Source organism: Carcharodon carcharias, chromosome 1 (assembly GCF_017639515.1).
Source record: "Carcharodon carcharias isolate sCarCar2 chromosome 1, sCarCar2.pri, whole genome shotgun sequence".
Taxonomy (NCBI): domain Eukaryota; kingdom Metazoa; phylum Chordata; class Chondrichthyes; order Lamniformes; family Lamnidae; genus Carcharodon; species Carcharodon carcharias.
The window spans coordinates 16,476,130-16,764,487 of NC_054467.1; the positions used below are offsets into that span (position 1 = coordinate 16,476,130).

General features: G+C 44.1%; 1 protein-coding gene across 3 annotated transcripts; it reads left to right on the forward strand.

Annotated features, from left to right (window-relative positions):
* The first annotated feature begins 28,847 nt into the window (after positions 1-28,847).
* On the forward strand, positions 28,848-225,859 carry nrg1 (neuregulin 1). 3 transcript variants are annotated; one of them, XM_041195587.1, is made up of 11 exons: positions 28,848-29,143; positions 62,100-62,280; positions 79,670-79,788; positions 186,755-186,875; positions 194,350-194,408; positions 204,041-204,064; positions 207,976-208,078; positions 210,527-210,653; positions 215,801-215,931; positions 220,693-220,896; positions 222,800-225,859. In XM_041195587.1, the coding sequence occupies exons 1-11, from the start codon at positions 29,056-29,058 to the stop codon at positions 223,437-223,439; spliced, it is 1,797 nt and encodes a 598-aa protein (XP_041051521.1). In that variant the 5' UTR covers positions 28,848-29,055; the 3' UTR covers positions 223,440-225,859. The 3 variants fall into 3 exon arrangements, with proteins under 3 accessions (XP_041051521.1, XP_041051531.1, XP_041051538.1); XM_041195597.1 differs by lacking the exons at positions 194,350-194,408; positions 204,041-204,064 and adding an exon at positions 193,459-193,526; XM_041195604.1 differs by lacking the exon at positions 204,041-204,064.
* Positions 225,860-288,358: the final 62,499 nt, after the last annotated feature.

Below are 288,358 nucleotides of genomic sequence, written 5' to 3' on the forward strand. Positions count from 1 at the left end.
ACTATTGTGAACACTGCTTTTTCAGTAGATTAATGTCCAATGCTTGAGCCAATTTGATTGCTCAATCTGATTAATTCTAATACTAATGTAATGAGTTAAGTGAGCAACTGGTCCAATACATAGTTTTCTCAGCGCCGCTGAATCGATGCAGTTATTTCAAGATCTGACACATCGTTATCTTTGAAGGATGCATTAATCCTTTCCTTAAAGCAGCCTCTGACCTTTCTTTGAAGATTTTCCTATTGGAATGAATCCTTTCACTGGTCAGTTCTGCTCAAGCAGATTATCCAAGAACAACACTTATTGCAAATGATTGTTAATCATTGGCAATTATCTTGAAATTAGAATTCTGATTGAACAGCATCATAAGGAAAACACCAAAATAGTTATGATGTGACTGTTTGAGTACAATAATTGAACTGTAGGTGGAAGTTTGACACCATCCAGGATAAAGCAGCCTGTTTGATTGTCACCACATCCACAAACATTCACTCCCTCCACCACCGACACACAGTAGCAGCAGTGTGTACCAGCTACACACTACCAGCAGGGGAGGGAGTAAAAGAGGAGGAGCCATTGCATTATTAGTTAACGAGTCCATTACTGCATTAAGGAGAGATGATATCTTGGAGGGGGCATCAAATGAAAGTTTGTGGGTAGAGTTTAGGAATAAAAAAGGGGCAGCCACATTGTTAGGTGTTTATTATAGACCCCAGATAGTCAGTGGGAAATTGAGGAGCAAATATGTGCACGATTTGCCGAGGTGTGTAAAAACAATAACAATAGGGTAATTATATTAGGTAATTTCAACTTTCCCAACAATAATTGGGATAGACATAGTGTTAAGGGCTTCGATGAAGTGGATTTCTTGAAATGTGTACAGGAGAACTTTTTAGGTCAATATGTAGAGGGTCCAACAAGGGATGGCGCATTGATGGACCTAATTCTGGGGAATGAAGCCGGACAGGTGGCTGAGGTGGTGATGGGGGAGCATTTTAGTGATAGCGACCACAACATGGTCCAGTTTAAGTTTGTTATGGACAAAGGAATCGACAAGTTGCAAAAAAAATGTTTTGGATTGGGGGAGAGTGGATTTTGGTAAAATAAGGCAGGATCTGGCCAAGGTAGATTGGGAACAGCCACTTGTGGGGAAATCTACAGAGGAGGGCATTCAAAAAGGAAATGGGGAGGGTACAGGCTCAACATGTTCCCTCTAGGGTGATCAGGAGTAACAAGCCCAGAGAACCATGGATGACCAGAGATATTCAGGATACGATGAGAAGGAAAAGAGAGGCTTTTAGCAGGTACAAGGGAAGCAAATCAGCGGAGGCATTAGTGGAGTACAGAAAGTGCAGGGTGGAGCTTAAGAAAGCAATTAGGAGAGCAAAGAGGGGATATGAGAAAGCTCTGGCTGGTAAAAGTAGGGAAAATCCCAAGATATTCTATAAGTATATCAATGGGAAGAGGATAACCAGGGAAAGAGTTGGGCCCATTAGGGACCAAGGGGGCAATCTATGGGTGGAGCCGAAGGACATCGCTAGAGAGTTGAATGAATACTTCACATCCATCTTCACCCAAGAGAATGAGGATGAAGATATCGAACTCGTGGAGAGAGACTGCGAGATTCTTAAGTAAATTGATATAGGGAGTGACAAGGTATTGGAGGTGTTGGCAGGCTTAAAAGTGGACAAATCTCCAGTCCAGATGATTTGTGTCCCAGACTGCTGAGGGAGAGAAGGGAAGAGATCGCAGGGGCTCTGACCCAAATTTTTAATTGCTCTCTGGCCACGGGGGAGGTGCCAGAGGACTGGAGAACAGCTAATGTGGTTCCGCTATTTATAAAGGGTTGTAGAGATAAGCCAGGGAACTACAGACCAGTGAGTCTCATGTCAGTGGTAGGGAAACTATTGGAGAAAATTCTGAAGGAGAGAATCTATCTCCACTTGGAGAGGCAAGGTTTGATTAGGGATAGTCAGCATGGCTTTGTCAGAGGGAGGTCATGCCTAACAAATTTGATTGAATGTTTTGAGGAGGTGACCAGGTGTGTAGATGAGGGTAGTGCAGTTGATGTAGTTTATATGGATTTCACCAAAGCCTTTGACAAGGTCCCACATGGGAGACTTATAAAGAAGGCAAATGCACATAGGATACAGGGTAATTTGATAAGGTGGATTCAAAATTGGCTTAGTTGTAGGAGACAGAGGGTGATGACAGAAGGATGCTTTAGTAACTGAAAGCCAGTGTCCACTGGCGTACCACAGGGATCTGTGCTCGGTCCCCTCTTATTTGTCATTTATATACACGACACAGATGACAATGTGCAGGGTAGGATTAGTAAGTTTGCAGATGACACAAAGATTAGCTGGGTGGTTAATAGTGAGGTTGAGTGTCTTGGGCTATAGGAAGATATAGATGGGATGGTCAAATGGGCAGATAAGTGGCAGATGGAATTTAACCCTGAAAAGTGTGAGGTAATACACTTTGGAAGGAGTAATTTGACAAGGAAGTATTCAATGAATGGCAAGACACCAGGAAGTTCTGAGGAACAAAGGGACCTTGGTGTGTGTGTCCATAGATCTCTGAAGGTGGAGGGGCTTGTTAGTGGGGTGGTGAAAAAGACATATGGGACACTTGCCTTTATCAATCGAGGCATAGACTACAAAAGTAGGGAGGTCATGTTGGAGTTGTATAGAACCGTGGTGAGGCCACAGCTGGAGTACTGTGTGCAGTTCTGGTCACCACATTATAGGAAGGATGTGATTGCACTGGAGGGGGTGCAGAGGAGGTTCACCAGGATGTTGCCTGGGATGAAACATTTAAGTTATAAAGAGAGGCTGGATAGACTTGGGTTGTTTTCATTGGATCAGAGAAGACTGAGGGGCGACCTGATTGAGGTGTACAAGATTATGAGGGATGTGGATAGGGTGGATAGGGAGCAGCTGTTCCCCTTAGTTGAAGAGTCAGTCACAAGGGGACATAAGTTCAAGGTGAGGGGCAGGAGATTTAGGGGGGATGTGAGGAAAAACTTTTTTCCCAGAGGGTGGTGACAGTCTGGAATGCGCTGCCTGGGAGGGTGGTGGAGGTGGGTTGCCTCACATCCTTTAAAAAGTACCTGGATGAGCACTTGGCACATCATAACATTCAAGGCTATGGGCCATGTACTGGTAAATGAGATTAGGTAGGTAGGTCAGGTGTTTCTCACGTGTAGGTGCAGACTTGATGGGCCGAAGGGCTTCTTCTGCACTGTGTGATTCTGTGATTCTGTGATACAAGATGCATTGCAGGAATTCACCAAGGCTCCTTAGACAGCACCTTTCAAACCCACGACCCCTACCATCCAGAAGTACAAGGGCAGCAGTTAGATGGGAACACTGCTACCTGGAAGTTCCCCACCAAGTCACTCACCATCCTGACTTGGAAATATACCGTCGTTCCTTCACTGCCGTTGGGTCAAAATCCTGGAACCCCCTTCCTAACAGCACTGCGGGTGTATCTACACCACATGGACTGCAGCAGTTCAAGAAGGCAGCTCACCACCAACTTCTCAAGGGAAACTCAGGGTGAGCAATAAGCCAGCGAATCCCACATCCCATAAATGAATAAAAAATAACAGAAATTTGAGTTAATGATACCTGGAGTGAAAAGGTATTCAAATTTAAATATAGGTTTGCATCAGAGAGAGTTTTTGCAAAAGCTTGATTTCAGTGTCTGAAAGAAGATGGATAATTACCCCACTCTTGACTGGAGTATGTATTTTTCTGTAGCTGTTATGACCTTGCATGCTGGTTTCTCTTGCTTAGCAAATAATCAATTGTGTACTGGTAATTGTTCAGTTAACGATATTGCATAGGCACACTAAAAGGCCCCTGATTCTGCTTTAGTTTGGGCACTGTAGCAAAGACATATTCGCCTTAGAGAGGGTACGGCACAGATTCACCAGAATACTAGGTAAATTGTGAGGATTCGCTGCGTAATCTTGGGCTCTCTTTTTCAAGTGAAGGATTCTAAAGATTGAGCACTGGGACCTGAGGAAAGCAACAACACCAGGACAGGTAAAAACAAAACACAGTGGATGCTGGAAATCTGAAAAACAATAGAAAATGGTGGAAAAACTCAGCAAGTCCGACGGGGCCTGTGGAGAGGGAAACAGTGTTAAAATTTTGAGTCCATATGACCCTTCCTCAGTTCCTTCTTCAGGAAAGGGGCCTTTTCATCTGACACATTTCAGCAGGTGGTGTCAACAGTTTATTTTGTCATTTGTCCTCAGGATGGAAACAGTCCTGGCAAGTCCAAACTTACTGCCTATCTGCAGTTGCCCCTCAGAAGCTGGATGACAGCCTTCTTAGCAGTCGTTCGCACATACGGGTTACTTGTAGGTCGCTTCAGAGAGTTGGCCAATTGTGGATTAGAGTCACATATAGGCCAAGACCAGGTAAGGATGGCAGGTATCAATCAGTGAAAAATGTTAGCGAACAATGGAGATTTTCCAACAATGCCCACAAATTTAAAGATTTGTTGGGTTTATACATTTACAAAATACAACTTGTCATTATGGGATTTGAACTCACAAAGTCTGGCTTGGTAGTATAACGTTCTTGGTTACTCTAATACAGAATATTTACTGACCTGCTGAGGTAGGGGGAAACAGGATTTTTTTTTAACAACGTCTTACTTTGCTGCCTGGATCTTAAACAAGGCTGCAAGTGAAAGAGGAAAATCATGAGATATTGCATCACTTCCTGTGATGACGTACACAATATCTGATTAGCATATTACACAGTTAGAATTAACCCCTTAGAGTACAGGTAGTGCCGCAGCCACTACAATGTCAAGCATTGTTCTCCAACTGTTACCTAATTAACGGCTTGTTTCATCTCACCTCCTTCTCAATTTTCTTCTCTAATGTAGAGGTCAGGTCGTGAAATAACTGCACTGATTCAGCATCGCTGAGAAAACAATATTGAAGTAATTGCTCGCTTAACTCATTACATTAGTAGATAGATTAATCAGATTGAGCAATCAAATTGGCTTAGGCATTGGACATTAATCTACAGAAAAAGGCCACATTCACAATGGTTCATAGCACGTATTGGTGTGTGCTTCCTTTTAGTGCCTGGCTGCTCTTTGCCTCTATAAGATCATAAATATTCAACTCTATGTTCCTCGTCTAAAATGCGCGTACATTTATGTATCCGCTTCAACTGCTCAATTTTCAGCTTTCGAGCTTTCCTCTGTCTGTACCATCAGTTAGGCCTTAAATGCTATTAAGCCCCCTTAATGACACTTTACCAGATATATAATATATTTTTATATACGCAAATTCAATTGTAGGTTTTAAAAGAGATTTTCCAACTCCCTTTGAAAGGAAAGGATTTGTGTACTGTAGCCATTCTATGATGGTATTCTATATTGCTTCAACAATTTGAGATTGTTCTTTTGTGATTTCCAGTGAAAAGAGGCATAAACATGTCAAAGTTGAGATAAGCTTTTCTGATATAGCACCTACAATGTGGATACATAGCAAACTAGAAATCCATACCAAAGAACCATGGAAGGCATTCCAGCTAGCAATCCAGAATAGGGACTATGCCCAGTCATTTACACAGTGCAGAGCCATGTAGAAAATAAACCTCTAACCCATCTACTGACACCAGTGTGGACAATACTATGTGTGGTGGAGCATACTGTCACCTGTTTCAAGTACAATCATCTCTTGTTTCCTAGATACCAGTCATGTTATGAATATTGTTGTAACCATATGGTTAAAAGGAATGGCAGCTATTCAATCTAAATTTTGTTGCTTGACATATAACCTGTAATCATGCATTAGTGTCACCTGTTTCAAGTACAATCATCTCTTGTTTCCTAGATACCAGTCATGTTATGAATATCGTTGTAACCATATGGTTCAAAGGGACGGCAGCTATTCAATCTAAATTTTGTTGCTTGACATATAACCTGTAATCATGCATAAGTGTTGCAGTTTTTCTCTTTTAGATTTTGTGTGGAGCCAAAGTGTTGGTTTTGTGAAAGTCGTGCTTCTTGAGGGAAAGGCAAATTCATTAATACTGAAAATGTCCTCTGGTGGAAATAAAACACATCGTAGATTATAGATCTCCACCCCGTCGCTTCTGTTGATGTGAACTTCACATCTGCTTTGGACTTGGGCCCACTTAAAATACAGCAATGTGCTTTACTTAACATGCTGTGGTAGTTATCGTCCATCTGCTCCCTGTGTTTGATTTCTCCACAGCGGTTTCGAATTGTTTCACTTCAGTCAGCAAGATGCTTCTGAATAACTCTGTTTGAACAAACTTAAAGTGCTTTCGGTAGCACATCATTGTCCCCCACATTCCTTGTGTTTACCGATATTTGTTGCCTTGCCTCAAAGCCAAATGCTCTTGTTGACCAGCTTGCAATGCCATTGATTGCAAAACGAAAAGATAGTTTCAATTCTTCTTCACTTTCATCTGTGCCCTGAGATTTCACACCTTCATGGGTGCTTTCCTGACACTGGTTACAAGCTAATTAAGGCAATAGGAAACTTTGTTCACAACTCTCAAGGTGCTAACCCACAAGCAGTAAACAGCATTCCTGTTCCATAGCAACTGATCATAATAGTACACCACTTTTGATGAATGTTACACTGGGACTCTGAAAGATGTCACTGTTCTGCTGATTGTGAATGTTCCCTTCACCTGGTAATTAGAGATTGTAAGTGTCTGGAAAGATCCTGGTTAGGCAAGTGCAAGTTCCTTCTCTCACCTCTAGAGGTCTCTAGGTATTAGATTTTGTGAATAGAATAAGTACCTACGGAAAGAAAGAACAGAAGAAAGACTGCCATTTATATTACGCTTTTCACGGCCACCAGACATCTCAAAGTGCTTTACCCCCAGTGAATTATTTTTGAAGTGTAGTCTCCATTGTACTGTAGGAAGCGCAGCAGCTAAATTGTACACAGCAAACTCCCAGAAACAGCAATATGAAAATGAACAGACAATCTGTTTTTTTCTCTCTGATGTTGTTTGAGGAATAAATATTGGTCAAGCCTCCAGGGGTAACTCCAATACAACCAATATTTACATCTGGAGGTAGACAACAATTGCTGCATGAGTTGCTTCCTGTTTTGTAACCAATACTGACTCATCCCATCTGATCAAATCTCCCCTCAGTGAAATGGGATTAGCCTGATGTGGCCTCCAGTGAAAGAAAAGGCATAGACAAGACATAGTTGAAGTCAGGTTTTCATCAATTTGAATTGACCCTCCCTTTCTGACCAGAGCTGGAGAACCATTGACACCAAATGTAGCACTGCAATACTGTAAGTTGCATGTGAAGACATCCAGTCAAGCTGGCAGAGTTTGGCTGGAAGGAACAAGTCAGTGAACAAGTCATGTTGAAGGAGTCAGCAATAAATGTGTGTATTTATAACTGAACCCAAAAGGAAAACAAACTTGAGGGTAATTTTGTAACCAAATTACAAATGAAATGTCATGTACTAAGCAAATGGTTGTGCATCTAAAATGAGGGCACAGTTCAACAAAAGTGTGGAACAAGTTGTTGATGAGAAGCGTAAGGTGAATTTAACTAATGGGATTGTACAATAACATGGAACAATTTTAATTTTGCTCCATGAAATTGCCTTTGAAAAAGGAAGTTGAAATATTTTGCAACGGGCTTGCCTTTTCCTGCCCATGAACTTTGTACATACCTATGTTTCTATAAGCACGATGGAGAAGCGCAGCATATTGGTAGGTTAATCCATGCTGCCCTGGAATAGCGATTATTCCTAAAACCCGTCTCATTCTTCCTTGGCCTTCATGGAGAAGACCACAATGAATGAATGACAAAGGCAAATCATGTTTCCAAATCCCCCAATAGCCTTCACCTTATCTCTGAACGTCCTCCAGCTATACAACACTTCAAGGTTCTCTGCACTCCCCCAATTCCAGCCACTTGCATATCGCTGATTTTAATCGCTCCACCATTGACTACCAGGCCTTCAGCTGCATAGGCCCTAAGTTCTGGAATTCCCTCCCTAGCCTCCTCCACCTCACTACCTCTCATTCTTCCTTTAAGAGACCCCTTTGACCAAGCTCTGGTCATCTGTCCTAATGCTTCCTTATGTGGCTTGGTGCCAAATTTTGTTTGCTAATGCTCCTGTGAAGCGTCCTACTAGTAGTTATTGTGGTAGACAACTTCCTGATACCTACGTGAGCTCGGGAATTCTTCTCTATACAGGCAAGAGTTTGTAGCTGATTAAAGTAAAAGCATTTGAATGTGTTGTATTACAAGCTTCACAAGGACATTACCAAACCAAATTTGACACTAATCTATATAAGGCATGGGAAATTCCAAGGCAGAGATTGATAGTTTTTTGATGGGTAAGGATGCCAAAAGGTATGGAGCAAAGTCAAGTAAGTGGAGTTGAGGTACAGATAAACCATGATCAAACAAAACAAACAGTTGAAATCCCATAATCTCTACCAGCTAGAGGTATAGGGCAGCAGAGGCATGGTAACACCATCACCTGCAAGTTCCCCTCCAAGCCACACACCATCCTGAATTTGACCTACATCACCACCCATTCATTGTCACTGGATCAAAATCCTGGAAATCCATCCCTAACAGCACATGGACTGCAGCAGTTCAAGAAGGTAGCACATCACCACCTTCTCAAGGGCAATTAGGGATGGGTAACAAATGCTGGCCAAGCCAGCAATACCCACATCGCTTGAAAGAATAAAGAAAAATTGAATGGCAGGTCAGGTTTGATGGGCTGAATGGTCTACTCCCATATTGCTATGTAAATGGCCCCTCTTTATCTGATCCCTATGATTTTTTTTTCATTATTCATTCAGGGGATGTGTGCTTTGCTGGCTGGACCAGCATTTATTGTCCATCCCTAATTGCCCTTGAGAAGGTGGTGGTGAGCCATCTTCTTGAACCGCTGCAGTCCATGTGGTGTAGGTATACCCACAGTGCTGTTAGGAAGGGAGTTCCAGGATTCTGACCCAGTGACAGTGAAGAAATGACGATATATTTCCAAGTCAGGATGGTGTGTGACCTGACGGGGAGTTTCCAGGTGGTGGTGTTCCCATCTATCTGCTGCCCTTGTCCTTCTAGATGGTAGTGGCCATGGGTTTGGAAGGTGCTGTCTAATTGTTAGACATTGTACTTTATTTCCACCATTTCCAGTAACAGACCACCTAGGAGTCCTACCAAGTGAGCAATATTTTGTGGATTGGCGAGGCCAGTAAAAATCAGGATGGAGGGGACACATCCAAAAGAGAAGTTTGTAAAAATAACAAATAATGATTATCCACCAACACTGAGAGGGGGCTGTCTGCCTTTAAACATGCTTGCTGTGTGTTTGAGTCCAGGACAGTCTGTCAATGTTCATCTCAATCCAGACAGTATTTGATGAGGAGAGTGAACGGAGGACACTAGTGTGTCTGGCTCACAATGTCATCAGGCAGAAAAACTGAATCTGACAGCTCCCCTACCATGAGAAAGTGAATTTCACATCAGCAACATTGTCAGCAGTCTTGGAGAAATGCACTACCCAACTGTGCTACTCTGACAGCTGAACACAGCAGGAAAAGAAGCGTTTTCATTCATAAAGTGGCTTTTATGACCTCTGGATGTCCCCATACGCTGTAAAGCCAGTGAGGTTCTTTCGTGATATGATTACTGCGATAATGTTGGAAGCACAGCAGTCATTTTGGGCATAGTAAGATCCCACAAACAGTGATGAAATAAATGACCACTTTTTAGTGATGTCGGTTAAGGGCTAAATGTTGGTCAGGACGCTGGGGAGAACTCACTGCTCTTCTTTGAATTCATGCTGTGCAATCCTTTACGTCCATCTGAGTGGACAGATGGGTCCTTGGTTTCACATCTCTTCCAAAAGACAGCACCTCCGACAGTGCAGGTCTCCCTTCAGTACTGTCAGTCTCGATATGAGGTATACAGTAAAGATTTAAAAAAGGGATGGAGGGACCAGCTCAAAATGTACAACTAACAGTTGCTGGAAAGTTTCACATTAAATTGTGAATTCCTTGTACTTTTTCATTTTCCCTGAAGGGTACAGATTTTTCATGTCACTTATTGATGTAGGCATTAATTTTCTCTCAAACCTTGTCTAAAATCTCTTAAAAAGCATGTATCTATCTTTATTATAACAATCCCATTTCCTCCCATTCAACAACACTCAACTGCATTGTTCATGTTTAATTAGGGGAGGTCCACTCACTGGATTGAATTGCATTCAGTGGACCATCGATTACCTACATAAACATATCCTTTCTGTTTATTTGCAGTGATTCCAAATTTATTGCAATGTTTTCTTTCTGGCAGTGTTACTTGACAAGGCAGTCTTTCTGGAAGTTATTTTACCAGCGCTATAAAAAAATGTAATGCTTAAATTTCTCCCCTCTGGGTACAATTTTGGAAACCTTGTTCTCAGTAATGGGGACACAGATCAGAGATTTGAGCGTGGTGGGGGAAGGCCTCATTGACCCCAATGTGCTACTCCCGATTTTCTGATCATTAAATTTCATCCTCTGACTTCAGCTCATCCAAATCCCTGCTGTCCATGCCCAATCCCACTCATCCATCACACCCAGGTTCACTGATCTACATTGGCGTGCATCTCAAATTTAAAACTCTCACTCTGCATTTATGGCTATGCCTCTCATTATCTCGTTAATATCATCATACCCTAACACCTCCCTCAGACCTCGTCATTCCTCTGTTTCTTGTCCTTTGCTCAGTACCCACCCACTTTGCCACATTTGTGCCACGTTTCCAGTCACCTCAGTCACTCCACTTGCCTCTGCACCTTGCACTGTTCCTTTAAGACTCCCCTTAGAACCCATCTCTTTGACATATGAGATGTGTTGTGACACACACTTGGGATGTGGTGCACTTAGCTCACGTGCACATCTTCTAGTTATGTAGAAATTTTTTAATGTTTTTTTTTGCTGAGGGAAAAGCATAATGAGCCCAGGATGTTGAAAGGTTTGGCAGGTTTCATTATGCTCATTGTGGACTTGGGAGGGAATTGTTGGACCCCAATTTCTGGGTAAGTTTAATTCCTGCCCCCACAAGATCATTCCCACAGGGAAGAGAGTCAATACAAATATATGCTTATGGGCTATTTATCCTTTGAGAGAGAGAGAGAGAAAACAATGAAGTTCAACCCAGTAATCACTTGACATTTACAGGCAGAGGTCATTGGAACTGTTGACCGCAGGAACCTGGAATCATTCGATTTTCCCCACGCCACATAACCCCGCCACCTCCCCACATATCCCAAGGATCCCATAGCTTATGTTGATGCCCCACCATTTTGCCAGCTCAATGCAAAATTGACCCCAATGTGCTACTCCCAGTTTTCTGATCATTAAATTTCATCCTCTGACTTCAGCTCATCCAAATCCCTGCTGTCCATACCCAATCCCACTCATCCATCACACCCAGGTTCACTGATCTACATTGGCGTGCATCTCAAATTTAAAACTCTCACTCTGCATTTATGGCTATGCCTCTCATTATCTCGTTAATATCATCATACCCTAACACCTCCCTCAGACCTCGTCATTCCTCAGGACGGTAGAATGGTAAAACATAGAAATGCCTCAGTCTGCATGGCTAAATACACCCTAAGCTTGCCAAGCCATCGAGTTGGCACTCTATATTGAACCTAAGAAGTAGAATATGGTACATAATCATAGCGCATAAACCCTGTCATGGAACACATGAAGAACTGAGAAACGTTTGTTCTGATGTCTGCTTCACTTTCTTTTCTGGACCTGTAATGTAATGGCAGATTAGAAACTTCAAATTTGGAAAGGATAATAGAAGGTAAGAACAGCAATGGAAGATTGCAAACACAGGAGGCAAACCATTAATTTGACAAACTTACTCCACTCACTGATAAAAGAATTCAATGCGTGACATTAGGCATAATGTATGAGCCAAAGAAATGAGAGAGTTACACAAGACATTTAGTGGTTTATTTTTCCGTAAGTCACTGGTCATGGCATATTATATTTATGCCACACACTAATTGATGCTGGAAGTTAATTTATTTATAAATAGCTGCAGCCATTTAAAATAAAAGAATTCCAATTAAGCAAGTTAAGAAGGACAGCATGGGTAAGATCATCTAGCATACAATGGGAAAAGACTTGCCTGTTACAGAGATAAAGCAGAAGGCTGGATACCTTGTCCTCATTGGAGGAATATTTGGAGTTAGATTTATTCTCAAGAGGAGTGAGGCTCCTGGTAAACCCATTCAAACACACTGAGGTCTGCTGGAGTGATTTATTTAAATCAGAATGTGGTGTGTGATTAAGTCCCTCCCTGTGAGTGAGAGTTGGCAGGTCCTGTTACAGAATTAAAACAAACAATGTTGGAAACAGGTGAGGCAGCATCTGTAGGGGAGGAAAAAAACAGAGTGAATGTTTCAGGTTAACGACCTTGCATCAGAGTTTGAAGAAGTTAGAGATTTAACTATACTAATGCAGAGTCGGTGAAAATGAGGAAGGCAGAAGGAAGAACAAAGGGACAGATCTGTGATAGGGTGGAGTTCCGTAGTGATTAAATGACAAAAGAGATGATTGCTGCACATCAGAATGTTACTGAAGGGAGTGCAGTGTGGCCTGGGGCAAGAGGTGCAATTTAGGAGGATGCTGTACGAGGCTGGACAGTTATAGAGCGTGCAGTTCAATGTGCTGTCATTTGGAAGTGGCATTTGAACTAATTAGCATAACACATATGTCAAGGCATGTTTTGTGATCGGAAATTGTTTTTGGTTATCAAAACTAGTTAGCCAATGGCATTCATTGTACAAGGGGAATTGAGACCCCTTGGTGATTCCGCTAAAATATGGTGGAGAATAGGGGAAAATTCAGGTAGTAAATTGTACCACTGCTTCATTAGCCGTTTAAGTCATGAATCAGATTAACACCAACAACAATTTGCATATCACCTTTATCATAGTAAAATGTCCCAACAGGCTTCACAGGAGTGCAGTGACAGCAACTGACACCAAACCACATATTAGGCAACCAAACATTTGGTCACAGAAGCAGGTTTTAAGAAACATCTTAAAGAAGGTGAAAAAGAGAGGGACAACAAAGGTTTGAAGAGGAAGTTCCAGAGCCTAAGAACTTGGCAGCCGAAGGCATCGCTTTCAAGGGTGAAGTGATAGAAATTAGGGATGTGCAAGAGACCAGAATTGGAGGAGCGCAGGGATCTCAGATGGCTGGGGGAGGTTACAGAGCTAGTGCAGGGAGAGACAATGGAGGGCTTTAAAAGTAAGGATACTTCTCTGGCTTGGATAAGCTACAATTAGTTAATTTTATCAGAAAAAAATAGAGGACAGCTTAAAGGTAGAGTCAACAAAATAAAATGATATGTAGCCTTAATCCTCTAATAGGCATTGGAGAGTAAACTATCATATAACATACTATTGGTTTCAGTAACCCTTCAGACTTTGAAACAACTCTTGACTGTTCACAGACAAGTTTTTTAGGTCTAGTGGGACATAATCTTAAAGAGACATTGTTCACTTGGAAAGATGTTAAAAAGGCAACTGTGACTGATTTTTTTTTCCATGGGACGTGGGCATCACTAGCAGGGACAGCATTTGTTGCCTGTCCCTAATTGTTCTTGAACTAGGTGGCTTTCTAGGCCATTTTCAGAGTCAAATGTAAGCTAGGCTGGGTAAGGATAACACATTTCGTTTTGTAAAGGACATTAGTGAATTAGATGGGTTTTTAAACAACAATCTTTATATTCCAGATTTAGTAATTGAATTCATATTCCACCAGCTACCATGGAGGATTTGAACCCACATCCCTAGACTATAAGGCTGGGCCTCTGGATTACTAGCTCAATGACATTACCACTATGCCACCATCACCCCTATGAGAGGGGATGCTGAATTATAGCACAATTGGTGACTGTCCAATTAAGTTCAAAGGGGTCATTCATGCTTTGAAACTTGTCAATGTGTTTAGGAAATGTGTATAATTGTAGGCATCCTGTGTTAGGCTCCGTACTTTTTCACAAAAATGCTGCCTCCTGAAGTCTAACTTTAGTAGTTTCTTACATTTAAAAGAAAGCCAATTCCTTGAGAAATCATAGCTAACTGGCTGATTGGAACCATACTGTGGCTAATTTTCTACCATTTCTAAGGCTATAAGCTTTCTATTTGTCCATGTATTCTACTTGTGAACACCACCCTAGCCCCTCCCCCCCCCCCCCCCCCCCCCCCCCCACCTCCACAAAGAACCACAACTCTCCAAAATGACAGAAGTATAATCGAAGTGCAGGTGCCTTGTGCTAAAAGTTTGATCTTTTTATTTTAATCTTTTCCGAAAGGATTTTTTTTTGGGTGGCCTGATTCTCCTTTAATGAGCAGCACAATACTCAGTCATTAGTTGAGTTGCCACACAATGACGAAATACTGGTGGTTTCAGGGGGACAGTGTAGGTTTCTTCCCCCAACAAAACCGATGTTTATCAGGGAGGGGAAACATCGTTTATTGTAACACATCCAAAACTCGATCAGAAGCTGTGGAGTATGTCACGAAAGCAAAAGAAAAGAAAACACCCACATGTATTTTAAGAGTGTAACCAACTCATCAATGGCTTTTACTTGAGTTTCGAAGGGAATAGTTTAGCTGTGGAGGTGCCTGTCTAAACATGTTTGCTGCTTCCTGCCTAAAATGTCATATTATAATTTAGGTTCATGTTCTGTGCCATCTCTGCAGTTGAGGTAAAATGACATGCCATATTTAAATGCTGAATGCTTTGTATTTATCTTTGAGGAAAAATCTGCAGACGGAAATGCTTCACTGGGTTAGAAATAATCAACTCTACTGCCTTTTACCAAAGGCATTGAATGAGCTTTAATCCTTTCCTCAGTGTTAGAGACAGCAAAGCCAAGAACATCTTTTGTAGTTATACATTCAGCTTTTTCATTAGACAGTGACATGTAGCTGTAAACTCCGTTCATTACTGTTGGATGTATAGATCTTTTCATTAGAAGTGGTGTGTTGAACTGCACCTGCGTCAATGAACCGTTACTGCAGGACTACTAACTTGCCATTTGCTGCCTCCAGCCAATCAGCATCACTGCCAGGTAGCCAAGCTTGTTGTTTGGAGGCAACAGTACTCTTAACCATACAAAAGTAAAACAACACCTGCCCAAACCTAAACGATGAAAAGCCCTCTTTAAGTCTACCACATTACCAGAGCTGGTGTTTCCTTTCAGCTGAACAATGAAGGTAATCCTTTCAATAATTACAGTGAGAAATGTCAAATAGGAAAAGACCAGCCACCCCATCTGGCACATCCTATACGGTTGTGGTCCCTTATGCAGTTTAAGACATTCCCTATCCAGAAGGAGCCATGGAATCTCCCAGGGCAGGTGAAAAACTTGGAAAATTCCTCCCTGACAACCATCCCTCTGGCCTAACTTTAGATGCGTACAGTGCACTAAAATTCAGGTTGCTGTATTTTGTGGTCAAATCACCTAAAAGTCTTTGACCACTCAAGTACAATTTATTTCTCTCCCATTTGAAGATCAAAGCAATTGCGGAAGACTAGGGCACTTACAATTCCAGTAACATATCGAGAATGTCCTTTGGGTGTTGTTTCTCAGACCACTTATTTTGCATATATTCTCAAATCTAACTTCTTGTGCTAGGTTACACACTCCACCATCTTAATGGTGAGGAGACATGTTTCAAGATCCCTGGCCTGTGTCTATGCCAGTCTTCAACCAGGATGACTTGCACATGTATCTTGCTTTCTGTGTTTTCTCCCTTCCTGTGAGCAAAGGCACTTTATTCCTGAATACCACCAACCCCAGCCTTGAAATCAGAGACTTGCTACTTGAAATTAGTTTCATTGAATGTTACCATGCAACTAGTGTCACCTTGGTGTGAGGTTTCTTGGTGCACCCTTTCAGGTGGAGATGTTACCCTGTTCAAATAAAAAGTTAACATGCCTGCTAAAATAACAGACAATGGAATTGCTCTAAAATCTGATGTCTAATTTCAAGTTGGTGCTGTGTGTGGAACTGAGGGGCAGAATGGCAAAATGTACCCCATTACTACATGGTACATAGCACTAGCCTCTTCAAGTATTAGCAAATAACATGCTTGCTCAAATTTCTAAATCATAGTAAAGCACGAAAATGGATTAACATACAGATATTCGAATTTTGAATTTATATGTATGTAAAGTCTTAGATAACACTTCTTCCAAACAAAGCTTCAGATATAAATTATGTATATAGAATTGAAACCAGTAACAATGATGCACCAGTAACTGCAGTTTTCTTCTGCTTTTTCTCCCTCCCTTCCTCCAAAGAACAGTTTTCTCCTATGTGCACCATTTCCCAGCCTTCTCTGGAATAGGAGCAGCCACAATGCAAAATTCCCACAACAGAATCTCTTTGGATCATTGCACGCACAAAACTATCCATTTATTACTTTAGCTTTCTACCTTTCTAGTAATCAATGTTTACCTTTGTGCCTATCATATGAACAATATTGTGTTGTTTTAATTTTTATTTCATATCCTGCCATTAGTCTGGCAAAAAAAAGTCCTTAAGAATGTAACAACAGAACAAAGTATTGAATAACTGGAATATTTTTTTTCTGATAAGATTTCTAGAATACAGGAGGGTTTCTCTTAGCATGATTGATGTTATCAGGGAAGAAAAATGCTTTATATAAAACATCAGTGTCCTGAGGGCTTGAGAACAATATAATTTCTCTCCGTGTAAACTGATAGTCATCATGGAGAGAGAAAAATGGAGTTTCAACAAAACCTTGAAAGCCTATTGAGAAACTGGGCAGTATATCAAAGGAGGTAGGAGTCATCTGATAAGTTGAAGCCATCCTTCAAAGATTCAAGTCATCTCAGTGGCCTATGGATCTATGGGGGTCTACATCAGTGCATAACATTACCCTTTCTGTTTGGCAGCTTTTGTCAAAGGTTTGCTTTTTTTGTTATACCATATGAAATGATAAGATACAAGCAGCAATGTTATATGATTAAGACATCCATTTAGTCCATTCTGAAGATGCAAGGCCAACATTTATTGCCCATCTCTAGTTGCTGTTGAGAAGGTGTTGGTGGGCCATCTTGTTGACATCTTGTAAACAATGATTTGATACAACTGAATGGCTTGCTAGGCCACTTCAGAGGAATAGAGCCAGATTGAAGCTGGACTTTGTATGGAATGAGGGATGGGATTTTCCAGCCCCGCCCACCATCGGGATTGTCCGGTCCCACTGCAAGCCAATAGACTTTTGGCTGGGCCACCGCATCTCTTGCAGCGGGTCCCACCACGGCAAAGCCGGAAAATCTCAGTCTAGGTTTCCTTCCTAAAGGACGTGATGAGCCAGTTAGGTTTTTTAGGACAAGCAGCTTCATTGTTACTCATATCCGTGCCATCATTTTATTCCCAGATTTTTTTAATGAATTAACATTCTGAAACTACCATGATGGGATCCAAAGTCAATTTCTCAACTTCCTTCCTAACAGTTCTGAGGGTGGACCTGCACTAAATGGACTGCAGCAGCTCACCATGACCTATTCAAGGGCAGTTCGGAAAGGGCAACAACTTGCCAGCAACACCCACATCCCACGAGACAATATATTTATAATGTCCAGAATTCTGCATTATGAGTCCAAGTAACCAATATTTTCTTAATTAAATTCAGCGTAATCCGTATTTCTCAAAAGCGTAGTTATCAATATATTTCTTGTATGGCTCCTAGGCACCATGATTGATATTATCCCTTCATTTTTTTCTCTACTCCAAGCAGTGCTAGTCAGGTAACATATTCATACCTTGCGCATGTTACTATTCATTATAACTTGGTTTGGACCATCTTTATGAGTGGTATTTTAACTCACCCACACTCTACATGTGTGCATTATTCACATGAGTCAATGGTTAGTGATCAAGAGTGGAAACCCTGACTTTCCTATTTTCTTCTTAGCCTGCAGATACCAAATTTGAACTGACTATGTAAATCAGCTGAGGTAAGCTATTGCAGCACAGTCTCAGCATTAGATCTGGGACTAGACTGATCTGTAAAAATACCAACACATTGTGCAATATGAGTCATGAGCATCATTCTGATGCCTGTTATTCTCATTATAAAAAAGGTTAGAAACTTAACGCGGTGAGCCCAGAGGTTTTAGATCATGTTACTTAGAGTGCAGTGAGTGACATGGCTGAAACATTAAAATATTGGGCAAAAATAGCAGATGGATTTTAGTATAGAGAACAATTAAAAGCCTAAGTACAATTTTAGGTGCCTGATTATGGAAAGGACATTAAAAGCATAGAGTGCATACAGAGTAGATTCACCAAGGTGATGCTAGGGATGGGAAACTATAGTTATGAGGAGTGACTTAAGATACTGGGACTATTTTTGCTGAAACAGAGGAGGCTAATAGGAGATCTGAAGAGTTTGATTGAGTGAATAGATAAAGATTATTTCCCCTGGGTGGAGGGTCAGTGACAAGGAGATATCAATTTAAAATGATCACTCAGTGATTGTAAAACTAGCCTGTAAAGCTTTTTTTAATCAATGGATTTCACATGTTTCTGTCCCTTCTGGGTTAGTCTTGAATATGCTACAGTGGAGAGTGAGAAGTGGTTCAGGTGTTGCTCAGAGACTGCAAGTCAGATTTTCGAATTTCCAGCCTAGATTTTCTTATTATATTGTCTGATTTCTGAACATAAGGTGGGCATTAGCAATCAAAATGTAAGCAGGAGATCATCACGCTACCTTTCAACTCATTTTGCACATTATTTACATTACCAATGGTAGGTTTAATGGATGCAGGAAAATCCCAAGTGTAAACAAGTGTTGGCTTCATTTGCAAACCTTGATGAAGTTCCTGATAATATCAACCAGACATCCAGAGAGACTGAATCACTGACCTATATCTGATGTGGCTGGAGAATGAAATGTTAGTATCAAGTGTCCCAGAAGAAGATTCTTTGCACAATTTGTAATGCATTTCCCAACCATTAATCAGTTAGCTGTTATGAACTCTTTGCATTGGTTGACTTGGTGCTGCTTTCCCCATTCCATTTCTCCCAGCAATATCTGAATTACTGCTAAAATGGTTTCCCAAAACAGGAAGTTCAAAGAAATACCAGGAAAATCAGACTAAACCAGAGACACCCTGCACTTAGCCACTGGTCCCTTATAGTAGAATCTACTGGTACAAACCCATATGCCTTCATTCACCAGGGATGCAATGTCCACAGGAGCTTTTGATATCTGCAAACCTGCAGCCAAGCTCATTCCAGGACCAGTGGCCACCAAAATTGCAACTATTCTTAACAATGGTTCCTTGAGTTCATTCCAAGGTGTCATTAAACCAACATGAGTCAAGCAAACAACAGGACCCCTGTTTGCTTGAGCAAGAAACATTATCTCCCTTCGGATGGACAACCAACTGTAGCAGGAGAACTGTGTGATTTTAGAGAGTGGCAAGTTTCCAGAGAATCCAGGTGGTATAAGTTGTACCCATGTCACCCTACATTCTCCTTTTTACATTCCAATAGCTACATCAATAGAGAGGAATTCCACTATATGAATGTACAGCTTCTTTGTGATCATCACCAGATTATCCAACTCAGTACATGCTTCTTTACGCACTTGTCAGCATCACCTATCATCCCATCAATACTTACAAAGATGTTTTAGCATAGATTCACCAGAATGATGCTGGGACATAAAGGACCAGTGCATAAACTTGGCCTGTATTTCCTTGAGAGGTGATCTAATCAGTCTTTAAAATGAAAAAGGGAAAGAGAAATACTGGGTTGACTGACACCGAGTGGGGTACTGGCATCTGCTATGAATGGAGTCGCCCCAGCCCAGCATATTGGTTGGAGCCCAATCTCCTTGTAGGAATTTATCAATCAAACTTAATAACCTGTCCACATAAAGGTGAAGCAATGACATAGTGGTATTGTCACTAGACTAGTAAACCAGGGACCTAGGGTAATGCTCTGGAGATCTGGGTTTGAATCCCACCATGGTAATGGTGAAAGTTAAATCTAATAAAAATATGGAATTAAAAATCTAATGATGACTATGAAGTGATTGTTGTAAAAACCCATCTGGTTGACCAACGTCCCTTAGGGAAGGAAATCTGCTGTCCTTACCTGGTCTGACCTACAACAATGTGGTTGGCTCTTAAATGCCCTCTGGGAGAAAAAAAAGGGTAATTAGGGATGGGTAATAAATACTGGCCTTGTCAGTGAGGCCCACATCCCATGAATGAATAATAAAATAGAGCTTCCTGTGCAGGATACCCAAGCACAATCTGCTGGACTAGGTTGTCTCTTGGGCTTCCAGATACAGACAAAGATGCATATTTTAAATGTGAAGCCCTATCCAACCTTTCAGTAGATATGCAGGTTGAGAGATCTCATCCTGACTGACTAATACAAGAACGGCCAATTTTATTTAAGAGTTATGCATTTGCCAGAGGTGTAGTCTATAGTATAAGGGTGTTTGGGTTAGTAAATGTTAATGAGGGACTGCAGAAACAGTACCGCCCACATAATGATATAGAGAGTCATATGATGGTAAATTGTGTGTAGAGAGAGTCTGAGAGAAGTTGGCATGAAGTTAGCACCTAGTGAGGGCTATGCATTGAAGAATGTAAATAGTTGCCTGTTACTAACAAACAGTTTATGTTCAGCCACACGGGCCTCCAGATCTCTTAGTGAGGCACAAAACAACCTTATTACATGGTCGGATGTTAACTCTTTGTTTACTGATTATGTTATGGGAAGTATCTGATTCATTGGAAGGTTAAACCTGTACTGGGATGTATCTCAAGGACATTTGATAGTAAATTGAAATAAGAGATGTTAACCCTGTGTAACTCATTATTTAGAATCAGATGTTGAATTCTGGCACTCTGCCTTCAGTAAGGCATTGATATATTGTGAAGAACTCACAACAGAATGACAAAGGCAATTCTGCGACATGAGGCTCTAAGTTATGAAGACACATACATAATTTTCCACTGAAGACAAGAGAATGCAGGTTTTAAAGCTCTAAGAACACTGTATTTCCTGGGCTGGTGGACTGTATATTAACAGGAGCTGGCATCATCAGGAAAGAAGGGTAAAAATCTGGAAGCTAAAAGGTGGGTTTGATGAATATAAGAACAGGAAAGACCTTTACAAATGCTGACTGGAAGATGGTCATTCTTACAGTACTTGGACATTGAATGAGCTAGCTATGGAAAGCGATTGGTCAGAGTTGAATGATGTGGGATTGTAAAGTTGGATTCGTGTCCTGGAGTTTCGGTTGATTGACCTGTTTGAATATTTCGCAGAGATTTCTCTGTGGATATTTGTCTCTCTCGTGAGTTTGAGGAGATTGGATAGAATCTTTATTAGAGGAGAAATGGCTAAGATTTGAGGAAATAAACTTGATGGTCAACTCTCTCAATGCCCTGAGGAGGCAACTAATCTCTCACAGGTGGAGCTCAATGCTACATGAATAGGTGTGCGTGAATTTCAATGGAGTAAAGCAGTCTGATGAGAACTTGTAGGATTGTTGATGCTGAAGAGAGAGCAAAATTTCATTGCTGCCAACCCTTCCATGCCAAGGATTGTACCAGGTGAAATTCCAAAGCTTATTTGAGAATTCTACTCTTTGCACCTTAGAAAGACCTCAGTAACCCTCATGGCAGCTTACACCTAGAGTGGGCATGGTTTCCTTTCAAGCTGTCTAAAAGGCTCAAACATTACCTCAGTGCTTCCTTGGAGGCCAAAATGAATCTATTTGAGGCCAGGAATGGCAAATGTTCCTCTCTTTCTATAGCCCAGTTGAGTCTTCCAGAAGAGAAGGTATGGGTAGCTCCAATCAACATGGATAGATTAGAGTGGGTGACGCTGGTACAACCTTGAAGGCTCCAGTAGCCTATTCTGGTGATGCAGATGGCCTTCCCTTTGGATTCAGGATGGGGTGGGGTTTCAGATTGGGGTTGGGGCAGATGGGAGTTCTAACCTCGGGGTGCAGCATAGCAGGCTCGCAGGTATTTTTGGAGGTTACATCCTCCAATACTGATTGCTGGAGAAAGAACCCACACCTTTCCCATGGAGTACCTAAAACCCTTGGAAAAGATAGTCTGTGGCAAAGAATAAATTCTTTGTTTTTCAGCCAGTGCTCAGTTGGTAGCACCCTTGCCTCTGAATCACAAAGCTCTGGATTCATGTCCCACTCCAGGGCTCGAACACAAAAATGAAGGCTGACACTCCAGTGCAGTACTGAGGCAGTACTGCATCGTCGGAGGTGCCATTTTTCAGATGAAACATTAAACCCCATCTGTTTGCTTGGGTGGATGTAAATGGTTCAAAGGGACTATTTTAAAGAAGAGCCGGGGCGGGGGTTATCGTAGTGCCCTGACCAATACTTATCACTCAATCAACATCACAAAAAAGATTATCTGCTCATTCTCAGATTGCTATTTTGCTTTTGCTATCAGTTTGCTGGGCATATATTGGCGGCCACATGTAAAAGTATGTCATTGGCTGTAAAATGCTTTGAGATGTCTGGTGGTTGTGAAAAGTGCTTTATAAATGCAAGCCTTTCTCTTTATTTGTCCTACTCACCACGAGGGAATACATGGAGGAGTGAGGACCTGGAGACTGAACAGCAGAACTTCCAAGAAGAACAATACTGAAAAATATGAGCTGACACCATTGTGAAGCAAGTCCAGTAAGCAAGCTCAAGAGAGTTGCCAATTAATATGAAGCTGAGCTTGGCAGTACTGTAACATACAGCATAAAGAAACACATTATGGGCAGGGGGTTGGGGGGGTGGGGGGGGTGGGGGGGTGGGGGGGGGGCGGGGTGTGTGTGTGTGTGTGTGGGGGGAGCGGTGGGTGGTGGTGGGGTGATGGGCAGGTGGCTGTCAGCTTCATTTCCTGGATGGTAACGTGTCAGACAGATCATCCATCCATTATAGAATCTGCTTGACTTTCAAAGGAATGGAAATTGAATGGGTTCTATAAAGGGAGGCCCATCTACTTCACTAGTTCACTGGAGTCAAAACTTCGTTGCTTACTTTCTGCCACATGAACCAATATCTGTTGAGGCAGTGGAGCACCATCCGTAGAGGAACCAGATGCCGGGCCAAATGCTGGACAGTGGGATTAGGCTCTTTTCTCAGCTGATGCAGACATGATGGGCCGAGTGGCCTCTCTCTATGCCGTAAACTTTCTAAGGAGGTCTCACATCAAACATTCCAGAGTTTTGTTATTCCCATGCCCTCCCCCACAACCCCTAAAAAATGTTCACTACCATCTCCTCCAAAGGTGCTGACTTGTGTCGGAGCTACTGTTCCAAAGACACCAGGTGCCCACTGGTACCTCAATCTGGCGTGGCCCTTGGCAATATTTGTCAAGTGACTGTCTGACTGTGAGCGTGATGCCAGGGTTAAGCCTGATTCTTTCAAAACCCAACACTTTCATGTCCATCCCAGGGGCACTGGATAAATGATATTAGCCCCAGTACCACACAATGCAGCCTGGGAATCAATTCAGGAGCTTCTCTGGCTTGTGTGGCTCATCACACACCACGCTATGGGTTTATATACTAAAGTGTAAGGAAAAGATGCCTAAACTTTCTGGTTAACACATGACAAAATTAGCACTGTTACTTATTAAAGGATTTAAGGTGTTTACCGCTCTATTTAGGCAATAGTGAACAACAAGTCATGCATATACTGACAGGATTTAGCCATGCTTGAAATTCTTTTGACATCAAAATGAAAACCAAATGCCCCCAAGGGATCTCTGTGCTGTAAACTAATTGAAAGCACAAATTCTTATTTATTTTACAGGGACTGGATTATAAGAACTCTGCATTATCTAAAATAAAATGCACCCAAATTCTGTGATCTTCGTTGCGACATAGCTTCATGTAAGCAGCTCTGGCGACAGTTATAACAATGGCAGCTCAGAGGGTGAAGTAAGCCACACACACAGAGCTCCTCCAACCCTTTTTCGAACCTACCCATGATCTGATTAGGATTTATTTTGACGAGGATCTTCCCAGAGTGCTTTCCCTCCTTTACTGAAGCAGATAGTTCCACATTGTAGCACTGCCAAACCTTCTCTTCTATGACTGATCACTGCCCCCTTTTGGATCCTTGAGGTGAAATTTAAGCACATCGTTTATTTTTTAAATTTTGTCCCCAAAGTATAGGCAAATATAGGCGCAAAGAAGGAATGCATCCCTTTTCTCCTTCAGTCAGGTCTCTTCTTCAGTCATAAACACAAACAGAATAAAGGTCAGCTCTTTGAAAAGAATACACGTCATCATGACCGCTTTACATCACCGTTACCATGGAACTGGTCTTTAAAATGTGACTTTCAACTTGTTTTATTGAACTTTGTATATAATCAGATTCCAAAACTTATATCTATTCCCCAAACAGTCCACATACTCTTGACTCATAAGGCAATGTGAAGCAATAATTGACCATCTTTTTCAGAGTCATTGGTGTTATTTAAATAACTGAACCTAAACTGCTACAAGTACAGTTCAGTTTTCAAATCTTAAATAAATTGGTTCTTACCATTTTAGAAAACTTATTTTCCAAAATAAAACCTCTAGAAAGTAAAAGTAAAATTAATTTTCAAAAGTACCTTCCTTAACATTTGGTCCAGAAGGGTTTCAAATTTTTGTTTCTCAAGGTGTACCCAGGCATATTCTATAATCTGGATAGTAGTGTGAGCAATGCAATTACCTAAATAGTTAGCATGCTAGTGTCAAATCCCCAGCTAACACTGGCATTATTGACCTCTTTCCAGAAATCATCCTCTTCACTTAAAACCAAAACAAGAATTTGGTGCTAAGGGTTTGCACCATATTTTTGTTCACACTAAGCTTTAGACTTACTTGTAAAATATAGCAAGGTAGGTGGGTAACAGGCTCAGTTTGCAGGCTCTGGATTATTGTGTTTGCCCACCTCATTTGTATATACCAGGCCTAATGGTTTTTGATAGTCTGACAGCAGCTGAATAGCTTGTATCTCTCTGCTGTTTCTGTAACTGTAGTAAAGTACACTTGAGGTCTTGAAGATTGTTATCAATGTTAACAATAACAACTTATATTTATATAGTGTCTTTAACATAATAAAAAGTCCCAAGATGCGTTACAACAGAATTATAAAACATCATTTGTCACCGAGACACTTAAGGAGATATTATGTCAGATGATCAAAAGCTTGGTCAAAGGGTAGGATTGAAGGAGTATCTTAAAGGAGAAAAGTAAATTAGAGAGGCAGAGAGATGTAGAGAAAGGAAAACTATTTTTGGAGAGGAAAAGGAAGTATTTTTCCATTCATAATAATATATTAAAAATGATGCATCTGAAATTACTTCCTTTCAATTTTTTTCTATTATTAATTTCTACATCTACATTCATAATGGATACTTCCTATGTAAACTTGTCACGCTGCAATTACACCTTCAATTGAGCCTTACAGCGCCATCAGTGACATAAAGGTGGAATTACAGTATGAAATAAGGAGGGATATCAACAGAAAAATGAAGCTTGAACATCACTTCAGAATTGGTATTAGCCAACTGAACAAGGAACACAATTTGCAGTGTCAGTGCAGCACTGACAGAAATTAGCCATGCATCGCACAAGAAGCAGGAGAGGTTAGGGGAACTGTGTGACTCACAGAACATCCACTGTACTGGAACCAGCTACCTGAATTTGATATCATACAAGTGCAGGCTGGGGTGAGGTCAACAGGGTAGCCATGTGTGCCTGGTGTACCGTTTGGCCATGAAGAGCTATAGGGGCAGGGAACTTCACTATTCTCCTAGTACTACCAGGCAAAACAGTCTTTAGCAATTAAAGAGTATAATAATTATGATAATTAAAGAATACATCATTCAAAATTAAATGTTTTAAAAAGTGGAAGAAATTGGAAAATAAGAAAGAATTTAAGAACACAAGTGCTCCAGAGGTAAAATGTAGGTGAAAAGATTGTAATTCTTTTTTAACCTCTTTACGAAAAGTTTTGTCTTAATGTACACTTATGCAACCTTTTGTTTGTATAATAGTTTTAAGCTTTGCATGTTTTTCTCCATTCACTAATCGGTTTTGCCACAAGAAAGCACTGTTAATTAGTATCATCTTAGTCCTTGCAAGTTATACAACATTATTGGTCTTATTAGTTTCTCTGTGGTAATGAACATGTCAAAAAGGCAGTGGGTAATGGCCTGTGGAACACTGCAAGCAGCCTCTGAAGAGAGGTGCAAGAATGGTCTTAAACAACTCACTATTCCCTCCAGGAAGGAGAAGTACATTATCTTTGATTGATGAATTCCCTCCCCCCTCCCACCCAATAGCACCACCAAACTAATGGGATTATCATACTAAAAACTGTGGGGGTCCACCTATATCCTTCCACTCAGAAGCACATGATAATCCTATTGCTCTACATTGCCAAAGATCTTTCATTAATCCAATGAAAAAAGACATGGTTTATTATTGTTAATGATTTCTATTTTCAGCATTGTAAAACATTAGTAGTTGATTAATTTTGATTTGAAGTTGAATGCTGAAGTTGAACCCGATTTATTAAGAAAACTTGTGCTGTACAAATGAGTATCAATCCAGATCCTTCCAAAGAGCATGGATGGTGCAGTGGATAAGTCTTACACATGTGACACCAATGCTTACATCCAGGCTGCTGGGATGAATATTATCTCTAACTATTTCTCCAACATTGACTTTCAAAAGACTTTGATTCTCAGGTTAGCGTGAAGAGTAGCACACTGTTTAGTAATGGCCCAGGCTTGGTCTAGGTTGGTGGGAGCTTTACTTTGTAGTCTGCCACACTATAGCTGACTTGCGACTGCTAGATACGGACAGTGCGCAGTAAATTTGGTTGTAGGGCATGTGATCTCAGTTGAATTTATGGGCAATGTCTTAAGGTGCTTTATAGGAACATCGGAATATATGTGCTGGGGTTGCACACAAATAAAGCTAAATAACCAATGGTGGAACATCTAAAACCAGCTCAAAGGATGGGCCCAGGTCGCAAGTATTGAAGGGGAGTAGGGCTTCTGACAGAATGATACCTGGCTATCTGCTGTGGGAGACTGGTGTCAAACGTGTGCACCTTCTGTAAGGGTTTCAAGAGGATATGTGTATGACTTCCTACTCATATGCTTCTCCTGTGCTGACATTTGGAGATACCTTGGGGAGCTCGCCCTTCTCACCTGCGAAAGCATGACGAGGACTTAGAGTGGACAATAAGATGTGCGTGCACTGGGCAACGACTGAAACAAGGACATGTACAATCAGCCAACCAAGGGCTTCAGACAATGGATTAAGAGAGAGGTTATAAGTGAGTTATCAACTGGTGGCACTGTAGGAATGTTTCTGGGTGGTTCATTCATAACCTGGCCACTTGACATGTACAACTAGTCCACAGCCCAGTCAACCCATCCCTGAGCTCATAGGACCAGCAAATGCTGGAAGTAACTGCACTGTGTGTTTAATAGGGGCTGGGGTCAGTGTCCTCCTTCAACATGAGGGAACCATGATGTCATGATGCGTTTTGGCTCAGGAAGGGATCTGAGCTAGTGAGCGGGCAGCAGAGTTTATCAAGAGTCACTACCTTTCCTGTCTTCTCCCAATGCCGAACTATCTAATAACAACAATAAAAACTAAACCAAGGGCTGCAGTCTGGGGGTTGGAAGTTAAAATTACTTTCTAGTGCAGGAACTGGTGATGTAATGGCACATGTCGTCAGTATAATGACAGATGCTAAGGGTTTTTTTTAGTTGGAAATTGGGCTATTTTGGGTGGATTATCATCAACTAAGTCGGTGTTTACCCCCGCAGGTCCGTGCTCATGTGTTCAATGCGCATTCCGAACCCAACATTTAAATTCCACATTTGAACTCTGTTAAAGAGATCATTTTCAATCCCCCTCTGCAACTCGCGAAAGATGATCAAAATTTAGTCCCGGCTGGGTATTTTATGTGAAATAGATTAATGACATTTTGTTTGCTGGTCCCCACTTAAACTGACTAAGAGATACCTGTGCCAGCCAAATAGGATTCCGCCTGACACTGACATGTGCAGCACTGGATACAGGCAGACCAACATCCAGAGTTTCTGACGTTTCAAACGAAGCTGAGCACAGTTGCAGGCAGTCCCTTTGAGTTGCATGTTGTAACACAGAGTTCATCCGAAAGGGATTTAAGTTTCAGCGCTGTTTTCAGTCTGCCCATTAACTCATTCGCCCAGTTTCACACAGGGCTCGGGGTGGGGTGGGGGGGAAAGAGGAAAGCTGAGATACTTTTTCTTGAAAAAAAAAATTCAAAATCCGCCTTTCTCTTTCTGTCTTTCCCCCAGTTTCGGGAAAGAAGGTCGCCCATTTCAGCAGCATGAGGTTGAGTGAGTGTAACTGTCTGAACTCCAGTTCTAGTTAGAAGGTACATATTAAGGTGAGTCTTCATTACAATCAGAGTATAGACGGGTGACTGTACACTTGGCTTTTTTTTGTGAGGGGGGGATAGAAACTTAATGGGACATTTAAAAACATGCGCATCCTCATCCGAGCCCTCTCCCACACCCCCCTTATAAGATTTATTAGAACAAACATTAGCCCCAAGTGTCAGCGCTCAGTGTCACAGGGTGGGGCAAATCTAGTGTGGGCGGATGAGTCTCTGCTTTAAACGGCAAGACTTGGTAGAGAAACAACTTCATTCAGTCCGTTCGGCTGTTCGAGTTAAGTTACAGGGGAGAGCGGGATAGTCCAGGACAATTTAAGTTCGGAAGCAGCTCAGGACAGCACGAACCCGGCATCGAACCCGGCTCTAGCCTTTACACCCACCTTGCATTAATCTTCTTTTGGAGGGATTATTCTCACTCCGATATAACTTTATTTTTTACACACACAAAACAAAACCAAAAAAAAATTAATCCCCGGAGAGAAATGCACGGAAAGAAACAGAGGGGCAAAGGAAAAGGCAAAGGAAAAAAAGGCCGAATAGGAGACAGGATCAAAGAAGAAACTACCACAGGTAAAAAAAAAGTTTATTAAAAGAAGCGAGAACTTTGGCAAACTTTTTCTCAACTAAATCCTGGGCTGTCATTGAGAAAGTTTCACCCCCAGAGGTGTCTTTAAGTGAGCAGACCCTCTCCAACTTCTTCCTAAAGCTGATTTTCATTTCTTTTTTTTAAGTCAGCGAGTTATTTAATCAGGACAGTTCCTCAGATTCTCGCCAAAGGGACTTTATATTTCAAGCATATTTGTCATTTTATTCTCTCTGATAAGTCCTCACTGATGCTGCGAAGAGGGTCTAGGGTGGGTGGCGCTGGCAGGCCGGCATGGGGCCGTGCGGTTTGAACCCGTCCTGGTGGTTAAGCTGCTTGTCCTGGTGCCAGGGGCTCGTGTCTTGAGCCGAGCCGGCGGTGAGCACTTGTACCTGGAGCCCAGAAACTGCAGCTCCCGGCGCCCTCGCCAGCCGCCTTTAGACGTTGCGAGGGCGCCCTCTGCTGGACCCTGACTCCCCCTCCCCTTCCCTCCCCTCCCTTCCTGCTCCTGCTCCTGCTCCTGCAATCTATCTCTGCCCTGGTAAAATACCACCCCCCCACCCACCATGTGCCCCAGGTGCCCTACCAGGAGAAGACTGGGCTGCTGCTGCTGCTGTTAAACCTGACCATTTTGCCCTCGGCCCTGGCCAAAATATGAGGCCAGATCTTCATCAGGTATTTCTTGCCATACCCCAGTGATATGTGGGGGTGACATGGGATTGTAGAATCGTTGACAGTCCACTTCAATTTGGCAAGGCGACCAATCTTTCCACATTATTGGTGCTGGCCTGCTGGAGGATGGGTTCGCAAGTGTGGGCAGCGAAGAGAGACATCAAAAGAGTTTTTCTTTGGGTTGGGTGGTGGTGAGAACAAGAAAACGGGGCTTAGGAGCCAGAGGGTTGGCATCTGCAAGATAGGGGCTGAATGAGGAAAGGACAGATGTAAGGGGCTGAAGATATCGAGGGCTCTTTGATATAGCTGGCTCAGTAGGTTGATTTGCATATTCCTTCAGCGGTGTAAAGCTCTGCGATCGAGGAGTGAAAACAATTCTTGTGGATCACAGGTTAGCAGTTCTTTGGCGAGTTGTTCTGATCTGGGAAGGGTGGTGGAAGCAGATTCAGCACAGTAGTAACTTTAAAACAAGAATTGGATATTCGCTTGAAGGGGGAGAAAAGTAACAAGCGGTATTGGGATGGAATAGGGGAAATGGGGCTAATTTGCCAGCTCTTTCAAAGAGCTAGCGCAAGCAGAATGGGCCCAATATCCTCCTCCTATAATTCAAACTAGTTACGAAGCCTTTTTGTATAAATGGAGAAAGAAAATCAGTAAGCCTATGTGTGGAAGCATGGACAATCAGTAGATAGTGGTTTCTTTGTCTTTTTCATTGATTCACAATGTTGTTAAGGCTGGGGCACTGAGGGAATGGCTTTAATACATTGACATGCTGGACTATTGCTGGAGGTAGGGGGCCTGAGAAATTATCAAATGTTTGAGCTGCTGAAAATTTTCTGATTTCTGTTAAATGGGTTCGTAGGATTTGTTGAAAGCTGCATTAGTTTGAGGAGGACAAGTTCCTCTCCAGTTCCGTATTAGTGACCCCTGAGTTGTGCCTAAAATAATCCCACGGACTGTGCTGACACACTGGACCAATTGTTTTTTCCCCAGCATTGCTGCTGCAAATTAGCACTGACGAGGACTGTGGGATTATCAGTTTAATTAAATGTTTTTTTTTAGCCATTGGTTATGTTAAAGGAGAGGACTTGTACTTGTGTAGTGCCTTTCATTACCTTACAATGTCCTAAAGCAGGTTACAGCCACTTTAGAGTGTTTTTGATGTGCAGTGACTATTGCAATGTAGGCAATGTACCAGCCACTTTGCATCTAGCAAAGGCATTGTGATACTGATCAGGTAATCCCTTTTGGTTGAATGATAAATATTGGCCAGGACACCAGGAAAAACTCCACAGTTTTTCTTAGAAGTAGGCTTATGAGATCTTTCTACATCCAACCCAAGAGGGCAGATGGGACCTTGGTTTAAAATTGCCAGAAGGTGAGGCAGGAAGCGTGCGAGCAAAACATTTGTAAGTTGAATATGCCGAGACTTACAAGTGGAAGAAATTAACCATCCCACGCTCAGTGACTAGCTGTTCTAATGAATACCTTGGTAGTAAGAATTAATTAATAATACAATGCTAGGAACCTTAATCAGTGACCATATATAACTGTGTAAAACACTTGTATTGTAAGTCCGTGCACATTATGTCAATGTTAATTGTTCAATATAAAAGTAAAATTGTGCACATAGGAATGTGGTATGTGCATGTTAAATATGTGTACCTGTGGCCAGTGATTGAAACTTCTACCCTTTCAAATGAATAGCTTTTCATACAAAGTTGCGTTTGTGACATCAGAAATGTGGATGTTAGGAAGATTGTCTCTTTAGCTCCCAGGCTGTCAGTGAAAAATAATTACATGTTTGTGTGTCTCCTCAAGTATTAGAGTAATGTTAATATAAAATAACTTGCAGATGGTTAAAAACCTTGGTTGTGCTGTATTTCAATGCTATTGGAAAGCTGTAACACAACCCTAGCTGTTATGTGGACAGTTTGTGTCTGTTAAAGGTGATTGTATAATTAAAAGACTTTCTAGTTACTATGGGTTTAGAGTGTTCTGCTGAGTCAGTAATCTCTTTAACCCCTCTAAAATCATTCTGAACAAGTAGAGGGCACAAGTCTGTCGAATGCAAATAAATACCATGGAGACCATTTTGAAATTTTCAACTTTCTTAGCAAGAAAATACACCATTGTAAGTTCATCTTTGTTAAAAATAAGGTAATTTTAGCAAATATGACATTCGTTACATTTTTTGTTTAATTTTAGTAGGTTTGATTATTCTAGCAATTGTCAATATTACAAGCCTTTCCAAATTGCAAGTTGTGTTAATTTCTGGTTCTGAGGCTGGGAAGAACGTGCATTGCAAGCTCGGGGTTACTGTGATTTGCAGAGAGGAAGCAGCAAGACCTGCAATCAAAAATGTACAAAACTTAAAAAGCTAAATGTGTGGCGATCATGAACAATGAACGTCAAAATGGATTCTCGATGTTTTACGGGGCAGAACCATTCCCACGTAGTCACTATGTTAAGATAAATGTCACTGTAATTATTTTCTGCAAAATTATTTAGCAGCCTCCCGAAGAGGTGTCATTCTAATAGTACCTGTAAGCAAACTGACCGTGAAAGACCAAATTTAAAATTGCTGAGATTCCTAAGTCACTTGCTGCTCCAAGGAGGTTTGCTTCAAGTTAGTGAGGATGTGTTCTTATTGCACCATTCCTGCTGTTACCACAAACCCATCCTCGGTTAAAGTGAAGAATAGTTGGTTTTTCAGTAGTTGTAAGGAGGCAGACACATTTCTGCGACACTTGACAACAATCTGGCAAGCTATAGTTTCAATGTTGAAGCTCTCTTGTACCTCATTTTTGTTTCTTCATCTTGCAGACTTCTTTTTAAAAAGTAAAACTTATTCTTCCTGTCAGCGATAACATAATGTTCAATTAATGTAATGTCTAACTTGCAGATCCTGAGCCCTGTAATCTGGCCCAGGGAACAACCCTACGTGTGTTCGCATTTCTCATTCACTTTTATGCCGATTGGGTTTCCCGGAGATTTGAAACTTGATTGCTCTTGTCTTATTGGTGAATAAATACTAAAACGAGAGCATCAAAATCTGGTCATTTCAATACTTTCATGGAGAATGTGAATTTAAACTTTATCGGTGCTTGTTCCATTTCTGTGGGACACACAACAATGCAATTCAGGAAAGTACTGTAAATCACAGAATCATTTCATTCAGTGCACTTGGTCCATGCCAGTGTTTAAACTCCATACAAGCTCCCTTCCACTCTAGTTACCTCTTGCCTCTCAGCCATATACTTCCATTCCCCTTTCCTTCACGGATGCATCAAACATCCTCTTAAATGCATTGCTCTCTGCTTCAGCAGCTCCCTTTGACAGTGAATGCCACATTCTCACCACTGACTGTGGAAAGAAATTCCTCCTAAATTCTTCATTGGATGCAAAGCAGAATATTACCACAGTCTAATCATTAGGCCAAAAGAAAGACTTGCATTTATACAGCACCTTTCATGACCCTAGGACATCCCAAGCCAGTTTACAGTTAATGAAGTATTTTTGAAGTGTGGTCACTGTTGGACAGTGGGAGAAGTTTCCTGGTCAGCCATACTGCAGAGGGCAGCACTGCAGTACTTTGCCAAGCACAATCATGGACCAATCCAATGGAAATCCATGATCGCCAACATCCTCTAAGGGTATGGTACCTAAAGAAGGAGGAGGAGTGTTGTAATGTAGGAACCCTTTTAGCCAATCTGCGTACAGCAAGATCCCACAACAACAATGAGATAATGACCAGATAAACTCGTTATGGGAGTATTTGAGGCAGCCAGGCACTTTGGCACAAGCTTGCTTTTACCCTAGAACACAGATGCATAATTCTACCATCGTCCATAGGATAAACAACCCAGTTTGTAGACCTACGTGACTTTTCAGTTGGGGAATGTGTGCTGGTGAACGTGCAAGCTAAATGGAGGGAGCAAGTCTGTAGGTCCTCTCCTCCCTCAGTCAGGTCACTGGCCCACAGACACCAGCACCCTATGAGAACTCTAAACAAGTGCTTTTTCAAGTACCTTAACTGGAATCTCAAGCTTGCTTTATTTTCATCATAAATACACTTCAAACCTTAGCAGATGCCACCTAATTGTTAATGTTATACACTGTAACCTCTCCTCTCTGGAATCCCTGCGACCAAGTCATTTCTGGATTTTGGAATTTTCTGGATTATAGAATGGCTTCACAATGTTCTAACCACAAGTGTCTGAACTGGGAAACAGCTGGGGTAGAAATAAATATTTACCTGACACTTAAAACAGTGACAAAACATTTATAAAGCAATAATAAAATATTGGTTTACTTATCTAAATACTGTATCTTCCACGTTTTCGCTCCCAAAGTACTGGACTAAAATGATGCCAACGACTTTGCGGGTCATTATCACTTTGCTCAATAAACTTCCAGGCAACTGGTGTTTCTGAACTGGAGAGGTTACAGTGTATAACATTCACAGCTGGTGAAACATATGATAATACTGTGACACTTAACGTTTCACTCATCACATCCCACAATGTGACAAAGCCACATTAGCCTGAAGAGGATAAAGCTTTCTCCAGTTCTGTATTAATAATCCCTGAGCTATATCTAAAATGATTCCAGAATACTTCCTGGGGCAGTTGTAACAGCAGAATTGACAATCACAATGATAATGGGTTAATACTTTACTCCAAAGTGCAGCCACATCTGGATTAAGTATTTGTGCATACCCCTTTAACTCAAAGCATTATCACATTTTTCTGCCATGCTGTAATGGGTGGGCTGTTCGTTCAAAATGGTTATTGACGATAAGACTGTTGGTAGCAACAGAACCTTGTTTGTCCATGAACATATATAATCTGCAGTATGTATGTAACTGCTCATAAACATGTTGAAACACTAATAGCAAACTTCATCTGTGCAAGTCATGCGATGCTTTAGGTGTTTAGTAGCACACAGACTATTTCATTGTGGTTTACATTCTTTTTGTATTCTGCATTTGCAGTTCATAAAATTACAAGATAATTATGGTTCCCAATGGCTGTTCAATGCACCTTAATATATCCTTCCAGGAGAACTCAATTCCTTTGAAGGATCCAATGGTTTCTTAAGGGATTACAGGACTTTTGTCTCTACTATTCTGAGAAACTATTCCATGCACTGATGACTCCTGGTGTGAAGAATAATGTTCTGATATCAGTCTTAAGTTTGTTCTGTGCTAGTTTGAACCCACGTCCCCTTTCATGTAACTCACTCTAAAATAATATTCTGGATTTAGCTTTTCCATTTCCTTTTCTAAATTATATCCCTCAATAAGATCGCCTCTCAAATGCATTCTTGCCCAGCTTTAAAAGCCCACAACTTGCCCAACTTTCCCCATAACTCAGATACTGGGGATCAGTCTCATCGCTTTTTGCTGCACTGCTTCCAGCCCTTGTGTCCCGGTATTCAGAGCTGAACATAGGACTGAGGTGCAGTCTGACCAGAGGCACATGTAGTTTGAACATGACTTCCTCCTCTGACTTATATTCTACCCTTTTGAATATTGTAGGTCAATACCTTATCAGCTTTATTGACTACTGCTCTATGCCTGGATATGTTTGAAATCTACTAAGACTTCCTAAATCTCTTTCAGCTTCATCCTTAGTTGTTTCAACACCATTTGTCATTCCAATATAGATTATCATGCACAAAGTTCATGTAGAAATATGTCCTTAATTACTTCTTATTTATTAACCAGATAATATGCAGTCATTTTTTTGTTTGTGCTCTCAGTTTTTAATCCAAGTGATTTTACAGGACAGAACCTTATTTAAGACAGTACTTTATTGCCCAGGATGTGACCACCAAACCTCTCGTCAGTTATTAATCAACCTCATGGTCAAAGAAAGATTAAACTGAATTTATGACCTACATTGACTCCTGGTCTGGTAATGTCTCAATCTTGTTCTATGATCTCTGCGTTCCTCCAATTCTGGCTTCTTTCACACCCCTGATTCCTGGTCTCTTGCACATTCCTGAGTTCATTGCTCAGGCTTAGGAGGCCATGTCTATCACTGTAGAAGTTCTAAACTCTGGAGTTCCCTCCACAAACCTCTCTGCCTCTCTACTCCCTTAAGGCAATCTTTAAAGCCTACCCCTCTGACCAAAATTTGCTTAACTGTCAGACAACATATTTGTGAGGTGCCAAGGGGTGATTTACTATCCTAAAGGCGCTGTATAAATGCAAGTGTGACTGGCATGAAGACACTTCCTCCTGAGGTCAAAATGTGTTGTTGACCTCCTTGTAAGTGGGGTTACTTATAGAGGGCAACTCACCATTCCATCAAATCACCTTAAAAGAAAGCAAAGGCTATGTTGATTCTTTGCTGCTCATTCATTTCATAAGCTGCAGTTTGAAGTGAAAATGGCACAACCTGAGTCAACCTCTGCCAAAGTAGAGCCAGGTAACTTCTGGTCATCACTCTTCATAGTGACGATCGGAATGTCAACATATCGATCACCGTGATGCTGCAGAGTACAATGGGACGTGATCTTTGCGCAACTGAACCTTTCTTTACCAAGCCAACATGCCTCTCAAACAAAATCCACAGGGACTGCGAGACACTGAGTACATTCTCCTCCGTTTCTTGGATTCATCCCGAGCTGCAGGAATGAAATCGCCTCCTTCCGGGACTATGTTTAAAGGCGCTATATCGATGCCAGTTGTTGGTGTCTGAGTTTGGGAAACTCAGGTATTTGATGTGGATACTTCTTTGACCAGCAAAATTAGAAAACCATGTTTCATTTCACAGAACTTATCGTAGAGTCCCTTTCTCGCTTCGAATGCAGTTACTTACAACTTGTTAAAGGAAAGGCACAGACAAGGACATGCATTCAACACGTCACTGATACATCTGCCACAAGCCTGTTTTCTGCAATGTTTAAGTTAAAAGCACATTGCAGATGTTTAAACTTCAGCAGTTACAATGAATACTGAAAGTGCAGACTTCCCCTGCCTTGCAGAAATGGCTGTGCTTCAACAGGGGGTTGTTTTTTCGTAAGAAGACAAGGTTATTTCGGGAACTTTCTTTATCATGAAACTCCTCCATTGGCTTCCTTCTCTCTCAGGCTTACATAGAATTGCTCTAGATACTAGGCATAGAAATAGGCCGCTCGGCCCAACTTCTCTGTGCTGGAGTTTGTGCGCCACACGAGTTTCCTCCCTTGCTTTCAACTTTCAGCATATCTTTTAATTCTCTTTTTCTAATGTATTTGTCTAGCTTCCTTTCGAAAGCATTTAAGCTGTTTACCTCAGCCATGCCCTGTGGTAGCGAGCTCCACATTCCGAATACTTATGCGTCCTTATATCTCGGCTGCAATACAGTTATAGGTGACAGCAGCCCTCCAGTACATCCAGTACCTAACTGACCATTCTTTGCGTCATTCGAGACACTGAGCATTATTTGGCTGCAGTGAGGAGGGTTTTGGTGCCAAGCCTGGTGGTGGTGTGCTCACCTGCTGTCCACACACAGTTTCCAACAGGGATCAGTGCTCCGTGATTATGAATGGAAACCCCGGCTGATTTTTTTCCTGTCTCTCCCACCGGGTCTGCATACACTCATTGCTGCAGTCCCCCCCACCTCCACCCCACCCCTCCACCCCAGGTGAGATTTGCCAGCACATTACCAGGCTGGGGATCAAAGTGGAGATCTTCCTGTTCTCTGTGGTGGGTGAGGCCAGAGCTAAAGGAATGTGGAATTCCTGGAAGGCTGTTGGACTGGAGGAGGTTGCAAAGATAGGGAGGAAAGAGGCCATGGAGGAATTTGATTATGAGCATGAGAACTTTTAAAATCGAGGTGTTGGTGGACAGGGAGCCTCTGTAGCTCAGCAAGGATGGAGGTGATGGACAAATGGGATTTGGTGCGAGTTAGGATATTAGTGACAGAGTTTCGGATGAACTCAATTTATGGAAAGTGGAAGATGGAAGCTGGCCAATGAAAAGCATTGGAATCGTCAAGTTTGGGGGTGACAAAAGCATGGATGAGGATTTTAGGAGAAGAGATTGACTCAGGGGTGAAGACAGATGATGTTATGGAGGTGGACGTAGGTGGTCTTGGCACTGGAGAGGATATAGGGTCGGAAGCTCAGTTCAGCTCAAACTCAAGTAGGTCGACGAGGTATTGAACTGACTAGTATTGCCCATGAATAGTGGGCAGTTGGATGGAATCTGGCTAGAGAACAGGGTTTATGTTTGATGTAATACCACAAACATGTCCATAGCAGATTAGTATCCCAAGATTTTAAATCTTGTCACTAGTTGTTTTCAGTGCGTCTCAGAAATTCCCCTCATATTGCAAGACCTAATCTGGCTAAGCTGTTCTAATTCTTATGTAAAAGACTTGAGGTAAAACAAATACTAATTATCGACTTCCCTGTGCGACAGAAACAGAATAGACTCTGTAAATAAAATAAAATGTGTAATCTGTCTGAAAAGCTATTATATAAGCTGCTTTGCAAGTACAGTTTACTTTCAAATTAAGCTCGCATGCTCAGTCAGCTTGTTTCTGCAATTGAGCCGCTACAACTGGCTTCTCTACCCCAGGCTAGGGAGGGAAATTAGTCACAATTCCTCCTTGATTATTTCTACTGTAGCCTCTGCTGGAAAGTGCCCTTCTGTGGCCTTCAGGTATGGCTGTCTGTAGTTCAGCTGGCAATGCCCTTGCCTGAGTCAGGATATTGAGGGGTCAAGTCCCACTCCAGGAGTTGAGCATAAAAATCAAGGCCGACACTCCAGTGCAGTACTGAGGGAGCGCAACACCTCCTTTTGGATGAGATATTAAATTGACGCCCCCTTCTGCCTTCTCAGGCCTATTTTGAAGAAGAGCAGGGGAGTTATCCCCGTGTCCTGGCCAAGGTTCATCCCTCAATCAATGATCATAAACATGTTACCTGGTCATTATTACATTGCTGTTTGTGGGATCTTGCTGTATGTAATTTGGCTGCCAAGTTTCCTACATTACAACAGTGATTACACTTCAAAAGTACTTAGTTGACTGTAAAGCACTTTGGAATGTCTTGTGGCCATGAAAGGCATTACATAAATGCAAGTCTTTTTCTTTCCGTACTATTGAATGCTATGATCCTGAATGTCTAGACTGAGCCGCTAAAAGTCAAAACTTTAAGGCCAATGTTGGTGAGGAGGTTGGGCCTGGAGGTGGAAATGAGTCCTTTGGGTCAACATTGGATTGTTTCTTTTCTCTCCCCATCTCCCCCCACCCCCCTCCCACAATTAACGCGAGCCTCAGTGTTATTCATGCTGGACAACAACGTGTGAAAATACCAACATGTCACAGCCCCATGAAAGTTGGGGGGCAGCACAAGAGGTGACAGCCACAGGAAATGCCGCAGTGATTCCCAGATCTGGGACAACCCAATTGGAGAAAGGTTGCTCTCCAGAGGCAAATCCAGAGCATGAATCCGTGACTTCCCAGCATTTAAGACATATGGACAGAACAGCATAGATCACAGAACCACCTCTTCAATTTGAGTTTGTTTCCAGATGTGATGCTCTGTGCATAAGCACTTCTACAGCTGGACAGTCCATTTAAAATAGGAATAAGGAAACTTGCAGCATTGGCTTCATCTGGCTAACCTGCTTTTCTATCTTTCGCATTTTAACCATTGTGTCATTACTTCATTCATCATAGTCATGTTGCCCAGGAGAATATCAGTGGGATTTTCAGAGGGAACTGTGCTATGATTGAAAATCAGATATTCCTCAAAGGTCTGAAGACTATCCTGTCAGCCCACGAGCAACAACTGTGATGATCAAAAATAAGAAAATTGCACTCTGCTTGGCTGCATCTTTATTCAACACAGGCCCTCCCTAGGGGCAGTGAAGGGCAGTGAGGCAGCAGGAGTCTGTGTAATCTCCGGGTGCACCTTTTGGAAAGGTGAAATACGTGTGAAATAGGGCACTGGTTGGAGACAAAATTCAAGGCATCAAAGTATGATTATAAAGGGCGATGAGGTGAGCCGACGTGTGAAATGAAGTCAGCTGGACATATACAGTCAGAGCAGGCAGTCGAGGGTATTTTTTTTTGAAGTGGGCCACTTTTGATTGCGTCGTATCCAAAATATAGAAATTAAAATGTGTATGGTATATAAAACAGGTTTTCTCACGAGGACACCTGTGTCATTTTGTTAGGCTGGAACTGAAGCTTAAACTTGTGTTATTTCTTGCAACGCAAGCCAATTCCATCTCAAGAAATTTATCATGTGCTCCGCTCTTAGCATCTGTAATATGTTAGAGACATTTCATTTGTTAATCTTTCCCATTGGAAATTCCCAAGTCCCAATTATTTATATTGGAAATTGTCCATGCTAATTGTCATGTTCCATTATACCCTCCCACCAGTGGTAGCGCTGTAGTGCCTTAGTTTTTCAATTCCCAGCTAATAGGCCTGGATTGTAGAGAAACCGCTAAGTTCAAACCTAATCTATCGTTCTGCTTTCCAAATTATTTTTCTCTTTGTAACAATAAACCTAGAATGCGTTATCATCTATTAAGTGGGTCACCACATTCAGTGCAATAAATTTTTTGCCTGTAGGTGGTGCTGTAATGGGGGTTTTCAATGTAAAGCATTATAACATCAGTAACACTCCCTCCCCCACCCCCCGCACAACCATATATCTCGGTATTTGTACTGTAATTAAGTGTGTGTCCTCTGGGACTGGTGACCTGCACAGAAAGGTAAACTCAATGTTGTTTTTTTTTTTCAAAATTTGTGAGTCTATTGATGTTTTGAAAATAAAAGTTAATTCATAAAATGATGGCACATTAATGTTTCAAAAATTTGGGAATTTTAAAATAGGAATTTGATTTATCTTTTTAAATAAAAGACCTTCCATTTACTTTTTAAAATGGATTATGCTGAAGTTCCAAAGCCTGGGACTCCTATTTTTAAAAACTAGTCCAGGATTTCTTCAAGTTGATTAAATTGGAATCTTTCCGCCCTCTCTTCCCCCTTCTCCTTGCCCTGTAATGCTTGACCATCCTCCCCCCCCCACCGCCAAAGTGAGTTTCCTATTCACCCCTACCTGATGGATTGCATCGCATAGCATCCCTGTCGCAGATTGATGCAAGTCCCAAATTGATTGGGGTGCAGTAGGTCCAGCTTGTGGCCTTAAGTTAGTTGCACGCAGCCTCACATTTGCACTGGACACCATATTGTGCATGGTCCAGTTCAAATCCCGCCCTAGTTTGAGAATTTGAATTCAATTGAGAAAAGACCTGAAAATAAAAATATAAAAAGTTGGTTCTAGCAAAAGTGACCACGAAGCTGTCAGATGCACTGTGTAAAATGCACCGCTTCACTCGTACCCTGGTGGGAAGGAAAGCCACTGTCCTTCCCTGGTCTGGCCAAAGTGGGACTTCGGCCCCATACCATTGTGGCTGACTCTTAATTGCTCACTGGTCTAGCAAGCCATTTAGTTGTATCAAAGCTCAATAAAAGACAGTAGCAGCCAAGACGAAGGCCCACTATCACCATCTCAGGGCAACTGGGATTGGTAATATACGCTGGTCTCGCTGGCGAGGCCCACTTACTAAGAATGAATAATAAACATTAGGTGGTAAGACACATCCAGCACTTGTAAACCATCAGACCCAGGAATGTCCTTCAGCTGCCAATACGCCACTGTCCTAGTCCTGGGAGGTGCGTATCTTCAGTGGGACCCATGACAGAAAAGGTAAACGTTAATTAGTCCCTAATCCCTGAAGAAAGTGGGGCCCACAGGCTACTTGTCTAAATAATGTAGCCCTGATTCAGGTTCAGGGGTCCCATTGTGAGTGGCTGAAGAATTTTTAGTGACGCTATGAGGTAACTTTTTTCTGACCTCTCTCTACGGCATGGACGGCTGTCCTGAATTTTTTTTTTTAATTCATTCACATTGCTGTAAAGGCCAGCATTTGTTGCCCCTCCCTAATTCCCCTTGAGAAGGTGGTGTTGAGCTGCCTTAGTGGCTTGCCAGAATTCTTGATAGGGTGGTTAAGAGTCAAGCACTTTGCTGTGAGTCTGGAGTCACATATAGGCCAGACCAGGTAAGGATTTTGCATCCCCACAGGAGATTAGTAAACTAGGTGTGTTTTTACAACATTCCAGTATTTTCATGGTCACCATTACTGGTGCTGGCTTCTTAATTGCAGATTTCTGAAGCCTAAGTAACTAAATTTAAATTCCCCATCTGCTATGGTGGGAGGTGAACTCATGTCTTTGGACTGTCCAGTCCAGAGCACTAATCCAGTAACATAACCATAGTTGCATTAATATTTAAGTGACCTCCATACCTGAAATTTAGGAACGTTACGTCAAAAATCTCAGAAGCTGTGAGGGCATTTATAGTTTCGTCAACAGCTGCTGTAAGACAGTACATCCTCCAATCTACCATGGGCAATGCCATAGGAGAGCTGCTAGCAATATTATGTCATAAAATCACATACATATTACTGAAATGTCTCACATTCTGTTTGTGTAACACTTCAGTCTAATGGTTTGAACTTGCCCTCTTATCTCCCCAAACAAAGGAGGGAGGGGATATTCAAGTCATTGAGTCTACTGCCCTTTGCAATCCTTCAGTAATAGATGGGTATAGTAAAGGTAGGAGTTGGGACGATCACCCCAGTTACAGCACCAGGAGTCATCCCCAAGGCGAGATGATCTGAGGTGATCTGGGAAAGCACTGTGAGGGCTATGCAAGCTGAGAGGGTTTGGATACAACTGGAGGTGACCTGCCTGAGGCAAGATTACATTGCAGGGATTCATTTGGGACTGAGGAAGGAGAGATTAGCAGGCATGCATGGTTAATTAGCCATAAACATAATGACACCTCCACAGTGCTGCGGCATAGACAACCTGAGAGGAAATCTTTTTTGCATTGTGGCTATCCACGATCCATGCTTCAAATGAATAGATTAATATATAGCTCCACATAGGGATAAATAGGCTTTTAAAAGATCATGGAAAGAATAAGAATTAGATTTTATACAATTGAGATTTGCCTGCATATAAACCTAGATCCCGGTACTTGACCCTGCATTACATTGACTGTATGTACTTGTAGTTGCATTGAATTGAAGGACGAATACACGTCCGGCCCACAGTGTTTTCCCCTACACTGAACATCATTCACTTTTTTAATTTCCTCCTGCTGCCTACATCCTCTTGAAACCTTTGGGATGAATCAATAAGTACGTGTTCAAACCACAGTATTTAATTAAATTGCACAGGCCTATAATGCGCTTGTACAGGCCGATGGGAGCTATATTTACAAGAGAGTGTTGTTCTCTGCAGGATCTGTACTTGTGTTTGCCAGTGGGGATGATGGATGAGGTTCAGGCAGTGAGGGTTAAAAGCAAAGACCAGCTCCACAAGGCCTGATATGGTTTCACCTTGGGGCAAGATAAAGTAAAAACTTCAAAATGGATCATAGGCTGGAGAACATTTTTATTTTCGCTTTACTTCACGTAAGAGAAAAACTTAATTTCAGCTGAAAACACCCCAATCTGTATTTTATACAGCATAATATTTGAACCACCCTCTTGTGGCCATGTTTGAAGACACTGCTTCCTTTTGCAATAAAAATAGAAAATGCTAGAAAAACTCAACTGGCCTGGCAGCATCTGTGGAGAGAAGAACAGGGTCAATGTTTCAATCCAAATGACTCTTCTTCAGGACTATCTTTTGTGCCCTGTGTCTAAATTCTTTTAATTTGGATTGGTTTTTACTGTATTCTCTTTGTTGCTATGGAATAGCTGATCTCAGCACTTCCCTTCCATAAGTAGTTCAGTGGCTTGGGTAGAGAGTTCTCTGATCTCCAAGACACCACGGGGATTATTACAGATGAGGGAGGCCCTTTGGCCCATCCTTGCTCAACAATCCCGCCCTTTTCCCTCCCCATCGTTAAGACATCCAGTTATTTCTTGAATGTTTTGCCCGCACTGTTCTACCTGGAGTTCATTCTCGATGACCACACTTTGCACAAAGGGTAGCTTCCTGCCACCAGTCTTTCATTTACCTCTTACCAAGTTTGAACCTGTGTCCGACTGTTACGGTTTAGTCTGAACGTGCTCAGCAATTAGCTTTGAGGAATTGGAAGCAAAATCAATCCCTGCAGAAAATGTAACAATATTGTCTCTTTGTGGCGCCTTTCTTTAATCCTCTTGGAATATTACATGAGATTCTCTGCAGCACAGTGTGGTCTGAGGCTAATTGGAAAGCCAGATTTGGCTAATTGCAATAATTAGTAAATAGATGCTGCCACTGGATGTGTGATCACATACACATGCGAGCTTTAACTTTTCTAAGCGCTTATTGGCAAAATGTTGAAAAGCAAAGTATGTGAGCATTTTTTTTCTTATTGTTGCTTTACCTGTTTTGGTGATGGAATGGTGGTAGATCTTTGTACGAACATAGGAGTTAGGAGCAGGAGGAGGTCACTCGGCCTCTCGAACCTGCTCTGCTATGCAATAAGATCACAGCTGATCTGATTGTAACCTCAACCCCACATTCCTGCCTACCCCCGATAACCTTTCACCCCCCCACCCTTGTTAATCAAGAATCTCTGTATCTCTGCCTTAAAAATATTCAAAGGCTCAGCTTCCACTGCCTTTTGAGGAAGAGTGTTCCAAAGGCTCAGGACCCTCTGAGAGAAAAAATTTCTCCTCATCTCTGTCTTAAATGAATGACCCCTTATTTTTAAACAGTGACTCCTTGTTCTAGATGAAGTAAATATATACACATAATATGTATTTCCCTGTGTTGCGTGAGTGTTTGTGAAGTTTGTTTTATCAGAATTAGCTTCTGTGAATAAGACAGAGTTTGTATTTTCTCACCTGTGGCTAACTAGCGTTCAAGTGACAAGAACTGAAAATGCTGGGAAAATCTATAGTGAGAGAAACAGAGGGCAAAATCGTCCCAGATTTGCACTAAGTGCGGCAGCAGGCAAGAATAACAATGTTTAACCCACCAGCCGCAATGGAGGCTTTTCACGCCATATCTTCCCTGACACGTTAACTGTGCATTCCTGGGAAATGCGCCATATTGATGGTGGGCAGGCTCCGACTCGCTCGGCACACTGTCACCTTGCTGCTTCATCGTGCCGGGCGCCACGTTTAAAGTGCTTCCAGTGCAGGGCTGCTGCAAATAAGACATAGCCCCAAAAGGCAAGAAGACTACAGCACCCAGGTTTAGTGATGCATTCCTCATGCACCTTTTGGATGCCATGGAGGCCCACCATCATGCCCTCTACCCCAACTCTGGTCACATGGTGGGTAGCAACATTACCACGCCAGCTTGGTAGGCAGTGGCAATGGTGATCAGTGCCAATGCTGCACAGAAGAGATTGGACATGCAATGCAGAAAAAGGATGAATGATCACATTTGTGCAGCCAGGGTAAGGCAATCACCTCATCACTCTAAACTCACACACTTAAGCCCATCACACATTCACTGGCATCTCACTCATTGCCAGCTCAAAATACATCGCCACTCACTCTCTCCCACACACCCTTATATCTCCATCTGGTCTCATCCCCTCTGGAGACTGTCTCCTCAGTCCTCACCCTCTTGAGGCCACTTGCACAGATCAACATTTGCCCCCCCCCCCCCCCCCCCCCCCCCCCCCCCACCCTCACCCCCCCCCCCACACACACCCTAGGTTACTCCCCTTCCCTAGCACAGCCCCCACCCTGCAGCCTCCTCCCTTGCCTGAGGCCACTTCTCCCCCTTCCCCAAGCAAGTCGTACAAACCCACCCCCAACATATGGCTGATCTGATAGGTGGAGACCTGCCCGGGAACCCCCCCTAAAAGTGATGTGGTGCTGTCTGCGAAGCCTGGCGCTGATGACCTCGAGTGCTGCCCGAAGCAAGGTAGGCAAACAGACCTTGAAGTCCCGAGCGAAGTGCAGCTCGCCAGGCGCACGTCGCTTATGTGCTGTTGTGAAACACGTTGGCGTGATTGAACGTGGGCAGACAATCCAGTGTGGAGGGGATGATTCTGGCGGGCTGACCTTATAATGACGTGGTGATGTATTACAATGAGGTTCCTAATGTCTGATAGTGGGAGGTGCGATCTGCCATCGATGGGCTGAGCGGGTGATCGCAAACTGGTTTTACAATGTTACCTTTCACCTTATTGTCCGTTCACACCGCCAACCGTGCCTGACGCCAGCGGGCACGGAAAATTCCGCCCACAATTAATGTCTCGGGTCCGTAGGACTCTTCTTTAGAGCTCTGAAGAACAGTCTAACGGACTCGAAGCATTAAATCTGTTTCTCTCTCCACACACACTGCCAGACCGGCTGAGTATTTCCAGCGTCTGCAGTATTTTGCTTTCATTAAAGAAGTGAAGTTGGAAAAGTTGGGGACTGTTCTCCTTCAAATGTAGAAACTTAAGAGGTGACCTAATAGAGGTTTGCGGGATGATGAGAGGTTTTGATAGAGTAAGAGAGAGAAAAACTATTGCCCCCGGCGAATGGGTTAATAACCAGAGAACATCGATTTAAGATCATTAGCAAGAGACCGAGGCAGAAGATGAGGAGTAATCTTTGCGCAGAGTTGCCAGTATTTGGAATGCTTTACTGGGAGAGGTGGAGGCAGCTGATTGCACCTTTTAAAAGGAATGGGCAGCTTCTTGAGGATGAAGAACTTGCAGGGCCACAGGGTTGTGGGTTTAAGCACAATGGACTTTCAAAAGAGCCAACAGCAGAGCTTTGATGGGCCAAATGGCTTTCTTCTGTGCTGTAAGTGTCTCTGATTCTGTGATCAGTGGAGGCATTGGACCAGCGATGGGCCAAATTGCAGACATGCATTCTGCTCAACTGCCATCATGGTGACTTCACACTCATAAAGAGCGTTTGTGAAGAATTCTAAACCGTGCCGGCTCGAGTCTGCTGCCAGCCCAGCTCGCCAGACTGTAAGTGGTTTTGGACTGTGTCGCAGTCTTATCTTCCTGACAAGCTCACCCAACTGAGGCAGACAGCTCTGAGTGTGAGGCATCCCTGGGAGATGAAAGTCAGTGTTCTGCCTGGTAACCTGTCTATTACAATAGTCATAATGAAGGATGTGATTCCTGACCAGAATGCTTAGTACTTGATCTCTTCCTTTTATTATGCTCATACATTAAATCCATGACACAATTAGGCTTTGTACATGACTTTGCTAAATGTCAGTTGATTTTAAAGCTTACCAATGTCAGGCTTCCTTCATTTCTGCAACTTGTGATCAAGGCAGAAGCTGCCCAATTATTTGACTCCATTGTTTTCTTTTCTTCCTCAATGTGGTGAAAAGAGAACATGTGCTTCTCTTGTCAGTACTGAGGTCCCTCAAGTCATGCCGAGGAGAGCTCCCTTTGCTCTGTTCTGGTACTGTAACTCACTCTGAAAACCTCAAGGGATCCCCCTTGCTTTGGAGTGACATTTTACATTCCAACTCATGATTTCTCGAAGTGAGATTGCCCTACGAGTGGTGCAGGGTAGCAAGGAACAGGACTGCAGCCGAATGCCAAGCTAACCTCAGCCGCCGGATAACAGACTGTCATCCCATCAGCCTGGGCTGAACTCAAACTCATTTCCCAGAGGTCAGAAGGTGCTAACCCACCGTTCCTAACTTGATGTGTTTTGTTCCCTTACCCAGTGCCATCTGGCTTCAGTCAATATTTGTCATAGTGAATAGAAGTCGGCTCATCACTTATTTAAGGTTTAAAGACATTCTGTCAACGTCACTAGCAGTAGTTATTGATTGTTGGTTAGGTCCATCAGCCCATTGACACATATTCCTTCTGCTGCTCTTTCATGTCCATTTTCCAAGATTTCTTTGTGTTCCCTCTCTCCGTTCCTCTTAAGATCCAGCTGCAGGGAACCCTACGCAAGCAACAATTCTTCACTTGTGGATCTTGATAGTAAGTGTCAACAAGCTATTCAACTGCTGAAAGCATTACCAACCAAGACTGTCATCAGCTGACATGCATTTCCACCTAGCGATCAACTGCATGATGTTTAACAATGTCAACTCACTTCAAATGCACTACGCCTCTCAACAATAAATTGATGCTTCTGGTTATTTACCTGATGACTTTGAAAAGCCTGTGCTGAATTTGCTTGTCCTCAGTACCCTGGAGAGAAAAATCGCCCATGGTTTCCACTCTCAACTGCTATCTACAGAGTGAGTGTGTAAATGCAGTCTGAGGAACTCACCAAAGAAACGTCCCTAAACAATTTGAGTTAGTCAATTTGAGTTTCGCGCAGAACTCATGCAGTTGAGTTCAGCTCCAACAGCACCATGTATGCCAAAAATAGATGAATAGATGGTGATACCATGGGATCCCCTGTTGGTCCAGCTCTCGTAAACATCTTTGTTGGATTCCATAAGAAACGTGTCTTCGATGGAATGACACCTAACCTCCCACCACTTGCATATTTCCAATTTGTAGATGATATATTTGCTATATTTAAATCCGCAGCAGCATGTAATAATCTCCTTACAAATCTGAACTCTCCTTCCTTGATGTACTAGATGAGAAATCTGCCAGGGGGTTCTCTACCACGGTCTACCGCAAGCCTTCCTTCATTGGTCAGTACACGCGTTGGGATTCTTACAGTTGCACTTGCTATAAGATTGGCCTTATTGCCAACCTCATAAATAGTGCCCGAGCCATTTGTTCACCGTGCAAGCTTGATGCTGAAATAAGGTGCATCAAAGTCATCCTGTGGAATAATGGCTACTCTAATCAGATCATTTTGTACTGTACATCACACAAACTCATGAACAGGCTTAAGGCCATCACTTTCAACCCTGAAAAGTATCCAGTCTACCTCAGATTACCCTGGAAGGGCAAAGTATCTCAAAAATATGAGCAACAGTAGTACTACTATGCAGTAGCAACACAAGTGGTCTTCGCCAGTAACAGGATGCTGCTGTCAAGCCAAAAAGATGTTCTGCCTTTCACACAAATGAGCAACGTGGTATGTAAATTTTAGTGTCAGTGTGATGCTAGGTATGTAGGCTGTACGTCCCAAAGACTGGAGGATCGTATCAAACAGCATGTCCCAGCCGCTGTTCGCAACAGGCAGGGTACAGACCATTCTCAACCAGCCAGTGCTTGCAAAACTCAAAATGCAGTGTCCAACATTAGGTGTAATTCCGCAATTGGACAGCACTTGCTGAATAATCCTCAGCATGCTAAGAATTACGCTGACAACCAATTTAAGATTGTCAGTTGGGCTCACAGTGTGGTGCATTTATGTGTACTGGAAGCTACATATATTAATACACAGGTCCCTATTATTTGCAGACAGAAAGAACATGTACACACATTGCGCCTGTTTCAGCTAAACAGAATAAGTGACAGCCATTCGCTGGTTTATTTCTCAGGGAAACTGTCAGTCACCATTAACTGGCGCATCCTCCATGGCAATGCTTCTGCCAATCAGAGTCCACTTGCCAACCAATCAACACTCCCTTCTGATACAGTCTAAACTTGTTGCTTCCCCTGACATTGATATTCTTGCGATTGTCTTGCGAGTTCAAGACGAAAAGCTTTGACAAAATGTCCTTTTTCATCAACACTTGATTTGAGCTTCATTAAAGATACTCTGATAGAAGTCAAGGACAATGTCCCAAGGCCAATTCGCAGGTATGCCTGGCAGCCATGCCTGTATAGTATAGTCATAGCCAAGCAGCTGGCACTCAGTGCAATAAAATGGTATGAGGTAGGGATATTGGATGGTGACAGTTTCTGGATCCAGAGCCCAGTCCTAGTCTGCATCCGGCTGGGGAGGAGGAAACAAAAATGAAGGTGGGGAGCAGCAAAGCTAATCACAAACATAATAGATGTGATGGTGACCTTCAGTCCACTGCTTTTCTCAATGTTATGTAGTTGACAAATGTAAAAGGCTGTTGCCATTCTCTGTGAGGAACTTTTAAGCTGGCTGCATTCCTAGAACAGGTTTCTCAGTAAAGATGAATTTTGATCATTATGTAGGCTTCACTGCAGCAATCTGTTTCCATGAAGCTATTAAGAGTTGTTTATTTTTTTTAAGTCATATTTTCAATGAAGGAAAGCTTTTTTTTTTCAGGTGGTAGATGAGGTTGTTATTTTATGACCACATCAAATGACAATCACTTGTTCAATCTTAGAGCAGTGTTTCCATAATGAAGACTCTGTTCAACTTCCAGCAAGCCAATCCTTTTAGCAGAACAAGTGCCCCTTGAGAAACAATCAAATGAGGCTTACAATCATGCCTCCATGGCGGGAGCAAAATGGGACAAGTGCAGCTCACGATGGACACGTTGGGACCTAGAACAAGTCAAAGGTCAAGAGACAAATGGCATGCAGTGTTATTGCCATATTGAATGAGAGGTGCCCAAGCATTTCCTTCGTTATGACGAAGGAAAAGGTGGATTAAATGTTTTAGGCTGAGCTAAGCAACCCTGGAATCAGCATCTACACACTCCTCCTGAAGGAAGGTGCTTTAGATATTTGTCATTATTTTATGACCACATCAAATTCTTTTTTAAAATTCATTCACGGAATGTGGGCTTCGCTGGCTGGGCCAGCATTTATTGCCCATCCCTAGCTGCCCTTGAGAAGGTGATGGTGAGCTACCTTCTTGAACCGCTGCAGCCCATGTGGTGTAGGTGCATCAACAGTGCTGTTAGGAAGGGAGTTCCAGGATTTTGCCCCAGTAACAGTGAAGGAACAGCGATATATTTCCAAGTCAGGATTGTGAGTGACTTGGAGGGGAACTCCCAGGTGGTGGTGTTCCCGTCTATCTGTTGCCATTGTCCTTCTAGATGGTAGTGGTTGTTGGTTTGAAATGTGCTGTCGAAGGAACCTTGGTGAATTCCTGTAGTGCATCTTGTAGATGGTACACACTGCTGTTACTGTGTGTCAGTGGTGCAGGGAATGAATGTTTGTGGATGTGGTGCCAATCAAGTGAGCTGCTTTGTCCTGGATGGTGTCAAACTTCTTGAGTGTTTTGGGAGCTGCACTCATCCAGGCAAGTGGGGAGTGTTCCATCACACTCCTGATTTGTGCCTTGTAGATGCTGGACAGGCTTTGGGGAGTCAGGAGGTGAGCTACTCGATGCAGGACTCCCAGCCTCTGACCTGCTCTTGTAGCCACAGTATTTATACGGCTAGTTCAGTTCAGTTTCTGGTCAATGGTAACCCCCAGGATGTTGATAGTGGGGGATTCAGTGATGGTAATGCCACTGAGCATCAAGGGGCGATGGTTAGATTCTCTCTTGTTGGAGATGGTCATTGCCTGGCACTTGTGTGGCGCGAGTATTACTTGCCACTTGTCAGCCCAAGCCTGGATATTGTCCAGGTCTTGCTGCATTTGGACATGGACTGTTTGTTGAATAATGGAACAATGTTTCCATGATGAAGATCCCGTTGGCATGATCCCTTTTAAAACTCTTTGATCGTTCCGTTTCTGTCCCGCAACCTATTGCTCCCATGAACCTGAACCACACATTGCAACAGCAACTTGCATTTAAATAGCACCTTTAACATAGAAAAATGTCCCTAAGGTGCTTCGTTGGACCATAATTAGCTACTTCACAACAATTTCCAGACAGCCTCCACTGCACCAGTGTGGCACTCCCCACTGTAACCTCGTTGGGCAGGGTTAATTCCAGATCAAATTGGGGGCAGTTTTATGCTATTGGCACAAACTCATTTCATGTTGAACATAAGAACATATGAATTAGGAGCAGGAGTAGGCCACTTGGCCCCTCGAGCCTGCTCTGCCATTCAATAAGATCATGGCTGATCGGATTGTAATCTCAACTCCACACTCCTGCCTACCCCTGAAAACTTTTCACCCCCTTCATATCAAGAGTCTGTCTATCTCTGCCTTAAAAGTATCCAAAGGCTCTGCTCCTACTGCCTTGAGGAAGAGAGTTCAAAAGACTCATGACTCTCCAAGAGAAAAAAATTCTCCTCATCTCTGTCTTAAATGAGCGACTCTTATTTTTAAACAGTAACTGTCACAATCCAACTTCTATCCACTCAGCCCAGGCCAGACTTGAAAGAAATAGACCCACAACTCCACCTGCTTTGTGATCTGGTGTCCCCTGTTGTTAATCATTTGTGTGAAGAGAAATCTCTCGTTTGGGAGTCAAGCCGCTTATTATTTCTGCTTGCCTGCCATGATAACAGATAAACTACCAAGTGTTACTGAGAAGAGTGGTGCACAGTCTGTCTCTCTGGATGTGACTGTTTCCTTTACAATGCAAATCCAACATTTCTCAATTGTTCCAAATTTGTGCATCATGTGAACCAAATGGATGAGTCCTCTTGAATCCAAGTTTGGAGTTTGGCTTCATTCACATCCCTACCATTTGTAAAATGGTCTTGTATATAACTTGCTCTCACGTACAGACTTGAAAGAAAGTGGAAGACACCAGCCCCTGATTTTAACCGCTCCCAACTTGTCGAAGCCGCCCTGAAGGGTGGGGTGGGGTTGTTAAAATAATAACTGTTAGTTACCCATTGGAGATCTTGCTTCCTTCCCAATGGGTTCACATGTCAATCCACTCCCTTGAACGTAGCAAGAAAAATAGGAAGAAAGTGGGGCCCTATTTTGAACAGGAAGATTGGGTCCAATGGCATCTGGATGATCTGGAATGTCAGTGAGAGGCCTCAGGCCTCCAGGAGCCAGTTCCTGGGCCAGGAGATTGACAGCCTGAAGCTGATCAATAAGTGCTGGGACGAGGCCCCATGTTAAAATGAGACCCTGCTGTTAAGATTGGATTCTTCAGGTGATTCCTCTGCATCTTCCCTAGCCCTCCATAGATAACGACCTTGATTGTTTTATGTTTTTCACAGTATGTTATTTCTATTCTTAATTAGAAGGTAGATAGATTTGGATGACTGGATTTGGATACAGTCTAATGCATTCTGTGGGACACTTCAATTAACCAAAGTGCAGCATTGCACAGCAACTAATTTCCAGAGTAGGGTTGTTATATTGACCACGGTATGAATCATAATCTCTTAAAGAACAGACTGGATGGACTGTCTGGACTGTCTGGACTTGTATGAATTTCCTTGCATCCACTTGCCAGCTCCTGACACCCGTATCCACACATCACTCTATAATTCAGTTCCTGTTTGCTGCCTTATCAGTGACTTACTCAAGGGGCTAAAGCACAGTCTAATTGTAAGCGGCAGTGACTCACTCTGCATTAGTCTCCCTGTTCAGCTCAGTCGATGTTTTGCACCTCGAGTGCACTCTGACTTTGAAAGCAGTCGCTCGTACATACGGTGACCCAATTCAGTCAAGAGCAAGTCAGCAGCCTGGGTGTCACAGACTCGGTCACCGGATTTCCTCAAGTGAAATGAATGGACGGAAAACGTGGCTGGTTATACACAATTGCGAACGTTTCTCAAAGTATTTACATTGGCAGGACCAATCACCCATCCAAGTTCTGCTGAAAAACTTATCTGGGTTTCGGAATGGTGTCTGGCCACGTGTCTGACTGACTACAGTTACTGTTGGTCCTAGTCCTGGGGTGATGTTTTGGTCTACTTCCGAAAGGAAAAGTGAGGAACTTTCAAGCATTCTTGGCACTCTCAACTCATCTGCTGAAGTACAAGCTGTGTGGAGAGGTATTTGACAGTAAACACAGTTGACAAAACACTGATATTGTGATATTGAGAACCATACTGTCGTATGACCTCTTTTTGTAACCAGTATAAAGTGTCTTGCAAGACCGGTTAACCTTGAAGATCCTTCTGAGTAATCAGCATAAATAACCATATCCGTGTTAAACAGTTCATCTTTGTTTTGTAATGGATATCTTTTGGTTACTTATTTGGGTTTTTATTCGCAATTATCAAAGGGTCTGTGCTGGGGACCAGAATCCATGTGAATTGTTTGTGCCCAGTAGGACAGAGTGCCCTGAGTCTGTGCCCAGGGACACGGATCTTCCAGGCCCAGTGAAGATCAGTGATCCAGCTGTAACTTTCCTGTAGGTACAGGTAGCACACAGGAGTTAGACGTTGTGCAGTGAGTTGCAAGCTGAGGTAAACCAATCCTGAAGAATATTACGGAGGAGGTTTGCCATTTGTCCCATCATTCCCCCTTGCCATCAGCACAGCACCGTCCTGTCGGGTGTTCTATAAATATCCCCATTATCTTTACAATGAAATAGCTTGCATTTATATAGCATTTTTCACATCCTCGGGACACCTCACAGCCAACTTTTGAAGTGTAGTCACTGTTGCGGTGTAAGTGTGGCAGCCAACTTACACACAGCATGAAAGCAGTGAAATAAATGACCAGTTAATCTGCTTTTGCTGGAGTTGGTTGAAGGATAACTGTTGGACATGACAACTGGGGAAAATCCTCCCTGCCCCTGTTTGAGTAGTGCTGTGGGATCTTTAAGCAGGTAGATGAGACTTTAATTTTGATGTTGCATCTGAATGAAGGAACATCTGACAGTGCAGCACTGTACTGCCCTGAAACATCAGCCTGGATTATGTAAAACAAAAACAGAAACAGAAATACCTGGAAAAACTCAGCAGGTCTGGCAGCATCGGCGGAGAGGAACACAGTTAACGTTTCGAGTCCTCATGACCCTTCAACAGAACTAAGTAAAATTAGGAAAGGGGTGAAATATAAGCTGGTTTAAGGGTGGGGGGTGGGGTGTGGTTTGTTGGATCAAGCAGCCAGTGATAGGAGGAGATAACCAAAAGCTGTCACAGACAAAAGAACAAAGAGGTGTTGATGGTGGTGACAAAATTTATTAATTTTGCTTCCAATCTCCACCCCTCCATCATTTTCACATGGTCCATCTCTGACACTTCCCTTCCCTTCCTTGACCTCTCTCTCTCAATTTCTGGTGATAGACTGTTCACCAATATCCATTACAAGCCTACCGACTCCCACAGCTACCTCGACTACAGCTCCTCACACCCCACTTCCTGTAAGGACTCCATCCCATTCTCTCAGTTCCTTCACCTCCGTCGCATCTGTTCTGATGATGCAATTTTCAAAAACAGTTCCTCTGACATGTCCTCCTTCTTCCTTAACCGAGGTTTTCCACCCACGGTCGTTGACAGGGCCCTCAACCGTGTCCGGCCCATCTCCCGCGCATCTGTCCTCACGCCTTCTCCTCCCTCCCAGAAACATGACAGGGTCCCCCTTGTCCTCACTTATCACCCCACCAGCCTCTGCATTCAAATGTTCATCCTCCGCCATTTCCGCCAACTCCAGCATGATGCCACCACCAAATGCATCTTCCCTTCACCCCCCCTTGTGGCATTCCATAGGGATCATTCCCTCCATGACACCCTGGTCCACTCCTCCATCACCCTTTACTCCTCCTCCCACGGCACCTCCCCATGCAAACGCAGAAGATGCAACACCTGCCCCTTCACTTCCTCTCTCCTCACTGTCCAAGGGCCCAAACACTCCTTTCAAGTGAAGCAGCATTTCACTTGCATTTCCCCCAACTTAGTCTACTGCATTCGCTGCTCCCAAAGCGGTTTCCATTACATTGGAGAGACCAAACGCAGACTGGGCGACCGCTTTGCAGAACACCTTCGGTCTGTCCGCAAGAATGACCCAGACCTCCCTGTCGCTTGCCATTTTAACACTCCACCCTGCTCTCATGCCCACATGTCTGTCCTTGGCTTGCTGCATTGTTCCAGTGAAGCTCAACACAAACTGGAGGAACAGCACCTCATCTTCCGACTAGGCACTTTACAGTCTTCCGGACTGAATATTGAGTTCAACAATTTTAGATATTGAACTCTCTCCTCCATCCCCACCCCCTTCCCATTTCTTCCCCCTCCTTTTTGTTTTTTCCAATTACTTATATAGATTTTTCTTTTCCCCCCTATTTCCACTAATTTTAAATGTATTTCCACCATTATTTATCTCTACCTTTTAGTATTCCCCCATCCCCACTAGAGCTATCTATACCTTATCTGTCCTGTCTTACACTCTTAATTAGCACATTCCTTGAGATAATATCACCACCTTCAACACCTCTTTGTTCTTTTGTCTGTGACAGCTTTTGGTTATCTCCTCCTTTCACTGGCTGCTTGTCCCAACAAACCACCACCCCCCCCCCCCCGCCCCCCACTTAAACCAGCTTATATTTCACCCCTTTCCTAATTTTACTTAGTTCTGTTGAAGGGTCATGAGGACTCGAAACGTCAACTGTACTCCTCTCCAGATGCTGCCAGACGTGTTGAGTTTCTCCAGGTATTTCTGTTTCTGTTTTTGTTTTGGATTTCCAGCATCCGCAGTTTTTTGTTTTTATCTTTTTTATTTTAGCCTGGATTATGTGCTCGTCAAGTCCTGACGTTGTGACCTTTTAACTCGGAGCTAGAATGCTAGCAACTGAACCAAGAATAACACTTGAAGTACTGCAAAACAGCTTTCTTGTTGCAGTGCTCTTCACTTGTGATTGACTGTGGGCAGATTTATAGCAGCGATCACTGTGAGGTATGGCAGAAGTCATAATGGACCAGCTTGAGCTGCCAAGAATCAGAATCTTTCAATGCCCAATGTGGGACCCTCTCCTTGTTTACACTGATAGTAAACCTCTTGCTTACACTAAGAATGGGGTAGAAATTTGCTTAATTATGCCTGGTGCAGTTCTTTTAATTATAATTTAATTCTCATTTGAAATTCTGAAACATTGGAACTGAATGTTAATGTACCATTTGCCACTTGACAAGCTATTGCAATTTCATAAGTGACCCTTTGCCCAGACAATAATTTTTGCTAATTTCCATTGATCATGTTGCATATCATTGTGTGCATACAAATACAGCCCATGAGTTCAACACGGTTTCCTCTCTCACATTAACTTTACACATCTAATTCATCTGGTGATTCGTGGCCTTTGCAAACGTATTCATTGCTGCTCACCAGTGAGCTCAGCCATCTAGAGTTGTGACTCTCTCAGCAACAAGCAGAGGGCTTGTTGAAAGCACTTGAGGTGCAGGAGCAGGAGTTGGCCATATAGCCCTTTGGCCAGCTCTGCCATTCAATAAGGTGACCTACTCCTTCAACTGCACTTTCCCACCCTTTCTCCATATTCCTCGATGCCCCTAATACGGAAAAGTCTATCATTCTCAGTCTTGAATGTACTTGTGGCTCTGGGATAGTTGGAATTTAAAAGATTCATAACCCACTGAGTGAAGGAATTTCCCCTTATCCTAGTCCTAAATCCCAAATATTCTGAGTCTATGGCCCTGATATATTGACTGGGTTGGTGAGTTGGGGGAGTAGAGGGGGAGAGAGGGCGGGTGGCGGGCAGAGGTTTGATCGAGTTGCTGCATGCCATGGAGTTAGAATTCCATAGTGTATGTACTTTTTTTTTTAGCAAAGCTCTGCCCAAATGTTGGCCTGATTGACAGGCTTGACTTGCAGGGGGCAGGATGGAGTAGGCCACAACACCGGCTGGTGATGGGTGTGTGGGGTGTGTGGTTGGGGGGAGGGGGGGTGGTTAAATCCCTGACCCCTTGGGACGATGTCTGATCCCTTGGTGGGGTGTGCTCCAAGGGAAGAAGTTAAGCTTGGGGAGGGCTGGGGTTTAGGGGAAGCTTCCCTTTTCCTCTTGGCCCAAAATCAGTGCTGTAAAGTCCCAAGCTGTCTTTGCCTCCCTTGTGCTGCTGGGTTTCCCAAGGTCTGGAAAACCTACCTGGCTGGGGTTAAACCTGCAAAACAGGTTAATTCAGCCATGACAAAAACAGAATTACCTGGAAAAACTCAGCAGGTCTGGCAGCATCGGCGGAGAAGATTCATTCTCTGCTGATGCTGCCAGACCTGCTGAGTTTTTCCAGGTAATTCTGTTTTTGTTTTGGATTTCCAGCATCCCCAGTTTTTTTGTTTTTAAATCAGCCGTGGCCTACCTCATTAAAATATTTTAAATGGCCAACCTGCCTTTGCTAAATCTGGAATTGGGTGGGTTGGAATTGGATTGGGTTCAGATTTTCAAAACTTTAAAATCTCACTGGATTTCAACTTCCCAATTTTTGGGATTTAAAGTCCACCGCATTACGCCTAATTTTAAACTCCCCATTCAAAGCAAACAGCCTCTCAGAATCCACCCTCTTAAGAATACCGTACGATTCAATAAGGTTACGGGCTGCATTTTACATAGCCCTGCTGGACACGTTTCCAACAGTTAGGGTGGGGCAGGGGGGGAGCACATATAATAAGGTGGGTACCTACCTTCCCACCCATTCCCCTTCGAGCTCATTTCCATAATAGGGGGTCTGGGCGGGAGCCGAAATCGGCAGCCTGCCCGGCGTAATTGGATAGGGAATCAAGGGTCAATTAGTCTTGTTACCAAGCCAACGGTCCCTGATAATATACTGGTCTGTGCCACAAAACATTTGCAGGATGGCATAAAATGGCAGAAGCGGGAAGCACGATTTTTCCCCTACCTTCTTCAAAGGCTGGAAGGAAGGGGCGGGGGGAGCTCGATCTTTGGGGGCTGCCCTTTGCAGATCAGGGGAGCGGCCTCTCCTAAGACTGAATCCCCCTCTTCTTCCGAAGGCCCCCAGTCTTAAACCCAGCCCCTGCCCCCATGCCCCCCCCACTCCCTTCCCTGACCAGCCAAAACTCTCCCAGCCCCCGAGACCCCAAACTTACAGGCTTCAGGGATGCAGAGGGTCTACTTTCTCCTCTTAATGCAATCCCAGTCGCAGCCACGAACGCTGCCAGGACTGATTGGATTGGCCGGCTGCTCCAGAAGGCAGGACTTCCTGCTCAGTAAGGGATGGATGTCCCACACTGGCCTTGTTAATCCCACCCGCAGCGCATGATGGCTGCAGGGCAGGCTGGCATGGAGTGGGTCAGCTCCACACTGGCTTTGTAACCAGGTGAGTGTGGAGGGGGTTGGGGAAGGGGTGGTGTGGGGGTAGGATGAGCCATCCTCACACCTCCCTCTAAAATCCCTCCACCCCTCATTCTTCTAAATTTCAGAGAACATAGGGTCATTCTCCTCAATCACTCTTTATGATATCCAAGGAATCAATGTTGTGAATCTTAATTGCATCCCTCTCAGTCTATCCTTCCCTTGGTAAAGGACTAAAACTGTACACAGTTGATTGGACTTCAGTGGGAAGGAATCTCGAGTGGTGTGTGTGAAACAGGTGGCCGATTGCTAAGCCAGTCTTGAGTTCCCCAAACTCTGCCAACGTTGAATTTCACCCCATTGTAACTTTTTCAAAGAAGGAAATTGAATGGGAGATCTTTGGCCCTGTGGTCCTAGTGTGGAACATTACACAAACAGAAGCGTCTATCATGGAGCTTCCCACCCCTTACCCCCATTTGCTGATTTTTGTTTTATGGAGAGCCAAGCAATTCCCTGATCATTGCTCTCAGCAGGTGTGGGAGCAGGAGATCCCTGCTCAAGTTGTTTTTAATGAATTAAACGACTTAAAGACTCACCCGAGTTTCCTTTGAGATTTTGTTTTTCCCCCTTATCTCATTTTGTTAAGTTGGTTCAATTTGGTTAATTTGTTCATTTGGTTGCTCAGAACGGTCACACAGCAAGTTCCCCATGTGATAATGGCCAAGCAACCTGCATTAGTGATATTGGTTAAGGGTTAAATGTTTAACCAGGGCACCAGGGAAAGCTCCGTTGCTCTCCTTCAAATAGTACCATTGGATCTTTTGCAGTGGGTGGTGCAAAGGGGTGGTGGGGGGGCCTTGATTTAACATCGCAGCTGAAAAGCAGTATGTCCTACAGCACTACAATCTCTCAACACGGCACTGCTATGCCAGCCAAGAATATATGCTCAAATCTCTGAGTGGGCCTTGAACCCACAACCGCCTGAGTCAGGGCAAGAGAGCTATCACTTTGAAATGATTGAAACAATTGTGTTACCATATAATTTATGTTGCTTTAATTTCTGCTTCAAGAGAATGAAGAAATGGTACTTCACTAAATGAAACACTTTAAAAATCACACTGTCCTTTTGTTGGAATGAGTCCATCTGAAAGATAGCATCTGTAATTTTGCAGCACTCCCTCAGTATTGTGCTGAATTTTCGGCTTGGATTGTGTGCTCAAGTCTCTGTCACAGAACAGCAGTGGGTCAAGGTCAGATGCTTCCACACAGTAACAGAGGCAAAATAGAGGCTGTATCGATAGGCCTTATACCCTTCGTACTGTGGGATGCTTTCCTACTTGACATGTGCAATGATGCCTGGGGAAGGGGAAAGGAGGAAAGGTATTGACAAGAGGGCTTCTCCTGAAAAGCAACTTAAAATCTTTAGAGAAAATTTGACACCAAGCCATAAGGCGATATTGGAACAGGCTTGGTTGAGAAGGAGGGTCTTAAAAAAGGAGAGAGAAAGAGGCAGGGAGGTTTAGGAGGGAATTCCAGAGCTTAGAGCCAAGGCAGGTGAAGGACCAGCCACTGGTGCAATAGGATTGGGATATGCTAGAGGCCAGAATTGGAGGAACGTAGAGATCTGGGGGCGTTGTAGCACTGGGGAAGGTTTTGGAGATGGAGCAGGGCGAGGCTACGGAGGGACTTGGACACATGGAGAACTTTCAAATCGAAACAAAAGTGTGTCAATCCCTCTGAGAAACTAGCAGAGGGAGAGAGGAATCGCATTTGAACAGATTAAGGGTTTGTGCATTGATATCCCACTGTGTAATTTCAGAGCCCTCATTGCTAATTCGCCCTGAATACCGAAATGATGCTGTTGTGCTTCAGCCATTTTGAACGCCTTCCAAGATATTTGTTTTTATTCTAAAAAGAAAAGCTTTTATTTGAACATTTTGAAGATAATTGAATTTAAATGAGCACAACACTTCAGTGCCGTACATTTGAACTGTTTGTTAATGAGGAGTGTATGGGTTATTATTGTGCAGATGTTGCGGGAGCTCAAGGCAGCTGGGCTAGTGACGACTATAATGAGGACGATGCATATAATTGGCTTCCAGGTGTCTTTGTAATTAAAGCAATTAATGAAAGTTGTGCATTGGCTATTGAAAGGCTCCAAATATTGACTTCATAGGAATTCAAATCAGTGTGATCTCTGTCAGCTTTCTCCCAAACGATAAGTGCTTTTGTATTGATCTTTAATACAATGTTCAGAATAAAATCTTCCCATCTGGATTTTACTTCTGAATGCACATTTGAATTCTAAAAGACCTGCAGATTTATGTAGAATTACAGAGAACATTCAGCACAGAAACATTCAGTGTTAATGCTCTATACGAGCTTCCCTCGATCCCTCTTCACCTAACTTTATCAGTATATCCTTCTATTCCTTTCTACCTCGTGTGTTTACCTACCTTCCCCTTAATTGCTTCTATTATATCCACCTCAACTATGCCTTATGGTAGCAGGTGCCATATTCTAACCACTCTCTTGACAAAGAAGTTTCTCCTGAATTCCTGTTGGATTTATTTGTGACTAATTTATATTTATGGCCTCTCGTTTTGGTCTCTGCCACAAGTGGGATCATCTTATCATAATAGTATCGTAATTACCAAATCACAATATTACTGTATCATAATTAATTATTACGTTTTCGCAAACGTCTCTTTCTTGCTCAGTTCTAGTAAATTAGTGATTTCTTCCAGAGGGTCGTGCCATTAATTGGGGGGGGAGGGGTGGTGTGGCTCCATGTGACAGGCAATGTCTGGTTTGTTCAACGTAGCATTAAAGGTGAACAAAGAAATAGGCTTCAATTTGTAACATTGTCAGAAGTTCTGGGAAACTATCTTAATTGTAACACCTTAAGACAGCATCAGCCTCCGTCGTTCTGCTGGTTTCACCTCTTTGATATCATTTTGGTTCACGGTGTTTCTCCTTAAATTTTGACTTCAGCGAGTGAAGTTCATGTGGGAGGTAGTGTGAAAGGGGTGATGGGATTTTACGCACCCAGGAAGATCTGGTTTAAAACAGGCAGTTTTGAGCTGCCAACCACTCCCCCCACCCCGGGATGAGTTGCAATTCCAGAAGCCGCTGCTCTGCTTCAAAATCCATGGAGATGAAAATTCGGCATTTTCTGAAATGGGTGGACAGTTCGCAATGCCGGGTTTATGACTGCACATCCAGTTGAAAGTCCACCCCTATGGGTAATAGCATTATACTGTCGTAGATGGGCCTTGTATTATTCCAGCCAGTTTAAAGTAATGATTGAGGGACGGAATGGCTTCCAGCTGCGCCTGTGAATAGTCATGTTACTTCACTCTTGGGAAACAGCTGATTAACTGGTCGCCCTTTCTCCTTTTACCGCACAGCTTCAGCTCCAAAGATAAAACCACTGAAGAGTGATGTGGTGGTGAACGAGGGGAAGAAGCTCGTATTGAGATGTGAAGCCATTTCAGGCTATCCACAGCCCACCTTCAAATGGTATAAGGATGGCAAAGAGCTGATCGTTAATAAAAAATCCAAAGAAATCAGGATTAAGAAAAGGAAAAGGTATGTCCAATTCGGAATTTGGTATCTTTCTGGAATTATAGCTGGCTCAGCAGTAATTTCATCAGACGTATCCCTTGATAAAAGGGGCAGTGTCTTCATCTTATTTGTTATTTGACCAATCTTTCCTTATTTGACTATAAATATGCCCTGTGGTATTTTCCATCTCATGGGTACAGTAAGTAGAGTGCTTATGATCCTGGATTAGTAACCTGGAGGTTGTAAATGCCAGGTTGCCCCATAATGCCAGGTTGCATAATTGAGTTAAATAATTGTGGTAATTTGTGGGCTAGCACCTTGAAGGCCACAGGTTTGAAGTGAAAATCCAACTCCTCACTAATATCCTTTGCTGATGAAACCCTGTTCAACGCATCCAGTCCCACTCTCGATAGCTGGTGACCCCTGCTGGTGTTGTCCACATCTCAAGAACAAATAAGATGTCACTTGTGTGGCACTGTCGCAGCAAAAATGTCGTGTTACTCAACTCTCAGAATCACAGAATTTTAACGGCGCAGAAGGAGGCCTTTCGGCCCATCGTGTCTGCACTGGCTCTTCAAGTGAGGATTATGACCTAGTGCCATTGCCCTGCCTTTACCCCGTACCCTTGCACATTGTTTCTATTCAAATAATCACCTAATGCCCTCTTGAATGCCTCGATTGAACCTGCCTCCACCAAACTTCCAGACAGTGCATTCCAGACCCAAACCACTCGTGTGAAAACAGTTTTTTCTCACCTCATATTTGCTTCTTTTGCAAATCACTTTAAATCTGTGCCCTCTCGTTCTTGATCCTTTTACGAGCGGGAATAGCTCCCTTTCTACTCTGTCCAGCCCCCTCATGATTTTGAACATCTCTATCAAATCTCCTCTCAGCCGCCTTCTCTCCAGCAGAACAGTCCCAACCTCTCCAATCTATCTTCATAGCTGAAGTTTCTCATCCCTGGAACCAGGGATTCTTGTAAACTTCTTCTGCACTCTCTCCAATGTGTTCACATCCTTCCTACAATGTGGTGCCCAGAACTGTATACAATACTCCAGCTGAGGTCTAACGAATGTTTTATACAAATTCAGTTTAACCTCCTTGCTCTTGTTCTCTATGCCCCTATTAATAAAGCCCAGGATACTATATGATTTATTAATTGCTCTCTCCACCTGTCCTGCCATCTTCAATGACCCATGCACGTATACACCCAAGTCTTCCTCTTCCTGCATTATCTATGTCCTCTTGAAGTTCCACACCATCCTCCTTGCAGTTCACATCCGCAAACTCTAACCAAATCTTGGAGGACACTGGCCCTTTAAAAGAGATAGCCTGTTTGACACTTCCAGATGTCTTTTTGTTTGCTGGTAGCTTGTGCTACTGGGAAATTATGGCATTACATAGGCTTAAATTATTGTTTCTTTCACAATTTGGGGGCTGAATGTGTCTCTTGCAACTTTGGGTGGTAACTTTTAAGAATAGCATGCTCTTCTAAATGAGTAGCAGTTCTGAAACATAATTTTACCTGCTTCACCTCCAAGTGGCTCCTGTTTGGTAGAATTTAGGAGCCTGAATGCTTTCCCATTATCTCAGGCCACTGTCTTGCTCCCTCACTCTCTCTCTCGTGCTCACTCTCTCAGTCTCTACATATAGGGTATATATACTCTCTCGCCACTCTCTCTCGCCAGTCTCTCTCTCTCGCCACTCTCTCTCTCTCGCCACTCTCTCATGCCACTCTCTCTCTCTCGCCACTCTCTCTCTCTCGCCACTCTCTCTCTCGTCACTCTCTCTCTCTCTACTCTCTCTCTCTCACCACTCTCTCTATCTCTCTCTCGCCACTCTTTCTCTCTCTCTCCACTCTCTCTCTCTCCATTCTCTCCCTCTCCACTCTCTCTCTCTCTCACTCTCTCCACTCTCTCTCACTCTTTCCTCTCTCTTTCTTTCTCTCTCTCTGAGTTCAAGAAAGAGATAAGTGGTGATTTAAAATTGAACCTCATTGTGCTCCAAGCTTCACTTCATGTAGTTACTGGGGCTAGATTCATAAATGCAGCTTTTCTGAATGTTCCCTGAAGTATTCCCTTCTGTCTAACCACTATAAATGGCTTGCTTTATGCTCTATAAATCCCTCTAAACTATCCTGCAGTATAAAGCAGAGCTTTAGAAACACATTGTTTATTGTGCTGTTTAGCCAAAAGGTGGACTGCCCAGTGTTTCTTTCTTTGAATTATTGTTGATGGCGATATTAACTTAAGCCCGAAGGTAAACCGAGGCTTTGGTGTCAATTTTACATTTGTTGGATTTTACCTCAAAATTGGGCGAGCTGTAAAGAAGCGGCCGATTTGATTCTGCCAGATTCCTACTGGGTAAGTTAGGTTCACTTTACCTTCCTCATCTCTGGATCCCATTTCAATCTGCCTCATTTATTTTCCTTTGAGGGCTCCACCTTTACCACTTAGCCTTCAAAAGTGGGCAAGCTGGGGCGTTAGTGAGTGGCAGTTGGCTGAGTCATGGATAGGTTGGAGTTTGAGTCAAGTGGAGACTGACTCCCAGGTGGCAATGGTCTGGATGAGTGTTTTAGAAGTGATGAGTCAAGGATGGATGTAGACAATGTTTCGGTGTGGAAGTAGGCAGTCAACCTCCACCAACTCTCCACCCCAGCAAATTGATTTCAAACCCTCATTTACAAAGCCCTCCAATCTCTCATACCCCACAACAACTGCATTAGGGGTAACTAAAAGCTTCGTCAGAAAGGTAGACTTTGCGAATGGTCTTAAAAAGAGATAGAGAGGCAGGGAGGTCCAGGGAGGGAACTCCAGAACTTAGGGCCTAGATGGCTGAAGGCACACCTACCAATGGTGCAGCCATGAGAGAGTGGGGGATGCACAGAAACCAAAATTGGAGGAATGTCGGACTTGGAAGGGATGAGACCAGAAAAGAATTTAAACGTGAGGAAGAGAATTTCAAAATGGAGGTATTGGTGACTGGGAGCTGAGGTCTGAAAGTACAAGGTGATGGGTTAGGATATGGACAGCTGAATTTTGGATGAACTCAAGCTAGGACTGCGGTGGAATAGTCAAGTATGGAGGTAACAGCTGGACGAGGATTTCAACAGCAGGAAAGTTAAGGCATGGGCAGAGATGGGGATGTCAACGAACAAAAGAAAATGAATGAAGAATCCATTTTGAAGTTGAGCTGTGAAACTATCAACAAAGGGACTAAAGCTTCATTGTTTGTTATCTGACCTCCAAGATTAAGTTTCTGTTTTAAGCTCGCAAAGGGCCAACTAATATGTGTTCATAAAAGAGAACTTTCTGTAATAATGCAGTGTTGCAGTTCCATTATCTTTTCTATTTGAAGATGGTGCATGATAAAACTAAAGGACTATTGATTTGCAATGCAGGACTGGCAGTACCAATCGCTGTTTTGTTCCCTTACATTGTACTACAGGAACATTAACTGCCTTATAAAAAGTCATTAATATTAACATGCATTTTTAAAAAAAATCTGCCTTGTTATTGATTTTGGAATGTGCTTTTTTGAACAGCGAATGCTGATGTCATCTTTGTTGGAGCAATGGGGGGAGGGGTAGCTATGAGACATTTCTCAGTTTAACAGGTTGAGAGGCTAAATGAATCTGTAGAGAATGGTAGAGACTTCGGTTACAAGGATAGATTGCCTAAGCTGGGGCTCTTGTCTTTAGCTAAAAGCAGGTTGAGAGGAGATTTGATAGATAAGGGGATAAGGAGAAACTGTTGCCATTGGTGAAAGGGTTGAGAATCAGAGGACATCAATTTAAGGCGATTGGCAAAAGAACCAAAGGCAACATGAGGAAAAATGTTTTTATGCAACAAATAGTTGGAGCTGGAATGCGTTGCCTGAGAGTGTGGTGGAGACTGATTAATTTGTGGCTTTCAAAAAGGAATTAGATAATTATCTAAAGAGGGAGAAGTATGCAGGGCTACTGTGAAAGGATAGGAGATTGGGATTAGCTGAGTAGCTCATTGAGAGCCAACATGGGCACGATGAGCCGAATGGCCTCCTTCTGTACTGTAACCATTCTATGATTCTATGGCTAAAGTCAATTAATAAATCTGAGTTCAATTATCCTTTTAAATTGTTCCAATTTCCAGCCCTGAAGTCTTCTGGTTTAATGTGCCTCTCATAATCACTCAAATAGCTTTTCTCCATGAGTGATGGAACAGTAACTGTCAGTAGGATATTTGACCAAGGGAGCATCGCAGAGAAGACCCATTTTATTCTGTCGACAAGCACACATATGTCATTAGATATTCTGGTGACTTGGAATGATAACACAGACTGGTGTTTCCCTCCTTCAGCCCACAGACACTGAAGTGAATTGTAGCACCCCTTTCACCTTTGGCTGAGATTAGCTAACACAGCAAACACATTAGGGATAAAACTTGGTGCCTGTGGTTTGAACTTAGTCAAACAGTGAACAAAGTAAAAATAATTTTAAAAATTGTACTTATGGTTGATTTCAAGAGGGTATTTTTTATTCTCTTAAAAAAATAAGAGACTTGTATTTGTATAATGTTTCTCATGACCTCAGGACTTGCCAAAGTGACTTACAGCCAATGTAAAGTGAAGTGTAGTCACTGCTGAAATGTCGGAAATATGGCAGCCAAGTTGTGCACAGCAAGTTCCTTCAAGGTGCTTATGTCCCGATAGTCTGTTTTAATGGTCTATGTTTCAAGTTTGAGGACAGCAGCCTTCTTTAGTGTGCATTTGTGAGAGGCCTTTATTGAACTGATCTTATGACGTCTTCCCCCAGCCCAGAACCAGAGTACCTCATAGCAGAGTCACATGACTATGGCAAGCCAGTTAGGCAGTACAGCATTGCATTTCCAAAACCCAGACAATCTACAATGCGGGATAAGCATTGACCGGCTGATCTGTGAGAACTCTTCTACTCTTCTTTGAATCATACCATGACATCTTTTATGGGAGGACACACTCAACCTTAGTTTAATATCTCACCTGAAAGATGGTACCTCTGGCAGTGCAGCACTACCTCAGTGCTGTGCTGGAATATTAAAACTGGATTATGTGCTCAAGTCTCTGGAGTGGAAAGTAAGAGAATGTCACTTCTGAATCAACATGCCGTGGGTTTGAGTGCCATGCGTGTTTGGATCATTTAAATATGATACAACACCTAACATTTATGATGGGGACTGTGCTCTATTGGACTCCAAGTAAGCTGCAATATTGCAGGTCTTGCGCTCTTTTGGACACTCAGTGGAGAAGGTATTGTTAAAGGAAAGTACTTTCCTCTTTTATCTTTGCCAGTTAAACATTTGTCTCTGATTACAGATTTGCAGTCTTGTTCTGCACCACCTAAGGAGAGTGGCTGTCTTAGCTGAGATATACACTCCAATTCCCACACAGTTGACTCAGTGTGACAGTAATTTGTTGCTGCTTTAAGTTTCCCTTCTCTCCAAAAAGGCACGCACAATCATTATGTTTTTGGGTGATAGTATAAAGCGGGCAATATCCATTCAGCTGCCCATTATTCCCACGGATGGGAAAATTGGGAGAGCCTTCGAATGGTTGACTAGCTTGATAGTTTCACAGTCAGGCACACACCATCTTTATAAGTATCCATCCTGTTGAGTTTGTTGAACGGTTTGGGTGGACCTGATGTGGATTAGGGTGGGAGTACCATGATGAGAGACACTGTATACAGCGGCCCATTGATGCTGTGTTTTGAAGGATGATGTGCTCACTGTCAGATAGGCAACCGACTGTAACATGGCCACGGATCACATTGAAATATGGAACTCAAAGGCTTCCAACACCTGGTGGTGAACAGCATGTGCAGAGCCCTTGCAAGAAGCCTTGGAAACAAATTTCGCTCCGAGCTTAGTGTAAAACATTAAGCGGCAAAGATATAATGTCAGTGAGATCCTGCCCCCTCCCCTTTCCAGTCCCCAAAAGTTTCGAGAACGTATTTTCCTAGACTCATCCATTTTGTTGACTGAAAGTACCCAACACACATGAATTTATAAATGATTCACAAAAAGAATTTTATTAATATTTCATGTTGCATGCTGCCCTTAATGTCTCGCTCAGTGGGGTTAAAGAACTGTCTTTCTCCATCCTTGAGGTGGTGCACAGTATGCTCTGCTGCTGATCAGTGGGATGTGGTTTTGCTTCTGCAATTAGCTTGTATTTATATTGTAATTTTTCATGCACACGGGGTGCACACAATATGTGCATGTTCACGCGTTCTTCCTCTCTGCTGAGTTGTTGATGGAGGAGGAGAAGATGGCGTCAGTATTATGCGGTTATGCTTCCCCTTCCCCACATACTCTCACCCCGCACCCCCCACCTGCCCCCACCCCCCCCCAACCCCCCTCCCCCACCAAGAGGGATAAGCAAATTATGAGAGCAGGATAAGCTTGAAGCAGACTAGCATGCTTGAATCTAGACAGACTAATTAGACTGCCTCAAGCGTTCTTTTTAAAAACATTAGTGACCGGAATTTTCTGCTCCTGTTGGTGGTGGGTGTCATGGTGGGCAGGGTGGTTGTTAGGGGGGTGGGGAGTGGGGGGGGAGGGGGAACAATTCGGCGGGAGGGGCAGAAATTGGTTTCACGCCGGCGTGAAATCACAGCAGCATCATCCGATGATGTCCGCCATGGCAGATCGTGAATCCCGCTGGAGGCCGGCATGAACACAATATGCATCCCACTGATGCCCAACCGGAATTGTTACCACCCCCCCCCCCCAACGCCCGATTTGCCATTATGCAGGCGGGCAAACACATCGCAACAGAGCACATCTGGGCAAGTGGCGATGTGCAAAAGTTGGGACTTACCATTAGGCCCCAGCTCAGATTGTGGAGGCCCAAGGAGAAGAAGATGCTGGAGCCCTCCACCTACCGGACCCCGGAGGATCACGTCCGTGGCGTGGTGGGTTGACGTGGCTCTGCCGTGAAGAGGCTGTTGGAAGGTGGGAGGTCTCCACGTAGCAGCTTCGACTTTGCTGAGGCTTTGGAACTTCGTGGACTTCCCCGTGGGCTAGTACCTTCTTCCATGGTCTCCGTTCATGCTTTGGACCTGCTTCGGAATGTCGTGGACTTCGCCACGGGCTGGTGCAGCCGATCGGTGAAGTTAGGGGGATGGGGGTTGGTGGAGAGGAAGGTCCAGGCGTGAGTGGGAGGGGAAGGTGTACCGGTGGGGGTGGGGGTTTGAGGTTGGCAGGGGGAAGGGAGAAGGCGTCGGAGATTGAGGCTGGGGGGGGTGTGGTCACTGAAGTTGTGGCGTGGTGGGGGGGGGAGGGTGGTGTGCGGATGGGGGTTTGAGGCTGTTGGTGGTGGGGGGGGTGGGGGGGAGAGGCCCAAGGTGTTCCGTGGGAGGTGGGAGTATGGGGGCAGAAGGGCATAACAGGGGAGACTGTTGCAAGTGGAGAGGTACGTGTAAGGGGGGGAGGAAGATGTAAAGGAGGGTGTATGGAGGGGGAAGGAGTCTCAGGGAGGAGAGTGTATGGAGGGGGAAGGAGTCTGGGGGAGGAAGGTGTATGGAGGGGGAAGGAGTCTGAGGGAGGAGGGTGTATGGAGGGGGAAGGAGTCTGGGGAGGAGGGTGTATGGAGGGGGAAGGAGTCTGGGGGAGGAGGGTGTATGGAGGGGGAAGGAGTCTGGGGGAGGAGGGTGTATGGAGGGGGAAGGACACTGGGGAGGAGGGTGTATGGAGGGGGAAGGAGTCTGGGGGAGGAGGGTGTATGGAGGGGGAAGGAGTCTGGGGGAGGAGGGTGTATGGAGGGGGAAGGAGACTGGGGAGGAGGGTGTATGGAGGGGGAAGGAGTCTGGGGGGAGGGTGCATGGAGGGGGAAGGAGTCTGGGGGAGGAGGGTGCATGGAGGGGGAAGGAGTCTGGGGGAGGAGGGTGTATGGAGAGGGAACGGTGTCTGGGCAGCGGAGGAAGTTTGGAGGGGGAAGGAGTAAGAGTGGAGGAGAGAGCAAGGGTGGAGGAAGGAGTAATTTGGGGTGGCAGAATGTCCAGGTGAACGCACAAGGGAGGCATCTGTGGACTGAATGACTGCCTCCTGCGGAGCAAACTCCGGGTGGAGGTGGGGGTTGGAATGGTGAGGGTGAAGGGGGGGGGCAGAAGGAGCAGGTAGGGTGGGAGGGTGAGGGTGCATTGGTACCGATAGAAGGGGCAGTGAGGGTAGTTGGTGGGGACACAGAGGCAAATATGGACCCTAAGGATGGGAAAGAGGAGGTCGGGGAGGTCAATGTAGATGGAGTTGGGATTTTCAGGAAGGCAGGGAATGTGCACGTTCACCTGGACATCCTGGAATGACAAGGGACCGGGCTCTGGGGTAATGGCGGAGAGGTGGAAGGTGATGCCAGGGAGCTGGATTGTGATGGGGGAAAGGACATGAGTGACTTGGGGAGGGGAAAGGATGGGGGAGCTGATGAAATATTTAATGACTACTATGCTGTGCAGATCAAAAGTGAGCGGAGCCACATGTTGGCAATCAGTGGGTGGGCGTAGATGCAGGTCAGCTCGGACGGACAACTGAAAGAGAAGCCCAGCAGACAGCAATGAAAATACTCGAGACAGTGAGATGAGCGTGATGGATGAAGGCTCCACCTGGTTTGTGGGGGTGGGAGTGCTTGCACGAGGCTACGAAAGGCCCTGCCCCAAACACACTTCTCCCTCCAAATTCACTCATGGTCCAGCTTCTTGCAGCTAAATTGCTAGCGGGGGAGGGATTCAGCGGGAGAGTTCACAAAGCCTGTCAAAGACAACATTACACATTATCCGGAGAAAGTGAATATATTTTCACATTATAAAGTGACAAAATGTGTTCACCTGTGCAACCACTTGTGCTCAGAATTTGTTAACTTTCTAGGCCCACCACTTCTTCTAGGTGCTGCCCTGACATCTGCAGCAGGGGTGGAGATAGCCTGAGCAATGGCTGGTCCTGTTGCCTCTGATGACTTTGGTGTGCATCCTCTGGAGAGCCTTGGGGGCTCTGGCTTGCTTTGGCTGTCCTACTGTGGGCTAGTTGCTTCCTCTGCAGTGACAGAGGAGGAGGTTGAGGGGCTCACAGGCAAAGGGAACTCAGAGGGAGCTGACAGCCTCTGAGATTCCTGAGTGGGTGACCCAGGGGTGTCCAGCTGCTGCTTCTCCTCCCTTTGGGTGCCCGAGAGCTGCAGCTTGACTTCCTGAGGGGAAGGAACACCTGGAGGGACATCGAGGTGCCTTGTTGCCCTCCCGCATTGCTGCTGCAGGAACTCACCCATGGCTATTGCGATGGAGTGCAGGTCTGCGCACATCTATGCATTCTCCTGGACCAGGAACTCAATGACGTCCACCGTCCTTCCCATGGAGACCTCCATGCATGCACAAGTGGGCAGCACTTCATCAGAGAGCAAGCGGACACGCTCCTCCAACTCGCATGCCACTCTGTTGAGGGTTTCCAACAGCTCTACGTGATGTTCCTCAGCCTTCTGCGGACTCTCCACAATAAATTGGAAGGCTGAATCTCGTCAACTGACTCAGACCGCAGAGATGTCCCTTCCCTCGCAGTCCTCCATGCACCAAAGAGCTCGGCTGAACCTGCCTCCCTAGCTGTGGACACATGTCCGTGCGGTGATCACCAGATTGTGAACCTGAGCCTCCTCTAGATCTAGGTCCCACCGAGGTGTGTGTCTCTGTGCTGGTGGATCCAGGCTGCATATTTCCAGCTCTTCAATGGAGGGGGTGTCCTCTTCGCTGGAAGTGAAGATCTGGATGAAGCTGAGGTACTGGTTAACTGAGGGCATTGGTCGCTTGGCAGAGCTCTCTGTGAACCAAAGTCGAGATACTTAGTGCTCGGTAGCAGAGTCAAAAGCAGGAGAGAGAGCACACACAGTTGTGTTGAGAGAGGGATGATCTGGTGTAGGATCCTCACGTAGGTGTTTGCAATCGACCTCACTGTCACCACAGGCACGGTCCACGTCTTCACCAGTCAGCACGATGGCACACTCCTCAAAGTGAGTGAGGCGCCTAATGTTGGCCACTCCACCCCCGGTCTGGGGCCTCTCCCTCATGTTGTGGGTCAGCTTCTCCTGCATGGAAACAGATGGAGAGAGTGTGAACAGGACACATGCCACTGTATGGAATATTTGTGTGGTGAGTGGAGCCATGGACAGGATGAGGACGTGAGCTCCAGAGGATATGAGCCTGATGGAGACGTGAGGGTGTGCGTGAGAGTTAGTGGTGTTGTCCCTTGGGGTGTGAGAGCCTTGTGGATGTGTGACAGGTTTGGAAGTGCGTGTTGAGAGTGATGAAGTGGTTGACTTACCCTGGTGGAACGGACGAGAGCATTCATCCTCTTCCTGCACTGGACCGCTGAGCTCCTCTGTGCTCCAGTGGCGCTGGCTCCCAGATCGATGACTCTGGTGGATATCCTGCAGGCAGTGCGGGGGTAGAGGGGTTTGTGGTAGCCTTCCTTCCACTGCATCCAGCAGGCGCCCCAGAGAGGCCTCACTAAATTTGAGGGCAACTGTAACCTTTGCTTTTGAGGCCATCTGTCACCTGGAGCAGTCCTGGTCCGTAGACATGAACTAGGCCGCGCTCTGGTGAACTTTTAAATATGGCGCCCGGAGTGAGGAAGCGCTGAGGTCACGTTGTGGCGGGCAAATCCGAGCCTGCCCGCCAGCGAGATCCAGCGTGTTTCCCATTATTAATGAGGCAGGTCGCGCCAGGAAGGGAACGATATCGCGTGAAAATCCACCATTGCGGCCGGCGGGTAAAGCGTTGTTTTTCGCTCGCCTGCTACCGCACTTATTGCAAATCTGGGAGAATCCTGCTCAGCAATTTCACTTTGCCAGTTTTAGAGGGAGTACAAAAATGAAGGGTGTCAGCGCTGGAGAATTTCCTTATCTTTGTCACAAAATGTCATCATCAAACAACTATTACTCAGTTAAATGTGGAATTAACTTTTCTGTATAATCCAACAAGATTTTTAAACCCAAGCTCTGAAGAGTATCCTTAGTTAGCCAATGTGTTATGTCTGATTGGTCAGAGTCTTTCTTGGTGTGTGAGGTGTGTCTTTGCGAGGCACCTTTTATCAAGGATGTCTGGGTTACAAGATTCAGTTATCAGTGAAAACTCTAGCATCTCTACGCAGAAATAATCCTGCAACACTAAAATATACCTGAAATTAAACTGAAACAGATTTCCAGCATGGAGAGCTTAATTTTCTACATTATTTTTTAAGTAATTTTCTATTATCGAAGAGGCCTGCAGTAGTTTAGCATTCCTGTATTGGTGAATATTTTGGCTCTGCAGCATTTATCATTTTTATCATTGTTTAATCTGCAGACCAAAATTTTCCCATAACTACTTCAAAAATGTCTATTCCCTTCCTTACTGAAGTGACATCCATTCACCTCTCCGCTGCAGTGACACCCATTCACCTCTCCGCTGAAGTGACACCCACTCACTTCTCCGCTGTAGTGACACCCATTCACTTCTCCGCTGCAATGACACCCATTCACCTCTCCGCTGCAGTGACACCCATTCACCTGTCCGCTGTAGTGACACCCATTCACTTCTCCACTGCAGTGACACCCATTCACTTCTCCGCTGCAGTGACACCCATTCACCTCTCCACTGCAATGACACCTATTCACCTCTCCACTGCAGTGACACCCATTCACTTCTCCACTGCAGTGACACCCATTCACTTCTCCACTGCAGTGACACCCATTCACTTCCCCACTGTAGTGACACCCATTCACCTGTCCGCTGTAGTGACACCCATTCACTTCTCCACTGTAGTGACGTCCATTAACCTCTCCGCTATAGTGACGTCCATTCACCTCTCCGCTGCAGTGACACCCATTCACCTGTCCACTGCAGTGACACCCATTCACTTCTCCACTGTAGTGACGTCCATTCACCTCTCCGCTGCAGTGACACCCATTCACCTCTCCACTGCAGTGACACCCATTCACTTCTCCGCTGCAGTGACACCCATTCACTTCTCCACTGTAGTGACGTCCATTCACCTCTCCGCTGCAGTGACGTCCATTCACCTCTCCGCTGCAGTGACACCCATTCACCTCTCCGCTGCAGTGACACCCATTCACCTCTCCGCTGCAGTGACACCCATTCACCTCTCCGCTGCAGTGACACCCATTCACCTCTCCACTGCAGTGACACCCATTCACTTCTCCGCTGCAGTGACGTCCATTCACCTCTCCGCTGCAATGACACCCATTCACCTCTCCACTGCAGTGACACCCATTCACTTCTCCACTGCAGTGACACCCATTCACTTCTCAGCTGTAGTGACACCCATTCACTTCTCCACTGCAGTGACACCCATTCACTTCTCCACTGTAGTGACACCCATTCACCTGTCCGCTGTAGTGACACCCATTCACTTCTCCACTGTAGTGACGTCCATTAACCTCTCCGCTATAGTGACGTCCATTCACCTCTCCGCTGCAGTGACACCCATTCACCTGTCCACTGCAGTGACACCCATTCACTTCTCCACTGTAGTGATGTCCATTCACCTCTCCGCTGCAGTGACACCCATTCACCTCTCTGCTGCAATGACACCCATTCACCTCTCCACTGCAGTGACACCCATTCACCTCTCCGCTGAAGTGACACCCACTCACTTCTCCGCTGTAGTGACACCCATTCACTTCTCCGCTGCAATGACACCCATTCACCTCTCCGCTGCAGTGACACCCATTCACCTGTCCGCTGTAGTGACACCCATTCACTTCTCCACTGCAGTGACACCCATTCACTTCTCCGCTGCAGTGACACCCATTCACTTCTCCGCTGCAGTGACACCCATTCACCTCTCCACTGCAGTGACACCCATTCACTTCTCCGCTGCAGTGACACCCATTCACTTCTCCACTGTAGTGACGTCCATTCACCTCTCCGCTGCAGTGACGTCCATTCACCTCTCCGCTGCAGTGACGTCCATTCACCTCTCCGCTGCAGTGACACCTATTCACCTCTCTGCTGCAGTGACACCCATTCACCTCTCCATTGCAGTGACGCCCATTCAACTCTCCACTGCAGTGACACCCATTCACTTCTCCACTGTAGTGACACCCATTCACCTGTCCGCTGTAGTGACACCCATTCACTTCTCCACTGTAGTGACGTCCATTAACCTCTCCGCTATAGTGACGTCCATTCACCTCTCCGCTGCAGTGACACCCATTCACCTGTCCACTGCAGTGACACCCATTCACTTCTCCACTGTAGTGATGTCCATTCACCTCTCCGCTGCAGTGACACCCATTCACCTCTCTGCTGCAATGACACCCATTCACCTCTCCACTGCAGTGACACCCATTCACTTCTCCACTGCAGTGACACCCATTCACTTCTCCACTGTAGTGACACCCATTCACCTCTCCGCTGCAGTGACACCCATTCACCTCTCCACTGTAGTGACACCCATTCACCTCTCCACTGCAGTGACACCCATTCACTTCTCCACTGCAGTGACACCCATTCACCTCTCCACTGCAGTGACACCCATTCACCTCTCCACTGCAGTGACACCCATTCACTTCTCTGCTGTAGTGACGTCCATTCACCTCTCCGCTGCAATGACACCCATTCACTTCTCCACTATGGTGACACCCATTCACCTCCGCTATAATGACGTCCATTCACCTCTCCACTGCAGTGACACCCATTCACCTCTCCATTGTAGTGACACCCATTCACCTCTCCACTGCAGTGACACCCATTCACCTCTCCGCTGCAGTGAAACCCATTCACCTCTCTGCTGGGGTGACACCCACTCACCTCTCCGCTGCAGTGACACCCATTCACCTCTCCACTGTAGTGTCACCCATTCACTTCTCCGCTACAGTGACACCCATTCACCTCTCTGCTGCAGTGACACCCATTCACCTGTCCGCTGAAGTGACACCCATTCACTTCTCCGCTGTAGTGACACCCATTCACTTCTCCGCTGCAATGACACCCTTTCACCTCTCCGCTGCAGTGACACCCATTCACCTGTCCGCTGTAGTGACACCCATTCACTTCTCCGCTGTAGTGACACCCATTCACTTCTCCACTGCAATGACACCCATTCACTTCTCCACTATAGTGACACCCATTCACCTCCGCTATAATGACGTCCATTCACCTCTCCATTGTAGTGACACCCATTCACCTCTCCACTGCAGTGACACCCATTCACCTCTCCGCTGCAGTGACACCTATTCACCTCTCTGCTGGGGAGACACCCACTCACCTCTCCGCTGCAGTGACACCCATTCACCTCTCCACTGTAGTGTCACCCATTCACTTCTCCGCTGCAGTGACACCCATTCACCTCTCTGCTGCAGTGACACCCATTCACCTGTCCGCTGAAGTGACACCCATTCACTTCTCCACTGTAGTGACGTCCATTAACCTCTCCGCTATAGTGACGTCCATTCACCTCTCCGCTGCAGTGACACCCATTCACCTGTCCACTGCAGTGACACCCATTCACTTCTCCACTGTAGTGACGTCCATTCACCTCTCCGCTGCAGTGACACCCATTCACCTCTCCACTGCAGTGACACCCATTCACTTCTCCGCTGCAGTGACACCCATTCACTTCTCCACTGTAGTGACGTCCATTCACCTCTCCGCTGCAGTGACGTCCATTCACCTCTCCGCTGCAGTGACACCCATTCACCTCTCCGCTGCAGTGACACCCATTCACCTCTCCGCTGCAGTGACACCCATTCACCTCTCCACTGCAGTGACACCCATTCACTTCTCCACTGCAGTGACGTCCATTCACCTCTCCGCTGCAATGACACCCATTCACCTCTCCACTGCAGTGACACCCATTCACTTCTCCACTGCAGTGACACCCATTCACTTCTCAGCTGTAGTGACACCCATTCACTTCTCCACTGCAGTGACACCCATTCACTTCTCCACTGTAGTGACACCCATTCACCTGTCCGCTGTAGTGACACCCATTCACTTCTCCACTGTAGTGACGTCCATTAACCTCTCCGCTATAGTGACGTCCATTCACCTCTCCGCTGCAGTGACACCCATTCACCTGTCCACTGCAGTGACACCCATTCACTTCTCCACTGCAGTGACACCCATTCACTTCTCCACTGTAGTGATGTCCATTCACCTCTCCGCTGCAGTGACACCCATTCACCTCTCTGCTGCAATGACACCCATTCACCTCTCCACTGCAGTGACACCCATTCACCTCTCCGCTGAAGTGACACCCACTCACTTCTCCGCTGTAGTGACACCCATTCACTTCTCCGCTGCAATGACACCCATTCACCTCTCCGCTGCAGTGACACCCATTCACCTGTCCGCTGTAGTGACACCCATTCACTTCTCCACTGCAGTGACACCCATTCACTTCTCCGCTGCAGTGACACCCATTCACTTCTCCGCTGCAGTGACACCCATTCACCTCTCCACTGCAGTGACACCCATTCACTTCTCCGCTGCAGTGACACCCATTCACTTCTCCACTGTAGTGACGTCCATTCACCTCTCCGCTGCAGTGACGTCCATTCACCTCTCCGCTGCAGTGACGTCCATTCACCTCTCCGCTGCAGTGACACCTATTCACCTCTCTGCTGCAGTGACACCCATTCACCTCTCCATTGCAGTGACGCCCATTCAACTCTCCACTGCAGTGACACCCATTCACTTCTCCACTGTAGTGACACCCATTCACCTGTCCGCTGTAGTGACACCCATTCACTTCTCCACTGTAGTGACGTCCATTAACCTCTCCGCTATAGTGACGTCCATTCACCTCTCCGCTGCAGTGACACCCATTCACCTGTCCACTGCAGTGACACCCATTCACTTCTCCACTGTAGTGATGTCCATTCACCTCTCCGCTGCAGTGACACCCATTCACCTCTCTGCTGCAATGACACCCATTCACCTCTCCACTGCAGTGACACCCATTCACTTCTCCACTGCAGTGACACCCATTCACTTCTCCACTGTAGTGACACCCATTCACCTCTCCGCTGCAGTGACACCCATTCACCTCTCCACTGTAGTGACACCCATTCACCTCTCCACTGCAGTGACACCCATTCACTTCTCCACTGCAGTGACACCCATTCACCTCTCCACTGCAGTGACACCCATTCACCTCTCCACTGCAGTGACACCCATTCACTTCTCTGCTGTAGTGACGTCCATTCACCTCTCCACTGCAATGACACCCATTCACTTCTCCACTATGGTGACACCCATTCACCTCCGCTATAATGACGTCCATTCACCTCTCCACTGCAGTGACACCCATTCACCTCTCCATTGTAGTGACACCCATTCACCTCTCCACTGCAGTGACACCCATTCACCTCTCCGCTGCAGTGACACCCATTCACCTCTCTGCTGGGGTGACACCCACTCACCTCTCTGCTGCAGTGACACCCATTCACCTCTCCACTGTAGTGTCACCCATTCACTTCTCCGCTGCAGTGACACCCATTCACCTCTCTGCTGCAGTGACACCCATTCACCTGTCCGCTGAAGTGACACCCATTCACTTCTCCGCTGTAGTGACACCCATTCACTTCTCCGCTGCAATGACACCCTTTCACCTCTCCGCTGCAGTGACACCCATTCACCTGTCCGCTGTAGTGACACCCATTCACTTCTCCGCTGTAGTGACACCCATTCACTTCTCCACTGCAATGACACCCATTCACTTCTCCACTATAGTGACACCCATTCACCTCCGCTATAATGACGTCCATTCACCTCTCCATTGTAGTGACACCCATTCACCTCTCCACTGCAGTGACACCCATTCACCTCTCCGCTGCAGTGACACCCATTCACCTCTCTGCTGGGGTGACACCCACTCACCTCTCCGCTGCAGTGACACCCATTCACCTCTCCACTGTAGTGTCACCCATTCACTTCTCCGCTGCAGTGACACCCATTCACCTCTCTGCTGCAGTGACACCCATTCACCTGTCCGCTGAAGTGACACCCATTCACTTCTCCGCTGTAGTGACACCCATTCACTTCTCCACTGCAGTGACACCCATTCACTTCTCCACTGTAGTGACACCCATTCACCTCTCCGCTGCAGTGACACCCATTCACCTCTCCGCTGTAGTGACACCCATTCACCTCTCCACTGTAGTGACACCCATTCACCTCTCCGCTGCAGTGACACCTATTCACCTCTCTGCTGCAGTGACACCCATTCACCTCTCCATTGCAGTGACACCCATTCAACTCTCCACTGCAGTGACACCCATTCACCTCTCCACTGCAGTTACACCCATTCACCTGTCCGCTGTAGTGATGTCCGTCCAGGTCTTCAGGTGTGTGTTAGCTTTATTTTCCTCCTGTTGTCTGTCCCAAAGTGAAATTGGCTTTTGCCTGCTTTTACAGGAAGGAGTCGGAACTTCTGATAAGGAAAGTGAAGCCATCACATGCCGGAGAATATACATGTGAAGCTGTCAATCAGCAGGGTGAAGATCGGTCTATAAGCAACATAGCTGTAACACCAGGTAAGAACGTTTGCATTATTTCATGTCATTGGAAGCGTGTTTGTGCAAATCACAATCAACAGGTTTGGAATTATTACTTTTGACATTTGCATTCACTCTGTTTACCCCATGTTGGCTCAACACACCAAATACCCTGTGATAGGGAAAAGTCAATGGGGGGGGTTAACATTTTACAATTGACTGTGTAAGGAACAAAGAGTAGAAAAATTTAGAAACGTGTCCTGTGATATCAGTCGGCCCAGTGCCTAAAGCCGCTGAGAGGCTTTATTCAATAGTAATGGCTTATATAATGCAACCTCTTATACTAAATGTGAATTATTAGCAATTCTGTATAGAACAATGAAAGAACGTCAAACAAATCCAATTTTTATGCATAACTATATAATATATATGAGACTTAAAAGCCAAGTTACTTGTTGTTTTGCCTAGTGATGGAAATCTTTTAGTGTTGTATTTTGCAATGCATTGCAAATTGCAGTGATGGACTTTTTTGTCTCACTAATCTGATGTGTCACCTAAAGGTATGGGGCTAAGGGCTACTAAACTGAATTTTCTAGGTTATCAATCATCAAGCAATGATCCAATAAGGAATAGAGTCCTGTCAATGCACATATGCCCAAATATAGTACAATATGTTAAAAATCTTGGTTGTGAGGGGACCAAGACAGCACACTGTATATTTTTTAAAAAACATATGTAGATATCCTCATGGCTATTTATAAAATTTTTAAAACTGGACAAAGATCTTTAAAGATGGCTGAAGCTATGTCTGTCTGTGACCATCGAACGAAAGGAGCTCCCATGGCAGTATTGAAGAAACTTGCACCTCATTACCTCTGAAGAGACACTAACGACCCCCAATGGGCTGCAAAGACCAAATTTAAAGAGAACTATAAAAAGGCCATCTGCATTTCATAACCCAGACTGGCCTACTGGAGTCTACTTGTCTGCTAGGACAAGGGACCCCCAAACTTCCTTTCAAGTCTTAATGGTCAAGACATTTTACCATCTCGAGAACTCAGACAAGGGACACACATCCCTTGCTAAAGACAACATGGAGAGGTGGGAGTCATGTGATGTGGATCTCTAGCTTGTGGAACCAGTTATATTCCGTACTGCAAAATCTCAGTCTGCCCTTTTACCAACTAACTAGCAATATCACAGAAAAGAGGCCTGGCCCCATCTACTCTGTTTCTACTGGAACTTCTGTATCATTGCCTACAAGGCTGATTCATCTCTGCATGCCTGTCTCATCATATGAAGCCAGCTCCACTTGAAAATTGATTTATACAGCATCAATCTTCAACCTGCAGACCTCCATGAAGGAATAAGTCATTGGAATTTGATCCTGGACTCTAGACCCACATGAAACAATATTTATTTTCTCTATTGTCTCGCACTGTAAATCTTTCTTTTCTTTTACTTTTTCTCTCTTCGTTTACTGTAAGTATGCTAGAGGGGCAATGCTGTGACCACCCCCTCCCCCACCCACACACTCAAGTACGCGCAAATTAACTAACCCTTTAAGTTCATCCTATCTCGAGTTTGCTGTGGGGTTATTAATAGAAATTGGATCACACCAAAACTGAGGTGTTGAGAAAAACGCCACCGCTTATAAAGGTGTAAGCAAATTGAAGCACCTGTTTATGGACGGGTGGTGAGAAGAGAAATTAGTGCTGTTTAAATTAAAGCCCCCCCTGCCTGTAACAAGGGTGAAGTTGGTTTCGAGGGATGGTTCAAAATGGGCAGTAATGAATTGACAGCCCATTTTACACCCCACCTGATTTTCATCTCATTCTGTGGAAGCAAAAATTGGCCAATTCACTATTGTCAATTCTGCTCTACCACAAAAGACTAATTTCTCCCTCCTTATGTCTGCACAACGTTTCCTGTGAACTGTTTTCATTATAAATTACTGTGTCCATTTTTATAATGGAAATTAGGTATGTCCATTTGTCACACTATGATGACACCTTCCCCCTTAGTGCAAGCTCTGCAGCACCACTAATGGCAGGAGGGTGTAATTACACTGTGACAAGTTCGCATGGGAAACTTCCATTATAAATGTGGACATAGCAACTTAGAATGCATTTTCAAAAATAAGAACGTACTTTAAAATGGGCATCAAATTATCTCTGCGCTCCCTGGTCCAATTTCCCCTTGCCTTTTAATTGCACTGTGGTTAGAAGGTTCACTGGACTCATTTCTGGGATGAAGGGGTTGTCTTATGAAGAAAGGTTGAACAGGTTGGGTCTATACCTGTTGGCGTTTAGAAGACTGAGGCATCATCTTATTGAAACATAAGATCCTGAAAGGCTGCTGGAAATCTGAAATGAAAACAAAAAATGCTGGAAAAGCTCAGCAGCTCGGGAAGCATTTGCGGAGAGAGAAACAGGGTTAACATTTCGAGTCCGTATGACTCCTCTTCAGAGGTAAAGAGAAGTAGAAATGTGATGGATTTGATGCTATTTAAGAGGGGTGGAGCAAGATAAAAGATCAAGGATAGGTGGGAGCTAAGGATAAAATTAAAAGGACTTGGTAGGATGGATACCCAGAGGATGTTGCCTTTTTTGGGGGAGACTAAAACTGGGGACATGGTTTAAAAATAAGAGGTCTTCCTTATATGACAGAGATGAGGAGAGACCTTTTCTCCCAAAGGGTCATTGGTGTATGGAATTCGCTTCCCCAGAAACTAGTGGCGGCTGGGTCTTTTAAATTTATTCAAGGTTGAGTTAGATAGATTTTTGTTAGGCAAAGGGGTCAAGGGTTATGGGGGGCAGACAGGGAAGTGGAGCTGAGACCACAACCAGATCAGCCATGATCTTGTTGAATGGTGGAGCAGGCTCAAAGGGCCAAATGGCCTACTGCTGCTCTTGTGTTCTTATCTTCCTACTGCACCTGAAGACTATACCTGGTGGTGACCCCCTTGATGGAAAGCCGTGGGAGATCAACTAGTAAAGGCTAAAAGCCTCTGTACAGGTGAGTCAGCTGCCAACAAACTTCCTTTATTTGTTTGTTTAAAATTGTGGTCCTATTTTTGCCAAGGGAAATAGTCTTAGTATTAATGCTGTTATGCTATATTGCACAAGATCACTTCTCTCTTGATGCTTGCTCTTGTCTCCACCCCACCAGCGGAAAAAATTCAACATTATTGCATGAAAGTGGGCAAGTTCTTACAACTTCAGTGCAAAAAAAGGGGACTAGAGACACTGCACGATACAACAAATCACCCTTAAGGCAAATTTTATTCTATGTTGATTCTACATTGCTTTCCTAAGATCTCATTACCACAGGGTGTCATTATCATTGGGGTTTGATGGCCATTGTCTCTTTCACAAAAGTCAGAAAAACTGGGTAGAATATAACTACTGGGACAGATTCTAAACCAAACTGTGAGCACTGATTGGAAAGACTTCCATTGGTGAAGACCGTTTAACTTTGCTCTCGCAGTTTATGACATCAGCTGAGCCGTTCCTGGAAGGATCATCTGCTGTTGACTCCCTAAATTCTTTATCCTCTATGTAAACATCTTTGCTCTTTGAATTGCACCTTCAGGTGACTAAAAGTGCACAGTTTCAAATGCAAAGCCGCAGGCAGGTTTCCGGCCTTTTTTCAACTCTCACGTTTTCCATTGAATATATGGAATGGGGCGTGCCATGCTTTGAGAGAATCAGTAGGGCTTTTAACATAATTTCAAGAACTTGAAGTGAAGCTTTGCCAGAAACAAATGTTTTCTCTGAATCCAAGCGGTCTGCTGAGAATCATATATTTGGTGCTCACATTTTGAAATCTATTTTTTAATACTCAGATTAAATAACATTTATTGAGGCTGACAGCAGGTTTTATGTTTGGCCTGTGTTAGCAAGTCTGAAAGAGGATCCGAATTAAGCGTTTCTAGTTTCACAGCACTAAGTATACGGTTGGACAAGGCTGTTATATCTGTGCTTTTGGCATATTGAAGTCCTTAGATAAATCCATTGATGCTTGTTAAAGATGCATGTCCTGGAATAGTTCAAACATGAACGGTGTTAGCTGGAAAACAAGGCAGGCTGGCACTGGGAGTCATAGTGAGCATCTCTCTCCCTTTTTGAGTTGAGTTGCATTACTTGGATAGTTTTTCAATCCCAATTGAAAATGCTATTTTTACATTTAAAAGTGTGGGAGTAGAAGCGACATCAGTGACCATAGCATGAAAATGACTAACACCGTGAAAGACTTGTTGGAATCCATTCTGCTGCAAAATATAACTAGATGCAACACAGTTGAGAATGCATTTTTGTGTATCTTGGATGGCATGTGTCCAGGCTATTTTGAACATGTGCGAGGTCATTCATGCATGAAATACAGTGCTTTGTGTGCATTATCTTAATGGCTAAATCTGAAAAGTTTAATTGAGGGGAAAAGACTTGCCCAATTTAAAGCATTAACTCCCTTTTAAAAAGTATACAGCAATCTGGAAGCTCGCTGTGCTCACACATGGGGTGTCATTTGCACAGATTCTTCCTTTTTTTCTGCTTGAGCTTTCTGTTTTTTTGGCAAGAAGTTCCCTGCCTGAAATTTGAGGAACAGAAAGATCTCTGCAGTAACTGGAAACCTCTTTGCGTTATCAGCTAAAGCACAGAAGCTGTGTCGAAGCATGTCTAAGCAACTGAGTGAGAGGAAATCACTTTCTTCCTCTCTTCCAGAAATCTGTGACCCGAACTTACATAGCCTGACAATCATCAGGCTAATAACACTACATCTTTTTTTTAAAATCCATGAGCCATATTCCAAAAAGGGCCTTATTTCATTCTTGCTGGCCTATCTGGTTCATTTGAGTTGGTAAAGTGACCAGAGTTACTTGGAGTCTTTTATGGGAAGAAGAGTTTAACCTTCTGTTGAACCCTGCTTCTTTTGGCCAATCCCCCAACTGTGCTGAGCCAGCCGGGCCAATCGGTAATGCTGCTACAGTCAGCAATGGGACAATCAACAGGCTTCCCAATTACTACACGAGGGCTGTTGATGGAAGTGCACACACGTCGGCACCTGGTGAGCCCGCCCAACGCTCACTACCCAAGCTCTCAGAAACACAATGCCCGCTTGGGCGAGGACACTTGGTGCCAATGCACCTGTACTCCTCCACGGACACGACCGAATATTGGCAAGAAATAAAGGAAAAGGTGCAAGTTGATGCAGATCTGGATCTTCATGGAGATAAAGCAGAGGGCATACCATCATGAGGAGACTGAGGATTAGCCCTTGGAATATTTAGGGGCTCATGTTCCCCCCCCCCTATTTGAATGTCAGAGATCTGATCATCACCCCCCAGCCCCTTGCCCAAACCCCCTCAGAGTGTAGACTTAATATTTATTTACAGTCAGTGCCAGTCCCGCTAGGAAGTGTTCCTCAGTATGTGGCTCAGATGCACTCAAGGTAAATGCAGTGTCCTTTTCAGCAAAAAAAAACCAGGGAACTAGGAAATGGATTTCGAACAAGACTCTCTCCTATTGTGCCACATTTATTTGTTCTGAAATGCCTTGCTGCACTTCTTTAATAAAGTCATTTTCTCTAATATTTTCATTTTCCTGTTCAGTTGCCATGTCTTGCTGATTAACATCCATAATGCACTCCATTAATAATGTGCAGTAGAGCTCATTAGAAAGCTGCTCCTTAAAATGCTGGTATCTGTAGAGTTGCTGAAATATATTGTGAACCGCACCCCTGATGTATAAATTCCATAGATGAATACCTGTACATCAGCTCCTTGTCAAACTGCTTATGGTTAAGATATTTTCTAAACTGGTGCACTGATGTGGCCTTAAATGTTCAGTTTAAAGCTGCAAATTTGTTTGATATTAGAATAGCCTTTATTAAGCTGCAGTAACATGCCCTATACTAATAATTTATCCTAAAGCTAAAATGTGATTCTTTTCCCTTAGCTGAAGGGGACATAGTTCCTTCATCCAGCTGAGAAGGTGAGCGACTCTGTGTACCATTACATACTTGGGGTCACAAATAGTGAAGCCAACGTGGAGTTGGTTTCCAATGTGGTCTTTTGATCAATGACACCATTTTGTAAATAGTTCAGATAGTATTTTAGAATCAGACAACAGTGAAAGAGGCCATTTGGCCCATCACATCTATGCTGGACCCTTGAAAGATCAATCCAACCTTTCTTGCCATACTCCTTGCCCACAGCACTGCAACTGTATTCTACTAAGTACACATCTAATTCCTCTTCAAAAGCTCTGACACTCTACCCACCAGATGGTACCTGTTGAAACTTCAAAAAGGATATCATCTCACACATAGAGTAGACTCCAGTTGATTTATGGGAAGCAAAAGCACCAGCATCATTTAAAAAACAATTGGATGCTGCAATGGTGAGATTTTACAATCTGAACTAAATGGAATTGGATGGGGGATTCCTCATCTTGTAATCTGCAATTACTTTGTAATTGTGCTAATGACCACCCATGCCGTCCATGTGGGAACTGGTCTGGTCGTGTGATGTCATGTGAGCGGTGGGGTTAAGGGTTCTGGCCTGTTCTCTGATAGGACCTTGGCCATGGCACTGTGCATTGGTGACTTACATTTTGGACCAGCCTGCAGACTACCTCGAGGACTCTCGTAGACGACCAGTGATTCGGGGGCCACAATTTGAGAACCACTGCTTTATTAGTTTCTCCCATGTGCATTTTGGTCCCAGGTTAATGCCTGGTTGCAACCTGCTGCTACACTTGGAAATCTTGGAATTTTGGAAACAAAGCTGAGCATTTGATTTCTCTACTCCTTGAGGTACATCTTCAGTCCGTGCAGGATTAAGGAAGAAATAGAAGAAGTCTTATCAATTTGTTGGCAGGCTTTTATCTCTCGGAGTTAAGTACAGCTGTCATCAGAGTCCCAATAATAATTCCGTGACACCTCTGCCCAGCTTGGTGGCAGTGCACACTGCCTGCTGCTCTATCAGTTGTAGTATTGACACACAATCCTATGGTTTACTGACTGCATTTGGTGTTACATTTATAGAAATGCCATGAGCAAATGCCCTACTTCCATGAGTTGGACAAGGCTAGTGCACTACAGTTCAGGACCCTAGTAGCCACGTAGCATGCTGCAAGTGGAACGGATTTACTGGTTCATTAAAAGGCACCGTGTACCTGCTTGGCCCCATGAAATGAACGTGTGTCTTTTTATTTTGTTATAGACCAGCAGTGAGGTAGAAATATGGGCCAGGGTTGTGTGGCCCCCGCTGTGGTGTGTACCCCCCCTCCCCGGTAGATGTGGCGAGCCATTTAAATCTCCACTCAGTTCGGCGGGACCGTAATATCCCGCTGTGTGGGAGGGGCTGTAAGTTCCTGGCCATGGAGTAATAGATGGGCAACAGTGAAGTGTAGCAGCAGGTTGCAACCAGGCATTAACCTGGGACCAAAATGCACATGGGAGAAACTAATAAAGCAGTGGTTCTCAATTGTGGCCCACGAATCACTGGTCGTCTACGAGAGTCCTCGAGGTAGTCTGCAGGCTGGTCCAAAATGTAAGTCACCAATGCACAATGCCATGGCCCAGGTCCAATGAGAGAAGAGGCCAGAATCCTTAACCCCACCGCTCACATGACATCACACGACCAGACCAGTTCCCACATGTACGGCATGAGTGGTCATTAACGCGATCGACAACAATGTGGTTTTAAAAGCAGCATTTATGTTACTGTGGATTTTGTTTGATTAATATAGATGTAAAACAGTCGCTAGTTTCTCAGAAGATTATCGTAATGATATTATAACACATATTACAATGTTTCAAATAAATGTGTTCCCTTGCAACATTAATGTTCATGATCTGAAAATGGCTATGCTTTTGTTTCTGGCGTGCTAGTTAATAAAAAAAAATAAGTGCACATAAATTTATTACACTTCATTGTGAAAGGGAGCAAAATATTCGTATGTTTGGATTTTACAGTCTCTCCCATGGGTGGAATAGAAGGTGGGGGAGGCTTGCAAAATCCACGGGTAGGCTGTCAGCCACCTAACTGCCCATCCCCAACTAATTCCTGGCAGTTTAAAAGCCTCATTCCTGTCTATTTTACCCAAGCCAGGGGAAAGCCCATTCCAAACAACTAGCTCAACAGTTTTAGGTGCACGGGCAGGAGTTGGGAAAGGGGTTGGTACCCCCCTTACAGGTCTGTAATGTCCCTGGGTGGTACTCCCATTTCCCCAAGATTATACTTTACTCCACTTTACCTTCTCCGTCCAGCCTCTCAAACCCGGCCCCACCACTGCCCCCTCACTGTTGGGAACTGCCAGCCTGGCCTGGAATGTACCCTGGACTTACCTTCAATCCGGGCTCCTCTTCATCAGGGGGCACGTGGGTCCCAGCAATGGCCACCACTCCCATTTGGATAATGGAACTACAGAGCTACTGGCCCTCCAGGTGGCAGACAGCTCTCTAAGAATCACAAGAATTGTTACAGCACAGACGGAGGCTGTTAAACCCATCGTATCTGCGCCGGCTCTCTGAATGAGTGATTCACTTAGTGCCATTCTCTCCCGCCTTCTCTCTGTAAATCCTGTAGTCTCTTTCTTTTCAGATAAGAGTCTACTTCCCTTTTGAATGCTTCGATTGAACCTGCCTCCATAACCCGCTCGAGCAGTGCATTCCAGACCTTAATCCCTCACTGTGCGAACAAGATTTTCCTCATATAAGGTGGGACTTCCTCCCCAGACAAGAGCGGAAGTCTCGTATTTAAGCAATTAACACTGCTGCCAGTGTTAATCTGATGAGGGGCAGTCGTCAGCATGGTGAGCAGGCTCTGCACCCTGACTTGTCAGGTGGGCACCACTGTGCCCGTAAAATCCAGTCCTTAGCTTCCCTTCAATTCTGATGAGTTTTTTTTGTGACAAGCTAAAGTGGGTGAGGTAGGATTAGTAGGTGGCCCACAGGGTCTTTTGCTCCACCTAAATGGGCCATGGATGGAAATTTTGAGAACTACTGTAATAAAGAAATCCTCCCTCCCTTCAACATCGGTTAATTTGTTTACTGTATGGTACTCTCACTTAATAGCTGCTGGCACGTCAAGTGAAGTGGATTAAACGAGTTAGAAGGCCATTAAAAACAAAATTCAAATTGATTCAGAGCTTGCATTCTGAATCACTTTAAATACCGATGACCTAAACCTGAGACAGAAGTTCAAGCTGGGGAGGAAGAATGACTTGCATTTGATAGTGTGCCTTATCACATCTCTGTGATGCATTTCAAACTTGGAGTAAATTCAGGTACTTTGAAGAACAGACCATAAGACGTAGGAGCAGAAGTAGGTTATTCGGCCCATCGAGTCTGCTCCACCATTCAATGAGGTCATGGCTGATCTGATAATCCTCAACTCCACTTTCCTGCCGTTTCCCCATAACCCTTGATTCCCTTACTGATTAAAAATCTGCCTATCTCAACCTTGAATATACTTAACGACCCAGCCTCTACAGTCCTCTGTGGTAAAGAATTCCACAGATTAACTACGCTCTGAGAGAAGAAATTCCTCCTCATCTCTGTTTTAAATGGGTGACCCCTTACTCTGAGGTTATGCCTTCTGGTCCTAGACTCTCCCACAAGGGGAAACAACCTCTCAGCATCTACCTTGTCAAGCCCCCTAAGAATCCTATATGTTTCAATAAGGTTCTTCTAAACTCCAATGAGCACAGGCTCAAACTACTCAACCTTTCCTCATAAGAAAACCCCTCCATACCCGGAATCAACCTAGTGAACCTTCTCTGGACTGCCTCCAATGCCAGTATATCTTTCCTTAGATAAGGGGACCAAAACTGTTCACAGTATTCTAGGTGTGGCCTAACTAGTACCTTGTATAGTTTTAGCAAGACTTCCCTATTTTTATAAAAGCAAAAAACTGCGGATGCTGGAAATCCAAAACAAAAACAAAAATACCTGGAAAAACTCAGCAGGTCTGACAGCATCTGCCGAGAGGAACACAGTTAACGTTTCGAGTCCGTATGACTCTTCAACAGAACTAAGTAAGAATAGAAAAGAGGTGAAATATGAGCTGGTTTAAGGGGGGGTGGGACAGGTAGAGCCAGAACCACTCAGCTCCTGACCTCAATTTGCAGCCTTGGTCCAAACATGGACAAAAGAGCTGAGCTCCCGAGGTGAGGTAAGAGTGACTGCCCTTGACATCAAGGCCGCATTTGACCGAGTGTGGTGTCAAGGAGCCCCAGCAAAACTGAAATCAATGGGAATCAAGGGGGAAAAACTCACCACAGGTTAGAGTCATACCTAGCACATGAAAGATGGTTGTGGTTATTGGTGGTTATCTCAGTCCCAGGACATCATTGCTGCTGTACCTCAGGGTAGTGGCCTAGGTCCAATCATCTGCAATTGCTTCATCAATGATCTTCCCTCCATCATAAGGCCAGAAATGGGGATGTTCACCGATGATTGCATAATGTTCAGTACCACTTGCAACTCCTCAGATACCGAAGCAGTCTGTGTCCATGTGCAGCAAGACCTGGACAAAATTCAGGCTTGGGCTGATAAGTGGCAAATAATATTAGCACTACACAAGTGCCAGGCAATGACCATGTCCAACAAGCGAAAATTGAACTATCTCTCCATGACATTCAATGGCATTACCATCACTGAATCCCCTACTATCAACATCTTGGGGGTTACCATTGACCAGAAACTGAACTGGACTAGCCATATAAATACTGTGGCTACAAGAGCAGGTCAGAGGCCTGGAATTCTGCAGCAGGTAACTCACCCCCTGGCGTGACTCCCCAAAGCCTGTCCTCCATCTACAAGGCACAAGTCAGGAGTGTGATGGAATACTCCCCATTTGCCTGGATGAGTGCAGCTCTAACAACACTCAAGAAGCTCTACCCCTGCAGGACAAATCAGCCTGCATGATTGGCGCCCCATCCACCACCTTAAACATTTGCTCCCTCCACCACCGACACAGCACCATGGCAGCAGTGTGTATCATTGACAAGATATTCTGCAGCACCTCCCCAAGGCTCCTTGGACAGCACCTCCCAAACCGGCGATCTCTATGATCCTAGAAGGACAAGGGCAGCAGACACCTGGGAACAGCACCACCTGCAAGTTCCCCTCCAAGCCACACACCGTGACTTGGAACTGTATCACCATTCCTTCATTGCCATTGGGTCAAAATCCTGGAATTCCCTCTATAACAGTGCTGTGGGTACACCTACACCAGACAGGCTGCAGAGGTTCAAGAATGGGGCTCCACCTTCTCAAAGGCAATTAGGGATGGGCAACAAATGCTGGCCTGGCCAGCAACACCCACATCCCATGAAAGAATACAGAAAAGCACATCGTATGAGATAGATTCACATCAAGAACAGGTAAATGTTCCTGAAGGATAATAATGGGCCAGTTGAGTTTCCACGATAAACTGGCTGCTTTTCCTGCTCATTATTTCCCTCATGCTAATTCCCAGTTTCATTGAATTCCAATTCACAACTAAAACATGGAAACAGCTGTCAGGACCTTTTGCATTATAGTAATTCAAATATGAGAGCCATATGGTCATCGTTTACCAGCAGTCAGGGTTATTCAACATATTCCTTTTGTGCCACATCATGCCTGAGAGGTTGGTAAGCAAGAGATCTTGGTTCCTGCATATTCATAAAACTGTGTTAAGTGACTGTGTGTACACGAAAGATGGAGCATGCGCCATGTAGGCCTTGATGATGGAGGTCACGTTTCAGCTCTTGACGCTGGAATCTTCATCACTCCGTGAATATCCTGTAAACACAGTTCATGGAGATATGTCACACGGGTAGCCAAAATCATTGCAAAAACCTATGTTTCTAGGTACATGGTTGTATGCTTGCATAATATAAAGAAGGGTTAAATGCATTAGAGAAGGACCCTGCATTTATATAATGTCTTTTGTGATGTCAAAACATTCCAAAGCGCTTTACGGCCATTGAAGTACTTTTGATTGGCCGTCACTGTTGTAAGGTGAGGGATGTGTCAGCCTGTCTGTCGACGGCAATGAGCAGATAATCTGCTTTAATTGACGTTGGTTGGAGACCAAATGTTGGCCAAAGCCGCAGGGAGGACTCCTCCATTCTTCTTTAAATAATGTCATGGACTCTCTCCCAGTCATGTGAGATGGCAAACAGTGCCTGGGCTTAATATTTAGTCCGAAAGACAGCACCTTCTACAGTGCTACACTCCCTTTGTACTGGACTGGGAGCGTCTGCTGGGCATGTGCTCAGTGGAGATTGGAGTGGGAGGAATCTGCAGCTTTTTTGGCTGAGATGTGAGAGTGCCATCTCTGAGCCATTGCTGATACATATGGTTTTAGATAGCACCAGGTATTAATAAATAAACTCTCATCGCTGTTACTGTCATGAGAGCTGTTCAAGACAAAGGTAAGTGGTGGGAAGTGAGTGATCTATTGCTGGAATACTGCATTCCCCTCTTTCTACAAACATTAACTCCTGCACATAAGCTGGCTTCCCTTTTTCACACAGATTGGGACAGACTGCTCACTGCACAGTCATTCCCCCCAAAAAATTACCACGTTGCAGATCCTAAAAATCTGAAAAGAAAATCAGGAAATACCCAGGGGAGGGGTCAGGCAGCCCCATGTTTAATAAAGGAAGCTAACCTGGCAGTTTCTTGGTGGCTTTAAGAACCTTTCTCAGGACTGGAAACATTTGGTTATGGATCAGGCTGGAAGTTATTCCAGATGATTAGTATTGGAAGATATTCCTGATGATTAGACTGGAAAATGAATACATGCAAAATATTGCTGACGAACAGGACTGGAAGGCATTCACAATGAACAGGATTGGAAGATATTCTCATCCAGAGGGAGGGTCTTCAAACCTGAAATGTAAACTTGACTGGCTTCTCTTTCTCCACAGTTGCTGCCTGAGTACTTCCCATTTTTCCTGTTCTTGTAGTTCCTCAAATTCTGCGTGCTGCCAAATCGACTGGCAATTGGTGCACCTCCGATTAGGAAAAGTTAACTCGGGTTAACACTGCAGTCCTCAAAGGGTTAGTGGTAAAAGCATGTATTATGGAGTGGACTAGGCATAATCTTCTGTGCAGCTTACATTGGCTTAAGGCAGCACTCACAAGAAGCAGGTAAACTATCTCGTGGTTAAACAGTGTTGCTGACACAAGCTGCATTAGAGATTTCTCATAATAAAGAGTAATAGTGTTCAGCTCTCTGTCACATGCTACGCTGCACAAATTTGGGACACAAGTGGTGACAGTGGATGTTTCAGCTGATCTGCTGCTCCAGGACTGCAGTATGACCCAATATGATTAAGTAGTGCAGCTGTATTGAAAATTGAAGGAGGGTCCACTGAGACCGACAGTGCTCCTGAAGGGAGAAAGGCAGTTGTGACCCTACCCCCACCCCTGCTCCCCACTCCCTCATCCCACTTCATGAGACCCGACAGAGTGGCAGGGCTAATGAAAGGTAGAGTTCAAGGAGGCAATTTTCAACTTTAGCAGCCGCTAATATACCTGCCTGTCACTCGCCCTGCCAGCCATACTGACTGTCGGTCACACCCTGCCCATTGTGCATTCATCACAGGCCATTCACTTGTCATGGCTGTGCCACTCTAAACAGAGAGATCTAGTTTGTCCCACTCCCCTATTCTTTCCCCATTGCCCGGCAAATAACTTCTTTTCAAGTATTCCCCTAACTCCCTTTTCCAAGCCGCTATTGAATCTTCTCCCACCACCCATTCAGGCAGTGAATTCCAGAACTAAATTTTTACAAATCCTCAAAGTGGCATTCTGATTGGAAGCACTATTGGGGGTCTGCGTTGAAACGAGTAGAGTAGCGGGATTTCTTTTTCACCCTAATAAGCTTATAGAATAAGTTACCAGGGGAAGCTAATAAAGCTGAAAATACAGATGGGTGTAAGAGAGTTTTGCATGTGGTTTTGGCGAGAGAAGGTGGCGAGATGGAGGTGGGGGGCATTGAATTGTGTAAAAGGATAGACTTTCTTAAAACTCTTCTTAAGTTTCTTTGTTCAACGTCAAAAGGGCAAAGCGTGATTGGGATTGAAAATGTGTTTATTTAACTTAAACAGTGACCAGGGGTCCGGGAAGTACAAAAATAGAAACCCTTGTAGGGGCAGGGATTAAAAACTGAAAGAATGTTTCCTCCCCACAGAGCACAGGTTTGTGGAATAGATTATTATCAAAAGGAGTTAAAGTCTTGCCTTTGAACTCCTGAGAAAAAAGGGGAAATGAGCCTTTGGCTATGAAGAGGATCTAGATAGTAGGGATAAGGGTAGGTGTGAAGGCAAAATACTATGTGCCAACAAGTTTGGCTGCAGATCTGTTTTTAAAAAGGAATTGTCACTTGTCAATGGAATTCCTCATGGGTGAATAATAACTTGCATTATAATATCAGACTGACTATGTGGGATTTTTGCTCTTAAGGTGTTAGTTTCAGGCACCTATCCTTGAAAGTTTTACTAGTGACAATTGCCTCCATCGGGAAATTAAAATTAAAGAAAATCTGTGACAGCACAAAGGTGGTATGGTTGCAGGAGCAGACATCGTGCTTAAACACCCTGCCCATCTTCCACTTGTTCTTAAGATAAAAGCAAAAAACCACGGATGCTGGAAATCCAAAACAAAAATAAAAATACCTGGAAAAACTCAGCAGGTCTGGCAGCATCTGTGGAGAGGAGCACAGTTAATGTTTTGAGTCCGTATGACTCTTCAACAGACTAAAGGAAGAATAGAAAAGAGATGAAATATAAGCTGGTTTAAGGGGGTGGGGGGGGGGGTGCGTGGGGGGTACAGGTAGAGCTGGATAGAGGGCCACTGATGGGTGGAGATAACCAAAAGATGTCATAGACAAAAGGACAAAGAGGTGTTGAAGGTGGTGATACTATCTAAGGAATGTGCTAATCCGTACCTTGCTTGTCCTGCTTTCTACCCTTAATTAGCACATTCTTTAGATAATATCACCACCTTCAACACCTTTTTGTCTTTTTGTCTATGACATCTTTTGGTTATCCCCTCTATCCAGCTCTACCCCGCTCCCCCTTAAACCAGCTTATATTTCACCCCTTTTCTATTTTTACTTAGTTCTGTTGAAGGGTCATACGGACTCGAAACGTTAACTGTGTTCCTGTCCGCAGATGCTGTCAGACCTGCTGAGTTTTTCTAGGTATTTTTATTTTTTGTTTTCCATTTGTTCTTATTGGCCTCACTTGTGAAGCAGCTCGAACTTGTATTTATGTAGTGCAATTCATAACCTCACAGAGTCCCAAAGTGCTTCACAGCCAATTTTGAAGCCTCATCACTAAATGTAAGGAACGTGGCAGCCAGCACGTCAATGTCCCTCAAACAGCGATGAAATACCTGGATAGATCATCTTTGTCTTAGGTGCAGGTTGAAGAATGAATGCTGGGCAGGTCACTGGGGAGAACTCTCCTCCTCCCCTTTGAAAAGTGCCGTCAAACATCCACCTGAGAGGGCAGACAAATAGACTCAGTTTAATGTCTCACCTGTAAAACACCACCAACAGTGCTGCACTCCTTCAGTGCTGCACTGAAGTTTCAGCCTAGATTATGTGCTGAAGTCCCTGGAGAGTGACTTGAACCCCCAACTCTCTGACCCAGAGGCAACATGAGCAGCGATGAAAATCTGCTATGGAGTGGCCTGGACTGAGTCATTTCTCCAAGGTCTCAATAACCCACGGTCTCAATTTCAGCCAGTTATAGAACAGCAGATGGTTTGGAGCAGGCGCTCACTGGTAGAATGGGGAGCAGAAAGGGCTCTGGAAACAGAGATGGAGGGAGAGAAATGGCAGGAAGGTGGAGTAGGGCAAAGTGAAAGAAGATTGAGGTTGCACAATTTAGAAGAGGGCTGCTTCCTTTTAATGTGTTGCTTTTATTTCTCTGGGTCATTCTGAAATAGATCCAAAAAAGTGTACTTTGGAGTGAAAATTGTCAGTGTCTTCCTGTCCGATCACATCTGATAAACGGTGACTAGAAGTCGATTAATGAGGCCTCTGCTGTATTTATTACAGTCACAATTCATTGTCCATTTGGGAAGTGTGTTGTACTGCTTGTACTCTTTACAATCTGTACGGTGGAGAGAGCACAGCAGATTGTTTGAGGTATAAATGTTAAACCATGCAATGTTTAACTATCTCTGCTCACTGCCGCATTGCACTCGATGGGGTAGAAGGAGAGAAGATGTTTCAGATGCAGCAAAAATGTTTCTGCTTCTGTCTCTCTTCTCTCTGTGAAAGAGAAGAATGAGGGTTGACTTGGTAGAGGTCTTTAAAATTATGAAGAGATTCGATAACGTAAATATAGAGAAGATGTTCCCATTTGTAGGGAAGACCAGAACTTGGGGCCATAAATGTAAGATCATCACTATAAATCCAATGGATAATTCAGGAGAAACCTCATTACAAAGTTGGCAGTGAGAATGTGGAATTGGCTGCCACAAGGAGTAATTAAGGCAAATAGCATAGACACATTTAAGATGAAGCTAGTCAAATACATGAGGGAGAAAGGATTAGAAAAATATGCTGATATCTGAGCTGCAGTAAGGTGGGAGGGGGCTTATGTGTAGGATAAATAATTCTATGTAAAAAAAAGAGCAAAATCTGTTTTGAAATTTACATTTATTGTAGGGCAGTTTAAAAACAATCAGTTATTGTGGTTTACCTTGCTTAGATTCCAGAAAAGCAGTTAATTTAGTGGTTAGTTAGTTAAAATAGTTAGTTTAGCAGTTAATACCTGTCAAACACTTCAACAAACTAGCAGTCACACCAAGGTTTAAGATAATGGCTTAAACCTCACAGATGTCTTGGTTGGACAGTATCAAAGAAACCTAATGTTTTAGCACAGCATAGCTGGTGGTGAGGAGGCACAAAGGAGTCTTCTACCATGTCTGTGAATGAGAAAATGTTTAGTGATATTGTGGTGATAAAATGAAAAGATGTTTGGCTTCAGTGTATTTCATTTATGCCACTGGAAACTAACGGAAATTGTGTACGACTACACTGCATGGTGCACTGCAGACATTTTCTTAGAGTGTCTGAATTTCAGCTCCAATTCCCACAGATTTTGACCCCTCTTTCACCACCTCCAGACCGAATATTGTAAAATGAAAACTGACATCCTGAGACCACAAACCTTTTATTCATTCATGGGATGTGGCATCACTGGCAAGGCCAACGTTTACTGCCCATCCCTAACTACCCTTGAATAGATGGTGGTGAACTGCTTTCTTGTCCCACTGCATCCGATGTAGTGGAAGTGTTCTTTCAGTGCTGTTAGGTAGCAAGTTCCAGGATTTTAACCCAGTGACAATGAAGAAACCACAACAAATTTCCAAAACAGGGCAATGTATTTGAGGTAGGGGAACATGTTCGGACCAAGGCAGTACTGAGGTCTGACGCCAAATATTCCTAGCGGAACCCATCTGAGCATTGGTGAACAGCTTATTAGTAGTGCCGCGTGATAGCACTGTCGTGACACCTCCCATCACATTGCTGATGATTGAGAGTGGATGACAGGCGGTACATGACTGGGTTGGATTTGTCCTGCTTGTTGTGGGCAAGCCATACCTGGGCAATTTTCCGCTTTGACTCTAGAGGCTGGGTTTTTCCAGTATATTTCGGAAGGTCACTTCAGTAACTGGTCCCTTACACATCATGTAAACACTGAAAAGGACAAGAGTAGCATCATCATGGCAACACAGTCCCCTCCAAGTCGCACACCATCCTAAGTTGGACATAGATTGTCGTTCCTTCATCATTGCTGGGTCCAAATTCTGGGACTCCCTAAGTAACAGCGCTGTAGAAGTACTTTCGCCACACGGACTGCAGTGGTCCAGGGAGAAGGTCATCCCCAGCTATGAAATGGGTAACAAATGTTACCCTGCTGGTGTTGCCCAGATCTTGAGAGCAAATTTAAAAGTAACACATCCAGAGAAGGCAGAGGGAGGGTAATATGGTTGATTTTATCGTCATTGCCTGAGAGGTAATCTGATGGAGGAGATCACCACTCCATTATAGAACCTGCTCAGTTTTTATCCCATTGAAATCATTGGAATGAAAATCAGTCTTGTTCTCTAACAGGTGGGTGACCTGATCTACCAGATTACCACCCAGGCATTTAAAATAAGATCTAGCCACTGGCTTTTACACCTTTATATTATCATCACTCACTACCTTACTGAGCTCTTTGTATACTTCCTTTTCAAATCATAAGTCTAATTCCTTTGTCTCAATAGCCACTTCTGATAAAGCAGTCCACGCTCTAATAGCACTCCGTGTGAAGGCATTTCTTTGAACTTAGTGTTAAGCCTGAGTTTAAACCCCTCATGTTTAATACGCTATAGCTTCTATTCCCTTATCCTTATCGTAAAGGCTAGTTAAAACGACGTAGTCCCGTAAGATAACGATCCCGGATGCTGTGAGAGAGTGAGAAAAATACTTTTTATTGCTTCAAAGAGACTGATTGTTATCAGTTGACAGAAAACCTGCCGTGACTGGTGTGCATTGAGTTCCATGCAACCCCATTGACATGTGGGACCGCAGCACATCCTGGATGAAGTTAATGGAATGCAACTCAGTGGCTCTTCCTGCTGAACAATCGCTCCGTTTTGAAAAATGTCTTTTCTGCTGCTAGGTTTGTTTGTGCTGATTCCCATTAACCCCTGCTCGCCTTTGAGAGCCAAACAATCACTCCAAATATCATTTATCCAGCAGCAGGAGCACATAAAACTACCTTGAGTGTATTACTCAGAATCAGGCCATTCATCCCAATTAATCCCTGTTGCTGTTTTAACCTTCATGTGCATTTGGCCCAAATTCCTCGTGCTTGTCCTGTACTCGTTAAAGTGTATGGGGAGTGAGCAGGAGGGTGGGAATTAGACCGGGTGGGTCTTAGAGGGCACGGGGAGTGAGATTAGATTAGGTGGCTCGTATGGAGAAAGGCACTAGGCCAGACTCATTGGGCATGCAGAATGGCCTGTGTCTGTACTGGAACATGTTGTGCTTGGTACTGGCAGTGGAAGGCTTTACAGCAGCTCAGTACCTGACTTTGTAGGTAGACAGACATTGAATAAAAATGATCAACTACAAAGAAGAGGATGGAACTGAGAAAAGTATGCTTGGGGGAGTGCGGAGATTGCTTGTCACGCAAGGTGCATCATGAGGAATGGGTCTGCCCAGTGACATTTATTCACTACAGATGCAAGGCACCTTTGATTGGATTCACAGATACAAAGCTGCCAGCAACAAGGAGTCTGTCGTACCAAAGACCCTGGTTTCTGTTTGGACACTGCTCTCCTGTACATATTCAGCAAAATTGTGTTATGGGTTACCTTGGCTGATACCCATTGTTATTTTTCTGTTCAGTTGTCCTCTCGTATCTCCTCTGGCGAAGATCCTGCAATAAAGGAAATAGGCCCGAGGCGGGTAAAGAGGGTACAGATCAGCGATGATCTAACTAAATGTTAACAAAGGCTCGGAGGTGCTGAATGGCCTATTCCTAAACCAATGCTAAGTCATTCATGGGGTATCTCACCCGAGTGGCAACTCCAGGATGTTAGCCTAGGCCTGAATTTCGTGTTCCCCACCGGTGAGTTTTTAAGTGAGGGAGGGGGCTTCCCGCTGGATTCACATCCGCCCTGACCTCAGCGATTTTACACTAGGGCGGGTGAGGCCTCGGAGGGACCACCCACCCTTGCCCCCGATTGAGGGCCTTAAATGACTACTTACTGACCACTCCCTCTCACCCGACACCCCAATCCCCCCACTGTCCATCCCCCCCAGGCCTTCCCTGCTCCCCCTGCCCTGGGGACCCCAAAAACCTCCGCTTTCCATGCACTCCTGGGACTTGGGCTCCGTGGACTTCATGAACTTCCAGTTCTGTCCACTGCAGCTTCTGACACTGCAGGGATAGAGGGCTGCCAGCCAATCAGAGTGGACGGCAGCTCTCTAAGGCGGGACTTCCTCCCAAGTGAGGGGAGGAAATCCCACCCACAGCCAATCGACGCTCGTCCGAGTGTGAAATGGCTGCAGGGCAGGCAGTGTCGGCAGGGATGTGTTCCCCGTCTACTCTTTGGATGGCAGGAAGGGGAAACCCGCCATCCAAAATATCCTGGCCCTGGACAGTGAGTGACAGCAGGTACCTTAACCATGAACATGGCCAATCCCAGCCTTGTTTTCAGCAAACATATTTTGGAGAAATAGATTTTTGGATACTAACCAGGAACACTGGATGATTCTTTCGCACCCCCATCTCCCGCTTATCCTATCAGCACTGCATTGAACTTGTTGGACTGATTGGGATCAACAATAACCTGAGATCAATTCCCTATCTTGGTAACCACCGACCTCCACTCCATACCACATCCCAGCCCTACAATCCTCCCTGCACTTCGTCAATTCTGGCCTCTTGATAAGCTGCCACATCAAAGATTATTACGGAAAATAAAACAGAATGGTGTAGCTGGTAACATTAGCATGGAGAGAATATTGGCTGGCTGGCAGAAAGCAGAGAACATGGGTCTTTTTCTGATTGGCAGGATGTGACGAGTGGAGTTCCACGGGGGCCTGCACTGGTGCCTCAACTTTTTACGATTTACATCAATGACTTAGATGAGGGGAATGAAGACATGGTTCCTAAATTTGCAGATAACACAAATATAGGTAGGAAAGTATGTTGTGAAGAGGACATGAGGAGGTTGCAGATGGATATAGATAGGTTGAGTGAGTGGGCAAAGATCTGACAAATGGAGTTTAATGTGAGAAAATGTAAAGCTGTTCACTTTTGCAGGAAGAACAAAAAAGCAGAGTATTACTTAAATGGAGAATGGCTGCATAATTCTGAGGTGCAGAGGGACCTAGGTGTTCTAGTACTAGTCACAAAAAGTTAGTATGCAGCTACAGCAAGTAATTAAGAAGGCACATGGAATGCTATCCTTTATTATGAGAAGGATTGAACATAAAAGTAAGGATATTATGCTTCAGTTATACAGGGCATTGGTGAGACCACACCTCAAATACTGTGTGCTGTTTTGGTCTCCTTATTTAAGGAAGGTTGTAAATGCATTGGAGGCGGTTCAACGGAGGTTTACTAGATTGATACCTGGAATGAGTGGGTTGTCTTATGAGGAAAGATTGGACTGACTGGGCTTGTTTCCACCGGAGTTTAGAAGAGTGAGGGGTGATTAGATTGAAGTATTCAAGATCCTGAACAGCCTTGACAAGGTGGACGTCAAAAGGATGTTTCCTCTTGTGGGTGAATTCAGATCTAGGGGGCACTGTTTTAAGATTAGGGGTCGCCCTTTTAGGACAAAGATGAGGAGAAATTTTTTCTCTGAGGGTTGGGCGACTTTGTAACTCTGCCTCAGAAGGTGGAGGAGGCGGGGTCATTGAATATTTTTAAGGCAGAGGTAGATAGATTCTGGCGCACTGACCTCTACCTCGCGGAGGCTGAGCGTCAACTCGCAGACACTTCCTCCTACCTCTCCCTGGACCATGACCCCACCACTGAACATCAAGCCACTGTTTCCAGGACTGTCACTGACCTCATCTCCTCTGGGGATCTCCCTCCCACAGCTTCCAACCTGATAGTCGCCCAACCTCGGACGGCCCGCTTCTATCTCCTACCCAAAATCCACAAACAGAACTGCCCCGGTAGACCGATAGTCTCAGCTTGCTCCTGCCCCACAGAACTCATTTCTCGTTATCTTGACTCCCTTCTCTCTCCCCTTGTCCAGTCCCTTCCCACCTACATCCGTGATTCCTCTGACACCTTACGTCACATCAACAATTTCCAGTTCCCTGGCCCCTACCGCTTCCTCTTCACCATGGACGTCCAATCCCTCTACACCTCCATCCCCCACCAGGATGGTCTGAGGGCCCTTAGCTTCTTCCTTGAGCAGAGGCCCGAACAATCCCCATCCACCACTACTTTCCTCCGTCTGGCTGAACTTGTTCTCACGCTGAACAATTTCTCCTTCAACTCCTCTCACTTCCTCCAAATAAAAGGTGTGGCTATGGGTACCCGCATGGGCCCCAGCTATGCCTGTCTCTTTATGGGGTATGTGGAACATTCCTTGTTGCAGTCCTACTCCAGCCCCCTTCCACAACTCTTTCTCCGGTACATCGATGATTATTTCGGTGCCGCTTCATGCTCTCGTCAGGACTTGGAAAAATTTATTAATTTTGCTTCCAATCTCCACCCCTCCATCATTTTCACGTGGTCCATCTCTGATACTTCCCTTCCCTTCCTTGACCTCTCTGTCTCAATCTCTGGTGATAGACTGTCCACCAATATCCATTACAAACCCACCGACTCCCACAGCTCTCTCGACTACAGCTCCTCACACCCCACTTCCTGTAAGGGCTCCATCCCATTCTCTCAGTTCCTTCGCCTCCGTCGCATCTGTTCAGATGATGCTACATTCAAAAACAGTTCCTCTGACATGTCCTCCTTCTTCCTTAACCGAGGTTTTCCACCCACGGTCGTTGACAGGGCCCTCAACCGTGTCCGGCCCATCTCCCGCGCATCCGCCCTCACTCCTTCTCCTCCCTCCCAGAAACATGATAGGGTCCCCCTTGTCCTCACTTATCACCCCACCAGCCTCCGCATTCAAAGGATCATCCTCCGCCATTTCCGCCAACTCCAGCATGATGCCACTACCAAACACATCTTCCCTTCACCTCCCTTATCGGCATTCCGTAGGGATCGCTCCCTCCGGGACACCCTGGTCCACTCCTCCATCACCCCCTACTCCTCAACCCCCTCCTATGGCACAACCCCATGCCCACGCAAAAGATGCAACACCTGCCCCTTCACTTCCTCTCTCCTCACCGTCCAAGGACCCAAACACTCCCTTCAAGTGAAGCAGCATTTCACTTGCATTTCCCCCAACTTAGTCTACTGCATTCGTTGCTCCCAATGTGGTCTCCTCTACATTGGAGAGACCAAACGTAAGCTGGGCGACCACTTTGCAGAACACCTGCGGTCTGTCCGCAAGAATGACCCAAACCTCCCTGTCGCTTGCCATTTTAACACTCCACCCTGCTCTCTTGCCCACATGTCTGTCCTTGGCTTGCTGCATTGTTCCAGTGAAGCCCAACGCAAACTGGAGGAACAACACCTCATCTTCCGACTAGGGACTTTACAGCCTTCCGGACTGAATATTGAATTCAACAACTTTAGGTCGTGAGCTCCCTCCCCCATCCCCACCCCCTTTCTGTTTCCCCCTTCTTTTTTTTTCCAATAAATTATAAAGATTTTCCTTTTCCCACCTATTTCCATTATTAAAAAAAACCCCACTAGAGCTATACCTTGAGTGCCCTACCATCCATTCTTAATTAGCACATTCGTTTAGATAATATCACCAACTTTAACTTTAACACCTATGTGTTCTATTGTACTATTGTCGTTGACATCTTTTGATGATCTGCTTCTATCACTGCTTGTTTGTCCCTACAACCACACCAACCCCCTCCACCTCTCTGTCTCTCTATCTCTCCGCCCCCACACACACACCTTAAACCAGCTTATATTTCAGCTCTTTCCTGGACTCGAACTCAAGTTCTGTCGAAGGGTCATGAGGACTCGAAATGTCAACTCTTTTCTTCTCCGCCGATGCTGCCAGACCTGCTGAGTTTTTCCAGGTAATTCTGTTTTTGTTTTAGATAGATTCTTGTTAGGCAAGGGAATCAAAGGTTATGGGGGTTAGGCGAGAATGTGGAAATCGAAACTAAAGAAGATCATCCATGATCTTATTGAATGGCGGAGCAGGCTCGGGTCGACTGGTCTACTCCTGTTCCTCTTTCTTATGTTGTCTTGCTTCCTGTACCCTTACATTAGTGGCCAGCCTTCAACTGTCTAGGCCCTAAGCCCTGGAATTCCCTCTCTAAACCTCTCCACCTCTCTCTCTCCCTCTCCCTTTTAAGATACTCCTTTAATCCTAGCCCTTTGATCAAATTTTTGGTAACCTGTCCTTATATGACTTGGCTTCAAAACTCACCTGAACGCTCCTGTGAATCACCTTGAGATGTTCTACTGTACTAAAGATGAACGTGAGCTTTTGTTCTATATGGTCAGTGCACAATCTAAAAGGGCAGTTTCATTTTTGTTCAGCTATATCTAAAAATACCGGCAATCATTTTACTTAGCGTTTGTGGTGTGGCAGACCTAAGGCACAGCCAGGAAAATGATGTTTAGAGCCAGTGTCACTGCTCCCCAATGAGAATTAGCAGCCTTTTAAAAAAAAAAAATGAATATTATAGAGAAAGACTTCCAGTATTTTTAATCAGGCACTGATTTATGAACTGGACTAATTAGGCGCAGAAAGAATCCTGCATCGTTTTCTCTTCTGACTCACAGCTGGGAGTCGACATGTAGCTCATGTCATATTGGCTCAAACGGTCCCTTAAATGCAGGTACTTGTTGTTGGTAATGGTGAAGGCTGGCTGATTAATGGGCCTCGCAGTGAGAGTGAGCGGCCTACACCAGTGGATGGCTGCTGCTCCTCCTCCAGAACTGAGCCCTGTCTCAGGACCTGACGGTATGTGAGATTGCTGCACTCTCACCCAGTGCATCCTGTGCCCTGTGCCAGACAAGCAGTGGCCACAGGCACTGAACTGTCGAAGCAGAAGGCTACTTGATTTGAACTGAATTTCAATTGTGGCTAATTTGCTTCTATTGCATTCAGGTCTGTCTCCCAGGCTTCAGGCTTTTCTGTTAATAAATGCTATTGCTGAGGAGTTCATTGGGCAGGATTAAAAGCTCATTTCTTAATGGACTGGCAAACTTTCTTCCACCAATAGCTGTATCTCGAGCTGCTTCCCTAAGCAAGGTTGGAAAATGTTATAGATTTTCATCATTATAAATAATACATATGGCTCTGCTTAACTATACATTTAAAGAGTGATTTATGCCACATCTATTCAATTTGAAAACAGCTGTTGGGAATAATTGTCTGTGATTAGGATCCTGTTTCATCTTTTACTTAGTGCTGGGTGGCTACAAACTGCAAACCTCCCATTGACTGGGGCTACCGATTGGCCCATTTCAAAAGAGCAAAGTTATTGTGCAATGGAAGAGGGGAGCACAGTGCTAAGATGGAGTTTGTGTGATTGAGGGTATTGTTCTGTAGGTTTATTTTAACCCTTATTCTCTGTGCTTGGTGTACATTAGCACAAAATGTCCAGAAGGACCCTAAGGTTAGGCCTCGGCAAGTAAATGGTCTAACTGAATGATGGAACAGGTTCAAGGGGCTGAATGTACCACCTCTGTTCATATATTCCTCGATTCAATTCCCAAATGGTGCTGTTTCATCACAAGTTGCTGATGTTACACTGCAGGGCTGAAACAGCAGAGAAATGTTTGCGTATGATGCTCTTTGTTCCCAATTACAGTTCTGGCTTCTCTACAATTAATAGTGATGGTGTGGAGGTCAGTATTTATTTTTTTGAAAGAAGCACATCCACAGCGTATTTGGACAGGTGGAGATGGTTTGCCCCATCATCCCAGCACTTTACCATCCCACCCCAGTTGGGCAGAGTAATTGCCTGCCTGCATTTTGGCTGACAATACTTGTGGTTATATGCCTTTAAGGAGTAGCAGCATGACATCACTGTAACAGAAGTGCGTCATGTAATCCTAAGAGTGATTGGTGCCTTTATATCATTATACTGCACAACAGTATTTGGTCTTCCTTTCCAGGGGGCAGCAGGCAGTGTCTCCAAAACTGCTGCAGTGAGTAGCTTCTTTCAGTGAGATTTGGAGACACTTGATACTTCTTTAGTTGCAGTGCTGTCTCATTCACCCCATGACTCCTGTTGAAACAATAAATGTTGTCAGCAACATGTGGAGCTTCTCTTTGTTGTCTGTTACACTCCTTTCAGATTAATCCTTTAATTAACTGATTAATTGATTCTTTAACAAACGAAAATTAGTCTAACAGTGCCCCTAATAGAACTGAGCTGATTCAGAGGCAAAACTGTGCTGATGAGCAATTCCAATAAAGTCTCTTCCGCGCATCTTTAAATAGTACTTAGGATAAGATGATTGTGGGAATTGAGGCTACATTTTCCTGTAAAATTAGGCATAGCCTGCACTAATGGTCCACTAAAGGTCAGAATAGAAAGAAAGAATTTGCATTTCATCTCGCAGGAGGTCCACTCAGTGTTTTATTGCCAATGAATTACTTTCAAAGTGTAGGCACAGTTCTTGCAAAACATTGAACCCAATTTGCAAACAGCAAGATCCCACAAACAACAATGAGATGAATGATCTCTGTTCTGCTGTGGTGTTGTCGAGTGGCAAGCGTTGGCCAGAGGACAATGTTGCCAATAATAGGATATTTGACATTGGTCAGAACAGGCCCCGGTTTAACATCATATGTGAAGGATGCCACCTTTGACAGTGCAGCATGCCATCCGTGGAGCATGGAAGCGTTGGCTTGAATTATATGTGCACGTCATGCGTATGGGACTTGAGCCCCTTACCTTCTGACTCAAGGTCAGAGTTCTACCCACTGAGCCAAGCTGACACATTTAGAATAAATATGGCATGCTCTCAGGGCCCCCAAACCATTTTTTTTAACTTAAAATTTACTCTGGAAGGATTGTGTTTCTGAACAAGATTATCATTATTTTTATCCCCTTTGCTTTGGAGTCTGAATTTTACAGTCTATCAAAAATTCTAGTCATCATTTTGGCTTGATGTCCCCTGTTTACCACAGAAGGAAAAATATGCCTCATTTGACAAAGGTTTTAAAACATTTTCTCTCAAAGACCTTGACTGATGTGCACTGCTTGGCCCAGCTGTGCAGTAATAAGTGATACTACACACCCGGGAGGCCCTGTTTCACTGACTACAATGGGGTACTGAAAGCAGCATTTCAATTTACAGATTGCCAGGTGCTGTCGGACTGGTTCTTGCAATTACCACCTGCTTTGATGTAGCTGCCAATAACCTAATCGCTCGTCCATGGTAAAGGGAGAGGCCTGGCTCTACCAGTCTGACTCAGGACAAGGCAACAGACCAACTCATGGATGCTGAGTGTTGCCAACATGGTTTGGATGTATTCCTAGAGATTTCCTTATGCTAATTATGACCTCTTGAGCATCCCCAATTTTAATTACTCCACCATTGCTGGCTGTGCCTTCAGTTGTGGAGGCCCCAGGCTCTGGAATATTCTCGCTATACCTTTCTGCCTCTTTACTTCGCTTCCCTCCTTTGAGACACTTTAATACCTACATCTTTGACCAAGCTTTTGGTCATCTGACATAATACTTCTTTATGTGGCCTGGTGTCATATTTGGTTTTATAATGCTCCTGTGAAGTGCCTTGGGACATTTCCTTTTTTGTTAAATATGAATTGTTGTTATACATCCTCCTGCCTCCACAATCCTGCAAATTCCACCTCCCTAACCCCACCCCCAGCCCCACACCCTGACACATGTAGGTCACCCAACATGTCTATTTTTGCACTCCATTGCTTTCCCATGCCAACTGGAAAGCAAACAGCGCCTTATTGAATTGGATGATGTTTGATTACCAGCCTTTTTTTAAAAAAAGCCTTCAACACTTTTATAACTAATAAATGTTCAAGGAAAATGGCATGCAATTTATTTTACTGCCCTGCTATGATATTTTCTCCTGGGTTACCCTCAGCTGTGTCCTTGAGTGCCTTCGATTTCTGGAGTCATCCAAGCAATCATGGAGGGCTGACAACCCTACAGATACCAGTCTGCTGGTAACTAAGGCGACATCAGAATTAACACAGCGGTTATCAATCATTAAGTCTCAAAATGTAATCTGAGATAAGGTGTGAAACTGGGATGATGTTGGCACAGGAGTAATGTCACTGGACTAATAATCTAGAAGTCTGGTCTATTGCTCTGGGAACATGTGTTCGATTCCAAACACAGCAGCTGGTGGAATTAAAAGCTAGTCTCGGTATTGGTGGCCATGAAACTGTCGTCGCTTGTTGTAAAAACCCATCTGGTTCACTAATGCCCTTTAGAGAAGGAAATCAGCCTCCCTTACCTGGTCTGGCCTACATGTGACTCCAGACCCACAGCAATGTGGTTGGCTCTTAACTGCCCTCTGAAATAACCTAGCAAGCCCCTCAGTTCAAGGGGAATTAGGAGTTGACAACAAATGCTGACCTTGCCAGTGATGCCCACAGCCCATGAAGGAATTTTTTTTTTTAAATGAGGCCCTATCTGCCATCTCAGGTGGATGTAAAAGATCCCTTGGCACTGTTTCAAGAGTAGGGGAGTACTTCCCTGTGCCCTGGTCAATATTTATTTCTCAACGACATCATTAAAACAGATTTTCTGCTCAAATTGACTCATTTTGTTTGTGGCTCCTTGTGGCACTCAAATTGCCTGTCGCGCTTCTCTACATTGCAACTTTAAAAAGTGCTTCATTGGCTGTAAAACGCTTTGGGATGTCCTAAGAATATGCAAGTTTCGGTATAAAAGCACTTTATTTTCACTTAGAAGCAGTTCACTAAAGGTTTTTGTTGTGGCAATGTTGTGCCAACTCATGAGTGTTGTTTAACAATGGGCCGTACTAACGTCGGAAAGCCCTTTGCATATCCTTTTCCACTGAAAGGAGTGTGAGATTAAATTAGAAATGGCCTCTAGCCAATTTATCCAATGTAATGATTGATGGTTTTATGTTTTCTCACCATCACCTTCTGAGCATTAGGATGGAATGAGCCGAGAAACCATCTGGGGAGACACACTCTTCCGTCAGTATCCATCTGATCATGATGCATGGGGGCGGCGGGGGGAGATATAGAAAATCTGTTTCTACTTAAGTTTCAGGAGGTCTTGGTGTCACCATGTTATCTAAGTTGACTGCAGCACTAAGTGGAAAAGTTGCACCAGTAGAGGCTTGACAGGAAGTAAATAGCAACTCCCCAGCAGATTCACAGGCCAATTCTGTCCTCTCTCTTTGGTGAGTTTTACAGAAGCCGACGAGACACATCAAAACCCAGCAAAGCCTGCTCTAGCTGTGCTGTGTGTTGCCAACACTAGAATATGAGCGATGCTGAGGTATCTTGGAATTCCCAGGATGAAGGGTGAGAAGGGAAGGGGGAGGTTTTGAACAGGGTACCCTAGGGTGTCTTCACTGTGTGCACCTGGCGCCTTTCCTCACAGCCTCAGCAGAGTGTGTTGGGGCTATAGTTTCCACTTTGCACGACGTAACAAAGTAGCTCCTCTCGATTCCTTCCACATAGCTGAAGTTGGGGAAACGTACCCACGTCCCACGCGTGCAGATAATGAGCTTCAGAGATGCACACAGCCACCACCCACCTGAACACTGACCTGTACAGCTTCCAGCTACTCTAACCCCGAACTCTCCATGAAAGGTGCACACTTGCTGTTACCTCCTGGTTCCTAGAGACCGTGATCAGCCTTGAATAAACTGGTCACTTGTCAAACCTTCAAGGAAGGCCAGTAATAAAGACACAAAAACACTGGAAATACTCAGCAGATCAGATAGCATCTGTGGAGAGGAACAGAGGTGACATTTCATCAGAACTGAAGGAAGAAGAAGTGTAAGTGTTTTTTAAGGCAGCAGTGGGGGTGAGTGGGGCGGGGGAGGAGCGCAGGAAGAGTTAAAGGGAGGTGCAGGGCGGGGGGGCTACTGCTGGCTGGAGTTTGATATAACCGAGTGGTCTTCTAAGCCCCTTCAGAAGACAATTAAGAATCAATGGCGTGTGGGATTGGAGTCATATATGAGTCAGATTGGGTAAAGATGGCAAAAAATTCCTTCTTTAAAGGAGGGAAAACATTTTAACTCAGTGAGTGGTTAGGATCTGGAGTGCACTGCCTGAGAGTTTGATGGAGGGAGATTCAACTGAGGCTTTCAAAAGGGAATTGGATCGTTATGTGGAAAAGAAAAATGTTCAGGGTTACGGGGAAAAGGCAGGGAGAGGCACTGGGTGAATTGCTCCTTCAGAGGCAGGGCCAGCACAGACATGAAGAACCAAATGGACTCCATCTGTGCTGCAACCATTCTATGATTCTATTCTGAAGGAGACTTTTTTACTGATGCCAACTTTTTATTACCAGATTTTAAAATATATATATATTTTAAAATTGTAATTCAAATTGTCAAGCTGCCATGATGGGATTTGAACTCACATTTACTAGATTATTAGTGTTGGATTCGTCGTCTTGGTACAGTAACATGTCTCACAGTCTGTCGATGACTGGAGAAGCTGTGCTTTGTACAAGGTGATACATCTTACTTAAAACATATTTAAAAAATCAAGTCCATGCAAATGACCCTTCATGAGAGTTCGAATGAGCTTGCGTTGTGATGTGTTTATTTAGCGGTGCGATCTTCATTATGCGATCTTTCTTTGTGAGCCTTTTTTATTTTGATTTAGAACTCCACTCCTCAGTGCTACTTTTGCACATTTCCTCAGTTAGAAGTGTGCTTCTGAAGGGCAATGCACAGGAGTCACTCTTCACTGACCTACTTTTCTGATGTTGCTTTCAGTACATACCTGTTTATAAAGGATGAGAAACGTGATTTATTTTTACTAATTTGGCGCAGCGAGGAGATAGTTAGGATATCCATGTGGTAAATTTCTGCACTATTTATAAGCTGATTTCACTGTGCAGTCAGCTCCGACTCTCTCGGCTTACTGTCCTCAACAGTGGCAGGGCCCAATTAATGCTGGGGCTGGTTGGTCTGCTGATAGAACTATATTAATAATAGACTTGCTGGCAACCCATCATCGTCTACTGATGGCAGTCCCTAAGCACTCGCTTTTATAACGCATGTCGTGTTTCTTAAATGCTCTCTCTCTCTCTCACTCTCACTCTCTCTCTCTCTCTCTCTCTATTTTCCTCAGAAGTTTCTCATCAACTCATCATCAAATGCATTCACAGCTGAAGGAGGAATTGCCTTTCTCCCTCATTTATCCACTCGTTATATATTTCTATGCTGGTATGTCACTAGCAGGTTAATAAGTAGGCTGGGACTGGATTGGAGGCTTTCCAACACTGGAGTGGATTAAAAGTGTATCCTTCAAAACTGTCAATCCTCCATGGATCTGCCACCTTAAGCCTTGCTTTATGGTAGCACCGCCCACCTTCCCTGGACCACCCACCCCCACCACCCCCAAGCCCCTGCCTGCTGCTTAAACACGACAGAATAAAACTCAGTAAACCCCGGCAGCCTCTTAAGATGTGAACTGTCCCAACTTCTTTTCATTTACCTATATTTACCGGTTGCTCATTTTAAACCATTCTCGTTTCCCTTTATCGTTTGAAATGAAGCTGGATGTCGGGATGAAATCTGATCTCCGGGAGCACACAAGTGAAATTACTGGAGGAAACCCCATCCCCCTGGGACACAGCGTCTGCCAGTTTCACCAGCTTGGCTCTGCCCCATCACGTCCAGCCCTTGTGCATTAGCATAATCAATTGCTGACTCGTCTATAGAACAGAGGGAGGGATGAAGCTGGAGAATTCACTGCTGCCTGCCTCTTTTCTGATTTGATGGTTCATTCCTCCTTATTGGATCAAGTAGGAAGTTGCAGGCAGTCTGTGCAGTTCTGAATGGTGTGTGTGTGTGCGTGTGTGTGTGTGTGTGTGTGTGTGTGTGTGTGTGTGTGTGTGGTGTGTCTGTGTGATGTGTATGCGTGTGTGTTCTGATTTCAAGACCTACCCTGCAGTGTGTATTTCTAGATCTGTGTGTGTGTGTGTGTGTGTGTGTGTGTGTGTGTGTGTGTGTGTATGTGTGTGTTTGTATGTGTGTGTGTGTGTGTGTGTGTGTGCGAGTGTGTCTCTGTGTATGTATGAAGCAGGAGGAAGTTCTATTCGTCCTCTCTCTCTGCCCCCCTCCTTCCCTCCCCTTCCTCCCACCCGTCGAGTTTGCGAGTATCCCTGTCACTAATGACACCGCTTCCACTGTGCTCAGCGGACGGGCACCTGCTGCTCTTTAATGACTCCAGCTTTTCTCTGTCACGAGCAGAGCAGCCACAGTGAGAACAACAGGATGCTGCTGCTGCTGGCTTGTGGGTGTTTTTCATGAAGGTGTTGAGGGAGGGTGGGGGGGGTGGGGATAAATCCCCAACTCTGCAGGTGAGACATCAGGAGCAACACTGAGCGACTTTCAGTTTAGAATAAATAGCAGCCCCCGTCTCACCAGGACTGAGCTGCTGAATCCAGAGATGACTTGAGTATTTTGCACAGAACTCCCTAAATGCACAGGAGAGAGACCGACACAGTGAAGAGCTATCAGGTTGCTCGCCCGCTTTCCCTGAGCGAACATTGGTAATGATTTTATCGTCGTTGTCCGTTTGATGCCTCGACACCCTGCTTCTCCTCGCTCTCCACTCACCTGCTTCCTGTTTCTCAAAAGCCTCCAGAGAGCAGCCAAGTTTAATGCACCGAGAGGATGTCTGAGGAGGCAAGTGAAAATTCTCTTGACCCATCCACCCCTCCTTGTCCGTCCCCCTCCGCCGAAGGGACAGCGGAGGATAGTTCTTCGGCGACCCAGGCAGATGAGAATGGAGCCCTGGGACTGACGGGCTTCATAGCTACATGCTGCATCTGCATGGAGGTGGAGCGCGTACGGACTTGCTTAAACTCCGAGAAGATCTGCATAATACCCATCATGGCCTGCCTGGTGAGCCTGGGTCTTTGCATTGCTGGCCTCAAGTGGGTTTTTGTGGACAAGATATTTGAGTACGAACCTCTGACGCACCTTGATCCCAAGCGCATGGGGCAGGGTCCTATTATCTCTGCTGACCAAGCAACAGTGGCTGAATGGCCGCCATCAACTGCCTTTACTTCCACTATTCCGATATCCGATTTGAGCCAGACAGTGAACGATGCTGATGACCCTTTGGTGCTCAACTCAACTCCCTTTACTAGCCCATCTTCACATCCCCCTACCTCGTCTCCTTCATTCCTATCCTCTGTCATACTTGAATCTTTCTCCCCAGACCCTATCGTCACCAAAAGTCGTGAAGTGACAGAATCAGCATCTGTAACCCTTCCCCAAATGACAGATACAAACCTCATTATCGCACCGGCATTTAGTAAGTAACATGTTCTTCTCTTTCTTATGATTCTTCAGTGGGGGGGGTGGGTGGGGGGGGCGGTGTGTGGGGTGGGGAGCAAATTCTGGCAGCCTTTTCTACACTGCTATTCTGATGTTAAAAACTCATTTGTCTAAAAGCAGAGAAAGTTAAGCTAGGCATACTCTATATTTAGCCTGATTGTTTGAACTCTTTTTGTGAGAGAAATTAATTTGTGACAGGTTATTCCTGGGATTCTTTTGATTAATATTTTTCACTTGCCGGCACAATGACTTACATTTTCTTTCAATTCACAGTTCAGCCTGTTGGTTGGATTTGGATTTAGATTTTCTGTCAACAGAGTTTCTCCCATTCTAGACCTTATAAAAGAAGCTGAGAAAAATCTCCCTCTAAGATTTCAGAAAAACACAAAAAAACAGTGCAGGAGGAAAGAACTCTCCTTAAATCGCTGGCTCCCATTGACAGAAGCCTGTGCTTTGTGCTTAATGACATTACAGGAAAGTAGCTGGGCTGCTGTTAGCATGTTTTATAACCCAGTGAGCCCTTGTTAGCAGTTCCCCTGATTTACCATCAGGCACAGTATTCTAATGGAGCTTCCAATGCTTAAGCCTGCAGGCTGATTGATGGAAAATTGTAACGTTAAAAAAAAATGTTTCTTTAATTCATATTCTGACCCTTCCATGAATAGGATCCATCACCTTTAACAATTATACTCTGTATTTCATCACAAACGGCAGGAAATTTAGTCAGAAGCACTGTAGTGGGAGATAAATCGGGAAGTCAGTCTATATATTTTTTTGAAATAATCGATGTTTATTCTTATTCAAAAGGATCTTTAGTGTGTGTGTGTGTGTGTATGTGGGTGTGTGTGTGTGTGTGTGTGTGTGTGTGTGTGTGTGTGTGTGTGTGTGTGTGTGTGTCCTCTGCTTATGATTTCTTGCGAGGTTCTGAGATGAATTTCAAGGTCACTTACTGCTGTGAGCTAATTGATTCTAGTCTATTCCAGAGACTTATGGAAAGACAATCCTGTTAATGTTGCCTTGTAGGTTGTCCACTTGTACGATGACTTTGCAAGATTTTTTTTTCCTCTTATATTAGTTATTGGCTGCCTGCCAAGCTTTTGGTATTTCAATATTCCGACTTGTTTAACGGGCTGCAGTGGTACTTTGCAACTAGTTTTATTCTATGATTTTTGGGACCCTGTGCATGCCCACACCTTTGGGAATATGGGAGGTTAATCATTGTCAGAGCAACTTCCTTTTCCATTGTTTTGCTGGGAAATTAAACTGCGCATCGTTGCAATGTTTCTTTTTTCTCCTCTCTGGAAATTTGAAGTCAAAATCAATACAGGATGGTTGGGGTTAAATAGAGGACCAGAAAGCCAAGGACTGTATTAAGGCAGCTGTGGCGAGTGGCTATTCATTGTTTCTTGGTATATATATCTTTGCTTTCAGCTGCTTTCATCTCAAGGAATGCAGTTTGCTTTAAAAGACAACGTTGAGTTTGGAAATTGTTAAAACCAACCAGCTTTTCACGTCATAGTGGCTCAGCTATTTGCCAAAATTGCCCATTTGGAAGTGTGTATGTGGAGGTGTTATTTTAATATAATTGTCCTCGTTGGCGGAATTGTCAAAACCAAAGGGCACCGATTTGAAGTGATCGGCAAAATGAACCAGAGGCAAACCAAAGGGAAAACTTCTTTTATGCAGTGAGTGGTTGGGATCTGGAATGCACTGCCTGAGTGTGTGGTGGAGGCAGGTTCCATCATGGCTTTCAAGGGGGAGTTGGATAATTATCTGAAGAGAGAAAATTTGCAGGGCTACAGAGGAACGGTGAGGGAGTGGGACTGGCTGAGCAGTTCTTATAGAGAGCTGGCATGAACATCATGGGCCAAATGGCTACCTCCTGTGCTGTAACCATTCAATGCTTCAATGTAATGTCATTGTGATTAGATGATAGCTTATTTGTTTTCAGACAAGCTTAGATATGAGATGATTGACCTGGCCCTGTGGTCGCCGCCTTCATCAATTGATCTGCTCCAAATTGAAGAATTTACACAGTGATAAGGTAAGGCAGGGGCTCCCAGGGATCTACATTCCAGTTAGAGCTGCCACCCCTCCAGATTTGTCCTGGCGTCTCCTGGAATTAAAGAATAATCTCCAGGATTTGCCAATGAGGAAGCCAGGAGAAAAATCATAGGGGCAATTCTTTGACCACTTGATATGTCAAGATGGGACAAAAGACTGTTTGGTTGACAGTCACGAATCATCCAATCGAGTAATGAAATGTTTGTTCGCTTTTCGATTGGTGTGGAATAACAGATAAGGATATGTTGGCTGACCAATGGCAGGAGCTTTGGGGGCGGGGTGGTTGAAAGCAGGAGGTCATCTGATGACACCTCCAGGAAACTGTCCAATCAGAATTGACAATCCTAATCCCTCATAATTCAGTTTCTCCAGGAGGGAAGAGAAAAACAATTTCAGTATACACACAGACATCATTATTGTTAGTAGATACTGTACTTTGAATGCTGACCCTTTAAGAGCATGACTTCAAAGGCGGGTGGAGTTCTGCAACAACCAGCAACCATCATTATTGGCAGTTCTAAAAATGCAATAGCACAGCACGGAAGCAACAACAAAATTTTTCTTCTGAAGCCGACAGTGTATTAGGTGTCGGCTGTGGCTCTGTGGTTGGCACTCATGGCAGTCAGACGGGTGCAGGTTTAAGTCCCACGCCAGAGATTTGAGCACACAATCTAGGCTGGCACTTCAGTCCAATACAGAGGGAGTGCTACAGTGTAGGAGATGCTAACTTTCGGATGAGAATTTAAACAGAGGCCTGTTTTGCCCTGTCAGGTGAATGTCGAAGATCCTGTGGCACTATTCAAAATCACTTATTTCATTATTTCATTGCTGTTTGTGCAACTGGACTGTGGGTAATTTGGGTGCCATGTTTCCCGAAATGACAAGAGTATCTCATTGGCTGCTTTGGAACATCCTTGAGATTGTCTGAGCCATATACATAAAGGGCCAGTTATTTTTGCTGAATGGGAGTTTGACTCCACCCATCCCCCTACAGCTGCCTCCAGTAGATCACAGTTTAATTCCTTTCCATTTCAGTAGATTCTCCCCAATCGTTGGTGAATAGAAGAAATAAAACTGATTTAAATAATAGCACTTGGGTTTAATATCTCCCTATTTCTCCTTGAGACAGTGGCCAGAATTTTACGCCCTGCAGACGGGTGTGTGCCCCACCCGAAAAGACGTAAAATTGCGCGAGATGACGTTGGGGGAGCATCCCAACCTCATCGCGACCTCACGCGATATTTCACTCAGCGGGGGCGTGCAAAAGTCAGAAGACCACCCGCCGACGATTAAGCTCATTAACAACCCAGTTAAAAGCGATTTTTTTTTTGTGTGGCCTGTCCAACCTTATGATCCGCGGACTGGCCAATTGGCCAGGCAGGCTTTACATTCTTGAAGGACACCATCAAAGGGCGGGATGAAATTCTCTGTCAGGATTTAAAACAAAAAGAGATATCGGGGGACTTTTTTTATAAGGTGCGCTGTCAGGTGCTTGATTGTGCTGGCTTGCATGGACATTTTTTTGCGTAAATTTTGTGCTTTTTTAAAATTATTTGGCGGTCTGCAGCTCCCTGAGGCATCTGTCTGCCTTCAGGGGGCTCATTGGAAGTGCCCACCAGCACTTACAGTGACGTCGGTGCCGCCCTCTTCACTCCCCACCCCCCCCCAACTACAGTGATGAGCCCTTCTCCGGGCGCGGTTTACGCTGGCCGCCCGTTAGTTGGCCCAGCCAGTGTGAAATCGGCGTTGGAGGCCAATCGCGGTCGGGGGGATGGTTTCCCATCCATTCCTGGGCCTGCCAATCGCGTGCGCCCGGCGAGCGCAAAATTGAGGCCCATGATTCCGGATGATCCCAGGGTGGTGCAAATATGGAACACGCTACCACTTTGAAGTGGTTGAGGCAAATAACATAGGCATTTAAGCAAATCTAGTTAAGTGCACAAGGGAGAAAGGAATAGAAGGATTTGTTGATGGGGTTAGATGGAGCAGGATTGGAGGAGGCTTGAATGGGGCTTAAACACCAGCATAGACCAGTCGGCTGAATGGCCTGTTCCTGTGCTGCTTTAAGCTGCGTAATTCTGTGACGTGGCAGTGTGACTGAATGTAACTTTGTGAGATGAATTTTTTTTAATTCATTCACGGGATGTGGGCTTCACTGGCTGGGTCAGCATTTATTGCCCATCCCTAGTTGCCCTTGAGAAGGTGGTGATTAGCTGCCTTCTTGAGCCGCTGCAGTCCATGTGGTGTAGGTACACCCACAGTGCTGTTAGGAAGGAAGTTCCAGGATTTTGACCCAGTGACCGTGAAGGAATGGCGATGTATTTCCAAGTGACTTGGAGGGGAACTTGCAGGTGGTGGTGTTGCGATTTATCTGCTGCCCTTGTCCTTCTAGATGGTAGTGGCTGTGGGTTTGGAAGGTGATGAATAAACATGCAGTTAAAAGTAGATACTCCCATGTTAACAGCTCAATTAATTATGCTCCTCCTTACTGCCAGATTCAGTAACTTTTTCCACAACCACAATCACAATCACCACAATCACACTCATCAGTGAAGGAGTAATATGTGAAAGAAGAGTTGACTGAAAGTTGATTTTTATTAATTCTATTTACATAGAATGATTAGAAAAATGTTCTGATGATGAATCTCTGACTTTTTGGTAGTAATTCCTGTTTTTATCTCATAATATCGTTCTGCTCAAGTGAGCTCAGTAATGCTGTCCCTATCTGCATGTGGCTGAACTCCACTAGTATAGGCCTGCACTCTAAGTATTGAGCCAACAAAGCCATGAAAACCATTGAATCAATGATTTCCTCCTGTGACATGGTGACAAGGTAGTGATTAATATCAGCAGGGTGTCATTTGTAGAACACGAGGTGTAAAGTGGCTCATGAATTTGTTGGCTGGGTCGCTGCAGTGTTATAGTCAGTGAGTTAAGATTTAAGGCAGCAGTAAACCCTCACAGAGCCCAAAAATCCTCAGGCTCAATCTGTTGTGCTCTTCTCACTGGCTCTGTCAGACTATTCAGGGTCTGGGGGAGGGTAGGTGGGTAGTTTGTTTATGTATGCTTGGCAGATGCCCCTTCCCAATGAATGCCGGTGCCAGTATGGCTGCTCTGTGGCTCCACGATACACATGTGCAGGGCCAATGTATGGCTCTACATACATGACCCATGACTGATAATATCAGATCAGAGCCCACCACCCATGCATTGGCAACTGTAAGAACAAAGCCTGGTGTAATAACAAGTTATACAGACCGTAGTATCAAGGGTTCAACTCCCAGTCATGACCTCAGCCTGAACTGTAAGAGGGACAACTTAGTTGGCCTCAGCACCCCTGTATTGTGGAAGGCAAAAATCATTCTATCTTCTTGTTCCCCCTCGCTATTCATGTGACTCCTGTTGGAAAGTGGTTGTTGGGCGAGGATGAAAGTGAGCTTGGTTGTGATGCTTTTCCAGTCAAGTAGCCTATCAACACTTACCGTTTAGACTTATGTATAATAAATGACTGCTTGGCCAAGATACCAGAGGCCTGCTGGCAGCCTTTGAACAGAGCCCATATAAGAGTCAACATAAGGAATAAGAGGTATAGGGAACAATTGTTGGATAAAAGCCTATTCGGATGTCCCCTAAAGGAATCATTCTTAGGAACCTACACTCAATTAAACAAGTGATGACTTTAAAACAGAGAAATCAATAGTGCAACTATCATACAGAAAACATATCATAAGATAAGCAATTATACTTAGAAATATACGGAAGTTACAGCATGGAAGCAGAACATTTGGCCCATCCAAACTTGTGTTAGTGTTTGCCATTCTTGTGAGCAAATAGTCCCAAACAATGTACCCGCCTTTTCCCCACATTCTTCTTTTTCTTCATGCACCTAGCTAAGCTAATCGTGAATGTTGACATTTCTGCCTCAATCGTTAACCTTGGAAGTGAATTCCACAGCCCGTATAATTCTGTATGTGAAAATAGTTTCTCCTTCCCTCTGATATAAATCTCACACATTTAAGCAGGTATCTATGACACCTCAACCACAGGAAATGGCCTGAGATATGAGACAGATTGATGATCCAGTATTATATTCCCTAACCCTATCCCCCTTGCCATTGGCACTAGTCACATGATGCCACATACCTTTTCTATTCTGTGTCATTACTTCGAGTACAGCATTGTGTGACTAAAACGGAAAATGCAATGATTTTTTTTAATCAATTAGGTAGGTTTGAGGCAGTGTGTAAGTTTATGGGCTCTGCTGACACCTTTCAAGCTTAATCCATGCAATTTAGCAGCTAATCAGAGCAGCCCTCATCAGATTATTGCCTTGTCACTCTCAACTGCCAGCGTTCTAATATATAGCATCCCTTGTGTTTATCATACAGTAGATTTGAAAATATTGTAGACTCTATTCGTCCTCTTTGTGAAACCAAAGTTCCTCATTCTGCAAAAGGTTTCATATTTAGGAGAAATATCTTTGCAAGAGAGCGGTTAGCGTATGGAATGTTTTGCCACATGGAGTGGTTGAAGCAGAAACCATTGAATATTTTTAAGGAAAGATTTGGATAAACATTTGAAGCAGAGGAAGGTTATTGAGCTATGGAGAAAGAATGGACCTTGGAATTCGTTTTGGATTGCTCCAGCTAAGAACCAATGCAAACACAATAGACTGAATAGAACCATAGAACCATAGGACACTACAGCACAGAAAACAGGTCATTCAGCCCTTCTAGTCTGTGCCGAAATATTATTCCGCTAGTCCCATTGACCTGCACCTAGTCCATAACCCTCCAGACCTCTCCCATCCATGTATCTATCCAATTTATTCTTAAAACTTAAGAGTGGGCCCGCATTTACCACGTCAGATGGTAGCTCGTTCCACACTCTCACCACTCTCTGAGTGAAGAAGCTCCCCCTAATGTTCCCCCTAAACCTTTCTCCTTTCACTGAATGACTTCCTTCTGTGCTGTAAATGTCAATGGAACTTGTCTGTTGAGAATATGTTGGACATATTGTCATGTCTGTAGAATGTATGACTTTGACTTGTCAGGAGTGTATTCAGAAGAAACAAATAGAAACAATAGAGGTGAGGTGAGAGTGACTGCCCTTGACATCAAGATTGCATTTGACTGAGTGTGGCATCAAGGAACCCGAGCAAAACTGGAGTCAGTGGGAATTGAGGAAAACTCTCTGCTGGTTGGAGTCACACCTAGCACAAAGGAAGATGGTTGTGGTTGCTGGAGGTCAGTCATCTCAGTTCCAAGACATCACTGCAGGAGTTCCTCAGGATAGTGTCTTCGGCCCAACCATCTTCAGCTGCTTCATCAATGACCTTCCTTCCATCATAAGGCCAGAAGTGGGGATGTTTGCTGATGATTGTGCAATGTTCAGCATCATTCACGACTCCTCAGATACTGAAGCAGTCCATATCCAAATGTACCAACAACTGGACAATATCCAGGCTTGGGCTGACGAGTGGCAAGTAACATTCAAGCCACACAAGTGCCCGGCAATGACCATCTCCAACAAGAGAGAATCTAACCATCACCTTTTGATATTCAATGGCATTACCATCACTGAATCCCTCACTATCAACATCCTGGGGTTACCATTGACCAGAAACTGAACTAGACTAGCCATATAAATACTGTGGCTACAAGAGCAGGTCAGAGGCTAGGAATCCTGTGGTGAGTAGCTCACCTCCTGACTCCCCAAAGCCTGTCTACTATCTACAAGGAGCAACTCAGGAGTGTGATGGGATACTCTCCACCTGACTGGATGAATGCAGCTCCCACAACACTCAAGAAGCTTGACAGCATCCAGGACAAAGCAGCCTACTTGATTGGCATCACATCCACAAACATTCACTCCCTCCGCCACTGACACACAGTAGCAGCAGTGTGTACCATTTACAAGATGCACTGCAGGAATTCACCAAGGCCCCATTAGACAGAACCTTCTAAACCCACCACCACTGCCATCTAGAAAGACAAGGGCAGCAGATATTCGGGAACACCACCATCTGGTAGTTCCCCTCCAAGCCACGCACCATCCTGACTTGGAACTATATCGCCGTTCCTTCACTGTTGCTGGATCAAAATCCTGGAATTCCCTTCCTAACAGCACTGTGGGTGTACCTATACCACATGGACTGCAGCGGTTTAAGAAGGCGGCTCACCACCACCTTCTCAAAGGCAACATGGACAATAAATGCTGGCCCAGCCAGTGATGCCCACATGCTATGAATGAATATAAAATAAATAAAAATAAACCTGTAATGGTTTTAAATTCTCCTGCATGCTATTCTTAACATACCTGTTAGCACAATTGCATATATTTGTGTGCTATTTTAACCCAGCACCTGCCCTATTGCAACAAGTGAGTTAGCTGCTGCACTATAAATAACACACAGGGAACGAAATAGTCACAGAACAAAACTGATCCCTTCTACAAACTGGTGCTTTTCCAACTGAAACAACTGCAAAATTTGGTGCAGATGAACATTCTTTTCATTGGATCTGCACAGAGGTGGTAGCACTGTCACCAGATGCTGCAGTAGATGAGTCATCATCTGTTCTCCAATGGCAATTTTAGAAATTACTTCATAATGGCGAGGAATTGATTTTTCGGTAGAGCTACATTGGATTAATGGATGCCAAAGAAACACGATGGTCAGCCTGAGAGGGGCTAAAAAGCGAAGGCAGTGTCCATGAAGCGCAACAACAACTTGCATTTATATAGCACCTCTAACATGGTAAATGTGCTCCAAAGCACTTCTCTGGAGCATTGTCAAACACAGTTTGATACTGAGCCACTTAAGGAGATATTAGGATGAATGACCAAAGCTAGGTTAGAGAGATATTTACAGCGCCTCTTAAAGGAAGAGAGAGAAGTAGCGAGCTGGAGAGCTTTAAGGAGGGAATTCCAGAGTTTTTCAGAGCTAGTTCCAGAGCTTGTCAGCTGATGGCACGGCCGCCAATGGTGGAATGATCATAACTAGGAATGAGCAAGAGGAAGAACGCAGAGATATTGAGGGTTGGAGGAAGCTACAGAGCGAGACAGACAGAACCATGGAGGGATTTGAAACCAAGAATTTTTAAATTGAGACATAGACCAGTCGCTAATGGAAGTCAGTGAACACAAGAGTGTTCACAGTGAAGGGTGAGCAGGACTTAGTGCAAGGCAAGATAGATCAGCTCAAGCTTCGAGAGGGTATAAAGTAGGAGGCATTGTAAAACATTGCAGTTCCAAACAGTACCGTTCAAATGTAAGTGAATGCTGAACAGCCACAGTGACAGAAGGTCCTATTCACCATAGGGGGTATCAGAGAAGTTTGTCTATAATTGGCAGGTGTCGGTGGCTAGAACTGAGACTGCAGTACTGTCTGCATTCTAGTTTAATATCTCCTCTCTAATCCTCACACTGTATCCCAGTCCATCGAACATCCACATCTAATTTTCAGAGATTAGCTGAACTGAGGCTTTCCATACAGCCAGGCTCTTTGATGACACAAGAGTATGTCCAGGCATCAGTTGCTGAGATTTCCATTTGCTTGGTTTCATTTGGAAGTGTTAGTGATAAAATTGCCAAATTTGATATACCTTTAATAAAGGCGTAAAAAGAAGTGAAGTTACAACAGAAGACCACATGTTGTTCACACATGAGATAGCTCCTCGTTTTCACATTTTAAACCATCAGCAGATCTTGGGATTTTTTTTCTGTGATTGTGAAAACAAATCCCCAAAATAGTAAAGGCTTAATGGGGAAAACAATTTGCTGAAACATGTAATGTTTCTGATTTTGGATAAAGACTGTAAACGCTGGAAATTTGAAAACCAAGGAAGTGAAAGAGAAGCAAAGGTTGACATTTTGAGTCTCAATCTTAATTATGACATTGATATGCTAACCAGCCTCTCCCTTTTGAAGGCTGACTGAACTACTGTGCAGTTCCAGCATTTTCCGTCTTTATGTTGAGGTCTAAGTATGTGTCAGGGTGCGTATGTGCATGTGTGTATATATAAGTGCTTGCATATGTCCATGTATGCACTTGTGTGACTATGCATGGCTGTGTGTGCGCATATATGTTTACATGTCTGTTCATGCGTGAAAGGCAATAGTTCTTTGTACAGTGGAGACGGACGGACAGTAGAGAAGCCACTAGTATGACTGGGCAGGAACTCGTACCCCATGTAAAAGGCACAGTGCCATTCAGTTGTCTCTCTAACAAAAGGATACTGCTCTGTATAAAGCACCAGACGCTTCCTTGTTCCCCAGAGGCAACTAATACATCCACCCAGAAAATAATACTGGAAACAGTACAACTGGAACAGAAATGTAGCTCAGGCAAAGGTGTTTTAGATGATTTAGCTAGCAGCTGCTGTTATGTTGTTGTGTATCTGATTTTTTTAAAGCTCTAACTTGCAGCCACCTCCCTGATGCTACCACACACCCATCTCCCATTATCCTGCTTCTGATCGATATTTGATTTTCCTTTTACTGATGAGCTTGATGCTCTTGGGAAGGCCTGAGGAGTCGAAGCGATTTGTAGGCCCGGAACTATAATGCTGGTTTGTCTTGGGGGAATTGATTAACGTACTGTCAGGCAAAGAGAGTGGTGATGGGCAGAGAGGGATCACCAAAGCTGTAAACATAGGGTATTTAAAAGCAAACCAAAGATCCACAATAAGAACAGAATGTGCTGGATAAACTCGGTAGGTCTGACAGCACCTGTGGAGAGAGAAACCGAGTTAACGTTTCGAGTCCAATATGACTCTCCCTCAGAACTCGTCTTCCAAATGATCCGCTTTGGTTTCAGGAGGGGGTTAAAATTTCAACTGAGGCCAAGAGTGAATGCAGACAGTCAGCTGGACAGGCAGCTTATTACCTTTGTTTTCAACTCATTAAATCGTACAGGTAAAATTCCTGGGAGAAAACTGCAGAGAATGTCCTCTCGTTCTCCCCCTCATCCCCCTCTCGCTCTCCCCCCATCCTCGCCCACATCCTCCCCCCCCAATCCTCCCTCCCATGCTCCCCCATCCTCATCTCCCCCCATCCTCCCGCTCATCCTCCCCCCATCCTCCCACTCATACTCCCCGCCTCCTCACTCCCCACCTCCTCACTCCCCACCTCCTCACTCCCCGCCCCCTCACTCCCCGCCTCCTCACTCCCCGCCACCTTACTCCCCACCTCCTCACTCCCCGCCCCCTCACTCCCCGCCTCCTCACTCCCCACCTCCTCACTCCCCGCCTCCTCACTCCCCGCCTCCTCACTCCCCACCTCCTCACTCCCCGCCACCTCACTCCCCGCCTCCTCACTCCTCGCCTCCTCACTCCTCACCTCCTCACTCCCCACCTCCTCACTCCCCGCCACCTCACTCCCCGGCCCCTCACTCCTCGCCTCCTCCCCTTCCTCCCCCTTTTCCTTCTCCTCTTCCTCTCTGTTCCTCCCCTTCTCTTCTCCTTTCCCTGTCTTCTCCTCCTCCTGTCTCCCCCTGTCTCTGTCCCCTGCTTACTCCTCCTCTTCTTCAGTTTCTTTACAAATTCAAATATGCTTCCTGGAACTTAACCAGCACTCACAGTGGTCGACCTTGATGAATCACTCAAGTTTTGAGCGATATAAATATTTAATATATCAAGCATTGTCTTGCTAGACACTACCGTTGTCTGACTCTGTAGTGATGCTGCAATTCTTCTAATGTAAGTTGCAAGTATATCAAGCAGGTTGTCTTTTCTATCCTTCAGCCTTTTGAAATTAATCACCAGTGATTATTGGCTGCACGTCTCCCAGTAAGATTTATAGTGCTGGATGCTGGCAGTGAAATAGTGCTGTCCAGCTGGTGTCTGGGAAATAACCCAGTTTAGGATGACTAATAGTCTCCAAGACTGGTCAAATTGAGAATGTGCTTCAGATTCTACTGTGACATTGGTCCTTCAGGACCTGGACTGCATTGGTCACCAGTCCTTAAGCTGCAAAGAGATGGTGCTACAGAAGTCATTTCTGAATGGCCACAAGATGAGGCAACACATAATCTTCGATAGATTTCAGGGCACATCTTCTTTGAAAGCGCAGAGATCACAGAGTGAATCAGATTGTGGCGTTCATATGCACGCATTTTTGTGCATTTGTTCTGAAGCAAACAGCCAGCATTATTAAAACAGAAAATGCTGGAAAAACTCAGCAGGTCTGACAGCAATTGTGGAGAAAGAAACCGAGTTAACGTTTCGAGTCTGTGTCGAAACATTAACTGTTTCTCTCACCATGGATGCTGCCAGACCTGCTGAGCTCTTCCAGCATTTTCTGTTTTTATTTCGGCTTTCCAGCATCCGCTGTATTTTGCTTTTAGCCAGCACTATTCCTCCAAATGTCCCATTTTGCTGTGCTAAATTCTTACCTTTTCTTACTTCTTCCCTATGCCCCTCTTTTTGATCTCACCTTCCTCTTGCTGGGTAAGATAGCACAGTAGTGATGTTACCAGCCCAGTAATTGAGGGGCCTGGACTAATAATCTAGAGATGTGGGTTCAGATCCCACCACGGTAACTGGGGAATTTAAATTCACTTTAATTATACGAATCAGGAATGAAAAGGCTAGCATCAGCAATGGTGACCATGAAGCTACTGAATTTTTAAGGCAGAGGTAGATTGATTCTTGTTAGGCAAAGGAATCAAAGGTTATCGGGAGTAGATGGGAATGTGGAACTCGAAACACAAACAGATCAGCCTTGATCTTATCGTATTGAATGGCGGAGCAGGTTCGAGGGGCTGAATGGTCTACTTCGGCTGCTATTTCATATGTTCGTAACCTACTGGCTCATTAGTGCCCTCAGAGATTTGCTGTCCTTGTCCAGTTTAGCCGATATGTGATTCCAGACCCATAGATTCTTCACTACAACTCTGAAATGGCCTAGCAAGCTGCTCAGTTGTATCTCTCTCGATTCTTTCCCCATGCCTAAAAGCACATGAAGCACATATTTATGTATGTTCCCATAGCTAGTTTTTCCCTAGAACAGCTTGCCAGCCTGTCCCTAGCGGCTATAGCTTGAGGGGCACCACGCTGCTTCACTAGGAGGCTCTCCCAGTCTTATTGTCTGCCTTAGGCATATCGGAAGGATTTACAAGTTGATAATCAACTCGTTTGGTCATATTATGAACTCACCTACCATGACCATCAAGTCCTCAGAGCAGGACTCGAACCTGGAGTTTCTGGCTCAGAGGCAGGGATGTTACCCACTGCACCACAAGATCTCCTACTCAGTTGTATAGGGATGGGCAATAAGTGTTGGCCTTGAGAGTGATGCACCACCCCCCCCCCCCACCCCCACGGGCCAGCCCACCCCCCCACCCGCCCACTCCATCCTGTAAATGAATAACACAAAAACTGGGAGAGCAGTGCAGTCCCAAGCCCTCACCAAGGTGATGTATAAGAGCAGTCCCTCTCCCTTGCCTGCACTGCACAACTCTTGATGCAGCAGCAGGGCCAAACCTGAGCACGTCACAGTTTCTTGGGGGTTTCTCCTGTTCTGTCATAGTCAGCTCAGCAGAAACCCCAGGCACAGCTTCCAATCTCGCAGTGGCCAGAAAACTGCTGCGATCGGATGACCTGCCTGGTTCACTCTGCAGTAGTTTGTAAGTAAACCAGTCTGAAACCTGACCTATAAAGCTGGGCGCAATCGAAAACAATCCAACTCAATCAGAATGGCAGCTTTTGCTGACGCTTACAAACTGTGTGGTCCTCTTGAGACCTTATGAGATAAACATCAACAGCACCTTTCTTTTCATTTGTTGAAGGGATGCGGGCATTGCTGGCTAGGCCAGCATTCATTGCCCTACCTTAGTTGTTTTTGCGAAGGTGGTGGCGAGCTGCCTTGTGAACTGCTGCAGCCCATATATTGTTAAGGAGGAAGCTCGAGGATTTTTGACCCTGTAAGTGGTCCATATGAAGTGGGTTTGGAAGATTTATTCTAGTACCTAACAGCAACAATTTTGCAGCACAGAACTACTGCACATTTGGTAGTTTCATTCAAGAGCCAGCAGGGCAGGTGCACATTTGGTCAACATGTTACTGTTCAATGTTAATTATTTGCCCAAGATGTTTTAAAATTGCAAGTATCCACTCATTGGACTTCAGTATTGCAGTGATCTTGTATCAGTGAAGAAGCTTGCCTGCTACCTTGAGGGGAGATAAAAGGCCTACAGCATTTTCAGATTCAGTCTTTAAAGATTTAGTGGTGCCCTCTTAAAGATGACAATTGCGGCCTCAATTCTTCGTCCAGTGACACTGTCACCAGTTGATTGAGCAAGGTGGCCAGCCAGAAGCCCCAGTGTTTTAAAGCATGCCTGGCAACTGCTAAATCAGCCCTGCCAGAGCTATTATTGCCAACCGGATAGCCTAATCTATAGATTAGTGAGTTAAACCCTATGCTGATTAAGATGTTTGGGAAAAGAGAGCCAAACGCATATCTGGTTAGGAACTGGATTGAAGTTTACAACAATAAGCATTGCAAACAATCTGTGGAAGATCATAGCATCTGAGCTGATGGGAGTATGTAAGTGGTGTGTCAATGAAGCATTGGCTGAGATGGAGGATGTATGACTGATAGATATTTTGCAGTGTTGTTTGATTTTCTTGGGAGGGCACGCATAAACTTGGTAGAATCATCCCTTTACAGGTGACATGTGTGGACTGAAGTCTGTGATGAAGCGATTCATGCATTGCCTGTGCCAAGAAGTGACTTGATAGACCAAATAACCTTCTTGTTTCGCTCTGTGCACTGACTTTCCCTCCAGTCAAGGCAAGGTGATTGCAGGAAGCGTTTTCAAACAGAATCCAAAATGCTGCATCTGAAGAACAAATTAAAATAGCAGCAACTTTATTCCAAACATAGAGATTCAGAGTCCGGTCCCTGCAAAGCAGTAACTTTCACCAAAGAATGACAACCCTTCACATTCTCAAGAGATCCCAAAACATTTCCACAGCCAATGAAGTACATTGATTTGTAGTGGAGTTGGAATGTAGTGAAACACCATAGCCAATCAGCAAGATATCACAAATATCAAGGTATCACACAGCCCAGTATCTCAAACATCAGGGAGATAGATGACTAGATTTTTTAAAAATCCTCCGATTGAGGATATTAACAGGATGCTGAGAGAACACTCTTGCTCCAAACTGATCTCATCTGAGAGAGCAGATGGTGTCTCAACAGAATATATCATCCCAAAAATGGCACCACCAGCAGTGTGGTACTGCCTCAGTGCTGCACTAAAATGTCAGCCTGGATTGTATTCTAATATAAAAGCAAAATACTGGGGATGCTGGAAATCTGAAATAAAAACAAAAACTGCTGGACAAGCTCAGCAGGTGTGGCAGCATCTGTGGAGAGAGAAACTGAGTTAAGGTTTCGAGTCTGCACAAAGCTCTGTTGAAAAGTCATGCAGACTCGACATTAACTGTTTCCCTCTCTACAGAAGAGTTTTTCGAGTGTTTTCAGTTTGTGTGCTAATATCTCTGGGATGAGGCTTGAACACATGACCTTCTGACTCAGAGGCAGAGGATAATAAGCACTGAGCCAAAATTTTCACAGTTAGCTGCATAAAACTGGCCCCAATATCGAGAGGTTTCGTATCTGTTGTCGGTTTCCCTCAACGCACAATCCAAATTAAATACCTCAAGTGAACGCATTTCCAGAAAGTGTCCTTTGTTGAAGTTAATTGACCATTTTTAACTCTGACTATTACCATAACCATAAAGCAGGTTAAATTGAGACATAAGGATTTCAATTGAGTAATTAATGCTGTTTCACTTGAGAGGGCTTTGAAGGCAACTAATTTACATCAATTACTCAGTACAAGAGAGACTGGGAGGTGGGATTAATTGAAACTTGGCCCAAACTAATATGGCATTTCATTAAAATGTTACATCTCGCATACTGGGGCAATCAAGTATGATGTTCTCTGTGTTAATAAACTGCAGCAAAGAAGTTCGTTGTCAAGGTGCTGATGCTTCAGATCTCACTCCTAAATAGTGCTGAAGGTTAAAGTGGGTGAATTTGGTAGTTATCTTCTTTTGATCGTTGATTTAAAATATATTATAATAAAAGGGCAAGATTGCAATTTTGAGGAGTTTTCACATTCCAGGAACAGCTCTCCCTGAACATTAATCAAACATGGAAGTCTAACCTGGAAGAATTTTACTAGATTTTAATCCCTGCCCCCATCCCCCCACCACCACCCCCCACCCCAACCTCCCAGGTCTCTCTTGTACTGAGTAATTGATATAAATTAGATGCCTTCAAAGTCCTCTCTAGTCAAATTGCATTAGTGGATCAATTGAAATCCTGACGTCTCAATCCACAAGTGCACGAGTGTAAGTTGGAAATGCAGCACGAGGACCCATCAAACCTGCTCCTTCCAATAGAACGGCACATTTGCACTGTCCACAACCTACTTAACCTCCCGAGGAGAGGTGAATAATCACAGGTTAAACGTCCAAGAAGGAAAAGCCGTGGAGACTGCCCCTTGACCTGTGAAAATAAACCAAGTGAAAACTTCCAGGATATTGGATTTAACATGAAAACGAGCCTGTCTCTGCTGCTGTTTAACCAGTTAAAATATGTTTGTTTTTCTTCTTTTCAATTTGGTGAATAGAAAGAAATGGCACTGCTCACTTCACTACACACACCTCCGTTCTTTGACTTTGCAGAACATTTTATCAAAAGACAGTTTGTAGGGGGAGGAGTGGGCGTGTATGTGTATCTGTGCGAGTCTTGACTGCCTGTCTTGGTTTGTATTTATCGCTGGCTTTTAAGAAACTGTGTGTGTCTCCTGTGGCTAATGCTTAAAATTCTAGATAGTTTGTGCTTTCTGCTCTTCCTCCCTTAATCCCCTAAGTAGAGAGCTGCTGTGTGGGCCGAGTGTATATCTCCATCTGCACTTTGTTTTATTCATCAGCATTAGCTGTGTTGAAATGTGGCAGAATTATGCTTTAGTTTCGCTGAATAGTCTAGTTAAATTACAGAAAAATAAAATATCGTTCTGGTCATAAATTTTCCAGCAAACGGAGTTTTATACATAGCAGGGACTTGACAATAAATGCGAGATTTTGGGTGGTTACTATAAAATGCCATGAAATTGGTGTTATAGCTTGGAAAATGGTCTCCATGACATTCCATGCCCTGAATGTCCCCAGCCTGTTCGTCACGCATGATAAAACGAGTTGCATGTCAACAGTTTTATAGGACTAGGAACTGAGACAGGCCAGCGTGTTTTGGTGAAGTTCTGATGTGTGATGAATGCTCGCATATGGGCCTAGGCTCGCGATTCCATCTTTCCCTAACTTTTCCCTGTATTATCATGAGGAAGTGTCAGGGATCCCCGACACTTACACAAGAGGCGAAAGAATGAGTCTTCCACTGGAAACTCATGTTCTTTGTAGCAACTGGATACATTGACATTAACAAGACATTGGCCATTCTGAATTGAAGGATGGACCAAAGAAAGGCAAAGACTGGATTTCTTTCCTTCACTAGGGGAGGGTTTAGGGGCAGCAGTTCTACCCATTAACCAACCCTATCATGACCCCAACCTGTTCGGCTGGGTCAAAGATCATTGTTTCATAGTTTTGCCATTGTGAGATTTGAACTCTTGATCTTGGGGTTACAAGTCCAGTACCATAACCACTTGGTTATTTAGGCCAAGCCTGTTAAGAGGATGTAACTATTTTGAGTACAAACACGTTTCCATCTGTTCAGATGAAGTTACATTGTTTGCCACTGTGAGATTTGAACTCTTGATCTTGGGGTTACAAACCCAGTACCATAACCACGTGGCTATTTAGGCCAAGCCCTGGGTCAAAGATCATGGTGGACTCCCAAGGCAACCCACCACAACGGTTTTGAAGTTAGAAACCAACCACTGTTAAAGAGGAGGAGGGTGTCCATTTAAATGGGGAGGAGCATCTTGAAGACATGGACTGGAGTAAGGTCTGCTGGAGTTGAGTGATAGGGGCTGACAACCACTAACTCACTGTCCAATCTATGACCTAGCATGCTTTCGCAACTGCTCCTGAGCTGACTCCACTCGTCTACCTAGAACTTTGGGTGAACTACACAAACAGCAGAAGGCAGGGAAATTGGGTAACTTTCTGTGTACTTCATCCTATTGTCACTTAGATCTGGGGAAGTGAATGGCTTATTAGTTGGCCTGCCTGCTGGGCCAGAGGCTGGTAGATAATCTAGGTTGGAGCAAGAATGTGGCAGCAGAACTTCCAGCCTCTCTTTCCTTAATTTTTTCTGTGATTTCAGAGCAAAATCCAACTTTAAATGTCATGCATTAAGTGTGCATTAATCATATGCCAAACTTGAAAATACCAGAAGTATTAAATTTCCCATCAGCTTTTTTCTGACCTTTGATAACCACAACAGGTGTTGAATTTCCATAGCAATTCAGCACAATTTTCCAAGTACAGGCTGTTGGCAAGTAAAGGGCTGGGTTTTCCTGTGGGCTTCAGGACCCTGACATTGAGCCCAAATGGGGTCCAAAGACCCCAGTTGCCAGCAGCCAGATCAGGGGGAGCTATTTTCCCAGAGGCAGCCCCTTAAGTGGCCACCTCCATACTTGCCATCCAGAGTCAACAGCTCCAGAGCCACCCAGAGAGATGGGCATTATTGAGGCAGGTAGGAGACTGCGAGGGCACCTCAAAATGTAGGCACCCGCGGAGGCATAAGTTTAAACTATAAATTCAGAGGAGCCAGACCCCTCAGAGCGGGGGGAGGGGTGGAAATCCATCCAGCGGTAACATTTGGGGCATAGGTGCAACTGGTGCTGCTGGTGGTCCCCTCTTTGGGGGATGGAGCCTTTGATCCAATAGTTCCCCACAACCTGGTGCAGGGAGGCCATCTCCATGGAACTGGTGGCCTCTGCACATGGTGGGGTGGGGGCCACTCTGCCACCAGAGACCCAGAAAAATTGCCCCGATTGGGACCATTTAAATTGGTTGCCAGTCGCTGTTCAGCGGGTAGTTGCTCTACATCCCAGCTCACCTCCGGGAAACTTCCCCCGTGGTAGGCAAGGGTTGGGGAGCATTCCCAATACTTGCCCGGACCTCACCTCCCTCCGCCTCCAAGCCTGCCATCCTTGGGCCAGGAAAGTTCAACCCTCTGTGTCAAATTGATCTCAAACTGCATCCATTTAAGACCACGTCCTCACATAGGGCTCCTAAGCAGTAGCCTTAAAGGAGTAGGCAACAGTAGTCCAGTGATTATGGTACTTAAACCAGCAACCACAGAGGTTATAAGTTCAAATTCTAGCATGCTGAGGTTATAGTCAATGAATTTAATGACTTATAGGTTGATACAGTGGGTAAAATTTGGTGAATTTGGTGGCGGGGGCATTTAATCGGGCAGGTGGGAACCCCACCACCTTCCTACTTCTGCCTTGATTAAGTCTGTGGTGAGAAGGCTTGTGGATGGCCTTCCTGCCCCATCACTAGTTGAGGCCCATAAATGGGTAATTAATGCCTCCTTAAAGGCCTCATCCCTCCACTGCTGTATTCACCCAGTGGATGCCGGAGGCCTCACCACGCGGGAAGCCTGAAAAGCAGACCCTGCCGGGACTGCTTCCGCAGAGCAGTCCCTCGTTCAAAAGCACTCAATGCCTGATTGAGGGACCCAGCACCGGGAAGATGGTGGTGGTGGTGGGGGGGTTTGGGGTCGGCGGGGGGGGAAGTTTGGGGGAGCTGCTGAGAGCCATCCCTTTTGCCCTTGCTGCTGACAGCCCCACTCCCCTCCCACCCAATGCCATCACTCGCCTGAGGCTTGGGTCCCTCAGCAACCCTGGCACCCGGTGGGTGCATTACAGGCAGCAGCCACTGCACCCTGGTGTCGCTGCCAGGCAATGAAGAGCCGCCGGCCTCTGGTTGGCAAGCAGCTCTCAGTGGGCAGGACCTCTGCCCCTGGGCTCCTTGACCTCAGGGAGGACCTGTAGCTTTCCACTTAAGTGCCTAATTAACAATTAATGCAGCCGGCCTTTCCTAAAAGAGGCAACACAGAGCTCTCCCACCAGTGGGCGAGACCCCAGTTGCCTACATTAGGTCCTGCCCAGAGTGTGTGGGGTGGGGCGAGCGTGACTGAAAAATGACCTGATAGTTGTAGAAGCCCAAGTGATTTACTAATATCCTTCAGAGAAGGGAAACCTGCCACTCTTACCTGTCTAGGCCCACATGTGACTCACCCTGAGGATGGGCAATAAATACTGCTTTGCCCACATACATTACCTACATCCCAAAACCAAAACCAAAACAAACTGAATCATAATCTTGCACTGAACTATTTTTAAGCGAAGCCATGAAGCGTCAACATATACTAAAAATGTAGCTATAATTTTTAATGGAATTAAGACTTGTAATTGGAGTATTTTTGTAAAAAAAACTCTTAGTAAAAGTTTGGTAATGGTTTAGTTTACCACCTGAAGTCCTTTGTCGCTTAGCAGTAACCATTTCTAGTCTACCCTGGGAAATTCACTTGCTTGTTCACTGGACTAAGTGTCAATCCCAAGCCAAACCTCTATCTATGGCAGTGTGACTGATCATCACTCAGTGAGTATGAGCTTACACCCGGGGCTAGTGAATACCAGTCATTCTGAGTTGGTTTGCTATTACTGTGCAGTTGTAGATAAATAACCAGGCAACGCCATCTTTAACATTCCTCTGATTCTATATTGTACGACAGCTTGGAGACATTTAGAGAATCTGAATGAGTGCTGACTCAGTGAGTTGCAAGTGGGACAAAGTAGGGGAGGGCTGGGTTTTGGGAGCACTGGGTACAGAACTACCATGGAGGCGAAACCAAGAACAATCTGGAGAATTCATGACATTTAGAGAAATAAATCTAACAGTGTAGAACTTAGAGTTAAATTCCAGACCACCCCAAACCAGGTGGATTACAGAGCGAGCACTCATTCGCTTTCTTTCCCTATCAAAGCAAAGGTGTCAAAAGTCAACCTCATTCGGCATCTTGATCATTAAAAGCCGGTTATCCCAGCCTTTATTCCCATAGGAACTGCTTGAGCATTTTCTGGTTACAAGGACAAAATCACAAGGAAACTTCTACTTTCGCACTGCCCTGGGTAGAGTTGCCAACCCTCCAGGACTGGCCTGGAGGCTTCAGGAATTGAAGATCAATCTCCAGGACACTGCTGTGTGCAACCCTGGAGAAAAATCATTTGGGACAATAAGAAAGATTGTTTTTGTGTCATTTTCTTTGAAAATTTCTCTTCACCTGATATAAAATTATTGAAAATGAGAAAGAAAGCTGTATGGCTGACAGTCAAACATATAGCAAAACTGGAATCAATGGGAATCGGTGGGAAAACTTTCCACTGGTTGGAGTCATACCTAGCTCAAAGGAAGATCGTTGTGGTTGCTGGAGGTCAGTCATGTCAGTTCCAGGGCATCACTGCATGAGTTCCTCAGGGTGGTGTCCTCAGCCCAACTATCTTCAGCTGCTTCATCAATGACCTTCCTTCCATTCTAATATCAGAGGCTGGAATGTTCACTGATGATTGCACAATATCCAGCACCATCGCAACTCCTCAAATACTGAAGCAGGCCATGTCCAAATGCAGCAAGACCTGGACAATAACCAGCTTGGGCTGACAAATGGCAAGTAACATTCGTGCCACACAAGTGCCAGGCAATGACCATCACCAACAAGAGAGAATCTAACTATCGCCCCTTGCGTTCATTCGCATTGCCATCACTAAATCCCCAGCCAACAACATCCCGGAGGTTACCATCGACCAGAAACTGAACTGGACTAGCCATATAAATACTGTGGCTACAAGAGCAGGTCAGAGGCTAGGAATCCAGTGGCGAGTAACTCATCTCCTGACTGCTCAAAGCCATCAAGAGTGTGATGGAATACTCTCCACTTGCCTGGATGAGTTCAGCTCCAACAACACTCAAGAAGCTTGGTACCATTCAGGACATAGCAGCCCGCTTGATTGGCACCCCATCCACAAACATTCACTCCCTCCAGTACTGACACACAATGGCTGCAGTGTGCACTATCTACAAAATGCACTGCAGGAACTCACCAAGGCTCCTTAGACAGCACCTTCCAAACCCACAACCGCTACCACCATGAAGGACAAGGGCAGCAGACACATGGGAACACCACCACTTGGAAGTTCCCTTCCATGCCACTCACCAACCTAACTTAAAATATATCACAGTTCCTTCACTGTCACTGGGTCAAAATCCTGGAACTCCCTCTCTACCAGCATTGTGGGTGTGCCTACAGCACATAGACTGCAGCGGTTCAAGAAGGCAGCTCACCACCACCTTCTCAAGGACAACTAGGGATGGGCAATAAATGCTGGCCCAGCCAGCGAAGCCTACACCCCATAAATAAATACAAAGAAAAAATCCCATTGGATACTGAGTCTTTTTGCTTTCTAGTTGGTGCAGGTAGGCAGTGAATTACAAGAATGGATGTGTTGGGCGACTAATGGCTGGAGCATGGGGGCAAGTCATGTGATGGAACCTCCAGGAATACAGTTGGCAACCCTAGCCTTGGAATGTGACCTACCTATGGATGGCAGAGGTTAAACAATATCATTCTAAATCAAAGCAAGTACTGCAGATGCTCGAAATCTGAAACAAGAACAGAAAATGCTGGAAAAACTCAGTAGGTCTAATAGCGACTGTGGAGAGAAAGACAGAGTTAATGTTTTGAGTCTGTATGATGCTTCTTCAGAGAAAACCTTAACTCTGTCTTTCTCTCCACAAATGCTGTTAGACCTGCTGAGTTTTTGCAGCATTTTCTGTTTTTGTTTCATTTTAAATCGGACTGTAGGGGTAGGGGTGGGGGTGGGTGATGTTGGGGGTGGGGGTGGGTGGTGTTGGTGGTGGGGACTGTGAGGTGGGTGCTGAGGGTGCGGGGTTGGTGGTTTGGGTGTCTGTTCCTGATTCTGGTTTCATGTTCCTCCTGGAATTGCCTGTTGGTTGCCCAGGGGTAGCTGACCCAGTGGGCCTGCTCACTGCAAGGTGTGTATGGGCTCTCAGGCCACACTGAAGAATTACAGGTAAGTGCTGCATTACTCTTTTTACCCCTGCCAAGCATCTCCCTGGCTGCTGAGCTGCTCGGAACTTGCAAAGCCTGCACTGTAGCTGCTCCTGGTCTTCTCATAACTACTTGCAATGCTCCGTCCGGCCTAGGGTGTGATGGTGGGGGGGGGGGGGGGGGGGGGGGGGGGGTGGGGGGGGGGGGGGGTGGCGGTGGGGGGTTGGTGGCCTGAGCTGAATAGCAGGAAAGGCCATTTAACAGGAAGTCCAGCTGCTCCCAGGCTGGACAGGCACAGGGCACTTCAGGATGCGCTGCTCCTAGTTTTAATGCCCAAGGGGATTGCAAGAAACCCAGACCTAATCTGCAGGCCCAGGTTGTACAGGCTTTCTGGAGTCAGATTCTGCTGTCGAGTCACACTCATCAGGCACTGTTCTGGTGAACAATAAGCTCGGTGATTGCTGTCACTCTTTCTCATGCAGTTCCGTGGCTGTAAAATCATTTCAAACAACAGATAATAAAATCTAACTAGGAACTTTCATAATAGGCTAAGCTATTAAATAGGTTCACCTATGAAGAACTATTCACTGCAACAAATAATGGTGAGATATTTAAAATTAACCAGTATAAAAATCTGAAAGCAGTTCACAATAGCTTGAAGCCAGCAAACCAGTCAGGTGATAAAAGACTTCAGTCCTACGGAGAGCCTGAAGAGATTGTGATTCCCCTTTAGAGCAGAGAAGGTTAAGTCAGGATTTAATAGAGGTGTTAAAATCATGAGGTAAAATAAAGAGAATGAGCCCCCCGTGAGATAAGGGTCACAAATTTGTGATTGGTAGTATGTGGAAATAGATCATTATGCAGTGTGTTGTTCTGGTTTGGAATGCACTGCCTGAAAAGGTGGTGGAAGCAGATTCAATAGTAACTTTCAAAAGGGAATTGGAGAAATACTGAAGTGCAAAAATTTGCAGGGCTGTTGGGGAAAGAGCAGGGAAATGGCACTAATTGGATAGCTTTTTCGAAGAGCCAGAACAGGTGCGATGGACCGAGTGGCTGCCTTCTGTGCTGTATAATTCTATAACATCAAACTGGCGCGCGGAGGCCATGGCTTATGCTTTAAGGATTAGGACGTGGTCAGAGAGGCTTGATGATATTTTCATCAAAGCGTGCTGAATATCCCTGACCATTTTCAAAAGCAGCAGTAATGCTGCTTCTTCACCGTGCACTTTGGATGCGAGGTGTCCTTGAACAAAAACATTGCAGTGCCCAGAGAATCTTTTCTTAAAAAAAAACTCGGAAAAATGTTGGAAGTTGTTATGACTGAGCAACAGCTGCAGTCGAAAATCTTCAGGGGATTCTGAGACATTTTTGGCCAACAGCAAAGCAGGGAGAGAGAGGGGGAAAAAGCTTTTTGATGTATAATTTCACAGTGTTGTGTTTGAGTCTCCCTATAATGGGGGGTTTGTAGGGGACCAGGGAGCTGATAAATGTATTTCTCGATGGAGATGGAAGAGCCTATTTTTATTTGAAACGGCACTTTTTTAAACCGTGAACTTTAAAATAATAAAAAAAACACAAGTGTGACTTTTAACTGGAGACAGCTCTAGTGCCAATAGCTGCTGAGATAATATTCTGGAATCAGTGTGAAATGATTGCAGCACATTTGAACGTGTGACGAATTGAGCTCTTTGGTCAGTAACAACCATGGTCCATTGAGGGTCATGTGTACATAGAGAGCTTCACTACATGCTAATGCTATCCAGGCTCAGATAAGGGTGGAAAAATGCTTGGAAATTAGTCCGTGTGATCAATTGGCACTTTGTAATACTCTAATTGCCTGTTAATATAATCTCTGTAACGATCCATTGGCATTCCGAACAAAATCTACACATATAATTATCTGGATTTATATGCTGTGTAACAGTATATGTGTACGGAAATGATTACCTCATTCTCAAGTGCTGGGTATATTTGTACTCTTCAATAAGCAGAGAGAGACATTTGCTTATTCAAAGCAAAATAAGCATTATGGTATTGTATTAAAATACCCACGTATTGTGAAAACACCTCCCACCCCACACTGTTAAAACAAGCTGAGGTCCGCAATATGAGGCAGAATCATGTTGGAAATTTTAAGAGCAGCTTTTCGATTAAGTTTGTGCTAGGAATAAGGGGGAGGTTTATTTTTAACTTGTTGAGGACCTTGAGAACATCTTTGGGCAAAATGATTGCAATGTTGCAAGTTTATTTTATTGTTAAGGGGTTACAGAGAATGAAGAAGCTTCATCTATTGCTTCCACCCACCCCCCCACTCCCCCCATCCATCATTTCCCTGACCTAGAGAGGGTACTCGGTACACAGGTATATGCAGGACATGAGCTTATTAAGATAATGAGCGGAGCTATGATGGAAGGAAAATATTTCGGATGCTGCCAGCACAAATTTGTTCTTCAAGAAGAGAGAGAGAACGAGCAAGCGTTCAATGCATACAGACTTCTTACATCTCTCAGAAACGCCTCTAATCAGGCCCTCTCTCCTCTGTCTTATTCATGTGTTGCATTGAACCTTTTGCCAAGTCCATCAGGAAGGACACTGACATGGGATCGGTGACGCTCCCAGGCAGCGGAGACGTGCTGGTCAAAGCCTCCCTGTACATGGACGATGTTGTCATCTCCTGCTCAGATCCACTGTTGTTGTGCAGACTGATGAGCATCCGCGACCTTGGGAGCCAAGATAAATTGCAGCAAGGGTGAGGCCATGTTCTTTGGGAACTGGGCCAACCAATCCTTTGTCCCCTTCACCATCAATTGAAGGTGGTGGGAATATGCTTTGGAGAGCCCGGGGTATGTGCCAAAAACTGGACTGAACGTATAGCCAAGGTGAGGCAGAAACTGGGCACGTGGAAGCGACCTTCCCTCTCCATTGCAGGTAGCTACATGGTCATGAGGTGTGAGGTGCTCTCGGTGTTGCTGTAAGTCTAGCCCATACTCTGATCGTGCGCCGCAGTGGTCATCCGAGCCAATTCCCACCTTATCTGGAGATCAAAGCTGCATCATGTCCACAGGGACACCATGTTCAAAGCTCTAGATAGAGGCGGGGACTATCAAACCCAACTTCACCCTCATCCTGATGGCCACCTTTGCGTGCATCTGCATCAAGCTTTGCATTGACCCTCGGTACACAAACAACAAGTGTCACCATGTGCTGAGATTCCACCTGTTCCCAGTTTTACAAAGGATGGGTCTGGCCACGTTACCGCGGTACCCTCCAAGCAGTTGGACCGTGCTGTACCACCTGGTCCCTCGTGGAAAGTTTTGTGCAAAAAAGACACTTTTGACCATACGTCCGTCAAGCAGGGAAAAGGTCCGTCCCTGGGAAAAGGAGATGGCTTCCCCAAGCAGACTGTCCAAGCCATTTGGCAGAACGCTTCATCGCCAGAATTTTCAAACAAGCACTGGTGGTGAGAAGGGCCCTCCCTGTCAGATCCTTCATGCACACGGGAGTCTCAGCGCCACTGCATGCTGCTCTCGAAGCAGCTGTGGTAAGGAAGGGATCGCCGCCCACTTCTCCTAGAATGTGCAAAGAAAGTCTGGAAAGAGATGCAGTGGTTTTTGTCGAGGTTCATGCTGAGCAGCTCCGTGACGCAGGACTCTCTGCTCCACGGCCTCTTACCAGGGATGCACACCGAGATAAACATCAGCTGCTGCCGGAGGATCATCAACTTTGTGAAGGATGCTCTTCATTCTGCCCGAAACTTGTTGGTCGTCCAGTGCAAAGAGTTGTCCTCGACCAAGAGTTGCAGACTGGCACATTCCAAGGCCCAGGACTATGTGCTGAGGCACTAAAGCTTGAAGCAACCACCACACAGGCTCAATGAGGAAAGGCCAACATTAAAGGCCTTTCAACTGCCGTACACTGAGGGGCCGATGACTTTGCAGAGCCCCTTGGGCTGTAAGCTTGACATTAATGTACATAATAAATGTCACAATTGTATTGAGGCACCTCAGAGTGCAACATGGCTCCTCGGAGAAAGGTCAAATTTTACTGCACTTTCCATAATGTCCAATTTGAAACGTTTTTGACAGTACTTATACAGATTTTATGAATAAAGTCATTTTTTTTCCCAAAAAACCCCCTGAATCACCTCAAGTAGAATGAGTTGCTTTGAAGTGGGATCACTGTTATAATGGACAAAAGGGTTAAGCATTTAATGGAAAAGATAGCTTATTTTGCAGTCAAGCTTAAGAGTTGAGTCATGGCAACGGTATGTCAAGATGGATAACGTGTAATACTTTGCAGAGAGCCATCTAGTTATGGGTGGCATATTGCATTAGAGTAGAGGCCATTGTGCCAGCTGGACTGGCAGAGACCTGGCAGAGCAAACCTCCTGCCTCCCCTCACAATCATAAGATGTGTACATGCTTATGAGGCCAAGAGAGGGAAATAGTAGAGGGCATTATAACCTGAGGAACTTTATTTTTTGGAGAGGCAGCATCTTATTGCAGGCTGAGAAGGAGGTCATGTTCCCCTTTCTGCAGCTGACTGTCCGAATGTTTCCCACCCCACCCCCAGCCATCAGAATGGTAAGATTATCTGGGTCATGTCGCTTTGTGCAAGGTCTGCAGCTTAGAGCAGTGAGAGGGCATGTGTACAGATTGTTGCAGGACTAGCCATGCACCAGTGGTTGCTTGATATGGAATCACAGAATGATATGACAGAGAAGGAGGCCGCACGGCCCATCATGCCTGTGCTGGCTCTTTCAAAAGAGCTGTCCGATGAGTACCGCTCCACTGCTCTTCCCGCGTATCCCTGCAAATTATTCCTCTTCAAGTATTTATCCAATTACCTTTTGAAAACTTCTACTGAATCTGCTTCCACCACCCTTTCAGACAGCACATTCCAGGTCATAACAACTCGCTTCGTTAAAAGTGGAGCCCCTCATAATGAACGAGTGCCCTTGTATAACTTTGACATCCCCTGCCCTGTACCATGTTTGCGTGTGACAGGAAAGGGGGTAGCTTAGCTTATTCCTGAAACAGCCACGAGAAAAGAAGGCAGGAAATAAAATAGAAATGTGAAAATAGTTTTCCACATAAGGTCTATTTTTCAATCCCCAAACTGCCCGTAGAAGTGACACCAGATCAACTGCGGTGCTCAGTACTCGCGGAACATTGTGTGAGCAGAATGCAGTATCCTCCAGCTATCGGACGAATGTTCCTCCACAGCCACAACCAGTTTGAAGGATGGCTCCCCTCCCTCCTGCCAGCATCTACATATTACATCTTTAGGATTTAATAAGCATGCTGAGTATTGAAGAACGTGTGAGCTTTAGCGCATTGGAGCCATCCCCAGCAGACATATTGCTGTAAGTGCCTTGGGCTGGAGGTTCTGCATTAAGCTGGCACTGGTCTTGTCAGCTTGCTTCATGAAGTTAAATTTACGAAGGGCTGGACTCTGGCCAGATACTTAATGGATTGTGAGAGAGTTTTTTTTTCATTCAGCCTCTTAGTAAAGTCAATAAGGCAGGCAGCATACAATTTACTTTCATTTGGAGAATTCTTCAGGCAGTACCCAGACAAGTGCTTTCAAAATATTCTCCTGGACTAGCGTGCGTAAAGGGAAATGAAATGAAGCTGTACTGTGCTAAACTATTTTCTTTCATCTTCAATTAGGTTTATTGAACAATGCCCTGTTAGTAGATTAAAGTCAGTGCAGCAAGTGACTGTAATGTTCTGTCTTGTGAATCATAGCATCCCACAGCACAGAGAGACCCATTTGACCCATTACACCTGTGCTGGCTTCAGAAGGAGCTGCTGAATTTTATTCCCATTACCCTGCAGATTAGACCTCTTAAAGTAGAAGACCAAATGCCTTTGAGAGTTTCCATGGGGACAGGATTTCGTGGACCGCTGCTGGTGAGTTTTCAGGTACAGCGGCCCACACGCCCTCACCCACATTGAGCCCCTTAAGTAGTCAATTAATGGCCACCTAAGGGCCGCTTCCTGCCTGGCCGCAATTCTGAGGTCAGGGATGGGGTGGGGAGGGGAAGCCTGGCAACTGACCTCACATTGGCATCGGGTAGGGAAGAGGGTCATAAGCCCCCTTTCCTAATCCGGGGCACCCCCTCAAGGCCTGTAGCCTACACTCAGGTCCTCACTGCCCACTGCCCCCACCCCGGCCTCACCAACCCACTCAGCCCCCAACCCCTCCACCCTCCAAGGCCACTCTCCAGTCCCCTTTCCAAGAGCCCCGCACCTACCCAGTCCTGGGGCTCACTGGCCTTTAGGCTCGTGAGCCTGCACGTAGTCCCAGCAGTGGCCATTGTTCCTGGCCAGTTAGCGTTTAATGGCAGTAGGGCTGGTGACACTGGCAGGGATGAATTCACCACTGACTTTTCCAAAACCCGGCCCATGGAATCTGATTTCATCATCCTTTCAGATAAAGCATTCCAGATCTTAACCATCTTCTCGTGTGAAGACATTTCTCGTTTCCCTTCTAGTTCTTTTACCAATTATTTTCAATCTGTGACCTCTGGTTAGCAACCCACTCGCCAGAGGGAATAGTTTATCCCCAATCACCCTGTGAAGACCCCCTCATAATTTTGAATAATAGGTCTCCCCATAACCTTCTCTGTGAAGCAAGCAGTTGGTGGAGTATTAATTCGTGCTTTGTCCTTGAGAAATGCTCTTGGTTAGTCGGTGGAGTCTCAGATGGCTGGAGGCCTCTCTGCAATCAGGCTTTCTGTCACTCTTTGCAATCACATGATGAGTCCTGCAGTCTGCATTCACCTCTTAGCTCCCAAGAATGTATGCACGGCATTAGGACCTGCAGAACAGAGAGGAATTCTAATGTATAATATAATTGCATTTTCGAACGTCCTAGGCTAAACACCAAAGTGTTGTTACCCAATATTGTGATGTTTGATGCTGCAGTCCGGATCTCTTCATTTGTCGGAGACCTCCACATGCATTCGCTATGAGAGCAAAGCTTGACAGAACTCCCACGTTCTGCTTGAACAGTGTGGGCACCACCGTATCATAGAAATCAGGGAATTGTTACAAAGCAGGTGGCATCAGCTGCCCTGGAAAATTAAGTCATGTAAAATCTTGTAAGTGAAAATGTGGAGCCATCTTCCTGTAAGTATCAATTGATCCATTGGGTGGATTGTAAGCAACTTTTTAAAAATGAATATTCATGTCCTCTAGGTAAAGGAACAGCAGAGACCCTGTTGATTTTCCCTCCAAATAATGACTATGAAACTAAAATGGCCCTGCGTTGATTGTAAGGTTTGGAACGCTCCCTGGCTGGTAAATGTAAGATGGTGCTGCACAACGGGTGTTGTTATGAGGGTGGAGGAATCCTTAAAATAGAGATTCAGGATCAGTTCAACATAGATTTTAATTGGAGCTAGTTTTAAAGTACAATCACCCAATCCCAACAGTCATTTGAAAGGTGCACGTCGCCTAGAGGAAATTTGGAGCTGCTGGACCTCCGGCTGTCATATTTCACTTCATTTCTTGATCATTTTTTTGGCTGGGGTAGGGGTGGGGAGCGGATCTCAAAGTTCCAACTGGAATGCTTTGATGCTCACACTCTTTAAGTGTGTTAGCAGATGCTCTGCTTGTCAGATCATGGAGAGCCCTGGAGGACTGAGGAGATGTGCAATTAAATGCAAAGGAGGGTTATCAGTCAGTGCTCATTTGTCATTTCTTCCCTTCTTACCCCTGCATCCAAAACGATTCTCTTTGTGTACCCTTAAAAGTTCAGTCACAGTTACTTGGGGCGTCTTTCCTTTTACGATTTTTACCTGGAGGGGCCCAGCCATGGGGGCTACCTGCCCCTCTACAGCCTCCTTCAGTTTGAAGTGTTGCTGGAAGAAAGGAATAGAAAGATGTAATGCTGATTGGGTTTAGATGAAGTGGGGGTGGGAGAGACTGGGTGTGGAGCATAAAGGCTGACATGGACTGCTCTGGCTGAATGGTCTGTTCCTGTACTGTAAACTCTGTGCAAACCCTGTGCCGGCAGTGGGAGCAAGCTCGAGAGCTGTCACTGGTGAGGGTGGGGGGGGGGGGGCGGGCGGCGGGGGTGGATGGTGGGGTAGAACACCAGTTTAATCCTTGGCTGTATTGTGATGGTACTGTGTCAACTCTGCCCTGATGCCTAGTTAAGGCAGTATTAACCCAGGGTCCATGGTGGTCTGCTAAGGAGCTTTCTCCCACTCTTTGCCTTGCCCTTTTATGTTTGGATTCAATATATTCACACAATGGACTCTTCAGGCTTCATACCAGTTGGAATCAATCTGGTCATTTTAGGCAGAGATTAAGTGCCCAAGATTAAGAAAATGGTGAACTTTCACATCCAACACTAGTACCTTGCTTGAAAAGCCTTTGACTTTGTTAGTCTTGTGTTGTGATAAAGTAGCCCTTAATGCAACTGATAAGAGCCTCACTGCAGTTGCTTGACTAAAGTTTGTGATAATAAAATTGGATTTCAATAGCTCCGACACACACTTTATCTGTTTATACATAAATGACGCAGTCTGTTCCACTCACACATACTAATGCTCGCAGCACCTAGGGAGACCAAGGACAGCCAGGGTTTGCCTCATTACCTAAGGAAAGCTTTTTGCTGTGCTTCAGCCCTAATTACATTTATTATGAATTTAAGGATTGTCAACTTTGCCTGGACATATTCCTGGAGGTTTCAGTCTATGACCCCCGACCTCCAGCCGTGCCTCCTTTCCCCCTCCCCCGCACCCCGCTGACCCAGTCTCCTGCCATTGGTTCTCCATCCTCACAGCACGCCAGCTGACCAGGCCAGTCGGAAAACGATCAATATCGGCATTACCTGACCGCGATTGTGAGCCAAATGGCACCCCATCTGGTAGCTTTTTTTAAAATATATATATAGCTAATGAACAAATTTATGAAGCGAAAATGGGGAAAAATGCGCCTCGTGATGACCTTTTTTCTCCTGGGTGTTGCTCGGAACAGTACCTGGGAGATCAGTGTTTAATTCCTGGGAACCTCAAAGCAACCCTGGAGGATTGGCAACCCTAATTACAATGCACCAGTCAACAAACAGAAATTCACTTGTTCCATCAAATCTGAGCATTCGTTTTCCACTTGTAGCTGAGTGGCTCCATATGAGTACATAACGTTTGGCTTACAGTAAATAGCAGTAATTACATTCTCTTATGTATCGCTGTCAGCAAGGTTGCAATTTTGCTTCAGCAGATGCCCAGTGACATTCTCAGATAAGGAATGCTGTGCTTCGTCAGGTTAAAATTACTTGGGTTTTTTTTTTGAGGGAAAACCTGCTACACGGTGACCCTTTGATTTTGGGCACTATTGATGCTGTGCAGCCAGGAGTTAAGGGTTCCTTCATCATAGCATGTACTGTAATCCCGTAAATCCCCCAAATCAGTATACTCAATCCTCATGCAAATTGACTTTCAGAAAAGCACACTTAAAAATGTTGTCACTTTAATATCTTCTGGATTTGCAAGTCCACTTTTCAGGGCATGTTCGGTCTCTTACCCACTTTAGTTCCGATGCCAATTGACCGTTAAACGTGTGGCCTCTTGATTCTCATCGAGATAGCCGCAAGACTAAGTTAATGATTTTCGTTTCTAAAGTCAGAAACGGGGATGAAATTAAGAACGTGGAATTATTCTTTGAAGTAACTGCAAGTGAAATTTGTCCAGGCACATTTCTATGTTTTTTTTTTAAAAAAATGTCATTTTAACAAGCTAACCTAAGGGGTCAGTTGTCAACGTATCTTGCGATTTGTGCCTGGAGGCTGCATCCTTGTAAGTCTGAATGGGACCTAATGGGCTGGCCGACACCTGCGGGTCATGGGTCAATGATTGTGTGCACCCCTCCCCCCTCCCCCCCCTCCCACCAACCGTACCTCCCCCTCTCCACTTTAGATGCAGGAACAGGGTGAGAGATTATATCCTGCCACCAAATGATGGATTGGGCCTACCTTCTGGTCTCATTATCTTCCATGTTTTCAGTCAACCCAAACAACGTGTTTACTAACAACGTGTGGAGAGGAAGTGGTAGAAATAGGCAAGATTGCTTGAAAGGGGTAGAAGGATAGCGGTGAGGGGAATGATCCCTCCATCCATTATTGACAGAAAGATTGCTTTGCAAATCTAGTGTCCTGGTAAAAATGCAGCAGAAGGTCCATTTGTAATCATTTTGGTGGATGGGGGAAGTTATATTCAGGAAGAGATGCCATTAAGTAGAAAATATCAATGTCATCCTCTAATGATTTATTGACCACCTTTTTTCCTCTCTCTGCTACACACCATAAAAGCTAGTTTTGTCCCAGTTTCAGTTACGTAGAAATAATATATATTTTACCGGCTTGCATTTACTGATGTGCAGGAAGATGGAGGAGCTCACTGAAAATATTAAAGGGTAGTCTTCTCTGGTGGCTGACCACGTTAATGAGTAACTGAGCCAGACAGACTGAAAAGGACAATCACCTGAGTTCGCTGAGAAAGTTGATCCAAGTCAGAGTCAGCCACAAGGGGGTGGTGTTTAGGGAGGAAGATTGTCTTGAACTCAAGCTTCCGATAGCCCTATGGAAATTGGGCAAGGGTAGACCCGGCTGTGCTTGTGATGTAGTCGAATAGCCTGTTGTCCATTCACCTCCTACAGGAGAGGAGAGAAAATAAGAAAGTGTTTGTGTTATCTTCAGATGGACTATGCCTTTGTCATTTAACATTATGGTTTGTAAGAAACCCCAATAAGAGTGATAACTATTAGAAAGAAAGTAGAGGTTGTGTGATGGTCACTGGTGTATGAAAGGTGCCGAGATTGTGAACATTGCGGTAATTCTTTAGAAATCAGACCCTTATTTTGGATGAAGGACATGTTAGAGATACTTAATCCTCACAACATGCCAAAACTATGTAAGGGTTGACGTAGGCTTTTACTCAGAAGCAGGCTATTCAATTCAACCTTCTGTGCTGGTGTTTCTGCTCCATGTGAGCCACCAACCCCAACCCTCCCCCCACCGCCCTATTCCTCTCACCATGTCACCAGCTCCTTCTATTCTTTTCTCCCTCCTGTGCTCATCTAACTTCCCAAATACATCCATGATATCCACCTCAAGCACACCACATGGCAGTGTGTTCCGCATTCCTCCCTCTCTCTGAGTAGAGCATATGGTTGAGGGCCTGAAGTGATGCAGAGCGGCCACGTGTGTGCATGCAGATTGTCTGTGGTGTCACAAATGGGTAAAGAGACCTTTGCAGTGTTGCTCACTCAGGGATTTGCATTTCATGCGGTGCATTGACCCCTTGACCTTGGCACTGTCGGCTCTGTGCCAACTAGAACCAGCACAGTAAGGGTTTTTGAGCTATTCTACTCTTTACAGTAATTGTACCAATTGCAGACATCTGCAGATTGTTTCTGCATGTGGCAGCTCACCCCATAACGATTCATTGGGCTCATCGATTTCACTGCACTCTCTTGCCAAAGGCAATTTAATGAATCCTTCCAGGTTACAAATTGACTGCAAAGGAATGTGATCCTAGTATTGAACAGGATGACACAGACCCTGGTACATTTCCTTAACGGAAGTGCGCCGAATGGAGCATGGATTTTAAAATAAATCAGAAAATCAATTAAGGAAATGAGAAAAGGAGGACTTTTACTCATTTAAGCACTTGTTCGGTTGACGTCTGGGAGAGATGTATTGCTGCTTTGCAAAGCAGCCATTTTCATCTTGATCTTATTTGAGCTGATCGCTTAAGTAGAAGGCAGCAGTTCAGGGCTTACCATTAACTAAGAGGACTATTTAGTGACACAGTGTAATTGTGAAAGAAGTCTCATCTATCATTCCTCTGTGCTGATTCCATCATGCTCCCTGGAGATTTTTAAAATATTTTTATTCATGTCTTGCATTTTTTTAATTTCTAAACATGGCACTCATTTATATTGGTCAATTATTACACACCCCCTACCAGCCAAGTAGCTATAGATCAGTACATTGTCATGCTTTGTATGATAATGATTACTGGATGTGACTTGCAATTAAAGGGATAGCGCCACTATTGATTCTGAGGGCAGTGAACATGAGGGGTTTTGTGGCAATTGATCAAAGCAGGCACAAGTTGGGCATTAACAGCGGGTGCACTTCCATCCTAGCTCCCTGCAACCTTTTTATGCATCACAAAGAACCTTGCGTGCAAGACGATCATGGCCTACCATTTTTGTTCATCAAAGCAGAAAGGACATTGCTACCGTTCTGTCCTCCAGCAGAATTGGACAGAATTCCTGGCTTGCAAGCCAGAACCTCCCGATGCTAATAATCCTTTAAGCTTTAATTTCCCCACTTCTCCACCTCCCCCCACCGCCCACTCCAGTTCCTTCCCCCTCTCCCGATGAGAAGGAAAAAAATTATACTATCAGAAATTATCCTCCTGTGCAGTGTCCTTATCCAACAAAGCAAAGGTAACTGGCTGTCTACTGAAGTTCCCATCTGGCGTCATTCCCACTGCAGTGGTCCCTTGTCCCAATGAGACGTGAGAGGACCTCATTATTCATTTTGAATTAAGTGCATCGTACAGTCAATTAGACATTCTACCGGCAGCAAGCTTTCCGAGAATAAAAATCACAGCTTTCAGTAAGAATTGGGCAGTATAGATTTACAGCACGCACAAATTCAGATCGAAGGGTTATAAGACCCTTGTTAAGGTTACATCTGAAGTAAAGAAACCAGCTTATCACCATCACACAAAAAAACATGCAAAGAGCCACATGATTGTTTCGGCTTTGCTTTTGATCTACGGGTTTTAGTTTTGTTCGAAAGCATATTCCCCAGTCTTCCTGTGGGCTACCTGCATTTTCATCTCTTCATTTTTAAGTCTCCTGACGTCCTTTGCAGATCATCCCAGCTTACCACACTTAATTTACCACTCTTCAGTTGAGAATAAGCACTGCATGTATTTGCTTCCGAACAGTTAGATGTACGTTTGCTTGCATCTCTGCTTCCTCCCTCACCTTACAAAAAAAACCCAGCTTTTCTTTTAGGAAAAGCCCATCTAATCAGCTGGTGAGACCAATCACTAAAACTGTTCTCAAAACTGGACTGCACGTAGTCCATGAATCAGTAGAATCATAAAGCACAGGAGGAGGCCATTCAGTCCATTATGTCTGTGCTGGCTCTTTGAAAGGGCGATCCAATTAATCCGAGGCCCCTGCTCTTTCTCCATAGCCCTGGATTTTTTTCCCCTTTTGAAATGGAGATCCAATTCCCTTTAGAAAGTTACTATTGAATTTGTTTCCTTTTCAGGCAGTTCATTCCAAACCAATTCATTTGAAATTCTCCTCACCTCTTTCCCACCCACACCTTTCTGGCTTTTAAGCCAATTTTATATCTGTGCCCTTTGGTTGCCAACGCGCCTGTCAGTTTTTCTCTCCCTACTTCTTTGTAAAAAAAAAACCCTCATCATTTTGAACACCCTCTCCTCACCTTAACTCCATGTGCTCTAAGGGGAACAATCCGAATCATGGAGACAAAGATGAAAGCATCCAGATGCTGGAATCACTCAGCGAACCTGGCAGCATCTGTGGAGAGAGGAGCATAAGGTTAACCTTTCAGTTTGATAAACCTATCATCAGAACTGGTGTGTTGCAATGGTTTAGAATGACCACTACTCACGAACAGAAAGCTTGAAATTCATCGTATTGGGTTGTGACTGGCCACTAATAATGCGGAGCAGACTTTAATCTTTTTCTTCAACATGAAAAGATGTTGGCACTTTGGTGGAACAGAAGGACCACACAAACTCAGCTTAAGATGTTGACCAAGTTCCCAACAATGGGCCTTAAATCCCAAACCTCAAATGAGCTGCTCCTTGTGGTTCCATTGTGAACTTATCCGTTTCACACATGGGCCCATCCTCTTGGGGGAACTGCCAATTCAGTGTCAACTTCTCACTGCACTGTGTACAGCTTTATGTTTTCCACTCTCCCCCGCTGAGGAACTGGATCGCAACTGGCCAAGATTATTCAATACAAAGCCCTTGCCACCAGCACTGAGAGGAATCTTTCATCTCCATTCCAATATCAGGTTAAACTCAGAATGACAGACATTTATTTGGCTTGGTTTTGTTCTTTTGTGTAATCAAAAGCCCAGAGATCAAAGTGTTGCATCAGCAAATCTGGTCCTTTTGCCAGGTATTGGTTTAAAAAATAAAGAAGCTAATGAGAAGATGGGTGAGCAATTAGTTTTAAGAAACTAGTCCTAGCAGCACAACCAAAACCCACAAGGCCCTCAGGGAGCAAGTGGACGCGCCACTTGAACTATAGAAGTTTATAGCACAGAAGGTGGCCAAATGGCTCATCATGTCTTTACTAGCACTTTGCTAAAGCAATCCAAAGCTAATTCCCCTGTCCCGCTATCTTCCCATAGCTTTGTATTCTCTTCTGTTTCAAATACTTGTTCAAGTTTCTTTAGAACTTTCTTCAGTCTGTCCTCAAATACTGTGCACTGTGACATGTGCCTAGAATACCATACCCTGAACCCTGTACCATTTCATGCATCTTCTATAATGTACTCTGCACACTCTACTGCACCACACCCTATATACTGTATCAAGCGCCATTTCTCACTACACCATGTGGCCTGTACATGGGATCATGCACCCTGGTCACTTTGCCACGCAACCTGAAATAACAATTTACAAACCTGGTGGACGTCTTGTGGTGCAGTGGTAGCGTCCCTACCTCTCGGCCAGAAGCTCCGGTACAAGTCCCAATTCAGGATTTGATGGCCATGGAAGGTTTGTGCGTAACGTGGCCAAACAGTTTGATTATCAGGCAGTAAGAGCGGGAAAGTCTCCTGGTCAGCCAGGCTGCTGAAGGCAACAACAAACCACTGCAGTACTTCGACAAGCATAATCATGGACCAATCCGATGGAAGTCCATCATTGCCAATACCCTCTTAGGGCCCGGTGGCTGGAGGTTGAGGAGGAAAACAATGGCCTTTCATGAAATGCAGGTTTCCTGAAAGATGTGTACGTTATCAGACATATTCTAGTACCAATCTCCATTATATATGTAGATTCAAGCTGCAGGGGTGCAGAATCTCAGATGAGTTGTATTCCTGAGTCCAGTGGAAAGACTGCAGGGTACCCATGAGAGAGCCGTGACCCTTTGACGTTCAGTTACTGTACTGCTGTTCTGGAAAATGTCCTGTGGTGTGAGTTTTATTTTTATTTAGACTGCAGTTATTACTGAATGTGTCCCTGTGACACATTTCAAAGTATACCCTTATGAGACACATCAAAGAGTCCCGATTATCAATATCCTTTATATGTTCCTTAATTGGATCTATTTGAGCCCACAATCCCGCAGTAAAAACTAACTCATAAAAAGATTTTTCCACTCGACTGTGTTGACCTGCACGGAGCTGGTGATGATCATTATTTTAATGTGAAAGAAACAAGACATACAGAGAAAGGTAACGAATAGAAGGGAAGAAACTGGTGATGGTGCCAGTAATTGGAATGCAGCAGTTGTGCAGTTCTTCCAAATAATATTCTTGAAATAATATTCTTTGGAGCTTCTGCATAAACAGCGGGAAGCCCCATAAATACCACAGTTTCACTTTAAAACCTACCCTTTTGAGCAAGCTTTTGAATGCCCGTTCTAATATCTTTTTTCATTTAGCTCATTGTCAGGTTTGTCTGACTCTCCTTTTGAGGTGCCCTGGGATAATTTTATTCTGTTAAAGACACTTCCCGAATGCAGGTTTTGCTGTTCACCCACGAATGTGTTAACATTGTGTCGGAGGCAGCCTTTTGCGAGAAACATTACAAACCCGAACTTCAAATCTCCTGGAAGCTTCACCTTCCAGATGGTGAGTGGTCTTGTTTTCACCTGACGCCCACGAGGTGGGAAGGTTTCCAATGAGCTCATCGAGTAACACCATTTCAGTGAACTTCACAGCTCTCCGTGGGAAGCTTGACGAGCAATTTTTAATTGCATCTGCAAGCCTTGACACTAGTTGTGAAGAAAAGGCTGCTTTAAAAAAATGCTGTAATCTCAAAGGAGTATTTTAACAACCTGTTAGTATTGCTTTGTTCCTTCCTCTTTGTCCTACCTCCACACCATCACTGTGCTGAGAAGGTTATTGCCAAGTCACTTAACCTTGGCCTTGCTCAGGCAGTTGCTGGGACATGTAAAAGAGTGGCTTAAATTAGTCTTTCAGTCCTTTACCCATCTTCCTATCGGGGAAAAAAGCACTTGGCTTCCCCTCTCTGTCTACCCGTTGTTCTCTACCCATTGTTGTCCAGCTGAGATCGGGGATTCGGCAAGAATGGGCCCATTGCTCATCACTCCACAGCCAAGGGCGTTGGTGTATCAAACCCCTCCAGTAAGCAAGCCCAGTTTTATGTGCTGTAGAGACACATTCATTTAAAAATTAACATTGATATACCAAAAGTATCCCAACGTGATCCTTTCAGTGTTTTTATTTTCTGAAAGCTTAACGTCGGTTAAGATTGAATTTCCAGTGAAGGCAATTTTAACTTTTGCCAGAATTGTAAAGTGGGCAGTATCAACTTGACAGCCCGTTACAGCTATCCTGAATTTCCTTTGAAAAGAAAAATTAGGAGAGCTGGATAACTGTTAGCTGACATGATATTGCCCATTTGACAATATCAACAGAAGTCAAAACTACCCCAAACGTCTTAGAGCCCACATATGTGCCGTTATAGAGATTAACTCTGTTGCCTTTTATTAAGTATAGACTGGGAATCTAGAGTTAATAAAACAGATTCCTCTTTGCTTTTGGGCTGTTTTGAAATCCATTGTGCCTTGGGTCAGGCAAAATGTTTGTTCGTGCATCAAAGCCAGAGTGTGGCGATGTCCCCTCCACCTCCTGCTCTCTTGTTTACTTGTGCCTCGTGTTTCAGTGGCTGGTCTTTAGCTGAAATCTGTCAGCCGGTAGATCCTTCTCTATATCCTGGTGGGAAGTTTGCTTGAGGGCAGGAAGAATCAAAAGGGCCCGAAAATCCACAACAGCAGCGAGAGCCGCAGTTGATTCTTAAGAGGAATGCAGTGCCAAAGGCAATAGCACTTGTCCAAGGACCAGCAGACCAACATAAGTCCCTCCGTATTCAATCTGTTGAAAGTGGCAGCCTTGTCACAGGTGGACTAGTTCAGAATTCAGGTCAGAACAGGTCAATAGGCACATTGCAGACTCTACACAATGGAGGTTCCTAGAAACTGGCCACTTCCTAATTCCTGAGAGAATTTTTGCCTCCATGAGTCCTTGGCAGTGTTGTTGCATCTTCTGAATACAGCTTTAATCTTGCAGTGAAATCTCAAATAAAATAATTTTTTTATTTACAACAAAGATAAAAGTAAATACAAGTTGGAAGCCATGCAGGATTTGATGTGCAATCTTAGAGCACGATTCTTGTATTCCTTCACCTTCCCTGGTGAGAGATCTTTGTTAAAGGGGAAAATGATCAGTCAGATAAATGTATTACAGGTAGAATACATTTTAGTAGAAATATTGTGTTCCTACCAAGTGACTGAAAGTGTGCGGGGTGAGGAGGAGCATCTACTGTCCGAATACAAACTAGATATTTATTGGCCTTGTTCTTTTCAACAAGGTTCTTCTTTCCTGAAGCAGAGCAGCAGATGATTTACATACTTATCAAAATGATGATCAGGACTGAGTCCAGTAAATTAAGATGGCTGTAGGCTGATCCCTGCTGGGTTTTCTTTTTATCGCTTTTGCTGAAATTATGCGCTTGGAAATTGTGCGCGTTACTAGGAAAGCCTGCCAATTAGATTAATCCTTAGTTGCGGTATCCTGTCTAATTCTGTGCATCACACTTTAGGAGGTTGGAGTGGGTGCAAAGGAGATTTACCAGAAAGGTACCAGGGATGAGGGATTTGAGTTAAGTGTAGAGGCCACAGAAACTGAGATTGTCCTCCTCAGAGGAAAAAACGCTAGGAGGAGATTTAATAGACGTGTAAGACATTATGAAGCCTTTTGATAAAATAGATAGGGAGAAACGGTTCCCACTAGCAAGAAGGCCAGCAATTGTAGGACACAAGATTTAAGCCTATTAACAAAAGAACCAGAGGGGAGATGAGAAGATTTTTTCTCTTGTGTAGCAAGTTGCTATGATTTGGAATGCACAGTCTGAAAGTGCAGTGGAGGCAGATTCAATTGTAGCTTTCAAAAGGGAAACTTGAAAAGGAAGTATTTGTGGGAAATGGGGAAAGAGCGGGGTGGCGGGGGGAGGGGGTGCGCGGGGGGACTAATTGGATAGCTCTTTCATAAACCTGGCATAGGCACAATGAGCCAAATTTCCTCCTCCTGAGTTGTAATGTTATATGATTCTCTGCCTATTTTACAATCGCTACAGGAGAAGCAGGTACTTGCAATAAGAAACGAATGAAATGCACATCCCTCATACTAGATTTAATTTATACTGGATGAGTCAGGTTTGCTTCTGTTTTGTGCTTATATGGATCATAACAAGTCTGCAGTGTGGAACTAAAACTCACTAGCACCTTAATATATGCTGGTTACAGAGGGACAGATTGACTTCAAGACTGGATGTCTGTTATTATATTAGATCTCTGACATCATCACTCATCAATCTAAGCTGCTATCAATGGCAGCCTCAATTGTGAATTCAGTTGACCCCAATTTCACAGAATGAGGGGAAAAAATAGACTTGTGGCAGCATATTACAAACCCAAAACATGAGCTACCCTGCTTTGGTGCTGATTTGTACATCAGTAGCATTGACACCTCCTCAAACCAACTTGGGACAGCCATGTTTTTAATTTGCCTCACCTTATATGACTATTGTAATCTGGATCATTACTACCTGTAGAACTACTCAGAGCGCAGATCGCCATACACAAAGAGAATGATTGATAAGTGTCTGCATTTTATTTATTTTGCTATGCAGGTACATTTTCTGAATTTGGGTTTGGTATTACAGTGTGATGCCATATTATGTATTGCAATCTTAATTTGTTTTGTTTAACAACATTCTTTTCAACGTTTAGATCTTTAATAGATTTATTCTGTATTTTAATTAATGTAATCACAATCCTTAAAGAACAAAATTGAATCTCAATTGGAAACAGAAAAAATTGCCACAGTTGATTGTGACAGACGGATACAGATCTTGCAGGCACCAGTATCACCCAGCACTGTGCTCTCTCAGGGAAAGAGCATTCCCTCTTGCAGTCCATCTGCTCATCTGTACATCCATTGCAAATGGAATTTGAAATTGTAGTATCCAAGGAGATCAGCAAGCAGTAAACCAATATCCTGCAGGATTGCACAGGATTTGACGCCAAAGCTGAAGGAATTTTTGGAATCGGATGTCTTCAGAGTTATTTTGGCAAGAACACGGAATCACTGGTGATTTGTTGATGGGTAGAGTGCTGGTGGTCTCTTCCTGACCTTTGACATTCCCAGGAGCAGTCCAGGCATTGACAATTTCTGCCAGCACAACCACATAAGTGACTCAAATTTATATTTAATTTGGATAGTAGTTAAAAAAATGCATTTATGTTGCATTTTTCCATTAAGGAAATACATTGACTGACATTGAGCAGGAAAGAATATATTGGTTTCGGAGAGAGTGCAGCACAGATTGACCAGCATGACACCAGGGCACAAAATGTTGCAGACAGCTTGCATAAACTTGGCTTGTATTCTCATGCATTTAGAAAGTAGGAGGAATGATTTAATCACAGTGTTTAAAATGATAAAGAGATTTGATAGAGTAGTTTCGGAGAATCCAGGAGAGGGTGGGATAATCTTAAACCTAGGGTGAGGCTGTTCAAAGTTGAAACCAGAAAGCACTTTTTCACAAGAAGGCTAGTGGAAATCTTTAACTCACCTCACCAAAAAGGCCGTAGCTGCTGGGTGTCAACTGGAGCTTTTATGACTTCAGATCCAAGTTCCATTCAACTATCACTGCTGTGCTCGCGGATTCGACATTGGCTTCCAATCCGACAATGCCACCATTTTAAAATTCTCATCCTTGTTTTCAAATCCATCCTTGGTTTCATTCCTCCCCTATCTCTCTAGCCTCCTCCAGTGCTACAAGTGTTCGAGACCTCTCCACTCACCCAACTCTGGCCTCCATGAGCATCCCTGATATTAGTCACTCCATCACTGGTGTCCATGACTTCAGCTGCTTAGGCCTTAAGCTCTGGAATTGCCTCACCAAAGCTCTCCCTCTCTCTATCCTCCTTTACAACACTCTTTGACAAAGCTTTTGACCTTATTTCACCTTATGTCACTCGGTGTCAAATTTTGTTCCATAATACTCCTGTAAAGAACCTTGTGATTTTTTACTACATTAAAAGTGCTATATAAATGCAAGTTGTTACTGTAATCAAAGATTTTTGGTGGTAAGATATCAAGGGATATAGAAGAAAGAAGGTAAATGGACTTGAGGTATTGATCAGCCATGAATGATGGAATAAACTCTAGGGCTGAATGGCCTACTTCTGTTTCTATGTCCTGTCCCTCTCCCTTGTTTGCCATGTCTCATTGTTTCACTATGAAGGAAGGAGCAAATGCAGCAATATTCTAATGTCCACTTTGAGCATCAATTGTGAGCCCAGCTCCCAAAGCTAATTGATGCAAGACTCGTGTATCAGAGTCAAAATCTATTGTTTTCTTCCTTTTTTTTAACCACATAAAGTGTATTTATTATCCAATGGATAGGGAAAATACCTTTTAAAAATGTCCTTTGTTTTTGCTCTTGGATGGAAGCCATCATGGCTGGTTTGCCAGCCTTAACACTAGTCAGAATTGAGTGCAGCATCACAGAGCAATTGAGTGTGATGTTCCAATGAACTAAATTCCACAGGGTCGGGTGGAAGCTGCCGCCTTCTTCAGAGAGAGGAAACAAAGAGACATTGGGAAGAGAACACCAACCTCCACCCCCACCCCTACCCCCACTGCTGCTCCACCTCCCCCAGTCCTGCATCTCCCAGAGGCTAGTGGTAGAGCAACACTGACTAAGGCCTGGGACAAGGACACCTATTCCCTTCTCCCACGCTGAGACTAGTGAGATTGCATGGGACGAGAGGACTGAGACAAGATAAATAAGTAGCACATCACTGAATACAGTATAGGGAGACAGCGCTTCAAAACAGTGCAAGAGCCCCCCAATTGCATGAAGAACAGAATTCCATTTTCCTACAGAGGACCATTGTGCAAAACCATCTCCTGTAACCTGACTTAGTCCACTGTGCTCAAAGGCTTTCTAATAAATTGAGTGAGCAACAGGCTGATCAGCAGAGTAGAGTCCTTGTGAAGTCACTCACTGCTTCTGGAGCTAAATGACCTACTCCAACCCTGAATGAAATGAGGAAAGGGTAAAGGGACATTTAATTTTGCAACCTGCCGACTTTTTTTGTGAAACATCTGCCACTATTGATAATGGCCAGGGAGTGAGCAGACCTTCTGTGTACATTTCCGAGTTTCTATATTTAGCAAACAGCCTATTAAAACCAGCCTGAAGGCCTACACAAGCTCACTTAATCACAAATCAAACCTTCAAACCCAAAGGCCCAGAGCTGCCAAGATACACTGAGCTTCAGAATCATGTAATGTACTGCGGAGTATACTAATGTAACTAGGCATTGATTTATGAATAGCCCATCTATTTTCAATGATTATCAGTAACGTTGAGTACTCAATCATTTGAATCTTTGCATAGTTGTTTGTGGCTTCTAACACTGTTGAAATTGGCTTGGGTACGCAGTTTAAGGGATATAAACATTAGGATTCCTTTCTCTTTCTCCACATTTGCAGCTGAGAGCTCAGCAGAGAGGCCTGTTCTCAGGCATCTGCTGTTGACCTGGCCACAGGGACCATGCACAATGAGGAGCATGTTAATGATATTTCTGAATTCTCATCGGCTCTTCAAGGGAATAGTTCTGTGCGTTTTTTTTTATTCATTCACAGAATGTGGGCTTCGCTGGCTGGGCCAGCATTTATTGCCCATCCCTAGTAGCCCTTGAGAAGGTGGTGGTGAGCTGCCTCCTTGAACCGCTACAGTCCATGTGGCGTAGGCACACCCACAGTGCTGTCAGGAAGGGAGTTCCAGGACTTTGACCCAGCGACAGCAAAGGAACAGCGATATATTTCCAAGTCAGGATGGTGAGTGACTTGGAGGGGAACTTACAGGTGGTGGTGTTCCCATCTATCTGCTGCCTTTATCCTTTTAGATGGTAATGGTCGTGGGTTTGGAAGGTGCTGTCGAAGGAGCCTTGGTGAATTCCTGCAGTGCGTTTTGTAGATGGTACACACTGCTGCCACTGTGTGATGGTGGTGGATGGGGTGCCAATCAAGTGGGCTGCTTTGTCCTAGATGGTGTCAAGCTTCTCGAGTGTTGTTGGAGCTGCACTCATCCAGGCAAGTGGGGAGTATTCCATCACACTCCTGACCTGTGCCTTGTATATGGTGGCCAGGTTTTGGGGAGTCAGGAGGTGAGTTACTTGTCACAGGATTTCTAGCCTCTGACCTCTTGTAGCTACAGTATTTATATGGCTAATGCAGTCCAGTTCAGCATGCGTGCATGCTATTGCTATTTGTGGATGTTTGCTGAATGCAATTAGCTGCCCTGTTTCCTACATTACAACAGTGACTATGCTTCAAAATTACTTAATTGGCTGTGAAGTGCTTTGAGACATCCAGTCGTCATGAAAAGCACTATAATCAATGTGAGCCTTTTTAGTCTCCTCAGCCCAACGGGTCTGCACTGGTATAAAAGCAAAATGTTTCAGATGCTGGAAATCTGAAAATAAAACAAAGTGCTCGAAAACCTCAGCTGATCTGGCAGCTTCTGTGGAGAGAGAAACAGAGTTAATGTACCGAGTCCATATGACTCAAAGAAGAGTCATATTGGACTCGCAACACTAACTGTTTCTTTCTCCACAGATGCTGCCACTGCCAGACATGCTGAGTTTTTCCAGCACTTTCTGTTTGTGATTCACATGAGATTCCTCCCACTTTATCTGCATTTCATCTTTCAACATATTCATCTATTTCCTTATACTTCATTTACATATCTAGCTTCTCCTTCAATGCACCTGTGATATTCTCCTCAGTCACTCTATGTGGTAGTGAGTTACACATTCTCACCACTATTTTCTCATGATCTTTGGTTTCACACATTCATCTCCTCCATTGTTTGGAAGATGAGTTGTAATAATCAAGCTCACAGTTCTCTGTATTCTCTGAACAAGCCCTGGCTGACTTCAAGGCATAGGCTACATTTAACAGTTCTCAGACCAGTGGCATTCACATTAGGAAAGACACTGGGCGGCAGTGGATTTTAAAAGGGTAAGTCGTTTCTACGCAGCATAATTAGAGAAACTGTGAATCGTACAAACATGCAAACAGCAACTTGCCTATTCATAACCATTGTCAAAGTCCTTTGCTGAGTCTTAGACTGCCTGAACTCCTGAGGTGAGGTGAGAGTGATTGCCTTGACATCAAGGCAGCATTTGACTGAGTGTGGCATCAAGGAGCCCCAGCAAAACTGGAGTCAATGGGAATCAGGGGTAAAACTTTCCACTGGTTGGAGTCATACTTGGCACAAAGGAAGATAGTTGTGGTTGTTGGAAGTCAGTCATCTCAGCTCCAGGTCATCACTGAGGAGTTCCTCGGCCCAACCATCGTCAGTTGCTTCATCAATGACGTTTCTTCCATCATAAGGTCAGAAATGAGGATGTTCACTCATGTTTGCGCAATGTTCAGCACCATTTACAACTCCTCAGATATTGAAGCAGTCCATGTACAAATGCAGCAAGACCTGGTGACGTTGGTTCTGTGTTTGGAGGCTAGTCTTGCTGATTGAGTACAGAGGCTGCATCCACTAGAAGTGATGTGCTCTGGTTTGATAGGCCTTCATCTCTAATTCAGTCTTGCATCCTTGTTCACCGATCGGAGCTCCACCACTCTCCATGCAAGATTTATGTGCCATTTGCTGTTAATCACAGCCAACGTGCTCTCATTCTGATGCTGAGCATTCAGAGGCCAAGTGTGTAGATGGCAGCCCACAGCAGAAGGAGAGTTCACTTGCCACCGCTTCGCTTCCAGGTTATGCGAGTTGATCTCTCCTGCCCACCCCCCATCTTTGCAGAAAAAACACTGGGACTTCCTTACTTTTGGATTTCAATCACTGACTGCCGCCTGTTCCACACAAACCTGCAAACACTGTTTATTGGAAAGGTTTAATCTCATCTCGAGAATTGCTACACAACCTGAGGCATGAGTCATCTTTGCATTCCACAAAGCACATTTACGCAATAAAAAAACTCCTCGCTGCTTTTTACCCTCCCACCTGTTTACTCCTCTTTCTTCGTCAGCGGATGGTAGAAAGTGGCATCTGAAATGTGGGGCAGTTGGATTATCAAATGCAGGCGAAGGGAACACCTTGTATTTAAATGGAACTTGCCCATTTCTGTGTCGGCAGTGACTCAGTGGCCAGCTAGCACTCTTGCCTCTGCTTCAGAATCGTGGGTTCAAGCCCCACGCCAGACAGAGCTCATCTTCCAGCCTGACATCCCAGAGGAAGCCTGCCTTTCAGATAAGACATTAAGGGTCCTGACTGCTTCCACAGATGGGGTGAGGAAGATCCCACAGCAGTGTTACTAAAGAACAAGGAAGTTCTCCCTGGTGCCCTGACCAAGAACCATCCCTCAACCAACCGCACTAAAACAGGTGATATGGTGAATATCGCATTGCTGTTTGTGGAATCTTGCTGTGCACAAATTGGCTGCCACGTTTCCTGCATTGCAACAATGACTACACAAAAAACAATGACCTCATTGGCTGCAAAGAGCTTTGGAGTATCCTTTGGTCTTGAAAGGCGCTACGTTAATGCAAGCCCTTCTTTCTAAGCAGGAAAACATTGATAGCGCACTGGCAGTTTTATGCTGTTTTGACTTGACTACATCCGCTTGCCTTTTACACGCAGACTGAGAGTTGGGGCCTGCCACATGTGCTCCCAGTGCAGTTCGCTATGGGTTTAATCCAGGTTGCACAAAAGCACTGAGTAGCCAGCTCTAATTTGAAACAGAATGATGCCAAATTGTGTACGAGCACAGTATGCCTGCTGATGGGCTTTGTCTAATATTAGGGAAGTGATGGGTCTGCCTAATGCGAGATGCTCAGAATATTGGACATGAGGAAACATTATCCAGAAGGAAAAAATTGGAACAAACAAGATAAGGAATTCATAGCTATGATTAAAGCCAAACCTCAAAGCTCTCAGAGGGCCATTGTGGACATGTCCTTCTCCAAATACTAGATTCCATATTTCACGGATAGTGAGTTGGAGGAATATCCCTGCAGTGCCTTGCTGCAGGAGATCAGAAAAAACTGGGCCACATTTAAAGGAAGATGAGCTGCAAAGTCCACTCAAATTCAAACCCCATCCTCCTCTAGTGATTGGCTGCCGTGGGAAACACACTTAAGCCAATTAAAGCCATTGGTCCCCGCCTCTAACCGACATTAATCCCCGCATGCATGGAACAACGCTACTCACAGATGCACAGTTTGTTTGTTCGTCGTGGTGGGGGGGTGGGGGGGGGGGGGGGGTGTTGGGGTTGGGGGGGGGGGGCGTCAAGGAAACCGGAGAAATTTAGGAGGCCCAATGCCAGCCCGTCTGGCCTGCCTCTTCCTTCCCTCATCAATACCAAAAGCCAGTGGCCGGGTACATGAAGTTAGATACTTTTTTATTTCGATGTACAGAACTTAATGGTTTCCTCAGAGTTGGGCTAAATGAACTGAGAAATCCACATCGACCCGTAATGAATCTTAAAGCTTGCAGCCGAAAAATCAATTCTGTGGACCAATCGCTTTAAATCCTGGAATTCCTGTCCCAGCCTATGACAAGGGAATGTCTTCAGAGACAGTGGAGGTTAATAATATTAACTCACAGGTTCCTAAGCCCCTGTGGATTTCAGCATCTTCCAGCTGCTTGTACTCAGCAGTCCCAGGCTGGCGCTAATGTTTCTTTAACTGAGTGAATTATCCATCACCCCTTCATTGAAAGTGGGCGAACTGGCAGTGAAAAATAAAGTCCGTTCATTCTGTTTAGTCCTCTTTTATTGTTTAAAACAGAATATTATTGCCTGACTGTGTGTGTGCCTGACCTTCAGTTTCTCAGATGTCCCCTCCCAAGCTGAGTTTTGATAAGCTCCTCCTGTTTTGGGCATCCTTGAGAGTAGTGGGTTTAACAGTCAGAGAGTGTCACCTCTGGTGTCATCACACAAAAGACCACCTTGTATTTGTTTACCAAGTCTTGGCAAAATCTGGAACTAGAGATTAACATTACCAATGGCCACCATTTCTATTCTTCCCCCACGGTACGTTCTGCTGTCCTTAACCCCACCTCCCATCTCCAACAACTGGACTTGTGACCATGGCGATGATGTGCATGTGACTTGAACTGGCTCTCTCCCAACCCAACTGTGGTGAGTCCCATCGCTTGAATGAATGTATTGCCACGACAACGTGGACTGGAGAATTACTAATGTGAGTTTCTGCTGATGGTGAGCCAGATGATTCCAAAGGTTTGAGCCCCTCAACAGGCAGCCTGAGCTAAGATTTTATTCTTAAGGTTCCAGTACAGTGAAGGAGGATTTCTGCTTACCATTGTATCAGAGATAGTACCAATTAAGCACAATTATGTAAGATGGACATTTCCTTTATTGATAAAATTCCTCCCCAGCATCTTAAAATAACTGCAGAAAATGCTTCTTTTGGTGGCTAGTTTTGTGAGGAAACCATTCTCTCTTTGAGAGATATCTCTGTATTTCTGCACATGGTTTAAGCAGCTACTGTGCCCAGAAATAAATGGACACAGTGACCGAGACTGCGCACACAGCCTTGTCACGAGCATGGGCTTCCTCTGGCCTTCTAGTACAACTGAGTTTCAAAAGCTGCTCCTTCGTGATACCTTCATATTCCATTCTGGGATCAATCCCGAAGTATTTGTGGTTTGTATTTGACTGAAGTTCCCAGCTTGTTTCCCAGTGTGATGCCAGTTTCTTTCTATCCATTAACTTTTAATCCTGGTATAATTGCTGTCAAGAATAATCACTGAATTTACTCTTGCCACTGCCAAGCGAATACCCACAGACATCTTCCTAAATGACTATGATATTTGTAGTATCGAACCATAAGGTGACAGAGTCATTTAGGAAAGGAAAGGTGATTGGCCAATGATTAAAAAAGTGAAGGTCCTATTGACCAGGTAAAATCAAAAACAATTACCATTAATTAATTTAACACTGGCATGTATTGTTAGAGTTGATTACAGTACTTGACAAGAGATTAGCACGAACATTCAATTTATATTACAACACTGTTGCTGGATGCGGATCTTCAGAGCCAGTACTGCTAAATAAATGAGACAGCGTGCCTACATCAGGGAATAAAACATCACCAGTGGAAAACGTGAATGATAATCTACTGACAGCAGTGACTCTTCGGTCTGCCTGTACCGAGTTACAATTCAGCCTGCAATTGCTATTCTGTATGGATTCCTTCCCAATGCTGTTGTCTATTGGAAGTGGTTCTGCAGTAGAATTGGGACCCCAAATGTGTTATGAGTCTCAAAGGCCAGTTATTATAGTCCAAAATCCAACGTCCTCCTCCAGTAGGCTTCCCTGGAGCCTTGATTCTTGACTGAGAAAGCCAAGTGCTCATGGTTCACTCTTTTGTCATTGCTGCTGTACAATCAAATGGTAGAGGCAAGCTCCCCCACTTTTTACACAACACAAAATTAAGGGCCTTGTCTCTGCTTTACTCTAACCTGCCATATCACCGGCTGCGTTTGCCGCCAACGCAGGGCATGTACAGTTGTACCGACGAGGCATCATTGTGAGGGATGGAGATCAGAACCCTACTCATTTCCCTCCACCTCGGTGTGATAGTTATGCTCTCCATTTAGGCCGGAATTATCCAGCCCCTGCCCCCCCCCCCCCCCCCCCCCCCCCCCCCCCCCCCCCCCCCTCCACCCAGCTGCAGTGGGGCCGGTGAGCTATTGAAATCTCCGTTCACATCAGCGGGACCAGAAGATCCCTCCGGCAACGAAGGGCTGGAAAACTCCGACCTTGGTTCCTCTCGTTTTTTTTAGAGCAAAATTCAAACTCGCAGCAGCCGTAATGAGAACTGATACCGACTGCCTCTGTTTTTGCAATGCTAAAGCCTGATAAACGGCAGCAACCTCAGGAGAGGAGGAAAAAAGGGGGAGAGATTTGAATAAAAACGTCTTGGTGGAAGGGAGAAAACAATTCTGAGTTTTATCTCATCATGTATCGTAGGAAAACTTGTGTGAAAATCAGCAGCGGTATTACAGCACTGCTCCAAAACAGCAGGACTGCTCCTGGCACACTTTTTTTAATGGAACAGAAAATCGGGCATATCAGCCTCAATAACGATTGCTGTTTACTGATCCTCATGACACTCCCCTTTGCTGTGTCGACGCAGCTCTTGTTTTCTTCAAGTCCGTTCTTTCACTGCGTCTTCAAAATAAAGGCTTAAAGCATTTTCAGAAATTGGCTTTCTGCGCAAAATTGGTTTTCAGCGAATGGGCGTAGCAGAAGGGCGGCCATCTTGCGTTGGCAGGAGGCACTGCGTATGTCACCCGTTTTGGACCAGTGTCAGGCTGCTGCTTGTTAACGTTGGAATGATGCTACAATGGAGCGCATGCTTCAGTTTATAACTGAGAGCAGCTGCCACCGATTGGGGAAAGATCAAGAGAATTATTCTACGGGCAGAGTTCTGCCCTTGACCAGCGGGCTCAGCGTTCGGGAAGCCAACCGCTGCCCGCAATCGAGGCTGGAAGGCAATTTCATGCTGGCCGGCCGAGCAACGCTCATCGCTGCTTGTTCCAGGGGCGGGGTGCGAGGGGGGTGGTAGAGAGGAGGTCAAGCAGGGCGAGCATGAACTTCACGCATGTGTGCGGGTGCGTGCTTGAGAATCTCCCTGAGGCACAGAGCTGCCTCGGGGAGATGAAAAGTTTTCCGAAAAAAATTAAAGGTTTGAAAAATGTTACGAAACATGTCCCCTCACTTGACTCTGTCACATGAGCAGAGATAAGTTATAAGTGAAATTTTTAAAAATTTATTTCATTGTTACTTCATGTTGGAAACCTCATCCCGCCCGTGGATGAGGTTTCCAAAAAAAATGCAAAGGCCGCGTTTGCACGGCCAAGGTTGGGGACAGGCAGCGAAAATTTTAAGTTCATTGATACTTCAGTGGCCTTAACAGGTCTTTTAATTGTTGGCGGGCGCACTGCCAATTCCCCCTTGTGCCCGCCAGCCAAACTATAGCGCGGCTGCACATTGACGTCAGGACGCTCGCCCGATGTCAATGTGTGTCATTTCACACTCAAGCGGGTTGGGCGCGCGCCCGCTCGCCAAGGTGAAAATTCTGCCCCGCGTGTATAAAAACCAGTTTACATTGGGTGTAGGGGAGGAATAAGGGAGCCTGTGCCTGTAGTGTGAGGTCTTGTGAATAAACCTAGGTTGAGGAAAAGACTGGCTCCAGATTCATTCTTTCATCAAGGTCTGAACAGTAACTTTAACACTGCTCATGCTACAGTCATTTCCAAATGGGCGTCATAGTGACCTTGACCTCATTTCCACTCATTGGAATGTTTGCCAGTGTGACCGTGTCTAAGGAGTAGTGTTGCTGTGGTACCAGGGATGGAAATGTTGCTTTAAAAAGCTTAATCAACTTATCTTCACAGCCAGCTATCAACATCCTGTGGGGTTTCCATTGACCTGGAACTGAACTAGAACGGCCATATAAATACCGTAGCTATAAGAGCAGGTCAGAGGCTAGAAATTCTGTGGTGAGTAACTCACCTCCTGACTCCCCAAAGCCTGTCCACCATCTACAAGGCACAAGTCAAGATGTGATAGAATACACTCCGCTTGCCTGGATGAGTGCAGCTCCAATGACACTCAAGAAGCTTGACACCATCCAGGACAAAGCAGCCCACTTGATTGGCACCCCATCCACAAACATTCACTCCCTCCACCACCGACGCACAGTAGCAGCAGTGTGTACCATCTACAAGATGCACTGCAGGAATTCACCAAGGGTCCTTAGACAGCACCTTCCAAACCCATGACTGCTACTACCTAGAAGGACAAGGGCAGCAGACACATGGGAACACCGCCACCTGGAAGTTCCCCTCCAAGTCACTCACCATCCTGACTTGGAAATATATCGCCGTTCCTTCACTGTTGCTGGATCAAAATCCTGGAACTCCCTCCCTAACAGCACTGTGGGTGTACCTACATCACATTGACTGCAGCAGTTCAAGAATGCAGCTCACTACCACCTTCTCAAGGGCAATTAGGGATGGGCAATAAATGTTGGTCTAGCCAGCGAAGCCCACATCCCGTGAATAAATATTAAAAAAATCTAGCAGAATTGTAAGTCATTGGTGTTATCTGTAGAGCCTGTATAAAATTCTGTGAGAGACTGATATCAGTGGGAACGCCTATTAAAAGTAAAAACTGTTATCCCTGCTTATTGAGAATTAAAGCCTGGTAATGCTATTGAACTGGCATTGCCAGTATAATGAAAGTAGATTTTCCAATTGGTAAATGCCTGTACCCAGTAACGTGAGTGAATCTTCTAAGTTTCCTCACAGCCTCTCTGAGTCAGTGTTAGTTCAGGAGTAAAAATTCTGTTTTCCCTTCTTTCAGTGGGGTATTCTCCTTCCTAAATGACATGCAGATCACAAAATTATACTGTCACAGCCCACAATTCTCTGTCTTATTGAAATGAAGGGATGGAGAAATTACTAGCTAGGCATATTCTGGTGCACTGGGAATGCCAAGTGAGGCTTTTGGTAACCTCAGTTGTTGGAACTGGATGACAATCAGCCAAATGCATTTGATTTTGGACTATTTACAGATGCCAGGAAAGGAGAGATAAATAATGAGGGACAATTTGAAGCCTTTCGTCATTTTGTCCTGAAGACAGAAACAGGTATTACTGGAAGTTTTTACAAACAAAGGCACATATAAATCAGTCTTTCTGTTGTTTTAAGATAATCTCATAAATTAGGAGCAATGAGGTGAGCCTTGGCTCAGTGCTGGCATGCACACCTCTGAGTTGGAAGGTTATGGGTTCGAAGCCCACACCTGGTAGTCCAGTGAGCAGAAGTAAGAGTTCTGGTTTCTGAATACTGGGCTAACATCCAGTGAGGTATTCATGTACCCCTCCCCACCTCCAGCCCCTTCATATCAAGCCAGTTCTCCTGGTTCAGAGTAAAGAATCAGACTAACGACCTGCCACACAATAAATTATTTTATGACAGAGATGAACCAGAACCCAACCTGCTGAATGTAAAACAGTAGAAGAGGTAGCTTGCCTCGTGTCCCTAGGCTTGGAAGAGAGGGAAACAAAGATATTAGATTTTCCTAACCCAAGCGGTAGATTAACTAGCCTGTCTCCACCTCACCAACAGAGGGCTGACACAGTGCCAGGGCTACAATCAGTTAAAGACGTTTAGAGATGATGGGTCCCTCTGTGTTCTGTTGCTTGGGGTTGAGAAAGCATGTATAAGAAGCTGACTATAACCTTTCATATCAGTTAGATGAGTCTCTGGATGAGTGACAATGAAAAACCCCTCCTGCAGCCAACATGATATGTGCTGTAGCCTTCTGAATCTTAGAATTCTGCAAGAAGTCTATAGGCTGCATGAACTTGAATGAGTCACATATCTGATTGAGAACCTATTTCTAGGCTGTTATTTAAAAAATAAAGCTTAATACTAGAAGTGAAATGGGTAAGCAGAGTCTAAGCTGCAGAGGACTGAATCTGATGGGAGATTTTGCCCAGGCATACCAGAGCACAGCAAATATTAGGAAATCAGTCACATCATTTAGCATGTTGGCAAAGATGCCACCTGATTTCTCTCCATTGTATCAATAGGTGCAACCATGTCCTCAATGTTATTGCATCTGTGTGTCCTCCGGTACAGTGTAAGCAAATTGTACAACAGCTGAATCAAAATATAAATCAACATAAATGATCACTTTCTGTATTTTATGTAGAAACATGTAAAATTTTGCAGCACAGAGGGAGACCTTCCAGCCCATCATGTCTGTGCCAACCAAAAATGAGCTATCCAGCCGAATCACACTTTCCAGCTCTTGGTCCTTGGTCCTGTAGGTTACAGCATTTTAAGTGCGCACGCAAGTATTTTCTTTAAATGTGATGAGCATTTCTGCCTCTACCACCCCATCAGGCAGTAAGTTCCAGACTCCTATACACCCTGGGGTGTAAAAGATTCTCCTTAACTCTCCTCCTAATCCTTCTACCAATTTACTTTATATCTATCCTCCCCATTGCCCCTGACCCTAGTTATTGACCTCTCTGCAAACAGAAACAGGCCCCACTATCCAAGTTATCTAAGCCCTTAATAATTTTATGCACCTCAGTTAAATCTCTTTCTAGCTGTCTACATTTGATGCCCCAGCCGATCGACTCGTCCTCGTAGATACAATTCTCCACTGCTAAAGCAGAACTTTGTGGTCTCTCGCCAGTAAGTTTGCAGGTGGGGGAGCCCGTAAAATTCCCAGGTGCCCTTCACACAGCCACTTCCCACCCGGCCTCAATTTTGAGGCTGTCGGGAGGATTTTAATGACAGGGGAAGTCTGGCAGAACACCCCAGGTCTGTTCCCCGCCGGTGGTCTCTTGCCCCTTCCTCCACCAAGACCCCCACCCTCTCTCTCCCTTCCCCTCTGTGAGAGCCTCCACACTTAGCTGGTCCTGAACTCAGGGATGTAGAATCTGGGGACTGCTTGTCGTCCCAGTCCTGGCCACTGCTGCCCCTTGTCCTGCTGGGACTACAGAGCTGCCAGCCAATCGGATTGGCCAGTAGCTCCCTGAGGTGGGAATTCCATCGGAGCGAGGGGCAGAAGTCCTGTTGCCGGAAAATTAACGCTCTTTGGAGTGCTAACTGGCTGTGGGGCTATTGTGTTCATCGGGCTGTGTTCCCGCCGACTCTTCAGGTGATGGGGCAGGAAATCACGCCATCTGAAATACCCTCATAAATACCCTCTCTCTAGTGCAATCCCATACCTCCTGTAAAGCGATGACCAGAAGTGAATGTAGTACTGCAGCTGCCGTCTAACTGGTGTATACAGTTCTCCTAGCGGACTTATAATTCTGGATTAGCTGTTTGTGAGATTGAGCTCAAAAATCAGATGAGGTGTGGGTTGACACCAATAAATGGCTCTAAGAGTTGCTTTATTGTCAAGCCAACTTCAGGGAAGGGAGCCTCCCTCCCCTCCCCTCCCCTCCCCTCCCCTACATGTTGTTCCATTCCGGATAGTAAGGCGATGAAGGATAGAAGTGGAGCCTAACCTTTACATACTTACAAGCTTTTATTGCAGAAACACATGTTCCAAACATGCACCTCCTAACCCGATAACCACAATTTTGGTCTGCTTCTATTGTTAGGAGTCCAAGCGAATCCCCAGTTAATTTCCACCACCTGAATACAATAAGCACTCAATTAATATATAATGAACACATGTGACTCTATTCCAACACATTATAGTTGATTCATAATGCTCTCAGGGCTATGGGGATGACTAATAAATGTTGCTTTGCCAGTATTGCTCACATCCTAAAAATATTTTTTTTAAATTGAACCTTTCTTCCTGATCCCAATTCTTTGTGAGGGAGGGGCCGATGGAACCCTATCCAAAAATTTGCATTGTGACACGGGACACCGGGTAAAAGGGGTAAAAATGCTACATTGGTGAATCAGGGATGCTTTACTGAGATTGGAGTTGAGGTACCTTATTGGGACAGAGTAGACAGCGCCTTATTCTACATCTAACTGTGCTATTAAATGACCTGAGAGCCTTTGATGCTGTCTCTGGGTGCCTGAAATAGGAAATGTTCAATTTGCCAGTATTAACTTTAATGAGCACAAAATGTAGCAAAAACACCCATTAAGAAGATTAACTGTGCAATACATTGCTTCCTGGAAATGGAAAATGGATGCCAATGTTTAGAAGATGATAGTGAAAATAATTTGTGTTATTAGCCAAACAGGAGACAAAAGGAACATTGCTTTTATGCAGCAAGTTATTATGATCTGGATTGCCCACAAGGAGAGGGTTGGAGTGATGACAGATCCAACAGTAACTTCCAAAAGCAAATTGGATCTTTGCTTAAAAATGAAAGATCTGCTGGGCTGCGGAGAAGTAGTAGGGCAATGGGACTGATTGGATAGTTCTTTCAAAGAGCCAGCACAGGCACAATGGGCTGAATGGTTGTATGCTTCTAGTTTATTTATTTTCTATCGTGGAAGGCAGGAACTCTTTCAGTCACCAGAGCTCTCCTAACAGTGGTGCTAAATACGTAATGGAAATAACTGCTCATTTCCCAAGGCCCTGCAGGAAACCTATGATATTGCAATAAATGTGTGAAAATTGCTATCAAAGCGTTCAAACTAATGATGCTTTTATTATACTCAGGGGTGGAGGAAAGGACACTCTTGTCTCTTATTTTATTCCTTCTTTTTTAATTGCACTCCCAGCCTGGGGTTGAATGCTAGGCAGGTAATGTCGGAGCAACAAATCAATTTTAAAACATGAAACTGTCTTAGTAGAGTTATTTGTACCAGAACATGTAGTCTTAAGTAAATGGCCCATTCATGCACTATGCTTGTGTGTTTTGTTCTCCGTTCCTCTTGCTCTTTCATTAACTTCATTCAGACTGATTTTTCAATGCTCGGAGCTGGGAAACATTAATCAGATGACTGTGCAGATCCATTACTAATTAATTATCTTTAAAATCTACTCATAGCCTTCCTCTCTTCCTGCTTTCCTCCTCCTTATTTCCGTCACGATCCTGTTTAACGGTTGAAAAACAGATCTGCAAAAGCCAACAGTAATGGATACACTTGACTGAATCAGTTTAATTGTTGGCCAGAATGGTGAAGTGTACACTGGCTTCTCTCCACCATTGTATGTTCGGGAGCAGCATCGGACTTAGGAATATTGGCTTCTTTTATGGGTTATATATCAGAGTTCTCTAAAGTATAGACATCGGACTTAGGTTTAAATGAGTCAACTTTTAACCAGGGAAATCTTGGAATTGACTTGGTCTGATTCAACTGGTTAAGCTAGTCAGTAAACTGCCACAATCCTCATTTTCTTTGAATTGTGCTACCGGTGTCCTCAGAGGCACCTTCCCCCATTCCCCAGTCTGTTGCAAGTGACCAATCTCGATTCTGTTTCGATGGGTGTCTCGTCTTACTGCAGAAGGATATCTGCAGTGTCACGACAGGCCTCGTTACTTTTCCTGGATACGTTTTCTATTCTCCATCTATTGATTCGTATTTACTTTATTCCAAAAACAGAACTGGAAAGGTCAACGTCAGCTTATCTAAGCAGTAATATAATAGTCTGCTGCAGTCAGAAATCTGGAAGCCAGTCCCTTCTCAAGATCATTTGCGGTTTATGGTGGGGGGAGGGTGGTGGGTGCTGGGTTGCAGGGGTGGGTGGAGGGGGAGCTGGGTAAAGGAAATAGCTGCAACCTTGCTGACTCTGTGGTCCGCTATCAGAAGGACGATCTCACCTACTGTAATAGATTACTGTGCAGCTCAGCAAATTAACCATATTAGTTAAACGGAGCTGATCTTGCGTCTCCATATGTGGCACATTTAGACAATAACCCTTCCAGTCACATGCAGCATATTTTTTAAACACTGATCTTGCCTTCACTGTAGAGAAGGAACTTGCATTTATATGTCGCCCTTCACGACCATTGCAAGTCTCAAAGCACTTTGCAGCCAATGAAGCACTTTTGAAGTCTAGTCACTGCTATAATGTAGGAAACACGGCAGCCAGTTTGTGCATAGCAAGCTCCCACAAATAGCAATATGATAAATGACCAGATAATCTGCTCTTACAATGTTCATTGAGGGACAAATATTGACCAGGATACGGGGGGAGAACTCGCTCCCCTGTTCTTCTTCGAAATAGCGCCTTGGGATCTTTTATATCCACCTCTGAGGGCAGATGGGAACTCGGTTTAATGCCTCATGCAAAAGCCAGCACCTCCAACAGTGCAGCACACCCTCAATACTGCAGTGGAGTGTCAGCCTTGAATTTTGCACTCAGGCGCTGGAGTGAGACTTGAACCTTCTGACCCTGAGGCAAGCGTTCTGCCAGCTGAGCCACAGCTGACATGCTAAGTGACGTGGAACCCGATCTTGAAAACATTTTCCAGCAAAAATGCGGGTAACAGGCCTTCATCCACCACTCCCATTTCAAAAATGGCAGTGTTGGTGCAATACTGTGTGCCTAGGGAATCCTTTTAGTGTTTAACATGTGCTGTGCATGAAGCATAATATTGAGGCCCAAGGTAGAGTGCTTGATCTAATAGACAATTATATACTCAGTGTCCTATATATTAAATTGAGCTTGACTCAACTTTGATCGCATGTGGCCTAAAGATTAACTGCTCCAGTGTTTGTGTGGAGGAAGGGACAGGAGAGAGATGCTGATAGTTTCTATTAACTCTGATTCCAGCCCTTAAAACACTGGAACATCCATTTGTGCAATTATTTGTCAGTTATCATTAGGGAAGGGATATGATCTTTTAACAGGCATGAGCACTTGCTTCTCGGGGTCAATATAGTCACTGCTTTGTTTGCTCTTTTTTACTGCTGGAGTTAGTGAGGGTCAAACTCATTTCACACAGGAATGAGGAACGGCTGCCCACTTTACAACCCCACCCCATTTTGTTTCTTTTCCAGTCGATGGCAATTCACCATCACTCGCTTGGCACGACTGTCCAAGGCTGCAGTATCTCCAGGACATTGTGTTGTTTAATTTGTGCAGCAAGTAGAGAGTGTTCCATATTTATTGTTTGATGGTTTAACATGAAGCTGACTTAGTTTAAGGTTTAGGCAATGTTGACTTAACTGAGCAGACACCCTACCAACATCAACCGATCGGCATTGGCTCGCCATAATTCACAGGCTTGACTATGTCATGAGTGATTTTCTTTTGCTTTACAATTTGAAAGCTACATGAAGTCTTAAAATTAGATAATGTTTAGGGCCCAAAGGATATGAGTAATTATAGGCTATCTTATATACCAGACATCATCAAAGCCAGTCCTGCATTGGCGATAAGACTTACCTCTTCAAGTTTTAATCCATCAATAGACCTATTGATGTGCGGTTTGTGTTTTAACACTAAAAAGGCTGAGATAACTCCTTTTTTCAATGTGATTTGAATAGATTTGGTTCCAACTGGCTCCATTGGTATTCAGTGGGCTAACCCAAGCTGAGGCAGCTTTGCAGGCAATCCATAAACATTGACTTTGAACCAGAGCCATCGGATTCTGCTTTGAATCGAATCATGGTGTTTCGGTGGAGAGTTGCAATCGGTTACCGAGTCTGAAAGGTGCCTTCAGTTCACTGCCCCTCTGATGTGGCTATTATGCGAGTTAAAATGTTACCTCAGAGAAGCTGCACAGCAGTTTGAGACAGATTAGAGATAATCTTTCTCTGTCATCAGCAATTTCTTTAGATAGCAACATGCATACCTGGAGATAAAGCCATGGCTAAGCAGTGAATGGCCTTTTAAAAAAAAAGTTTTGTTATGACAATATTTCAGAGTTTCATACTGGCGCATGCTCTACCTCGGTGTGTTCAGATTGAAGCCTCATGACAAGGGATGGAATGAATGCTTCAAAATGGACTGTAAAGAATAGCTACCAGTTAGTTAATAACTACAAAGAAAGATGCATTTGGCTCTGAATGATGTGTGGGCACTGCATCAATCTTCTAATGAAGGAGTTCTATGCTGCCCCATTCTGATTGTAGAGCACAATATAGAGCTGTTTTACACTAGAAAAGGCTGCTTTCAAGACCTGTGATGGCAAGAAGTATGATCGAGCCTATTGGAAATGAGATAAGAGTGTTGGACCTTAAAGAAGCAGCAGGGCCTGTAGGGTGAAACTAACTGGAGGATACAACTCTTTGAGGCCAGGGAACCACAATAAATCATGAAAGGAGAGATCCACTGAGGCTGCAAATGTGAGGACTAGATTATGGAGTCAGCCCTGGCTTAGTGGTCACACCTGCAGTTAGAAGCGTGTGCATCCAAGTCCCACTCCAGAGACTTGAGTGCAAAATTATCACTGACACTTCAGTGCAGTACTGAGAGAGAGGTACCGCCTTCCAGATGAGACCTTAAACTGAGACCCCATCTGCCCTTTCAAGTGGAGCTAAAAGATCCCATAGCAGTATTTGAAGAAGAGCAGGGGAGCTCTGAAATGCCAATATCTACAGCAGACTAACCAGACATCACTTCAATGACCTTTGTGGGATCTTGCTGTGTGCGACTTGGCTGTCGTGTTTCTTACATAACAACAGTGACCTTCGAAAAAAAACATAAAAAGAACTTAATTAGCTGTAAAAAGCTTGGGGGAAGTTCCAAAGTTGTGAAACGCATTTCTTGATGTTTAAGCAGAGGAAGTCCAGAGAAGTTCATTGAAGTGAATGGATAAAAAATTGCAACGCAGTTCAAAATGGGCTTCGGATTCACTACTGTACCTGTTTTATGCTTCCAATTATGATGCATTGGTACCCTTATATCACAATGTCCGAACAGTGCAGAATGAGGCCATTTGGCCCTTCGAGTCTGCACTGGCTCTTTGAAAGAGCATTCCACCTAGTCCCACTCAGCTGCCTTATCCCAGTAACCCTGCACATTCTCTCTTTCCAGGTAGTAATCTAATTCCCTTTTGAATACCTTGATTGAACCTGCCTCCACCACCTTTTCAGGAAGTTTGTTCTAAACTCCAACTACCCTTTGGGTGAAATTTGATTTCCATACATCCCATTTACTGCTTTTGCCAATTATTTTGAATCTGTGCCCTCTAGTCCTTGATGTTCCCTTGAGTGGAAATAGTTTCTCATTATTTACCCTGTCCATACCCCTCAGGATCTTGAATATCTCTACAAAGTCTCCTCTCAGCCCTCTTTTCTCTGAGGAAAACAGTCCCAACCTCTCCAAACTATCCTCATAGTTACAGTACTTCATCCCATTCTTGGCAATCTCCTCTGTATTCTCTCCATTGCCTTCACATCCTTCCTCAAGTATGGTACCCAGAAGTGAACACAGTACTCCAGATGAGGCCTAACTAGTGTCTTATACAAGTTTAATATGACCTCCTTACTCTTGTATGCAATGCCTCTATTAATAAAGTCTAAGATACTGTATGCTTTATTAACTGCTCTTTCAACATGCCCTGCCATCTTCAATGACCTAAGTACATACACACTGAGGTCTCTTTGTTCCTGCGCCCCTTTTAAAGATTCTCCCTTTATTTTATACTGTCTTGCCATATCTTTCCTGCCAAAATGAATCACCTTACACTTTCTGCATTGAACTTCATCTACCACTTGTCTGCCCAATCCACCAACATGCCTGTGTCCTTTTGAAGTTCAAGGCTATCCCCATCACAGTTGACAACATTTCCAACCTATATCAGAACAGTGATATGTTGCCATGGTTGCAAGTCTGATCATCTACATTCTGAGTTCTTTATCTTGGCTGTGCTGCTGTGGGAAGGAGGGGCATCTCCCTATAAAGGGGCGAGATTGTTGGTATAGGCTGCAGACCATCATTTGTATTCACTAGTTGCCAGCCATGAGCAGGTGAAAGTAGGCTGTTGATGTATTGTCTCAGCTGCAGTGCCCTGGGAAGAGGCCAACGCTATGGAGAGCTCCGATAACTTCTCTCTGCCCAAACCCAGAGTGAAAGGAGTTGAGTTTATCCATTGAACCATTGCCTGAGGATGTGATAGATAGACAGAGGCAGTTCCTGGGTGATGGGGAAAGTCAAATCTGAAGCTTTGTGCAATTGTTGGTGGTTGGCAGGGGACTAGACAGAGAGCAGTTGCTCCCCTCCACCCTGCAACCCCACCCCACTTTCAGCCAGGCAATAACGCACAAAGCAGGGAAGAGAAAATTCCATGGAGTGGATATGAGTGAAAGTAATATAAGGGGTAAAGTAAAATAAAGGATAGCAAAGATTTGAATTACAATGATCACAGTGAATATTGTTGTTTTCAGCCTTTTGGTCCAGTTTACTATAAGCACCTGATAGTCAAGTACAGAACTTGAATATTGCTGATAAAAGAGACATTTTGTTAAAGCTTTTCGTCTTGCACTCATCAGGACAATTCGCAAGAATACCAATGTAAGGGAAACCAACAAATTTATACTGTATGAGAAGAGAATGCTGATTGGTTGGCATGTGGACACTGGCAGAGGCATCACCATTGAGACTGCAACAGTTGAAGGTGGCTGACAGTTAACTGCCAAGCTTTGTTTGAAATTTAAACCAGACAGTTTAACTCTCATTGGTCAAGGCATTGCCCTGAGGAATGAGTCAGCAAACAGCTGTTACCTATTTTGTTTAGCTGAAACATGTGCAATATGTGTACATGTTCTTTCTATCTGCAAAGAACAGGGTCTTGTCTTTTAATATACGTAGCCACACTGTGAGCCTGACTGACAATCTTAGATTAGTTGTCAGTGTAATTCTTAACACACTGAAAATTATTTAGCAAATGTTGTCCAATCACGAAATCGCACCTAATGTGGGACACTGTGTTTTGAGTTTTGCAAGCGCAGACTGGTTAGGTACTGTCTGCTTCTTGCCCATTGCTGAATGGCTGGCTCCTGTTCCTTATGTTACCTTACATGGCTTCTTTATGTATCCAATTATTGATACCACGTATGTAATCCTATTGTTCATGATTCAGTGCAGCTGATATCTCATTTGGGTAATAGATTCTAATGACTTCCTAGTAAATGTGTCGCCCTTGTGAAGGATCTGCAGCCTGCAACTCCCTAGTGTGCTGTTTCTTACCAGCAGTGTCACAATGTGTGTGTGTTATTTTTATGTATAGCTAGTACACTTTAGTAGCACCGATCCAGCATGGCACATGGTCTTAAAGACTGACGTTTCCTTTTCAAATTTCAATTGGAACTAGGTCAGTATGCGATAAAGAGGAATTGTATAATTTTAATTATCCATAACTCCCAATTAAACCTTACCATCTGCTCATCCTACATAGATATTTTCCTGGCGGATAAAAACACCAGCACTTACAAAGTATAAATCCATCTGTTGTTTGTGCTTTTTTTTTATCAGTCTGTCCATCTTTCTGTTGCAACATCAATGAGAGAAGGTTGGACCTTTTGCCTTTGTGCTGGATGAGTATTTAGTGTAACTGGAAAACAGTTCCATATCACCAGCAGAGGCAAGAAAGTTTCCTGTGGCAAAAAGTTGGGAAATATTTCACACCAGCCTTATCATCGCCCCCACTTTCCCTCCCCTCCCGAAAGGGGATTGCTTCATTCACTTTGACATTCAACCACCAGAAAATACGCTTTGTGGCCACTTGACTGTGTTTAACATACTTTGTATGATTATGTCAGTGAGGCTGCCTCCCAGGGCTCAGGAGGAGGCACAGTTTACAGAAATGGCATTTCCAGAAACGATCAGCTGGCAGCCCCATCACTGCTTCGTACTTCAAAGCGACATCCAAATATTGGCTCGTTTGACGGTGAAAGGAGACCCCTGGGAGAGCAGAGCTTGGTGACAGGTCCAAATAAAAAGCAAGAGTTGTCCTTGGTGCTGAAATCTCAAACTAAATGATCAGGCCTTTTGCGCTGAAATATGGGCCACTTCACAATTAGCGTTTGGCCCAGTCACAGGTGAAAATGAAGCTTACATTTGTTTAATCGTTTAGAGCATAGCACTGATGTAATTGAAATTTAGTTAACCCTTAGACTGCCCAGGGAAACCCCTTCCTTGCTGAGCCAACCAGGGTTATAAGTTTTCAAAAGCAAAACACTGCTTAAATCTTAAATTAAACCAGGAAATGCTGGAAATACTCAGCAGATCTGTCAGCACCCAGGGAAAGAAAAACAGAGTTAATGTTTCAGGCCAAGGAACATTCAATTCCAGAAACCTAATACCGGTATTGTAGTAATAATCAGGAATAATGTTATTACCCAACTGAATTGAACCCTTAAAGTATAATTTTACATAAAGATTTAAGAATTAACTGTGTTTGCCTTTCTTTCCATTTTGTCCCTGGTTCTCTCTTCCCTGTTTCTTCAATGTTTTTGTAGCTTTACTGTGGTTTACTACCTGTCAAATGTAAAACACCCGATCTTTTCTAACATTTTTTCACTCTTGAAATAAATGGTTTACGTGTTTTATTTTTCCACCTCCCATCCTCCATTTTACATCTTCTTCTGAAAAAGAGGTATTCATTGGCTATGGCCTGGAATTAAATCGCTCAGAATACAATGGTAGACATGATCGTATCTGTAATGCCACTGGTCAATCACATGTGTTTTTACTCATCAAAAGTGAGAAGGACAGCCATTATACTCAGCCCCTCTCACAAACAAGTAATATCTACAAGAGTAATATTATCCAAACATGAAGATGGTTAAAGTATTTTGTCAACAATAATATTCACACTCAACCTTACCTGGTAATATGTATACTTGACAAATTGCATGTATACTATGTATGCTTAGATTATATATCGTCAGTGCATACCATTTATGCCTTCATATTGTACATAGAGAATCATGGGTATCTTGAAGTAACTACTGAATTGAAAGGTAATTATGAATGATCAGCCCAGCTTAATTCATCCATTCTGAAAGGTTCTGAAGTGATCCAACTGCAGTCCAATTCTTTCTTAAATGCCTCCACTACCTGATCTAGAAGCTTATTCCATACTTTTTGATTGAAGAAAAATTTCTTGCTATGTCCTCAAATGGCTTTATGCAAGTTTGAACCACCTTTGACCCTTTTTTACAGGCCTTGCAGTTTAACTTAAAATGATACTCTTGGCTTATGAGCTCCACTCTCTGAACACCCTTGTACACTGTGGTAAAATCACCTCTCAGATTGTCTCCTTTAAGTCTCCTTTCTTCATAACTCTGATCTCTGGGGGGTGAGGCTCATGGCTCTTCTCTGCATAGCCTCCAGTGCTTGAGTGTCGACTTGACTACCAGAACTGGGTACCTGAGACCTGATCATGTCTTACGAGTATATTACTTCATTGAGAGCCTCAGATGATTATAATGAACTGTGATTGTGAATTGTCACCAAAATCTCAAGAAAAGATTATAAGTAAAATTATTTCAGGATATTTTGTTTTATAAGAGTTCACCTTTGGCCCCATTATACTTCATTTGCCTACAATTCAAGTTTTGGTAAATATGATAAATCACTGCAAATTAATTCAGTTCAAATCCATGCTCACTAAATGGAATCCAATATTAGACATGTATATTTAAGGGCAGGCATATTATTAGGTATTTACAATTTTGAGCATATGCGAGCTTTTACTGTTCGAGCCCCTGTTTGTTTCCTACTTCCTAGTCACGTGGTATAGAAGTGGTGAGTCAGAATCACATTCTACAATAAATGCAGAAGGCAGCCATAGTATTTCAACTCTAAAATAAGTTTAACTAACTATACAAAACCAAGTTCCAGAAAGGAACTTGGCCCAAGCCTGATACATGAGAACTAGATTAGGAAGGAGTCAGGATTTTGTTGAGGCCTATTTAATTATTTTTTTCAAATAATCTAAATTTGACTACCAGAAAGTTGTTTTCTATGAATATTGCATGTGCATACGAGTGCAAGACATATTCAGTTATATTTACAGTCAACATAGAAACATTTCAACCCTTTGGTATAAAATAGTCGGCAAATGATGCTAAATGGCTTGTTCAGCATTAAGGGAGGCTGAAATAATTTAAGGTTGCTTTGATGTTCTGTTGAAGATTTTACACGTTTCTGTTACCAATGCAATTTCCTTGTGGTAACATCAGCAATGATTCAGCAGAAGAGCAGTCTGGTTTAATAAACGACTGAAGTGAAATACAGGCCATAATTTAATCGAGTCATGAAAGCTCAAAGACAAAGCTTGTGGAATGTCAGCAGAATTCGGAGACTGAGCTTCCCATGCCAGCAATTTTTTTTATTCCGTGTGATGGACAAGGCACCATTCTGTTTAGTGCCTCAGTGCTGACTCCACCAGTTGTGTCAAGGAGGCATTTTGTTTGGCATGTTCTTGCTCTGCTGAGTTCAGTGTTCCTGGAACTGTTTGAATCAACCTCCATCGTACTTGGTGTTCTGTGGATTTTTCTGCCAGCCCTTTTTTTTTGGATTATGTGAGGGTGATGGGGAAGTAGTAGCCACACAAGGCAATCAAGAGGCTGTTGACCCTCTTTAGCTTTGGTGTATGGGAGCCAGAAATAAGGTTAAAAGAGCATCAGAGTGATTCAGAACGAATAAACCTGTTGAACATGGCGGCATTAGGAACAAGAGTAGGCCATTTTTTAAAAATCTATTCTTTCATGGGATGTGGGCATCACTGGAAGGGCCAGCATTTGTTGCCCATCCCTAATTGCCCGTGAACTGAGTGGCTTGCCACACCTTTTTAGAGGGCAGTTAAGAGTTAATGACATTGCTGCAGTTACATATAGGCCAGACGAGGTAAGGATGGCAGATTTCCCCCCCTCCAAAGGACATCAGTGAACCAGATGGGTTTTTACAACAATCGGTTCTCAATTCCAGGTTATTGATTAAATTTAAATTCCACCAGCTGCCAAGGTGGGATTTGAACCCTTGCCATCAGGACCTTAGCCCGGCCCCCTGGATTACTAGCCCAATGACATTACCACCACCTCCCCCTTCAAGACTTCTCCACCATGCAGTTTGATTATGGCTGTTCACACCTCAACTACTTTTATCTGCCTTTGATCCTTATCCCTTGTCGCTCTTTCATAGAATCATAAAATTTTACGGCACAGAAAGATGCCATTCGGCCTATTCGGACCTTATGAGAGAGCAGCCCAATTTAGTCTCTTTTCCTGGTTTTTCCCATGAACCTGCAAATTCCTGAACAAAGAATCTATCCATGTCTGTTTTGGATTCAGCTTCAATTGTCCCAGCATCCGCTGCCTTTAGCAGGGGAAAGTTCCGGATTATTGCTACGCCTTCTGTGGAAAGAGGTGATTGAAATGTAAGTTTACGAGAAAATTGTTAATTTAAAAACAACACCCCTTTGTCATTTTGCATCATTTTTCTGTCATTCCTGTTTGGTCAAACAAACAACCTGTTCAGTGCAGCCCCCAGTGGCCATTAGAGTGATGTTGATATCAGCATGTTAATAATTACTTTCTCAACTATGATACCTCCTCCTTATGATTAATTGCCAGCTTGAGTTCATTATTTGCATGCATCATGATTAGGTTTGTAATACAGAATGTGAAGCAAGTGTGAAGATCGAGCTCTCCCCCTTAATCCATGTTTTTATTTGTTTATCTTTGCGAAAGTAATCTTGTCGTTATGTAACATGCTTTTTGAGCACAGCAGGTGCTGTGCAATGCATGTCAAGCTGTTGCAGGTATGCAGAATCATGCAGGCTTGGTCTCACGTTAATTGGAATTTATACTCTGTGTTACTTCACCCCATAACAACATGGTCATCACACAATGACTCTGGTTATGGGAACTAAATGCTTTTGGTCTAGATTATAATGAAGGTTGGAATAATGAAAAGTACAGTATCCAGGAAGGTCGCCGTCACCTCGCCTCCCCCATCAAACTTCCCACCTGGCTTCTTTTCGACAGAGAAATGTCCCGATCTAAGGATCGATGATAAATTATCTCGCCTTACCACGGGATGCTGTTAAGTTGACCGAGCCTCTGGACCATGTGCCACTTTTTAAACAGCGGGTGTGAGGAGAAAGCTAGTTTGCTGACATGAGACAAAGATTGTGCATCGCGAGAGTGAGAATTCAAAAGCGTCATTGTTGCCAGTCGTGGCTAACATGGGGTTAAAAGTACCTGTACATAAATTGTGCGTCGCAGTATGTGTGCAAGTGAGGTGGCTTCGTGGTGGGGGGGGGGGATAGTTGGCTCGGAGCTGATTACGTTTGTCTTTATTGCTACTTGCAGAAAGTGGAGCAATTAGTATGGACAATCACACTTTGCATTCTTTCATTTGAGCTGAAGGGTTTGGTGGCTCGATTTGATGACTGTATTGATTCATTGTGATAATATTTTGCGCGAGCTGACTTTCATTCGTAAAACCCGGATTACTCCCAGGAGCAATGACTGGACAAGCGATTTGATGCAGCTGATGCGTTTATTGGCCGAAGATTCATTTGAAGGCACAGACATTATTTTTTCTTTGAGTGGCGCTCCCCTTTGCCTCTGGAGCTGGGCACTACAGTCACTGTGGCTGACGTCTTGCTTGCCGACCATCAGCACTGTGAATCAGACATTTGACGGTGCAGTGACGTGGCTGACGAAGTATATTTAAACCAAAGAACAGTCCTGAGACTGTTTCGGGGTCCGCAGGAGCAACCGCTAGCTTGCGCTGATTGTAGTAAAAGTTGGGACAAGGTCTACCAATCTTGGGGCAAGACATCTTCATGTGTCGAGGCTTTTAAAGATGCGTTTTCTCCCAGGTAAGAAGGTTAAAGTAGGGGGTGGGGGTCCTGGGTGGTCAGCTCATCATCAACTCAAAAGAGGTAACATTTTAATGGCTCTCACTGTGAACAAGTTTTGACTTTGTTGGGACATCCTAGAGCTGGTCTACTGCTGATGCTGCCTGAGAAATGAGTCTCTGGTTCGCGCTGACTAACCTAGGCTTTCAGGCTTTTGATTTTTAGTTTTTTTGAAGGGAGTATTTTATTTCTGGAGTCCTCCCAAGTTTTTTTTGAGCCCTGGTCATGTCAACATGCACAAGGGTAAGTATGTACCTCAAGTAATGTGCAAGTCAGTTGTCACTCTTCAGAATCTCTCATAATTTGGGGGTAAATTATTTGTCTTTACTACAGTGCTGTTTGTCTGACGTGTCTCCAAACAGCAGGGTGCACTTTACTAAGTTTATTCTTTTCTCCTTGCTGACCTGATCTCCAATGAGTGCCTTTTTATAACCACAATTTCTAGTCAATCCACAGCCTCAACTCTCTAAACTGATTGTTATGGGAGAGTCTGCATTCTTGCTTGACAGTTAATATGTGTTGGTTTTGCGGTCCCTCTCCTCATTAATTACCTGCACCGTGCCTAGGACACCCATACTGTGCGTTCAGTTTTAAAAAAAAGATAAGAACGCTAAGGCTTCAGTTGGATTTGCATTGACTTGAAGCCATCCTGTGTAAATCTGTGGAGGTCCATCTTTTGGCAGTACGAGGGTTAAACTGCTGCTTGTGAAGCAGCCAGCTGGTTAGATAATAAGCTGCCTTGCAAAGAGCTTTCTGAACACAAGCTGAGAAGCTGGTTTTATACTTCAAACTAGATGGTTTTTGTTTTACCTCCAGCGATTTGAAGGATTTGTGCGATACAGTAGCGGGTATTTTATATTGTGGATTTTAATTTCTTTAAATGAAGGCTTCTGAGAGTAGAAGCACAAAGGTTGACGTCTCTGAACCATGAAAGTGAAAATAATAAAAAGTCTTTTGTTAGAGCATAGTGCTCACATACGATGGAGCATTAGCATATTCCTTTAAAAATGCCTGAAGACCTATTCATTCAAATCTTTTGTACATCCATGAGTAAATTACAATTATAAACTAAACAGTTAACTTAGTGGGTTTGGTCTTTGATTTGAACAACATCCTGTCTAATACCAGCAACACATGTCACTGCACTTTACTAGGGGGTTGATAGGAAGCAGGTTGCAGTGACCTGTATGAGGCTCATCAGTAGCAGTCACGAAATTATGTTTGATATCACAAAGCACCTTATGACATTTTACTCCGTTAAGGGTACTGCATAAATGCAAGTAGTTGTTGTTGTTGTTGTAATGTTCGGCTGTTCCTGAAATGCAGCCATCATTCCAGCTCCAGAAATCAGACTCTCACCTCCCATCCCTCATGTTTTGCCATGATGGAATATTAGTCACTTTTCACAATGTTTGGGTTCCTCCCCCACAAGGAGCTTGAAAATCAATATTTGTACAGATTTGGAAAAAGAAGAAGAAAAAGAACAAGGATTTCAAATCTCAAGTTTTTTCAATTATTTCTCTTTGTTTCGGTATCAGAATTTCATAATGAAAGAACCAAAACAAAAAATGAATGTCATAAACTTCTGCTGGTTTTTTATGGACTTTGTTTTGTGCTATTGCTCCTGTACAACATTGCAGTTCACACACTGATGTGAAGTATTATGAGCTGATGTTACAATGCTTCTTTTACAGCCTATGGTCTGGAGTGTGTGTAATCTATGTGGTCTTCTCTGTAAACCTCTATTTTCAAGCTTTCTCTGTGCTCCACTCTCCCTTCCCTCTCAACATTGGCTGTTCAAATGGAAAGCTTTTATTTTCAGTGGGTCAAATAGTTAATCCTTTATGGAGAGTTAAGCTGAGGCTGTCAATATTTGTAGCCAGTTCTGAAGCTTTTATACATTACATGTTCTTGCATGAGATGAGATGAATGTGCATGTGTGCTACATATGTTGGGGGGGGTGCAGGAAGGGTGAGTTGGGGAATACAAGATATTGTGAAAGGCAATTATACTGCTTTCATATAACTTCTTACTCTTTATATCTCTCAGACCAATAAAGAACGTCAATGCTTGGTTTGCTTCTCTTTTGTTAATATTTCACATAAGCTGGAAGTCCACTTATCAAGGCTACAGTGGCTGACAGGAGTATTTCAGAGCTCAGAAGATCTGAGGCACCTGTTCCATTAGGAAAATGAAGGGAGTCTCTAGCACAGAACGGAAGGGGGTTTAAGAACATCGAGACAGTGGGACGAGGAACAGGATTGAGTTTTTAAGCTGATTAAAATTGCCAATTTATGGTAAGGGCTGATGGAGAGGAACCTCAAAGTTTGTCGGTGGAGGGGATTTTTGTTCTGATTTGCCAGCAGAGGATATTCTTCTTTGCTCAGCTTTGCACATGATGTAAAATTGTCGACAGTAATTAATTTTAAATTAAAAATCCGTAATAAAGACTATTCAAACAAACTAAATAAACTGTTTCCATTCCAAAAAAAAAACAAATTCTGGAAATCTGTATTATTTTAAAAAAGTGAAAATGCAGGAACCTCTCAGAAAATCAGTCAACACCAGATGGGAAAGACGAGTTGCACGTAGAACCCTTTCCCTATATCGATCCAGCCTCTGGTTCAATTCTGACATCCCCCTTTGCTTTAGCTAGCCAGCCTGCCCCACACTAAGAGGTTGTACCAACAGGACTTAAAAACAAAAGACATCTACTCAGTGATGTAAACTGTTTCTGATAACAGTAAATCACAAGCGTTCTTATGGTTTTGTAACTTAAACTGGCTGTTGCATTTAAAAGCAAAATATGGTACAGACAAAATACCAACCAGCAATTGTCCTGCTACTAGCAACAAAATGTTCGCTGGCATTCAGAATTCCACTGGGGTCCTGATAAGATGTTGTGTTCTTTGGAAGTGAATGCTGATGACATTGTGCAGAATCATTTTAACCCAATTATGATGCATCAGATGTCCTGTTCTGTCATTGCATTTCATGGTCAAATAGTACAATTTTTAAAGTGTAAAATGCCATCTGGGCAAAGGTCAATTGTATGATTGGCTGCTTCATGTTTGGAAGCTCATGAGGTGAGAGTGGATATCGGAAATTGAGGTGGAGAAGTCAGTGCACCCAATTGGACAAAATTTCCAAGCCGTCACTTTTAGTAGATGGGAAAACATATGGACTGGGTGCACAATACTCCCTGATATGTTTATATCCCACCTCGGGTCATATTTTCCATTGCATCATTGTGACTACATGTTTTATATTGGTATGGGATGATTATTTGAACCATATAATTGGTACCAAATCTGGATGAGGTGGCTCTGTGGCACTATGATTCACCCCAACACAGAGGGTGCAAGTTCTCACTTTAAGCTTTGAGTTCAGGCAGCGAACTGACCCGAATGGTGGACAAGAGCTGACTATCCTACCCGTTCCTCTCTCAAGTGAAATGTCACCACAAGTCAAAGGCCTAGAAATAGTGTGTAAAATTGTGCTTTCCCTGATGTGACTGAGGGAAGAAGGTACTTGCGTTTATATAGCTCCTTTAATATTGTAAAACATCCCGAGGCCTGTTAGAGGAGTGTAACCAGATAAATACTGACACTGAGTCAAAGAAGGAGATATTAGAACTAAAACAACAGCTTGGTCCAAGATGCAGATTTTCGTCTAAAATGAGGAGAAAAACTGGGAGAAGCAGAGAGGTTTAGGGAGGTAGTTCCAGAGTTCACGACCCAAATGGCACAGCCACTAATGGTGAGGAAAACAGGATGGGTGTGAGAAGCCAGATTTGGAGGAGGGTTCTCATAGTTGTACGGAAGCAGGAGATCACAGAGATAGGGAGGAACAAAGCCACAGAGGGAACTGAGCACAAGGTTGGAGTGTTAAGTTATGGATGCATCTCATTCTTCCAATGGTATTTTAACAATTATAGCTAAAAAAAATAGCAGTTTGGCATTTTTCACTGGACTAGCACTGAAGCCACTGGGTACCATGCCTTGTTGATGTGCTGTAGTTAAAATTGGTAATAATTATCTCTTTAATGTTGCTGTTCTTCCCGTCTGCAGCTACCACTTCACCTACGCCTTGGTCAGGCCACGCAAGGCCATGTAACGAGAGCGATCGGCACTATTGTGTGAATGGAGGACAGTGTTTCGTTATCAATGGTATTAATAAACTCTCCTGTCAGTAAGTGAATCCAACCTTTCCTTCACGCTCTTCTTTCAGCATGTCTGCTCTAATGTCCCCATATAGAGGGTTTTATGACTTTGTGATTTATTACCAGTGATGCTGGTCAGCTGTTAATGATCCTTGTTGAACTGCAGTTTAAGATTGTCACTGGAAGCCAGCTCTTGTACCCCAATCGCTAGAGAGCTTTAAATGTTGGAACTGCTAGACAAAAGATCCAAATAATTCACTTTCTACCATCCCAGCAGTCACATGATACAACAGTAATGAGTTGTTGACAGCTCGTGGCAATCAATCTCCATCAATTAGTCTGCAATAGACCCAGACACGAAGTGAGGAAAAACTCCAATGGTGGAAAGCTTAAGCACCCAAACTCACCTGTTCTCTCCCAAACATATGCAACACTTACCACACGTCAAGTCTCAAGTTACTTATCACTGGAACCTGGCCATTATACACAACTGGATTGTCACCACAACTTCAGGTTTAACATAAAGATACTGCATTTGAAGAGTTCTTGAGGCTGTTCTTCAAAAACCATCATTCTCTCTTTAAAAGAAAATACCGAATTACCTCAGCATCCATCCTCCACTTGAATCACACAACATTATATTAGTTATATAGCAATACTTACAAGCTATCTCTTTTACTTTCAACACCATATTGTAACTCTTAAGTCCTGTGAATAGATCTTAATTTGCTAAAATCATCTGTTGACTAGAAATCTTTCATAACGAGAATGTTTTAAGCTGAAAGCAAGTTCTGTTTTACTACTACTGTTTTCAAAGTAAAACTGATAGTGATGGTAGAGACCGGTGCCTGTCCACTGGCTCAAGATTAAAGTGCGTGTTCGACCAATTGCCAAATCCAAATCCTAACTGGTTCTTTTGTTATTCAGGCTCTAATTAACTGATTTGTTGTCCAAAAGCTGCGTGGCCCATGCATCTGCCCTTTGAACCCTTCTGATTGTCTTGTTACTTACATCTGAAGCATCCACTTGAAAAACATTGGAGCTTTCTCTACTGAAATACAATGTACCTCCCCTGGGGCACTGTCTTAAACCATTTTTGACTATAATACTAACAGATGAAATAGAGAGTTGTTATTTCTGGTTTTAAAGGAGCCTTTGAGCCTTGCTTTACTAAGTGCTTCCCTGTCCCACTCAAAATGCCCATCAGCATTTTGTTCAACTGATCCACAGCTGTGTGCTGTAAATGGCATAATTTTGAAAGGCTCCCTTCACCCACACGCACACATTCTTGTGTATACACACATGCAAACTTACATGTAGCACCCACAATCTCTCACATCCACCACAAAATACATGTACTCACACATGCGCATGCATAATCTCTCTTTCTTTCTCTCTCACACGCACACACACACACTTTATTTAGTTTGTCATAAGATTAGCACCAAAACCTGCCTGTAAGAGTAGACTTTAGTGCATAGAAACCTATTTTGGTTATGAATTAAATCTGACGTCCCTCATCCTCCCATTCCCATCGAAACACAGGTCAGCCCAAAGAGCATTGTTCCATCCTTGGGCTGTACTGGGGTAGCTGATCTTGGGTACATCAGTAGTTGGGTGCCCCATAATTTACCTCACCCAGCCTGGGCTAGAGAAGGAGCAGTGAACATGAGTTCTAACTGTGCCATCTGATAATGTGCACATGAATTCCAGACGAGGAACACATCATGTATCTGCGCAAAGCACATTAATTGTGTGTTTTGCGTCATTCCCCTGACTCAGTGCATTAATGCTCATGAATGGGTGAGCTAGATGCCTAGTGCAGCAAAGAAGTTGCTATGTGAGAGAGAGATGAGCTTTGTAAGGAACAGCACTGTAAAACCTGTATCTGCCCACCGTCGCAGATAGATGCTATCGCTGTGCAAGTGGCAGGTTATTTTGTACAGCTGACACATGGGACACCAGAAAAATGGGCGCTAGTGAATGGGTAGCTCCTTATATCTCCTGTAGTGGAAAAGAACATTGGGCGGAGTGTATTTGGGTTGCTGATTCACTGCCATCAATTTGACGCTGTCGCCAAAGACCAGTGTAAATACGATGGTGCTCAAAGTAACCCCAGCCAATGCAGCTGGCATCTCTTGCATGTGGACCTTGTGTATGCTGTAAGCAGTTTCCACTAGAAGGGAAGCCCTAATTTCATGACTGCTCCATGCAGATCAGCTGCTACGAGATGGCGTCTTCCATTGCCAGTGTGGCTCTTTCTACTTTCGCCCATCTGTCTCTGCACTATGATCAGTGTAATCCAGCCAGTTTGCAGCATATGCATTATGTACAAAATCAGGTCTAAATCAGCCATGATGCTAAAAATAAACAGGCTCCTAAAGGTCTCACATTGCCAAGGTTAAACTTTTGAGATGGGAAGGGCTCGCTTACCAGTCAATCCATTTGTGTAGAGGCAATTTTAGGCTGACCTGATCCTAATCCTTAAATAATTTTGAAATTTAAGTAAGTGGGTATGGGTATGTGGGTACGCGCAAGTGAGGGTCTCGCACTCTCAGGAACACCTGGGTCATGCAGAGGGAAGAAGCAGGATTTCGGACTGATAGAATATAGCAGTGCACATCACTGAAGTAGCATATTGTCCATACTATTCTGTCAAGGTAGGAGTAAATTAAACCCTGAGCACAACTTTAAAAGCACTTATTTTGGGAATGCTCAGTTATTCCGTGACAACAGTGAGAATAGCTTATCTGTTAGGCTCTGGGCAGACCTTAGTTCTTAGCTCAGCAGCTCGGAAGTGCTGAAGACCGAGCCTGGCGTCTTTTTCTGCATAAACAAAAACTTGCACTTATCTCTGATGCAGGCCATGAAAGGGGCAGGCTTGCAGATAATGCAACAAATTTAATGTTGGATCTGCTGCCATGTAACAAGCTGGTAGCTATACCTTTCCTTTGCAAGTCCTCCTTACCCACCAGGTCTTCCTGGCATCTGACCCCATTGAATCAGTCTAGTTCAATGTAAGGTTTCCACCAATTATGGGACAGAAAGAGCAGTCAATACTATCATGGTGCTTAACCTAAAGCTAAATATAAAAGTAGCTGGAGATTGACTATTTCTAGCTTGATATTAATATACAATTTCTAACGCTTTAATAGGAAGTCAATTATGTCTATTATATGATGGCGGCATAGTGGTAATATCCCTAAACTATTAATCCAGAAGCCCAGGCTAATGCTGTGAGGACATGTATCCAAATCCTACCATGGCACCTAGTGGCATTTAAATTCAATTAATGAATCTGGAATATAAAGCTAGTCTGAGTAATGGTGACCATGAAACTATCAATTAATTATTGTTTAAAATAAAAACCATCTGGTTCATGAATGTGCTTTAGGGAAGGAAATCTGCTGTCTTTACCTGGTCTGGCCTACATGTGACTCCAGACCCACAGTAATGTGGTTGATTCTTAACTCCCCTCTGAAATGGCCCAGCAAGAGATTCCGTTGAAGGGAAATTGGAGATGACCAATAAATGCTGGCCTTGTCAGTGATGCCCACATCCCATGAAAGAATAAAGAGCAAAACAAATTTCTAATTTGCTCAACAGTGAAGCCCATATGATGTAGGTTCATTCTAATCATTCATGTTAACTTAAAAACTACTCTGCTTCTCAGCCTTTTTAGATTCAAAAGCAGGTTGTAAGTTGCATTTCTGTGGAGTATTAAAGACCTCCAGCCTTAAAGAATAATATGGAATTGGATTGCACATATTGTTACTGACTGTTATGAAAAGAGTGGTACTGCAGACTATAAATTTTCATCAGCCTTGCTATTTACTTTTAATGTAATAAGCATATGGTCCACCCTGCACTGGCACACACGCACACCGCACCACCCCCACACACCCTAACTCTCCAACATACACAGACACACACGCGCGCACACTCTGACATGCATGCGCACGCACTCTGACACGCATGCGCGCACACTCTGACATGCATGCACGCACACTCTGACACGCCTGACAGACTCACATGCAAACATAAAAACAAACATGCACACACACTGAGACATGCACACACATATATGCACACAGACACAGATGCGCACACTTGTCTGTACAAGGAGGAGGATAAAGAAATAGTGTGAATAAAATAACCTTCCTGTCACATGCTCTGCAGTCAGAAGACTTCTGAAAGCTCCTTCCCCACATTAGGTCCTGCTTTCTATTTCAGAGCTTCCCTACAATGCTCACCCTCAAATTCTCATCGCACTGGCGATGTCTCCAAGACTAATTGAAGTCAGTGCGTTATTACCTGAAATAAATTGGAAATTCCAATAGAACTATGAAAAAACAATGAGGCTATTTAAAAGTAAATGGTACAACTCGTGTGTAACTGAGCAGTGAATGAGAGGGAATGTGTTTTGGGATGGGCTGCTTACTAGATCAATGATTATTTGACAAAGGGCCTTCACATTCACTATTGCTATTCGATCCCTTTTCAGTCGAGTGGAATATTTGAAATGTATAGTAAATATATTTCAAAAATAATTGAAATTGGAACTATAACCAGATTTTGAAGGGGCACCATTCTATAGTTTTCTCAAACAATGCATGTCCAGTTACCCTATTTAACACATTTGTACAACAGCAGTTAATCTCCATGGTACAAGCATCTGAAATAAAATTGGATACGGATGTACTGTTTGGCTTAAAGCTCTGATGAAGCAATATCCACAGGCACCTCCATCAATCAGCTTGGGCTTTACCAGATCATAATTAATATGTTATATTGACAAAGCATAGCAACTGGCCATGATCACAATAATAATGGGTAAAAATGTAATAACACTGGCAATCTAAACAGCCCTTCCCTACCCTGATTTCAGGAAGCTGAGTTGTGACTAGATAGAGAGGGTTTAAATATTCATGAGCATGCCCAAAACACAGTGCCCTGTAAGATCCTCCAGCCTAAGGATGATGTTTCATTAGTTATCCGTTAAATAGAGTGCTTTTTGGTGGTGACAGGGGAGTTAATAATAGTTTGGTCATTTGCCACGCTTAAGGTCTGAGGGTCTTAAGTATGAATGAGCGTTGGATCAGCTCCCTCATTAAGGCCACAGCCATTGATTTGAAAGAAAAAGGCAAATGCAAGAGATCCAGCCACATTTGTTGGGGTAGTGTAGGGAGAGGCCATTCCAGTGTGTTGAAACTGCCCTCTACCTGAATCAGAAAGTTGTGAACCCAACACTGCTTTCAGAAGGGGAAACAGAAAAATGTTCGGATCCTCAGATTAAAAAAAACGCACAATGACATAATCTTATCACCGGTGTAGTGGAATGGGATGTTTCTGTCACATTGACACATCTTGTAATGCAGTTGGATCCTGATAAATATACAAATGCGTTGCCAAGAAATGTTATGCTTGGATTGAGATTCTGCTTGGAGCAGAAGTGCACTTTTCTAGACTCGACCGCAGTAGGTTTTGGTCTCGCAAGGAGCTTTATTCCAAAGATAAAGGCACGAAAACAATCTCAATGATCTAATTGAGTCCTTTCAAAAAGGTATTCAGTAATAAAAGATGGAAAGAGAAAAGGCCAGACAGGACATCAAGTCTGCTCTGTCTGCTGATCACAGAAAGTAATTATGTATGCTGTTAGGAGCTCAATTGCTTCTGGACTCGAGCTGAAAATTTGCACCCTGTGACTCATTAGCCATTTAAGCAGCTCAAGTAATGTCAGAGGCTGACAAAACGAGCATTCCAATAATCTCTTAATTACTAAAATTCCATACTGCTGTGTTTCCTTCAATATATATATGAAAAAAGGTATTTGGGTTGGCAGATCATAGAGGCTAAAACTTCCTACCTCAAAGTGTCTGATTCACACTAAGTGGGTTGCTATCTTTGTTTTATTGGGCATTTTGCTACGCAGATTGGTGGCTGATGCTTTTTGATTTAATGGCTTGTCAGACCAAACTGATAAATTGGCCATAGTGGTTGTGACAACAGTTAGAATTGGAGCTACAGGCTCAATGTGCCTGTAAATAATGTTCAAAACTGCAGGCACACAATGGAATACCCCTTTCTTTAACTTTACAAACCATGCTGCAATCTTTTTGCAAAAAGATTCTAAAAAATTTAATTCGTTTTTGGACCAGTAACTGTTATATTATCGAGGAAATTTAAAACCAACAAACCAGGTAATGGTACATTACACACACCTTTATTCAGTGTGTCATTTACATCTAAAAGCTTTCTTGAAAAGGGTTGGATATTGAATGGTTCCTAATGACTGGTATTATTACCCTGAAGTCCCACACTAGAGACGTGAGCATATGTGAAACCCAAGTGGCAATTTGCTTGCGCTGTCACTTGTAAACCTAGAGGTAATCCTGCAAAAAATTATTATCCTCAAAGGAGAGGCAGCCACACAAACGGAATAATAGTTGGCCATTAAATTCAGGCAGCCAAGCTGCCCAGTTGCAACAAGCAGCCCTCCTCGACGTGAATTCACCCGTGATTTCCAACACTTTAGTTTCCTTTAAGCGTCATGCCTAAGACCGTTTGAGTTCCTTTTGTTCTGTTTGTTTATGTCCGATTTCTACCCTCCAGGTGTGATCCCGGATTCACCGGAGAAAGATGTACAGAGACTGTACCCATGAGAGTCTTTACACCTGAACGTATGTGAAGATATAATCATGCCTGTGGTTTTTTTTTCTCTCTCCCCTGCAGCTCAACAGAAATAGTCCTTGGTGTTGTCACTGCTCAGAAAGAAAGATGCTTTTAAAATGTGAATTATTTTTTGATTTGGGCAACTTCTGATACTGTAACCAGGCCCCTCAGTAATCTCGTACTGTTTGCTGTTCTTATCGTTCTTTTGTATTATTACTTTGAGAAACAGTACAGTACAGATTCAGTTCCTCACCATTGTAGGATGTGTTTACAGCTATCAAAATCTTCTCCATCCTTTTCATTCCCCAGTCGTATAGTTCAATGGTCCCAAATTGTTTAGACAGGAATTGGAGAGGGTCTTTTCCGAGGAAGTAGATCATGAACAATCTCCTCTCTTATACACAAGTGATCACTTGGAAAAGGACTTGGTCAACAGTACTGATAAATTGATAGAAATTTGGCACTTCCAATAAGGCAATTCTAAAATCGAGGATTAAATTTTGCTTCATCTAAATTTGTAAATATGTACTCTCTCTAATGCTCTTTCTCCCTTAACTTTAATTTGGTTCAGATGTACAGCTCCAGACTCACTTGAAGGAGTTGAATTTTCATGGCTTGTAAATGCACCTGCTGAATAATAAAAAAAAATCTTTTTTTTGCTGTGTTAAACCAGCAATTATTGAGTGTTGCGGAGATGTTGATTTCCAGGTAAAATGGATTAAACGGTGACCACATCAAGGTAATGAGACCTGGTGCTGAAGGTGACTCTATCCTGACAGTTACTTATCTTCTCTCTCCTCTCTTTCTCTCTCATTTTATTTGTCTTGTCAGGTGTCCAAATGAATTTACTGGTGACCGCTGCCAAAACTACGTAATGGCCAGTTTCTACAGTACGTCCACTTCTTCTGTCTCCCCCTGAATTGAAGCATGCTTTGTCACACTGTTGATTCCTGCTCCTGCTGCTGCTGCCAGTGTTGTTGTTATTGCTGCTACCGCTGTTTCACCTCGACCTCAAATTTCTATCTTCACTCAGACGGTACCCCTTCCCCGAGAAGAGAACAAAAAGCAGGCGGACTGAAGCCATTGCACCTGCCTGCAGCATGCAATCAATAGCAGGACTTGCAGAGCAGTGTTTAGTGTTGCAGTTGTTGATCAGGATAGCAGATTTGGAGGTGAAAGGGAGATGATGGGGTAGGGGGTGTGAATGAATGTGTTCACTAGAAGGGGCAAGGTAAGAGGAAGATAGACCAACAGATTGCAAGTAAAAAGTGAAGGTTCCAAGATGATGATGTTCAATAATAAGAATTGCAGATTTATGCAGATTATCATGGGATGAAAGTTAATTCTGCTCGGTAATAAGGACTGTAGATTCAGAAGGGTCACAGAAAGATGACAAGGAGAAAGATGACAGTGTTTAACAATAAGCACTACAGATTTGCAATCATTCCCAGGGGGTGATGTCTGGCAGAGATGTTGATGTTCAAAAGGATTGGAGATGAGAGAAAGATAACTGGGAGATGGCTTCACTAATTAACAACAAATACAAAATAGTTAGAGACAAAAATGATAGGAAATCAGGCAGTATGTAACTATTAGAACAAAAAATATTATTTGAGAACTCACCTCAGCATATAAAGGTTCATTGTAGCATATACCTTGGTAAAGAATTGATTTAGTGTTCACCTAATGCCTCCTTGGAGGGGAATTTTAACTTTCGATGACAGTGTAAATTGGCATATCTACTTGGCTGGACACTGAACTCAAGCCCAGTTTGCCCTTCCATTCGAGTCACCATTTTATACCATTGCCAAAAGTTAAAAATGAATCCCCAATGACTTTATCCAGTAAGGTCGTGTACTCAAACCCCGGTCTGTGCCGAGTCCACTGACTTCAGTCAGCATTTAAGTAGGAGCACGATATTTAGCCCCCAGTATCCCTTGGCTAGATAGTGAGAAAAACTCCATCGACAGTGAATCTTGGTGACTGGGCACAGCTTCTTTCCACAGCTCAATACACGATCCTAATTGTCCATTGGTGAGGCACTGGAGGGGTTCTTTGTCCATTTGGAACCCAGACCCAAGCAAGGAGTTGATCCTTTCAGGACAGGAGGAGACGACTGTGGAGAAAGCACGAAAGCAAATTCATTGCAGAAAGCTGAGATTTTATGTACTGATCCAGACGTATAACCCTTTTACCAACTTGTAAAATATCACAGCTTTATAAGTAAGTCACTTCATGATTGTTTCACAGATAGAGAACCCATATTGACGCTCCTGCTATCAGTTTTGTAGGGCTCCAGTGATCAGTGTTATTTGGAAGGAAGGGATTGGGGCAAAATGAGGGGGATTTACTGTATGGTCATTAAATTGTAACATACAGTGAGGAACTGTAGCATTGAAGACCCACAAGGAATATAAAACCACAGCAAAGGCACAGACAAAAATGAATACAAGTACAATAGCTGTTAGATATTGATGGCAAGATAAATGATGATGCCATGCTCTGTAACGTCTACACAGCAGCTTAGCTAAGAATCTGTGACTCTACATGAAACAAACACAATGGTGACTGATGGAAGAGGGAATGACTATTTTCTGTGGCATTATAAATCACCCCAGGCCTCTTGCTTAGTGCTAGCTTAATCAATAAAAGCCAAGGATGCGTTCAAGAGGAATGAAGAATAAAGCAAGGTGGGGAACTGTAGGGATCAAAGAAAGATAGTATGTTAGCAACAGTACACGTTTGTCACCGTCACATTCTGCAGTTGAGTGTTGGAGTCCTACAGAGCAAAGCTACAAAGGGAAAAACCAAAGAAGGAGATTGCAAGAGAAAGCAAGGATCCTATTCTTTCAAGTTATTGTTGGAACTGTGAATCATTATAAGGTGAACAGACAAGAGTTAAAGCAAGGGCACAACTTTAAATATGAGTCAGGGAAACAACAGGGACATGGTTAACTCTTTGAGTACCAAGACTGATGTTAAACAAGTGTACTCTTCTTGTGAAGCAATACGCCATTCATGATATCAGTCTGATATATGGCTATTTGTGGACTAGCACCAGAAAGTGATTGTGGAAGCGCCAAAACTACAGAAAAAACCCAAATGGTTCACTAATGTATAACAAGAAAGGAATCTGCCACCCCTACCTGATCTAGCCATCATGTGATCCCAGTTTCACACCACATGGTTCATTCTTAATTCCCTCAGGGAAACAAAGGATGCACAGTGATTGTTGCCTTCCCTATGTTTCCCTATCAAAGGACCAGTAAGGAAAGAAAATAGGAACACATGAGGGGAGAATGCCAGAGGTCAGAGTTCCAACGGCCCAAGGAAACATGCTAAAGGAATCCATCACAACTCTCACAGTGGGTGGTGAATTTCTTTAGTTCTCCGCTGGGCTCTTTACTGAGTGTTTCCCTTGTGCATTAGGTACCCCCAACACCTTATCCAACTCGTTCCATTGCCTGTGCTCCTTTTGACCTGTATCAATCAGTCTACTGAGCAAGAAGGCACAAAGCATCCTTCAGCCCACCTGTCCCATCCCTTGGCCAGAGGAAGAGATGTGAGGTGTCAATAATGATATGCTGAGGAAGTGTACAAGAAGAAAAATTGGGCGCATATACAGGCCATTAGAAAAGTGGGCATTTCCCAAAGTTCAAAACTTTGCAGGTATGGAGTGACATAATTGATGTCAAAGGAATTGGAAACCCCATTCTGGCTGCCCCCACATAAGGAAGGGTATAAAATCAATGGAAAAAGGGATAAAGCTACAGTCTAGAGAGAGCCATGAGAAATCGGGGCTTTTTCAACAGCTGAATAAGTGGCAGTTTGTGAAAGGCCTGTGAGATTATGAAGACTTATAATAAATTGCTGCAAAAAGAGACATTCTGTCAAAGCTTTTCGCCTTGCACTCATCAGGACAGATTCGCAAGAATACCAAATCTAAAAGGAACAACAATTCATGCTGTATGAGAAGAGTGTGCTTATTAGTTGGTAAGAATACTAAACAGCACCCTTTTCTCATGCAGTATAAATTGTTGGCCCCTTTGGATTTGGTATTCTTGTGAACCTGTGCTAATGATTGCAAGGTGAAAAGGTTTAACAGCATGTCTCTATTTTTAGCAATACTCAATTTCTGTACTATCAAGTGACAACTTAGAATAAAGTGCACAGTGATAGATTGTTTCTGCTAGATTGACAAAATAATAACGAGGACACAACTTGAAAATAATCACAAAAAGAATTGAAGGTGAGGTTAGAAAATGAGTCTTTATGGGAAGAGTGGGGGAGAATATGGAATTCTCTGTCTCAAACTGGTGTCACAGCAGAGTCATAAGTCATTTTAAGAGTGAGCTGGATAGTTTTAAAAACAGGAGTGTTACAGGGCGTGGAGCAAGCAGAAGGATTGGATTAGATCATGTAGAATTTTAAAGTGAATGGAGAGCAAGGAAGAATATGAGATTAGACTGGGTCTGAGGTTAAGACTATAAGTGGGAGAATAGCACTAGGCTAGGTTGAGAAAAACACTAGGGTGGAGTTTATGGGCAGAATAGTCTCTTTTTGAGCTGTAATATTCTATGATTCAATGAAGAATAGTATTTTCTCACCTCAGAGAGGGACAATCTTGGAAGACACGAGGAAGTGGGACTATGCAGGGTTGATGCACTGTATTAAAGAAATATTCAGAAGCAGGGACTGTGGTTCTTGGGGAAGTGGAATGGACAACACCAATTTTATGCAGATATTCCATATTAGTAACTCATAGTTTTGCAGTTTTCTCATTAACACAATTAACACAACACCCAGCCCACTTTCGTCTGACCCAAAGAAGCAATAATTTCACTGATGTAATGAAGTCACGGGGTGAAATTCAACTGCAGCAGAAGGGCAAAATGGATGGGAGCAGATTGGCTGCCCAATTGAAAGGACAGTTGTCCAGGGTGTCTAACGTGCAGTCAACCCTCTATAACCCATTTCCTGCCACAGCCCTTTGGTAACAATCTGAGGAGTCCAGGAAAAGGGCAAAAAAATATCCATTCCAGGCAGCACCTTTTTATACTGTGGGGGCAATTGTAGGAAGGAATCTGGGCATCCACCAATTCTGCAGAGCAGCCACTCCTGTGTCAGGGATTTCTTACTGATGTGTGCAGAGAGGCAAACAAGGCAGATTGTGAACTTGCAGATTTCACAGCATAGGTGTGGTGTGTAACTCTCATTGCAGAGTGCGCCTAGATACTCGCACAGCCCACCATTCATATACCCTTGCAAGTGGGTCTCCGAATGGACAGATCTGATCCTTTCTGGAATCAATGTCCAATGAACAGTACAAACGTTTGCAGCTTGGCTCTAACAGTAGCAATCTTAAAAGCATAATTGGGACCTCCAGTAACTGTGAAACACCAGCGAGACAGGAGCTTTGACAGTTTAAAGAAAAACAGGCTCCCTCATGCCACAATGTATTGCAGTGATATTTTGGTGTTTACATTAGCAGAATAGATAGCAAGATTGTGAAATAATGGACACAGGAATCCTTATCAGGACTGGCAAATGGCTCCCACTGATCCAGGCTGATGATCCTTGTCTGATATGCGGATGCCACCTGGAATTGGAGAGGGATGTCACTAAAAGGGATTCACTCACCAACGTACAACTGAATCATTTATGCTCTTAACGCTCAATCCGTTTTATGTTATGGACCCTGTGTAGTCTATAGGAAGGAGGCATATGTACAAGATAAAGCTTCAGGGGCAGAGGTTTTCCTGTGGAGGAGTTCTTGCTGTGCATGTGACATGAGATGAGGGTAGGCAGAGGCGTGTGGGGGCACAGAGTAAAGAACCAGAGGGAAATGGACCTTAATAAAAGCACTTGGGTGGGGTAGGGCGTAGGAAGAGAGAGTAGAAGAGGAAGACCAGGCGAGGAAGGGAAAGGATGAAGAGTACCAAAAAAGGGAGAGGGAGAGTGAAAAAGACAGTGAAGGAAACCAAGATGTTGAAGGAAGGGTTAATGGAAGAGGGAGAGTGAAAACTGCTCAAGATGAGCCTCACAAGCAGACTGTCAATAAATGAAGTCCAAATATTCTAGCAAGAAGCAGAGGCAAAATTGACAGAAATACATTGTTTAAAAATTCAGTGATAGCCATCAGCATAGGAGTGAACTGAAGAATTTTACCCCACGCTATCACTGGGCCAATGCAGTATTCCAAATCTATTAGACTACCTTGAGCAAAAGATTGTGCCCTCTATGCGAGAATAATTGGAAAGGTCAGTATGGCTCTTTTGCAATAACATTTCCAACTTCCCATTATACTTGAGATCCTCCATCACCCATTTAGTTATTAGCGAGATCAAAAACAGGAAAGTAATTGATGGTTAAAAAGTGATTGGCATATATTGTGCTGGTTTATCATTTTTTGCAATAAAAAGAAAAAACAGAGGGAGAATATTTTTCATATTTGGTCTCTCCGCTATTGGTAAATTAATATATCAGTGTGAAACTTTACATTACTAAAATATCTTTAAATCTCTCCCACACCCTGCTTAGTTGGAAAAGATTATTTTTATTTATTTACGTGAGCAGTTTTGACAAGGCCGACATTGCTAGTTGCCCTGAGAAGGTGATGGTGGTGGACCTTCTCCACGAACCACTGCAATCCCTTGAGGTGATGTTGTCTCCACAATAGTGTCAGGTAGGGAGCTTCAGCATAACAAATATGAAAAGGCTCATTGGCTGCAAGAAGCTGTATATCAGGCCCAGTGCTGAGGAGGGTCTGCTATCTGAATAACATACTGAGGAAACATTAAGGAATGCTGATAGCGTTATGAAGGAAACAACAGCTCAGACGTCTTGCCTTCCAAAAGCACGATACTGGAACTCCAACCTTCCTGTAGCCTCAGACAGAATGTTGCTCTGACCAGCCTCAGGCAATATGCATTCCAATGAGTGCCCAATGATGGTGTTATTACAAAAAAACAAAGGGAAAAGGATATGATCAGGGTCCACTAGTTCCAGCCAAATGCAGCTGATAATTCCTCAATTGCGCATTCCAGAGCTGCAAACCTTCTATTTATTTATTTTTCCAAACAAAACCACTGGACAGATAAGGCTTGGGTCCAATGTACATGATAGCCGTAGACAGGATGGTCATGAATGAGCATTTATTCCACTACAAAAACAGAATCACCTGGAAAAGCTCAGCGGGTCTGGCAGCATCGGCGGAGAAGAAAAGAGTTGACGTTTCCGGTCCTCGTGACCCTTCGACAGAACTGTTCCACTGTTCGTTTCGAGAGCACTTTTTCACCCACATTTTATTATTTAACTTTATTCTGATCCAGCGGAACTCCCATTAAGCCATTTATCTGTTAATATTTTAAATGCCTTGGTATCTGCATGTACCTATCAACTTATGCTGTTATAAATTCTTACATTTACAATGAGGACAGCTTATGTAAATCTGTTGCACAGTAATGATATCCTCCGGCCAGCGTAGACGCTATAGCCAGGATTTAGTCAGGCCAAAGGGGGTCTCACCCACTGGCCGGGGAACAGGCGTTGGAACCCCTGTAAGTTCCGTGGGGGAGGCCCGATGGAATCAATTGCCCCTCAGGCACTTAACTGGCCGCTACCATGCCTTCCCCTTGCTACTGAGCTCGGAAGTCCAGCCGGTCAGAGCCCGGCACCGCCTCATGCGGCCAGCACCAGCGGGAGCAGTGACAGCACACCCACCAGAGGCCCAGAATTGCCAAGGGAGCCCAGGCCACAGGAGAGTGAAGTTGGGTTGGGGGTTGCGAGAGGAGGGAAGGGTGGTAGGAAGAAAATTAAAGGGAAGTGGGTGGCTTTCAGCGCACCGTCCTTCCAGATGCTGGGTCCCTTGATTGGGCACGGAGTGCCTGATTACAAGGCAACACCCCCCCCCCCACCCCCGGCTCCCCCACCCCCCCCCCCACCCCCCCCCCCCCCCCCCCCCCCACACCCCACCCCCCTCCCCCCACCTTGAAACGCCGCTGACAAACCCTGGGTTCACTAGATGGACCTCCGGGGGGGGTGGGGGCGGAGGCAGCAGTGAGAGAAAGCCATGCAGCCTCCATTTAATCCCTGAGCCAGCGCTAAATTGCGGTGGGCTCGAGATTATATGTGTCAATTAGCTCATTAATGAGCCTAATTGACATCCCGGCTCCAGCGGCTGAGAATCCCACGTCAGCCCCTTCCACCCTCCAACTTAATTGGGCGAGGCCTTACCATGCCGGGCGAGCGAAGTAGGGTCCCTTCCATGATTAAGTGGGCCCAGACGCCATGTTTCCTGCCGAGATAGACTGTATTAGCACCACCAACTGGTGGGAGGGCTTCATTACTGTGCAACAAATTTTCTATGGACTGTTCCTTCTGTAAATGTGGGTATGGGATCTCACAATAAAATATAAGGACGCAATTTTGTTGCCAGTCCAATTATTCCCCAGCCTTTAACCTCCTTTCACCTGAAGATTACACATGATTTAGGCTCCCTGTGTGGAAGCCATTGCACTGAATATCAGCACGCCACGCCCCCCCTTTTAACATTACCATACCATTTAATACCTCCACACTCTGCACGTAAGGTTTCACACAATGATGTTGTCTGTTGATGTTTTGCAAATAGCTGACAGAAATGGTTTTGTTAAATTGTATTCGGCCTAAATTTTAGTGTCAATCTGCTTCCCAGGTCAATGTAGTTTTAGACAGTAGCTACCCGGAAGTAAAATTGTCCTTTGGCGTGTCCATTTCAGCAAATGTGTTGCATCCTTTTGTCATTACTGAATTGCCCTGTTGGCTCAGCTGATGTAGAAATAGAGAATTCAATGTTTTGCTGTTCTTAAGTTTTAAGATTAGGTGGAAAAAAATTGAAACTGAACTAAGTTGCTCCTTATTTACTGGCATTGTTACTGTCGTGTTGCATTCCTGTTTGAGATGGAAAGCCAATTTATAGGAGTTTACAAGGTAGAAAATATTTTAAGTGGTAGCCTGACAGCAACCAGATAGTTTTAATTGCTGTAGCCAGTTCTTTAATGCAACTGTCTGTATCCTTTAGTTAGTTGAATGGCATAGCTTGGTGGGGTTCAGTGAAGGGTTCAGACGTCTGTGGAATGAGTGATGCACGCTGAATCGACAAGTCCCTGTGCCACGAGCATGCATCCTTAATATTGTATTATCCATTCTAACGTTCATGCAATTATTATGTTTTACCCATTTTTGATGACCCTCTCCTGACCCCCTAATCTGAATGAATTTTCCTCTCCCGTGATTGTAGTTCCGCCTAACGTTTGTCTAAGTGTAAACCAGCGATATTAGTGTACCGATATGCATGCTGCAGCATGCCCGCTATTTAACCCTTGCTTTGTTTCTCTTTTCTAACGTAACTAATGTGTATTGTTAGCGGTGCTCATGCAGGACTGCACGACCATCTGAGGAAACTAAAGTTTAATCCTTCAGATCATTTAAGGCAAAAATTAAGCGAGCATTTTGAAATCACCGTTTTTGTGCAATAATTTGTTATTTTTTTCCTCAACGTAATATTTGTTTTGGAGGGCAATTAGTATCACGATCATCAACTTGAATTTTTAAAATAATAATGCTCTACACCTTTACACGGTGCCTTTTTGAAGTTATCTGAACTTGGTGGGTTTGAAAATACACTTCAGGTCAGGCTGATAGTTCCGCTCCCTCGCAACCCAACAACCAAGCAGGATTTTCAGGATATTTAAACGATGTGTTGGCTGTGTGTCAAAATATTCAAGCACACTGAATTTCGAACTCCATTTGACATCCTTCGAGCAAACATCCATCATTTGGGCTGGGGCAGATGACTCCCTCCGACCTGGGGCAAATAAGAAAAGAATGCAACATCCTTAGGTGTAATTCAGTGAAAATAAATATCTGGCCGCACTGCACATTTTTCCTGAACATAAACCTCACTCCTTAAAATTTCACTGCTATTGACCGTTAGGTGCCTTGGACATAAATGTAATTTTAAAAAAAAATATTATTTTATTGGGCCTGAACCCATCTAAACAAACCAGCCAGTAAACCATTTTGTGAAGTTCAGATAAACTATGAAAGGCATCGTTCTACCTTGTGAAACAAAAGGGAGCAAAAAAAGGAAAATCAGCTGAATCTCCCCAAAATGTCCTTGCATCATTACCAGAAAGTTTTCTTATATTTTATTCCTCCAGACAAATGGATTGCTGACTATATTTTCAAACCTCCAGTGTGTTTTTTTCCTCTTTCCCCCCCCCCCCCCCCCCCCCCCCCCCCCCCCCCCAGCGCTCGTGTTCTCTTTCTTTGAAAAGCATGTACTTTGCACCAGGATAAAGCAGCTTATATGAGCACAGTCTCCTCTAGAATGTTACCACTCATCTTTGTCTCTCGTGTGCAGGCTAATCATGTTACTCGTGTGAATTTTTTCCCCCAGTATGTTGTACTGCTCTTCTCTGAAACTTTTTTTCCCTTGTTTTTTTCCTTTCTTTTTATTGTCAACTTTCTGCATTGGCAGAGCATCTTGGAATTGAATTTATGGGTATGGACAAATCATTCCTTTTAATCTGCAGAATAAAACCTGACAGCTATGACCTGCCTTCAATTCCTAACTCCGTTTCTCTCCCCTCCCCTCCCCTGTTGCTTTTGGAAGGGATGATCCAGCCATAACAGCCTGTCTAGCACTTGGCCGCACTTTTTGTGGGTAGCATGTAGGACATAAAAAGGGAACTGCTCTTTTCACGTCAGCCCTGGAAACTTGATTTGTAGAAAGGGAGCAAGCCATTCAATCCCCTCAAACCTGCTCCGCCATTCATTTAGATCATGGCTGATCTGTACATCCGCTCTATTAGTCTAGATCTGGATTTGACTTTGACCTCCTTATTTATGGCCTCCTTAGAGTATTTTTTTTGACGAATTCGAAATAAGTAACTTTTAAAAGACTGTCCCAGAAATAGTCTGCTGATTGTTTAAGTGCTATGCTAGCTTTGTTACATAGGTTGATTAGGCACAATGCATTCTCTTACTAAATGTAAGGACACATTGAATGTGTGAAAAAGCAAGAGCCAGCGCAGTTATCAAGGGAGCAACTTCTCCTGAGTGGGTTACTGTAAAATCCTAACAAGGCTCTCTTTCTTGGAGTCAGCATAAATATTTCTGCCATTTCCTCGTCCCATTTTTCAGCCTCACAAAACGAGGAATAAGCTTTAAAGGTGTGGTTTCTAAAATAGCAGATGCTGTGATACAAAAAATAATTTAAAGATGGATCTCATGTCCAAAATACAAAACTTGGCAGCCTTTCATTCCAGTTTGCAGTCACAATACCAGCTCCCAAAGAGATTAGACAAAATGCTGAAAGCACTCAACGATGTGCCATTGAATTTTGAACCTCTCCTTTCCCCTTTGGTTAAATGTTTCTGGCATTTTGTAAACCTTTTGCAATTTAACTGGTAATTCAAGCCACTTGAATCTAAAACAAACTAGTTAGATGATAAAGGCCTCAAAATTGAAGAGTACAAGCTTGTGATCCGCAGTGAGAGTGGTCTAACATTGCCACAAATGGAAATTGAGTCTATTCATAAGGATAACAAATACACTTGTAAAAAGCAAATGATATTTCTGGCTGAAGATTGCAATAATACAAAGCGATCTTTACTGACTGGCCGGATTCTATATTCGAATCATTAATGACTGATTCTCTGGAGAGTTCAAAAGATCTTTCCACCGAACCATCCACCCCCCTCCACACCTCCCTCCCTTGTTTAATTTAACTATAAGCTAAAACGTTTACTGCCACTTATTTGGGCCAATTTGAACCCACTTTGGAAATAAAAGCATCTTGCAATTAAATGACTTGTAGTCTCATTGATCAGCACATGACTCCAGAGCCTAATGTCTGGTAATATATTATCCCTTTCAGGGCTGTTGCAAGCCCCCAGTGCACGATGGCGAATCCTCTTCTGGATTCCCATTTTGCTGTCAAGGGAGGAACACGGTGTTCCCAGATGAACCGGCCTTGAGCATTTTTAGCTGATTAGTGTTGATGTACAGGACAAGGCCATCAGCACACGTCCTTCCAGTAATTCCCAAAGATCTGGAACTGCGGACAATGGAGAAACAACAGATTAAATGATACAGATTCCTTCCTCTTTTGCACAGAAGCCTTCGGGTCCAGAAGGCCTCAGGAAATTGTGCGAGACATTGATTAAAAAGTTCTGTTTTAATTGAAGACGTTTATAGGCCTGTCCGTGATTGCTGGTGAGGGAAGCAAACAAATGCTTGAAGTGATCTGAATTCTAATTTGATTGAAATCACCTTCATTTTTATCGTTATTGTTACATTTTTATCCTTTTAAAAGTACCCAAGTAACTTGTGATTCATTTTTGTGCTGGTTCAGTCAGTCGGTGGTTATGTTGTGTGGGGCATCCCTTCGCATTTTGCTTCAATCACTCTCTTCCAAGTGTTTCTGTATTTTATTTTCCACTATCAAGCATGCTATGCCAGGTCTACAGTTGACTCCTTAACCTGAAACTACTTTTTAAAATCAAAACCTCTACCTTTCTGGCATCTTTTTTTCTTTTCCTTTTTTTAAAAGAATATGTATTTCTATATCACTCGCTGCTTTGGCGAACTAGTTTTCCAGAATAATTTCAGTTGAATTGATGTTCGGTCTTGTATGGACTTGGTGTTGACCTATCTGTCGTGACGTCCCATGTTGTTGTTGTAAATAGCAGGATGGCTATTGGCCAGCTGTACAGGAAAAGAGACAAGCCATGCTAATAATATCAACAAAAAAACACAGCCAGAGAAAACGTTACTCTTTTGCACAAATGAGAATCAGGAAGAATTTGAAGTATTTGCAAAGTTCCTGCACCCGTTAAATGGTCCTGCATATTTATGCTGTAGATTTTAGTCGGTCCTCCTTTGCAATTTGCTTCCCAGTCCAGTTATCTACCCCTTTTTTTCCGAATTGACCAAATTATAGCGTCAGAAAGAAATAATAAATGCAGAACAGATCTGGCCAAGTCAGAAGAGTTCATGTCAGCTGAACAACAAGCTGCAAAGGTGAACTCTTAGCTGAGCATCTGAAGACTTGCCTTGCAACAGACACAGGCCTGTGTGCCTTAAGGTCCAAAATGCCTGCCAATCATCACCATTTTGTTCCACAATCTACCTCGAACCGTGTTTGATGCTTTTGCTTCCCTGAATGTCATGCATCTTATTCTCCAGTATGTCCTACAGATATCTTTTTTTTTAAAGAGGACGTCAATCTGGCTTGTGAGAAACTTCAGATTTTTGCACTGATTTTCCCATAATAAATCATTTTAATAACAGACATTTGTTTAAAAATTAGTCAATTTTATTTCAAATGTAACAAAAGCATTCCTGGTCATATCAGCTGGTCTCTATTCTGACATTTACCTCAAAGGTGCTTTACTCAGTGATGTTTCTCAGTGGATATGGGTAGGGGAAAGGTGGGAAAAGTTTGCACTGAACAATGTCTAAGAAGACTGTTTCTTTAACAATTGCTTCCCCATCCCTCTTGGTTAATCCAAGGCTGATGAAGCCGGCTCCAAGGGGAAGGTGAGGAAGTATGAATAAAATGCTCAAAAATTATAGGTAAATCTTTTCAAACATTGACCTATTGCACAGAAAATCAATCAACGAATTGACTGTAAAAATATCTAATATGGCATCTTATAAATGCTGCAGGAAACATCAATGAGTGAAAACCCAATAACAATTTAACTCCAGTTTTATGTATAATTGTCAAACTGTACTTTTTAAAGTTGGACTGCAGGAGTTCAAAAAGGCATTGTCTGGCTTATATATTGCTTTTTCAGTTGATTAATTTAATCATCTGCCTCAGTAGAAGACTTGAAACACGGACATGTTCTTGATTGGAAATGGCACGCATAATTGTGACAAGGAAATGCTTGGAATGACATTTATGGTTGAGAATATTGGCATGTATTTAAATGTATAGAGCTGTGCTCATTTTTAAAAGACAGAAAAATCTTGCAACAGATTACACTCTTGTCGGCTGGTTTGTCTGCTTGACAGAACTCAACATGTGTCTTCACATGTGCCTTTCTGGCCATCAGTGCCTGTGGTCATCAGTGCTGATACCACAACTGCAATTACAAGACTAATTTTAAGTGTAAAACTGTGTCCGTTCTACATTTCTGCCTAGGCACAGCACGAATCCAAACAAACATAAATGAAACAGAAAGCTTCATCTAAGCTGGGAATTGCCTTTTTTTAAAGAAAAATTGCCGTGAGCTTCCATTTTGTGTGTTTTAATTGCCTTTGAGAGCACAAAGCAGGAGGAAAATGGAAGCTGTACGAGCAATTACTCCTCATCAACAGAGCGAAATGATTACACTTTCATGACATCTTGGCTCCATAGCAAACCTCAGGCTGTAACCTGCTGTTTTCTGCTTCTCTCTTCAGAAGCTGAGGAGCTGTACCAGAAGCGAGTGCTGACGATAACAGGGATCTGTATCGCCCTCCTGGTGGTTGGCATCATGTGTGTTGTGGCTTACTGCAAAACAAAGTAATCCAAAGTTTCATTATTTCAAATCCAAGATAAAACCTAATTGACACTAACTCAACTGCTCTGTCCTTGCCTCCCTCCCAGTGAATTGACTTTGCGCTTGGAAAAATTGGTTTTCTTTAAAAGTCAGCCTTCCCATAAAGTGATTTTTAAGAATAATAAAGCACTCAGCAAATTAACTGTGCCTCAAGCTGTTAAATAAGTACTTCACTGCTATTTGGATGGAGTCTCTTGTTAAAGTCTAAGGATAAAATTTAATATATAATTGCACAGCAAATAGGAGGCTTGGGCCGGAATTTTCCGGCCCCTCCAGCTGGTGGGATCTTCCGGTCCTGCGGAAGTGAATGGACCTATGGACGCCTCTCCACATTTCCCTGCCCCTCCCCTGCTGCAACAGGGCTGGAAAATTCCACCCTTAGTGATGAAGTCCAACATCACAACAAACCCTCTGTTGAAGGGACTGAGGTTGAAACCTAACCCAAATACTCTCTTTGTTAACTGAAAAGGTCTAATGTGAAGGGACTTTGGACCGTTTCAGTTCAGATCCGAGTGACCATGAACCACGAGCTCGAGATATTCCATGACATGGTATTAATTGATAGGGTGATTCAGAAAGGATAACCAGTGTGGGAAATGAAATATTAACAAAAAAACTACTTTGTAGGTTTTTCTGAGGTTGGGCTGAAGCATCATTTGGAAAGTGGAGCGAGTTCTACTGTGCAACTAATTGTGATGTAGCCTAACTGGGAGCTTCAAGCTTTGGTGCTACAAGTGAGAATGTGTTTCATACCCTAATTTTAGCATGATTCATCTGGATGAGCACAAAATTAAATGATTGTAACTGTTTCCTTAAAGAAAGGGAAACTGGGACTGAATGATATAAATTTGAGGTTTACGAAAGGAGGCAGACTTTAAGAATGACATTGGCAGAAACCTGGGAACAGGTGACCTGTTTGGTGCACCCAGTCCCTTTCCTCTCCCCAGTAAATGATCTGTAGTCACAAGGGCTTCATAGGGTTGAGGGGAGAATATTTTTGAAAAAGATGTGCAGGTCAATAATGAGCATGTTCTTTGTCCTTTAGATCAACGCGGTTTGAAAAGTTGGTTATAAGTTGTTTTGGAATGATGAGGGGGGAATTATTAGTGAGGGCACAAGATGGGCAGTAGTGGATCAGCCATCCATTAAAGTCCACAGAAAGGAATATTGTTCAGGTTATATAATGGGCAGCCAACCCATGATTGCGCTGTTTCCACCAAAGTTAAATTCTACCTGTAAGGGTGTGTGAATCAGCATCAAAGGGGATGAGGTTTTACAGTGTTCTAAACGTAAAGGCCAACAAATGAATTAAGCCTCATTATTAAAAGTAGTGACAGTCCTCATCAGATATATTATTTTATTGAAACCTTTCGCTCACCTCAACACTCTCATCCCCAAACTTTGAGAGGCTTGATGCAGAGGCCACACTCTGCCCTAGAGCACAGGACTGAAAAGGAGCGTATTTCTGCAAAGTTCTGATGCTGAATATTCATATTTGAATTCAAGGCACAGTATATTTACTTAAGGGGAGAAAAAGAAAGCTTTTAAGTAAATAGAAGATGTTTCCACTTGTGGGGGATTCCAAAACTAGATGACACAAATATAAGGTCGTCACAACTGATCCAATAAATAATTCAGGGGTAACCTCTTGACCCAGAGAGTAGTTGGAACTTACTATCACGTGGAGTGGTTGAGGGAAAAATAGCGTAGATGCCTTTAAGAACATTAGAAATAAGATCAGGACAGGGGGCATTTGACCCATCGAGCCTGCTCCGCCATTCAATAAGATCATGGCTGATCTGACTGGGGCCTCAACTCCGCTTTCCTGTCTGCCCCTCATAACCCTTGATTCCCTAGTCGATCAAAAATCTAACTGTTTAAGGGGCAGCTGGGTAAGCACATGAGGGGGGAGACAGAGGAAGATACGTTGATGGGCTGAGATGAAGTAGGGTAGGAGCTACCTTGTGTGGAGCATAAACACCAGTCTAGACCAGTTGGGCCCGTGTCTGTTGTAGGTTTTCTGTAATTCTTTGTACTTCTATCTAAAGTATTTGGGTTGAAATTGCTTTTGGACACTTTCTTTTACAAATGTATCCCACAGCCTGTGCCCTGTAGCACTGGCTGCAAACGGCAGTATGTTTCAGTCAGTATACAACCCTCCATTCAGTTGGTTCTTTCCTATATTTATTTTGAGAAACACTCGGTTTGGACAGGAAGCAGAGGAAGGATTCAACAAGGAGCCATGTTTAAAGGGCTGGGAATTAAGGGTGAATGCTATGCTGGCACTGCAAAAAATGAGGTGTCACAACTTCGTAGCTGGAGTTTTAATCCTTCTAATATAAAGAAATCCATGTCACTTAATTGATGTTTATTTTTGTCTCTGATTGCATTGCTTCTGCCACCCAATACAGAAAACAGCGAAAAAAGCTGCATGACCGGCTTAGACAGAGTCTCCGCTCCGAGCGCAACAACATGGTGAACCTTGTAAATGGACCCCACCACACAAACCCTCCGGCAGACAATGTTCAGTTGGCAAATGTAAGTTGAGTTGGTATTCTTGCCCAATCGAGCATTAACTGTAATGTATCAGGGTGACTGTGAGTTGTAATATAGGTTTACCAGCATTCAGCCAGTGTCACTGGGGTTTTATCTGAGTGATGCCTCCTGTGCGTTACAGAACTACTCCAAATTGAGGCGACTCTGCTGTAGTGTTCCTGTCTGTGCTGCGAAATTGTCCAGCAGATTTCAAACCACAGGCGCTTATGCCTGATCAAAGTTCGCGCTCACACAGTCACTGGAAGCCACGTTTGGCACTTCAACTTCTGACAATTACACCTATGAGCATATGAATTAGGAGCAGGAGCAGTAGTAGGACATTCAGCCCCTTGAGCCTGCTCCACCATTCAATAAGATCATGGCTGCTCTGATTGTGGCCTCAACTCCATATTCCCGCCCATCCCTGATAACCTTTGACTCCCTGGTTAGTCAAGAATCTATCTACCCCTGCCTTAGAAATATTCAGTTACCCTGCCTCCACTGGTCTCTGGGCAAGAGAGTCCCTCTGATAGAAAAAATTTCTCCTCATCTCCGACTTAAATGGATGACCTCTTATTTTTAAACTGTGTCCCCGAGTTCTGGTCTCTCCCGCAAGGGGAAAAGCCCTTTCGTCATCCACCCTATCAGGTCCTCTCAGGATCTTATGTTTCAATAAGATCACATCTTATTCGCCTGAATGCCAGTGGATACAGACCCAGCCTGTCCAACTTTTCCTTCGTAAGGGTAACCCACGCCCCCCTCAATCCCAGATATCAGTCGAGTGAATCTACACCTTCCCCAGTTTCTTCAGATAGGCCATAGGGTATGATGATGCAGCAACCCCTTCACCAGCCTGTATGCAGCAGAGCGAGTGCTCTTGGCCAGAAGAAATGGTTGCTGACTACAAAGATTCGAAGAACAATTAATCTCTACGGGTGCGCTGCAACACCTCTGGGGTTTGCTGTACAACAGCTGAAGTCTGGCTATACCATCAGTGTCATCATTGTAATAGGCAGAAGCCATCAAAGTCACTAGTAGATGTACAGCAGATTTAACAGTTGAGTCGGCAAAAACACCAGATGCAATTTAGAATTATGTTAGGAAAAGTCAGTGCAATATCTGTTTAATGGCAATATATCATGAAATACAGTACAGAATTAACAGCGTTGTGTTAATGTGCCAGAATAATATAATGTAAGATTAATAGCACTGTGTTAGTGTGTGGGTAGATAGAGTACAGAATTAACAACCTGAGTACGTGTGTTAGTGTAGTACAATATCGGATTAAGAGCATTACGTTAGTGTGTCAGTAGATATAGGGCAGAATTTTGCCCTCAGCGGACGGGCCTAGGAGTGGTTGTGAAGCCTAGGAGCTATCGGGCCCTAACATGGATTTCACACTGGCTGGCCAATTAACAGCCAGCCAGCCAGCATGAAATGTGCGCGACAGCGCTGCCAGAGTGGGGGCTGGGAGGAATGCTGAAGTGTGCGGGTGCGCGCAGTTAAAGCACAGATCTGCCTCCGAGAGCTGAAGATTTTTAACGCTAAAAATAAAGATATTAAAAATAATGAATGCATGACCCCCTCATGACTATCATGAGCAAGGACATGTTAAACATGTTAAAAGTTTTAAATTATTTTTAAATCGCTGGTTGAAACCTCACCTTGCCCCATGGATGAAGTTTCGCCAAAAATGCGCAGGCCGTTTGGTCTTTTCGCCCGCCCGCCAGCCGAACAGTTGGACTGGCAGCGAAAGATTTGAGTCGATTAATTGATTACGGGCCTTAATAGGCCGCTTAATTGTCGACGGGCGCGCTGCCGACTCCTGCGCGCGCCCGTCGACCGAAATATCGCACAAGTGCGCGATGACGTCTGGACATTTGCCCGACGCCATCGCGCGGCACTTTATGCTCATTTCGGTCGGGCGCACACCCACCTGACGAGCACAATATTCTGCCCATTATGTAGATTTAGCAATATTGTGTCAGTAGCTACGATATAGCATTAATAGCATTGTGATAGTGGCCCAGAAATTGCCTGGATGGGGCATATCATGGCAAATGCCTTGATTTTTTTGCCTCACCCCTCTGGTTGTATTATTTTTGCACTGCAGATTACTGAAAATGTGATTTGATAACAGGAACCTCATGCAAGTTGGGCCCAGTGGTCTATCTCCTTAGCCAATGAAGCAAAAGAATAGAGGAAGAAACAGAGAACAACGGGGAAGGAAATGGGATAAACTATAGTCAAATTGGAGATGGAAAGAGAAATTGGATGAGAATTGAGAGAATAAAGACCAAAATTAAAATTAAAGTAAAACTTAATCATCCAACAATTTGTGGAGAATTTGAACTCTTGGTGCATCTCTTCACCATAAATTGATGAATTTTTAAGATACAATATAGGAATAATGGCATTTTATGAGTGTGTCAGTATAATATCACCAGTTCATTGAGGTTGAAGCTTTTCAACATAGTAAGACATCCCATGGCTCTTCATCAATCAAACAAGAAGATTTTTTAAAATTTACTGGATGTGGGCATCGCTGGTGGGCCAGCATTCATTGCCCTTGTGCAGAGGGCATTTTTTAAGAGTCAACCACATTGCTGTGGGTCTGGAGTCACATGTAGGCCAGGTAAGGACTGCAGATTTCCTTCCCTAAAGGACATTGGTGAACCAGATGGACTTTTACAACAATGGTTTCAGGGTCACCAGTGGACTCTTAATTCCAAATTTTTATTGAATTCAAATTTCGCCATCTGCTGTGGTGGGTTACCCTGGGTCTCTGGCATACTGGTCTAGTGACAATACCACTGTGCCACCGTCTCCCCCACTATTAGGAAAAGATGGGCAAAAGCTTTGTCAAAGTAGTGGATTTTAAGGAGCGCCTTAAAAGGAGGGGAGAGGTATGGAGGCAGAGGGTTGTTTTTTGGAAGACAATTCCAGAGCTTGGAACCTAGACAGCTGAAGGCATGGCCACCAATAGTGGAATGATTAAACTGGTGGATACATGAGGTGGAATTGAAGCTAAACTACCATATCCTCTGGGAATGCAATTGGAGGAAGCCCAACTTGAGTATTGCGTCTGGTTCCGGTCACCACACTTTAGGAAGGATGTGGAGGTCCTTGAGAGGATGCAGAGATTTACAAGAATGGTTCCAGGGATGGGGGTTTGGGGGTGGGGTGTTGGTGGGAGGTGATAGTTTAGTTACGAGGTGAGGTTGGAAAGGCTGAGTTCATTCTCCTTGGAGCAAAGGAGATTTAAGGGGGGATTTGAAAGAGGTTATTGACAGGCTCAGATAAGGTAGGCGGACAAAACTCTTCCCGTTAGCTGACTGTACAAGGACCGGGGTGGGGGACAGATTTAAGATTTTGAGCAAGAGATTCAGGGGGAATGTTTTATGCAGCGAATGATAATGACCTGGAACTCGCTGCCCATGAGAGTGTTGGATACGGAAGCAATCAATGATTGCAGAAGGAATTTGAATGGGCACTTGAAGGAAGTAAACATTTGCAGGGCCACAGGAAGTAAGTGGGGGAGTTGGACTGATGGATTACTCCGCAGGGAGCCGGCATGGGCTTAATAGGTTGAATGGCCGCCTCCTGTGCCATTAATATCTCTATGACTCCAATAACAGAAATACACACAGACAACCTTTACAAATTGGAAATTATCTGTATGGCAGTAGGTCAAATTGGAATATTGAGTCGAACAATTTCCAGCCTGTCCTCAATTTGGTAAGACATTGCAAATGTATCCCGTTACTGCTACTCAACCTAATTTAAATGTGTTTTATTGCATTTCCATATTTTTACTCTTTAGCAAGCACTACATTGTAAACACAACAAGTAAATGGACAAACACAAAAACAACAACAAATTTTTATCATGACTAATTTGGTCGGTCATGCCTCTTTTCCTTTAACATTTCTGGCAAAGTGTGCCACTGCAGTAGGTAATTCTGGCATCATTCTAGTACATTGGAACAGAAGTTTGGAGTGCTCCATTTATTGAAGATTGGAGTGCAGCAGCATCTTCCATTACCTGATTTCCATGTGGCTGTAACTCATTTATTTTCAGCCAGTGTGATGATTTTTCAGCACCAGATTTATGCCCGCTTTATTCTGAGGTCCCTTAATGTAACATGGAGCCAATCAAAATTTCCTACCTCTTCTTGACGGATGCCATCACGTGCAGCTCTTCTCCGAGATAGTGGAGCTGTTTTCCAATCAGAATCAGTAACTTAATGGCAACTTCGAATACTGAGCCCTCAGTAAGAGTCCAGGACTTGGTATAAAGTATGTCAGTTGACACCACATGATTCTACTGGGTATGAAATTAATGTGCAGCACTGTTTAGCTTGAGATAATATTGTAGGGTAGAATTGTTAAATAATTGGCCACGAAGGTCAGTAATAACACTGGTGATAATATGGCCAAGGTTATGACAATCCAAATGGTTCATTAGGCACAAGTTACTTAATTAGACACTCACAATGATGTGCCTATAAAATCAGGCCTTATACCATTGAAAATGTTTCTCAGCATGCCTAGCAGCATGAATGCCAAGTCGTTCATTATTCCTGTATTAATACTTTTGCCAAAATATTGAACGTTATACAATTCACACTGAAAACAGAATCTCCTTTGTCGTGAGCCTTTCTCTACTGAGATGTGCAATTAGCAATTGCGTCCTTCCATGTTCTGTATTCATTCAAGAACCTGCCTGGGGTTTTAACAATGAAATAGGATGTAGCAAAAAAGATAACATTTCTTAATTTTTTTAAACAAGTGGTTTTTGTGTGTCTGATTTTCTTTTATGCCTGCAGCGTATTAATAACCAGCCAACATGTCAATCAGAACACTAAACTGGTTGGTACATCTTAATAAAGAAAGACACAGTTTTTAAAAAGTGCAGATAAGCTTTAATTTTGTCTTTAACATTCCGCCAACTGTGGACTCCTGCCATTTGTTGCCATTCCAATAGATTTCATAAGGATTAGGAAAAGGAGGAGATCTTGAGTGGAGGATAATGTCTATGATGGTGATAAGTCATAAACAGCCAGTGGAAAGAGTGGGTTTAATGGGCCTGTTTGATGACCTTTTATTGTGACGCACTTTGTTTTCTAAACTTGCACTATTTCTTTTCAGCAATATATAATGAAAAACCCTGGATCCACTGAGCATGTCATTGAGCGGGAAACAGAAACCTCGTTCTCAACAAGTCACTACACATCGACAACCCATCACTCTACGACAGTTACTCACACACCCAGCCACAGGTATCTGGACTAAACAGCATTTTTTTGATCAAGTAGCAAAGAACAAGAATCATCTAACAGAGGTCTGCAATAAACAGAAGGGGAAGCACATATCATACAAAGGGACCTCTATCAGTTGTAGACAACAGCCTTGAAAATCCTCTCAGGGAATGTCAATCGAAAAAAAGAAATGCTTCTGGTCAAATTTCCAGAGAGTCCAATCCATGATCTGAGCTAAAGTCCTGCCCTCCCCTGCCCAGTGGACCCTCACTTGGTCCCTCTCAGGGACTGGCATTGTGCCAAGTCCCAAAGAAAATCCAAGCATAGGAATGTTAAATCCAATTATTGTATGTTGAGGAAGAATAAGTCTGAAGCTAGCCTGTACCTGAATCCAGGCTCATTTCCGAGACAGCAAAGCAAAATCACAGACTCTCCCTGGTTCCTCCTAGATTTTTATTTAATTCAAATTCCACCATCTGCTGTGATGGGATTTGAACCCCAGTCCCCAGAGCATTACTCTGGGTCTCTAGATTACTAGTCTAGTGACAATACCACTACATCATCACCTCCCCTAATCCTAGTTCCTCCTAGAGTGAACTAGTTTATATACTCTTGCAATGATTCCCTACTCCTTCCCCAATTGGGGTCAGCTGTGTTTGATTACCAACTTAAAGCACATATTCTATTGCAGCACAATCTCAGTATTAACAAGGAACTCCGAAGCTCTGATGTTCAGAGCACCCGCCTACAGTCTCACCTCCTCGCTTGATATCGGTTGCCTTTGAAGGAGTGATGGAGGCTCAGTCAGACATGGCCATCCTGGAGACTTGAGCACGAGGCTGGACCGGGATATGCAGGTGTTCTTGTGGATAACTTTCAAAGATGAACTTCTAGAGGGAGAGTATTGAAAACCAGAGAAGCTGTTTTAGATTTATACAAAACCTTGGTTAGACCAAAATTGGAGATCGGATAGTGATTTTTAAATTTTGTGCAGGGGTTTAATAGGGTAGATGCAGAAAATATGCTTCCATTTGTGGAGGAGTTCAAAACTAAAGGTCATAAATATAAAATAGACTAATAAATCCAATAAGGATTTCAGGAGAAACATCTTTACTCAGAGTGGTGAGAATGAACAACCCACTAACACATGGAGTGGCTGAGGATAATAGAAAAAAGCCATTTAATGGGAAGCTAGATTAATACATGAGGGAGAAAGGAATATGAGAGTATTCTGATAGGATTAGATGAAGTAGAGAGGGAAAAGGCTTATGTGAAGCACAAACATAAGCATAGACCCATTGGACTGAATGGCCTGTTTCAGTGCTGTAATTTCAATGTAATTCTATGTAAGTTTATGTTGGGAGTCCACAGAACAGCTGAGAATTCTCATGGTCAACATGTTTTAATCTTTGAGATGAGCTACATGGTGATGATCTTTTACTGGCAGTGGGCAAGGGTGCTAAATTAAAAAACAAAGTCTTTTTACTGTCGTGTCCCATTTCCTTCAGCTTTAGCCAAAGATACGTCAAATAACGCAGAAGATTTGAACCTGAAAACCAGATTGCTAGAACATTACCAAATTTACATCCTGGACAAGACTTGAAGCTACAGTTGCCCCCAGTTATATTTTCATATTTTTACATCTGGTGAAAAGTCTACCTCATGTATCTACTTCGAAGATGTGATAATGTTCAGAAATTGAAGCTGAGCTCAATTAATGCCACATTGTGGTTCATTGCCACTCATCACCTCAGACACCAAACTGGAAGACCCGAAATCCACCCCTCCGCCCACAGCCCCAGCTAAACCCTACCCACTATCAAAGTCAATTGTCTCAGTGCCATTATAACAAGCTGCCAGTAGGTAAATACTGACAGAGAGTGATCATAAAATACTGAAAGTAGCATTTATTAATATTAACAATCTATTATGCCTCTGCGAAATTCCTCTTGTTGTTTACCATTATAAGTTGCCATGTTCATGTCAATGTATTTGAAAGCTGTCTATATAAGCCACGCACTCTCCTCCCTCCTCCTATAAAGGTGCTGGACAAGTAGTGGTTGCGTTGTTGGTGGTGGGGGGGGGCTGCGGGTGGGGGTGCATGCAAAGTTGTTAAATTGCAGTGTGACGCGTTCAGACGGGTGGGGCAGAATTGTACACCCCGCGGGCAGGTGCGTGTCCAACCCGATTGGGTGTAAAATCGGGCGAGCGTCCCGCGTCATCACGCACTCGAGCGATATTTCGCTGGGCGGGTGCGCGAGAGTCGGAAGTGCACCCGTCGACGATTAAGAGGACAGTTAAGCCCATTAACGGCGCAATTGACTCTGGTTTTTCATTGCCCTTCCGACCTTATGTTTGGCGGACGGGCGAGTGGCCTTTGCATTTTTCATCAAACCTCAACCAAGGCGGGATGAAGCGTCCGTGATGGAAATAAAATTAAAACAAATTTCTGTGGGGCAGCGTTTTTATCAGCTATATTTTCAGGTGGCTGTTTGTGATGCATGGACAGTTATTCAGCTTTTAAAACCTTTTATTTCGGCATTTTCAGATCCTCCAGCTCCCTGAGGCAGCCGTCTGCCTTCGGGGAGGGTTTCTCTCAGCGCTCACCCGCGCCCACTGAAATGTCATCGCCCACCCTCTTCCCGCCCCCACCCCAGAGGCGCTGAGCGTTTCAGTGCGCCTCTCTCACGCTGGCTGGCCAGTGTGAAATCGTGGTCCGTTTCCTGACCACTCCCAGGCCTATCGATCGGGTGCGCCCGCCAAAGGTAAAATTCAGGCCGTGATTTCCATTCTAAATGTGAGCACGGAAATTTATAACAGGACGCAAAAAATAAGATCGGACTGTATGAGTTTAAAATGCGGGTCTGCGTCCAATTGTTCCTGTCCTCTAATCCCACTTCACTTGAAGGCGATGCTTAGTTACCCTGAACGGAGTTTTAACTTTGACAAAAATGCAAGCCACATGACATTGGCTTGGCCTCCCAATAACTAACTTTCCCCATTTTCACTTCCATTGAAGACGCTATTTCACGCTTTAATTTCATCTGCCAACGTGCCAAGGAGGGGAAGAATGGTTCAGGGGTGAATATGAAATTAACCCAGTCACTTTCTTTAACGTCATGATGTGACCTGGCATTGATTGTAGCCCATTTTTAGACGATTGTGCTACACACTCTATTGGAGTGCCATGTTACATTTGGCTCTTTGTTGTTCGACGCAGAAGTCTGAAGCCATGATGCACCCAACATGATCCCAGCTTGACAAACTGCAGGCACGTAGTAGTGGGTGAGCTGCACACAGAAGGCTCAATGAATGCCTTCAGTAATGCAAATTGTATTAACCTCCCCTTAACTAAAGCAGAGTGCCTGGGTACTGCTTCACCCCTAAGTGGGCATTTGAAGTACGGTCACTCTATAGTGTAATGTATTGCTCCTTTCCCATTATAAGACTACCCACAATTCCCAGGATGACTTCAACAGTCAATTCTTCAAGGGGCACTCTGTACCCCTGTTGTCGTCTGCCCACTCCCCTAATGCCTGCAGATTGGTACATAGAAGTGTGCACACTCTACATGCATGGCTGCTGTCTGATTAACATTCCAGCCCTGCAGTGCTCCAGTACACCATATTCTATGCCCTAGTAAAATGTGTAAATGAACAGGCTGCACACAGTGTCACAATGTCAGGTCACTTCAGTGTCATTATTGCTGTGCCAGGATTGCATTATCAGCTCTGTAGTGTCAGCCATGGCTGAATGAGTAATGATCCAATCTCCGAGTCAGAAAGTTGTGGGTTCAAACCCCAAGTCAAAGTGTTGAGTAAAACCTGGGCCGATGCTCCAATGTGGCACTGAGGGAATGCTGCATTGTTAGAAGTACCTTCCCCCTTCCTTCATATAAGACATCTAGCCTCTCAGGTGGACATAAAAAATGTCCCATGGCAATATTTAAAAAAAATCATGGGGGTCCTGGCCAATTTTTATCCCTCACACAACATCATTGTGTGCAAATTGGCTGCCAAATTTCCATCATTACAACAGTGACTGCACTTCAAAAGGTAGCTCATTGGGTATAAAGCATCTTGGGATGTTCTGAGGCCATCTAAGATGTTACATAAATACAAGTTTTCCTTCCTGTTTTCCTTTTCGCTTCCCATTCTATTGCACTGAGCATAACTACACAATTCTGTGAGCAGCGTCATTACAGAGACAACTTCCTGTTACCCACAGTGAGGAATTGGGGGAGATGGTGGCACAGTGGTAATGCCCATGGGCAAGTAACCCAGAGGCTCAAGTGGGTTCAAATCCCACCACAGCAGCTGGTGGAATTTAAATTCAATTAATAAATCTAGTCAATTGTTGTAAAAAAGAAACCCCATCTGGTTCACTAATGCCCTTAAGGGGAAGGAAATCTGCCATCCTTACCTGGTGTGGCCTATATATGACTCCAGACCCACAGCAATGTCGTCGATTCTTAACTGCCCTCTGAAATGGCCTAACAAGCCACTCTGTTCAAGAGCAATTAGGGATGAGCAACAAATGCTGGCCTTGTCAGTGACACCTACATCCCATGAAAAAAATAAAGAAAAATTGCTGAATCCCCTTACTTCTGGCACAACACTGTCTCAATAAGGACATTTATTCACTGAAAAATAAATGTCTGGTGCCAATTGCAACTGGGAAGTAGCTGAAGATCTCCCTCTGTGCGAATAATGATGTTGGCAGTGTGATGTTGGATAGTCTGACAAAGGGATTTAAAGATGTTTCTCTTTGTGTTGACCACAGTTGGAGTACAGGCCAAACAGAAAGTGTCATCTCAGATAGCCCTTCTGTGCTTGTAACGTCATCAGTAGAAACCAGCAGGCACACCAGTCCAATCAATCACCGAGGTCGACTCAATGGTGTGGCAGGTCGGCGAGAGATGCTTATCTGTGTGAGGAACTCAAGAGACACTCCGGACTCTCTCCGAGATTCACCGCATAGTGAAAGGTAGGGCCTGCGGCTATTTATATACATAGAGTTTACTGTAGCTATAGGAACTGAATGCACGGGTGTAACGGGAACAGAGGGCAAAGCTTTGACTGTAAGGCGAAGTTTGACTGTAAAGAGAAACGGAGGGCACAGCTTAGACTGTAGGGAGTGAGGTCATAGCCCTGACTGCAGGCAGAGGTCTGACTGTACCTGTGGAAACTAAGGGCACGGCTGTAGCCTGTGCAGTTCTGAGATGTGCCAGCCGTGGCTCAGTTGGTAGGTCACTTGTCTCTAAGTCAAAGATCGTGGGTTGAAGCATTATTCCAGAGGTTTGTACTCATTATCCAGGCTGACACTTCTTCAGTGCATTGCTGAAGGAGGTGCTGTTTTCTGGATGAGATGTTCAACTGTCCCTTGGGTATATGTGAGAGATATAATTGCACCCAAATTCTCCATGTACTCTTCTGCAATCTCAGAAGAGCACAAAGCCCAGTGTAACACGTTTCACACTAGCAAGCCCTCTGACCTCTCTGAGTTCAATTATGAGGCACTAAATTAAAGATCTGTTGCACATATCAGAAATTGGACTGAAAATTCACTCCATAATCATGAAATGAGTTGCAAAGGCTTTCATTCCATTTGAACACAGTCTGAGCTGTCTCATCTGTTCTTACAGAAAAACCTCTCCTAAGTTGACCAATGTTGTTGCTAATCAGGATTCAATTGCTGTCCAAGGAAACGTGGATGCACCAGTGAACCCAAATTCAAAAGGATGATAAGTCAACTTGCAGTGCCACTCATTCCCAAAGCTGTTAACTGATCAAGAAAGAACTAACTGAAGGCTTGATTTCTGATCCAACAATTTGGATTTTAGGAAGGATGTGAGTGACTTTAAGAGGGTGCGGAGGAGATAACTAGAATGGTTCCAAGGATGAAGGATGTTATCTACAAGGTTAGGTTGGGAAAAGCTTGGAAAAGCTTATTCTCCTTGGATTAAAAAAGATTGAGGGGAGTTTTGAGGAGAGAACCATCCAGTTCTTACACCACTCCTTATTATGCATGCTAGGTTGAGAACCCAGACTCATAAAAGCATTATCTCACTAGGGGATACTGGTTTGACAACTGGAGAGAACTGTTGTTGTTTGATTGACTACTTTAAGTGGTTATAATAATCCAACTCTGTGATCTCTTTTGTTAAAGTCCAAATGTTCATTTGCTTGAGATTAAGCGGTGTGAACTGTTTGAAGCCTGTTATTGATACTTTAATGTTTTGTCTGAGTGACACTTTTATACAGTTGTAAGAGCAGAAGTTTTGTTTTTCAAAGGAAGATTTGTTTCTTTCCTGAGCAATTTCATGTATGCATTGGCATGGGGCCTATAAGGTGATATGGGAGGTGGGTGGGGGGCATGGCTTGGCATGATTTGGAATGGAGGATGCATGGGAGACATGGAAGGGGCATGGGGGTCACGGGTAAGACTTTTTAAACATTCCTTCCAAAAGGTTCCCGAATCCAGACTATGGTTCACGACTCCACTCTGAGGAGCCATGAACCATGAGTCATGTAGAAGCTGGCCCGACTCTGTCAAAATTGTGGGGAGCTAGCAGATGCCTACCCCTGCAATGGAGCCGGCCAGGTTGGGGAAGCAGGGTGCAGGAACTCTCTTCCCCCACGGCCACCCTTCCCACCCTGCCAGCAAAAATTGGGGGCGCCAGGAATGGGGGTGGCAAACCCAGAATCAGGTCCTGGCTGCTTCTTTAAATGGCTCTGCAACTCCATGAAAATTCAGGCCTTTGACTCTAGGTCTTATGTTCACCACTAGAATGGATCTTATCTCCTGTAAAGGAACAGTGGACTCTATCTGTGAAGGAATGTCTTTTTTTTTGCTGTCACCCTCATTGGTGCTGTTAATTACATTACAGGTTCGTCTCTGCCATGACCACTCCAGCCAGAATGTCGCCAGTGGACTTCAGAACCCCAATGTCCCCAAAGTCGCCTGATTCAGAGGTGTCGCCGCCAGTCTCTAGCCTGACTATATCCATGCCGTCAGTGGCCATAAGCCCTTTAATCGAGGAGGAGAGGCCTCTGCTTCTGGTGACCCCACCTCGACAGCGGGAGAAGAGGCAAGACCCTTACAAGCAGTACCGCAACTCCGCCAAGGACAGTGGCAGCATCCCGGCCAGCCCGCTAAGGGTGGTCGAGGACGATGAATATGAGACCACGCAAGAGTATGAGCCAACGCTCGAGTCCCCCAAGAAAGGGGCCAGCAACAGGAGAGGGAAAAGAACAAAGGCTAATGGCCACATTTCACACAGAATGGAGAGCGAGGGTAATCCAAGCTCGGAGAGCAGTAGCTCTGACAGTGAAACTGAAGATGAACGAATAGGGGAAGAGACACCCTTTCTGAGCATACAGAACCCCATGGCAACAAGTGTAGAATCAGCCCCTGCATACCGATTGGCTGAAAACAGGACTAACTCCACCAATAGGTACTCGACACAGGAAGAGTTGCAAGTCAGGCTGTCCAATGTAATTGCTAATCAGGACCCAATTGCTGTCTAAAAACACATAGATGCACCAGTAAAACTTTATTTTATATAATGAAGTACTCCGGATACTTTACTTTAAATTAAACATTTTATTTTATTTTAGCAGAAGAACCTTGCAGCTAGTAGAAAGTCTACAAGTTTTTATAGATTTAAATATATATATGTAAAAAAAAATGTTAGCATTCACAATACTAATGTGCCATATGTAGCGTTTTTACAGTATTTCAACACAGAAAGATATCAATGGTGCCTTTATGTTACTTTATGCTGAAAACGGAGTTAGTACATTGGTTGCCGTGGTACCTGCTACCAAACCTTCTGATAAGAAAAAGAATTTCCTTTAGAATGTCCAAGAAATTAGGGTATTTTTCCTGGGGGATGGAGTTTGGATTCCGGCAGAGTTCCGAGTCCATTGTCAACAACAGGAGGTGGGAAAAAGAAACCCACACGCATGTGGGAATGAAGGAGGTGTATCACTTTGATCTGCTTGTTCAGTAATGTTTCACTGCTGTGGCTTCTGATGGGACCTGATGGTTTGTAAGATTGAACAAATCTTCCTATAAAATGAGACCAAAAGTAGGGCTTAACACGAGGGACACTGGAATCTGTGAGCGCTGTTATCAAGAAAATCAGTAACAAGCACGTTACTACTTCATGATTAGCTGATTTTGAAGGTGAAGCTTTCTCAAGATGCTTCAAAAGGGTGTGTTTTACATATGGGTGTTTGAACAGTAAGGTTATTCACTGAGTTTGGTCAAATTAGTTCAATGAAACTGTTTGCTTTAAAAGAGCAATATCAGTTCTCTTGGCATTTTTGTAGGGCCATTTTGTACCCTGTAAATACTACAACCTCTTTGAGAAACCAACATTGTGTTCCCCCTTGGAACCAGGCATCAGGCATTAGACTCAGTATAGCTCCCATCTGCATCTTTCTGCCTCACTTGGAGGAGCTTTGGGTCAATTTTCAGCTACACAGTTGGAGGAGTCACTGCTTGGAACTAAATTGGTAGGTCTTGGCAAGGAAAGGTGAGGGAGTGAGTCAGTCGCCTTGACTCAGTGTCTTTCCTTTGCAAATCACAGGACATAGGATACTGGCTGATGGCAGGCAGACCGGAGGAGGCCGAGAACCTTTGATGGAAGGATTCTGTTGGGATCCTGTAATGGTTTCTGACAATTTGGAACAGCCTGTTATACATTCTTGTTGCCATCATCTTAATTAGTGGCATCAGCTGCAGTGAAAGCAGGCTTCTGTGTCATATAACTTTTACTTTCATTGAACTGACACAGGTATTGAAACGATGATGGGATGCGGCAGCATCAATCCTTTGGGGTGACAACAATTAAAATTGTTGGAGATGCAGATTACAGTCCATACATATTCAAAATACACAGCATTGAACCTGCATTCAGCAAAAGGACAAAGTTTCTGATATCTTCCTGTGTTTGTGAAACAGACGCATTTAAAGCCTCTTTCAAATAAACTTTTTTTTCTGTTTAATCGTGTACTTCATTATCAATCCAATCAATGTAGCTGCAACAATTTCAGTTCCTCTTTCGCAATAAAAAAAAGCTGAGTGCCATCTGAACTCTCAATCCTAACCCTCTGCTTTTTAAGACATCGTAAGTTCTACTGTTAAAATCAAGGAAACCCAGAGGGTTATATGGCTGTCAAAAGTGATCAAACCGGTTCTTTGAACATGCCGAAAATTTGAATTATTCAAAATTGCGATAGAATGTTTATAATCAGCGCTAGTTCATTCTGTCACTATAACAGTGATGTGTCAGAAACTTCAAGTGTCTTCTCACTTCAGGTTGTCAACCCTGTGTTTTCATTACTTTGAATGCTGTGTCTTTTTACATCATTGTGTGTGCATGTTAATAATACAGAAGGATTGTGCAATGTTAACACTCTTGTGACTCCGATGGAATTTCTGCAGTTTTGTAATGAGCAGGGTGGACATATCTGACAGCTATTTCAAGCATCTGGTAGAACTAAACATTCTTTTCATTCCTGATCCCCACTTCTAATAAATCTGATCACATCAAGGGTGATAAAAAAAAACCTTTTGAAACTTCAGCTGATGACATATTTGATGCATTTTGCAAGCGGCAGAGATTATTTGGTTCTTGAGGGGGGTTACACGGAGGAAAGAGGTGTCAGAAATTGGTTAAAATGGACAATTGATATAAGGAATCTGATTCTCTCATTTCCAATTTGTCCTAAACCCCAAACTGGGCAAACAAAATGCCCAGCAATTAACAGGAAACTGACCGTCCCAGTCGAGCAAGAGTTCCAACAACTTCCGGAGAGATGAAAATGATTTTAATTTCTTTCATCGCTGAATCCATTCTCTTCCTTCCTTAGCTGCCATTATGAAACAGACTTTTCCCTTTGAGATCCTACACAGGCAATAGGTTACACAAACTGAAAACAGTAGGGGTACATTCAAATACCGTTTTTTGGGGGGCTGGGGTGGGGTGCGACAGTCTGCTGTGAAATTAGTTGACAGTTTTGTTGAGGTGCTTCTCATCACGTGTTTACGCTGTTTGCAATCTGCTAATGTTGAAGCACCACTGAGGTATAAATGATTGCCATAAGTATTAACTGTAACGGCATACAATGAGCATGGTATATGTCCTAATCTACCAGGAAAACATGCATGTGATGTTATAATTGTCCTTTTTAAATGTGCATGAGATGTAAACAATGAGCAGTAATCAGCTGGTGGTTCAGACAAACACTGTTTACACCTTTTGACTACACCCCTACAGTTTTCAGCAGTATTCTAATATTTCTTAATAACTGATTTACTTATTTAAAGAAAACATAATATCCTTAAAATATTGTATCTACTGGTTAGTTACATTCTATATTATTTAGAGGCACACATACCGCACAGTGATATTTTCAGTTAGGGCACCAGGACATATAAAAGTGCTGATACTGTGGACAGACTGTTTTAAACAGATGGTGTTTAAACAGACAGACCGTTTTGAGTTAGACACGGGTAAAAGGCCCCTTTAAAACAATCACTCGATCTGACTTAGAACAAAAAGCAGAGAGGAAAATATAAAAGGTTGCAGGGTATTGGGGGGGTGGGGGGGGGGAGGTTGGGGGGGGTGGGGGGGTGGGTGGGGAGTGGGTGGGAAATGGGAGCAGACTTATATAGAAAGAAAATGTATTCTGATCCAATTGCATCTTATTATTGTTGATTGGTCTTTTGCGACAGATTGGTTTACAAATCATAAACCTGCTGCAGCTATGTTACAAGAGTAAGGTGAGACTTTGCATTCAAACAATGCTTCATGTTCGCATCAATTTGTCTGCATTTTTTTTTTGGTTCTCCTTTACTTTGATTTTTTGTGCGAGTGTGGGGAGAGAGAGAGATAGAGCTATGTACGGAACCAAAGCAAACTTGCTTCGGTATTGGCGATCTTTATTTGTCTTGTAACTGTTATTATTAATGAGGTTCCTGTGAAAACTCTCCAATGTCGCTCTGTGAATATCATGGCAGTACTTTTATTATTTATATCACAGCTTTCTGACATTCAGTGAATTTAGTTTCATGTTGTTTGTAAAATAACCTCTGAAAAATATATGTTCTATGTTTCATTTTTTTCCTGAATTTTTTGTTTTTTTAAAAAAATTAAAAAAGTATAAAAAATAATTTATTGTCAAGTATAAAGGCTATCTATATCTTTCTTGTGAAAAGAATATAATCTGCATCTAATTGTTAGATGCTGCAAATCCAGTATATGCAAATTGCAAAAAACATCTTGATGCATTTTCATTTTTAATCTTGATGTGGCTTTCTTTAAACAACATTGAAAAAAAAACTGCAAGTTATATCTAGCTTCAGCTGGAGGCTGCATCGGCAATCAGTGGACCAGGAGCAAGAATGTACTTAACACAAGTTCAAATATTCCATTATGATTTTCATTTGTGAAGTTACTTTTTTTTTAAAAAAAGAAAACATTAAACCATTTCATATCAGACACAGACATGATGTGTTTCTTTATCTAAACTCATCTTGCAGGAAGCCTTCGTGTTTCGCTAATTTTCTTAGCTTTGTAAAATGCACAAAATAGTTTGCATCACAATCCTGGCATCTTATTTGACGAGAAAGCGAGATTTGCATTCATATAGTAGAGACTTTTGTGAACACAGGATGTCCCGAAGCACTTTACACCCAATGAAGTACTTTTTGAAGCGTCATCGCTGTTGTCGTCTAGGGGACATGGCAGGCAATTTGCACACAGCAAGATCCCACAAGCAGCAGTGTGATACTGACCAGATTTTCGTGTGTGTGTGATGTCAATTGATGGATAAATATTGGCCAGGGAAATGTCCCATGCTGTTCTTCAGAATAGTTCTGTGGTCTCGTTTATGCCCACTTGAGAGGACACTTGCAGCCTTGGCTTAATATCTCATCCAAAAGACAGCACCCCCAATGGTGCAGCCCTCCCTCAGTGCACTAGAGCCTATGCTCAAGTCATGAAGTGGGTCTTGACCACATATGCCATTTGACCCACCAGTGAGTGTGCTACCTCAAACTGACACCGAGACTCAAGGTCAGGACATCACATCAGGGAGCTCTCAACCCTTAATAATGAGACGGTTCAGTTGGAACCAAGAAAACAAAATTCGAAGATGTAAAACCATCAATTTCAAGATTACGATTCTTTCAAGGCAAACACTTTCAAAATAGCCTCCCTAACCTGAAATTGGCCCCTTCCTGCAGCATCACTGGAATGATTGTTTCTTTTAATGTGCAAGAAAATAGGAACTTCAGAGAGCAGTTTTCCATTCATCTCTCAGTCCATTCCGCTGCTCTCTAATGGCTAACTAAAGAAACTTTATCGTTCAGATTTGCACTGTTCCTGAGGGATACTCATTCACTCAAATAAAATTTGGTCAGTTCCTTTACACAGACGATAAATTCACATTTAGTTTCATTGGGCTAGGTTCTATAAGCCGCATTGGGATTGGTTGGCATGTATGGGGGGGGGGGGCCTGTAAAATTGGCTGCCATGCCATGGGTACTGTGCCTGCTGCCTATACACCTGCTGTTGCCCCTGCCTGTTATTTACCAGCAGGCGGGGGTGGGGTGGAAGGTGAGGGAGGTGTCAAGAGCCTCCCCCAACCATGGGCCAATTCAGGCCCTTAAGTGGCCAATTAATGGCCACTTAGGGCCTCATCCCGCTGCTGGGATTTAACCAACAGTGGGAGAAGCCCACGCCAAACATCCAAGATGGTAGCTTTCACTGTGTGGGCTGTGTGGGCTGGAGGTGTTCCTCCTTAACCAGTCCACCTGAGGCTGTTGGAGACTCTGCCCAAAGTCTTCCCACTCCCTTACCTTTCCCCTCCAACCCCTGCACTGTCCACTCTGTTCCCCCCAGCAACCCCCAGCACCCCCCCACCCCCACCCCAAGCCCCCTCCCAGCTCCCTCACCTGGGCCTGCTAGCTTGACTCCTCCAAAACCTCCTCCCCCAGCTTACCTTTAACTCCAGCTCCATGGCCCCTCCATTGGGAACTGGATGCAGTCGTAGCAGTGGCCACTGTTTCCCGTGGCACTGCTGGGACTAGAGCAAAGTTGGCCATTTGATTGGCTGGGCAGCTCTTGGAGGCAGGACTTCCTCCCCAGATTGGGGCTGTAGGTGGTGGGGGTGGTGGGGGTGGGGGGGTGGGAAAGAAGTCTCGCTTAAAACCAAATAGCAGCCCAATGGCCATTAATTGGCTGTGGGGCAACACAGTGGAGGGAGTTGGTGGGGGCAGGCTCACCCTTGACTTTTTCAGTGGGGGCACCAGGACCCCAGTGGATTTAAATCCAGCCCATTATAAAATTAGTGCTCTGGGATGTATCGGAAATGATTATTGTGGAAACTACCTTCAGCACTGACTGGGACATTGGGCTTCAAAGGTTACAATATGAGGACAGGTTGCATAAACATGACTTGTACTCTCTTGAGTATAGAAGGTTGACTGGTGATCTGATCGAGGTGTTTAAAATATTAACATGGTTTGCTAGAGCAGATACAGCAGACTGAATTCCTCTGCTGGGGGATTCCAAGAAAAGAGGATATCATCTTCATATTGAAGCCAGGCCATTCAGAGTGAAAGGAAGCACCTCTTCACGCTAAAGATACTAGAAATCTCAAAATCTCTCTCCTCACCCACCTTAACTGCACCTCCGCCTCCATCCCCCCTCCGCCCCACCCTCTCCGTCCTCCCAAAAAAATGTTGGAGATTTCAGAACAAAGAGAGCTTTTAGGACTGCGATGGATTATTTAGGGTAAAGGTGTCAAGGGATAGGGAGCAAGGGCAGGAAAATGGAGCTGAGTCACCGGTCAGCCATGACTGAAGTGAATGGGGAACAGCACTGTGGGCACACCTACACCATATGGACTGCAGTGGTTCAAGGAGGCAGCTCACCACCAACAACTTCTCAAGGACAATTAGGGATGGGCAATAAATGCTGGCACATCTCATAAATGAATAAAAAAAATGTCATGACTGAAATGAATGGGGACTCAAGGGGCTGAACGGCCTTCTCCTGTCCCTCTGTTCGAATGTATTAATGATGAAGTTCATCGGTTTGATATTAGCAGTATAAAAGGGCATAGTGTTTCACCCTCCAATCATTTCTTCATGCTAGCTGGATGTATAAGTGAATAGTGTATTTCAGAACAACCTGACAACAATAATTTCACTGCCTTCTCTATGTGGCTATAGACTTGGGAGGAGAAAGGATTATTCCCATATCCTTCTCAGTGAATATAATCCACAAATTATTTGGTTCTCATATTAATCCATCAGTAATCCTAAGGAGGTGAAATTGGTCTTGGACAATAGCAGACAATGGGTGATATAATATGTGTGTGTATATATATATATATATATATATATATATATAACATATATGTATGTGTGTATATATATTATAATATTTAATGCCCAATATCCCTTTCGGGAAATTAAATGTGTGTAAGCCGGATGTCCAATCATCATCAACTGTCTGCTATAGCTAAAGTCTTATTGTTCCCCGAATATTTAAGGTCTCACATCGAAGAATCATAAAACGGCTGCAGCACAGAAGGAGGCCATATAGCTTTTAAATCCTATTCCCCCCAAGCTTTCCCCACAGCCCTGCAAATTTTCTCTCTTCGGTGCTTAGCTGATTTCTTTTTGAAAGCCATCATTGAACCTCCTGCTGCCACTCTCTCAGGCAGTGCATTCCAGTTTCTAACCACTTGCTATGTAAAAATATTTTTCCTCAGGTCACCATTCACCTTCATGTCCCCTGGTTCTCAACCCTTCCAAAAATGGGACCAAGCTTTTTGCAATCTGCCCTCATTAGTGGCTTAGTGTCAAATTTTGCTTATAACGCTCCTTGAAGTGCCTTGGGAGATTTTATGTCATTAAAGGTGCTATATAAATACAAAGAATTGCTGTTGATCTTCCCAGCTCTTCACACTACTTGGGGTACATTCCAAATTTTGCAAAGACCCTCTCGGGCACTTGCATAGTATTACTCTTCTCAAAATGCTCTTATCATTTTATCTGTCCTGAGGTCACTTTGCCTCCCATGCAGGCAGAGGCTCAGTTGCAATCTCATCAATCTGCCGGTTAGTGCTGCCTTTCCACATCTACTTTTACCTAATTGTCTCTCTCCCTCTCTTCGTGTTTGCCTGTGCTCTGCTTACATCTTGCCACCCAGATCTGTGCCTGCTTGCCTTTGCCCAGCCCCCCCCCAACACCCCCCCCATGCTGCAGTGCCAGCGTTAAGTCCCCACAGCCCTGATGAATTATCTTTGCCTCAGCAAAAGTGGTGAAATGTTCCCAGAACTTCAAAGCCAATGGCCTACTTGTGCCTTGAAATAAGCAGGTTCAAATCCTACATGCTCCAGGCACCCATGGTGACTCTGTAAGAGCTGCCTGAGCCATGCAAAGTCTGAATGAACTGATTTAAGTGATTGCAAAGGACAAGACGCTTAGGCCATTGGTCTGCAATTTCTGGCAATGAGTCTGCACTGACTGAGGCAAAGGACTTGGGCAAAGCTCATTGTCAGAACTGCAACAAAGCAGAAATAGGCTGAGGATTGGCCAGGTCTAAGGGGAGGCAGCTAACTTTATTTCCTCATCCTAGCATTGGGATGGGAGGAGGCCAATCACCTGGCCTTGCTGCCAACAGCACCTCCGCGACCCCCCACCCTGCGATCGCCCTCCCACCATTACTCACCTGCTTGGGCGGGTGCATTACTGGCAGCAGCTGCCATCTCCCTGCAGGTGCTGCCGGGCAATGAAGAACTGCATTAACTGCCCCCTTAAGGGCCCCAATTGGCAGCAGGGGAAGGCTGCCCATGGGCCTTCCCGCCATAGACCTAATCAGGACAGAGTCGGAAAGGTTGTGGGATCCACATGCGCTACCCCCGTCACCGGACTCATTTGGGGAAGAGGGCATCAAATTCTGCCCTGTGATTCTGTAATTACTTTTTTACTAATGGAACAGACATTAAGGATTATCAGTTGGAATTATATGAATAGAAAACTAATGAAGCCTTTGCTGATAGTTATCTTTATGTATCAACATAGACTATACCATTCAGAAACAGGCCATTCGGCCCAGCAAGTTCTGGTCAGCAGTTCTCAGTGGGCAGGACACAGGGTGACATATGGCTCTCACTGGCTGTCTAATTGGCCAGTGAGACTCTCATCACCTACATTAAAATCCGCCCATAAAATCTTACAGCGTAGAAGGAGGGCTGTGTCCGCTGTTTGAAAGAGCTCTCCAGTTAGTCACACTCTCCTGCAATTCTTTCCTTTTCAAGTGTATATCCAATTCTCCTTTGAAAGTTACTATTGAATCTGCTTCCACCACCCTTTCAGACTTGCATTCCAGATCATAAAAAAACTACTCCATAAAATAATTTCTCTTCATTTCCCCTCTGATACTTCATCAATTATTTTAAATTTGCGTCCTTCCCCTATCAAACATCCTGTCAGTGCTCTATTTATCAAAAACCTTCATAATTTTGAACAAAATCATAATTAGGTTTATTTGACTCATTATCTTTGATCCATTCTTCAATTACTCTGAATAATATTATTTCTCTCTTGCTCTACTTCCCCCTTAGCAATAACGAGTCGCTTAATCTTGTTTTGCGTGCTTCTCAATTGCTATTTTTGTTCTCTGAGTCCAACAAGTTAGCCATAATCTGGTTCATATGCTGATGTCGCATTTTGCTGGCTGGTAGATAGGTTTGTGAGGAGGAACCTGGCTCTGGTATAATAAACTCTCGCAGTTTAAAAATTCAGAACTATGAAGCCATTGGAAGCGATGTTGGGACTAAGCACAACTATTGTTCAAAGAGACACAATGGGTGGAATGGCCTTCTCCTGTGCTGTACGTTAGTATAATTGTAAGCTAAATTCTGCTTTAATTTGCCTTTCCTTTAACAATCGCCATAACAATCAGCTAAAACTGACCAGTAAAGAGCTGACAGCTGGATTTATGATTGGCTCTCATTGACTGACCTCACCCCCATAGGATCAGCACCATTCACCAGTAGCGAGAGCCTGAAATGGGCCTGCAATTGTTTTTTTTGGGGGGGAGGGGAAAGCATCTTAGTGCATGAATCAGTTGTTGTGGTGCAAGGTTCTAATCGTTAGCTATCATTACTTGTCCTCTGACCTTACTATAAAGACTGCTCTTTGACTCTTTGGTCTGAAACCAGTTGACACCAGTTAATGGTTAATGGTTAATGATTAATGGGAACTGGCCGTTTTTAGGGAGATTTTGTTAAAACGCCAGTTTATCCTTAGTGCATTTAAATCAGTTCTGATAGATGTGGCCTAATGAGGCTGATCTGGTAGATGGGACATTCCAATTCCATTAAGTAAATAGGGCTATCAGTGTAATGCAATTTTCTTCCTGCCATTTCCCATTGATAAGCCCAGGTAAAAGGCCAAGACACATGGTGTGGTATTGAAAAGAGGAGAGGGAATGAGTTGGAGAGTGCTGTGGTTAGATTGGATTGTGCTTGGCTTTCAAAAGACTGGGGGATGTAAGAGCAAGGAGAAGCTATGTGAGGTAAAGACCTCTCATTTTGTGATCTTAAGTGAATAGAGATAGAAGATGATGCAGGAAATCTCAGTTATACCAGAGTGGGGAGAATCTGAGTAACAGGATAATATTCAGTCAGATCGGGGCTATCATAAACAGCGTAAACATTTGTGGTAAAAATGCTAACTTTGAATAATTTAATACACTGGTCAAAAAAATACCAAATCAACCTTTGCAAAATGACAGTAACAAAATTTATTGGGAAGTTTCACTCTGATGCTGGAGAGTGGAATCTGACTTTAGTGTTTCCTTATCAATTATGCAGGGCCTTCAGTTTACACCCTGCCCCCTCCCATATGTGACCTTCCCTCAAGTACCTGGTTTGAGGACTCCTAGCTGAGTCATCTGAAAGTGTAACATACTGCACTAGAAGAAAGTAAAACCTATTGATTCAGATCCATCCAGGTTATCCTGGAGTTTTGGAATGGAGTTAAGAGCTGGCATATAAATTCTCATAGAAACAAAATAACACAAAATTCCAGTAGGAAAATTCAAAAAGTCTTTTTGCTGCCTCTCCCTACCAAATATTTGCATTAACCATAATGTCAAATTAATGAATTGCATTAACATAGCACCATGACCCTTTGAAGCACAATTTTCATTTAAATTAAGTGACTTTGAATTAGCAGAAGTAGACCATATTTTAGTGAATACAGGAAGTTTAAAAAATTAATCCTACCACAGCAGTGGAGTTCCATCTCCCCATTATGCCATTCACTGGTTAAAACTAATGGACAACCCTCCTTTGCAGGCACAGCTGAGTATAAAAAGTGTAAACACTCCAAAGATGAATAAAATGTTCGCACAGAATCTCAAGATAACAGTAAAAAAAAACTGAGGCAGCAGCAAGAACTTAATCCTTCAGCTGCTGACAAGTAGATGGAGAGAATTTCAATCCCATTAAATCGCAAGATCACACAAGATTCCAGAAGAAAGGCAATAATTTGGTTCATCTCAATTTATGGGGCCAGAAAGACCCTTCATTCCATGTGAAGCGTCCAAATGTTTCATAAGTGCTTTTCGTGTGTTTTTTCTCCACTGCTCTACTTAGAGGATTAGCTTGCACCTCGGTTACTCTGAAGAATTTCTTGATAGCGGCCCTGAAATTACCTTCACGCATTTGAACCTGTTCCCAACCTGGCAAGTCCTTCTCCAACCAGTTCCTTGATTATTATTGGAAAAGGAAGAACGTCCAGTGATACGGGGAGAAGACGGGGGGAGTGGCACTGAGTGTATTGCTCATCTGAAGAGCTGGCACAGCCACGACAGGCCGAATGGCCTCCTTCTACGCTGACACAACTCTGTGAATTCCGTTCACCCGGAGAGTGGTCAGCAGGTGGAACGCTCTAGATGAAAAAATCATGGAAGCTGATTCCTGCATTAATTTTAAAAAGGGGGAGTAACTTTCAGAGTTCAGGACAAAAGGCAGGGTTGTGGGACTAAGTACAAATGCTCTTTTGAAGAGCCAACACAGGTACAATGGGTTGAATGGCCTTCTTCTGAGTTGTAGATTTTTTATATTAGTAAGCTAAATCCTGTATTTAACTTTCAATTCCTTTAGCAATATCATGTCTCGTAACAACCTCCCATCCCTTTAGAAGATCACCTGGCAGACCCTTTTCTAGACTGAAAAGCACAAGCTTCTGCTTGTCTACTAGCAGGAGGGGGGGGACTGGGGTGGGCGGGGTCTGTTCTTCAAGATTCTCTTATTCCCTTTCTGTAATCCATAACGGTAATTGGGGGAGATCAGAAGAAGCTCCTTTCATCGGCGATGCATTGTCAGCAAGGCAGGACCATCAGAGGAATCAGACAGCTTGGAAAGGGTTACTGCTCCAGGATAAATCACACGCCTTGGGTTAAAGCTTGACAGGGGTCAGCTATGGAGTTTCTGGCAAGAAACCTGGAGGTTTGACAGGTCTCCTTACCTGGAAATTGGCCTGCTCGACTGGCTTGGATTCCAGTCAGACAGGAAGCACTCCAAGAAGGCCACAACCAATGGTAAGTTCCCTGCTGCTAGGGGAAGTGTGGAAGGGGTGTGATCTCTGGTTACTGGGGCATCCGATCTACAACCCTCTGGGAGGTGGGAAGGGGAGGTGGATGCGGTGAGGGGGTCTGATACCTGACTAGGGGTGAGGAGGGTTCTGATGGGGAGCTTGGGGGCAAAGGGGGAGGTACTTACCTTCTCACCGAAACTGTTGTGTTTCCCAGTGCCCAAGGCTAAAACAGAGGATTTCATGCAGGCTCGTTAAAATATTTAATTGGCTATCTCGCCTGTGTGGAAGTCAATTATTACAACCAGACAGTGTTAGACCCCCACGTATAAGAGGGAGGAATCCTTGGCTGGTAACTGGGTGGAGCAGATTACCTGCTTGTTATAGGACCTACTCGAATTTCATCCACAGAATCATAGAATTGTTACCACATAGAAGGAGGCCACTCGGTCCATCATGTCTGCACTTGCTCTCCACATGAGCATCATGACTTAGTGCCATTCTCCTGCCTCTTCCCTGTACCCTTGCAGATTGTTTCTATTCAAATAATTATCTATTGCCCTCTTGAATACCTTGACTGAACCCACCTCCACCACACTTCCACATAGCGCATTCCAGACTTGAACCACTCGCTTTGTGATAAAGTTTTTTCTGACATCGCATTTGCTTCTTTGGCAAATCACTTTAAATCTGTGCCCTCTCATTCTCAATCCTTTTACAAGCAGGAACAGTTTCTCCCTATCTATTTTATCCAGCCCCCTCATGATTTTGAACACCTCTATCAAATCTTCTGCTTCTCCTCTCCAAGGAGAGCAATTCCAACTTCTTCAATCTATCCTCATAACTGAAGTGTCTCATCCCTGGAACCATTCTTGTAAACCTCTTCTGCACTCTCTCCAATGCAGTCACATTCTTTCTATAGTGTAGCACCCAGAACTGTACACAATTCCCAGCTGAGGTCTAACTACTCTCTTATATAAGCTCAGCATAACCTCCCTGTTCTTGTACTCTATGCCCCTATTAAGAAAGCCCAGGATGCTGTATGCTTTATTAACTCCTCTCTCCATCTGTCCTGCCACCTTCAATGATCTAATGTACATATAAACCCAGGTCTCTCTGCTCCTGCACACCCTTAAGAATTGTATCCCTTATTATATATTGTCTCTCCATGTTCTTCCTACCAAAATGAATCATCTCACACTTCTCTGCATTGAACTTCATCTGCCACCTATCTGCCCACTCCACCAACTTGTCTATGTCCTTTTGAAGCTCTATACTGTCGTCCTCACAGTTTACAGTGCTTCCAAGTTTCGTATCATCTGCCAAGTTAAAAATTGTACCCTGTACACCAAATCTAGATCAGTAATACATATCAGGAGAAGCAAGGGGAGCTCCACTACAAACATTCCTCCAACCTGAAAAATGTCCATTGACCATTACTTTCTGTTTTCTATTACTCAGTCAATTAGTATCCATGTTGCTTCTGTACCTTTTATTCCATGAGCTATAACTTTTCTCACAAGCCTTTTGTGTGGCACTGTATTGAATGCCTTTTGAAAGTCCATGTATAATGCATCAACAGCATTACCCTCATCAACCCACTCTGTTACCTTTTCAAAGAACTCCAGCAAGTTAGTTAAACATTGTTTCCCCTCTGGAAACACATTCAGGCTCTTCCCAACCAACCCACATTTTTCTCTTGTGACTACTTGGCGGGGGGTGGGGGGGGGGGGGCCGGGGGAGACGACGGTGGTGCAGTGGTAATGCCACTGGACTAGTAATCCACAGGCCCAGGCTAGTTCTCTGGGGGACCAGGGTTTGAATCCCACCATGGCAGCTGGTGGAATTTAAATTCAATTAATAAATCTAGGATTTAAAGTTAGTCTCAGTAATGGTTTCTATGAAACCATTATCAATTGTTGTAAAAATTCATCTGGTTCACTAATGTCCTTACCCAGTCTGGCCTACATGTGACTCCAGACCCACAGCAACATGGTTGACTTTTAACTGCCCTATGAAATGGCCCAGCATGCCACTCAGTTCTAGGGCAATTAGGGATGGGCAACAAATGCCAGCAATGTCCTCACAGTATGAAAGAATAAAGGGGAAAAAAACTAATTCTATCCTGAATAATTTTCTCTAGAAGCTTCCGCACCACTGAAGCTAAACTGACTGGCCTGTAATCTGGGTTTATCCTTACAACCTTTTTTGAGCGAGGGCTTAGTGTTTGCAATTCTCCAGTCCTCTGGCACCCCCCACCCACCCCTGAGTCTAGGGCAGACTCAAAGATTATGCTCAATGCCTCTGCAATTTCCACTCTTACTTCCCTCAATATTCTTGGATGCATCACATCTGGTCCTGGGGCCTTGTCAACCTTAAGTGCCGACGGCTTATCCAACACTTACTCCTTATCAATTTTGAACCCTTCTAGTGATTCTGTCACCGTTGCCTCGGTAGCATCTGCTTCTTTGGTATTCATTTAGCTCCTCAGCCATGCTCCCTGCCTCCATGTGTAAATCCTCTTTTTTGGTCCCTAATCGGCCCTACTCCTCCTTTTACCACCCTCTTATTATTTATGTGCCAATAGAAGACTTTGGGATTCCCCTTTAATTTGGCTGCCAGTCTTTTCTCATGTTCCCTCTTTGCTTCTCTTATTTGCTTTTTCACCTCCCATCTAAACCTTCTGCTTGGCTCTCAGTTGTTTTTTTTTATGTACTTTCAGTTGTATTTTCCCATTGATTTCAAAACCAGGCATTGAATGGGTAAAATAAAAAGAAACAAAAAACTGCCGATATTGTAAATATATGGAACAAAAGTGGAAAATGCAAGCAAAACTCAGTAGATCAGGCAGCATTTGAGGAATTAAGGGCCTCCTAGGAATGGGAGGGTGGGTGGGTATGGAAAAGCCAGTGCAGGGCAGCAAATCCAACCAAGGCCAAGGACATAGAGGCCCTGCTAATCTTAACGGCTACAGCCTTGTTTGATTAAGATCAGCAGACACTGGTCGGATACTGGAGTAGAATGACTACCTGCTCTGCAGGCAGGAGTGCAGATTTAGCAGCAGGAGAAATAGTCCCCAGCAATTGTGACGGGAGGGCTTTGCCTGAGATCAGATGTTCCATATAAATCAGTGAGGAGGGAGGCCTGCACTGGGATGGCCCAAAGGACTTCAAACGATTCACAATTAAAGTGCTATATCTTCCTTGTCTCAAGTTGCTGGGCGATTTACACATGAATAATGGCGAATGCCATTGAACACCACTATTTTGGCAATAAATTCTGAGCCATTATTTATCAGCTCACTTCATGCTAATGTAACTTTTGAAGAATTCTAAAGCAAATCATTTGCCGAATCAAACAGAAGGTATGAAATTGACTTCATCCAATTAATTAAAAGTCACAATATGTATCACCGAGTGAGTCAGACTACAATTGTACAGGAAAGCTTTTATCTTAGGCTAAGGAGTATGTGCATTGTTAACTATAGCTTGTATTTTCATTCTCCCATTGGGTTTGCAGAGATGGGGAGAATTCCCAACTCTGCAAATCCAACACCTATAAAAGTGGCCCCAAACATCAGATTTTCAGTTCAGGGGGTCGGACGATAATAGGAGTGGGGGTGGAGCTGAGACAGGGATGGAGTCAGGTGATGCTACAAAGATAGAATTAGGCATCCTCAGTGCAGATTTGTGTTTGGAAGCTGACCTTGGGGTCAAATATGGCATCAATGCCAGAAATGTTGTATTGCAGTAATTAGAAGACTTATCATGGCGCTAAAGATTCACTTAAACTGGAATGGACAAGACATAACTTTCTCTGATATGTAAATGGGTAAATATCGCAACTTCATGCCCAACATGTGCTTGAATACCAAGTCTTTGGGTGAGGTAGCGCTGTAGTGAAACTTGTGGAAGAGCAGGACAAATCGAGCAGCAGCTTCCTGATTTTTGCATTTAATTGTGCATGCATGGATCCTGGAAGTTGATGTCTGACTTACTCCTTAATAATGGTGAGTGCTGATAGCCTCACCATTATTCCTACCTCAAAATCCAAGTAATTCTTTCAGTGCTGGCTGAAAAAATTACAAAGATTACATAACAAATGAAGAAATTGGGGAGATGGTATTGTAGTGGTAGTTTCACTGGACTAGTAATCTAGAGATTAGGCTAATGTTCTGGGGACACAGGTTCAAATCCCACCACAGCAGCTGGTGGAACTTAAATTCAGTTAATAAATGTGGAATTGAAAGCTTATTTCTGTAATGGCGACCATGAACTATCATCAATGGTGCCATGAAGCTATTGTATTTTTCATAATAGTATTGTGGGATATTGTAAAGTAGGTTTATATATATGTGTGTGTGTGTGTGTGTGTGTGTGGTTCTGTGTGTGTCTGATTTAATTAAATTAGAGACGGGTAGACTGCAAGGTTTAAATTATCAAAAGAATTAGGTATACAAAGGCATTTGAAGTGCTAATGAATGAGCTATGGTAAAGTCAGCAGATAGGCTCTGAATGAAATTTGCATTTTTAAATAAAGGGAAAATTGTTTGATTTTAAAGTGACATGACAAGATTTTTATGACTGGCAAGATAAATAGGGCAAGTTATTATGTTGATTTTTCCCAAAAGTGCTGACCATAATGACAACATAAAAGATGTTTATATTATGGGAAAAGTAAATCCCAACGACATGGGGGAACAATGGGATTTACAAATCAAAGGAGGAGAAATATATTTAAAGAAGGATGGATAGCTGTATGACGCCTGGCCACGTCAGATCTAAAAGGTACAACATGCGAAGCAGACTTAGGAAAAAGCCTCTAGCCACTTTGCAGAGGTTTGCTGTTCCAGTAACCAAAGTTGTATTAAAAGCCTTTGGAATTCCACTGTCAAGTGGGTGCTTGTGGTAACCTTGCTGGATTGTCTCTGTAAATTTAAAATCTATTTTGGCCGTTTCATAACAATGGTCATAAAAACCCATTTGGTTCACTAATATACATGATTCTAGACCCACTGTGTTTGGCAAGCCACTCAGTTCAAGGGCAGTTAGAAATGGACAACAAATGTTGGCCTTGCCTGTGATGCCCACATCCTGTGAAAGAATAAATAAATGTCCTATTTTCTGAGCAGTCCAACTTTGCTAATACAATCTGATTTTATCACTGTGCTATCACACACAGTAGAGTATTACTGGGTTTCAAAGTCACTTTTATTTTTATACAAAAGTTCTGTGAGTCAAATTTTAAATCCATTTCATTATTGGAAATCTGAAATGTTTTGTGCCATTATCCAAGATGCCACATCAACTATGGGAGAATCAAAATCCCAATGGGTCGAGCCCAGTTTCAGTTATTTATCAGTGCCTGCTTAAATTCTGTCCCTGACAGTTTAATGCTATGTGTGTTGTGGACCAGTCGTATTGCCAAGTGTACATTGATAATTTGTAGATGTACACAGCAGATGGGAATACACCATGGGGTTCATTTTACACTACCCTTGGGATGGGGTCAGATGTCCTGGCATTTTGCACCCTGCACAATGTCACACATCCCAATTCGCTGTTCCATTGAAGCCAATTGGGATGGGATGTAAGATAGGCTGGCAATTCGATGGGTGGTTTGCGTTAAAATTATCCCGCTCTTGTCCCTGATATGTTTGTATATCTTAGGAGCATAAAATAGTATCAAATAGGTTAGCTCAGAATAGATTAGGCACCACAGTTTGTGCTATGTACTGTCTGCTCTGTAGCTTTTGTATGGGAGCAAGACTAATAAATAAGTGTTAAAACATTTTAACTTCAGATAATATTGGGCACTGTGTGCCTTTTTTGATTTCTATGTGCTGCACTGCCAAACTATGCTATCAAAAAAAGAAAAATCCCTTTACCGTCTGTTCATGGCAGACAAGCGTGAACCATAGTACAGGGACTGCTGTCATGGATACAGCTCTGACAATTCTTCCCCTCCACCCCCCCCCCCCCCCACAACCCACACACACAAACACAAGTTGTCGTGGAGCCAGCAACATGAATTTGTAATTAGGGTTTGTTGTATATTTAGAGAGATTTGAGGTCTGCACGTTTCAAACATGTTTTTTTAAATGCAGATTTTATTGCACTTGTGGTAAGATTTATACAACATGTACACACATACAACAATTTAATCCATTTTATCTGAAACTGCAAGTGATTTAACAGCAAAAGCAATCTATCTGGATTCGAACAGGACATAAAACATGTCAGAGACAATGACACGGATAAACGTGAAATATTAGTACAAATGGAAAGGATTAAGTTTTGGTTTATAGTGAGAATGAGAATTGGATTCGTTCAGAGTGGACACTTAGGGTTCCAGTCACCCTTCGGGTATAAATAATCTATAAAATGTAACAGTTACAACTATTATCGCTTCCACAAAGTCCAGACATGTATTTTAGTGTTAATTGGGAAAGTGCCACTTTCTTCAATTCCACTTGGTACTATCATTATTTTGATTAAGTTTAAACAATGCCCCAGACACATAAAATGTACATGGTATGCTTCATAAAAGATTAGCATGAAATTATTTTGGTTATATAATGTCCTTATTTTTTGTAAAACACATTTCAATTGCTGATGGAATCCTTGTTATTTGAGTATGTCCAAGCTGTAAGTGGCTTCATCCTGTGGGTCCTCTCTTGACTGAAGAGTCCGATGTGAGTCTGGCATGGACTTCCACAGGACTGACATTTCATGTTGTTGTTAGTGCTTGGAGGAAACTCTGCAACTTTGTCACCTTTGGCCTTTCTCTGTTGCGGATTTGGCATAGATAGACCTCGAAGCGTGCTGAACCAAATTTCAGTACTTGCCACCATGTGGGCCGGTCGGCTGCAGTGTTTTCCCAAGAGAAGTGATCTGCAGTGCAGATGTTTGTAAAGCTCTTTTTTAGGGTGTCGTATCATTTATACTGGCCACTTTCATGTTGTTTATCCTGAGGCAGTTTTCGATAGATTTCGTAGTCATCCATGTGGGAGAAGTGGCCTGCCCATCTGAGTTGAATTTTCTGGAGGGTGGTCTCCATGCTGTTGAGCCCAGCACAATGAAAGATCTCGTTGTTTGTGATTTTTTTTTTCCCCCTGCCATCCAATTCTCATGAATCTGACATTTCAATTAGCCATTGAATCACTGTTATTGGAGAGGGCTATATTTAGGTCACTTTATTAATAATTACCAGTGGATCTGACATTGAGGAAGTGTGCCTTTCATCATCTGACTCCCGGCTCACTTTACGATTTCCCCTGTCCCCAAGCTCAGTCACCCCAGTACTCTTGACAGCACAGTCAGTACTCCCTCAGCACTGCACTGCAGCCAGGGTTTTGTGCTCAAGCCTCAGGACTGGCACTTCACACGCAAACTTCTGACTCGAAACAAGAGTGATACCCACTGCAGTGATACCCACTGCAGTTATGAATGCTGAGGAAATTCCTGGCAATTGCATCTAAACACGAAGGAAACAAACAAGGAATTGTAAGGCAGAAATTGTTTAAAGCCTGTGTTTAGAATTGAAAGTAAAGCTTTGTTACAGCAGAACCAATACTTAAATTGGCTTATGTGCTTCAGTTTGTGTTGAGATCATTAAATGTAAGCCGTTACTTCTAGTTTACTGAGAGGATGCCTATTTTTTAAATTGCTTGCTGAATTTGATATTGTAACTTGGCCTCAATGGACGGAATTTTAGGGCCAGAAAGTACAGCGAGCCGTTCAAAAGTTCATTGACTTTGGCAGGACCGGAAAATCCCACCAGCGGGAGGAGCCATAAAACTCCGCCCATAGAAACCACCTCTGTGGCACAGCTGGGTCTGATGCATGCATTGCACTGCATGAGCCACAGAAGACCGAGGAGAGATCTCCCCAATATCCTGGCCAATATTTATCCCTTAATCAACATCACGAAAACAAATTTCTGGTACTTTACCTCTCGTTTCTTTGGGGGATCTTGCAATGTGCAAATAGGCTGCGCCATTTTGACCTTACAACAGGTGACTACACTTCAGAAAGTGCTTTATTGGCTTCAAAGTGCTTTGGGGGGGTTCTGAGGCCATGAAAAGCACAATAGGAATGCAGAGCTTTTCTTTATTTTTCTTTCTTTCCATCATAGTTGTTGCAATCCACTCCCGTCACTTCAGCAAAATTCCAGTCATGCAATTCATCTGGGTCTCTGACCACGCTTTGCTAAAGTTACAGCAGACGCTCGGGGAGATTTCACCAAATGTCGTCAAAGGCAAAATTTCTTCAGCAAAACAATGTAAATCATGATTCGTTTCAAAGGTTAATTGTAGGAAGATTGAATTCATCAGTCCTTATCTTCAATAAGAAAGGAACAGATTATTCTGCGGGCTTGGGGGGGTCGATTGTATTGTGAGACCAAAACTTAAAAGACTAAATTAATTTATATCTTTGGTTTGTCAAATATCTCAGCAGCAGCACTTATTAAAGCTAAAAGAATACTCTGCTCATATAATATGTTTCAATTCAGGACTTTCATTCAGCGTATCCCTTTCACAATGTGTCATTTAATCCACCACTTCCTTTTTTTAAATTAACCCATTTTCTGTTTATCTTGCGCCCTGTCTCAGATGTCATAATTACTGAAGACAAAAAATTGCAGCAGCTCCAACCACTTGGAACATATTACATAATAAACACACGATGGCGAGATTTCAAATGGGAATTTTCTCCCAACACATCTACCGCCAGACCCCAGGCCAGTCTTCCAGGCCAAGAAGCCTAGAAACCGAAGTGTCTAGGAGTAACGTGAAACTCAAAGTGGAAATTCATATAGTTCTGTTCATTGTTGAGGACGAAGAGATCTTGAGGCATTTGCAGAAATGTCAAAATGTGGGTGAATTGCCCTACTTTTGATTCCTGCTATTTTAAATGGAAAGGTAGACCCATATAAAAAGGTCAGGTAGAGGTGGAGAGAAAGCGCTGACAGAATATGCATTAACTTGAATATTCATACCTCTGTTAGGGGGCTAAGACCTCACTCTATATTTTAAAATATATATATATATATATATATATACATATACATGTATATCATCCTGGTTAATCTATAAAATGATTTTCTTTGAAATTGGACAAAGGCTTTAAACTAGACCGAAGCCATTACTGGTTATGACTCACCAAAAGAATTCCTGGCCTCCAGAACAGCAGCAAACTTATTATCTCTAAAGATGCGCTAATGCCCCTGTGATTGCAGAGATCAAATCCCAAGGAGTTTTACAAAGACCCTTTACATTTGTAAGGCCACATCCTGGCCAATGGAGATGATCTGGCAGCGAGGCCAAAAGGACCTGGAAACCTCTGTTGAATATATTAATAGTTGAAACATGAAACATCTCAAGAGTCCAGCCCAGGAACATACATCCTCTGTCCAAACCAAGGTGGAGAAGTGGGAGTCATGTCACAGGACACCATCCCCTTTTCTTTCTTTCCCTTATCCCTCTTTTATTGTATGAATGTGCAATACTGCGGGCTATGTAGCGACACCCCTTCCCACATTTTGAGTGTGTGTAAAATAAACAAACCCTTTTAGTTCACCCTACCTCGAGTTTGCTGCGGAATTATTAACAGGGAATTATATCACACCAAAACTGAGGGGTTGAGGAAATACACCACCTCATACAAAGGAGGAAAATAAAACTCAAAAACACTTTTCTGTTTACGGACAGGTGGTTAGAGGAGAAAACAGAGCTGTTTAAATTAAACTCCCTCCTGTCTGTAACACAGCCCATAAAAGGATAAAAATGATTAGCTAACGTCCCCATGTCATCCAGTAGCAATCACTGCTACCTGAGATCAACCCTGGAAAGATTGTAGCCAAGCCCAATTCGAAACAACAGACCTGATATTTTCCAGGATGGGATTTCCAAGTGGGCTGGTGTGGGGAAAGGATGGGGAGGAGTTCTGAATTTTGCAGAGTTTTGACTCCCCTGTGTATGTGTGTGTGGACAGTCGGGACATGTTGCAGCAGGTATCTTTGGGCTGTTGGTGCAGAGATCACGGAGGGAGGAGTTGGGGGGAGCGGTTAGAGAGTGGCTTGTCGAGTTGGAAGTCATTTTAGGGTACTGATTGGGGGCAGAGATGGGGCACTAGGGAGGAGGCAGGGAGGGAGGTTATTAGGGATCACGGGGTGCCTGATTGTGGAATAGGAAGCCAGTGATATAGTAAGGGGATACAATTAGGGGGTTAGGTGTAAACAAGGGGATGGTGGGAGAGCCCAATCAGAAGAAGTGAAACAGTTTATCTAAGGGAAGAAAGTTTGCTCCTTCTGTCCCATAAGCAGTGCTGGAAAGGCAAATATTTTTTATTCATTCACCGGATGTGGGTTTCGCTGGCTAGGCCAGCACTTATTGCCCATCCCGAGTTGCCCTTGAGAAGGTGGTGGTGAGCTGCCTTCTTGAACCGCTGCAGCCCATGTGGTGAAGATACACCCATAGTGCTGTTAGGGAGGGAGTTGCAGAATTTTGACCAAGCGACAGTGAAGGAACGGCGATATATTTCCAAATCAGGGTGGTGAGTGACTTGAGGGGAACTTCCAGGTGGTTGTATTCTCATGTACACTCCCCTACCTTTGCCATTACCTCCTCAATGTTTATTACTCCTCCAGTATATCAACTGAAGTTTCTTTGTTATGACACACCATCATGCCATATTACCCCGTATTACTGCGCTTGTGAACAGACTGTGGATGAGATTCAGTTGCTGTGTAAAATGAGGGTGGGAGGGAATAAATTGGCCACCTATTATACTCCCCACTGGCTGTACTTTCCATTGACACCCCAACTTTGTGCACACGTCAAAGAAGGATAGATTGGTTGAGTGCCACGATTGCTGTTAGCTGACAACTTTCTGACCAGTAGTTATGAAGTTAGAATCGATTAAGGGGCTTTCAGCAACTAAGTAGGCCTCACTAGATTAGAGAATTCTAATTGAGCTGCTTGTTTGAATTTATCCAATTCTACTTAATCTGGAGCATCTATTTCACATGACTATAAATGTTATAATAGTTTGTAATTTTTCTGCAGATGTTGCTAATCTTTCAGCCACTTTTAGTTATTCCCAGTAAATCAAATACTGGTAATAGGGGATTGCTAACAACACATCCTGAAAAGCCCAGTTATTACAGCTTGGAATGGTCAACATTGATACACCAAGTAGGTCACTGTCGATGAGCGACATGCACGTATGATGGTCCTAATTTCAGCAGTGCTGTGGTAGATAGGTGCTTACAGGGGTTCCCGGGCGATAGGCAGGAAACCAAAGAAAAAGTGGAAATATTCTCAATTGACTCTTCTTGAACATCCTCTAGCGTCTGGCGAAGGATGGACAGTCGTGGATGTCTGGAAACACATTCCCTGTAACCCGCTTTACCACAAAAGGTGCCAGGAGATGAGAAGAGAAAGAAAAGAAAGAATTACATTTCCATAGCCCCGTCCACAAACTTAGGAGATCCCAAAGTGCTTTAAACCCAACAAAGTACTTTTGATATGTAGTAACTAATGTAATAGCAGCCAACTTTACGCAAAGCAATTCCCAACAAATAACAATGAGATAAATGACTGGACAATCTATTTTTTATAGTGATATTGCTTGACAAATGTGATTATTGGCCAGGAAACTGGGGAGAACTCCCCTCATCTTCTTTAAAATAGTGTCATGGGATCTTTAACGTCCACCTAAGGTTTCATCTGAAGAAGGGCCCAACACTGGAATATTACCCTAAGTTTTGTGCTCAGGTCTCTGCAGAGGGAGTTGAGTATAACCTTCTGACTTGAGGGCAAGGCTCCTACCCACTGAGCAATGGCTGACACCTCAGGAAGCAAACAAGAGAATAGAATACCCCACAAATGAATTTATGCATGAATTTCAAGGAGTAAAATATTTGGTCAAGCGATTAAAATATTTGGCCAAACTATTCTGAATGTTATAAAGGTTAATACCAGCAGAAAACGTCTCCTGGCGTTCACTTCTCCTTGAGAATTATGTGCATCAGAAACAGCTATAAGTGTAGGCATTTTTCACAAATCCTCTGTTCAGTAACATTGCAATGTGAAGTGCAGGGCAGGGGACGTTGGAAGAGAGTTTCACGGCACTGAGTGTAAAGCCAAAGACTGCAGGGCCCAAAATGGTGTCTGCACCTTCAGTATGCATTGAAAATGTGCTGCACACCATGTTGGTTGGGCCTGTAGGTATTCAGGGTGCCTGCCTGAAATTACCATTAGGCCCTTTGTTTATGTAAATCAGGCATCTAACACCCATTACCGGCCCTTGGTGAAATTGGTTCACAACTGGCTGAAGCACCAATATTTCCTGGCAGGCAGCAGGTAAACCATTGTTCTCAAAGGGACCAGTGGAGGCTGCCACCCTAAAGGTATGTTTAAAGACGTTTAACTTACTCGAATACGAATGAGTGCTCAACTTGATCTACATTGAGAACATGTTTGCCAGCCTACACTGACCCCCAACCCCTTCCCTTCTTTTACCTTAGATCCTTGGCAAGCATCCCAGATGGTTGATTTCCCTGTCCCTCAAAACCCCTAAGCTTCCTCTGTGGCCGAGACTGATGTCACAGCTCGCTGTACTAATGAGGCTGGCAGATTATTATTAGTTTTGCCATTATACCTCTGTGGTGCATTCAGTGTGTGCTGCATCCAGATTGCATCCCAGTTTGTGTGCAATCCAAATTGTAGGCCCGAGTCTTTAATCCAGAGTTGCTTGAACAAGAGTTTTAAAGCACAAAGCATTGGAACAAGTGCGGGCTGAGAGACCTCAGCGAGTATTTGTCTGACATTCAGAATGATACGTTAACTCCTCAGAACACGCATCATCTATTCCTTTTACAATTCTTTTACAGAAATTTCTCATTATACATTGAACAATCCAATGTAATCTCAGTTAACCTGTCACAATGATGCTATGTTTGAATAGATCATCTATAAAGTTGAATGTGCGTCTTAATGTCTTTTTTACTCTTTGGAAGAACACTACAAAGATCTCAAAGACCAATGGATGTTTTGGCAATTTTGCCATACTTAAGTTGTTTTTTGGAAGCTCCAGGAACTGGTGTCAGTGGAATCGACCAAGTGGACAGTACGAAGTTTGATCAGTCGAATATTTATAACTCTAGTTAAATATAAATATTGTTGGAGCAGAAATGCTAAATGATGAGTCGCTCTGCAAAAATATTATGGTTCAGAAAATGACTGTGAGGTACAGTAAGCCTCTTTTTCTTTAAGTTTTCAGGAGTTTACTTAGAGATGGATGTGTTTCAGGAGCCGCACATTTTAATTGGAATGTGGTAGCAGGAGAGGACCCTGATAGATTAGTGTTTGTAATGATTGTCCATCTGATGTAGGAGCTGCGTACTTAACAATCGGGCCAATTTGTTTAGCTGATCGGCGAGGCAAGGAATCTTGCTTACATTAGCCAGTTGGTCTGTTCTACCGACTTGTTTGCATGGAGCACGTTTAATATGATAGATAGCTGCAATGGTGATGATCTGGGAGATTTTTCACGTTGATTCATTGTTACTGATAAATGGTAAACTTCTCATGAACTTGTCTGGATGAGCTCAGGGTAGTGGGGTTAGTTTAGAATTACTTATAGCAAAGAGCTGCTGCTCACAGACTCCTTCCATGCTGCAAATGTCTGTGGTCTGGGATTGGAGTAGGGATGAGTATCAGTGTGATTTCAAGCTTCAGGAGCAGAGTTTAAGTCTAAAAGCTTGGGGAATGCCAACCAGTGACAAGAAGTGGATTCAGCCTTAGATGACTGGGGAGGGAACACAGCACAGCTTGCCACTGAACTGCAGAGCGTCTAGACACAAGTTAACTCACACCGCCTAGATTACTACTCAGAACAGATACAACTGCTTCATTAGACCAAGTAAAATAAGGCTGATTTCCCCCACCTTCAATAGACAGGCTCAACCCTCCTTCACTGAACCACAGGGTAATGTGAACACAGCTCCTTCCCCCTGTTAATAAACACACACAAATATAAATAACACTGCCAGGGAATACAGATGCCACCTCCTCACTAAACCACCAGGCTTCCAATTTTTAAACTAAAAATAACTATTTAACCTACCTACCTTTTCCTGTCAAATAATCACCACAGCAACATGAAAATTTCTCCCCCATCACCGCCCCAGCCAGCATAGAGAAGGTCTGTAAGTTTATATAGATCAGGACTGTGGACATGTCTCCTGAACTTAATCTGAACTTGAAGTTGCCACATTGGACAGTTCTGCCCTCACCCAGTATACTCACTCACAGTTCACCTCAGAGACTCCCATGTCAATAATTTGAGGGATATGGGGATAGTGGGTGAGTTGTCGCGTTGTTGGCTGTCCCTCATAAGAACATAAGGACATTAGAAATAGGAACAGGAGTAGACCATTCAGCCCCTCGAGCCTGCTCCCCCATTCGATAAGATCATGGCTGACCTTCTTGCGTTTTGATTTCCACATTCCCTTCTAACCCTGATAACTTTTGATTCCCTTGCCTAACAAAACTTTATCTACCCCAGCCTTAAAAAGATTCAATGACCCCCACCTCCACCAACTTCTGAGGCAGAGAGTTCCAAAGTCGCACAGTCCTCTGAGAGAAAAAATTTCTCTTCGTCTCAGTCCCAAAAGGGCGACCCCTAATTTTAAAACAGTGACCCCCCCTAGTTCTGGACTCACCCACAAGAGGAAACATCCTTTCAATGTCTACCTTGTCAAGGCTGTTCAGGATCTTGTGTACTTCAATCAAGTCACCCCACACTCTTCTAAACTCCAGTGGAAACAAGCCCAGTCTGTCCAACCTTTCCTCATAAGACAACCCACTCATTCCAGGTATCAATCTAGTAAACCACCTTTGAAAGGCCTCCAATACATTTACAACCTTCCTTAAATAAGGAGACCAAAACTGCACACAATACTTGAGGTGTGGTCTCACCAATGCCCTGTATAACTGAAGCATAACATCCTGACTTTTATGTTCAATCCCTCTTGTAATAAAGGATAGCATTTCACTAGTCTTCTTAATTACTTGCTGTACCTGCATACTAACTTTCTGTGACTCATGTACTAGGTCCCTCTGCACCTCAGAATTATGCAGCCGTCCTTCATTTAAGTAATACTCTGCTTTTTTGTTCTTCCTGCCAAAGTGAACAGCTTCACATTTTCCCACCTTAAATTCCATTTGCCAGATCTTTGCCTGCTCACTCAACCTATCTATATCCATCTGTAACCTCCTCATGTCCTCTTCACAACATACTTTCCTACCTATCTTTGTGTCATCTGCATCTTACCATGTCTTCACTCTCCTCATCTAAGTCATTGATGTAAGTTGTAAAAAGTTGAGGCCCCAGCACAGACCCCTGTGGGACTCCACTCACCGCATCCTGCCAACCTGAAAAATACTCATTTATGCATACCCTCTGCTTTCTGCCAGCCAGCCAATCTTCTATCCATGCTAATGTGTTACCCACTACACCATGCGCTTTGAGAATGAAGTCTACTCAGGGTTGCTAGTTTCTGCCATGGGTCTTTACATGACTGAACAGGCCAATTCCTGACCCACAGATCTTTGGCCACTTGGAGCAGGATGTCCCAGGAGGTAGTGGGATCCAAGTGTAGGATTTGCTTCCTTTTCCTTCCTTGTCTACCAAATCTCAGGGTCAAGGAGAGAAATCATGGGCCTTGGTTCTTCTCCTGTTTCCGGTCCCTTATTCTCCCTGCCACCTCCACAACCCCTTTAACTCTCCCCTTCAATCATGCATTATATGTTTCTCCCTTTGCAGATTTACCAATCAATTCACCAACCTTTCACAGAAAGGTCCTAGTAAAATGATAACGCCCATTGTTGACATCTGGTTACAAATATCATCCATTTTATATATATGCAGCATGGGTCATTAACATTAAGAGCAGCACCAATATAATAGTGTTAGCTTGTGTGCACCCTATAGGTGATCCCACCATAACTATTAAACAAACCAGAGAGTACACATTTTTCTTTAACAGCATTGTGCAATATTATTAATTTGATAGGAAAATATCCCATCAGTTATTTATAACACTGTGCAGGTGATAACATTGATTTTGGTGACCACTTCAGCCCCCATTTACGTGCTCTATATATTGCACCATATGGACACGGTGACAGTAATTCATATTTGGGGGGATGATTAATGCTTGTAAACCAGATAAACTGCACAACATCTTTTCCATTTTATAGAAGAATTAGAAGACTTTCTCCTGCCTGGGTGCATTATATTATTCAATATAATTATTTCATACCAGGGGTGTAATTGAATTTTATTTTATCAGTAATATCACAGGGCAGAAAGATCAAATGAATCCTGAGCAACAACGTGGAATGATTGAACAACATAAGGCTTCACTGTCAGTGAGAAGCATTGGAACCCTCAGGTGTCTCTGTCAACTTTTAAGAGGCTAGACCACAAAGACTGAATGGTTCACAATTGTATCTGTGCTTTCTTTATCAGCAAATCTGAAGATTGTGCTGATTTTTGCTTCACACTGCAATATATTTTTAATACTATGCAACACAACTTTATCATGATATTTCAATACCTCAAAAAACTCATAAAAACACCAAGATTGTGTGGGATAATAAGTAATTGGACAAAAGGACAAGATTGAAGTCAATGGAAAGGACTCTTGAGAATCATTTGCAGTGTAAAACAGGTTACTAATTCACTATGAGCCCATTACATACTCCTGTCCTGGCAATTTCACAACACAAAGCCCGCTCAGTAAATTTCCATTAGCAACAAAATAAACACAACTCCAGCCATGATTCTGCCCTCTGTTGGCAAGATAATTATGGATGATAAAGGCCATCTAGCCCAGCTCAACTTATCCATTCAAATGAAACATGAAGATATATATCAGGAGCAGGAGTAAATCATTTGACCCCTCGATCCTGCTGTGCCATTTGATAACATTGTCTACATTAAACCAGTGACTACTACAACTCAAAAGTACTTAATTGGCTGTAAAATGATTTGGGACATTGTAGGCGATGCTGTATAATTATAGGTTTTATGTATCTTTCATTTCACCTTTTCTTTATTCATTCATGGGAGGTAGGGCACCGCTGGCTAGGCCAGCATTTGTTGCCCATCTCTAACCACCCTTGAGAAGGTGGTAGTGAGCTGCAATCTATGTGGTGTAGACACACCCACAGTGCTGTTGGGGAGGGAATTCCAGGATTTTAACCCAGCAACAGTGAAGGAATGGCAATGTATTTCCAAGTCAGGATGATGAGTGGCTTGGAGGGGAACTTCCAGGTGGTTATGTTCTCATGTGCCTGCTGCCCTCTGCTTTCTAGATGGTAGTGGTCATGGGTTCGGAAGTTGCTGTCTAAGGAGGCTTGGCGAGTTCTTATAGTGCATCTTATAGATGGTACACACTGCTGCCACTGTGCACCAGCCATGGAGGGAGTGAATGTTTGCAGATGGGGTGCCAATCAAGTGGGCTGCTTTGTCCTGGATGGTGACAAGCCTCTTGAGTGTTGTTGGAGTTGCACTCATCCAGGCAAGTGGAGAGTATTCCATCACGCACCTGACTTGCACCTTGTAGATGATAGACAGGCTTTGAGGAGTCAGGAGGTGAGTTACTCACCGCACGATTCCTAGCCATTGATCTGCTCTTGTATCCCCATTCTTATTTGGCTGGTCCAGTTTAGTTTCTGGTCAATGGTAACTCCCAGGACATTGATAGTGGGTGATTCAACGATGGTAATGCCATTGAATGTCAAGCGGCAATAGTTAGATTCTCTCTTGTTGGAGATGGTCATTGCCTGGCACTTATATGGCATCAACGTAACTTGACACTTGTCAGCCCAAGCCTGGACATTGTCAAAGTCTTGCTATATTTGATCTTGGACTACTTCAGTATCTGAGGGGTCACGAATGGTGCTGCACATTGTGCAATTATCAGCGAACATCCCCAATTCTGACCTTATGATGGAAGGAAGGTGAAGCAGCTGAAGATGATTGCACCCAAAACACTACTCTGAGGAACTCTGCAGTGAAGTCCTGGAGCTGAGATATCTGATCTCTAACAACCACAGCCATCTTCCTTTGTGCTGGGCATGACTCCAACCATTGGAGAGTTTTCTCCCTGATTCCCAATGGCTCCAGTTTTGCTAGGGCTCCTTGATGCCACGCTCGGTCAAATGCAGGCTTGATGTCAAGGGCACTCACTCTCACTTCATCTCTGGAGTTCAGCTCTTTTGTCCATGTTTGAACCAAGGTTGTAATGAGGTCAGGAGCTGAATGGCTCTGGCAGAACCCAAACTGAGCATCTGTAAGCAGGTTATTGCTAAGCAAGTGCTGCTCGACAGCACTATTGATGACACCTTCCATCATTTTACTGATGATTGAGAGTAGACTGATGAGGTGGTAATTGGCCGGGTTGGATTTGTCCAGCTTTTTGTACAGGACATACCTGGGCAATTTTCCACATTGCCAAGTAGATGCCAGTGTTGTAGCTGTACTGGAACAGTTTGGCTAGGGGTGTGGTAAGTTCTGGAGCACAAGTCTTCTTGTTGCTGGAATACTGTCAGGGCTGATGGACTTTGCAGTATCTGTTGCCTTTAGCCGTTTCTTGATATCACATGGAGTGAATTGAATTGGCTGAAGACTGGCATCTGTGATGCTGGGGAGTCCCAGAGGAGGCCAAGATGGATCATCCACTTAGCACTTCTGGCTGAAGATTGTTGCAAATGCTTCAGCCTTATCTTTTGCACTGATGTGCTGGGCTCCCCCTTCTTTGAGAATGGGGATACTTGTGGGGCCTCCTCCTACAGTGAGTTGTTTTATTGTCCTCCACCATTCGCGACTGGATGTGGCAGGGCTGCAGGGCTTAGATCTGATCCATTAGTTGTGGAATCGCCTAGCTTTGTCTATCACTTGCTGCTTATACTGTTTGGCATGCAAGTAGTCCTATGTTGTAACTTTACTAGGTTGACACCTCATTTTCAGGTATGCCTGGTGCTGCTCCTGGCATGCCCCCTTGCACTCTTCATTGACCAGGGTTGATCCTCTGGCTTGGTGATAATTGTAGAGTGGGGGATATGCGAGTCCATGAGGTTACAGATTGTCATTCAGTGCAATGGTGGCCCACAGTACCTCATGGTTACCCAGTCTTGAGTTGCTTGATCTGTTTGAAATGTATCCCATTTAGCAGGATGGTAGTGCCGCACAGCACAATGGAGGGTACCCTCAATGTGAAGGTGGGACTTCATCTCCACAACGACTGTGTGGTGGTCACTCCTACAGTTACTGTCATAAACAGATGCATCTGCGACAGGCAGGTTGGTGAGGATGAGGTCAAGTATGTTTTTCACTTTTGTTGATTCCCTCACTACCTGCTGCAGTCCCAGTCTAGCAGAAATGTCCTTCAGGACTTGGTCAACTTGGTCAGCAGTGGTACACTTGAGCCTCTCTTGGTGATGGACATTGAAGTCCCCCACCCAGAGTATACCCTGCCCCCTTGCCACCCTCAGTGCTTCCTTCATGTCATGTTCAACATGGAAGGGTACTCATTCATCAGCTGAGGGGATGGCGCAGAATGTGATAATCAGCGGGAGGTTTCTTTGCCCATGTTTGACCTGATGCCATGCAACTTTATGGGGTTAAGAATCAATGTTGATGACTCCCAGGGCAACTCCCTCTTGACTGCATATCACTGTGCCCAGTAGGAAGGACATACTCAAGGATGGTGATGTGGTGTCTGGGACATTATCTGTAAGATATGATTCTGAGAGTATGACTATGTCAGGCTGTTGCTTGACTAGCCTGTGAGACAGCTCTCCCAATTTTGGCATTAGGCCCCAGATGTTAGTAAGCAGATCTTTGCAGGGTTGACAGGGCTGAGTTTGCCATTGTTGTTTCCAGTGCCTAGTTTAATGTCAGGTGGCCCATCCAGTTCCATTCCTTTTAGAATTTTTAGTGGATTGATACAACTGTGTGGCCTGTTCGACCATTTCAGAGGGCAATTAAGAGTCAACCACATTGCTGTGGGTCTGGAGTCACATGTAGGCCAGACCAGGTAAGGACGATAGGTTTCCTTCCCTATAGGATATTAGTGAACCAGATACGACAATCAACAATGGTTTCATGGTAATCATTAGACTTTTAATTCCAGATTTTTATTGAATTCAAACTTCACTATCTGCTGTGGTAGGATTTGAACCTGGGTCCCCAGAGCATTACCCTGTGTTTCTCGATTACTAGTCCAGCATAATGCAATAGGCAGAGTGACAATGGTGAAATTGGAGGCCCAATGCTGTTTTTCTATGGATAATTAATCACAGAGCAACCAACTGATGTTAGGAAAGTGGCTACAAAGAAGTCACTACATTTACAAAACAATTCAACTCTGTAGCTAATACAACCTTACCATTCTAATTTCTCTGGCACCAGCCCACAAGATATCACAAATGGTATCTGCCCCTTTTACGCTAATGACGCTATCCCCAGCATTTGTCAATCAGACATGTGCCAGCAGCTCAGGAAAAATGTACATTGAATTATTGATCTGAGTTTTTCAGAGAAGAATGATACATGGGCACAGAAACTCAGTGTGGCCTTAACTCCAGAACTGGATTGTTTCCCCTTCCACCAGAAACTGTCATACAAATTGTGTTGTACACTGTGAATTTAGAGCCTATCTGGGGTGAATCTAAGATGGTGTAGAGATTTGTAAAACCTTTCTTGAAGCAATGTCTTAGTGACAAATAGGGCTTTCATTTCCTGGCTTTGCAAGAGTAATAAAACGGACAATAGTGAGTCAACACCCTGTCTTGCATCAATCCCGGTTTTCTTACATTTATTACAGTTTCTTACATTTATTTTGATGAGGTCCAAGATACTCTGGTACATCAACACAACATACCATCAGAATTGTGTCTACTTTAGGCCATAATGAAAATTTAGACTATTTATAAGCTGATTCAAATTTTAAAGCACATTTTGAGACATGTACAGTATTTAATTTTAAAAAGTGCCGGCAAACCGTCATCCCACCATATACCCTCATACCCAGCCCCACACACCCACCCTACCCTCACCCCCTCAAACACACCCACACCTGCTCACCTCACCCCTGCATACATCCATCCCCCTCACCTCATCCCCATCTCCATCCCCTCAGCTCACCCCATCATCCACACCCACCCCTCACTTCACCGCCCACACCCCCATCCCCACACTCTCGCCTCACCCCTTCCACCTCTCACATGCCCCCACCTCCTGACATCACTCCCTACCCCCCCACACCACCACCCCCTCACCTCATTCCCCCAAACCCGTCCCCTCACCTCATCCCAACCCCCACACCTGCCCCCCTCCCCCACACACCCCCGCTCCTCACCCCACCCCCTACACAACCCCATCCCCACACGCCCACAAACTCCTCGCCTTACACCCCAGCTACACACACACCCCCCACCCTCTCACCTCACTCACCCCAACGCCCGCGCACACCTCCCCCCACCTCGTCCCAGCATCTAAATAGCTCTAAAATGATTAAAAGAATTACCAGCTTTTGAACACACATTCAGTTATGAACACTCCCTGTTGCTGCTCCAGACCTTCGGACACTTTGTGGTTTTTTTTTGGCGGGCTTTTCGAAATCGGAACCAGGAAGCCACCGGAAGATCAGAAGCAGCAGCGCAGCCTGCTCACTGCAGTTGAGCTGATAAACTGACTTTTAAAAAATCGGAACTCTCAGGCTGTTGGTTCTGATTTATTTTTTTTAAAAAAGCAGTCTTTCAGGCCTGACTCCTCACTCTGGACGCCGTTACATCACTGAGCCTGGGTGGCACCCCCCCCACCCACCAACCGCAAAACCACCCCCCCACCCCCGCCCCCCCCCCCACCCCCCCCGCCACCCCCCCAAGCCCCTGGGCCCTGGTGGTTGGCACTGTCTGCAATCCCTTCTCCCGGGCTCTGCTCTGCCTCATCATTAAGACACCGTGACTCAAAGCGTGAGGTAGGTTGATGGGCAAGTTGTCAGCGTTCTGAACGATTGGTAGCAAGCTCCTCCCAGTCCTTAATGTCAATGCTGCAGTGCCTCAAGGGGAGCTTCAGAGCGCCTTTGAAGCGTTTGCAACTGGTTGTCCTCAGCTGGAATGTTGGTCAGTTGGGAGATGGGAAAACAGGACCTGGCGGGGAGATAAAAGCAAAAAACTGCGGATGCTGGACATCCAGAACAAAAACAAAAATACCTGGAAAAGATGCTTTCCGGCCATCCAATAGCCCAGTCTATCAAAGTTGATTTTGCAGGAGTTTTGCCTGAATGGAGCTAGCTCCAGGAAGGATGCTAGCGAGTTGTGATAAAAGATCAGCCATGATTCCTATTGGATGGTGGAGAAGTTTGAGAAGCCATATGACCTACTCCTGCTCCTAGTTCCTACGTTCCTGTTCTTTAAGAGGACTTTGTGATGAAACTTTCACTTAGTCTTCGAATATTGAACATTTGTGACACAGTCACCCTCAACTCAATGTGTCAAGTAATTTCTACCTTCAAGCCTTAAGTCTGATAAGAGCCCAGGCATTAGTGGGTCGGCAGCTGTCAGGGGGAGCAGGGAAAGGGGTGAACCCAACTTTCATTGGGATTCCACTCCACTTGTGGAGGGGATCTGTCGATGGATTTTCCATTTTCCCACCCCTTTATTAAGGGTAGTTCCTGGACTAGCCTGGGAGTTCACCCCGGCCAAGAGCAGGGTTGTATGAGCATAGAGGTGGGCTTGTGACAGACTCCAAACCCTTAACAGAAAAGGGGTGATTGATCCTAGATATAACAATCAGGAGCATCGCTGGCTCCACTAGGACCTGTGCCCCCAACACAGCATGGCCCCACTCCCCATTTGCCAGCCATGCAAGTAACTGTTGCCTGCCCTGACTGTTGGGATGCTTCCTTTGCCAGGGTTCAGGAGATGGTCTACATCCCAGCATCTAGGCAGTACACACTTCTGCTGCACCTCACTTCTGCAGGCAGAACAAGGCTCCTGGGATTTTCAGCCCCACACAGCATACTGGCAAATTTCAAACCGTGTCCAATCAAAATATTATGGCTGTAATTTCAGGGCCTTTGGCTTCATGTTATATATCAGTGAAATAATCACTGACTAAATAATTACGACAAGTTACTGACTAAATGTTCTCAGTGTTTGAAATTTGCATCGCTGATTAATTATGAAATAATTGGGTTGTTGTCCTTGGAGAAGACAAGACTGAGAGGAGATTAGATAGAGGTGTTCAAAATCATGAGGAGTCTGGATAGCATAGATAGGGAGGAGCTGTTTGTATTGGCAGAAGAGTCAAGAAGCAGAGGTCACCAATTTAAGGTGATTGGCAAAAAAGCCAGAGCCGGAATGAGGAAAGACCTTTTTAATCAGCAAATGGTTAGGAACTGGAATGCATTGTATCAGAGAGTGGTGTAGGCAGATTCAATCATGACTTTCAAAAATGAATTTGATAATTATCTGAAGAGAAAAAATTACACAGCAGCAGAGAAAAAAATGGAGGTTGCAATGATCCAAATTGCCCTTCCAAAAAGATGGCACGGACACAATGGGCTGAAGGAACATCTGATATTCTGAAAGCCCAAGAAAGGACATGCTGGGCTAATCAGTTGAGGCACAGGGCAGAATTCCCAGGCTGTGAACGGAGCCTCAACCAGACCATTTCACTGGGATCTGAGACAAATTATCAACGGGGCAGTAATTAAGCACAGAAGTTTGGGTTTTGGGTCCGGACCCAGTATTCGGGGTCAAGTGGGGGTCCAGACCCCACAATGTGTGGGGAACAGTCACCCGGCAGTGACTTGCCCTGAATTGGCCAATTAGTGGCCAGAGGCTCGGAGTGCCATCCAACTGAGGATGGTGGGCGGGCTCTCGAAGCGATAGGAGACCCTCCAACATCTAAGTAGCTGCAGTCTGTCATTTCAGGTAAGGGTCTGACAGGGTGCCTCCATCTTGATGCACCCTCTCAGGAAATTTTCAGGCTTCTAAACTTTAAAAAAAAATGGCAACAGCAGCCAGGCCACCCGTTGTGGAGGGGTCAAGTAAGTGGGGTGTTCCTCCAAGCTTCCCAGGAGCACCGGCTCCCCCTCAGTCTACCACCAAGAGGCATGCTCCTGACACAGCAGGGAATCCGCAGTCTGACTGGAAAATTCCAGTTGGCTTCTGCTAATTGGTCTTATTTGGCCAATAACTTACCTAAATTGGCCATCCGCAGTTTGTAAGTGGGTAGCCCTTCGACCCCCCCGCCCCCCCGCCACCGCCACCACCCCCCCCCCACCCCCCGCCCGATCCCATCTCTGGGAAAATGTCCCTGGGGTGGGACAGGTGCTTTCAAACACTGGCCTCCATTCTCGCCCCCATATGGGGGCAAAAATGCTGCCCCAATTGTCAGTCTCTGTGTGGATGATCCACACCAATCACCCCAATTCCAGCTTGTCCATCTGAAGAATTCCAGTCACCTTGAGGGTTGAAGCGAGGAAAGCGCTTGAGTTTAAATGGAAGTTGCCAGCTTCAGCATTTAACATCATTGTACCCATCAGATCTGCCTCTCATTTTGATATTGCTTAGTTTGAGAATCTGAAAACTGCACTGATTAAAACTCAATAATGATGTTAAGAGATCTCAGCCATGTGATTAGTGACTTGAGGTGGAATTTTACACTGTTGGGATTTTACAGTCCCTCCAAAGTCAATGGACTTTTGGACAGCTCAACGTATTTTACGCACCCCCCCCACCCCCACTCCACCCCACCCCGCCCCACTCCGCCCCACCCCCACTCCACCCCACCCGGCCCCACCCCACCCCCACTCCACCCCACTCCGCCCCACCCCACTGTGACAGCACCATAAAATTCCACCCCTGATTTTCTCCATTAGAAGTGATTGCATTTCCAAAGAAATTTATTGGCAGTAAAGCACTTCAGGACATCCTGAGGTTGTAAAAGGCACTATATAAATGCAAGTATTTCATGTTTTGACTCTTAATTAATGGTGACTTCCAAACTCTTAAATGAAGCCTTGAGTCTATAGTTGTACAGGTGATATTTTTTATTCCTACACAGGATATGGGCATTGCCAGCTAAGCCAGCATTTGTTGCCCATCCCTAATTGCGCTTTAGACAGTGCTGGTTGTGGTGTTCAACGGTTTTATTGATCTGTGTTTGATAATATTAGTCAGTTCACTGATCTATGTTGACTGCACTTGATTGCTTAAGCCTATGGGTGGAGCTATAGAGTTAAGTGACTGACAGGACAGAGAACGTTCTGGAAAGACCTGGGATCTGGGCTGAGACCATGTGGGAACTTGCAGGTGTTGGTGTTCCCATGCATCTCCTGCCTTTGTCCTTCTAGGCGGTAGAAGTTGAGGGTTTAGAAGGTGCTGTCAAAGGAGCCTTTGTGAGTTGCTGCACCTTATAGATTGGTACACACTGCTGCCACTGTGTGTCGGTGGTGGAGAGAGTGAATAAGGTCATGGATAGAGGTCCGATCAAGCAAGCGGCTTTGTCTTGGATTAGCAAAATGGTTATGTTGTTGGACCAGTAGAATCCAAGGAATGCACAGTCAAATCCCACCAGTTTGAGAATTCTGTTTTTTTTCAAAATAGCTATACAAATAAACTGAGAAGGAAACCTAATGCCCTTACCCAGTCTGGTCTATTGTGACTGCAGCTCCACATTAATGTGGTTGACTCTTTACTGCCCTCATAAATGGCCTTGCAAACCATTCAGCTCTTTCAAACCACCACAGCATGCAGGTGGCAGCTTTCGAGAGGAAGGTCCAGAGAATGGCTGCCTTGTCCATGATGCCCATATACTGAGAACCTTTCTACAAGAAAGTTTAAAGCTTTTTGGGCAGCTCATAACAAATGGAACAGTTGCAAGATAACATTTTTTGCTGCAGCTGGAGTTAAACCCCCTCTGTGCCTCAGTTGGAGATGTTGGGCGTGGCAGCAGAGACTTGAAGGAGGGAATGTAGAAACCTTCAGGTATTGCAGGGGAAACAATGGGTTAACAATGGGGTTAACCCTCACTGGTTAAGCTTGTGTAACCTTGGTGGGTGTGGAAGGAAAACCAGGCAAGGAGTTGTCCTGCCAGCTCTCCATCGCCGCTCCAAGGGTCGCGTCAGATGTAACATCGGTCGTACAATTTGTCAGCCTGAATATGGGTGGGTGTATTGTAATTATTTGAAATTGGCAGCAAAATGCTATATGCTCTTGGTAGCTAGATTTAAAAGCTAAAGGCCTGACTTTTCTGACACAACGATCATATGCAGGGGGTGGAATGTCAGCAATGTATATCTTTTAAGTTATCGTTATTTCTACCAGTGCTGCCAACCACGCTACCACCATCGCGATCTTTGGCTGAATCCCTCACTACGCCCAAGGTGGGTGGCTTTTGGTGCCCACCCACATTATTCTAACCACTCAAATCCCTGCCACCCGCAAAAAAAAGCCAGCCAGGCAGGCTCAGAACCAGAGGTTGGGCAAAAGTCCTACCCCATCAACAGAGTCGCCATTATGATAATGGTTCAAACATGACTCCACAGTGAGTCACCAGATAGCAGGAAAAGAGTAAAGGATTCTGTGTTGCGATCGAAGAGAATGTCAATGGAACCAGCACTGAAAGAGGATATTCCTTTGACATTTGCAGCAGAGAAGGTGATTTTTTTTTTGTCCCATTGAATCTGTTCTAACCCTTTGTGAGGAAACCAAAGCTAATGTCTGCACTCTATCTAAGTCCTGGTATCTTCCTCTGCTTCTGATGTTGATCCAATTTTCCCTTATAAGATGCAGTGGTCTCTGCCTCAACCACTCTCTGTGGTCAAGCATCAATGGTCTGTGCAGTAACTGGTCAATAATGAGGGACAAAGTTGAGAACTAGGAACAGTGCGAATGAAAACTGAGGAAATACAACAAGGAATTGGAAATGTACAAGTGACTGAAGGAACAGGGACTTGGGAGTTTTTTGAGTGGAGTAATGTAGTTAAATGCAATGCAGGCTGGAGGTGAGCCAGAGTATTTCAGCAAGGAGGAATATTTAGGAGGCAGAAATCAGAGACTGGGAGTGCACAATTTCCCAATATGTTCTCGCATGAAGCACCAGAGAGATACTTATGCCCGTCACAAAGCTAATCCGTCACAAATAAAAAGCACATCCATTCCTGAGGGGAAATGTCTTGGCATTTTTGAATAGAAACTCATAACAAACCAGATTTCAGTAGATGGTTATGATAGGCGTCCAGAAGGGGAAATGATGATATTTCACATACTAGATAACTGTCATTTCATTACATTTTCTTGTTAGGTTTAAAAAGCCAAAAAGCAGTAAAGTGAAGACAATATTTAGAAAAATAAAACACGCCGCTAAAAGATAATTTAATTGAAGGGATGTGATGGGAGGATAGATTCCAGTTTTTCTGTTTATTTATGATGTGGCTTGGATAACTTGTGAAATAAAGTCTCATCATTTTGCTCTTCATTGGGTGTTATGCTCTTTGGACCAGTTAGTAAAATTTTCATGAGTTACTATTTATTTTCTCTTTCTTTCGTTCTTCTCTTCTTACAACAGTGCTTTCCCCACTGGCACGTATGATCTCCAGCTAAGGGCATCAGGCAGGTCACCTTACCTTGAAGCTGGCCTCTTAGTGTCACAGAACAGCCTTGGAAAGATTCTCCTTTCTAAGCCAAGTTGCCAGGTCTCCACTTGGCTTCTTTTCAAAATGGTGCAGCTGAGGTTACTCCAGCTATTTAATCCCTACAAAATGCATCTTTGGACTTCTATATATGTAGTGCAAAGATTATATATGGTCTCACCTCAAACCTTTGGTTTATTTCTGTAGGTTCTTCCTTCATCTTATGAACCAACAAATGGCTATCACATTACAATACAACTATATCACTTGGAAAGATTAACGCTTCTGCTGGATCCTACCTGCACTTTTCCCCACACTAAATGCACAACAAGCATTTGAGGACAGACATCTCAGAGGCATCATTTCATGCTACCGAGTTTTTAGAGCAACACCATTATGACCTTGGCCTGGGGCTTCTGGCTTCATCTCACTGGTTTTCCAGTAGCCCTGAGGCAAATGGAGAAGGTGACTGGAATGGACTGCCCTGCATAGCACATGTGGAGATAACATTGCATTTTTTGGATTTCCTGATTGGACACAACAGCCACTAGTCCAAACATGACGTTCAGTGTTGTAAGGCCAGTTGAGGAGTCATGTTCTCAAGATTTCGGGGGATCTCAAGGGGACTTGGTCAAACTCTTGAAAGGCACACATGCACCCTATCTACAGAAGAAAAAGTTCTGGGCTTGGTAAAACATATCAGTAGGCAGTGGTTTCTTCCTCAGAACGTGGGAGGCTCCCAAATTATTCTCCATAGCAAGTCTCCAATGCCTGTCTGGCACAGGCCACAGAGCCCACCTCCAGCACGTAAATCACCCAGGAGCCCTAAATATAGGCAGGGTAAGGTGGTGGTGGTAGTGAAGGTGGCTGGGGTTGGGGTGGTGGGTGGAAAAAAGCAGGGAGAAGTCCAATACATGCTGACCACAGGCAAAGCTCCCCACTGTAGGAGATTGAGAAATGAACCCAAGTGCGTGAGGATAATTCTCACTACTTTGAATGGCGATTCTCGTTGCTGATATTGCCTTATTGATGATAGCGAGACTTCCTTTTCCGTTTTGCAATCTTTTACAAGCCCACGACTCCACTGTGGGTTAACTTACTTTAAAGGAAAAGGATTGCTAATGCTGGAATTCTGATACTAAGGTGGAAAATGCTGGAAATACACAGCTGGTCATGATGTTTCGGACTAGGCAAACTTACATACAGATCCAACCACTACCAGCTATTAAGTGTGGAAGTGGGTTAGGTTTGAAGGATATAACAGAGTATCACATCCTCCTTGAAAAATTCCCGATCCAATAATAATACCACGTGACGACCTAAAATGGTGGTCACTCCTCTTTAAACAAAAACACAGGTCTAATTGGGGAATATTTTCTGCTGGGATCCGGATGTAGTACTGAGTTATTATGCTTGGATCTGAAAGTGTACACAGCAGAAGTAAGTGGGAAGTGGCTTGGTGAAATGGCATTTTTGAACTTGGGTCAGAATTATGTTTGGATCAGGCAGGTGTTTACCGGGAGATGTCTGGATATGAACTTCCGGATAGCAAAGCTCATTTTATTTAATCCACTAGAAATCAAATGGGTTACTTTAAACCTATCACACTCACACATTCATTAAGCTGGCACTGAGTTTGACTTACGTTGCCTTCTCCTCTCCCGAAACAAATACCAATGCTGGATATATCTCAAAGTAACGCTAAACTAGTAAGCGCATGTTTCATTTAAAATGCCTTTAACCCTCATCCCAACTTCTTTTCGCAGAAGTGAGCATCACAGCTTTAGTGTCTTATTTCAACTTGCTGTAGTAAGTTAGGAAAAATCTATTTATGTCTAATATTTGCCATAACAAGCTATAAAAAGAATTAGCCATTGTATGAGACGCACCAGTGTGATCTGGCTGAAAGTACGGAGCAGAGATTGAGGGGCAGATTGAACTGGGTGTCAAAGCTAAATCACAGGTTCCCATCCACTTAATCCTCCAGCAGCCCTAGCTCGCGGGACTAGGATGGGCTACTGGGTCTGTAATCCAGAGGCCTGGTTGAATAACCCAGTGACAAGTGCTCAAATCCCACCATGGCTGCTGGAATTGAAATTCAATTGATTAAATAAATCCAGAATAAAAAGCCCGCATCTAGAATGGTGACCATGAAATGACAGGATTGGCGTGAAAACCTATTATGGTTCACCAGTGTCTGACCCCATGTGTGAACCCAGACCCAGAGTAACGTGGTTCACTCTTAACTTCCCTGTGAAGTATCCCGGCAAGCCACTGTGTTGTGGTAAGAAGGTGGCTCACTGCCAACTCCTCAAGGGCAGTTAGGGATGGGCAATAAAAGTTGGCTTTGCCAGCGACACACACATTCTGTGAATGGGAAAGGAGGTTATGGTTAACTCTGTGTTTATATGTCAGGATTAAAAAGGATGAGGTTCCTGGTCTAAACATGGAGGAGCTAACAGCTTCTCTGGTGGTGGCCCGATTCTAATCTTGTAGGTAAATAACAGCCTAGCCTTGTCTCTATGACATTTTAAATGCTGACGATTAGTTAGGGCTTCATCATTATATCGTCTAAGGTTGTGACTTTGGATTTCCACCAGTCAAGAGTCCATAAAATAGGTTTCCAATGCCTGCAGTAAAGGGTTACAGTATCCAATCAATGAAAGGATATGAGCTGTGCAATGCATTACAAACTACTAATCATGGCAAGTCAGAAGTTAAAGGGGAAAACTGCTACCTATTGGAAGCATAACAAGGATATGATAGAATATGTTGGAAAAACTCAGCAAGCCTGGCAGCATTTATGGAGAGAGAATCAATGGGTGGAATCGCCAGAGATTTGCACTAAGTGCAGCAGCGGGCAAGAAAAAGAATGTTTCACTCGCCGGCCGCAGTGGCGGCTTTTTATGCCATATCATCCCAATCCTGCCTCATTAATAATGGATTCCCAGGAAACACGCCGTTTCAGTGGCGGGCGGGCTCCCATTTGCCCATCACACCGTTACCTTGCCGCTTACTCGTGCCAAGTGCCATGTTTAAAGTGTAGCTGTGCACACACCTCTCAGAGCTTCCAGCCCAAGACTCTTCCCAAAAGGACCTGATTCAGTGATGCTTCCCTGGAACGCCTTACGGATGCAGTGGAGGCCTGCTGTGATGTCTACCCCCCTGCTCTGGCCGCAGGAGGTCCAGGAATCTCACCACCCTGGCTTGATAGGCAAATGGCAGTGGTGGTCAGTGTCAATTCTACACAGAGGAGGTCGGCCATCCAGTGCAGAAACAGGATGAATGATCTCATCCGTGCTGCCAGGGTAAGGCAACCATCTCATCACTCTAAACTCGCACACTCAAGCCCATCACACATTCACTGGCATCTCACTCACTGCCAGCTCAAGGGACATCACCACTCACTCTCTCACACACACCCTCACATCTCCATCTGGCCTCATCTCCTCTGGAGACTGCCTCCTCAACCCTCACCACCTCGAGGCCACTTGCACAGATCAAATTGTGCCTCCCTCAACACATCCCCCCACCCCCTCCAGTACAGCCTTTGCCCTGCAGCCTCCTCCCGTACCTGAGGCCAATTCTCTCCCTTCCTCAATCACGCCCTAGCCCTGCAGCCATCAAAAAGCCACCCCTGCCTTATGGCAGGGTAGGTAGGTAGAGACGTGTCCATGAGCCTCCCCAGAAGTGATGTGGTGCTGCCTGTGAAGCCTGGCACTGATGATCGTGAGTGCTGCCTGAAGCAAGGCAGGCAAACAAACCTCAGAGTCCCGAGTGAAGTGCAGCTCACCAGGTGCATGTCGCTTAAGTTCAGTTGTTTAACACGTCGGCGTTCAATCACACCGATGTGCTCGGATGGCCCAGAGTTGCGGTGGGGGGGGGTTCGGTTATTCCGGTGGTTATCCTGGGCTTGTAATGATATGCAGATGTCCGATGGTGGGAAATGTGGCCCGCCATTGATGGGTAGAGCGAACCATTGCAAACTGGTTTCAAGACACTGTGAAACCGATTTTTGGCCTTCTTGCTATACTGTCTGCTCACGCAACCAAACACACCCGCTGCCAATGGGCACGGAAAATTCCGCACAGAGTTAACGATTCGAGTCCGTATGACTCTTAATTCATATGGGCTCAAAACGTTAACTCTGTTTCTCTCCCTACAGATGCTGCCAGACCTGCTGAGTTTTTCCAGCACTTCCTGTTTTTGTTTCAGATTTCCAGCTTCTGCAGTATTTTGCTTTTAATAAGGATATGACATTGACAAGGCCTCAGATATGGATAATCTTAGCCCAGGCCTATGCAGAGCTTTAAGCTCTGCCACATCTACTGGGCCACTCTGCACTGACTCAGGTGCTCTCAAATATCACCTCCTCTATTCTGGTGGCCAAAAAGCAATTTACAGAGTAACTATGTCTAGATCAACATGGACACCTGCATTAGCTTCAGAGGGTTAAATGCAAGTGACTGAAAGTTCAGATTCTCGAGGCTGTGCACTTTATTCCACAGAACAAGATTCCACTGTCAAACAGCTTCAGGGAAATTACTTCGACATGCTTTACAGTACAATAAACAAAACTTAGCCTAAAGCAACCTATAAACATAAAGCGTCCCTGCATTCTTAACTCTTGTTCAGGAAAGATAGGAAAGGAAAGAAAGGAAGAGTTGTGGCAGTATTGATTAAGCAGAGCATTGCAGTACCGGAGAGAGGAAGTCACAAAGTGGTCAAGGACAAAATCCATTTGGCTAGAGTTAAGGAATAAAAATGGTGCAATTACATTGCTTGGTGTAGTCCGCAGGCCACTATTTAGTGGGAAAGATGTAGAGGAACAAATTTGCAATGAAATTACAGAGAGGTGCAAGAATTATACAGCAGTTACAATGGGGGACTTATCTGAATATAGCCTGGGATAGTAGTAGTGTAAAGGACAGAGAGAGCCAGTTCCTGAACTGTGTTCAGGAGAATTTTCTACCACAGTAAGTTTCCAGTCCAATGAAAATGGAGGCATTGCTGGACCTGGTCTTTGGGAATGAGGTAGGCCAAATAGATCAAGGGAAAAACCTTCCCCCCATTGTGGGGGGAAGTGGGCATGGGCAGATGCGCCACCGATCAGCGCCCCCAATTGGGGACACGCCACCATTTTACATGGGTGGTCCAATTAAGGCCCACCCAGCGTGACATCTGCCAGGAAGTGCTATGTGCTCCCCGTGCAGGCGCCAGGAAGTGCTATGTGCTCCCTGTGCAGGCGGGGAGGTGGGATTCCCTCAGCCAGGACTGCACTCTACTGCGCATGCGCAGGAAGGAGAGCACTGATCTCCCCGAGGCTAAGTGCTGCCTCAGGGAGATTGACTCCAAATTTAAAAATGTTAAAGAAATGATATCAAAATTTCCCTGACATATCTGCTCATGTGACACTGTCACATGAGTTGGGACATGTCCATCACGTTTACTGAAACCTTTATTAAATATTTAAAAACCCTCACCGGCCCGTGGATGATGTTTCATGCTTTTTCCGATGCCCGCCAACCGTAAGGTGTTAAGTACTTGTTAAATGGCTACAATAGGCTATTGACAGGTCGGCGGGTGCACAGCTGATTTGGCTGCGCCCCCGCCGACCTGAAAATGGAAATGACACGGGGTGACGTCGGGAGTTCCGCCTGACATCTTCCCACGTCATTTTATGCGTCGATAAGCAGGCCCCGTCCCCACTCGCCGACCAGAAGATCCTCCCCCAAGTGTCAGTAGGGGAACATCTAGGGGACAGTGATCATTGTATCATAAGGTTTAGGTTGGATATGGAAAAGGGCAAGGAGTGATCTAATCATTGTATCTTGGTAGAAATGCTAATTAACTATATTTGATCCTAACTCCCTTTCATCTTAAAAGTAAATGGTCAGTTCATAACACAACTGTTTACAACCCAATACCTATAACACCTTTTTGGGACTTCGGGAGACTCAGATCCTACTCATTTTAAATTCAGAGACTGCTGCCATTGTCTCCAAGTGTAAATACCCTGCACCTTCTTTCCAGTAAAACAATCTAAGCCTTCCTTTGATCTCTCGCGTCAAAGCACTCAAGCTGACTGTCAGACCTGCTTGTAAAACAGGTCCCATGACCCCCTAAATTTAAAGCTAGAGTCCCAAAAATATAATAATCTTATAAACCTCAAAACTGTAACAACAGTGAGTGGTTAGGACCTAAAGTACACTTTCTGAGAGAGAAGCAGAGTCAAAAGGCTTTCAAGAGGGAATTGGATCACAATCTGAAAAGGAAAGATTTGCAGAGCTTTGGGGAAAAGACAGGGAAATGGCATTAGGTGAATTATCCCTTCAGGGGGCCAGCACAGACACAACAGGCAGAATGGCCTCCTTCTGTGTTGTAACCATTCTATGATTCTTCTGTGGTGGGTATGTTGCAAAGTGCTGTGCATTGCGCTTGCAGATTGCCAATCAAACACTAGATGGCTCCCTAATAGGATCAAGCATACTAATAGGAATTGCTAATCCAGGCTTTCCTATTCTGCTGAGCATTATGCCCAGAAATCCTTAAATAAAAGCAGCCAATAAAATACCATGACAACTTCGGTGTTTATTGGGCATAACAAGAGGAAACCTCTGTACCAGTATGATCACAATGGGCTGGATTTTACACTCCCCTGCTGTCGGGTCTGAAGGTGGCAGAGCTCGTTAAGTCCAATGGGCAGCCTGCCCACCACCTATCTGCCCATCCCTGCTTCCCACTGCAATTATACCTGCGGCAGGGAGACGTTGGATGGCTTGCCTGCCAATTGGGGCCAGTAAGTGGGCAGTTAATGTCCATTTAATGGCCTCCTCCCACCAATTGCCAGGATTTAACCCATTGCAGGAAAGGCCCACGTAAAGTGTCCAGCCCGACATGTTTCCCTGCATGGCTGGTGGTGGGCAGCGGGATGCATGGGTGGGGGGGGGTGGGGGGGGGGGGGGGGGGGGGGGGGGGGGGGGGGGGAGGGGGTGTGTGGTGGTGGTGGTGGGAGTGGAATCGCTCCTTAACAACCCGGCTGAGCCCATCGGAGTGCCCCCCTCAAGGTCTTACCCCAATCCCCACCAGGCTGCCCTCCACCCATGTCCTTTCAGACCCCAGCCCCTCGCCTTGCACTTCCCGAGCGACCACCCCGCCGCGCCTTTGCCCCGACGTTCTGGAAAGCTGCTGGCCCCTCTGGAGGTGGGGCATCCAGAAGCCCCGCCTCAAGTCTACAACCAGCTAATTGGCTGTTAACTGACAGTGGGGCAGCAAGTGTTCCCCTTGGTGAACTCCAGCCCACTCCCCCCTGACTTTTTAGCTGGTGGGGGTGGGGGGGTGGGGGGGCAAGGAATTCTGACCAACGTGTCAATTCCATCAATTTGGACAGATGCTTTAGAGCTCTGGCAGGATAATTCTTTGGGGAGCAAACAAGTGCTAGAAAAGTCATGGCGGCCGTTGTGGTTCTAGTGACATCACGACAAGCGAAAATGTATTGTGATTAGAAACCGTGAAAATGTTTCTGATCAACCAGCCCTTTTAGGTTTTTGAACTGAAGCTCAGATTGTGTGCTCAGAAAGCTTATCCCTGCTCTTTGACCCAGTCATCTAGATCCCACATGGTCGGAGTCCACTCTCTAAGTCACTCCGCCTCACCCCTCCATACCACTTCCTTTTAAGACCCAACTTCTTATTAGTCCCTTATTTGGCTCAACAGCCCCCTTATACCCCTGTGAAGCGCATTTGGCGATTTCTCGATCTGAAACTTGCTATCTAAATGCAGACAGTCACCGTTGTTAGATTGTAGCCCAGTCATGGCACAAGAAATCGAGAATGATGAGCGGCACCAGGGGCAGTGAGTGTGCCAGAGATGCAGCACTGACACTACACAGCCCTGTGAAAACTTCTATCCGTTGTTAATGGGTTTAAGCAATGGGGCATGAACTATTCTTCACACTGGCCCACAGGCCCTTCTGGGACAGGATTGAAATAATCCTGGGTGATAATGAAGCTGCAGCTTGTTTTACACCCCACTCACCCCACTTTCTTTTTGGGGTGTAAGATGGGCTGCTGATTCGCTGTCGCCTGCTTTACACTACTGCCCGTGATCAACGCCACTCCCACTGGTTTCAGGTAACCAGAATCTTCAGTCCCACAAATATCTAACACTCAGAACAGTTAATGAGTTGAGCTCCTGGTGCAGAAAGGGGTCTCACCCAATTCCCAAGGGGCTGTTTGATAGGATTCCTCAACATGGGACATCGCTCACCTGTCTCACAAGTGAGGACATTGCTCATTGGCTGATCAGACTTTGGCACACAGATATTTGAGCCAATTGAAGTGGAGCCAGATTAAAAATTCTTGATGGGGCAACAAGAGTATTCTGGGCACCTGTTGCACTCGGTCCATTCAAAACCAATCATGTAGTAAAATGCACCAAAGAATAGAGCTTTTGAACACACTGCACTGTTAGTGAAGCAAATCATGTCACAATTTTATTGCAAGGATATTTTTACCCTGTGTTCTCTCTGCATTATGGCAAGTTTTACCAGGAGCCCCACAGGACTCCTGGGCACTGATGCCAAGGCCCTTTGTTAATCTGCGTTTGAACAGGAACACTACATCATGGAAAAAAGGGGACAAAAAATGTCTTTGCGGTATAAATATTTTCAGAAATATCTTTCTTTGTACACACAGCTAAATGGCTGAGATGGGTTAATTAATGAACTGGTCAGCACATCAATTGAAAATCCCAGTGTAGCCTTTGGCAGTGCTGGCGTCAGTGCAGAGTTCCAGAATGACACAAGTACGGGACAAAGGTCTTTGGTACTTGTTCAGACATAACAAGCAAAACCAATATCAACCTCAGCTGCATTCCAGAAATACCTTCTTACTTAAGTCAGAATTGCCTTGTGGACTTGCCATTACCACCCGCTCAGGCTAATTCTGACCGGAAAGTCGCTACACTGGGAAAGCAAATGGATTTTCTGCACCTTCTCCTTGCCCACTCCAATGTTCAGCCCTCCACTGGTGATCTGTGAATGCAACCCGCCAATCTGGGATTTATTGAATTCAGCCCAAGATGTAATGTCCCCGCAATTAATGATCACCGCAGGCAACATTTCAGAATGAATAAATAAATACCACACAGCTTCCTCAATCCACTCTCAGGTTCCTTTTGACTGTTCCAGTGCTTGCTTTCTTTAGTTGGTAAGACACGGTGGATAATCACCGTGTGTCATTGGCCTGGCCCTTGTACTATACACTATCCCTTGCTCTTTGCTGGGGCAGATTCTTATATATAATGCTCCATGGTCCTTGCTGGGGCAGACCTTTGTTTAATGAATTGTTCCACTGCGCCTAATGAACCAGTCACTTGGACTACACATTAGTTCCTGGTCCCTGCTGGGACACTGTCTAATTATAGCCACTCTACCAAGTGGTAGGATGTTTGATTTGTTGTCATCTGCATGTAGGTGACACTGGCAAGGCTGCATTTGTTGCCAATCTGTAGGTGAGAAGGTTCTAAAATGGAAGGTTAAAGGGACTCGGTGAACTTTCTCATGCACAGCCTGATGAGCCGACAGCTGTATTTCTACTGACACACCGACATTCCTCGTCCATTCTCAAGAAATAGCTGTTTGCCGACACGCCCGATTCTGAAGACGATGCCTGGCCTAGAATTGTTGAAACTCTATGAATCAGGGCAGGTTAGTTTGAATATTTGCCAACGTTGTCAGCCACTGCGAGACAAGCATTCTGTGACTGAAGCTCTTTAACTTCTCTGTAAAACGGCCCTCCGGTGCCAATTTGGGTGTTGCAGCAAGTACAGGAATTCCCCTGAAATTATGAAATGTTCCGGGAATCAGGAAAACATTGTGAAGAATTATAAGTTTGATATGAATTGAAAGAAAAAGTGCACCTTTTTCTTTTTGAAGATTGCCCACCTTTCCTTTCAACAGTGGTGAGTTCATGATGGGCATCATGGAGAATACTTTAGGGTCGATATATTTGGAAGATGCTGACTCTTTGATGGCATTCACTGCACATCCATCATTATGTGTCCTGCTTTTTCATCAAAATGATTAGCAAAACTTTACTTCTTGTGCAGGCATGCTGTATTGGTGGGAAAAATTAGTCAGGGTCCCACTGTAGGTCCAGCGAGCTGACTCAAAATCGGGCCTTGATCCTTGCCAACGTTATCGTAGGTCATGTCTTCAGGGGCAGCTCAGCCTTCAAGAAGAATGAGTTTCAGATGATCATCCTCGCATAAGTTTCAAGAGAGCAGTTGAACTGGGCAAGGGGCGCAAGGTGAGAGGGAAAAATCTCCAGGACTGTGGAGTTCATACACACACATACTCTTGTCGGCCACCACAACAAAATCTGGAGCAATTAGGCCCATTTGGTGATTAGTTTTATTCAACAAGGCTTTAGGCCCCTCACTAGGCCCAGGATGCCGAAAAAAAGGCCCCTTCAAATTTAGCGGTGGGGCCAAAGCTTATGCAGGTTGGGTATCGCCGTTCCTTCACTGTCGCTGGGTCAAAATCCCGGAACTGTCTCCCTAACAGCACTGTGGGCATGCCTACAGCACACGGGCTGCAGCGGTTCAAGAAGGCAGCGCACCACCGCCTTCTCAAGGGCAACTAGGGAAGAGGCAATAAATACTGGCCTAACCAGTGATGCCTACATCCCATGAATTCAATTTTTAAAATCGCAACCGGACATAACCTCAACTTGGCTGACAAAATCTGGGGTGGAATGCTCTCTGGCTGCTTCCTGGCTGGTTTCTGGTTGCTCTGGTCGACCCCAGGTACATACCAGTCCTTCTGCTCGGGATGTGCCCCGGTCACATCTGCTTTTTCCCGGTGGGCAGGCCATCCCATTTCTAAATTAAAAGCCTCACGCCATTTTGCATTTGAAAAACAAGCACAGCACGTGCCAAGTTTCGCCCCATGTTACAAATAACCGCTCCCCACTACCGCTTTCCTGGCCTAATAAAACTAATGAAGTGATAAGTGGCAAGAGAGAAATAAAGCAATTCATAACAATACAGGCCCTGGGCACTAGAACAGGTTAGAGTTTGGTTATTCGGTGATGGGTGATTCACCTCCTGATGTTCCAAAGCCTGTCCACCACCTATGTGGCACAAATGAGGAGTGTGATGGAATACTGTTCACTTGCCTGGATGGATACAGCTCCAAAAACACTCAAGAACTTTTACCATGCCAGACAAAACAGTCCGCTGACCAGCAGCCTATCCATCACCTTAAATATTCACTCTCCCTAGGACTGGAGCACCATGACTACCATGAGGAGAATGATCCCCCCGTTGGTGGGGGGGAAGTGTAGGAGCGGGCACGGGCAGGTGCGCCTCCGATCGGCGCCCCCGATTTGGGGGGGGGGGGGGGGGGGGGGCGGCGCCACCATTTTAGGTGGGCGGGCGAATTAAGGCCCGCCCAGCGTGACATCCACCAGGAAGCGCTATGTGCTCCCTGTGTGGGCAGGGGGTGGGGGATTCCCTCAGCTGAAGGTGTGCTCGTCTGCACATGCACGTGAAAGAGCACACTGATCTCCCTGAGGCTACGTGCTGCCTCAGGGGGATCGGCTCCAAAGTAAAAATTTTACAGAGACAAATACAAAATTTCTGGGACATGACCATCACTTTTACTCAAACCTTTATTAAAAATTTAAAAACCCTCATGAAACCGCCCGTGGATGAGGTTCCGTGCTTTTTCTGAAGCCCGCCAGTGCTCCCGGTCTGCCCATCAGCCTTAAGTTTGGATGGGCAGGTCCTTTAATTACGTTACATACTTTGTCAATGGCCTCAATTGGCCGTTGACAGGTCGGCGGGTGCACAGCTGACTCAGCGGCGCCCCCCCACTGACCTGAAAATTGAAATGAGGCTGGGTGATGTCGGGAGATCTGCCGTCGGCGAGTGGGTCCTGACCTAAAGATCCTGCCCCCCCATGTGTATTTTCCACTGCAGCAACTTGCCAAGGCTTCTTCGGAAACATCTCCCAAATCCACAACCCGCACCACCTTAAAGGACAATGGCAGCAGGTGCATGGAGGCACCATCACCTCCCAGTTCCCCTCCAAGTCACACATCGTTCTGACCTTAGGGAAAAACAGTAAAAAGTGGGAAATAAGAATACCGGTCCGACCTGTGTTTTTCCTTCGGGATTGGATATATACCACCATTCTTTCATCATCACTGAGTCAAAATCAAGAAACTTCGTATCTAGCAGCAATGTAGGAGCATCTTCACCACCTCGGCTGCAACAGGTCAAGAAGATGGATCATCGTCATCTCCTCAAGGGTGGTAAGGGCAGTAAATGCTGTTCCCACATTCCAAGAGTGAATAAGAAAAATAATGCAGCACACAAAAAAAAACCTTAGCATAAATTGTCACTCTGGAATTCGCAACATCCACATCCTCATTAAATTCACCTCAGTCAGTGCTGCTTTCAATGGCCTCTCCCCAAAATTGAACCAGGTTGCAATTTAGTCAGATCCAATACCAAAAAGCAAATATTTAATAAAATGGGGTTTTGGCCACTGGGACTGATGTTTTTACAGAATTTGGGTTAAGTAGAATTAAAGGTAAATGATCCCTTTTGCGCACCAATCAGGAGCTCTCTGCTTAAGTGGCAGGGTCACATCCATGGTTAGGTACCATCTATCAGGTACAGACATAAAGAAATACATGCGTTATCTTAGCGCCTTTCACATCCCCACAACATTCTCAAAGCACAGCCAATGAATTACTTTGGAACTCTAGTCACTGTTATATTTTGGCGATCCCAGCAAAAATCCCACAAACAGCTATGAGGAAAATGATCAGTTAGTCTGCAGGGTGGTATTGGTTAAGGAATAAATACTGGTCAGGACACCAGGAAAACTCCACTGCGCCTTTTTTAAATAGTGCCATGGGATCATTTATATCCACCTGAGCCAGCAGACAGGGATATGATCTAACACCTCATCTTAAATACAGCACCTCCAACGATGCAGCACTCCTGTAGGATTGCACAAAAGTGTCAGCTTGGTTTCCATGCTCATTCTTTGGAGGGGGCTTGAACTTCTAACTCAGACAAGTGCTATTTGTGAAAGAGCATTTAAGACTATGTAAGTTAATTATATAACATATTCCTCAGTACTCTTTCCCCTGCAGGTACCATGCCCCAATGAGGGCATTGGCAACCATGGACTTCCATCGGATTGGTCTATGATTGTGCTTGGCAAAGTACTGCAGTGGTTTTCCATTGCCTTCTGCAGTTTGGCTGACCGGGAAACTCTCCCACTCTTACCCCCTGCCGTATTGGAAAGAATTACAGGCTGATAATTAACTCGTCACGGCTGCATTATGAGCACATCTTCCATGCCATCAAGCCCTGAAGTGGGAGTTGAACACAGAGCTGCTGGCCCACTGCACCACAAGGCTTCCTTCCTCCTCAACACTACAGAGGCTATTTTATGCAATTCCTTGTCCCCATCCATTCATCAGAAAACTCCCTCCCCTTTCCGATGGAGCTTTGCTTGGGATAGGTTGCCTTGAATGTAATAAATTTCATTAGGATGGACCAAACATCCAGCTGGGCTCTAAATGGCGCCTGTTGATGTCTTACTTTTCTGGTTATTGATCCATTTAAATATAATTGGGGGAAGAAAAACATTTATTTTCTTTGTCACCAATAATGTAATCTCCATCCTATATAAACAAATGGTGCTGAAATTATTTGCCAAAGGCTTTGTTGACGATGACAATGTTCCTTTAATGAGTGCTATTGGGACAAATCAGTTTCACTTCCTTCCCCGGCAGATGGCTCCTTGTGCTGTTAACAACAGAGAATGGGAAAGCATTTTCTGCATTTAAAGCAGAACCGAGGGAGGCAAAGGCAACTGCAAATCATTCACAGGAGCTTTGACCATCCAGCATTTTATTCTGGGTGTGTAGAAATGGTCTAGTAGCAGCAAATCCCATTTATCCATTACCCTGTGCTCACTGACTGACATTGGATTCCAGTCCAGCAATGCTTTTGTTTAAAAATTCTCATCCTTGCTTTCACATTCCCCCATGGACTCACCCCTCCTTATCCCGATAACTTCTTCCACTACAACGCTCGAAGATTCTGCGGCAATTCTAGCCTCTTGCACATCCCTGATTTTCATCGCTGTGGCCATTTCTTCAGCTGCCTAAGCCCCAAGTTCTGAAATTCCCTTTGTAAACCTTCCCACTTCTCTCCCCTCTTTTCAGATGCTCCTTAAAACCTACCTTTCTGACCAATTTGTTAATGTTCCTGTGAAACACGTTAGGGAGTTTTATTACATTAAAGGTGCTATATAAATGCAAGCTGTTCTTGATTATTCTGAAATAGCAATTTATGAAGTAAGAAAGCCATGGAATTCCTGCAGATATATGCACTTTACATGTACAGTACTTAGTACCTTTCTCCTTTAATTTAATTGTATTAAACTAGTACTGAGCAGTAAATGTTTCATCAATACCTGCAGCAGAAAGATGCACATAAATACTTCAGTATATGTCGTACTGCAGATTGTACAGCTGAGGGACTTCAGTCATGTGGAGAGGCCAGAGGAGTTGGAATTGCTCTCCTCAAAGCTGAGAAAGTTACGAGGAGATGGTGCTCAAATATTTGAGGGGTTTTGATAAATAAGGAGGAACTCTTTCCACTGGCACAGACGACACAGCTTTACGCAAAAGAGCCAAGTGCGAGATAAGGAATTTTAATTGTTTGAGCAGCGAATTGTTGTGATCTGGAAAGCACTGCCTCAATGGGTGATGGAGAAAGATTCTAAAGAAACTTTCAAAAGGGCTTTGGCAATAGGCTCATAAAACCAAAAAAAAGTTGCAGTTTTATACAGAAGGAGATGGGGGGGGTGGGGGGGTGGGCGTGGGGGCCGGGGGGGGGGGGGGGGGGGGGGGGGGGGTGGTGGTTGGATTAAGTGGATGGTTCTTTCAAAGAGCTGGCACAGGCACGATGAGCCAAATGGCCTCCTTCTGTGCTGTACGATTTATGATTCTCGATTAATACTTGGTTATTTTTCTCTTTTGGCATTCGAAAAATGTCCTAAAGGTCATTCCCTCTCTCCCATGTGTACATTACAAGATCTGCACATTTATTAACTAGTTTCATATTTCAAGTGGATCGTGTTACCATGAGAGCAGCAGCAACAGCAAATGTAGTTTAGCCGAATGACTCGTTAAAAGAAAAAAAAATCCAATCTCAAAATTTTCCCACAGTGGCAGCTATCACCTGCAGAAAGGAATGTCAGTGTATTTAAACGTACCGCACATACCATCTAAAAATAGCCCTGTCATCAACGTGTATACATGCACCTGTTACTTAGGCAGCAATTATCTGATTCCCTTCAGGCGATTTTACCTTGGGAAAGGCTTGGAAATTAAAAGCTAGCGCCCCCATACTGTAGCTTCATTACACAGTCAAACCACACCCACCAGCTGGCTGCATTGTTCTAATCACATATGGGAAAGCTTAATTGGCAATGGAATTAATAACCATGTAATTATACCTATGGAACTAAAAGCCATCTGGGATATAGCTTTACCATTCCGAGGGCTCACTGTTACTGTTGCCAACCTAACTAACTTTAGTATATTGACTTGGCTAGCCAACAATTTCTTAAAAAGGTAAATCGGACCTTTTTCTGTTTGCATCAGATGATGATCCTTAATGATTTTTTGTCAGTGACAAAATAATATCAGAGTTCCAGCCGTCACTTCACCTCACTTGCCTCGTCTGCTGTCTTGATGTTTGGGAGGTGACAAAATGTGAATACCTGAGTATTCATCAATGAACCCATTGGGATGGTGCTGACTGAAGCCTGCACCACAAGAGGGCAAACTAACATTGGTTCTTAAAACTTACACTCACTCTTGTCGAGAGGTTACAATTGCACTTCCCAATGGGACGTGAGGTGACATGGTGGCTTGAGTTCTGATTGGACTTACCTTAATGTCCGGTATGTCACCCAAGACCAAACAATCAACCATCACTGTAGTGTATATCATACTGAAGTAAATCACTGCAGCTGCCCTAACAACACAGGTCAGAATTTTCGTCCCCATATGGGGACGAGTTTGGAGGGCACAGAATTGCCAGCACCATCATGGCCCCCCTGACCCCGGGCCATTTTTTCAGAGGCAAGATGAGGGGGGTCAGAGGGGCTACCTGCCCTCAAATGGTGTGTAGCAACTGAGGTGAGTGAATGGAGGACCCCTCTCTCTCTCCCTTAACCGTGCTGCAGGCTGCTGCTCCATCGGAGATAGAGGGCCTCTTACTGGCCCTCCAACTTAGAGGGCCTGCTTGCCATCCTTAATTGGAGGCCCACCCTCTGGTCAGTAATTGACCAATCCCGGGGAAATCACTCTCCAGTGGCTGTTACCCACAGAGTGTGGGGTCATAACCTCCATTTGACCCTGTTGTTAGGACCCTGACCCAAAACCCACAATCCTACCCACAAGTACTCCTCACATCGGAACACACTGAGTGTCTCGCCACTTAAATAGTTCACCTCAGCTGATGCGACAATTGGCATTGGACAGGGGGAAGAAGGTCGCATCTATTCAACTAGGCATTTTGGCACTGTGTCAACTTTAGATGTGAAAATAAAAAGAAAGGCAGCATTAATGTCAATCACACAAATGTTGTGCAGTGGGGTTGCTTATTGCTGAAACTACGCGTTCATAGGTCATGACACCATTTGGAATACTCACCGCTTTTATCAATTATTTACAGTTACCTAATGTCACAAGCCTAACTGGGAAGGAGCATTCTGTCTCATCTCAACAACATAGCTGTATCCATTAAATTGAGCCTTCTCTTAAAAAATATTACCAGAGTGCTGTAGGGTCGGAGTACATTAGAGCAATTGTCAGAATAATCACCATCATCCAATCCCAACCAACACCCGCAAACACCCCTCCCCCACCCGGCTCAGACACACTCATAAGCACATAATAAAACAGAAATGAACTATACTTGTAATGACTTTTTTTATTAACCTTAGTGTCCACGATAAATATTCCCTGTACGGTTCTTAGGCTCCTTGCAAGTAAGGACTAGCTTCTTGTGGTTTACCTTTCTTAAGCCTTTGTCGCAGGCTGATCCCACCCTCACTTAGTGTCCCATAGGTTTTTCCTTCCACCTGTGATCACTGCGTCGCAATCATAGTTGGTGTTCAGTTAAAGGCCTGGACCATTGCAGACTCCAATATTACCCCCCTTTACAGCACTAAATCAGCCAATTCATCACAGGCATGAATTAAAGTTGGAGCTTACTTAAGATTAACGCTCGGCTACAAGCTCATTGGGGAAGGGGGAGATTGTTTATGTTTTTAAGAGATACTTTTCAATGAAGTACTTTCCGTGGCTTTCTTTGTGGGCCTCATATGCTAGAAGAACATTTCTTAGAAGCTGTTGGGATAGATACAAGGTCAAAAACAAAGCAGATATTTTTCAAGAGGTAAGATGAACCAGCAGTATGACTCAGCTTTGTTCTTTTGGTAATACTTGGCACTTCTTGGGTCCAAAAGGTATAGGGCAAAATTTTCAGGCTCCGCTGCAGTCAGGAACAGAGACAAGACTTAGAAGACCTGCTGCACCTAGAGACACACGAGGCAGACAAAGCTTATGTCTGTTTTCCATTGCTTATTTTTCCTGGAACAGGTCACTAGCCAGAGGCTATAGTGTGAGGGGCACCACTCAGCATCAAGCATGGCTGACCAGAGTCTCTCCCACTCTTACCGCCTGCCACTGGCATGTTGGAAGGATTTGCAGGCTCACAATCAAACTGTTTGCCTCAAACCCGGAGTTTCTAGCTCAGAGGCGGGGTTGCTACCCATTGCATCACAAGACCCCACTAACAAAGGCAGGCAGGGTCTGAGAATACTGACTGGTGTGTCAGCTTCCCAATGCTGTTTCCAGTGCCAACCGTTTTTTGCCAAGGTAGGCAGCATGGGGGCAGCATGCCCCCATGAGTTGGGCAGTCAGTTAGGCTCATTAAGAGCCTTTTAAAGGACACTTAAAGGAGGCTATCTGGGATTTTCCAGGTGGCATCCAGTTACCCAATGCAACAAGATGTAGCTTAGCCATTTCAAGATGGGAACCCAGTGGCAAGGCAGGGGGCCAGTGCTCTACAGACCCTCCCTGACTGCCAGAGTGTGGGTGAAGCCAAAGGCCACCCTTTAGAGTGATTTCTCCCAGCCCCACTTTCCCACAATGGCGGCCGGGTTCCTTTTTCTGTTTTTTTTAATTGTAGTCTTTAAAAAATTGATGAGAGGATGGCTCCATGTTGAAGTGTCCTCTCAGTTGCTCTCCTTTCACTGCAGCCTGCTGCTCCTCTCAAGTTGAAAGGCCTCTTATTGTGCCTCCAGCTTTGAGAGCCAGCCTGGTACTCTCAATTGGACAGGTGGGGTTTGCCCTCTTACCAACTGAGGTGGCACCTCTGTGAAAATCACAGTGAGAGACTCTTTCCCCGCAGGTGTGGGTTCAGGAGCTGAAAACAGCCCAGACTCCTGTTTCCAACTCCCAAAGTGAAAATTAGCCCATATCTTCAATCCCCACCTCAAGACTTGGGCTGGTTATCTGGGCTGACACTTCAGTGCAGTAGCAAGAGAGTGTGCAATGGAAGAGGTGAAGCACGTCAAAAGATACGATAAATAAATTTGCCATCTGCCTGTTATAATCATTCAGAGGGGCATAAAAATTTCTGTGGCGCTATTGCAAGAGGTGACAAAGGTAGGATGAGGGATTGAGTAGCAGATGGACTGAGACATGAGTGGCAGCTGGCTATGTTATGGAGGTGGAGGTAGGCGATTTTTGTAAAGGCAAAGATAGGGAGCCAGCAACTCAATTCAGGGTCAGACGGGATGCTGAGATTGCAAACATTTATCTACACATCAAATATAAGTCACTGGATGTGATGGGAATTGGGATGTTCAGAGGACATGATTAGGTGCTATATGAATATAAATTCTTTCTTTCGTTATTGTTCAATTGATAGTAAGTTCAGTACTGAACATCTTCCACACCCCAGCCCCTGGGACCTAGCACTGCAACTGGCAAACCTCTGCTTGCCAGTAATAAGTAAATATTGGCAGACCAATTTACCACACTCTTGTCCTCATCTTTATTAGGCACACTGACATCCCAATTCGGGCCCAATTCTAGGCACATATTTCCTATTAGTAGAATGATCTTTTAAAAGTTATGTACTACCAGAGGATCCTAATGTCTCTGATTTTAGTTGCTTTTTCCTAATTGCCTGTGCTGTAGAAAGGTCCATTTTCACCCTTGATTGTTACAAATGATCCTCGGAGGTTCACAACAGATCTTAGCTCCCGATTCACTTCACTGTGGGTCGTGTGCATACCTTCAATGCAAGTTTGCCTGGACCATTTTATACAGTATCAGCAACCTACTCTTGACAGGTTTGAAGGATAGGTTGTCCACAAGGGCAAAAATATTAGTCACCATGTTTTGGGCTGGACTAATGCCTTGGGATCTGTGCAGGGGGACTGGTAGAGCAGATCTTTGTGGGACATCATCCATGGTGAACTCCATTAGGAATGCCCAATCATGCACATGTTTTCAAAAATAACCTTTATCTTTCTGAACGTATATATTAAACAAGCAGAATATTGCACAAGTACATTAGTGGGTTTATTTCAGAACAAAAGAAGATAAGGAATAGGAGCAATAATGGCCTAGATGACCCCTGAGCCTGCTCTGCCAGTCAGTTAGATCTTGATTGATCCCACCTTAGACTTAACTAATTTTCCTGCCAGGAACCCATAACCCTTGACTCCCCTATAAAAATCTGTCTGCCTCAGCCTTGAATATTTTCAATGAATCAACCCCCAGGGTTCACTGGAGTAGAGAATTCCAATGACTAATGACCCTCTACGAGAAATTTCTCCTCATCTCTATCCTAAATGAGAGTGAATGGCTGAATGGGACTTGGTCCAATGTTATGAAACAGCCTTTTGGTAAAGCTGAGTTAATTAAAAATCCCAGAGGAAATCTTTAAACAACTGTCATAACCTATATTTTTAAGTGGTATGTTTGAGATGCAACTCTAAATTCAGGAATCAGACCACCAGTTCTCAAGAGGTTTTATATTAAATTAAATGAAACATTTTATTAATTTATACAAGTTAAATACATATACATGGCTACAAATTACTACTATCATAACTTTTAATAAATTCCTAAACTAATCTCCATTAAGGCAACAGCAACCCATAGAATTAACCAGACACCAGGCAAAGCATTTTCATCCTACAAATTCAAAATGAGGTTCCTTTCACTTTGGTTCCTATGAAGACAGTTGTAGGCTTACAGCTACTTTGATCTTACATTGCCTCTGCCCCACATGCACAAAACTGATGAAGTTTTACCTAGCGCGGCTCTCCTAAAAATAAAAGCCCTTTCATAGTCCCAATTTTATTAGTAATACTAACATGTTGCTTGGTCTCTGCTAGCCAGGTGCTAGATTTTACTCGCCTTCATGAATGCCCCATTCAAAAAATGTAAATGCACTCTATCTCTCTTACATCTCAGAACTAGTACACATCAAAGCACCCAGACTAGTTGGTTTTAATTCAATTAAGACACACCCACAGACTAAACCTCTATTTTAAAAGAAAAATATTTTCTAATACTATTATGTAGATTTATGGCTTCATGACATCCAACCAAAGACACAAGCATGCAGCAGAGATTTTAGATCAAGTTTACGAATGGTAGAATGTGGGAGGCCAGAAGTGCATTGGAATGTAGAGGGAGCAAAGACATGAATTAGGGTTTGAGCGGCTGGTGAGCTGAGGCAGGGGTGGAGTCCAGCGATGTCACAGGGGTGGAAATAGACAGTTTTGGTGACCGTGTAGATACCTGGTTGGACATTTATTTCAGGGTTAAATTTGACAGCAAGTTTGCGAACAGTCTGGTTTGGTCCCACCAGGGAGAGGAATGAAATAAAAACAGAAAATGCTGGGAAAACTCAGTAGGTCCGGCAGCATCTGTGGAGAGAGAAAGGAGAGTTAACGCTTCGAGTCCATCTGACTCTTCTTCAGAGCTCTTGAAACATTGGCCTGAATCTTCTGTCACGTAAAATGACGCGCAGTGATGTGTGTGCGTCTCGATGTCACCGCGCATCATTCCAATTTTAAGTTCGGCAGGTGTGCACCGGAGTCGGCTGCGCGCCTGCCGAACTGTCAAAGGCCTATTGAGGCCATTAGTAAACTAATTGGGGTACTTGTCAGGGCTGCCCATCCAACCTTAAGGTTGGTGGTGGGGGGGGGTGCAGGCGAAAAGCCCAGGCGGCCTTCGCATTTTTCATAGAACCTCATCCACAGGCAGGATGAGGTTTCATGAAAGGTTTATTAATTTAATAAAATGTTTCATGTAAATTCAATGTCACTTGAGGGGACATGTCCAAATAATTTTATTTTTTAATTTTTCACATTTTTATGACTTTTCTTAATCTCCCTGAGGCATCGCGAAAAAGCGCAGACCCCGACTCTCCCTCCCCTCCCCCCCCCTGCCCGCACAGGTAGCGCTGAGCGCTCCTGGGTGCGCATCACACTGGGCGGGCCTCAATTGGCAAAATGGCAGCATGCAGCCGATCGCAGGTGGCGACTGTCTGACGGGGAGAAAATTCTCTCCGTTAACTCTGTTCCTCTCTCCACAGATGCTGTCAGACCTATTGAATTTCCCAACATTTCCAGTTTTTATTCCAGATTTCCAGCATCTGCAGTATTTTGCCTTCATCTTGGGGAGAGGAATGAAATTAGTAGCTAAGGAACAGGGTTTGGAGTGGCGATGAAAGACAACGGCTTTAGCCTTCCCAATATTTAATTGTCTCCACAGAAATTAAATTGGAACAAAATGTTAACTTACCTTTTCATGGGTGGCCTCCGCACACTCCTATAAAGACCACTGATGAAGCAGCTGTAGGTCTGGAGAAACTGGGGAGAGCTTGGCCTGTCCTTTGAAAATCAATGTTGACTGTCTGTTGACCTTACCAAATGCCCATCAGCCTTATTATCATCTTTGGCAGTTCTGCTACTACCACTGTGAGAACTGCTGCTGGGAGGCTGATTATTTTTTCATTTTCCTTTGAGCAGGGTAATAACATCTCGTACAATTTTCTTTGGTGCAGTGTTTGTGTTCAATGCATTTGGGAGAATTATAGTTAATCTTTTTTCTATTTCCTAACAATATCCTCAAACTTTGGGTTCAGGTCACCTGGTCCTGGTGATATATTAACATCTACTACGTGTATTTTATTAAGTATATCAAGAATAAGTTTATTAAGATTTATTAAGTATACAACAATATGAAGAAGTAAGAAAATGAGAGATGGTCATTTGGGTCATGAAGTACATTCCTTCAATTGGTACATTCCCCCCAAAGTCTCTGCATTATTACCTCATTTCCCTCACTCAAGATCTTTATAATCTGCTTTTAACCACCGTGTGAAGCAAACAGGCCAAACAGATACTTCTGCCACCTAAATCTATTTTCTCAGCAAATGTTAACCCAGTTTATTTACAACTCGACCTAGAATTGACTACTTCTTTCTCATACCCTGTTACTCATATCTACTCTTCCATAGATGAGGAACAGGAGAAAACTTCTGATCTGTAATCTTTCCCAGGCCTTGTGAGTTTTGTAGTTACTTCCTTGAGTCCTGTGCTCACTCCCCGAGCTGTACAGTCTGTTTGAATCTACATTGTTTTATTATTGTACTTTAAAGACCACAGGCTTGGCTCCCCTCACTCCTGCTTTCTCCAGTAAAAATAAATTCAGTTCCTTGAATAGGTTAGATGTCTATGCTTGTGACCATCCTGAGAAACCAGGGACTGAAAGAAGTATGCATCGAAATAGTTCTGACAGGAACCATTTTGTTACAAAGGAATTACAGGGACTATTACCAGATGAATATAGGGGTGAAACACTAGAGAATGGCAAATTACACTCAATTAACAGTTCGGAGATCATATTTGACATTCTGGAATTGTGATGTTTGTTATCTGAGCTATCAGATAAAATAAGTTAAATTAAGAATTATTTCATTCAATTCACAAATGCCATGGCCATTATGTTTTATTCAAACAAATACCAAACAGAATTAAATTACTTCTTACTGCAGTTTAAAAGGTAATCCCTTTATTTGGTTGCTGTATACCATTCTTCACACCTACAGTGATCTGTTAATTGTCACTGTTATTTTATAGAACAAGGTGACTCCTATCAGACCTATTAGTGTCATTGAACGAATATATCTTACAGTTCCACTCTCTCAGGTTGGCCTTGGATGAAGACCGCTAATTTAAGGAGGGAAAAACAGAGTTAACATTTCGAGTCCGTATGACTCTTCTTCAGTTTTTGTTTCAGATTTCCAGCATCCGCAGTATTTTGCTATTAATTTAAGGAGGGATCTGAGTTACAGGTTTGACTTAGTTCCAATCTTCCATCGCCAAAGATCATTGTTGTGGATGTCAATCTCACATCACCTTAACGCCACTCACCTCCTCACACCTCTCTTCCCCCCACCTCCCCCAAGGAGAATATTCACTGGCCAACTCAGGTTTGGGCACTTATTCGCAGACAGCAGCTGCTTTTCAAGTGATATAGTGAGCTGTAAAATTCAACATGAAGTGTATGAGTGCATCGTCACTACCCCATAACGATAGCAACGGACACACATCATACCCCATCAAGTGACAGCTTCCCTAGTTGGGAGTGTGCAGTGTCAGCATCAACTAGCTGTAACTTGTTTATCATCTCTAAGAGTCAGCCTTGGCTCAGGGGTAGCCGTTTCCCCTTTGAGTCAAATGATTTTACATCCAGTCCAACTCGAGAGACTTGGACACAATATCACATGATTATATGAATTGTCAGAGGAGATGTTCATCCAAGGCCCGATCTGTTTTCCTCAGTGGAAGCAAATGATCCCATAGCACTTTTTGAAGAAGAATACGTGTGTTCTCTCAGTGTCCTGGCCAATAGTTGTCTCTCAACTAACGTCACTAAAAGTAGGTTAACTGATCCTTTATCTCATAGTTGTTTGTAGGAGCTTGCTGTGAGCGAATTGGCAGCTCAATTTGTCTGTTAACAGTGACTACACTTTGAAAGTGCTTAATTGGCTTCAAAGCACTTTGGAACATCCTGAAAGGTGCTCAAGTTACTCATTCTTTCTCTGCAACTCAGTCCTCCTGCATGGTGAATCCTAAACATGTGGTTTTTAGTATTAGTGTACTTTACAGAAACAGAGTATATGTAATCACATCAACCTTAGTGGAAATCCAGCAATAACAATTACTCCACAGGATGGAGCACTAGCTAGCCTTGTGCAGTCTTTAGAGTCAGTCTGTATTTGGCTTACAGTTTATGGCGGAATAAAATTGCTGTTGGGTTTTATCAGTTGTGGCATTTTATTTTGCTGGACATTCATGGATTCTCCCCCACCAACCCCCTCATTCACACCTCCCGCAATCCCCCTCCATTCACACCTCCCCCCACCCCCCTCCATTCACACCTCCCCCCATCCCCCTCCATTCACACCTCCCCCCATCTCCCTCCATTCACACCTCCCCCCATCTCCCTCCATTCACACCTCCCCCCATCCCCCTCTATTCACACCACCCCCATCCCACACAATTCACACCTCCCCCATCCCCCTCCATTCACACCTCCCCCCATCCCCCTCCATTCACACCTCCCCCCATCCCCCTCCATTCACACCTCCCCCCATCCCTCTCCATTCACACCTCCCCCCATCCCCCTCCATTCACACCTCCCCCCATCTCCCTCCATTCACACCTCCCCCCATCTCCCTCCATTCACACCTCCCCCCATCCCCCTCTATTCACACCACCCCCATCCCACACAATTCACACCTCCCCCATCCCCCTCCATTCACACCTCCCCCCATCCCCCTCCATTCACACCTCCCCCCATCCCCCTCCATTCACACCTCCCCCCATCCCTCTCCATTCACACCTCCCCCCATCCCCCTCCATTCACACCTCCCCCCATCCCCCTCC

Excerpts from the sequence above, each read along its gene's own strand:
- nrg1 (XM_041195587.1), top strand. The coding sequence starts at position 29,056 with ATGCACGGAAAGAAACAGAGGGGCAAAGGAAAAGGCAAAGGAAAAAAA. Across the intron at positions 186,876-194,349 it reads ATTAATAAACTCTCCTGTCA|GTGTCCAAATGAATTTACTG; the intron begins GTAAGTGAATCC and ends TTGTCTTGTCAG. Across the intron at positions 220,897-222,799 it reads GATTCACCGCATAGTGAAAG|GTTCGTCTCTGCCATGACCA; the intron begins GTAGGGCCTGCG and ends ATTACATTACAG.